This window comes from Miniopterus natalensis, chromosome 14 (assembly GCF_054644295.1).
Source record: "Miniopterus natalensis isolate mMinNat1 chromosome 14, mMinNat1.hap1, whole genome shotgun sequence".
NCBI classification, from domain to species: domain Eukaryota; kingdom Metazoa; phylum Chordata; class Mammalia; order Chiroptera; family Miniopteridae; genus Miniopterus; species Miniopterus natalensis.
Window position 1 is genome coordinate 40082518 of NC_142094.1, and position 236766 is coordinate 40319283.

Here is a 236766-nt window from a genome sequence, read left to right on the forward strand (position 1 = left end):
TTTGTGCTTGATGTTCCCTTTGCCTAGAATGCAAATAAGTGAACAGCCATTAGGTAGTCTTTTTCCATGTGAATTATCACCTCTTCAGTGAAACCCTGCAGGATGTCCTCAGGAAGGGGAGCATCTCTTCTTTGAGATTCCAGTAGCATTTGGCACGTTACATTATAATTACCATCTACTCCCATTTCCTGTTCTGTACTACATTCTGACCTTTTTGGGGGGCAAATACTACCATTTGTTTATCTTTGTATCTGTCCCAGCTGCAGGGATTGTGCTTGTCACATCAAAGACATTCGATAACTATTTCAAGAATGAATGAATGAATGAATGAATGCTTAGTAAGTGAAAGTCCAATAGCATAGCAAGATTTAAAGAACACTTTCTAGCTAGTCTAAGAGATATTACAAGGCAGTATATAATTAATTGCTGAATGAATCAGACACCAGTAATTGCTATAGGAATCGGAGGAGGTGTCTTATACATCTTCTACAGCTTTGTATATCCCCCAGAGCACCCCACGTGGTGACTTGCTCATGGTGGAATTTCAGTAAATGATCTGTGAATGAATAATCACTGCTTTTGAATCAAGCGATGATGGGTGATTGAAGAACAAGCAGTATAAGTGCTGAATTATGATGGATGAGTAGTTTCATGCTTAAACACCCATCACCAGCCCCACATATTCGAGTCAGTAAGCTTTTGCTACATGTGGGGACCACTGGATTGGCAATTGCTTGGGGATGGGGAGGACACAAGAAAAGGTATATTTATTTGGGGAGTGCTGACTTAAACCCAGGAAACATTACATATACAACAGAGAACGGGCATAACAGTGTACAAAAAGAGAACTGTACAGAATGTGACCAATTGTGCAAATGTTCCACTGGCAAAAGAGCAATGGACAGTGAGAGGAGAGGAGACTCTGTTTTGGTGGAGTCTTTGGAAAAATATAATTGTGGGAAGAGCATGTAGGGCAATTAACTATTTATTGAGCATCTACTATGTGCCCAGAACTCCGGCAGGTAGTAGGAAATAATCATGATCAATGGCTTTAGGTGATAAAAGTCTACTAACAGTAGGTATGGAAAAAAGGAATAGGAGATAAAGTAACTAATTAGAGGAAAAGAAGTGTAGCTTCAAAGATCCTTGGAATCTGATGACCTCAGGCTCAGAATCAGGACTCAGGAGCACCGTCAAAATCAAGGCTGTTCCTTTAAACTGGGGAGTGGAAAACATTGATATATCTTATTTCATCAGTTTTTCCATCTAGATTAATGACCTCATTCCCTATTACCAAAAAGGTTGGGGGAAAATGCCAGTGAAAGGAACTGCACCCCCCCAGCTGTACAGCCTCTTTTTTATAGTACTAATAAGAATTGGTTATAGAGCCTATGAGCAATAAATGATCCAGAAAAACCACAATTTCAATCTTTTATTCTCATTCTTGATAAGCATGATCATCAAAAGTCTTGGTGTATAGATGATAACATATCTTCTGATTTCCATCTCTCAGCTGCCTTTTCTTGGAAATAATATTCCTTCTTTCTACTTTATGTTTGTCTTGCGAGTTATTTACTTCTGGGATGAGCAGTCCTTCTGTTACTATTACCACCTTTCACCTCTACCTTTTCTGTTCTAGCTGAAATGTTCTAGGGACCAAAGAACTTTATCATCGGCCTGAGTTCTTTAGGAAACAATCACTTAAAACATTTGGTTCTTAGACTGAAGAGTATTAATTTCTTTGTTTGGTTCCCATTTCACTGTTCCTCACACAGTTTTAAAAACAGATCAGTTACAACAATGATACAAGGCAAGGAACAGCAGCTGTCACATAATAAGATTCCTTACCCATCAGGTGGTGACTCCAGTAAGGCTGCCTCCCTGCTTCTCCATGCCTTCAACTTGGACTTACAGAGTTGAAGGGGCCCTGAGCATTATTGAACAAAAAACTCATAGATGATGAAACAGACTAGGGTAGTCAGGTTATGTGAACTCCAGGTTTCTTGACTTCCAAAGCAATGTTCTCTCCCCATCATGCTCTTACTGCATAGCTAGCTAAGACATTTTCTACTACGTTTTCGTGGGTTAAATCGGCTTTCCCGGGCTAGCCTGGGAACCTCCTTTTTATTACAGCTTCTCCAAGAACACGAATTCTGAGCTGTGCCTCAGAATTCAGAACACATCTTTCAACCTCCTACTGGTGAACACATTAGGAATGTGTTCATTCCTGGCCGTTAGGAATGAATGAGGAAGGCCACGTTATAATCTTAATAACTCACTTGGAAATAAACAGAACACAATTTATTTATAAAACTGAAGGAAATATTTATACAGGCAGATTCCTCAAAATTGAGGATTGTTAGGATGAATCTTTTAGAGTTATCCAAAATAGCCACTTGTCTTTCTGAGAAATAAATCTGTTACTAATGCTTCCTCAGCCAACCAGCTGCAGAACCACACATTCTTCTGTGAAAGGGCTGCAGAAAGCCAGCCTGCTTCCCGGGGGAGGGATGTAAACACCCCAGCTATTGCAGCGATACAGGACAGACCAGGACCTCTCCTTTTTAATAACAAAGCAAAATAAAGGGGTGGGGACAAGGGTAGATAATTTAAATTGACTTGGAAAAGTGCTCATGGAGGTCATTTACATAGTATCACTTTGCCTAATTATGACAAAGCACTGGGGATTACTCACATCATTAAATATGTCGAGTTAAATTATTTGATTGCAACACGAACCTCCTGTTCATAGTCTCTCAGTCTTCATACTTTGTTGCTTATATAATCGGGTTATGAGCTCCCAGATTTTAATATAAGATAAAGGAACAGTGCTCATCTAGAAACTGGAAGACAATGTACCTTGTACAGTTAGAGGCAAAGGCAATGGCAGTGAATATAACTAATAATTTCACTTTCCATTGCACCAGCTTGTAAAATCTTGGGGCAGGACGGTGACAGCAGAGCTGTCTCCCAAAGCATCATATGGAAAACTTTTTAATAGTCTCTTTGGACACCTTGTTACAATTTAGCTTCTGATCCTCATCTATTGAAGTCCATGGTTTTGTTACATAATGTACTCTTAAAAATGTGTACAAAAATTGGGTATGTGGAAGTTGAATAAATTTATGTTATAATGGGTGGTTCTGTATCTAGAAAATGACAATTTTTTTTAACATCATCATTAGAGACATTCTTTGATAACACAGCACCAGTGTTTCATCCAATTTTTTTTCACTTTCTTCTATTACTTTTACACAAGACCAATCATTTTGGATGTTCAATGAACACCTAGTGAGGGTTTAAGACTTGCCAATTCTGATTTGACACTCCTGATCACCTCCATCCATGTCTCAAGTGTATCACATTAATGACACCCAGGTTTCTCATCAGCACTTTCGATTTTATGTTTTCCACTTAATTTCACATAAGAATAAAATGCAGTAAGATATTCCAATATTGCACAAACAATGATGTGCATACAAAGATGCTAACATTATTGACTGGCAGTAGGTTTCACCATGTTATTGATCTAAATGCTTATCAATCAGAATGTACAAAAATATAAATCTGACATCCAAACAAGGATTAGAAGTATTGAATATTTTAAAAGTGTAGCTTTTATCAAGTGTGCTGAATATGGAGACTGTCTATAAATAACAAGAAGGACAACCATACCAACATTATAATGTCTTCTCCGTTTATCACACATTACTACCCTGTTTCTCCCAAATAAGTGACAAGAAGAGTACAGGGGCCATTGCAGAGTGGCTACTATGTGCCAGGCATTGTGGTAGGTAATTTGCACAAACTGTCTCTCTCTCTCTTTAATCCCTTATCTGAGGATATGGTTTTAATTGATTTTAGAGTGAGAGAAAGAGAGAGAGAAATATCAGTGTGAGAGAAATATTGATCAGTTGCCTCCCACAGACACCCGGACCAGGGATCTAACCTGCAGCCTCGGTATGTGCCCTGACTGGGAATCGAACCCGAACCCCTTCTGTGTACAGGACAACGCTCCAGCCAACTGAGCCACCTGGCCAGGTGCACAAACACTCTCTCAATGGCCATGGCCAATAGTGTACTTTATGTCAGAAAAAAACCCAGAACACCAAGATCTCAGAAACTATTAACTTCAGCATCACGCTCCTTGTTCACCGGACTAAGGAATGAGATTGAAAAAGAATCTTTAATCATTAGAAAAGAACCCAATGAAACTGTACTTAAGTGATGATTAATAGTGTGGCTTTTATACACTTGAGTGAGATGAATAATTTCCTGGAAAACCGCAAGATTTCTAATATATTTTTAAAGAAATAGGACCAATACTAAGTTTATTATGTGTTTAAACATCAAATTAAGGACCTGTGTTTTGAAGGTAGATTTATGGGTCAAGGCTCAAAATTAATGACATACTTTAGGCTCTATATTCTCTGCACAGATTTCCCAAGCCCAGTGGTTATAATCAGTGTGTAAGGAAACATAACTATTCCTGTTTTACATTCTTCCTTCCTCTTAGCAGACCCCATAGCAGAGAAAAATGTGAAGGACCCTCCTCTCTCTTTATGGCCAGAACTAAGACATATAAAAACTGCAGAGCAATAAATGGGGTCCCTGGCATCCCAAGCTTCTGGTTCCAACCATGTATAGATGTTCCTTGGCAGCATCGCTGTTTTGAAAGTATACTGAAGTATTAATGCCCAAGGTGGGGGAAAAAATACATGGTAGTTCCATACCAGGGAGATCATGGAAGAAGGAAACTTCTAGAAGGCCAATAGTCACTGATGGAATTTCTACATCTGGGCATTTCTTGAGGGAAAGGGCTTGGCTCTTTGGAGATGGAAAGTGTGGTGACCTGGAATCAGCAGGCCCAGATTCTGAACTGCCTCTTCCTCTAACAACCGAATACTTTCAGCTCCAGACTTCTGTGGAACCTCAGATTTGACTTCTGTATATAAGGGGAGTTAGGACTAATCCCTCTCTAAGGCTTTTACGTACTATTGTACGTGACCAGCCCTGGCATTTAAACACCCTCCTGAATTTGACTGAAACACCAACCTCCTGTTCACAGTCTCTCTGTCTTCATACTTTGTTATTTACGTAGTTGGGTATCCGCTCACAGGTTTAATATTTGATGAAGCAACAGTGCTGGCCTGTTCAACAGAAAAGTTAAAGAATCATTTAAAAATTAGGACATGTCTCCTTACTTGAATACTGTAAGTACTAAATCATAACCACCTGTAGAAATTATCTGGACTAACAAATAAGTAAGGCCTAACATGAGTGCATTTCAGTAAAGTCACTGTAAAGTACATTTCTAACCAATCAGGCTTCTGACATGTTAAGTTAGAGGTGAGTATCCCAATTAAGTCTTCATTCTTTTGGAAAACGAGTATATGGATCAATACACTTGGCGGTGGTGACTGAAGTCCTTAGCTTTTCACTCCTTCGTGCCTTAAGAGTATCTTCTTCAAGGAAAGCCCAAACCAGCAGGGCCACAACAGTATCAGCAGTGAGAGTGGGTCTTAAGGCCAGCAGTCACCCCAGAAAATGCAACATGAAGGCATAATTAGGCTGAAAACTGCTAGTCTCAAAGTCCTGGAGTAGGCAGGTTTTAGGACGTGGAATCAACGACCTCTGCGTGGAACAGGTGGAGGTGGATGGAAGATCTCCCTGGTCGGGGGCCTGAAATGAAAGATAAAGCGAAAGCATGACCTTGCAGATCATTATGTGAACAGGCTCTCCCACGTCAAACACCGTGAATGAGAAAGTATTTGGCTCTCCAACTTGAAAAAGCACTGTAACAGTTTGGTGATTACCAGAGGGGAAGGGAGTTGCAGGAGGTAGAGAGGGTTAAGGGGTGATAAACAGTGATGAAAGGAGACTTTGGGTGATAAACACACACCAGAACAGTATACAGACGATGTATTATAGAATTGTGCACCTGAAACCTGGGTAGTTTTATTAACCAGTGTCACTCCAATAAATTCAAATTTTAAAAAAAGAAAAGGCACTGTGATATTTATTGGAATCATTCTTATAAGCTACTATGTTATGTGTATAATTATAATAGTTATTTTTATTTGAGATGAAAGAGTATTTAAGTTTTGTAATTACTGCATAATTTTTACAAAAGAAAGACAGCAACTATTTTAAAATGAAATTGATTGACCAGTTCTTAGGCATCCATGATTTGTTGCAAATTTGGTCTACTATACAAAGGACATGATCCTTAATTAATGAAACTAGCCGCACATAGGGACCTGTGCGTGACATACATGCTCACTGTGGCTCACAATCCTCACTGCACATTAGAATTAGTCGAGCTTTGAAAAATGCCAATCCCCAGGCTCTATCCCAGACCCATTCTATCACTATCTCTAGAGGATTGGGCTCAAGCATCTCAACTTTTTAAATAGTCTCTCTCCCCCAACCAGTTGTATTAACCAAGTCTTCTGTTTTCTGATGCTTTCACATCTGAAACTTTGCAGATTCAGGCCTGAAGAGGCTGCCCCTCGAAGGGTAAACTAATTCCTAGGGATAGCAAACGGCTTGCCACTGAGCACACCTTTCATATGCAAACCAACCAATCCAGAGCCAGAGGGGGGCGGATGCCAGGGTACTATCCACCTGCCCTAACCACCTCAGTGCCAGGTACCAAACGACTAGAGCCGGCCCCTTTGCTCCAGACCCTCTGAAATTATTCAAACTAGTCAATTCTAAATCTGTTGACCCTGCCTCACTTGTTCCTTCCTGTGGAAACCACAACAAAGGTTCTTGCCCACGTTTTCCCCTCCCCCTCCTCCTGACTAAACTTGGTGCTTCCCCGTGTGTCCCCTCCTCTTGGGATCAAAGAGTATAACAAACTGTCTTTTCATTGGCAGTCATCTCCCGATCTGCTGACCTTGCCATAACTGAATAATGATAAAACCTATATTTTAAAACACCAGTGATTCAAATATGCAGCCACACAGGAGACACACTGTAGTAGGAAGGTCCCTTGAGAGAGAAATTGAGAATTTCTGGTCTGCTTATCACAACTACTTCCTCGTGGGATCACAAAGTGTGACATTCCAACTCCAAGTTTGCTTTCCCAGAAGCCCCCCTCCGTGTTATTCTGGATGGTTATTGAATAGTCCTAAATGACACTCCAGACAGACTTGGGTGAGTATATCTACAGACAGGTTCACCGACTGCAGATGGTATTTCCACATGTGTGCTGCAAACCCAATATTCATTCTCTTGGAAGCGACTCAGTAAGTCAAGAAAGAGAGCTTTGTCAGGTGCTGTAACTGAACTGTGTTACCCTGGAGTTGCGTACTTGAGGATTAAATGAATCAATGAGTAAATATTTACTAAATGTCTCTTGAATGCAAGTTTTGTATAGGTCAAGGAAATGGAAAAAGAGGGGCTGTCTCAGGAACAAGAGAGGGAGGCAGAAGTAGGAAAGAATAACCACAGATATCCTCAGGAGGTCCTGCTGTGGCCCCTGGGAGTAGATGGTTTTATGTGGTTGTCTCTTTATCCAGAGAAAACAAATGGACAGTCTCTTTCCTTCTCCCCAGTCTGCCCTATGAATTGTGGGCTCACAGGAGAAAGCCAGAGAACAGTCAATGATACACTTCTCCATCCCTCCCTGCCTCCCTGCCTCCCTGCCTCCCTCCCTCCCTCCCTCCCTCCCTCCCTCCCTCCCTTCCTTCCTTCCTATAGTAGATAAACATTTATTTTCCATCTACTCCTGGATTTGGGATGAAATAACAGCAAGTAAAATGGGCATGTATCCCATCCTCAAGGTGCTGAGAATGTAATGGATGAGCCAGACAATAGGGAAAATCGATAAACTGTACTGAGTGTTTTGACCAGGGGAGTCATAACCTATGGGAACATATAGCAGATGTCTGAAGGACAAGTTAAACTTCTCTAAGCCTGTCAAACAGGAGTAATGATACCTACATTGGAGTATTTTGTGAGGCTTGGAAATGACTCTTGGAAAGTGGGTAGCACAGTTTCTGGTTTAGAGTAGGCACTCAAGAGGTAAAGCTAATAATTTTGTGACTATATTCAAGATCTATTCTTAGATCTTTTTCCTATGTATGCCCATGAACCTTACATTTATCTTCCACCACAAAGATCATCATGATTCCCTCCTGGCCCCTCTTCTCTCTGCTGCCCCACGCTGCAGCTGGGGTGGGTTTCAAACAAACCATCTCTAAATGTCATTCTGAGGAACAACCCCAGCTAAGCTTTGGAAGTCTCATCTCAGGGAAATGGATTTGTAATTATAGGCATCTCAGAACCATGGGAGTAAAGGCTATTAAACCAGAAACAAAGGGTCATCATCTTAGATGTCCCCAAATCCTACTCTCCCCTGGAATTCAGAGAGTGAGGAAAAACTTTCCTATTAGCTTCATTGTTACCTGTGTGAGGCAGCTCGGGGTGGCACCCTGGGGGGTCTCTCAATGGGCAGGGCAGGGGGTATTCCGTCCACTTGTGGGGGGCCTGGACTCCGACTTCTGGTAACTTCAGGGACTTCATTATCCTACAGCAAAACACATGAGAAGGAAAGGAGAAAATTACATTAAGCAACCAGCATTAGATGGGCACCACCGCTATCCCAAATACCCCTCAGCCCTCCTCAGGCTCTGGCTGAAGGCTGTTCACAAACTGATCATCAACCCAGCAAAATCAGGGCAGCCTTCCATTGACTCCTGGAGCTGCTAAGAAGACAATCAGGCCCACGTTATCATTAATGGTCCTTGTTACTCAAAGCACAGCCTGTGGGCCATCAAGGTCAGCGTCACCTGCAGGATCTCAGGTTCCTTCTCAGACCTACTCAATCAGAACCTGCATTTCAACAAGCTCTCAGGTCATTCTTAGGTCATATTGGAGTTTTAAAAACACTGCACTATATAACCAGATAGAGCTGGAGAAATTTTATTTTTAAACAAAAGTTCCTTTGGGGGACAATGGAATCGTGAGTGGTCTTCAGTCACAGGGTAAAACAGCCTGTGCACTGGAGGGGTGGCCCGCCCCTTTCTCAGGGAGTCTCCTGGGTGATCCCCTCCTTATGACCCCTCCCACTCGCCCCAGCCCCTGGTCCCTGGATCAGGATACAACCATAGCCAAACTGGGCCTCAACCTAAGGCAGCCAGCTACTCTCTGCTGGGAGGCCTTGTGGCTCCCAGGGGACTGTTCGCCACTATACATGCGGAGGCAGAAAAGGCCAGGAAGCTTTGAGAAAAGAGAGCAGAGATGCACAGCGAAGCAGAGACGAAAGAGCTTGTGGCCCAGAGAAACACACGCAGGTTGCACGGGCTCTGGCATGTCTTGCCACTCCTGATCCGGGCCCCAAACTGTGATCCCTGTGCCAGATTCCCTGAGACTCTCCAGCTCCTCTCATAGATGCCCCTTTGGCTTAACTAGCCTGAGTGGGTTTCTATCCCTCCCTCTCTCCCTCCCCTCCTTCCTTCTTTCCTCCTTTTATTGAGATGAAATTCCCATAACATAAATTTAACTATAAAGCCAGCAGCTCAGTGGCATTTAGTACATTCACAATATCATGCAACCACTACCTTCCTCTAACTAGTCCCAAATCATTGTTGTCACCCCAAAAGGAAACACTGTACCCGTTGAGCTGTTTCCCCTCGTTTCCCCCTCCCTCCAGCCCCTGGCAACCACCAATTTGCGTTTTGTCTCCATGGTTCTACCTATTCAGGACATTTCTTATACATGGAATCCTACAATACGTGACCCTTTGTGTCTGGCTTCTTTCACCTGGATTTCTATTTCTTGCAGCGAAATGACCCCTAGGACAGGACAGATGGGAGCGGGTGTCCCGGCTCTCACCTCATTGTCCCCCTCCATCCCGCTGCTCACGCTGAGGAGGCTCCGGGTGCTGGATCGGTTACTTGCGCTGCCTGAAGGGTACAAACAAAATCAGCAGGACCTTAGATTCCCTCAGGCTAAAATACAACGCACAGCTCTAGCACTGACTTATTTTTACCAACAGAAACAATACACAAGCTGTGAATCTGGGAGTCTTCACAATGCTGCCGTTTTATGCCATTTTAATAAGGTCAGCTTTTCTTTCAGTATAAAACAAAATGGTTCACCTTTTTATTACGTATTTTGCTTTACAGCTGCCATTTACAGAGGGCATCCCACATTATGTGCTTTAAAAACAGTCGTTTAGCCCTGGTGGGTTTGGCTCAGCAGTTAGGACGTAGGCCCTCGGACTGAAGGGTCCCAGGTTCGATTCTGACCAAGGGCAGGTACCTCAGCTGCAGGTTTGATCCCTGGCCCGGGTCTGGGCATGTGCAGGAGGCAACCAATCAATGTGTTTCTCTCACATTGATGTTTCTCTCTCTCTCTCTCTCCCTTCTGCTCTTTCTGAAAAGCAATGAAAAAAAAGTATATCCTTGGGTGAAGAGTAAAAAACCAAACAAACAAAAAACCATGGTCATTTAACCCCTGTGACAATTCTCTCTGGTATTAGTGCTCTGATTTGACAGACAGGGAGGCAAAGATGCTCTATTTCTCACTTTGCAGGGCTATTTCTAAAAGCTGCAAACAAATTTTGTTGCTGAAGTTTTCTACTTAGAAATTATATCAAACATGTACATGTATCACACATGTATATACACCTTCTAATAAAGGGCCAGGCAGTTTGACACAGAACAAAATACAAAGCACCCTGAAGACAGAACCATTTCTTCTTCATCTTTATGTTTCCAGTACACACAGGGTGGTCCTCAATATTTGGTGGAGGAATGAAAGAAAAAAATGACCAAATATGTAACCCTTAAGAAACTTGGATCAGACAATCTAGAAAAAGGTCAACAATAATGAAACTTTTGTTCTCTCAAACAGAATATTAATATTCTGGAGCTTAAAATTTTAGTTATAACCAGTTAACCCACAACTGTTCTTCTGTGGTTCCCAAGAGATGACAGCTATACTCTAATAAAAATGGTGCTGTTTTCAGGGGTGACTTTGAGGGTTAAGAGGCAGGGGTGTATCCGAGCTGGGCCATCCTCACTCTCCGTCCTTGCTCAATGAGCACTTGCACATTGGGCCTTGTCCTTCTGGCATGCTCCCTCTATGGATCTGGGGAAGTTTTCTCCTTTGTCCAGTTCAGGCTTCTCATGTGGTCATGTGATATGCTTTGGTCTGTTTTGACAGGTAACAGTGGCAGGAATGTTCCCTGAGAGGAGCTGGATTTCACTCCCATGTTGCCACTCACTGGCTATGTGACCTCGGGCAAAAGTTCAGAGGTTCTTGACCCAAAACCACCAATGAGCAAAAGAGTGTGTGTGTGTGTGTGTGCGCACGCACGCATACCCACCTGCCTGTGTACACACATGTGCATGTGCATTTTTAAATTTTTTTATTTTTTCAGAAAAGTGCATCCAGAGCATGTACCAGATCCTCCAAGGGGTTTGTGATGCAGAAAAGATTAAGAACCCTTGGGTCCGATGACATTCCTGTTCCAACATCCAGTGCCTGACATTTAAGGAACATGAGTTCTGAAATTTAGCTTGTCTCTTGCTCTTTTATGGCACTCCTAGCTGTTTTGATAACACTACAATATGAAAGAAAGGAAACTCAATCTACTCGGGTGGTGAAGTCGGCTAACACCGCCTTGGATACAGAAACAAAGTCCCCGGCTCCTGCCTGCACATCAGCGCGTATTGTCTGCTGCAATCAGACTCCTATTCAAGCCTTCAAGCCTAAAGGAAGACATTTCCTGATTAAAGCTTCAACCTATATTGTTGGAATTCTCAAATTTGAGTCCATTACTTTCTAATGTTTCTGACTTTGTGCCCTTTCTCCTCCTTAACACAGCTGAGGAAACAAAAAGAAGAAAGGTTCAAGCCTTGGCCCCGGCTCCAGTCTGCCTGAGTTCAAGTCCCAGCTCTTCCACTTATCAGCTATTTGACCAAGGGCAAGGCACTTAGCCTCCAGTCTCCTCCCACAGAGTCATTGTAATAATCAAATCAGAAATCTCTGGAAGAGAGCATGTAAATGCTCAATGTTAACTAGTATTATTACTAGGTTTTTCTATTTATAAAAGGGATAGAGTAATGATTATCATGCAACCTGGCTTTAGGGGATATGCGTGTAATGAATCTTTTGTCCCTGAAAAAAAGGTGAAACTCACAGGTTAAATGTCCCCCATTTCTTGCACCTCCCAAAACCAAATCAGGCTCCAATGGAGATGTGCTGCGCTCATAACAGAGCATGTTTCCAAGGCTCACAGGTGCCAGGCAGCTGGAGGCAGCTGGGAAGGCACCTTCTCCCCCATCCCACCCCCACCGGTCAGCCTGCTCACTTGCTGTGCTGGAGGTGCTGTCTGTCTTCCAGTCTCCTCGTCTCAGCTCCGTCCTTGGGGGGAAGACACTTTTCCTGGGGCCACTCTCATAGACTCCAACCTCCACTTTGCTGGACAGGAGCTGTGAGTGCCGAATTGGGACGGTGATCTCCAAGGCTGGAATTAGAGGAGAAAGGGTAAGCTTCAGGCACTAGATTGCCATTTATCAAACTGCTTGTCTGCTCTCTCTCCACCTGCCTCCCTCACATGAACCTGGAGGGTGCCTGGAAGAGAAGGGAGGGCAGGAGGAGGGGGCAAACATCATTGATCCTAATAGCAGATTATCCTGTACATCAGGCAGAATTCTAAGAGCAACCATATTTTTAGCTCCTTGCAACCCCCCAGCACCATGAAGTAAATATTACTGTCATCATTCCCAACAGAAACTAAGGCACAGAGAAGTGAGGTAGCATGCCCCATTACACAGCTGGTAAGTGGGACAGCTGGGCTTTGAACCAGGCTCCAAAGTCCAGTCTCTTCACCACTTCTCACACTGCCTCTCAATCCCTTGCTAAATGATGGCTGATGGGTGGCAGGTCCACAGCTGACAACAACGGCCCAGATAGTCATGAAAGGAGGTCCACGAAGCATGTGAAAGATTTTTCTGACTTGCAAGACTGTTGGGTGGTTTTAGACCCCACAGATTCAGAAAGACAGATTAATTTGCCCTGCAAAGCGTTGACCTGATCTCTTTATTGGCTTAGCACTGCCCAGTGGTTGGTCTTTATTCCTCCCTAGATTTCCACCCCTGAGTTCTATGCCCAGAAAACAACCCCCGCTATATGAGCAGAATAAAATATCTGTGGGTGGCGCACTAGCTTCCTCCCCAGGGAAGTGTGAAAGCCAGGTGAGCTGCCCTGAGGCAGCGTCCCTGGGAAGAGGCATAAGCTCTAGTGTACATGGGCCCTTATCTTCGAGGTACCACTTCCTCCTCCACCCCCCTTTCTATGGCATGGGTGTAGCAGGAAGTTCAGGGTGTCCAGGGAGAGAGGTGGCTCTGCTTGCCAAAACCAGAAGTCTGCCAATAAAGGTAAGGTACATGGATAGGCTAGAATAGTATGAAAGAGCTGGTGCAAAGACAGGGTAGACCAAGTGTGTGGTAAACATTCTGCGCAGACATTAAAAAGGTGCATTGTTGGCCCTGGCTGGTGGCTCAATTGGTCGGAGCACCATCCCATACACCAAAAGGTTGCAGGTTCCATCCCCGGTGAGGGCAACCCGTCATTGTTTCTCTCTCACTTCAATGCCTCTCTCTTTCTCTCTCTCCCTCTCTCCCTCCCTTGTCTGTTCTCTAAAAATAAAACATATCCTTGAGTAAGGATAAAAAAAAAAGGTGCATTGTTGGTTTGTGTAGGCACAGGCTCTCCTCATTCTAGAGACTCCAGTTCCAAGTGTGGTATATGGTCTAGTACTGAACCAGCTTTCCAGGTCTCTGAGTAGCACAGGCCTTCTTCATGTCCCCCGGCTCTTGGTTACAACTGACCGGTGGAAGCACCCATCCACGCTCGGAACCCCATGGGCAGAGGCCAGCAGGGTGTACCCGCGCGTGGTGGGAGTCATGGGCTCTTAGAGTCCGAACAGCTGTCGTGCTTTTTTGCCTCCCAGCTTTGACCTCGCATGTTTTTTTTAACAACAACCTTTTAAAGGGAGGTTCCTGTTTGCTTCGCTCACTTCAATGAGGCAATATTCTCTCTCAATCAGTTCTAGGAGGAAGAAAAGTAAAATACATAGGGAAAAAAGGAGTCAAAAGTTCAAAAAAATCAAGCAGAGCCAGTCTGAATGTCCACAAAATCCCCAGAGTCCTTGAACAAAGGGACAATGCCAGAAATACTAGTTATCACTACTAGATCAAGTAGGACTTTCCCCAAAGTGCGTTCACATGTGTTTTTACACCTCCTTTGAACGTCACTAATTCTCCATGAAGTAAATAAGTCAGGTGTAACAACCATGGGTGAGGAAACTGAGGCACAGCGTGGTTCAAGGAATTGTCCTGGATTATAAAGTGATTCAGTGACAAAGCGGGGATCAGGACTCAGGTTTCCTGGGACCTAGCCTGCTGCTCTCGGTCCTGCCTGGGACTGGCCATAGACACACCCAGAACACAAATACTGATTGCCTTCTCTGTGTGGCCAGGGCGTTCAATGAGTCAGGAGCCATGCCAGCCCTGCTCTGCTTTCCTACACCATCAACGCTCTGCACCATCCCAATAAAAGCAAAACTACTCCCTAGAGCTGAAAAAAGTTATTACGAACAGATTCCTACTTTTTAATCATCCTTGGGGTGTTAACCCAAATTAAAGAAAAAGAACCGTTGTTTTTCTTTTCTAAGGCAAATGAGGCCTCTAAATGAAGAGAGGCAGTCCCTGTGTCTAGAGTGGGTTTCATTTCTGGAAAAAGTCCTTTAAGCAGAAATGTCATCCATCAGCCCTCATTCTCCTATAGATCAATGCTATCCTGTGCCAACGGTTTTCAAGTGCTTTTTGTTTTTTGTGAAGCGGAATCCTCTAGTGAAAACAGAAGCTCAGTGTAGAAAACAAATTTTTTAAAGGAGATGTGATGGTTGAAGCAGAGTAAGTGGCCCCAAACCCTGTCCCAATCCTAATCTGCTCCCGTATCTCCCAAACCACCCCCAGTCCCAACCCCCTACCCCCATAAGCATGGGGCACCTCAGTGTGAAAATCCCCAGGACAGCCAATTACCAGTTAGTATGTCACTATATATATATAATCGAGTTTTATGGAGATAACTAATAGATCATATTTACTCAACTATAAATAATGCCTTCTCTTTGACAGGTGCTCTGAAGCCCTTGAGCCATACCGTCCAGTACAGGGTCCAACTTCCAGCTGCTGAGCTTCTTCTGGCAGCCAGATTACAAGCGCCCCTCCCCCAGCAGGCCTCAACCAAAGACACCGGCGCTGGAGTCTAAACGCCCCAGCTCTCTTACTCCTCAGCATCACCACATGCACCACCAAACTGCAGCTTTCTTGATGATGCCTATATTTAAACGCTTGAATGTTTCATTTAATCAGGGCTCCTTCTTTGAGCTCAAGTGCTCTAGTTTTAAAAAGCGCCTCACTCCTTTTACTACCTAGAGCCTATTGTCCGATCCAAGGATGGCTTGCAGATCTTGAACCAGATTCTCTGCCTTTTCTCCCTTCTCCGCCTCTAAACCAGGAAGAGAGACAAGCGTGAACTTAACTAGTGGCAGCGCACATTTAAAATCCAGTCACTCAAGCAGACATTTAGGGATGACCTCGCTGACCTTCTGCCATGGGTACAACCTCCTTACCCTTCTTCTTACAAAGAGCCAAAATCATTAACATTCACAAGGCTAGTATTATATACAAAACACTGCACTAGGTACTGTGGGACAGGCTCTAGCTGGGAGAACCAGACCTACGCAAATAAAAGACTAACTCATAAGCTACTAGATGGTGAAGATTGCGTCCTATGGGTCTCTGTATTTGGCAGGGTGCCTGGTGCTCAACAAGTATTTGTGGAATCAATGACGTCACCAAACGTTTTACTGAAATCAACCATTCCAACAAAGTTTTCTCGAGCCCCAGCAATGTACTGTGCTACACATACGTTTTTTCAGCCAAGAAAAAACGACAAGTTCTTACCCTTACAGAACTTGCAACAGATGTGGTGGGGGTGGGGGGTGGGGGGGGATAAGCATGAGAACAGGAACACAGGATCATTCCAGTCTGTGATGTGTGAAAAGAGAGGGTAAGCAGTGGCCCGGAAGTGAGTGGTGGCAGCTGTTCTGGGGAGAATGGCAGAGAAGGCTTCTCTGAGGAGAAGGCAATCAATATTTGTGTTCTGGGTGTGTCTATGGCCAAGCGCTGGGTGAAAAGAGCCAGCGAGTGAAGATGTGGGAAAAGAGGTAAAGAGGGGACAGCAAGTGCAAAGGCCCTGGGAGAACGCTCCTGGCTTGAAAGAGCATCTAACAGGAGTCCATTGCAACTAGAGAGCACAATGGGGGGGAAATGGGGGATGAGTTTAGGGGGCAGATCCTGTAGGACCTTGGAGGCCACAGTGAGGGAGTATGATTTTCCTCTGGGTGGGACAAGAGCCCCTGGCGAATTTTGAGCAAGGGAGTGGTACAATCTGATTATTTGTTTTTACAAGGTCTTTGGCTGCAGTTTGTAGAATTAACTGTAGAAGAGTAAGTATGGACATGGGGAGACGATGGAAGAGGCTCCTGCATTAGTCCAGGAAAAGGTGATGGCAATTTGGCTGCAGCTATGACGTGGGAGATGGTCAGAAATGAGCGGATTTAAGTTGAGCTCTGGAATTGCTGATGGTTTGAATGAAGGAATGACGTAGCAGTAATCAGAGGCAGTATCAGATGAATGGAAAGGTAGTAATTCTATAGATGTTCAAGCGAGGAAGGAACACAGTGGTCTGGAGCGGTCCAGGAAGGCTTCACCATGAAGGGCTGCCAGGCTGGGTTTTGCAGCCCAGTAATTTTCATACAGGTGAGAAGGGACAGGCTTGAGCAAGGGGTTTGTGGCAGGAAGATGTCCTGTTTGAAGACTGGGGTGTTACCAGCCTGACCAGGTTCATGGAAAGTCAGGCTGTTGATGGCAGCTGAAAACCGACTATGGAACTTATACACAAACTTAACTCTTTATGTAATGAGGATCCATTCAAAATCTGAGAGTCCCTGAGAGTCTTTTTTTTTTGGCCAGCTCCTCTTGGTATAAGGCTGGCCATGGTAACCCATAGAGACCTACCATGCCACAGGTTCTCGGTGGGACTATGCCGTGGAGGCAAATGCCCACGCCTTGCAGGGGTGGTGGTACCACATGGGTAGCACCTGGGGGGGATGGGTGAAGGAGAACAGAAGGAACTGGTCCTCAGTGTGCACAACCAGAATTCATGGCCCTGCAGCTGGACCCCCACGACACGCAACAGGAGCCCTGCTACGCTTGGATCCAGGGCTTCTGAAGCAGTGTGTGGTGTGGACACCGACGACACAATTCCCTGCTTGAATCAAAGCAGATACTACGCAAAAGGGGTTTTCTCCTTTCTCTGCTCAAAAAAACATATCTTCCTGAATGCAGGGGAGAGCTGGCTCCTGGGGAGAAGGCATTACCATCCTCTTTGAGTGGGAGGGTAGAAGGATGCAAGAGTTCAAGCCATCCACTCATTTACTTGCTGACTGACATGCCTTATGTTACAGGTACTAGACATCTAGAATTAACAAGACAAAGCTGTTGCTCAAAAGGACTTCAGTCTAGTGGGGGACGGAGACATGTAAACAGGGTAAGAGGAGCTGGGCAAGCAGTCTGCCCGCTCAGGCCCCAGCAGAAAGGAGAGTCAAGGACAGCAGATTACAGCAAAGTCCCTCACCCCCAGGAAGTCACATACCTGCCTGCTTTCCTGATTTTTGCTTCTCTCTCTGTCTTCGGGTGATGCTATCTCTTAGCCGTTTAAGATTTTCCTGGGAAAAAAATTGTTTTAAAGTATGCGTCAGAATTATATCCTCTAGGCATTAGACTTTCTTTCTGATTTTATGCTGTTTGTAAGACACATCGCATTGCAATAACATTTCCAACATGCAAATGAGGCTGAGTGCATTTGCAATTCGCCCCCAGAGAAATCCAAGTACCTGAAGAGAATAGAGAGACACCTTGTCTACAACAAAGTGTCTCCCCTCCCCCTGGTTCCCAGCTCCTTCCCAGATTTATAACCCACCGCCATCCTCCTTGTATGCCCCTTAGCCAAGCCGGTCTGTTACCTGTTCACAAACACTCCATGCACATTTCTGCCTCAGAGATTATGTTCTCACACAATTCCCCTGACCTTGAAGGACATCGATTGCTCTCCATAAATCTGTTGCAGGCCTGGGATCAAGGCTCACCTTCTCCCTAAAGCCTCCCCACACTGCTCCAGTCCTTAGTGACTGCCTCTCTCTCTCTCTCTGACTCTCTCTTTCTGTGTGTGTGTGTGTGTGTGTGTACATGCCCACACGTGCATGCACTCTTCAGAGGCACTGTGTACTCTTGAAGGGCAAGACCAGGTCCTGTATCTTTCTGTAATCCTGAAGTGTGGTCTATTAGAGCCATTCAATAAACTTTGAACAGACCGGTGAGGGTGGAAATGTGTTGCTATTCTAGTCAGTAAACAACAACCACCTGGAAGTGAAGAGTCTGAGCATTCCAGGGACTAAATCCAGACACATAGAAGGTTCACATGAGAGAGGTCAGACCGCAAAGGTGCGTTGGGCTGTAACTGTACCTGAGAGACCGAGCTTGGTCCGGGAAGCAATAGGGAAACACTAGAAGTTGTGTGTGTGTATGTTTTAACTTGGGTGGTTTTATATCTATGACTTGTTTTATTCATTTAATCGTATTTCTTGAGAGCTTTCCAAATTCTCTTTGAGTTCTAAAGTGTGATAGCCCGGTCGGTAGAGCGTCAACCTAGGATCCAGGTGATCGGGGTTCGATTCCCGGTCAGGGCACGTGCCCAGGTTGCGGGCTCTATCCCCAGTTGGGGGTGTGCAGGAGGTGGCCGATCAATGGCTCTCTCATCATTGATGTTTCTATCTCTCTCTCTCCCTCTCTTCTCCTCTCTCTGAAATCAATAAAGATATATTTAAAATAAATAAATAAATAAATAAATAAATAAATAAATAAATCAATAAATAAATAAAGTGTGTTAGTTCAGTGGGAGTCTTGCCACTAGGAGTAGAGAGAGGGACTCTGAAAAGAAAAAAAGCTGGAAAACAAAAGCGTAGGGCCACGTGGGGAGGGAAGCAGCATCCACAGAATTGGGATCTACAATTGGGTCTTTGTTCCTGTTCTCTAGCCTCGAGACAACCAGAAACGCCACCCAACTCTCAGCCAGGGAGCTGTGGTGGTTACAGACTACAGGTGACAGCTACACATATGCACTGACTCTTGATGACGCTCAAAAAAACGTTCACAGGCCCAGCCACAGGGGCTCAGTTACAGCCATACAAAAGACAGCTGTGGACTGAGCCCTCCACTCCCGTCTAGGAGAAACAGTCATGAAACCAATTCCTCCCGGAGCCAGTTACCTGCTGGAAGCGAAAGGATTCAGACCGCCTCTTCTGGTTGAGTTGCCACTCTTTGAAGTGGAGCACAGCTTCGTCCACGTTGACAATGCCCAGCTTCACCTGTTCCTGGAGAGTAATAAGCTGCCGCTGGCCTGGCGTTTTCATCCCAGCGAAAGGGTCGTATATACTTGACTGGGGCCTGTCTCTCCACGGTCTGACAGGAGGCTCTGGAAAGGATGGCAAAACTCAGCTCCACAGCTCCCCCACTGGGGGAGTCGACCGCATGAGCAGGGTTAACAAGGCTGGTCACAGGCTCCAGAGGACGAGTCTCAAAAGAACAATTACATGTGGAACCTAGCAAGCGGGACAGATGATATGGGAAGAGAGGGAAGCAGCTAATAATTTCAAAGCCTATTACGCTAAAGTAGACAAGGCCACAACATTTTAGGGAGGTCTGAAATCTGCTGATGAGTGAATAAAATCTCTCAAGCCTGAATTACTGAGAGGCCTTTAGACCAGCATCTCTCAACCCAGGCACTATGGACATTTTGGACTGGATAATTCTTTGTTGTTGGGGGCCTGTCTTGTGCACTGCAGGATGTTTAGCACCATCCCTGGTCTCCACCTATTAGATGCCAATAGTTCCCCCTTCCTCAGCTGCGACAACCAAAAATGTCCCAGACATTGCCAGATGTCCTGGGTGTGTGGGGGAGGAGAAAGCACCCCCAGTTGAGAACCACTGCTTCAGACTAAAATCGACTCCCAGAAGAGAATCTACAGGAAAATCTAGCCAGGATGCTTCTCCCACACTCCCAGCTGTCCCCTTCCTCCCTGCCGCTGAGCAGCATGGAGCACAAGGATGGTGGACCCATGAGCATGAAATGCCCAAGGAAACAGGGATACCAATGGAATCATGACCCAGGTCCAACATCACCAGGTGTAAATTAGGTGCTGGGTCCCAACTAGCTCTCATTGGGTTGTGCCAACCTCTCCTCCACATCACAAGTTCATAGTTTTCTGCTTTGGAGATTCGAGTGAAATATGAAGTCAACTCCTCTATCTCCCCAGGCTGTCACTCCACTAAGTTGTAAAGGGAATGAGCTATTTGCAAAGGTGATGGGGCCCCTGGAACATGGGAAGACAACTTGACATTTTACTGCTCAGTTCATGTGGGGTTATCCTTGATTCTACATGTCTCCAGCAGGACCCAATTTGGGCATTGTGACTCAGGGAGATGGCAAGAAAGAAAAAGAGAAATGGCTTCCCTAGTAGGTATTGAAAAAACCTCAAAGAAGTTCATCTATCAGTCTTCCCAACTATTCACTCATCTGTCTACACATACTCACATGCCTTTCTCCCAGGTCTGCCCTCTTGAAGGCTGTCTTTAATTGTACTGGGAGATGAAGTGTGGGGAGAAGACACAATGTACAAACCAACCAATTCCCATCTACAATCAAAGTCCTTAGGGATGCCTTCCCATGCTTAGATGGTGTCATCACTCCTTTTCTAAAGAATCGTCAATGGGATAACGCTGAATGCCTGTGTTTAGCACAAGGAAATTAACCAGGAAGAAAAGAGCACCTATCTCCACAAACATCTTTAAAAAGTCTTTTGAAAAAAAAGAAGAATGTTACCCAATGGCAAGCAAAATGTCTCTTAAATAAGAGTTGAATTAATGTACAGTTTAGCAAGGATAGATAAAGTAAGTAGCATGGTAGGACTATATCATTGGGTAAAGATGCTGGACCCCCACTTTCATCCTGTTGAGACTGATCTCAATGCTCAGATAGTACCTTTGCCTGCTGTGACAGCTACTTTCTAGAGTATTAATATCCTTAGTATGATCAATTTGTGCAATATTCGTGGGCATGGGCACCTCAATCTCTTCTCCTCTTCCTTTCCCATCAGTACAGGGTTCTCAGACAGCTCCACCCAAGGTATCTCCAGGACCTCCCTGTTTATCAATGTTAACTAAGGAGTCACTGTGACACCTGGAAGTCACTGAAACATGAACACTTCTACCACCTGGAAGTCCAGGTCAGACAAAAGGAAGCCAAGGACCACTGGCTTACCTTTCCTGATGCTCTCTGAGGAAACATAGAAATTCCCAGGCCGTTCTTGACTTTTTTCTGCAAAAACTGTGAGATAAACAGTATTCTAGGTAAAAGCTAAATCAGATCTCTTTTTAAAAGGCTTTAAATTATCTAATACATTTACAAAAAATTACCAAAACCTTATACAAAATTAATAATCATAACAATCTCATGCCTTGGACCACTGTATGCAGTTCTGTAAACTGAAACTCTCAGAGGAGCAACTAATGAGCAGAAGCTGCAGGGATTAGGAACTGAAGGCAGACCAACAGACAAGGTCTCAAACCCTGAAGGACAAGGCCAGATCATTAGAGAGAAGGGTGGCGTGAAGGATGTACGCTGGATCCCTGAATGCCTGAAGCTAGCATATAACACCTTGGAGCTTGAAAATCATAGGAAGTGATACTTGACATGTCAGCAAGTGCCATAGACAGAACTTGGAGTGGTGGAATGAGTACAATGTGTCCAGGGCTCCAAAGGAATTTAGAAGAAGTTACTCATGAGGGGCAGTCCCATAAAGGCTAATAGGGAAAACTGAGGAGTGACCAATGTCCACCTACTGATAGATCTGCATAGTGGTTAGGGCTCCGTGGGCTCTGCACGACACTCCCTGGATTCAAATCCCGGCTCTGTCACTTATGAGCCATGTGATCTTAAGCAAGAGGCTTGACCCCACTAGGCATCATTCCCTGCCACACTTGCCTTTCGAAATGTACGGTTCATTGTCGGGCAGCTGGTGCGCACCAGAAGCACTGGCCTCTGGCCTGGGTACTGGGACCGGGGGCCTGCTGGCCAGGTCCACAGAAAAGGCCTCATCATCTTCTACTGTGTGATAAACATCATCTGGATCGTGATGGTACAGCTCCTTCTCCAAACTGGCCATTCCCACGTTGTTGCCTAGAAACATAGTAAACGGTGACTGAAAGCGTGGCCGAGAACCTCATGCAAAGCAGCTGAGAAAACGCTGCTGTCACCTTCATTTGCCCCGATCAGTGCCGCAAAAGGAAGTGAGCTTTAGGCTCTATTATCTCAATTTTACTGCTGAGATTCAGTTATTCGCCCCATTAGAAGCAGGGAAAAAGGAGTACAGCCCCAAAGCCCAAGGACACTTGGAACCAGCCCCTAAGCCTGGGTAGCACTGAGGGTGGCCGGGAGGCCTCGCCACCAACAGCTCCAGCAGCTTCATCTTCAGCATCGAAATAACTATAGCAAACCCCTCCCGAGGTCTTCTTCTGTGCCCAGCGCTGCTCCAAGTGTATTACCCACATTATTTCCTTTGATTGTATAATAACGCTGTGGAGTGACTACAATCACTATTCTCATTTTGCAAATAAAGAAACTGGGGCCTGAGGGATTTAAATAACTTGCTCAGAATCACTTAGAGCCAGATCAGGGCCCAGGAAAGCTGGTTCCAGAGCTTGTGCTCTTAACCAACACACTCTATTGTTTCTCTGGCAACCTTTGCAGTCGCTGTGCTCCCCATCAACCAGAAGATTAGGACCGAAGCTTGTCTCCCACCTTCTGTCCCTGGAGTCCCACAGCCCTCAGATTTTCTCTGCCTCATTCCTAGTGATAGGCTGAAAAGCTCTGTGCTCAGAACCAAATACAATGTCCACTGGCTTTGGGAATCTCAGCAGACCTGTGTACCATCCGCCCCTCATACATAAGAGCTGTGTGACCTTGAACATGTTATATAACCTCTCTGAGCATGATTTCCCCGAGAACTACTCGCAGGAGTACTGTGAGGACAAAATGAGATAATAAAGGGAAAACATCCAGTTCAGTATATACGCATAGTAGGTGCTTTCCTCTCCCTAGCACCATTCAGCCATCAAATCTTTATTAAATGTCTGCTGGAGATACAGGGATAAATAAAGCTTGGATCTTCTCTCTATGGGATTTCTAGTCTAGTATTTATTAGGAATTTTTCATTACATCTTCTGAGCTGCGGGGAAACTGCTCTGGGCTTCCCTGTGATTTGTCTACTACTGCTTACAACTTCCCTTTGCTCTTCACTGTCAAAACTACTTTTTCCATCCTGAGTCCTATGCTCTTAGCACCCTGCTTTCTACACCTATTTGATCAATAGACCCCACCATAAATTATAAATGACTGAACAGAATTAAGGAATTACTCATATAATGTAACGCCTTCCATCCTTGACACCTTCAATAATGATAAGAAGAAGAGCAACACCAACAGTAATAAACCTTTATTACCTGTTCTATGTCTGGCCCTGCTCTGAGGCCTAATGTACAATAACTCTTTGTACAGCATTCATCTCATTTTGCAACTGGGGAAACTGAGACCCAGAGGAGTTGAGCAACTTGTTCAAGGTTTTCCAGCTAACTGAAGGAGGAATCGAGACTGTGTTCTTAACCACTACGCAATACAGCCTCAACTTAATAATAGCGTATATTCCCCTATATTCTCCCAGTCTCTGGAAAGTAAAGTCTCTGGAAATGCTAATCATCTTATTTTTATTTGTGTCCCCCAGCCCAATATCCACAATAGTGCTTTGCTCATAGTAGGTACTCAGTGAATTTTGTTTAAATAAGAATAAACATGTGCATTTAAAAAAAGGTCTTGCTGAAGGCGACTTGTTTATCTAAATGAATGGCTGCAGTGGTGGCAACTTCTGGCCTTCCTGTAACAGGCTGATGAGGGAGCTTGTGGGGAGAGAGTGTCTTCAATCACTCATGGGCCATGTACATGGCAGCCCATTCCTTAAGTGGAACAACCTTCAGACGGAACCAGGCAATGTCTTACATGTGTTCCTCTTTCTCTCTTTTGCTTTCAGCTGCAACTGACCTTCTAAAAACTTGCGGATCATAGAGTCCTTAGTGGCCCGAGAGAAGCCCTCGCCAGAGATTGGGTTAGATGTACTGGCCTGAAGCATTTCGACATCTAGAAGGAAGAGGAGACCGAGAGGTTATAAGTTGTTCTTCCACACAAGCAAGGAGACTTTTCAGATGGATATACAAGGTTTCACAAGTCAAGAGATCTTGAACTAAGAGATTCAAGAATTCATTAATCCATCTATCCTTCCATCCATCATAGACACCCGCCCACCCACCTATCTATTCAGTACGAATACAGACTAAGTGTGGGGTACAAAGCAGAGCAGCATTCACAACCCGCAGGCCCTTTCTTGAACCACAGAACTCAGAGGTACGAATGCAGTTTGAAGCTGAAGAGTATATGATCTGGTGAATTGGCATTCTTGGGAAACATGACATAAAGAATTGCATAGAATTCCTCTACAAATTCACCGGATGTATTTAATTGGTCCCCAAAGATCAAAGTAGTAAGGAAACAGTATATCTGTGTATAATAATGAAATTCAAACCATTTTTTCTCCAAGTATATTATTCAACTTCAAACTACATATTTTGCTTAAGCAAGTAAGTCCCCAGTAATTGCGTGATATGACATGGTGAATACAACCTCTTAATAACATCAAAGCTCTACTTGTAACACAAGGCTGAAATTTTACTCCCCAAACCCATACTTCAGAGTCATAGAGTCATAGGGCACTGTTGGTTACTCGGGTTTGAGTAGAGTCTGCTGTGGTAATTGAATGGTTTTCATACACAGTTTTGGTCTCTGTGGGTTTATACTTAACAGCGAAAGCCAAAGGTCACTGTGATTCCACCTTATAAATAACCAATTACATGGGTGACCTAAAATTGAGTTCTCGTTATGTTTTTGAGATGGTATTATTATGATTTTGAGGTGGTACTATGTTGACAGAAGGGGCTCTAATACATCCTTTCCAACTGTTGCATAATGTTCCATTGTTTTAAGAAACCACACTTTATCTACTCTTTGTTGTTCCAAATTCCTTTTTTTTTTTTTTTTTTTTTGCTGGTATATACAATGCCATGGTTATATATTTTAAAATTAAGCCCACTCTTTCAAACGCAAATGCCTTTTGAGTCCTGTGGTCCAGGAAAGGGCCTGAGGGTTGTGAATGAGGCGTGGCCTTTGGTATCCTGGAGACCGAGTTCCAAGCCCTACCTCTGACCCTTACTAGCTCTGCATCTTGGGCAAGTTACTTGATATCACTGAGCTTCTACATCTCCATCTGTAAAGTAGGGATAAATAACAGTGCTCACCTCATAGAAAGACTGTATGTGCCAATTGAGACAATGCTTATAAAATGCTTATCAACAGTGCCAGGCACTAGATATTAGTGGTAACTGTTATCATTAGATTGAGGTAACCTAGACAGTGTATTGGATTCTTGCTGACATAACAAATTACCACAAGCTTAGTGGCTCAAAACAACAACAAAAATGTATTATCTTACAGTCCTGTAGCTCAGAAGTCTGAAATGGTCTCACTGGGCTACACTCTAGGCTTGGCAGGACTATCTTCCTTTCCAGCAGCTCTAGGGGAGCATCTGTCTCCTTTACCTTTCCAGTTTCCAGTGGCTGCCTTCCTTCCTTGGCACCAGGCCCTCATCCTCCAGCTTCAAAGCCAGCAATGTTGGGCAGAAAGGTAAGCTGAACTGTGTCCTGTTCATGGTACCATCTCTGACTTCTTCCACTTTTAAGGACCCTGTGATTACCCTGGACCCACCCTGATAATCCAGGATTTTCCCTTTATCTTAAGGCCAGCTGGTTAGCAAGCTTAAGTCCACCTGCAACTTTAATTCCCCTTTGCCATGTAATTTAGCATATTCACAGATTCGGGGACATTACTCTGCTTATGTAACACAGATGGGACCAAATATCAGCACAGTCAGCCTGGGAGTAGGACACACTCGACTCAAGAAAGACCATCATGTCCACACAAGACTCAGCCACCCTGGCCTGATACAGGGATTGGCCTTTGTTGAGTCTCTGGATGTGCACTGCCTTAAATAAAGTTACTTAAAAGTTATTTTCTTGCCATTTACATTTTAAATAAAATTATTCTTTTTATACTGAATTGAACATAAATATCTTCTAATTAGACCAGGAACAGCAAATACATATGTTGGCCTCCAGGTCTCTACTCTATACTCAAGGCAAACGTTACTGGTCAATTAGCATTGTTCCTGGCCTCAGAATTCTTCTCAACACAGCTCCCCAGGCACTCCATACCAGCTAACTGACATTGGCACATGAAATTATTTTAAAACACTATTGCTCCTCTCTCAGGCAGTAAGTCCTAGTACAGTAGTAGCAGATGCTATCTTTGTAATAATAAAGAAAAGAAAAAGTACCTAGTCATTGGAGTTAATGAACAAGAATACCCTCTCAAACTCTAAATTTGACAGCTGCATGTATACATACAACCCAGGCATACAGTGAGTAACACGTGAGTGACTGAAACACAGAAAATTCTAGAAGTGCAGGGACAAAGGATATTTTGTAATTGGAAGCAGAACAATAAATCCCTGCATTCCTGGGTGCTTAGGGTTTGTACTTTAGATTCCAAGTGCTTAACCTTCACCACTTATAAGTTAAAAATAAACTGAAACGCGCTGAAGCCTGCTGGTCTAAAGAGAAAGTGCAAAGTTCTTTCAATTCAGTGGAGAGAAAAAACAACAACAAGGAGACTCTGGGCCACAGTCTTTTCTGGGGGGAGGCAGCTGCAGAGTTACACTGTACTTTACTAAAGGAGTCAATGAGAAAGAACCCTTTCCTGGGAAGAAAGAAACTTGAACAGATGAGAGAGAGCCCAGCAGGCATTTAATTAGGGAATCAGTCCAGAGCAACGATGAATTTGCACAGAAGTCCATGTGATACTCCTCATGGGACAAAAATCTAGATTACTTAGCTGCAGTAGAAACTCCATCCAGATTATGTGTGGTTAATTTAATATAAAACCTAATCTGGGTACATAATACAGCAACATGTCAGATACTGAGAGACTATTCTTCTGGAAAGGTTCTCAAACCCTGAAACCAGGCCAAAAGAATTTTTTCAGTAAGTATTTTTGTAGCTAAAAAAGAGCCTCAGAGGTAGGCACAGCGTAGCATGATCACTCCTTTGAAGGTAACCTGAAACCTGATTGGTCCCTGGGTGGAATGGACACTTTGATTTACCAGGTCATTGAGAAAGTCCAACCTTCCCATACCCGAGTGGAAAAGTAATGGGAAGGAGACGAAGAGAGAGGGAGAGAGTCGCAGACATACAGAAAGAAAAAGAGAGAGACGGGGGGCAGGAGTTGGAGTAGGACTTAAACACATGAGGGGTTCCGCAGACATTGCTGAATGCATCAATGTGTGAATGCACAAACTAATGAATACGTGATATGGAGGTGACTGGGCTTTGTGAAGGAATCTGGGCATCTCCCAAGCTGAGAAAAGAGAAAGGCAACTCAGACAGCAGGAGCAGCACAAGCCAATGCACAGAGACATGAAACAGAAGGCTGCCTGGAGCAGCCAAGGGGTTAGTACCACCCTGAGATGTCCCACACTCAGGGACATCTAACAGATGTCTCACTACCACCTATCGGGAAAGTGAAGTCTGCGCTGGAATGTCTACAAACTACTCCACACCACAGAGTCTAGGATTGCTTCTTATTTTCTGGTACTCTCAAATTCAAGAAATAATTGAGCACCTATTGTGTACAGCACTGTGGATAACGCATCCTCTTAACTGAGGGAGGAGCGGTAAGCAGAGGAAAGTGTACATGAGCACAGTGCACAGTGGTCTGCATGCAGTGCCCCATGGGGAGCATGTGCGGGTCCAGAGGGGAGCAGGTTCACTGCCGGTGGTGGGGATTTTATCATATTAACTTTAAAACATTCAGTCCAGTAGATTTCACTATATGCCTATGTCCCCAACACAATTCTTTGTACGTTTGGAGCATAAAAAGCAATAGAAGTCAGGAGGTGCCCTGAGCCTCTCTTTGCTCCGCTGGGTCAGTGTCGGCCCTGGACAGGACAGGAACAGAATGAGTTCCTTGCTGGTAAGACCTCATGCCTTGCATCCAGCCCCACTGCGCCTAAAGCATTTCTTGGCTCTACCAGCCAGAGCCTTCCCAAGACGGGAAGCAGGCGGATGGCAGAGCCTCAGCAGCAACAGGAAAGAAAACTTCTGAGATAAAAGGGTAGAGACAGGGAAGGCGGCATGTTCCAGAAGCAAATCAGCAACAACAATTTTGCTTTCAAATGCTCCTTCAGCTGGGCTCAGACCTGACATGGCTGGGCTGCAAGGCCCCAGCTTGAAGGGGACCCAGCTTGCAAGGGACCCAGCTCACAGAGAGGGGCTGTAATCAGAGAGCTCAGGTATAAAAAGAAAACGCTGGAGATGATCTGTTACAAAGACGCCAGTTACCAAGGGGGTTGCTAAGGGCTAAGTGAGCTCTCTGCCACACACAAACTTGAGCCGCAGACCTGGGCGGAGGCAGCAGGGGTGCAAAAGCAAGTTCAAGGCAGGAGTCGCATGCAGCAGGACAGTCGCCTGTGGGATGGATTAGAGTGACTCCTGTGAGTGTACAGTAGCGAGATATTACGCATTTCACCTTTTGCTCCTTTCTCCTTTGGAAGAAAAACATGCCTCCGAGATATTTAAGCGGAGCTAAATCTACAAGCAGATTACCTTGCAAACAGCTGGACAAGGGCCTCCCAGAAATGGCTCCCGAAGCCTCAGTACCCAGAGCCTCAGGGAAGTGACCAGTCATTGGGTGAAGCTTTCTGCACAAAATGTGTTACCTAAGTCTGAGGGCCACCAGGACCACTGCACCATTCTCTGAAGGCAAGGACAGGGGCAAAAGAACTAAATGTGAAAAAGATCAGGAGGTAGTGAAAACACCTTGAGAGGTGTGCCTTGATTATTATGTAGTGTTTGCATAAGCTTGACCTTAATAAAGACATTTATTTCTTATACAGTAAGGTGAGGACGTTGATGGTTTAAATCTGTGGGATCTTGAACAAAAAATTCTCAAGAGAATTGGGAGCAAAGTGGAAGGTTTGATAACAGAGACTTGTAGTTGCCACCTGGTGGCAGCATATCTAAACTAAAGACCCTGAGTGGGAGAGGGTTGTGCATGTATGCATGTAGGCTTGTATGTGTGTGTGTTTGTATGTGTGCATGCACACGTGCATGCACCCACGCAAGTTCAAGGGGAAGGAAAGACTGGAGTGGAATCATAACATCTCAGTGCTAGAACCCCACCTTGCTCCCCAGCCCCCTCCATTCAACATTGTGGGTTTCCCTGACAATCTTTCTACTTAGCGGTTGTTTTGGGCCCCCTTTGGAGAAGAGGGCTTCATTGCTCTCCCTTTTCCAAAACTCAAGTCAGAAGAGGCAGATTTGTCCCAACACAGTTAAATGACCTCCAAAGGAGATGACCTAAAAGCCTGACCTCCACGTTTGTCCTGAGAGCAAGTGAGTAAATAAATGAGTGAACACTATATTCCTTAATTTTTATTTTCAGCCCCTAGGGTTGAATGCTAACAAAGGTGGCACTGATAAACTCAGCTATTTAGATAAACAGCTCCTAAGTGTCTGCCCCAAAGCTGGCAAGTGCAGACCCTAGAAGGACAGGACAGGTTCCCCTGGGAATCTGCAGACCCAGATTCCTGAGTCAGTTCTCCTTCAATAGGACTTAAGTTACTAAATCTTGAAGCCTTCATTTTCTCCCCTGTAAAATAAGGATAATTTTATCCTCCAAGTCCAAGGACAGTCAGGTGAGATAACAGATTAAAAACTGTCGGTTGACTTGACAGCCGGCAGCTGTTTTGAGATATTAATGTGCCAGATCGTGTTGAAAATATGGATCTTAGATTTATCAGTTTGTCCTCCTTATGTATGAACTGAACTACCTTCTCCCCTAGAGAGTCACTGGTAGTAAAATGGATGGTTCCTCTCCAGGTGCTGGGCCAGTGGGTGAATGGTCATTTTCAAGGTTAAACCACAGAGACAGAGCACAAACCAAGTCATGCCGAGAATCAGAAAATCTAGAATTTATATGATCAGGCAAATGAAAAATACAGTGGGCTTCCCGTCCCCACCCCAAAGCCACCAAATTCTGCAGCCTGCCCATGGGTGGCCTCACTCTAGTTCTATGGCAACCAGAATCGCCCTGACCCCAGGTGACTTTACAAGTGGCCAATTGGCCACAAACCAGGCTAGCTCTGTGGCACTCCGCTGCCTTGGGAAGTGCTGGAGGGGCTCACTGTTTCCACCATGAGGAGTAACGGGAGGCTACCCTCAGCATTCCCCACAGCTTTCCACTCACTCGGGGGGCAGGGGGACAATGTCACATGGAGGAGCACCGAGGGGGATAAGAGGTGTCAAGGCTCTATGTCCACACTAAACTGCCAGTAAAGTGGGGATTCTTGTTCACGTGCCTCACATGCCTGTGTAAGGACACAGGGCAGAGTGATGAGGCATGGTCTCTGGCTTCCCAAATGTTCTTTTGTGAAGGGCTTTCTGTCCAAGATTGAAAAGGACTGTGTCCTAGCCCCCCTTGCCTCCTCATCAACCAGGTGAAGCAAGTCGCTGAAACATAGTAGATGCTCCAGAAATGCTTGTTGGGTACATGGGGGTGGATGAATGTGCAAGGGCAGGGGACGCCAGAGGCTACGTGAGCTAATGTCTGGGCCGCGGAAAGAACAAGCAGGGCTGCAGTGGCTACATGGTTTTTCTGAAAGAAAACAGGACTAAAATTTGTCGTGTTAGATGGAAATTTCTGGCACAGAATAAAGAATACAGTCCCAGGGACAGAGAGACCGGGGTTCAAATCTGGGCTCTATCACCTATTAGCTATGAGACTTTGGGAAAGGTGTGTAACCTCTCTGCGCATCGGTTTCCTCATGTGTGAAGGATAGGTCAATAAAAACATCCTTGGACAGTTGCTCTGAAGACTTGGTGAGATAAAGGATTTGGAAGGTGGGGATGGCACCCTCTCTCCTCACCTCCCGGCCAGCTCACGGCTCTTTCGGGAAGAGTGCCTATCAATCCTCCCAGTCCTCCCAGTCCTCCCAGGTAGGTGGTTAAAGGGAGCTTCTACTGCTCTTTCCCGCTTTCTCCTCCCTCCTTCAGTGGATCAGTCAACCTAACTGGCAAGCACCTAACAACCACTGGACTACACCTTCCAGGCACTGGGTTTGCAGAGTCAAGGGTGCTGCTACTGTCAGGGTCTGCCTCTGGCCCCATTAGACACCCACACCTCCTGTTCCAAAGTACCCTCTTGGTTCTTGCTTTTCCATTCATGGATGGGAAAGCCAGGCCCACCTCCCTGTGGGCCCAGGGCCCTACTGTCTCCTCAGGCTGCACGTTGGCAATGCTCAATCTTGCCCATTCCAGAAAACCCTTCATCAATAGAGCTGGGCATGTTGATGGATATTTTGTCTTATCTTTCTTAAATCTATTACATAGACCAGAGGGAAGGAGAGCTAAGTCTTAGGCAGAGTTTCAGAGTGCTTAGCATTGGATAGCAACTGGGGTAACATATTAAGAAGGCTCTTAGAGGGCCGACGGCATGGTCCTCCTGCTTCAACCCCGGTGTGTGCACTGGAATCAACATTCTCTAGACCAGTGGTTCTCAAGGGGAGTGGCAGTGCCCTCTAGAGGGGGTTTGGAAAATCTGTGAGAGTGTTTTCGGTTGTCACCATGATAGTGGGACACTACTGGCATTTAGCAGAACATGGGAGAAAGACACTAGACACCCTGCAATGTGCGGGACAGCCCTGCACAGGAAGTGTTTCATATCCCTCATGGCTTTTAAATACTTCCCCAGACAAACAGATAGGTTAAAAAACTGCCTATGATACATATTTATACATATGTGTGTGTTTGTACATATCTGTTTATATTTATATTTTCTATTTAATATCAGAAGGCACAAGGAAAAAATATGGACAAATATACCCACCAAACTAATTACTAGTGCTGTATTGGTTGGTTGGGTAGAGTCATATGGACTTTTAATAACAGTTCTGTTATATATTCTATTTTGTTTCAAGTTTTTGTAAGAATGTATTACTTTTACTATTGGAAGAAAACAACTAATGTAAACAAAAACAGGCAAAATTTGTTAAGTAACATAAGAAAGATCATGTCCTGGAGATATGATATTTTGAAGATAAGTTTATTATACATTAATCCAATAAAAAATCAATAAAAAATCTGCTTATAATTTTCTGAGCCCTAAAACCAAACTACTCTGTATATAAACACAACTTGTGTTTTTACATGGTTTTCATATGCACTGAATTTTCCAGGAGTTCAATTGTTATGAAAATGAAAAGGAGAGTGTGAAGAATCGTTCACCATTTAGGAAAATTCAGGTTCTGAAAGCAATGCTGCTGGCGGTCTCCGAGTCCGCAATGCAATAGACACGTGCCGGTCAGCACGTGAGGCCAGGACACTGGCAGTGATTCTGAGCACAGGGCCTGTATCTATTTCATTACGTCCTCATGTGAGGCACACCTGAGAATTTCCTCTCCTTCTTTATGAGTTCTAGTTTATATTTATAGTTCTCCTTCATATTTCATTTAGGGTGTATACTTGATTTCTAAAAATTTCATATGTTGGTAGGTTACATTATATATGAAACTCTTATCAGGGTAGTAAAGGGGGCATCCATTGCAAATTGCTGTAAAAAGGGCCTGTGGGGACTGACGGTGTTGAAAGCTGCTGATTTAGCTTCTCGGATCACAAGGCAATGCCTTCATCAGGCCCTTGCTTAAACTTTCCAGTCACACAGCAGTCACAGCTGAGGAAGTGTGGAGAAGGATTCCGCTTGTCTCAACCCCTGAGGACAGCTCTAACTTTGCACAGAACAGGATCTTCATCTCTCTGGGGTAAGGTGGCAGTAGGCAGGGACTTCCCCCCATCGGCCAGAATGAAGAAGGCCATCTGTCAGCGGAAACATGGAAGCAACCCCAGGCTGCGCTACTCACAGAGGTCTTCAGTGGCGTCTGGAGCGAGGGCAGCCATGGACTCGTACAGCTCCTCGTCACAGCCCGGGTGGAGGGAGCACTTCATGAGCAGGTCTGTGGAAAGGTGGGCCATGGACTCGTACACGTCGTCAGCCTCCTCGCCTTGCATCAGCTCCTCTTTAATGTGACTCTTCAGCATGTCCACAGTTTCCTGAGAGAGAACAGGGGACGCAAGGGCAACTGAGCACCCCGAGTGGGCTTGTGGCCACTGTGCGTGCATCTCTGTTTCCCACCCGACTGAAAGCTCCTTGAAGCCAGGCTACAATTTATTTTGTTGTTTGTTTTGTGTTTGAATCTTTGTCTCTTCCCCCAGCACTAAGCACAGAGTCATGCAAGCAACAGACATTCGTTAAATGTCCAATGACCAAGACGATACAAATTGACAACTTTCTCCTGAGCATCTACTATGTGTAGGTACAATGCTCACTGGCTGTATTTGACTAGACATCATATATCATTCTTTCTACTACTTCCTGAGAGAGATAACATTCCCTAGTTCACAGATGAGAAAACCAAAGTTCAGAAAAATCCAACGCCTTACCTGACACAGGGCCTGCAATCCTAGGTCTGACCTTTCCCTTACCTCCTAGCAGTTCCTCAAAAGGGAACAAATGACACTCAAGGGTGTGACGCTTACTGACTAGCCACATGGGAATTCAAATGGGATAAACGGGGCTGCAGCTAAGGTGTGCTTGCCCTTAAGTGTAGTCAGAGTCCTTGGGGCACCTCATTCACTCGTCCCTGTTCCTTCCAGCAGGCTGCTCCAGAGCCCTGACAGCGCCCTTCTCCAAAGTGCCCTCTGGCTTTATATCCTGTGTGCCCAGGAGGAGAGATGGTCTTGGATGAAGTGCCCTGAAGTCAGACGGGCTGCCCTCTGTCACTCTGTCCCCAAGTGATTGTGAAGCTGGAGAGCTGGCTTCTGTGAAACCTCTGCACAACTTTTCCTAATAAGAAACTTCGGTGTTTCACAATCCTTATTTCAGCATCAACCCACAGAAATATGCATTTCCATCATCACTGTCCCAAGAGAGCTAATCTGCTATAGACACTCCCTGGTGGTTTCCTGATGAGACCCAAGGAATGGACCAGGTGGCAGCTGTGAAGTGCTGGAGACTCAAGATCTGGCATTTGGTTTTGATGTGGCGGAAAGAGGAAATGGGGCAGTTCTTAGAGATCATAAACAACACGTAGGGACAACCTTTTGGCAGCAATGCTAAAGATGCATTGGTTGAAGGGGATTACAGTCAGAGAACAAAGATGATATGAGAAATGTGAGCCCGACTAACTTCAGTGCAACCTGGAAATGCATCATTAAGCCTCCCTGTGACACACAGTAGGTAGAACAGCAAGCCCCAGTTTTTGCAGCAAACCAGGTTCAACTCCTACCTCCGCCCTTACTAGTGTGTGACTATAGGCACAGTTACTCTGCCTTTCTAAGACCTTCTCCTTGACTGTTAAAGGGAGATAACAATTCTGTCAACTTCAAAAGATTGTGGTGAAGATTAAATGAGATCATGCACTTGCCAATCAAATAAATTCAATAGATAGCAGTGATCACTATGAACCCAATATTGTCCTTAATAAGAACTGTTGGCATGGAAATGAAACACTGCATTTTATACATTTGTGACTTCAAAGTAAAGCTGAGTAAACACTCCCAGGCTGTGAGCACCTTTAGCCTCATTTATGTCAACGATGCCCAGACCAGGCACTCAGGCTATTCTATTCATTCAATATACTTAATCACCCCAAACTTTGGAAAGACCCCTCTATATGCAACCGTGAGTCACTGCCTTGTAGACTGTCAGGTACGGAGCAGAGAGTTAAGTTTCTGGGGCGGCGTCAGGCTCACTCCTGTTCTGGAGGTAGCAAGTAAGACAGGATTGCATTTACTATTCCTTTTGAGGTCACAGCCCCATTCAAGAAGCTGAGATGCCCTCACATCCCCACTGTGAATCGTGAAGATGGAGGAAAACCAGAAAAGGGTAGAGTCAGGACGAGCAGTTACCTCCAAGACAATGGAAGCAATACTGGGGCATGGACTAAAGTCTAGCCAAGGGGAGAGATTACACTCAAAGAAGGACGGACGCAGAAGTCATGAAGAAGTAGGGTCTGAGGGTCCAAAACCTGGTGGGCAGATGAACTGGGCTTATCTACCTACAACAGGCAGAGACTCAGGAAGACACAGGCTGTCCGCAGAAGGTGGGACCTCAAAGCTGGGCCCCCAAAACCTCAGGTGCAGAGCTTCACAGTGTTCTCCGCTAGGGAAGGAACCAATCCTAGTACAGCTCACCTGGGCCTGGCGGTGGGCGCGCAAGCTGGGAGCGGCCCCCCGGGTGCCTTGGAAGTGGGTGGGGAGGTGACTGGGGAAGAGGAATCAGCATCCAGCCTTCAGCAGATTCATTCCATAAGCATTTCTTTGAATTCTTTAAAAGTGGGCCTCAGTACCTTACCTACACTGTTTACTTTTATCCTCAAAAGAACCTAATGGGTAGAGCTATAATTATCTTCCTTCCGCATATTAGGAAACTGAGAGGACACATGGATTGCCCAAAGTCACGCGACTGACAAGTGTTAGTGTGGGAACTTGGACCCAGGTGCATATGACTCCAGGGTTCATTTCGTTTCTTTTTTAATCTTCACCCCAGGACATGTTCATTGATTTTTTGAGAGAGAGAGAGAGAAACATCGGTCGGTTGCCCCCGCACACACCCCAACTGGGTGAGGAATTGAACCCACAACCTAGGTATGCACCCCAACTGGGAATCGAACCCGTGACCTTCTGGTGTATGGGATGACTCTCCAGCCAACCGAGCCACACCAGCCAGGGCTCCAGGGCTTGTTTCTTAAGCCCACACATACTGGCCCTCCCAGATGAGGCACACGAGGCATGCTAGAGATGAAATGTGATGACGTCTCTGGTGGACAGGCAGCCTCAGGACCACGCAGTGCATTTTCAGTCCTGGAACCTCTCCCGCCTCGACCTACCACATACTCATCGATGAACTGCCGCAGGTCCCTGAAGCCGTGTTTCTCGGCGATGGTGTTGGGGTAGTGGCCGTGCTTGTTGGCCACACTGTATGCTTGTAGGGCTCCCGGGCAGGTGAGCAACAAAGCAGTGAGGTTCTTCAGTCCATACTTCGCAGCGAAATGCAGCAAGGTGGGCAGCTCTTCATCCCTCTGATCTGAAAAAATGTCAAGGAAACTGAATGGGCAGATAACAATGCAGACAGAGGGCACTCTTGTTCTGGGAGATGAAGCTAGCATGCCTAGCATGGCATCCAGCAGGCACTCAATCATTACTTCTTGGTTGACTGACCTAACATCTTACAGCTTCCTTCAGGGCATCATTGAAAATTATGCCCTCAGATGACAGAAGAAATACACTAATTAATTAGCAAATCTAATCATTAATATCCTATCTTCTTCCTCTAAAAGGGTTGGAGAATCCTGAGAACTTATACTAATTCAAAATGTGCTTTCTAAAGGCTTAAATAGCAGCCACAAAGTAAAACAGGAGTCATGCTTTGACCTTCTCTGCACATTTCAGGCTACATTAAAGCAATTGTTTTGTGCTGATTAAAAGAAAGAAGTCCATCTTCACAGCTCTTATTCCCAGTTTCATGAAGTATGTCAAGTAATCCTGAGCATGTTGCTTAGCCTTTCCCTGGGCCTTAGTTTTGAACCAGAAAATATTTTCAGACAATCTTAAAGGGGCGTGGGAGGATTAATATGCAGTGTTCAGTAAGGTCCTTGTTTAAAACAGGTTTTGAATGTTTGCATGAATGCATGTGAACCCTGGGATATACATTAACCTCTGATTCACGAGAAACAAAATACTGCTGAGAGTCACTGGATCCCCATGACCTCCTCTACCTGGTGTAATATCTGAATACAGCAGGTTAAATTCAACCAAGAAAACAGACATGTTTGTTGTAGAGCTTGGGGACAATTCTTTTTTTGTCTTGTTTTCATAAAAGTTTATTTCTAAACCTAACAGTAATATATATACACATAGAAAGATAGATAAATATACATATGTATCTATAAAAACATATATATGTCTCTGTGTGTGTACATATATATGTTTTTAATATATATGTTATATATGTGTGTGTGTGTGTCTTGTGTTTAATAAGACAAACCTAGCTTCCTGTTCACCAGGATATAATCCTTGGGATGAAGGATCTGTAAATGTCCCCAGGATCTCATATTGTCAGGCTATGACATACTCCTTCCTGAGCCCCAAGTTTAAGAATAGAGAATATTAACTCCTGCTGGAAGTGATGCAAGAACATTCCACAGCAGGAAAATGGGGAGAGGCAACAGGAGATTGCCCCCAGGAGACGAACGTGAAGGTGATATAACCTCATCCTAGGTTCTCTTAGGCTATGGAAGGATGGAGCACAGGCAGAGGGTAACCAGGGCGCAGGTCCCATGTGCAGTGCAGCTACGGCACGAAGGAAGAGTGGTGCCCCCAGAAGCACCATAACAGGCATCCTGCCCAGCATGCCAGGCACCCTCCCCATGCAAGTGGTTCTCTAGCTCCTGCCATGTCACATGCTCAGCCAAGGCTGCTCCTCCCTCGTTAAATAAATACTTGTTTTGAGCCTACACTGAGCCACCCAGGCTCAGTCCCGGCCCTCACTGAGCTATTGAAGAGGACAGATGCAGGCGAGGAGCTCTAGGACGGTGGATACCCAACATGCTAGGGGAGCCCACAGCACGTAGATGGAACCTACTGAAGGCTCAAGGTCTTCCTGAGAAAGTGCAACCTAAGCAGCTACAGGGAGGCAAAGAGAAGTGAGCCAGGTAAATGGCAACCAAGACAGGCAGGAAGAACTGTATTCCCAGGAGTCAAGGTGGCAAGAAGCAGGGCAGACTTTTCATTAGGTGAAAGGAGTTCATACTTTTAGCAGAGCAGAGCGCAGAATCCAAGGGAGAGAGTGCAGAGGATGAGTAGGAGCCTTTGGGAAGGACTCTGCAAACAGGCTAAGGAGTTTGGGCTTTACAAAGGGTTTTTTGTAAGGGGGAAAGGTATTCAGATTTACAATGTAGCAGAATCCCTGGCTAGCCAGTGAGGAATGAACCCTTCTCAAAAGAAGGAGGAGAGCAGGAAGCAGCAGGATGTATGGGTTAACTGGGTGCTGAACCAGCAAACTGGAATCAACCCACGGGTGGTTTCCTGAGGTCTGGCTGTTGACTTACTTGTCATCACATCTTCTTCTTCCAGCTGGTTGATTCCAAAGAGGTGCAGTCCAGTTGCAGGGATGTTATTCTTCAGGGACTCAGTGAGCAGTTTATCAAGGGTCTCTGTGTTGTAGGGCACAATTTTAAAGGCCTGAATACAAAAGGGAAGACAGTCAGATTTTAGGTCAAGCTGTCTCCCACCCAGCAGATTCAAGGTTGATAAACCATGAGCATGTCCAGAAATCACATGTCCGGAAAACTCAGGTTTCCTTTCAACATCCTTACCTGACACATGAATTCCACAGGATTTGCAGCATTGGACAATAAATTCCCAATTTCTTCCATGTCAGTATAATAGCTGATAGCAGCCTCGCACACCACTAAATCCCCAGAGTATATCTTCAGAGAAACATTCCCAGATGAAAGGGCTGAACAGAAGAAAAGATACTATAAAAGTGCCCAGGAAGAACAAGTGTCCAGGGGAAAGCGTTTATGGATTCATCTTAAGGGTGAAGAAATTAATTGGGGGCTGGAAGAAAGACCTTGGAGGTGAACTGGGGGTAGGGAAGTGAGGGCAGGGGCAGAAACAGATAAACAGACCAGCACAAGACAGGGCTCTAGGTCAGGGGAATTATTCTCACTGGGTCTGAAATTCAATTTTTGAATGATTTTCATGTTTTGTTTAGTACTATAGGCCCAGTGCTGCAATAAACAGGAAGAAGAGTTGAATTTAAAGCACTCTATACAGAGGCCAGTGGTTGCCAGAATGTGGGAGGGGTCCTGGCAGGCCAAACTCCACACTTTCGCCATATCTGGCCAGTAGAATTGAGTCACTGCTGTGCTGTCATTACTATGAGCTCTCCTGGCGTGCTCTCTTCTGCATCACAGGAAGGGGTTTTGAGGGGAAAAGAAAAAATTAAAAATACCCCAACCACAAAGATTCGATTCACAAAAGAGGAAATGCGGCAAGTAGAGAACATGGAAAAATACTCAGCCTCACAAGTAATCAAAGAAATGCAAATGAAAACCATGGGCCACTTTAAAAAACACATCAAATTAGCAAAAATATTTAAAATGATAATGCCTAGTGTTGGTGATGGTATAGCAAAATAAACTTGATAGTAGCAATATTTCAGAAAGCAGTATTTTCCACGATCCTTAAAAATACCCATTGTTTCAGGGATTCCATCTGGAGGAAATAATCCTAAATACAAAAGGGGAAAAAGACACCAGCTAGCATAAAGGTGCTCAATATATCATCATTTAAAACAATAAGAAGACCATAAGAAATCAGAAATTACATAAATATGCAACAATGAGGAAATGAAAAATTAAAAGATGAGACTTCTTTTCAACTGAGTATGATGTAGCTTTAAAAATTATCGTTATAAGAAATAAGTCCAACACAATAAACCGGTTTTATAAGTTATGGTGCATCTATACAAAGGATTACCTCATAACCATTAAGCATAATGTTGTAAAAGAATATTTATTAATGTAAGAAAACACTCAGAGGTATTTCCTAGGTAATGAAAGTGAGCTATGAGGCAGGATGAGGCCATGTACACAGATGTGGGAAAATAGAGAAACCAGTGATTTCCTTTGGGTGGGCATATGGGTCGTTTCCTATTTGCTTTCCTTTATGGTTACTCTCTTCTTCAGCTTTTCTGTATTGAGCACACATTAATTTCGTAGCAGAAAAATGTGTTATAACATGTAAAGTTACAAAATCCATGTAATAGCATGGGGGTAAAGGAATGGAGAGAGAATAAATATAGGATTACATAAAAAGAAACAGAACATCAGGTAACAGATACTATTGAAACAACTATGATTTAAACAATGGTGAATAAAGGCTCGAAATGACTTTTTTCCCGACTTTTCTCTAATTTCCAAAAAGTTTAATATATTAACTTTACGATGAGATAAAAATTTAATATAGCCATTTCTTTCCCCATCACACATAGATGTTTCTGCCACTCCTTTTCCTTTAAATAGAAAATGCCAACCAAATCCAAATCCTGGTTAACACTGGCACAGCTGCTGAGTAAAGACAGGACAAGAAAAGGAAAGCCTCTCCCCCGGTGACGCCCCGTCTCTGGGGTGCACGGGGCTACCTACCGGGGGCCTTCACGGAAACGGTGTATTCATTCTCCAGCCTGCCTTCCACCCGTATGGAGGGAGAATCCTCGGGAGAAAACTCTGCTTCCGTCGCCACTCTCTCATCCAACTTACATCTCACGATGACGTAGACAGTGGTTTCTGCCTGGAATGGGACACCAGTCATCATCCCCTGTCCCTCCTGGGTCCCCTACTAGAGTGCAGAGCCAGAGAGTCTCCCAGCTCCCCAAGCCCCAGCCTTATCTAGGAAGGCTGTTCTAGAACAGGGTGGGGTCTGCAGTCCAGGGCTGGGCAGCCACTGTTTGCTGCAGGTCCCATCCAACAATACAAGTTACAAAACCCAAGAGTGAACATTGACAAATCTTTGTAACAATTTGATGGAGTAATCTTATATCTGTTAAACCTATATTTGAGGCTTATATTTGATATGTCTTATGATTTCATTTTTATAGCATCTCTTTTTTTTTTTATTGTATTTGATAAAAGCATTGGTCTGTGGCAGAAATAAAAATTTAAAAACAAAATTAAAAAAAAATTCTTCACCACAGACAGTTGGAGAAGCACTGTTCTAGACTAGCCTGGCTGCCCAAAATGAGGCGAAGGGACCAGCAGCATTGGCTTCCCCTGGAAGCTTGTCTGAAATGCTGATGCTCAGGCCCTACCTGGACCCACTAAACCAGCGTCTGTATTTTACCAAGGCCCCGGGTGGCTCATGCACCTCACAGTGTGAGTGGCACTAGCCTAGAGAAGCCTTCTTGTTCTGCAACTGGAAGGACAAAAATAACTTATTGGAAGGTTAATTTTCCAAAGGCATCGAGCAACCTGAATAGTTATTTTGCTTTGCTTTAAGCTCTCTTGCTGAGCCTGCCAAATGGAATGATCTTGTTTTACTGTGCTGGGGAATGTTCCTCCAAGACGTTGAATTCGTAAGGACAGATCTCCCCAAAAAAGTGAAAAGGAGATATTTCTGGTCAAAGCTAATCCCCAAATGTTCATCCTAAAATTATGCTAGGAAGTCCTCACAGTGCCCTTCATGACAAAGGCTGTGATTTCACAACAGGTGACAGAGAGGTGTGGTCCTGGCTCCTGGGGGCTGCTGAGGCTGAGTGTGTTGGTAGTTAACCTGACTCCTGCTAAAGGCCCAGCCCTGTCCCACCAGCTCCTCCTCCCAGGGAGTGTGGGGAGCCAGAGAGAACCAGTGTGTCTCCTCTATTGATAGTCAGGACCCAACCCCAGCCCCGCTGCCCCAGGACCCAGAGATCTAGAGTAGGCAATAAGGAGTACTTATCCTGGGTTAGTGGGAGCCAGGATGGGAGGGGAACGAAAACCTGGAGAATCAAGGAGGCATGCAAAGGGTATCGTTCTTTAGTTCCAAGCCCCCCCAACAACAGGCACCCACCAGCCTGATCTCAGGATGAGAGGCAGGAAGAAGTATGGAGCAAACTGGGAGATGCATGCTCAGCCCAGCCAGTCATCTCAGGTCTGGTATTACCAGATTCTAATGCAAAGAAAGCTGGAAGCACAGATTCTCATGCCTAGAATTTAAAACACTGAGCAGACCAAAACAAACATGTTTGGGTTCAATCCAGCCCAAAGCAGCAGTTTGCAACCCTCATGTAGGGAATCCTTGCCTTGTGACCTCAGACTACATGGAAAACCACTCACAGGTCAAGGAAACTGGTACTTCCCATAGCCATAGCTCTCCCGCCCTCTCATCTCAAGGAGCCCACAGTGGCAAACTTAGCAAAGGGCTTGTATCCACAGGGAAGCATTTTGCTGCTCTGAACTAATATCACACATTGCTCATCAGGAAAGGAAAGATCATGAAAAACTATCAATACTACAGTAGACTTCAAATGACAGTGGCCCATCAGTGGCCCTCAAATGACAGTGGCCTATCAGTGGCCCTCACATGCAAGTCGCTTATTAACTTACGTTCCACCCCTGAAAATGATACATTATGCAGAGGCATTAATGTTATCCCTTTAGCAAACAGTGTTTGCCAGCAAGTTTAAGCTATCGAGCTCCATGGCACTCATTTGGGCCATGTCAACGGCCAGTAGATGGAGAAGTAAGCTCTCAGAATGCCTCAGGTCTTTCTCCCGGCACTAAGCTGATGCCAGCAGGAACAGAGCTGGGCCTCTAACTCCACGAGGGGCTTAAGTGTCTTATAATGCTCATGTCTTCTAGCCTCTCACATGTTCTAAGTTTTGGATTCATGAACTAAAAGTCTTAGATTGATGGCACAAACATTCCTGGTCTCTTCTCTCTTTGATTTAGAGTGAGGTGTGCCCAAAGCCCAGGTACTGGGGTTCCCAGGGCAGCTACTGTACAGGGAAACCCCACAGGAAGGCTGGGATTACCCTGAGGTGCAACAGGAGAACCCCACTCCCTTTACTCTAACAAATGCATCCGTTGGGAAGCCTGAAACCCATATTCTGACATCAATCCACCGGCCCCAGGAGTGCCTACCCCACAGCGAATGCGGTCTGGCTGCACCACCATCAGGTTCCCAGGTGAAGTTTCCAGCGGCAGGCTCTGCTGCTTTGAGTAGGGCAGGAACTTCTCGTCCTCGGTCTCAGTGTCGGTGACTGAGTCACAGCCAGAATCTATAGAACAGAGAACAATGTTGAATGGGACAGAAGGAAGGAGAACTGATGGCATCTTCCACACCATGAAAGCCCCAAACATTACTAAATAGGAAATGATTCTGAATGTTAAACAAATACAAGCTGAAGGGAGTGACTCGGGAAATCGTGAAAGAGGACCTAATGGGGAAAAGCCAACCACCATGTAGGCCACAGGGTAAAGTGACAGCAAGAGGATGCTGGTGGGGGGAGGAAAGTCTGAGGCAGGCTGCTGCCTGAGGCTGGCAAGTCCAGTTTCAACCAATAGGCTTCCGGAAGCCTTACCTCAGGACCTCTCGCAAGGCTGGCTTTGGTGGTTGTGAGGAAAGGAGGTTCCTTCTTCTCAGGTGGGGTCAAGAATGGACTATCCACTTAAAGGTCATCCTTTGAACATCAAGTAAAACCTGTGCTGTCCAGGAAGCCATGATTCCTCAGGGTCATGGCTGCCCCTCCAGAGCAACAGCGAAAAGCAATCATTTTCAACAAATCTTACATCAGTGTAACCAGGTTCCAGATCAGAACCACAGCCGACACCTGTACTGTGGAAAGATTAGAGCATGCACAGATTCAGAGCAGGTGAGTAAGAGTATGTAGATATGTGGGTTGTGACATGCCTGAGATGATGTTGAGATATGTAAATGGAACCTGCCAGAATTCTAAGGCAGGGGCTCTTAGCCAGGGTCCATCCATTGACAGGCTACCTATATGCAAGATTCTCCGTGTGTGTGTGCGTGTGTGTGTGCGTGTGTGTGTGTGTGTGTGTGTGTTTGCCTATACTTTTCTGGAGATAGTTCAAAGATTGAATCAGATCCTCAAGGAGAGATAAATGGTCATGAGTGGTTAAGAGGAGAGGGAAGGTTCAGCCCCTTTTTTAGGGTTTGCCGTCTGCATTCCTAAACCACTTACAGAGCCAGCCAAATATGTTAGGCACTGAGAGGACATGAGGATGAATTAGACATCAATCTTGCCTTCATAGAGCCCACAATCTAAAAGGGTGGCTGGGTGAGAGGTCAGGGTTAGCTTGGCTGACTCCTATAGGGTGGCCACCCAAGGGAAGGAGCTGGCTTCTCCCTGCACGGCTCATGGTTGGTGATCAGTCCTGGTAGAATGCTGGGTGGTTGGTGGATATGTCCCCACAGGAAGCTGTAATCACAGGCTTGCACCCTAGACCCCAGTTCATGCTGGCGGAGAGGCTATGTTCACACAATCCTGAAGGCTGAGGTGAGGGAGCAGAGCTGGGGCAAGGTCCTAGGCAAGGACCCCCAAGACCTGCTCAAGCCGGGGGAGGGGCTAGAGCCTGACTTACGAGTTGACAGATGTCTACTCACACCCCCAGAGTGTGATGGGCACTGAGGCACACGATCCTGCTGCTCCTCCCCCTCCATGTTTTCCCCCAAGATGCATGATTGCAGAAGGCCTGGCTGAGTGAGTCCAGGTCTCTGATCTTATTTGTGCAACAGGAATCCAAGCAGAATTTAGTGCTAAGAGATAGTCTGAGGGCCCTGGGAGTTCCGAGGAGGGTGACAGTGTTTTTCAGTAGGCATTGGAGCCATCCTCCTATCTCTCCTCTCCTTTCCAGTCCTGACTCCCCTCGCTCAGTGCTAACATCCCCCTGCAAAAGCTGACTGTGGTTGGATTGTGCATGGCCCTTCCCTCCCTCCCTATTTTCTTCCTTCCTTCCAACATTTCATGTATTTTCATATTTTCCACAGTGAGAAAGAAAGCACCTTGGTAATGGGGGTGGGGTGAGAAGAAAAGTAGCAACTGAGTGTTGGCTAATTATTTCACCAGCTTGGCACAAATGAGATTGACCCTAATAGTGCAGCACTTGGCAGCTATTCCCCAGAGCTCAGATGGGCCGTGGAAACAATTCCTTGCAGCAGGTCTATTCTTTAAGTCCTCTTGGATAGCTCCCAGCAGCTAATTCATTTCCGGGAGCCAGGCAGGATGCCACCCTCTCCACTGGGTGACCCTGGCGGCACTGATTGACAACCCCATCCCTTCTGATTCTCCCAGCCACGTCAGCCTCCCATGGCGCACTTCAGACTGGGCCGGAGTCCAACCAGTTCAGCAGATTCAAAGTTTCTTCTGAAGGAAATGCCAACCCAGACATAAGCACTACTAAAACCCACCTGACAGAGTGAGATGGCCCCAAACTTTCTTATTTAAACTTGTATCTTCACCACCTTGAAGACAATACCACCTTTGCTGTCCTAAGGCTCTAAAATCAAATGTTTGAGTAAAGGCACTCTGAAAACCCCAAGGATCCTCCCCAGTATTATTAAGGCACCAATAGTCGCCTCATTGCTTTAAAATTTAACAATATATCCTCAGTTTTAGTGAGACCTAGAGATACTGTGGAGAAATTATAGAAAAATACTTTGTTTATGCATTCGGCTCCCCAAAGTCTCATCTATAAAGGACCCTAGTGGCAAATACTCCTAGAATTCAGTGGCAGGAAAAGTTTGTCTCTTCAGAGAACTTGCCTGCTTTCTCTTAGACAATAAGAACAAGCTAGCATGATGGTGTGTTTCACCTTTTGCCCTTGCCGCCAGGTAGCTCAGCGACAATTTTGGTTCTTAACTGCTGCTATGCTCTCAAGACAAAGGTCCTCGGTCTTGCCTATTTCTCTTTTTCATATTTTGTTTCATGTTGAAACTTGCTTCAAATACTTTGGGATCTAGGAAGGATGTGAATCAATATTTCTCAAACTGGCCCAAAGTCCTCAGATATAGTCCTTTTGAGAATCCGTGCTTGGGCTTTTCATTTAGAGAATGATGCTTTTAAAATGGGATGCAAATGCACAGATATTCCAGCTTATCTGGATGACCACGTTATAACTGGGTCCTGCAACAGGACTGTGGGGCCTGCGTGTGTGTGTGCGTGCGATCTTTTTGCAGCTAAGGTCACGCTATGCTGAATGCAGAGACTAATGGGGAAAGAAGAGGGGGGCAGGACGATATGCAGATGAGGCATTTGTGACAAGCGAATACAGATTTCCCCACACAATACTTCATATAGAGAAATGTGGGAGGAGAGCCAAGTCCCAAAATATAGCCCCCCACCTGGCAGAATCTGTGAGCACCACAGCCTCGAGCCGCATTCGAGACGCTGCGCCGATCAGCCAGCGTCGTCTGTGACACAGCTGTAGTCAGGTGCCTTTCATTTCACACCTGTGTTTGTGTCTCCTTCATTGTTTTGCTTTCAGAGTTGGGGAAGAACAGTCAGCACAGAAGTTGAATATGTTTATACATATTAAACAACGTCATAATAATCTGTCAACAACTAAAGGTTCATCATTTATTTTTCCTCTACAAGGGAGTCTATACATTATTTTATCTAAAACAACTATGAATTTTAAATAAAATGAGTATATATGCTCTTGGATTCACAACAAGCCACATGAAGCGGCATACTAGGTAAGAGGGCTGGTAAGAGATGTCCTATTATTACTAATAATGATAACAATAAAAGTTACCATTTATTGAATATCATGATGACTGTTTAATAGTCTTAATTTCATTTAATCTTCACAATCACTCTATGAGACAGAAATCAATAGCCCATTCCCATTTTATAGATGGAAACACTGTGCCTGAAGGGTTGAAGTAACCTGGCTAAGGTCATGCAGCAAGCAAGCAAGGGGCAGAGCAGGCACTCGCCCAGGTCTATGCTCTGCCTCCTCGGTGGATGTGGTCCAGGGCAGGAAGCAGAGTCACTTACTATTCTTGGTCTGGGGTTGTGATTGCAGCTCATGAGACATGATGTGGGTTTCCACTTACCAACACCTGGTGGTGCTGCCTTGTTCTGAGCAATGCCACCTTGGTTAGGTATACTGTGACCTGCCACCAGGGCCAACAGGCACATTCCAACGATGGGGTTTAAGGCAAGAGACACTGAATGCCAACTGGCTCAGCTAGGGTCCTGTGTGCTTGAGGGGCCTCTCACCCAGCGCAACACTCTTACTTTCCAATTAACTTTTCAGATTACAGTGCTCACTGCCTCTGTCCCACACACTGTCTGGCACTCAGCTGGGACTGATTTTTTGACAGCCTGCGTGAGGAGCAGAGTAAGGAGGCAAGAGAATGGCATGTGCTGATTTTGGAGAGGGTTTTTTTTTTTCAGAGTACACAAGCTACTTCTCTTCTAAGGTAATGCTAAGCTTTGGGAGAAGTATAAACAAGGATCATTCTTTAAAATGACCACATGGCCATTTGTTGAGCATTTACTATATCCCAGGAACCATACAAAATCCTTAACATATATGATTCCATTTTATCACAACTAAGAGACTGGTAATTCCACCCATTTCACAGATGAGAAGACTATGGCACAGAAATTTAAGTAAGTTTTCCAAGTCATACAGTACATGTTGTATGGAAATTTCACCCCCAAATCCCTGCTCTCACGCACTCTGGCAGCGTTTCCCACACTGTGAGCCATGCACCCTGGTGGTACAGGACATGATTCTAAAGTGCACAGCAGACATTCAGTGACACTGAGTCACAGTGGGAGAAGGCAGTCCCCTTTCATTTCTTCTAATCCCACCATATCAATAAGAAAGGCTCCATTTGGTAAGAGGATGCCCTTAACTCCTCTTTAACACCCATATCTCCCTTTGCACCACAGAGAGAACAGGCCATAAGTCCGTAGGCTTCTGTAGCCATGAGTATCTAGTAGAATTTAATACACTGGTTTTCACTGTTTTATTTTTATAGTTACCTTCTTTTTATATCAAGAGACACTGGTTTTTCATTTATAGTGGCAAAGTTTCCTCTTAAATTAAGTTTACTTAAATTAAATTAAAAAAAATTGACTTGAAGAAAATATTGTAAATAGTACAATGGAAAGTTCCAGAAATAATTAGCGGTGATCGTTGCACAAGACTGTAAATTTAAGTAATGCTGCTGAGTTGTAGACTTAAAATTGGTTAAAATGGTAAATATTAAGTTATATATATTTTGCCACAATTTAAAAAAACTGACAATGTAATATACCCCCAAATCCAATGAATTGTGTACTTTAAATGGGTGAATTACATGGCATAAAATTATATTTCAATAAAGCTGTTTAAAAAAATAAACTAAAAACCATGTTGATGATTCTCATATGACTGAAGTTTGAGAAAAGCTGGATTATGCTATACTGCTCCATTTCGATAAACTAAGCTTATTAGCGATTTTTAAAATAAGGCAAAGTGAAGGCGGGAAGGGAGGGGAGAAAGCCTGTAACATGTTGATTTATTTTCTCTCAGTTTGGATGCTAAGGAAAAAGGAAGTGAACAGAGAAGGAAATTAAGGAGATAAATTTCAACCAAGAATTCAGAATTTTCCACCCACCTAGCCAAAAGTGGAATGACACAGAAATGTTCATTGGGGCCAAACAGGGAAGCGTGTGTCTCTGGGCTGGAACGAAGAAGGAGGAGATCATCACTTTGTGTCCAGAATTTCCAGTGTGGCTGGAAATTCAAGAGTGAAGAATCAAGATTGCTCAGAAGAAAGCAGAAATGAATTGGGGTCCACGAAAGAAAGGGGCCATGTTCCCTCTTAAAAAAACTGAGAGCCGTGTGATGCCTTCCCGGCAAGCACTAACTTGTGTGATGAGACCATAAATATCACTCCTTATGAAGGGAGTTATGCTTCTAAGTGTTGAGAAAAGTGTTGGCATAGAAGTTTCGAGAAATTGAGAAAGACTTCCTGAAGGGTAAAGAAGACAAGTTAACGTACTTCAATTAGGTCACGTAGCTTTTGGGCACTGAGGTTACCATTCTGTGAAAAGGTCTATTTTCCATTTAAAATAATAAAATAACTCAAAATTCATTTCTTTATTCCTTCAACAAATATTTATTGCCTATCAATGAATATCAAATATTCAAGGCCTATCTTAGGTCTCCCCAAGACTTGTTAGGGTGAGAATTTCTGTCCTCACTAATTTGGGGGGACCACACAAGAGAGAATCAGCTTCTTTCTAACTTCCAAAAACAAATAAGAACAGGAATAACTTTAAAACAAAACATTATGGGAAATAAGCAGGTATTTACAAAACGCAGTTTATGGCCACCAGAAAAATCAAAGAAGGAAGGACATCCCCCAAAAGTAACAAGTAGGATCTTGAAAGGCACAGAGAATGCTGACAAAGGGGTCGGAAAGACTTTGCTGGCAGAGGTAAAGGTATGATTAAGGGCACAGAGGCCTGAGAGCAGATGATATGCTTGGGCTATAGGAAGCAAAGCGGGGGCACCTTCTATCCTGGGGTGGGAGGTGAGAGGAGTAGGGGAGCCTTGGTGTCAAAGAGGACCCTGAATACCAGTCCAGGAGTTGGACGGTATATTGAAGACCTGTCAACAAAGTATTCATGAGAAAGGGAATTCTATAAAATATAGATCTAACCTGGCCGGGTGGATTAGCTGGTTGGAGCGTCATCCCATGCACCAAAAAGTTGTGAGTTTGATTTCCAGTCAGGGCACATAGCTAGGTTGTGGGTTCAGTTCCCCATCAGGGTGCATACAGGAGACAACCAATCAACGTTTCCCCCTCACATCTCCCTCCCTCTCTCTCTAAAATCAATAAAAACATATTCTCAGGTAAGGATTTACACACACACACACACACACATATCTATATCTATATCTATATACATATACACATATATATATATATAATATAGTTTTATTTTTTAAAGGTTGAAGAATTTTGAAATAATTCCAGAGACACAACCAGAATACTTCAGCTCTTCTATAAATCTGGGTCAGAATTGAGGAGGGGAGCAGCTGACTACCACCCATCACACCCTGAGCAAGCAGTGCCTTTGACTATCTAAAATAACATAAACTTGTGACTAACAAAGTGTTACCAAGCCAACACCCTGCTCTAAGTGCTTTCTTGAGCAATTAAGATGCTATAATTAACCTGATGTCTGAAAGTGTAGACAAGCATGGTTCACAAAATGCTTAGAAAAATGATTCTGAAGCAGATTAAGCATTTCTCCTACTATGTAACGTGTTTGCACCAGCTAGTAGCTAAGAAAATCAATGTGTCCTTAGAAAGCACGAAGGGAGACCTCAGACCTGACCTTGTCTCCAAATTCCAAATGCACAGATCCAAAAGAAAAGGTTTTGCTCCACTGTAAAAGCATGTGGGACTGAGGGGGGAGGTGAGAGGCTGGCAAAGGTGGGACTCAGATCTTGAGTTTCAATAACCCCCACCTCCCCCCAGTTTCCTGGCAAACATCAAGACCGCTTTTTCATTTTCATTTTAGTCATCACCCATGGGTCTTTCTTCCCCCTTGTTCACCCACCTTGGTTAATGGGTATTGAATTTCCCGTCCAACTAAGCGCTTTCATTCAAAAGGCTCCCAACACAGTCACAAGTACACCCAACCTGCAAGTCACCACCTACCCCCAGAGTCACACACAGGCATCAGTCAGGATGTTAAGAGGGTCAATAGAATGCCAGACTCTTACCCTCCATATTCTTACAGGCACTAAAGCCAGGAAGGGAGACGGCGACGGTTATTTAGTGGCATTAGTGTGAGTTCGTTAAAGTGACAATGATCATTGTCCTTGTCACCTTCATCATCATCATCCTCATATTGCCAGAAAGATAAGGCAGAGTCCTCTGAACATATCCCCAAGTCAGGCTTTAAAGAAACTCATGGCAGCCACTCTGCCTCCCTGGAAACAAGAAGAAAGAAATAGAAGGGAGGAGACAAATTGAGTCTACTCCTCCCACAGGGCCGTGCCGTCTTCCTTTCCCAGCACAGGCTGGCTCACCTGTCACATCCAACCTGCTTTGCCATCCAGATGTACTGTGCCGGCTACAGATTCCTGAGGCTGCTGGGCTGCACTACACATCGGTGGGCTTGCAGCGCTGGGTAGAGGGTTCTGGATCGGGGATCTACCCTAGTCTTTTCTAGCTCACGTACACAAGGAGCTAATTTTCCTCTATTCACCAGGTAATTCCCATGACCTTCCTCAGGCACTTAAGGTTCAGGATATGGGAAAAAGGCAGGAGGAGAGCAGACCTCAGGCCTCTAAGACCTTTATCCAGCCCCCACCTAGTTGCTCTAAGTAAACTAGTCAAAGTGTTAGTTTTGTTTTGTTTTAAAGCAAAGGATGATGGTTCTTCCCTTCCCCACCCCAACTCACCCTCCCTGAATAAAAATAGCCCCACACTGAGGCTGCCTTGACAACCAACATGCGGTTGTCCACAATGATCAAATCTGCCTGCACACCTCCCACCCTCCCAGATGGGACTGGAGCCCTCTAACCCTCTCCCAACTTCAACCTTCAAGAAACTTTCCTGAGTACTAGAGCCAATTTACTCCACCCACATCCAAGAAGCCAAGGGTTCCTGGGAGCTCTCTCACCACCCAGTATCTCAGAGCTTTTTAACTTGTTCTCATTTGTTCCTTTCAGTGTCCCCAGGCACATGTGACAGATGTGACTATCTCCATTTATACAGGGAAAACTAGGGGCTCGGGACGTGACCTGATGAGCCCTATGTCATTAGCTGCTGGTTTAATGATAGCACCACATTTAGAACTCAAGGTTCCCATCTTATAGCCAGTTCCCAGACTGAAGGAAGAGCTGATCCAAGGAAACATGACTCCAATGGAGAAATGCTTCTCCTTGGGTGGGCAACTTCCTGGCCACAGACAGAAGTTCCCTCAACCAGTCTCTGGGATAAATCTGAGAAGGATTGCGGGAAAATCTGCTTGCCCTACCATGGGAAATGGGTTCCACAGAAACCCTTCTCTTTCTCGGACCCAGCATCTCCGGGACTGCTCTAACCAAGCACAGCTTCATTGGCCAAGTTTGTCAGGATCCTTAAGAAGCACTGTCCATACCTGCACCCCCAAGGCCACTCCTGGGGAGGAAGCACTCCACTAAGACTCTCAGGGCTGGAGGCCCGCAGGCCCCTGTTTCGCCGTTCAGGAAACCCCAGTGTTGCTAATAAAGCTGCAGATACCACAGCCCTGGCGAAGGCTTCCTCTTTCTTCATCTCTTTCCGACGCTTATAAATGTGCTTCCTCTCTCTATGTAAATTTCGTTCAAATGGCATGGCACAGACTTGTAACGAGTCCATTAATAACTAGTCTTTAAACAACCTCTTCTTGGTTTCCTGGTTCAGGAATCAATTCTAATCTAAACAGACACTGAGGTCTTGGTTTACTGGTGTCAGGACAGACAAATGGGCTTTATTTGGGGAAAGCCACGAAAATGCAGTTTATTTTCACCCAAGTAAGGACTTGAGAGGTCAAAGGCAACTCTTGATGATAGAACTAAGCTTACGAAATTGTGAAGAAAATTCCTTTCCTTTTGTCTCTCTACTACTCAACCTTCAAACTTCCAGGAAAGGCCGAGAGGGTTTTTCTGCCCCCAATTTTGCTGACCCTTGGCATTCTAACCAGCTGAAACCATGAAACCGGACTGGTCAGTTTCACTTTCCATTTCTAGGAAGGGTAACTTTCTCTCACTCCTCACCCTGAAAGACTGTCTGGCTTCACAGTATGGCCAAGTTGGGGTGGGGGCATGATCCTCCTGGGTGGTCAGCTTAAAGAAATACAAAACAATAAGATGGCACCCCAAATTTTGCTTAAACAAGTATGGGCCAAAATGAAAACTCCTTTAACCCCACACTGCTGATTGCCACCAGTAATTAAAACCTGAGCAACACTCTAAAGACATTGTATAATATTTCCTAGCAACAGAAATGTAGCTACTGATGATGGGTTCTGGGACAGTGCCGTCAGCGAGGCCACAGAAGGCCTGAACTCAAGTCCCACCTTTACCATTTACTGGGTAATCATGACTTTTCTAAGCTCCAGTTTTTCTCTCCTTTAAAATGAGACTATTTAACCCAGCTGGCATGGCTCAGCAGTTGAGCATCAACCTATGACCCAGGAGATCAAGGTTCGATTCCTGGTCAGGGCTCATGCCTGGGTTGTGGGCTTGATCCCCAGCTGGGGGCGTGCAGGAGGCAGCCGATCAATGCCTTTCTTTCATCATTGATGTTTCTATCTCTCTCTCCCTTTCCCTTCCTCTGTCTGAAATCAATAAAAATATATTTAAAATAAAATAAAATAAAATAATAAAATGAGAATATTTATACCTTCCTGGCCTGCAGCAAGTTTGTTGGGAGTAAGTGATAAACACATAGAAGCCCTTTGAAAACTGAAAAGTACTAGACAAAGTTAAGTGTTTGTTATTTTTGTTATTACTCATTTACCAAACGGAGAGTTCCTATGAAATGATTTTCCGTGTAGAAAGGGGCAGATGCATACCTCTGCATTCCGTAGTCCAGACCTAGACAATCAAATGGGCCCAGGAAATGAGTATAAGGTGGCCCAGGGATGCTCCAGGCAGCCAAGGAGACAAGGAAACAGCTGAGACCCATCCACCTCCATGTAGGAGCAGCGAGCCCTGATTTACCACAACATAATAGGCGTTCTGCACCCACCTGATGACCCAGCAAAAGTGTTCTCACTGTGGCAGCCAATGAGGATTCTTAAAGTGAGAACCAAGTTGCTTTGGGCTCAGAGTTTCTGTTGCAGTGGAAGCCTGCACTCCCTGGGCACCGTCACACTCTCTTAGAACAGGCAGTGTCCACGGCAAGGGGCAGTGCAGCAGAGCTGTAAGCTCAAGGGCTCCGCCTGCATTCAAACCCCAACTCTGCTAGTTTCTATCTGCCACATACTAGCACTTCAGTTTCCCCATGTGCAAATGGAGATTATAAAACCACTTACCTCATACAATAGTTGTAAGTATAAAATGAGTTGATTCTTATAAAATGTTTAAAAGAGCACCAGGCAGAGAAGAAGCATAGAAGAGTCATTAGCAATAACAATTGTTGACCAAATTGTTCTTCCACCAGACTGTGATTTCCCTGAGGGCAGATTCCCTGACATTCATCTTTGGATCCCCAGAGCCTAAGACATAGTAAGAAGTCAATAAATGCTCTTTGCATGAATAGATGAATCGATGGATGAGACCAACCACCTAAGTGACTAATAGAGGAGAAAGTACAACACAGGGAGGACCACAGCAAGGCTTCATGCCTTGAGGCTTTTAGTGTGGAATCTGGAGAGAAACAGGAAAGTAACTTCCCAACTCATGCTAGCAGGCTGAACTCAGCTGCCCTGAACATTTGCCATGGTGCACTGTGTTGGTCCAGGTCTTCTGAGAAGCAAATGTTAAAACGGGATTAAACATGCAAGGATTTTATTAGGGAAAGTGGGTGAGGCAGAAATGGGGAGGGAGGCTGGGAGACCCATCAGATGGTCTGCGTCTAAATGAAGAAGGGGGGGAAGGAAGAATGGGTGGAAAGGTCCTAGACCGCCGAGCTGTCCAAGGAAAGTTCGGCAAGTATGTCAGGGAATCCTCGAGCTGAAGCTGACCACTGGGAGATCCATGTCTTCCAGAATCCGGCCTGCTATAGTGTCCCTGCAGTGCTCAGTCATCAGCAGCCTGTGGGCAGTGAGGCCTTGATTAAATGCTACAATGGTTTCAGAGCACAGCCCTGTGGCCCTTGGTCAATTCTACTCCCAGCAGCTAGAGGTTGGCCAGGTGCATTCTCATAGCCGCCGCATACAGTGTAGTCCTTAACAGCATAGGATCTGGGGTACAGACCATGTAGGTTAGATCTCGGCTCTTACTAGCTGGTTACCTTAGGCAAGTTACTCAACCTCTCAAAGCCTCGTTTTTCCGTATTTGTGAAATGGAAATTATTATTCCAACCTCTCAGAATTGTTATCAAACACTCTGACCCACAGCAAGTGCTCCCTGAAAGGCAGTTGCCATATCCCTGACCATTATTGTTACTAATAATGAAGGACTTCTATTAGCAATCACAACATGAGAGCAGCCCCCGCTGTTGCTCACGTGCATTTGAGTTTTATAAATCTACCCCCAAGGACATGGAACATAAGCTTAGAACCATGGTTTGGCAATATCACAATTCAAACAACAAAACCAGTTTGTCTACAAATTAAAGGTCACAGGGGCTTTCCTGGTTGGGCTATTTCCTGGAGGGGAGGCCAAGGTGGGTTGTATTGTGTCCGAATCCATCTACAGCCACAAGGCCCTCTCCTTTCCGCCATGTGCTGCTGTTTGTCTGCAGTGTCCTGCGCCCGGACCCTGGCAACTGTCTGCCCTTCAAGGAAAGCGAGGCCGGGCCACCCTCCCTCAGAAAGAGGACCATCGCTGGCTCTTCGCTACGCTGCACATGTTCTGAGCACCTGTTTTGGAATTCTGCTTGCTTTTGTCTCTGTGGCCTTAATTTTTTTTTAAACCTTGGCCAACATTCTGGTAGTGGCCATTGCCTGGCTACTGCTGGTTTCTGACCTGTATATCTGGAATCACAGCGTTGTCCCCTTCTTACCCTGGCTATGGCCTGAGGCAGTTATGGCTTTCATGGCCTCAGGTCAGCTGGCTCAGGCCTCTCCCAACCTTGCTGACCTTTGTGCCTTGATGGCAGTGACAACTAAGAATCTACAAGGAAAGGGAAGGAGTCCCCAGACAAACTGGAAACCACACTGTTACCTCTTCCTCTGTCACCTCAGAGGCCATTTCTGCAACCCCCACTTCCCAGAGAGTCACCAAAAACACACATTAGGATTTCTGGGGAGTTTTTTTGTTTTGTTTAGTTTGTCTTTGAAGAAATGACCTTCAGTTTTTAATAAATGAAAAGAGTAAAAATTAAACTAAAAAAATATTGATTTTGTTTAATAATTAACAGTGTAAGAAAGCTTGATCAAACTGTACTTCTACAATGACAGTCTCCACTTGAGGGAGACTTTAAAGGGACTTTACTGGGGAATTTTAAGTTTCTGTGTTGGCTCTGGAATCCAACCCGCCAGCTGCTTTGTTGCTTTGTTGCAGCCTAGGGGAGGAAGCAGAAGACAGAAAATACAGGAACTGGGTGAACCCTCCCAACCAAGCTGAATTGGGCCTTCACATCTGAGAGACAAGAAGGTCACTCTCTGAAGTGGAAGTAAAGCCACAAAGCAGAAACAGGCTGGCCACTCGCTTATCAGCCTCCAACATGAACACTGAGCCCACCTCTGAATGCGACTTTTCTCCACCAGGCTTCCCAGCCAGAGCTATAGAAGCGCTGGGCCATCCTGACGCCAGACATGCCCCGTGTGTGGGACAGAGATTTCCCATCGCCAGAGACAAACACTGGTCGGGTCTCCTTCTGCCCCATTTACACACAAAAATATTTACAAGTAATCAGCCTCTTGACATCACCTTTGCCTATTATTTGCATTTATCCCTCTCAGTAATTTAAAAAAATCAATCAGATGTCGTTCCCCTACAAATCAAAATTCTTTAAAAAATGATACCCTGAAGTAAAACCTAAGCATTCTCACACTCCTACCTTCTCAGGTCAAAGCTCCATTAACTACTTGACCCCAGGTGAGTCACTTCTCTGTTCTCAGTTGTCCTCCTCTGTGTTAACACACAGTGGACAATACAATTGTTTTTTTAAAAATATATCTTTATTGATATCAGAGAGAGGAAGGGAGAGGGAGAAAGAGATAGAAACATCAATAATGAGAGTCATTGATCGGCTGCCTCCTACACACCCCCAACTGGGGATCCAGCACGCAACCCAGGCATGTGCCCCAACCAGGAAATTTTTTTTTTTTAATGAGTAATTTTCTTTAATAGCCAAATAATATAGATTGTGGAAAACTTGGGAAATATAAAAAAATACCGTTTAGAACTTTCATTGTTTTGACCACCAAAGACAAGTCACATCTGCACTTTCTGAGTCTCCTTCACCCATGAGGTATAATTAGTGGTGTAGGTGTGATGGTGCACATGTAGATAGTTCTTCCAGGGGCCCTGGCTCCTCAGGTCTTCCTACCTCCTAACCATACCCTTCTGCATCCATCCTGTTCCTGAGACTGCCCTGAGAATGACTCTTCATTGAGGACCTTCTTGGGCTGGGTCAAGTGTAAGGCTTTGCCATCTCCTGGATCCTAGGTCAACACTCAACTGCTGAGCCACATGTGGCAGGGCTGGACAATACAATTTGATTTTGGAGGCCCTGACAAGCCCTGCCACACTGTGAGTGACACCCCACTAAACACAAAAATGCAGCCCTTTGACCTTCTGTGAACATTTCTCCCCCACAAGCCCAATCTGGTTATGTGTAGTATGAGATACGCAGCGTGAGAACACACTTTCTGGTTCAGAATCCAGAGCGTGAGGGCAAAATATCATCTTCACTGTTATTTTATATTAATTACACGAACCACTAGAAACCTAATCAACATTGGGATCGGAATCAAGAAAAATCTATTGCAGCGATTCGCATCTTCTCACAGGGAAGGTGGGAATGTTTGCAAATGTCCTGCCAGAGTGATGAATTATAATGGAGAAACTGTGTAGCTTTTAAAGCTTAGTCAATATTCTGATATAATTTTGTATTTAAAATTATTTTACACTATTATTTTTATCATAGGAACCATGGAAGGGGCCATTTGTCAAAAGGGAGCAAGAGTTCAGGCAGGTTGGAAACTGCTCCCCTGTCATCGTTGCAACCCTTTGTCTACCTGCCTGCCACTCCCCTCAGCATATGCCCCTCCCACTAATACCCTGTTCAGTTGCACTTTTCCTTTCCTTAATATTGCAGTCCCTTTGTATGTTGTGTTTTTCAAATCCAGCAGTCACAATATGGTTGATTTCCCCTCTGGTCAGGGTTCAGCAACCTTCCAAAGGCGGGTATGCCAGGCACAAACCCCTCTGGGGGAGAGGAGAGTGGCTCACTGGTATGACGCTGGCAGAGAGCACCTGGAAGGCTCTCATGCACAGAAACCTCCCCCACCTCCACATTCTTCTAATAAAAGCTTCAGCGGAGTTACTACGTGGGGGACAATGCAAATACCCCGGGGAAAGGTTCAGCTTCATGGTCACTAACACCTTAGAAGGAATTATTTTTGACTGTTAGGTCATCAGGGCTTAAAAGACACTTAAGAATCAGTTAAAGCAAAATTCTACTCAATAAAGGATTTTTTAAAATCATAGTCAACCTCCATTTGAACACTCACAGTAAGAAAAGCTCCCTCCTTGAAAGGGTCTACTCCACTGTTGGGTGTTCAGAATTATCTGTGAGAGCTCATCTTTAATCTTTAGCTAACCCTGCAGAATCTGTTAAAATCGTTCTTCTGCAAATAAAGGAAACCCCAACTTAAAATGCCTTCAACACTAAGGACATTTATTTCTTGGAACAGGAAGTACAGCAATTAGGTGGATTCGGGGGTTGGCTAATATAAGGGCTCAATGACATCATTAAGGCCCCAGGTTCTTTCCATTTCTCTATTACAGCAATTTTCAACCAGTGTGCTGCAAGAATTTTTAAAACATGCAATACCTGACTATTAAGTCAGAGGCACTGGCCTCTTTTTTCTTAGACTGTCAAAGAAAAAAATGACAACAGTCAACACAACAATAGCCATCTGCTATGAATGCCATGTCTTGAATCATAAATCTATAGGTCATATAATAGAGTTGCATCTTATTGGTCACCTCCCATGATAAGGTTGTGTCTGATTGGTTAATTCTTGGTACCAGAAATCCTTATATACAAGTATAGCACCTGATTTTTTAAAAAGTCATTTTGGAGCAAAAAGGGTAGGTAATTAGTACTATTATTTTTTGTGTGTAAATCAATCAAAATTATACCTATTTTTTGTCAGATTGGCAAAAAATGTGATTTTTTTTTTGGTGTGCCACAGAACATTAGTAATTATTTTATGTGTGCCATGAGATGAGTAAGGTTGAAAACTGCTGCTCAGTTCTATCATCTTTGGAATGAGTTTCATTCTCAGACTGATAGTAGTAACCTGTAGGTTCTCTTTAGACACAACAAGGTCCAGAGAAAAAAGAGAAATATATCCCCAAGCAAGGAATATAAACTCTTCCCTTCATTCTGTCTGTTCCAGCTTACATCACATGCACAATAACCGTCACCAGCGGGATCATGCACTCACTGACTCCACTAATCATCCAGGTGGAGAGGATGTTGGAGCTTCCACCATGACGTCTAGCACTCCTGCCTCCCAGGAGCCTCTACCTCAAACACAGTTCTCCCTTACCCCACAACTCAGAACACAGCCACAACCCTTTCCACAGAATGGCTCATACAACATGTTTCCAACTCCCTAGTATCTGTCTGTGGACATATTCTAGTTGGTCAGTTTCCTCCTAAAAAGGTGGCACCCAGAATGAAACACCATACTTGGTAGAATACAGTGAAATTACAATATTCCAAGACTAGGCAGCTATATTTTTATTAATGTAGCTTAACACTGTAATAGCTTTCAGTGGCAACATCGTTCTTTGGTTTCTTATCAATGAAGTAGTCATGTATAACCTGCAGTTCATTTTCACAAGTTAATGCCATGGGATTTCTGTGATGCTATGCTAGTTGAATTGCTTGTACGGACCTAGGAGCAGAACTTAGGATCATCCAAATTGAACTAGATCAAAATAATTCTGAATAATGCTTCTGCCACTCAGTGTAATAACTACCCAGCCACCTACAAATGTTATCTATCTATAAATCTGTATTAGTTTGCTAGGGCTGCCATAACAAAATAACACAGATTCAATGACTTAAACAACAGAAATCTATTTTATCATAGTTCTGGAGGCTAGAAGTCCAAGACCAAGATGCTGACAGGTTTGGTTACTTACGAGGCCTCTTTCCTTGCCTTGCAGATGGCTGGTTGCCTTCTTGCTGTGTCTTCAAATGGTCTTTCCTCTGTGCACACACATAGAGGTCCTAATCTCTTCTTATAAGGACATTAGTCATATTGGATTAGGACTTAACCTAATGACCTGACTTTCACCTTAGTTACCTCTTAAAAGACCTTATCTCCAAATACAGTCATATTGTGAAGTACTAAGGATTAGGACTTCAACATATGAATTGGGGGGTGGGGGGTGGACATAATTCAGTCCAAACAAATTTGAAATCCGACTTTTGTATTTGCCTGAGAGTTAGAGAAAAGCTGGATGGGAAATCTGAGACCAGAGTCTCTTTCACTCCATTAGACAATCCTTTAAGGACAACCATTAAGAAATAACCATTAACCCAATTACCTTCTTGTGCTATGCTGAGATCAGACTCTCTGGAAAGGGGATTTAGACTAAATTTGGGAAAGTGTTGAAGAGAAAGGTCATTCTGGGAACTGGGGCATTTCTAGTTGAGCAAAAAGAGGTCTCTGTCAGGGTGTTTCCACAGTCAGAGTGGGTGACTTTGGACATGAAGGTGCAGAATCAGGAGATTGCTGAGCAGTGAATCATAATGGAAAAGGCTGAAGGGAAAAGAGCTAGAAGGTTATCAAATTCAATTCCCAGTTTCACTTAGGACATGGGTAGCGGCAACTGAAACTGAGACACTGATGATTATCCCGAATGTTCATAGCATAGATTGGCTGAGCCCGTCTTCATTACTTTGGTCTGCAATTAGCCAGGTGGGCAGTGCTGACTTGGCACTCTGCCTGGACTTGAAGAGCCATATTTCTATAGACATGATGAATGGAAAGCAATCGGTGTGCTTTCTCAATCTTCTCCTCTTTTAAAAATATACACACACAAATATAAATAATAAATAAACATACGGGGGTACTATTAAAGCAACTATACATAAATACTAAAGAATTAAGTAGGTAGCACTAAAGAGCTGGATTTACATAAACAAACACCTGTTCCAGTTAGCTCAGTTACTCACTGATCCTTAACTGTTTCTTCTTAGATTAAATTGCTTAATTTAAGAGGCAGAAGTCTGCTCTCCAGGTGCATTTAGGATTCTAATGCCGGAAGCTTTAGGGTGACAGGGTGCCCCTCCGCCCCCCGCCAGGGTTAGCTGGTTGGTTTTTCCTTCTTGCTGATCTGAACAAGCATGCAAAAGATGGGACACTGTGGTCGGAGGGTCTGCAAAGGTCACTCAGCCCAGCTCCTACATCAAATGCTTGAAATCTCCATTCCCACACCGAATGCCCACCTACAGCCAACGACACCGCACATGGGAGTTCACCTTGGCAAGACCTGCCTCCTCTGGAGGAAGTTCTCTCATCTTCAATGTCCTCAGAGAAAAAATTGTCACAGGAGAAGAGAAGCACTATTTTTCTTTCCCTGCCCTAATTTGTATTGCCTTGGTCACTATCCCTTTTTTTTTTTTTTTTTTTTTGCCTCATTAATAGATGCTTTTTAGTCACTTCACCAACTGACACCAAGCCTTGCCTCTGGTCTCTAATCAAACCCTTAGCAGGGTTTTATAGAAACTGAAATTTACATTCAATCATCACCATAGCAACCATCATAAAGAATTAGATACAACTTCTTCCCCTCTGACATAATCTACTTTTTTTTTAAAGCTGCTTTTCTCTTTAGTTGAAAAGCCAAGCTATTCAGAAGATAACCATTAAAAATCTATTTTGGAAAACTACATTTAAACAGAATGTAATAAGGTTCTAAAAACAGACATTTGAAGTGGTTTCTAGACACTTAGCACCGTACGCTTTCTCCCTCCGCTGGTGGCCATACATTGCTGAAGTCTCAAGGACACAGCTCTGTGCTAGAAATTGTTAAAATCGAAACAATGCTTCCCGCCGGCCAGGCGTGGCTCAGCGGTTGAGCTTCGACCTAGGATCCAGGAGATCACAGTTGGATTCCAGGTCAGGGGACCTGCCCCAGTTGGGGCTTGATCCCCAGTGGGGGGCGTGCAGGAGGCAGCCGATCAATGACTCATCATTGATGTTTCTCTCTCTCTCTCCCTCTCCCTTCCTCTCTCTGAAATCACTAAAGATATATTTAAAATAAAAACAAGGCTTCCCTCAAAAGTTCAACAACCATCTCTTAAAAGGTGCACCAAGATAACAGCCCCAAGCTAAGGCATAATATTCTAATTTCAAAATTAGAATTTGAATTCATCTCATTACTCCTGTACTCATCTCATTACTCATGCCCTTGATACTTGCGGTCCCGGAAACTGGACAATTCAGTTGTACTGAAAATTGAGACAATGAAATGAAGTCATTTTCCATAAGCCAAATAATTTGATCTTGTTTATTTAAAGCCAAATAATAGTGTAGCAATACTCTAATCATTCATCTAGTCATTTGTCAAATATTTGTTGAGCTCTCGATGCTACCACATGCTGAGAGCTGCATCTCCCAAGGATGAGGGAGACTTCATCCAAGACCTCAAGATCTTTACTTTTATAATTACATGGTATGGCAGATAACTTATACCAAAATGTCAGAGAAATTTTAATGCATTTTCACTGAATGAACACTCAAGGTTGCATCTATATACACAGGAGATGAATGAAGCCTGTCCCAGTCTGAACACCAGAAACTAGACTGATAGCTAATAGTTCACTTTTATCATTAAGACCTAGTAGATCTCACCAGAGGACACTCAAATAGAGATTTCTGGAAATGTCCTGACTTGTTCTCAGTGTAACTCTGCCACTTAAGACTTATGGCTGAATTTTACCCAAAATGAGAAAGAAGTCTCCCCCAAATGCTCCTAACAATCAGGTGTTGTAAAAAGCAATGAAAGACAGCTCTTTAAGGTTCTCAGTCATTCTTTTCCATTCGAGACCACTGACATAGCTAATAAGCAAGGGTGGGCGGCAGGGGTTGGGTGGGTTGGCAGACAGAGGGATATTTCCAAATAGTTGCCAAAAATATCTTATATGCCTAGAAGTGAAAAATCTTATATATTAAGTGAAATAACATATGTGGGGAAAGTGCTAGACCAGAAAGGGGAAGCTGGTTTTATCTCAAACCCCAACACCAGTGGAATGGGGCGAGACCACTGCTGAGGCCAAATCCAAGCTCAGTGAAAACAGATGCCTTGATCCATCAAAGAAGTCTGATCTGGGAGCAGTCAAGCTGCACTCTACAATATGTCCCACTACTCCAGACCATGGGAAGGGGAGCCCGGGCCATGCTGGAGGGGGAATTAATGGGGAAATGCATGCTACGGAGTTACTTGGGAGAGTGTGTAGCAATAATCAAAAAGAAAATCCCAATGCATCCAAAGGCCAATGAACTTACGCAAGCAATCTTAGGAAAAACTTTTGAGGCACAACTGGGAAAATTTAAGGCAGAATGGGTAACTTCCAAACGTCCGAAAAAGATACAAGCCAACCAGATTCCATATTAGAAAAAAAATGCACCAAGAGGCATAAAATATAGAAAATGTAAATATGATCACAGAAATCAAAGATCAGAGCATTTGAGGTGACACTCTCTGACAAGTATGTCATGTTGCCAAATAACAAGACAAACTAAGGATAAGATTCAAGTCCTTTTATAAGAGATGAAGAGTCTCACCAGTAAATGCATGCAACCAACACTGGAGTTCTTAGATTTTCTTTGTTTTTGCTTTTTAAAGATCAGTAGGAAGATTGTACTCCCCAACACAGCCTCCTGGTAGTGATGCAGATGTGTGGCTTTTGTGGTCAAAGGAAGCAAAGAATGTCATTTTTAGTTTCTTAGAGCTGTAGACTTACTTCTTTTGAAAAATATAAATAAATATATCCACAAAAGCCACAAAATTCAGCTTGCAAGTTTTTTTATGTCTTGATTTTTTCAGAGTTTCGTAGATGATCAATATAGAATCTAAAACAATCCCAGCATGGGTTTTGGGTGGTCACTCCAGTGGTCATCGAACTCAAGATGCACAAACTTATCACTAGTATGAATTTAGCAATGAGAGAGCAATTCTGTTCAGGTCCATGAAGGTCAGAGTAAAAGCAGCCGGGTTGTAGTTCAGCAAGAAAGGATTCTGACCATCCTCACCTGCCTCTGGTCCCTGGTGCCACTTCCAAAGCTAAATTGACAACAAATGATGGGCCTCGTGTCTCTTGCAATGGGAATAACTGCATCTCCTTGTGATCGTTGCATAGGGAATTGTCCTACCTGACATGCATTCCAGGGAGGAAAAGTTTATTGAGCATTGACTATGTGCCAGGCAGTGAGCTAGGTCACGACGACCCAGCTGGATATGTTTTGTTTTGCAGCTTGCTTTCTATTTTAGCTCGTGGACAGCTGTCCTCTAATTAGTCTTCTTGCTTCATTTCTCAAGGACCTCACTGTCTTTGGGTCATGAGATAGAAAAATAATAACTCCAGAGCAGGGAGAAAGGGTCAACAATAGGAGAATGCCTCATGTGTTCACCATGAAAAAGGACCGAAAAGTGACAAGAACGAGCTCTCCAAATCTCCCTGTCTGAGAGAGGGCATCTGAGAATCATTCAAGACATGTCAACAAAAACTTCTGAAATTCATTTTTCTCCAGGAAGGAAGGTTAACAAAAAGCTTTCAATGGCTTTTTAAATAAAAGTATTGGGTTGCAGGCCCATAAGGAATAAAGAGGAATTGAGAGGGTTTGTTATATCTCTGACTTTTCGACTGATCTCTAGAAGGACCAACATGCCCTAAGACAGAAAATGCAAGAGGATGGAGAACGGGACCTGGGTGATGGAGAGGGTGCCTGAGCCCACTGAGGTCTAGAAGCCCCCACATATGTATACGTGAACCCCAGGAGTTCCATGTTTAATACATTGAGGATGTACATAGGTTTTGTTCAGAGAACAAAAATCTTCTGCTTCTAAAAAAAATTTTTTTTAAATCTAAGAAATACTCCAATAAAATTGCAGAAGTCAGCAGGGTTCTGATGGTAGAGAGCTTTGAACCATCCTATGGTCAATGGTTCCCCATTTGGGTTTTAGAAAAATCATTTTGGCAGATTGGTGGTGGAAGGGCTGGAGAGGTATGAGATGAAAACAAGAAGACAAATTAGAAGATAGGTGTTGACGAGCTAAGATAAAAAGCAAGCTACGTAATAAAAGGTAGATTTTGATCTATAAAAAAATTTCCATGTGTATATGTTATAAGTTCACAGAAAAAGATCAATTGAAAAAATCAAGTTGCAGAATAATATGAATACAATGACTCTATTTATAGTAAAAAAACGCCTGAGCGTGTGTTTTATAAATTCATTAAAATGGTCTGGAGAGATACACACCCAACTGTTTATGGTAATTAACCTTTATGGAAGAAAATAAAGATTTGAGGAAGTGAACAAATATTTATACTCTTTCCTTTACAGACCTCTGGTTAGAAAAATTTTTATAATAAGCATGTATTACTCTTATAATTTTAAGAGAGTTATAAAACTTGAAAAATAAAAGAGTACCATAAAATAAAAGATACAGTTTCTGTGACAAGGAATTATCAGGGCTTACAACCAAAACAGTGGTCATGAGAACAGAAAGGAGAGAATTAACTCCACAGACAGATGCTGACAAAGAGCAGAGATGAGCCTGGGTGAGGGCATTTTCACTTCATTTTACAGATAATGAAACAGAGTCTTGGAGAGACTTGCCCCCAAACCCAGAACTGGTTACCAAAGCCAGGCTAGCACCTTGGCCCACCTGACTCCAAATCTTAGACTTCCTGCCTTGGCCAACCAATTTCCTTCATATCCAGGGCCCTTTTACCTCCCTTTTCCAGGCTCAAGTGCTGACCTGGTGCAGCAGTAGGGAACCAGGGAGCCAGTTCTGAAAGCACAGGGAGGCATTGGGGAAAATGGTAAGGCTGAAACATGCTCCTATCTCCCCCATGGGAGATAAATCCCAGATGCTGAAACTGGCCATTAACAGAACAATACCCACATGCTAGCTTAGCTCACAAGGATTCCTGAGTGCAGGGCCTCTGTTTTCTACAGAATTGGTAATGCCTCTGCAGCATCTAATATAGCACCAAGTCCTCACTAAATTCACTGAGTGGGTGTTTAATAGATATATATTAATGGGAGGGCAGCAGGCTCCCCTGAAGCAAATATGAAACTGCATTGGATTCCTTATTTAGATCACGAGTGTTCTGAAAGCATTTTTTTTCTCAACTACTCAAGATGTAGGCAGTCAACGCACAATTGTGACAGATAATGGCTGTGATCCTACCGAGAGAGTAATTTTATCACTCTGTTATAAAGCTGCTTCAGTAGAAAAGTAACTATAATATTTGTGCTCCAAGACTTCATTCAAACAGCCAACCAAGCAAATAGCATTTACTAAAATCTCTGTGTACCCACACTGTTCCTAGGCACAATGGAGAACCCTATGGAATGACAGTGCATGGCCCTCCTCCTAAGGGATTTACACTCTAGCTGGGGGACCAACCCAAAATTCAGGAAATGATTAGCTGAAAGCCTGTTTCCTCTGGATGTCCAGCAAATGAGTTCCATAGGACTCCAGAGAGAGGAGAAACCATGGATGTTAGAATCTAGAGAAGAAGGACTTGGGCAGCAGGGTCAAGGCTAGAGACAAAAAAGACAGGGCTTCTCCCCAGCTTCTTAGGACCATAATGGCATTTCAGTGTCCAGAAAAGCACCCATAGCTTTCAGGCTATTCATCAACCCCAGCCCCCACCCCCCAGCATGGCATGGCTGCTTGGCCAGAATTCTTCAATGCCCTGATCACCACTCTGTACATTTATGTGCCAACAGGCTATTGCAGATTTAGGAACAACCTCTCACCACCTAAACACCCCTTGGGATTTCCACTGTTTATTCAACAGGCAATGCTGAGCGTCAGAGCCTTTGTCGTTCCAGCCCACCATCACTCCCCACCCACACCGCAGATGAGATGAGGCCTGTGCAAACACACTTTCTAAGGTCGCTAAGGTGCATAACTACTGATAGTAAAGGGGTGCTGGTGATAAGAATCACAGCAAGGATATGTCAGAGGAACTTAGCACTCGATGCTATCTCCACAAAATGCACTAGCCTATGGAAATTTATAGTAACATCTGATCAGAAAATCTATGCAATATGAATTCCATTTCTCACTTAAGTAGGATCTGTATGCATATAGCTCTATGTCCAAATGACATTGGAGAAAGGACTGCCTCAAAAACTGGGGTCAGCCCTGTCACTGGGCTGAATGATTCTCTCCAAAAGTCATTTTGGTTATATTGCTGCCCCAACCAACAAAAAGCCCTCTGAGATAAGAAGAGCAAAACTCTTTAAAAAAAATTTTTTTTAATTTTCAATTACAGTTGACATTAGTTTCAGGTGTACAGCTTAGTTACTAGGCATTTATATAACTTACAAAGTGATCACTCTGCTGAGTCTAGTACTCATTGGGGAAAAGTTCTTCATCCCAATGAAGGTCTTTATCCTACTAACTCAAGTTGAGCTTTATAATTTTTCCCCCACTCTCCCTCCCCAACCACTTCTTAGCCCCAATTCAAATGCATTCTGTGGTTTCCTACCCCTCTACCTTGTCCATGGTGTTCCCTCATCCTGGGACGTCATTCCCTCCCATTCTCACCAATGCCTCTTAAATCCAACCCTCTACTTCAGTGCCGCCTCCTCTATGAAGTTTTCAATTGACTGCCCTGTTGAAAGTGCTTTCTTATTTTCTGAATTCAATATACATGCCAGTCCCATTCTTACAGACTGCACTCACCCACTAGGCTATGTCCTCTGTCTCCACCCCACAATCTAGCACCAAGTCCTGCTGACCCTGCTTGCTTTTCATCTCTCCAGAGTGGGCCCTCCTCTCTGCTCTCACCGCCTCTGTTGAGCTCAGGCCCACATCACCTCTCCCTTGGAAGATGCAAATAGCCTCCTGCCCAATCTCCAGCCTCAAGCCTGTCCACATAGCCACCAGATTGAACTTATTAAAAATCAACTCTGATCATGTTGACCCTGACTTTCAGCCCTTCAATGTCTCCCCACAGCCTTCAGAGCAGTCTAAGCTGCTTAGCTAAATAAGAGACTTTTTAGGATCTGATATTCCCTCCAACCTTCCCATGAAAGCACTAAACCAGTTCTAAAAGTTCAGTGCCCATCAGAAGCACCCAGGGTACTTGTTAAAAAATGCATATACTCAGTTTATTCTACCAGACAGTCTGGCTCATTAAGTAAGTGGGAGAGCCCAGGGACATAAATATTGAAAAGAAAAAAAAAAGGTGGAGTTCAAATGTTCAGAGGGAACATTCATGAATATTTACAAAAATACGAGGTTCACAATATTTGGTTCTTCATCAAAACCAAAAATATATGGTTCTGATGGAGGTATTGAGAGGATCACATTTTGAGAATACCTGCTAGAGACATTGTCCAAATGAGACTGGAAACAAATAATTTTTGTGAAGCCACTGAATACAGTGGTTAAGATTAGAGACTTGGGAGGAAACTTGATGTTCCCATGCGTCATTGGGAAAGTAACCTACTGTTTCTTTGCCTCATCTGCAAAACAGAGATAATAACAGTGTTTCTCTTATAGTTTAAGATTAAATGAGATCATCACTATAAAATAGTTGGCACAGCATTCAGCACTATAAACATTCTACAACTGATGGAAGTTGAAGGAAAATAGTAAAAATGCAACAATGGCCAAGTTTTTATTTTGCACTGCCACTGGGTTGGAAGAGACTTTAGGGATTCCTTCTTCAGCACTCTGAAGAGAGTTTCCATGGTTCCAGCGAAACTTCTTTTCTCCACAACAAGCTTATTCCCTTCAATCATTTATTATCTGACAAAATTTGAAATTCCTCCATTCACTCCATTCAGTCATTCAGCAATTTACTGAAGGCCAACTATGTGTGGAGCTCTGTTCTAGGCACTGGGGATACAGCAGTGAAACAAATCACCACCTGAGGCTTACATTCTATTAAAGGGACAATAAATAAAAATAAGTGAGTAAGTGGATGAGTAGATAAACGGATGAGTGGGTGGATATCTGTACGTGCCTCCCATTGAAATGGTGAACACTTCTCCATGTAAGCTGACCAGTGAAGGGTAGGAGAGGAGCCTCTTATCTGACACCAATACTTCTGTTCATAAACTTTCATGTGCATTTACTTTTTTTTAGAAGTGACATTGCTCTATTGACCATGTTTAATTTGTCTTCAACGAAATCTACCAGACCTTCTTACAAATGCTGCTCTTAAAAGATATCCCTTCATCCTGTTCTTGTACAACAGTTTGATAATTTTAAAAATTCTGAGCAGGATTTTTATTGATCCTTATTAATTTTCAACTTATCTTTAGCCCATCCTTCTAACCACCACACACTTGGATGAACTAGAATGTGAAACTTTTAAATTAGGGTAACATATAATATACACACCTCTACATCACTGCTGTCTACAAACTTAAGGAAAGAAGAAAAATGTTCATTTTAAAATTAAATGCTTGGATAAACCTACTCTAAAATTTTAGACAGTCCAAATCACTACTCTGAGAAAATGACTGCCCTGCCCGAAAGCCAGGGTTAAGTTGGGCTCTATGTTACCATTAGATAACCACGTGCATAACATTTGCCATAACTACAAGCCATGCCTTTTCTTCTCTTTTCCAAGATGGGTGTTCAGGCAACTCATTCTTTCCTTAAGAATCGCTGGAAGGAACTATGAAAGGGGCCCTCAGGATATCTCAAGTCCCTTTTATTATTCAAAGAAAGGTCCCTAACTTCTGTTTCATAACATTGGACACTCCTGGCATTAAGTAATTAATGGGACAACTGGCTGTTTATGGGCCCCCTCCCTCTAGGACACAAATTCTGCAGAAACAGGAATTGAATGTGACTTTTTTATCAAGTCTTCCCAGGACCTTGCAGGGGGCCATCCCCATGGCAGGCACTCCATAAGCTCAATAAACGTTTGTTGAATATAAACATAAATTAGTCTCATCTCTGCCACCAACTGTATAACACTGGGCAAGTCCTCTAACCCCTCTGGTCCCACTTTGTTGATTTTAAACTAAAGGGGTTGGGCGAGATGATCCCAAAGTTTGCTTTTCAAATGTTAATATTCTGTATTTCCACCTTGTTGACTAGTGGCTCCTGTCTCTGTTTTCAGAGAACAGGCAAATTTTAATCAGATGAACACCCTTCACCATAGCAAGAGGGATATTGAAGGATTTCTATAACCTATGGAACTCTGAATTCTAAGTTACTACAAAAGAAACATAAACATTTAGGCTGCCAAATTACTGTATGATTATCTCAGCATTCCGTTTTTCCTGAAAAACATTTAACACAAAAATCCATACTCACAGTCAGAGACCTTCTCTGGCAACACAGCAAGGCTTCGAGAAATGATATTCAGAAAGTTTTTTAAAATGAAAGGGGGAATCTTTTCGGAGTAACAGGTTGATTCCATTTGGAATGCTAAATGCCACATCCTGCCACAGAAATGTTTCCCCACATTTCACAAGCTCGGAAAAAAAAAAGAGTCAACAGCTAACACTAATATTTTCTATCTGCAAGCTTTAACTATAGCCACAGCCTCCAACATTAGCTGCATATGTAAAAGGAAGCCTATTTTAGTCCAATTTAAAAGTAGAGCATTTTCATTTCATCATCAGCGGCCCCTCTACTTCCTGTGTTATCAGATGCTAGAGAGAGAGCCAGCGGCCTGTGTGTGAAACTGGCAATTTCACGGACAAAAGACGCACGTTCGGCCAGCATTCTTTTAAATAAGGACCTACTATGGATCTAACCTTGTAGGAGTCACAGGGAAGATACACATGTGCAGAAGGCATAGACCCAGAGAAAAAAGGTACCAAGGAATTCCTGAACCCACTGAGCCAATTCTAGAGGTCTCCTCTGTACAGATTTCTTCAGTTCAATGCTCTCCTTCAAAAAGGACACACTCAGTTTAACCTCTGCTCCTAATATAATAGACTCACATGCCCCACATGGAGCTAACAAGTCCAATTGTTCACTAGCTTCTGTATGGCATACCTGATTCTTTTGTGGGACAGGCTGTCCTATCTGGTATATTTTAAGCATGCAGACAGTAAAAAAGATGCACTCTATAGACCTTGTCTTGCTCTGAATTAACTTGAAGAGTTTCTGTTTAGTCACATCCTGACTATGTGACCACAAGACAAACCTGCTCCATGGAAACAGCTAACGATCCAAATGGCACCAGCAGCACAGGCCCCTAAGAAGTATGTTCATGGGGAAAATATCTGTTTCTCCAGCTGGGACATTCAAAATGGGCTCAAGTGTAAGGAAAATGGACAACAATCCATGGAGGTATCCACCCATCTAGTCATCCACTTATCCACCATTTACTAGGCACCTGCCACACATAAATACTACCAGTAGAGACCAGCGTTTTGTTTTGTTTTATTTTATTTTATTGATTTGAGAAAGAAGAAGAGAGAGAGATTTATTGTTCCACTTATTTATGCATTCATTGGCTGCTTCTTGTATGTTGCCCTGACCAGGGATCAAACCTGCAACCTTGGTGTATCAGGACAACACTCTTACCAACTGAGTTACCCATCCAGGGCAAGACCAATATTTTCTTTAAAAACATAAACACAGTGAAAATTAAATAGTTTTTAAATGTTTTTTCCCCACAAAAAAAGACTATTTTTTCAATTATTGATTTTGTTCATTTTTCTGTGTCTTGGAAAACCAACTGACCAGTGTTTGTGTCTCAATTTTACCAAACTGGCTTAATTAGGAAATTTATTGCTCATAAGTCCATATGACAAGCCTCCTGTGGTTTCAATCATTTCTCTAACGGGCAGATAAACAGTCATTTACAGCATAAATCATCCTATTTCTTTGGCCATCTCAGACATATTCTCAGTCATGTGAATGGCACTGGAAAAAAACTGAAAGCTGTCAAAACATCCTGTAATAATAGGGAAGTTAACAGACCTACTTTGTCATGCATATCTGCCCCCATTTCCCCATCCCCGTTACCGTCCTATGAACCCACATTCATAAATCTACACGTAGACCATACAAACAGTATATGTAAAAAGTTAAATACATGCACTCTTTCATTCTATCACAGATGATGGCACCATGTTATATTCTCCTAAGACTGAACTTGAGCTAATGTCCATAAACAGAAAGCTATTATTATGTCATGTAAGGTCTTGTTTAAAATTCTGTTGTGAAACATAAACTTATTAGCTGAAATAATACACTATATCTTGATGGGATTTTGAAAACTATCAGACTGAGACCCAGCAACACAAGGTAAGCTATGTTAGGAACTTCATGGCCGTAAAGGTTTGAGATGTTAACTTGCGCTCTCCCCAGCATTTTATTTTATTTATTTATTTTTTTAATTTTATTTTTGTTTAAAATATTACAGATGTCCCTTTTTCTTCCCAATGACCAGTTCCACCCCGTCTCTCCCCCCTCCCCAGTCCCTCTCCCCACCATTGTCCATGTCCTTGGGTTGTGCATATATGCATATAAATTCTTTGGTTCCCCAGCATTTTATAAAGAATAAAAACAGATCCAGGGCAGCAAAGTGACTTGCCCAAGGTGACAAAATCAGTTAGTGTCGGAGTCCGTGAAATATACACCCATGTTCTCTTACTTTTTGTCGTAAAGATTGTACTAACCTAAGAAGAATCAAGTCTGACTTGACAAGAGTAAAAATGTCTCAAAGATACATAGGTGTCCCCTCTTTGCAGTCATTAGTGCACACCCAGCCAGGGTGTGGACATTACAGCAGTAACACACACCAACACCACGTCGCTTCCCCTTACCCAGAAGAGAGCCTGATTATGCTGAGACAAAGGCCGAGGAGCTTACCCAACGAACTCAGCCTGAAGCTTGTCCTGTTTGGATTAGCTGGGTGCAAGCCCAACTCCTTCCTCTAAATCCATAAAATCCCCATGATGCTTTCATTTTTCTCTTAAAACTCCTAACCAAAAGTAACACATGAACACAGCAGAAAAATTAAAACAGTGGAGAAATGTCTAAACCAAAAAGTTCAAAATGTCCTTCATTCACACGAAAGCGACCAATATCAACAATTTCTTGTGTACCCTTTCAGGAAAAAAGTCACACACACACACACAATTTTAAAAAGTTGTGTGTATGTGTGTGTGTGTGTGTGTGTGTGTTATGTGCACCCTGGGTTGACTGTCTTCGTATAGGTTGCCAGGAGCTCAGTCCCACTAGTTCAAATGATAAACTGGTACTTCAAGGACAGAAACCCTGCTGTTAATCAAAGCTAATTTGTCTTAACTGATACTGTATTTCTGGACCTTGGGAACATAGCTAAATAGCTGACAAAATATAGAAAGGGACAAAGAAAGGGGAAGAACAGGGCTGAAAAGCAAGAAAAGAAGAGATTAGTGAGAAAAGGCAAGAAGAAGATAGAGAGGTATTGTATACAGGCCAGCACCTGGCAGGTGCCCATTCGGTACTTTCTGAATGACTGACTGCCAAATAAACGAATGAATGAAGAAACCAGGATAGGCATATTTTTACACATGCCATTTAATATATCAACTGATATGGTCCCAATTCTCTGAAAAGTAAGCATCCTTCTTGATCCACACTGTCTAGTCTGGTAGCCCCTGGCCACGCGTGACTATTGAACATTTGAATGTGTTCTCTAAATGTAAAATATATACCAGATTTCAAAGACTTAATATTTTTAAAGGATGTAAAATATTTCATTAATAATTTTTATATTGATTATATGTTGAAATGAGAATATTTTAGATATATTGGGTTAGGTAAACCATAATTTTAAAATTAATACACCTGCTTCTTTTTATCTTTCTCTTTTTTACTGTGGCTACTAGAAAACTTTCAAGTTCATCTGTGGCTCACATTATACATTTTTTAGAAAGCACTGGTCTGGACTATAGATACTATTACAGCAATGACTATATCTGTCTTTCTCCTATCTACCCCAGCACCTAGCACAGGGCCTTAAGAACAGTGAATGCCCAATAAATATGTACCAGATGAAAGGCTGTGGTGTCTAGATGAGGCAATAACTAGGCCTCGAACTGCAAGGCAGGGGGACATGGCCCTGGCCCTGATTCTATGTAAAAGCAGCTATGTGACCTTGGACAAGTCATTGAACCTGGCTGGGCCTTATTTTCCTCATCTTTAAATTGGAGATAATATCTGCCTTTTAGGAAAATTGCGTAGACCAAATGAAATAATGTCTATAAAAGGGCTTTGAAATGGGAAAACAGATGTCAGTCGGGTCCCTCCGAAGTTCCAGTATTCTCGTCTAGCAACAGTCCCAGGAGAACCCAAATGCGGAAAATACTGAAACAACAGGGTAAGAAACTAACCAATTAAATTCCTATAGCTGATATTTCCATTCCGGCACCTGCAAGAAAATTTAGATCAGGACAGGTGCAAACTTGAGACTCTTACACTAATGGAAACTTCAGCATTCGTCACCCCTTTTCACTGCATCTCACCAACCACAGTCGACAAAGGGACTTGAAGATACTTTCTTTGAAGGACCACAGAAAGATTAACAAACTGGGAGGAGAAGGTTGTCTCTGGGTGGCCAATTTCACTACACCTCCTGGGGCTCACAGCCTTGTGAGAAATTGATAATTCGGGGGGACTCTCGGGCCTCAGCGGCAAAGTTCCATGGGCACAAAAGTCTGTCATGGGCATTCATCCTTGTTAACTGTTTCAGGCACAGCTAGGAGAGTGGAGGTATCTTATTTTACAAGGCGATCAGGGTACCTGGCAAGGGAAACTCAAAGGACACTTGGACAGACTGTAGTTTTTTAGTGACACAGGAACTGATTTCACCATCTCATTGAGCATCTTCTTCCCCAAATCAAAGATCATTTCAAAAGGGAAGACTGTATGAAGCAAGCATCCTTCAGCAGCAGGGAGCCTTGAGGAGCCAACTGCAGAGTAACCCATAGCCGAGAAAAAGCAGACCCAACAACGCACAGCCCTGAGGCTGGAGAACAGCAGAACAAAAATGATCCATTTCAAGAGGCCCAGAGTCAAGCTCTTGCCTTGGTCTCTGCAGGGCACCACAGAAGCCTCAGAAGTCAATGACTTACCATCAGCGAGGCCACCGCACCAAGGAGAGCAGGGAGGTGAAGTGACTTCCCCTTTGCTGTGAGGGTCTGACTCTTCCCCTCTTTAAGGGCTGCTGCCTGTGACGTGGAAGAGAGTTGCGGCATGGCCAGGCTCTGAGGCCTTGGGACCAGCGCCCCGTGACCTGCATCCTAACAGTCCACAGGGCCTGAGCTGCTGCTGCCTCGTCCAGCCAGAGCTCCAAGGGCGGGACAGCTGGCACAGAGCAGAGTCTAGGACATGGCTTTGCAGCAGAACCAACTGTGGAGGCTTTCTGAAATTCATATTCCCGGGGCCAACCCCCTGAGATTCTGGTTCAGTAGGTCTGGGGTAGGGCCCAGGCACCTACAGTTTAAACAAAGCGCAGAGCAATGCCAATGCCCAGCCTGACTTGGGAACCTGTGGTCTAGAGAAGCTTTATTGTCCCTAATCCTTCCTCTTCCATGAGGTTTCTTCATTCTTCTTGTCTCCATGAGGCAGAGGAGAATGGGGAGAGGAGACTTAGAGGAAAGCAAGGCCAAGCGGAGAGCATTCTAGAGTCTGAGTGCTAGGTTCCAAAGTGAACTGCTCCCAGCCCTTACACGAGTCATTTAACCTCTCTGAACCTCAGTTTCCTCTTCTGTGGAATGGTGGTAAAACCATCTGCCCATCCGGGGTTGTGGGGGGAATAAATGCACATGCAGTGCTCAATGTATTACTCATAGTAACTATCATAAGAGCATTTAACTCATTAGTAGCTATCTCTGTGAAGGGAAAGATGGGTGCAGGGCTGTTCTCCATATGAGAATCTATGCAAGAAATACAGTAAATGCGCATAATTGACTTAGGCATAAAGGGAAAGGAAAAATGAAGTAAACTGCAACAACAAAAAACTGTAGGAAGGGGGGCCATGGATTCAGGTCATATGGGGAGGGTGGGGAGATGCACAGAGCAGGTGGGCAATCCTGTGTCTGGGAGGCTACAGAAATATGGTTGGAAGGAAATCAACACAGATTCACAAAGATTTAGGCACAAAGCTGCATGAGGATTTACTGCAACATTATTTATAAAAGAAAAAAACGGAAATAACCTAAAGGTATCTTTTTCTTTTTTAAAACATTATGATGAACATATATGACTTTATTTCAGAAAAAAAAATGTTCCTTTTTAAATTTAGGGAAAGATTTTGGAATCCATGGATTACCTAAAAGCATTTTTAAATATCTCAATTGTTTTTCTTTTAAACTCCAGTTTAACATTCAGATTAGAACATTAATATTAATAGAGGAAGGCCAGATATGGGCATATTCCTCTAAATTTTCCCCATAGAAACATAAGGCAAAATGCATTATGATTTGGGGTAGCATCAGAATTTCTGAAGCACAAAGGGTATGAGGAAGGATGGGGGAGGCAAAGAGAAAATAATTCATATAAAGAAGCAGACAAGGTCTTTAGTGTAATACTGAATAATATTAAAAGAATTAAGTTTAGTGCTTCCCTTCCCCTCAACATACACAAACATAAACATAGGCACAGATGTGCGCGCGCGCACACACAATGAGAACTTTTGAAATAAAACTCAATATCACCCACCAAGTCCTTTCCCACAAAGGCTAACAGAATCTATTTTTGTATTCCAGTGTAATTTGCAGCAAAGAATAGAGTTCCAGTAAAGAGGAAATAATTTCTGTGCTGTAACTGGGTTTTTCTCACTTCCTTCTTTTAAAACAATCACCCAACAAGTCAAAAAATTTCAGAACAATAGCACAGTCTTCTACGCACTGGATATATATCCCTACAGATCAATGAAAGCTTCTGGGTATTGCTTAAGAAAGTTATAATGATATATTATAGCACTGGGGGCTGGAAGCAACCTTCCAAATCATCTGGTCCAACCCACCGTTTCACAGATGAAGATCTCGAGAAATAAACTGTCTGCTCCAACACACAGAAGTCTCTAATTAAAACATCTGCTCGATTTTAAGGTAGCTGATAAATTTGGAGGGGGGCGGTGGAAAAAAAACCTCTAAAACATTTGTTAGTGAAATAGTAGTTATGACCTACAGGCCTATTAAATGAAGAGGCTGTAAGGATCATGATGAATGTATACCCCCACTCCAATATCAGGACCACTTACTTACATCTGGAAAACTAAGAGATTAAAAGTTGCCAGAGCCAACTCATGGAATCTGCGAGTAGGGGCACAGGAAGAGAACCCAGGAGCTCTACACTGAAATCTGTGGGCCTAAGCACCAACACTGGCCTAATTTTATACCAAAACTGATGGGTGTCCAAGAGTCACCCTGATGGGATGGTACCTCCATTTTCAAAAAAGTGAGAAAAAGGTCCATGCACAACACAAGTACGTGACCACTGACCTCACAAAGGAAGGGTGGCTTAGACGCTTGTTCATTGTGGACCCCTGCCCAGCAGCAGCAGCATCACCTGGTTGTTCGTTAGAAATGCAGAATCTTGGGCCCCACCCAGACCTACAGAGTCAGAATATACATAGTTCAAGATCCTCAGGGCCTCCTGAACACAGTCGAGTTTGAGAAACACTTATTTAGATAACACAGCAGCAAGAGAAAGTATAATCGATGACCTATAACTATATTTAACCTGTTTCTGGAATAATTACCTCCATTACCAGCTCTACTCTCTAAAGTTTTTGATCTTGAAGCCTTATTTTAAATTTTAAATGGTCCCAGTGAGTATCTTATTAAATAGTCATGTTTTTTCACAAAGTATCTCAAAGTTAAGAAAAAATATATAAATATTCTGGGAGCTTCACCACCTCCAAAGCCCACCCATTCCATCTTTGCATGCTCTAACTGATTCTAAGTTTTCCTGAAATTTTTCTCCCCATAGCTTTCAAAAGCCCTACAATCAGTAACCCCATGATTATTGTCCCCACCATTAGTTTATTCCCATTATCAAGTTTTCATGATATTTCCCACTGGGAGTTTTTTTTTAAAAATGTGCAAAGTCAAAGAAACTAGTTTCATGTATTTCTTTCTCATAGGCCTGGGGCAGCTTATAATAATGGGGTGTATAAAATTTTTATTTTTTCCTTTTTTTTTAATTAACTTAGGAAAACCTCATGGGTACAAGAGGAGCACTGAAATAAACTATCACAAGTTATAGAGAATGTAACCAAGGACACAATTATACCAGACACCCAGTGTCAGGATAGTACTGTCCTTAAATATTCTTTTAGCCTGAAGCTTCCTGGGAGTCAAAGCAGGTATGAAATAGGGCAAGAAGGTGGTGCTTAGAAAATATTTGAGAATCTCTGGCTGGCCCAGGAGAGTTGTAGACTACTAGCCCTGGAAAGTGTCTTAGCTCAAGTCTAATTCCGCCTCTTACAGAGAAGGAAAGTGAAACCCAAAGAAGCTAAGTGGCTTGCCCAATACTGGGCACCTAGTTAGCAGCAGAGCCAGGCAATGGAGTGTCCCTACTGCAGTTCAAAGGTCTTTTTGCTACACTGCCAGACTCTGAGTTTTAAGCTTGTTAAGAAAGCTTGTCTAGCATAAAAATCAGAGCTATAACACATAACTGGGCCGACCGAGGGCAATGGCTATGGATATCCCAAAAGCAAATCCAAGCCATCCTGTTACACACAGAGAGCTCAAGCCCCCAAATTCACAGATCTAATACCAGACAAGAAAGCTGTACTGAAGCCATGAGCCATCCTCCCTCCTCCTCTCTTTCCTAGGATTCCATTCGTTCCTACGTATCCACTGATTCTGACCTGCAGCGATTTTCCACTAAGCAGCTTATTTTAATCTCCCATTAAAATAATCTTTCTGATGAAAGGCTATTCACTCTCAGAACAGAAACACCACTCTGAAACACTTCATTCTTTCTGAAGCACTTGAAACTAAAGGCTCATAGCAGACCTAAAGGCTCAAGCCAGACTTGTTAGTAAAAAGGTATCTTAGGCGATCCATTTATCCAGGCATCTAAACATGGGATACATCCAAACAATATTTTAGTATATGTGCTGCCAAAGTGAACACTCCAAACAATATTTTAAAAATCCCTTTTGCCATCTCTTTTTTAAAATAATACCACTGTAATGTTTTAAAGAAAAATCTGTTAGAGCACACAGCACGAGGTGCCAGTACAGTGACAATTCATCCATGGAGCTCTGAATGACTGGTGGGTGGGTCCCAGTGGCCAGCCCACAAGATCATAATGAACCGTTGCAGTGACATAAACTAATCCACAGAAACAACCAGTTGTGTCTCAGTTCTTTGTAAATTCAGGCAGATCACAACTCCCTCAATGTAATGAAGTGCGGCCAAGCAAGTATAAATTGTGCACTTTTTCTATCATCGTGTCCTTCTGAAGGAAAAAGAAGCAAACCCGGGAAAAATTACTAATCTGGGTCCCAAGCATGGCAGGTGAGATCTTTAGACTAACACTAGTCATTTATATTACAAAAGGAGCTGGGATCCCACTGTATTCCATGACCTGCTCGTATTCATTGGTTTAAAGCAGCCTATTTCTTATATAAAGGCATCTAGGAAGCTATAGTAGCTTTTTAAGGTGACTAAACATTTGTGAATTCTTGACTCTGTTCATTACATGAGACAGGGGTGAATGAACCAGATTAATGCCCAAGTGCCACCAGGGATAATTGAACATAGTTACATCACTCCGTAATTTTCCAGGCTTCTTTGCTGGCACCAGGTATATAAGATCTTAAATGGCAAGAGAACAGAAGAAAACACATAGCCTGCCTACTCATGGCCCACAGTGAAGCAAAAACAGAAAACAGAAAGAGGAAGAAAAGCTGTGACATGTACGCATCCAAGAGCACATCTTCCGTTACTGTTCATCAGCGTGTATGTCATACTTCCTGGGGCCACTAAAGGCATTAGCCCTGGCAGAGAGGATCGGAATTTTTCCTCTTTAAAAGGAGAAATGGCAAAAATCAGAAGCTAGGCTGGCGGGAAACAGAGGGGTGTTTCTCTATAAATATGTGATCCAAAAGTGACACCTTTTCACCAAAAAGCTTACAGTCATGTGATGGTAAAATGGAAATGGCTTGCAAGCAGGACAGTTGGCAGTCTTGTTCCTCACACCCCCACTGCCCTCTACGACGCTGAAACCTATGTCCTGCACCTTTCAAGGTGTAGAAAATTCTAGAAAGCCTTTCGTCCTAACACAAAACCCTGCAAGGAAAGTGGTGTTTTCCTCTCCTGCAGTTCACAAGACCTATCCTGTACCATCCCAGGAATAGGCTGCTTTACACCAATAAATATAACTGGGGCTTTTAATATAGCGAGGTCCAGGTTCATTTTGTAATATAAATGACTAGTGTCGATGTGACAATGTCTCACCCGGAATGCCTAGGGCCTGGGTTAGTCTTTTTTTTTAAATCCTCACCTGAGGATATGTTTTATTGGTTTGAGAGAAAGAGAAAGAGAGGGAGAGGGAGAGAGAGAGAAACACTGATCTGCTGCCTCCTGTACATACCCTACCAGGAATCAAACCGCGACGTTTTCAGTGTACAGGACAATGCTCCAACCGACCGAGCCACCCGGCCGGGGCAGAGTTGGTCACTTTTCTAGGGCCTGCTCACCTTTACTTCAGAAGAGCCCCTTACCTTCGGAAATGGCCTTCCTCACAGCCGCCACGTACGTCTCGGGCTCGTCGTCACAGGTGAGCTCCTGCCAGTGCGCCCAGTCTGGGAAGAAGTCCAGGAAGTCCTTGCTGTCCTGCACCCCGCAGAGCAGCCGGACCATGCGGTGCGGGGGGTGGAAGGCCCTCTGCAGCAGGGGCCGCTGCGCCGGCCGGCTGAGGTGCTGCACCAGCTCTGCGGACAGCAGCACCACGATGCAGCGCGTGCTCAGGAAGAAGGTCAGGTCCTCGGCCGAGAACGAGGCCTGGGGGCCCAGCCGGTAAGTCAGCGTCTTCTGGCTGCGGACCTGCCGACTGGACAGGAAGAGGTCCTGGAGGTACTGGCACCATTCCTCAGCGTCCGGGCTGTAGATGAGGAGAATGTCACACCCTCGGAACACCCCTGAGCAAGAACGAAGCACAGAAGTATGTTAACACGCCTACTCCTTTGAAGGCTCCCATGGCCTGCCAGATGCACCATCCGGGCAGGAGCCGGGCACCCACAGTCCTTCACGGCCTGCCTCCAGCATACCTGCCGGGCCTCTTTCCCCACTTACAGTTGGTGGTACAAATATACCAGACTCTCTGTCTTTGCCCAAACATACAGTGCCACTTCAGATGTTTGCACTAGCTATTGTTGCTTCTGCTGGCACAGCCTTGCCCCCCATGGCTGGTACAATATAGATGAAGATGATGATGATGATAACAGCAAACATTTATATAGAGTTCACTACCTCCAGATGCTCTTCCAAGCACACCGCCTAGTAAAGTCATTTAATCACCATAGCGACCTTCTAAGGTAGGTGCCACAATTAGCCCCATTTTAAAGATGATAAAACAGGGATGGCAGGTTAGGTAACTTACCCAAGATCCCCAGTAGCAGAGTTAGAATTTGAGTTCAGACAGTTTGGCCCACCTGGCTATTGCCCAAATACAGCGGTGACAAGCACAGGTCTGAAATCAGGCGGCCAGAGTTAGTGTCTTGGCTCTGCAAAGTATTAACTGTGCAACCTTGGGCAAGTTACTTCAATATTCTAAACCTCCATTTACTTGTCTGCAAATGGAAATATAACGACAATATTTATCAGTGAGAATTAATTTAGTAGTTCATGTAAAGTGATACACATAGTGTTTGGCATGTAATAAACCCTCAATAATTGGTACCTGGTGTCATTACCCTCACATTATTATAAGCAGTGCCTTAATGTGAACAGTAACCATGGCTGAATTAATGCTTTGACCTACACAATACCCCTATTGCGTAAGGTGTCCCTCACCACACCTGGTCTGTGACACAGGCTTTCTTCTTTCTCTAATAAAGCATAAATGCCAGAAACAGAATAAAAAAACCTCAGAGAAATATTGAGTTTAAAAGGGCTTTGAGGGCCCTGGCCGGTGTGACTCAGCTGGTTGGAGCATCGTACCATGCACCAAAAGGTTTCAGGTTCAGTCCCCAGTTGGGACGCATACAAGAGAGGTAACCGATCTGTGTCTCTGTCTCTGTCTCTGTCTATCTCTGTCTCTCTCCCTAAAAAAAACCCGCATTTCCTCAGGTGAGGATAAAAGGGGGGGGGGGCTTAGAGGGATCACTTGCCCAAAACGTCTCATTTATGGATTAAAAAAATAATAAACTTCAGTTGTGAAGATGAAGGGAATTGCTTAAATTCACATTCAGTAATTAGTCACAGAGCCAGGACTAAAGAGGTTAAGGACGGATGAAGAAGCCACTGGCAATGTCCTCGATGGGTTGACAAGTGATAGCAAGGAAGTGAAGAAGAGGGACAAAGAGATTTCCTAGAGTGTAAGAAGTACCCTTTAGAAGACAGTGTGGGCCTAAAGCATCATCCGGATACGCCAAGGTTGCGAGTTCGATCCCCAGTCAGAGCACATACAAGAAACAACCAATGAATGCATAAATAAGTAGAACAACAAATCGATGTTTCTCTCTCTCTCAAATCAATTTTTTCAAAAAAAGGCAGTGTAGCTCTTGGAGCACTGATTGACTTAGCAGGAAAGCAGTGAATACACTGCCCTATGTGGCGATGAGCCATTTATGCCACTTTTATGAGGAGACACTGACCCAAAAGCAAAACAGCATTTTTAAGATTGACCAGTTCTAGGCCACTGAGGGAATAAGGACTTAGTTCCCCCTGGGTCCTGCCTCACCACTCCCTGCTTCCCTGTTAACAGACATCACAGAACCTGTTGATCATTAAGGACCTCTAGTCATCAAGGAAAGTTTCAACGTTAACAACAGTGGGAACTGAGTGTGGAGTACCTGGCAACTCTCTGTCTTCACTGTTTTTCTATAAATCTAAAATGTCTAAAATAAAAGTTTAAATATACAATTGAAATAAAAAGCACTTATGGGATTAGCTGCTTCTATATGGAAAAAATATTTAAAACATCTCATTCCAGGGGTGCTAGTGTTAAATTTGACCCCCCCTTTTGAGCAAAAGTACTTGAGAAGGAAGTGGTTACTGCCTCAGACCAGTTAATATCACAACCTCCTTGGTCACCACCTTGTAGTGTGACTTCAGACCAATATACTAAATCTAAGCAAATTTTGTCTCAGTGTAAATGAGGACAACGAAATCTATCATCCTTCTGGATTTTGCTCTGCTGCTGAAACTGAAAGCTGGGGAAGTTGTGAAAAAAAAGAAGTCCAAAGTGAAAGTTTAAGTCCCTCCATAACATGCTAAGCAATGACAAAGGACAAATGCTTCGTTAGCAACTCTCTCCTATAGGGAGCACCTCTTTCTTCAAGAATAATTCCCTTTCTTGAACCGTAAGTCATGTGCCCAATCAATTCTTTCATTTTTGGTTGGTTTCTATTAAAAGAAATGAAATGTATGAACCAACATGGAGTTCATAAATGCTAGACCGAAAAGAGGAAGGGTCTCTCTAGAGCTGAAAGAACGGGTTGGCTATAGAAGGAAAAAGGAAGGGGTAACAGTAAAGCAGGGAGTGACAGTGATGGTAAGAAACATGGTGACTGAAAGAGAGGTTCCTTTGAAAGATTCAGAATTCACCTGAGAAGAAACAAAGAGGAAGTGCTTCTCAAACTACCCAGCCCAGACCATTTCTTTAATCTGTACGACTCAGCTGTCCTCGAGCCCCATGTCTGAATCTGCACCATACTGAAAAGGGCTGTGACAGGGAAGGTGATCAGGATGGGGAGAGATCTGGAAACAGTTCATGTGAGGAGTTTCCAGACTCTGAAGATTTCAAGTTTAGAGACTTGTTAGGAGTACCGAGGACCTCAAGGATCAGATGGAAGTTAAAATCATGAAAAATTAAAGGTCCCTTCAAGCCTTATTTTCCTGTAAGTACAAGGATGGTAGAAGGATCTGGAGATGAGAGAAGCCTTGGAGAGCGGGGGCAGGAAGAGGTATGGGAGCTTTCTTCAAAGGTGTGAGGCTGACACATAGAGAAAACAATTCTAAGTCTTCATCAACCATCTTTACCAACCATACTTGGCCACTTGACAAAGCTACTTATGGCCTCCCTCTCCTCTGTCTCATGTGCAAATACAAGAGATGCTATCAAAGGCCTAGAGAATATTCCAGGATAGGAGGATTCCACTCCATTTTATTTTGCTTCTCAAGTTCTTTCAAGGACTGGGAGCCATGATTTTTCTTGATTTCAACAAAAAAAATATGCCTTTCAAAAACAAAAGACTAATGATTACCCTTCAGTAGAAGGGAATTTAAGGAGACTACATAGTTCAGCCATAAAGAAACGAGGTACTGATGATGCCTGGTACTGGGTGAACCTTGAATTGCTCTGCTACATGAAAGAAGCCAGCCACAAAAGACTACATACTACATGAGCCCATTTATATGTCCAGAGTAGGGAAATCTGCGGAGACAGAAAGTAGAACTTAGGGGTGGAGAGGAGGGAATAAGGGGGTGAGAGCTGAAACAGAGGAAGTTTCTTTTTGAGGTGATGAAATTGACTGTGGTGATGGTTGTACATATGTGTGAAGATACTAAAAACCACTGAACTGTACACTTCAAATGGTGATTGTATTATATGTGAATTATATCTCAATAAAGCTATAAAAGAAGGAGGGGGAGAGGAAGGAGGGGAGAGGAAGGAGAAGGAGAGGAAAAAAGGGAGAGGAAGGAGAAGAAGGAGGGGAGAGGAAGGAGGGGAGAGGAAGAAGACCACATGGAGGTGGCCTGGATGACTCCAGAGTCTACAGCATCTTGGCAAGAGATACTCTCACCACTGGGACCTGCCACCATGGGTCACCGTATCTCCAGACCTCAGGCAGCCCCAGGGGCCTAGAGACCCAACTTCTATTTGCAGCACCTGGAGTGGTGTCTCACCGCAGAGGATGCTGACACTTCTAACCATTACAGACGCCTTGGGAAGCCACTGCAGGGGCCATCAGCCCCCAGTCTGGCCACTGGGTTTGGGCTCCCGTCTGAATGGGAGCACACTCGCTAGCCCCTCAGCCACACTCACCTGAATGGTGCACACAGGACACCAGAGGAAAGCTTCCTGGGCCTCTTTTGCCCAACCCCCGCCCTGCCCCACCCCACCCCATTTCTGTTCCCCAGGCCTAGCAGCCCAGGGCCTGCTGCCAGCCACAGAAGGGGATGGGAACTTCACTCACCCCATCTCCTACTTCTCCCCAATCACCCATCTACTCTGACCACCTGCTCCTTAAATGTACCACATACACCCATTTACTGTTTTCTACCTGGAGCACTCTTCCCCCAAATGTCCCCAGACACACACACTTCAGGTCTTTGCTCAAATGTCCCTTTCTCCATGAGGCCTAATTTGGCTGTTCATTTAAAATTATAACTCTAACCCCCCTTTCCCCTCTCTATTGTTTTTCCATGCACTTCTCATATCAAGTATTTTCCTTATTAAATACATCACTTGCTTTCCCCCACTACTCCATAAACTGCATGGGGACATCGCTTATGTCAGTTTCCTTTACTGAATATATACCTGACACCTAGAACAGTGTCTACAAACAGCGGGCATGCAAAAAGTATTTGTTGTATGAATGAATTCCCTCTGGATAACTCTGCTTCAGGTTTCAAATGGAATGTGTGGACTATGAACCTACTATTACCAGGAGTTTCTTTTCACAATACAGCTCCCTCTAACCTTCAGAGCCCTGCTGTGGAGCCAGAAGGCTAAGGCTAGCTACCTTTCCACTCCCCTTAAATAGGAAGCCCATATCAACAAATCTAAAAGAACTGTCACCATTGGCCTTTTCTACCCCTGCTTCCAAAATGCCATTAGAATGCTGGACCTCAGGGGGTCTAGCATCTGTCCACATCCTCCAAGAACAGTACTTTCTCCTGGCCAACTAGATTTTATTTTTCAAGGGGCTTTTACATCCTGTTTTCACATGTTATCGCTACTAAAACATCATAAGATGGGCAGGGAAAACACAAGTAAACACATTTGCAAACATGGCAACTGTAATATTCTCATCTAGTAATTCTTTCTTTACTGACACTTTTCTTCCCAAGAAGATAAACTCCTCAAGAGCAGAGACCAGGCTGTCCTGGGCAACACTGAGAACATATTTAGGTGCACGTTCCCCCTCAACGTGCGTAGTAAGTGCTCATTAGCTGTCTCTACTATCGTCATTATTATATGGTTCATCCTAAATCTCAGTCAGTGAGTGACTTGCCAAAGTACACACCCCATGAACCAAAAAGGAAACCCAAAGATTAATCAGCCTCCCGATGAATGGATGGATAGATACCCAATGGCCTCCACCTCTCCCCCAAGCTCCAAAGTTCTGCAAAGGGCATAGGAAAAGTTAAAGCTAAAGGAATGGTATTCCTAGATTCCTATCGAAATTCCAGAGGAAGCACAAAGCCGAGGATGAGTAGAGGAAATCAGCTCAGGAAGGTGGCCCAAGGGCCACGTCAAATCTCGCCGTGCCAGCTTAGGACTGTCTGAGCGCCCCCTATCGGTGCTAGGAGCGTTTCGCCGGCGCAGACAAGTTGCCTTTCTGCCTGCGTTCAACTGGGGACTCCAGGTTCGCGGAGTTGGAAGAACAGGGGGAACCACAGTCCGAAGCTCCGAGGGCTAGTGACGGAGGGTTTAAGGACTCAGAAGACGGGGACAGAAGAGGGTCAGGCAGGGGCTGCGGGAAATCGCGCAGCTGGCTGGGAAGGGGAAAGTGGGAAAGTCGGGGTGCGAAGTATGCGACAGAGAACTGGGGAAAAGAACAGAAAGAACACAGATTCCCGCACCGAAGAGGCCGGACAGAGTGGGAGCGGGACGGCGCTCCGAGAAGTGCGGGGCGCCGGCGAGCGCGGGAGAGAGGAAGGGGCGCGCCGGCGGGGGCTCCCAGAGTGGCCGGGCGCCTGCCTACGCACCTGAGGCTGCCATGCCGCGGGGCGCAGCTCGCATGCCCGGCCTGCTGCGTGCGTGGGCCCGCGCTGGTGCCCGGGGCTGGCGCCCAAGCCTGGGCCGGCGGCGTCCCTGGGCGCGGGGCCGGAGGGGGCGCCGGCTCGGCTCGGCTCGGCTCGCACCAGCCGCGGCTCTGCCGCTTCCTCCCTCGGGGCGGCCTGGACTCCCCGCGGGGGCGTGTCCACAGGCTCGCCCCGCCCGCGCCTGCGGGGCTCGGCCCGCCGCACCTGCGCCCGGGCGGTTGCGGAGGGGAAGTGAGAGCCCCTGTCCGGCCTCCAGCGGGGTCGCCGCGCGGCCTCGGCTGCCCCCGTCGCTAGGGCAGCGGAGAGGCTGGGGGCTTCGCGCCACGTGCGCCCGCGGCGCGTGAAACCATCCCGGTCGCAGCTCCGCCAGAAGCCAGCCTGGGCTGGAGAGGGGGCGGGAGGAAGAAGGTGGGCCTGCCTGCGCGACCCCGTGGCCCCGGGCGGGGGCGGGAGGGGGCGGGGAGGGTTGGGAGCGCAGCTGGCCCGGCCGGCTCCCCGTGCCCCGGGGCTTTCTTCCTGAGCCGCCGCCCCTGCGGGAAAGAGGAGGGGGCAGGGAGGGGAAGAGGCACCTGGCCCTGGGTGCGTGGCGTTGCCCTTGACTGCCCGCCAGTGACCTGTCAGTAACTCCTTGGACCTGGCCTCCTGACGGCACGTGAACATTAGTGATCATCTCATATGATGAATGCATGAAACACTTAGCTTGAGGTTGCACCCGTCACTGTCTTCATGTTAGAGCGGAAGAAACTGGCCAAATACTGTATCTTGCTCAGACTCCCGCGGAGAGGAAACGCTCCCGAGGTTCCTTCGGGGCCTGAGTCCAGAGCTAGAGCTGCCCCTTACCTCCTGCCCTCACCTGCCAGCTTCCTGTCCTCGCCCCTTTGCCCGCTCCTGGAACTGGTCTGTCCCCTTGGATCCTCAACAATGCAGGGTCCAGAGGATGGATCCAGAGAGCAGCGATGAGGAAAAGATAGGGTTAGGCCAAGTGGGGGAAAAATGAAATGGATTTAGGAATGGGAATGCCAAGGTTGAGGCCAGGAATTTGTTTTCTGTTGCTGCCATAACACATTACCGCAAACGTAGTGGCCTAAAAGAACACAAATTTATTATCTTACTGTTCTGTTTCAGAAGCCCAACATGAATGGCACTGCGCTAAAATCAAGGGTCTGCAGGGTTGGAGACCCTTACTGGAGGCTCCAAAGAGAATCCACTTCCTTGTCTTTTTCAGCTTCTAGAGGCTACAAGCATTGGCTCATGGCCTCCTCCAGCTTCAGAGCCAGCAACGTAACATCTCTCTGCCCCTGCTTCTGGGACATCAGATGTCTCTTTGACTCTCTCCTCTGCCTCCCTCTTCCACTTTTAAGGATTCTAGCGATTACATTGATCCCACCCAGAGGATTCAGGAAAATCTCCTTATTTTAAGGCCAGCTGACTAGCAATTTTAATGCCATCTATAACTTTAATTCTCTTTTGTCATGTAACATAACATACTCATAGGCCCTAGGAGTTAGGATATGGACATCTTCAGAATTGGGAGGAGGGCATTACTCTGCCTTCCACAGGCTTGGAATTTCAAAAGAGGAGATGAGCTTGCTACTTACTATACCTTACACTTATTCCCTATGTTCAGGACTTCTCTACCCTGTAGATCAGGTTAGACAGACAGACACACACACACACACACACACACACATCATGCACTGTCACAGCCCTGTACTGTTCTTTAGTAAAAATTACATAGATATTTCTGTGCAATTACATATTTAAATTTGTGTCTCCTCCATTCAACCCTAAGCCCCTTGGAGGCAGGATCCAAGCCTGCCTTTTTCACCGTAGAACCTCTAACACTTGGTGCCAGCTCTGACACAGAGAATATGCTCGGAAGGTATTTGAATGAGAGAATGAATTAGTATGGCCAGAGAATCCTTAGATCTGAGACAGAAGGATAGAGGGACTTCTCAGGCACTGAGAGATGGGGCCTAGGGCCTGGCTGGGATGTCACCCTTGGAATTAAAGCTGCATGAGTGGGTGGGGAGAGGGAATAGGGAGCTGGAACCTGGTCTCAAGGGCAGAGCCATGGGGAAGGGCTGTGCTCAGGGCCCAAAGGAAGAAGAGTGTGCAAAGGTAGCAGAGAAACCAGAGGGGTGGGTGAGAGGCAGACCAGAAAGCCCAGGAAGCCGAGGAAGGAGGCCTTTGAGGAGAAAGTCACCAGCAGTGTGGATCACTGTGAGGGGTCGGGAAGAATGAGATTGGATATAAAAATAACAGGTCACTGTGGTCACCAGTAACATCTGGGAGTCCAGCCTAGAACAGCAGAACCTGGACTGCTGGACGATGAAGAGAGGGAGTGAGTGGTGAGGAAAGCAGCCAGGACAGGGACAGAGATCTGCACAGAAAGATAGGGACCCCAAATTCTTATCTCAGCTTTCTAATTTCTCTCCAAGCCCACTTTGGGACCTTGGGCAAAAATCCTCTGTTTCCTCATTTGTGCAGAGGGTATTCCAACTCAGAAATACCTGGGCTCTGTGCAGTGCCCTATTTGGAGAACCTTGCTCGAGCAGCCGTCTTCCAGACTCTACCCTCTCCTGCACCCTCCCTCACTCTCTTCAAGAGCCTGTGGACCTGGCTGGTCTGCATTCCTTCCCAGAGTCATTTCTACTAAGGGTGTATTCATCTATCTGAGGTCATCTCCCCTGATCACACGTACCCCACCCCACTATCGAAATGCATGACCCTCCTTTCAGCTCCAGATGTTAGGGAGTGAAGGCCCTTTTCTGCTTCCTAAGAGAGTCTGGACAACTCTGGACCAAAAGCATACTTCTATTAATTGTACGCAAATACTTGTTACAACTGTTAAAGGGTGTGTGCTAGTTGTGGGTAAGGTCCTGGGTGCTGAATCACCTGTCCAAACTCTGAACACTCCCACTGCTGCACCACACTGACCTCTGGAATTTGACCAGGAGGGAACTCAGAAGCCAATCTTCCCTTGGGGAGATGACATAACTAGTCCCTGACACTGGCAATTCCACCCAATTTTTTTGCAGAACAGGTGGGGTTGGGTTGGGGGAAGTGGTCTTTGTTTCTGCAGCTCCATTTGATGGTTTGCAGAACATGGAGGAGACAATGGCTGCCCCTCTGAAGGGTCCTGCTCTGCCCCTGCACACTGGCTCTTGGGGCAGGCTCTGCACTCATTCCCTCCAGCACCAAATGGTCCAAGGATGGGTTCTAGGCAGGATGGAGAACCTGGACTTGGTTGCTGCCCAACAGTTTTGTTGGCTTGGCAAACAAGAAGGGCCAGAGAGATGAACACATGTCCTCTAAGGAAGAGAGTGGTGAGGAAGGGGGAAGAAATCCCTGCTTCATATGTCTTCAAGATGTTATTTTATAATCTCTCAGGCCTGGGGACCAGAGCCTTTTATCTGGCTTTCAAGACCTCACTTGCTAGGGCAAAATGTGGAGGTAGAGGAGCATGCCATAGTGGATGTTCTTAGTTCATCTTAATTCTCTTAACTATCCTATGAGGGAGGTACTAATAGTATACCCACTTTGCAGACATAAAAATTAAATAATTTGCCCAAAGGCACACAGCTAGTAAATTGCAGGTCTGAGTTTTAAACCCAGATAGTCTGGCCCCAGAGCTCTTGCTTCTGCCCACTAGAGTAGGTGGAAAGTACTTGAAACAGGCCCTGTTGTTATCTGAAGGTGCCACACAAGTCACCACTGGCCTGCGCTGGCATCACCCCCCATTGCAGGTGGGTGGGGCAATCGCTCTCTGTCACCTCTGAGTTCCCTCTGCTCTGCCAGAAGTACCTTTCATTCATGAAGCATGAACATGAGGAAAGGGCCCTCCCTAGGAGCTCCCCAGCATCCCCACCTCTGCCCACCTTCCTTCAGTGTCCCATCAGCATATTGAGGGCAGGGCTATGTCTCTCTCACCACTGCATGTCCAGTGCCTAGCACAGGAGCCAGCACACAGTAGATGTTCAAACATTAGTTGTTTGTTTTTAAATCATTGAGTTCAACCAGCTCTTTTTACAGATAAAGACACCGATATGCAGGTTAAGTGACCTGGCCAAGGTCCCACAACCTTCATCTGAGGGCCTTGTTCCTTGCTCTGATCAGGAGATCAAGGAGAATCCATACATTCATATAGACAGGATGTGAAGACAACAGGCTGGTTGCCCATCACAGCTGGGGGAGAGAAAAGGAGTTCCAGGGTACTAGGGGCCTGGTTTTGCCTTGGAAACACCCTGGATTTAAAAAGACCGGTGCCCTTTCTATCTGCTCAGAGCAATTTCAGCCCAACCCACTGAATCATTAAAACTCAGTACAGGCTATTTGGGGGCATTTGTAGCTTTTTGGGAACAAGCAGCTTTGCAGATGAAGCCTAACCCTCTTGCAAAAGTGAGGTCTCCTTCCCTACTCACCAAAAGGGCCACTTCCCACGAAGGTTCTGCACAGCCCAAGGGCCCTGCCTAAGACTGTGTTGGGCAAAGACAGTGCCCATTTCCAGGCCCTGGACCAAGTTCAGAAAAACAAATGTTGGACATCCACTATGTGGCCAACTCCACTCAGTGCTGTCGCTTATTCAGCTTTCTTGAATCTTCACGTCAAACCTGTGAGGTAAGCACTTTATCACCCCCTTTCACAGATAAGTCGTGGCTCTGGGAAACTAACCCACGGGACCCAAGGGCACTTGGTTATGAAGTCAAAGCTAGATTTTTTTAATGTGTTTTTTTTCCTTTTTCTTCTGTAATCCTCACCAGAGGATATGGAAGCCAAAGCTCGATTTTTAATTCAAACCCATTTGTTACACAACAGCTGCCTCTCTTGTCATACACTGTGACTCAGAAGTCACTCAGCTGTCCTGTTCTAGTTCCATGATTCCTTAATCCAAATGTAACCTTAGTAACAAGAAAAAGGAGTGCCGCAGAGATTACTGGTTGCACATCCAATATCTATTGTCCCTGTGTTTCTGAGTAACAAAATTCCAATTTTATTGGGAGGCAGCAATGTACCCGGCTCAACCTCTCTTGCCACTTAGAGGAGGCTGATAAGATGTAAATGGAAGTCATTGACTGGGGCATCCAGAAAAGTTCTTTATAGGATGCTTAACTCTGCTGGAACATACCTTATCTCTCTTTGCTGGAACAGCCCCTTCTCTCTCTCTCTCTGTTCCTGCCTAGAGTATGAATAAAATGGCTGGAGATCCAATAGCCCTCTTAGATTATGTGGTGACTGAATGAAAGCCACACACTAAAGATAGTGGAGCAGAAAGATGGGCAGTATGATTCCCTACTGACCACAAGCCCCCAAACAAGCACCAGGTCTCCCACCTCTGAACTCTTTTACATGAAAGAGAAATAAATACATCTCTGTCTTGTCTCAGCCATAATTATATGTGTTTTGCTCTAGGTAGCCAAACATAATTTCTTACTGATATGAGAATGGAAGCTGACATTTATTGAGCACCGACCATGATCTATGAACTTTCTTAGGGTATCTCAGTTAATCCTTACAATAATTCGGAGTCATAGGTATTATCATCACTGCACAGGTGAAGAAACTGAGACTCAGAGATGTTAGATCATTTTTCCAGGGTCATTCAGCCAGCAATGGAACTAGGATTCAAACCCAGCTCAGCCTGAGCTCAAAGCCCATGGCCTGTCCATTGTACAGTGGCATATTGGGTGACTTCAGAGAGTTAATTAAAAGTACTTCCTGAGGACACGTGTGTGCTTTCAAGTGGGGGGGGTCACCACTGAGTCCTTGGCACCTCAAGTTGCGTGCAGATGGTGCCTTCATTCGTGCATGAAAGCATATCTTGCACAATTTCTACTTCTGCCTTCTGAGGTGCTGAAGCAGAAAGTCTAGGCAGCTGTGATAAAAAGTTTTAGGACTTGGTTTCATAGACTCTCAGAATGTTAAAGTTGGAAAAGACTCTAAGAGGTCATTAGTGGACACGTGTGGAAACTAAGGCCAAGAGGGGCAAAGTGACTTACCTGACGTCATACATTGAGTTGGGGGCAGGACCAGGATTAGAATTATGGTTCTGATTCCTACTCTGGTGTTTTTTAGCTATATCTGAACACCTATTTTTCTCCCCAGCAGTAAAAAACAGCAACTTTAGAAAATTCTTTCCTTGATCTGATGCTTTAACTTTGAAGTTCTTTCCCATGAATCTACCACATTACAAATAAGAAAATTACAGACCAATTTAACCCTCCCAGAGGGTTAAACCAAACTTGGAAATGTATAGGATAAGACCAACTTAGCATGATTTTTCATCCTTTTATATTTTGCCAATTTACCAATATTTTATGAAGGAATTTTGCCTCTCTGTCTCTAAGTCTAGGTAGATGTTTGTCAACTTTATTGAACTCTCCAAAGAAATTGCTTTTGGTTTTATTTTTTCTATTGTTTGTTTTTACTTTGTTGGTTTGGACTCTTTATTATTTCCTTCCTTCTATGTACTTTGGGTTCACTTTGCTCTTGTCTAGCTGCCTAAGGTTGAAACTTTGGTGATTGATTTTATTCCTTTCATCTTTTCTAATATAAACATTTAAAGCTCTAACTTTTCCCCAATTGGATGCTTTAGCTGCATCTCCCAAATTTTGGTATGTTGCATTATTATTATAATTTAGTTCAAAATATTTTCTAATGTACTCTGTTAATTCCTCTTTGAGCCCTGAGTTATTTAAAAGTGGGTTAACCTTCAAATATCTGTTTTTTAAAAATACCTTGTTATTGATTTCCATTATGATCAGAATGCAGATTCTGCAAGATTTTAAATTTATTGAGATTTGTTTTGTGTTCCAGTTATGATCTATCTTGGTGAATGTGCAATATGCATTTGAAAAGAATATGTGTTCTACAATTGTTGGGTATACTGCTAAGTAGTTCAATTGCTGAGAGATGCATCTACAAATCTCCAACTGTGAATGTAGAATTTTCTAACTCTCTTTTTAATTCTGTCCATTTTTCTTTCATGTTTTTAAATCTCTGTTGTTAGGCATTACTAGGCCTATACACAGATTGTTATGTCTTTCTGATGAGCCTTTTATCTCTGGTAAATACTCTGTAAATAATTTTGACATTTTATTTATGGTCTCTTTGTCTTGACATTTACTTTATCTGATCAGCCATTCTATTATTGTTGTGCTTACTGTTTACATGACATAACTTTCCATTTATTTACTTTCAATCTATCTGTATCTTAATACTTCACCTATGTCTCCGAGGTAGACAGCACATAGTTAGATCTTTCTCTTTATCAATTACAACAATCTCTTCCTTTCAATTGGAGTATTTAGTCTATTTACATTTATTGTGATTATTAATATGCTCAAGTTTAATTTTACCATTTCACTATTTATTTGTTGTTTGTACCCTCTGGGTTTTGTTTTGTTTTGTTTTGTTTTTTTTCTCTTCCCTTCCTCCTTTCCTGACCACTTGCATTAGTTGGATATGTTTAAGAATTCCATTTTAATTTATTTATTGGCTATTTAGCCATACCTTTTTGAGTTACGTTTTAGTGGTTGATCTAGGGATTAAAATATATATTCTTACTTTGTTAGAGTCTACTTAGAGTTAATGTTTTACTGCTCCTCATAAAATATAAGAAATTTTCCACCATTTAGAACCATTTACTCTTCCCCCAACCCTTTACTTAAATATGTAATGTTAGAATACTTTCCAGAGGGGCTGTATAAATTCATATTTCACACCCTTATTGATAGTCTCACTAGTCTTTTTTATTTTTGCCAATCTAATAGATCAAAATGCTACACTCTTTATTGTTCTAATTTGTATGTTCTTGAATACCACTGAGATTGAGAATCTTTTCATATTGCTGATGATTTATACTTTTTTTCTGGAAATGCCTGTTGATATGCTTTGTCAAATCCTTATTGGTTTGTCTTTTATAAAATTGGTTTGTGGGAGCTATGGTACATTAGCAACATTCATCCTTTGTCATCTGCATTTTAAGTATTTAGTGTATCATTTGTCTTTTGACTGTGTTTATAGTATCTTTTGCTCTACAAAAATATGTTCATATTATGTTTAGGTGGTGACCCTTAGGGTATCTAGGTTTTATCTTTTGCTTCAGAAGTTCTTCTTTACTTTATACTTTTATAAATTGTTCCTTACTTTTGTACCTAATATTTTTATATTTCATATTTAGACTTTAACCCAAATGGCATTTATTTTTGCATATGATGTAGGGTAGAAGTGTAACCATGTTTTCTTCCAGATGGATAGTCAGTTCTGCCAGCACTATATATTAAGCAATTCATCTTTCCCTTCTAAAAGAAATGTTATTTTTATTTATATTAAGTCCTCATTTGAATTTGTTTCTGGACTCTTTATTAGGTTCTTCTTGTATTACAGTCACGTGCTGCTTAACAGCAAAGACATGCTCTTAGGTAGGCATTATAGAGTGCACATACACAAACCTAGATGGCATAACCCACTACACACCTAGGCTATAGGGTATAGCTTATTGCTCCTAGGCTACAAATCTGTACAGCATGTTACTGTACAAAACAACACAAAGTTAAAGCTCAAGAGATAATGATACAATCAAGAGATGTGGTCCACAAATGGCATACTGTTTTGCAAAAAATCTTTTTCTATAAGTAGAAAAATAACAATAAAAAATATAGTAAATACGTAAACCAGTAACATAGTCATATATCATCCTTATCAAGTATTATGTACTGTATATAATTATATGTACTATAAAGTTCAGTTTTTCTCACATAAGTTCCAGAGATATATCTCCAGCTACTGGCTAGATATTTAAAACTCAGCATTTCCAAAACTAAAATCTATAAACCAGTCCTGATAGTCTCCATCTTGGTGTAGGGCACCATCACCCAACCACCGTCCACCCAAAGCTACTTTCCTACTCTTCCTCACCATCTCTCTCTGCTCCTCCTTCCCCGCCAACAACCACTCTCTGCTTGAAACATATTTATAGTTCCCGTGAGTGGGCCTTGCTGTGTCACTTTTACACTTCATACCTCTGAACATTTTGCTTCTATACTGGGACTGCCCTCCCTCCCTCCCTTCCTCAGGACTCAGGACAGCGAGCCTCTCTCTGGGCAGCTTCCCCAGCTTATCTCCTCTCCTCATTTCCCCTTCCCCACTCCTTGCTAATCCAGCTTGCATCACTCTGTGGTGGAGTCTATTGCCTGTCTCCCCTATGATACAGAGAGCTTCCAGGGGCCCATACCGTGTCTTGTGCACCATTGGACCCCCACTACCTGGCACATCATAGGTGCTCAGAAAATGTTGGCCAAATAAATGCATAGATGCCCAAAGGTCAGGAACAGAGGGACAAAAGAGGCAGAATTTGAGAAAATGACAGTGTTTGTTTACTTTTAGTGATGAGGGAGGTTCCAGGTAATAGGGTTTCTTTCTTAACACTCTGAAATATTGATATATTAAATAAATATACAGTTTATATACAGACCTAGTAAATAAACCTATAGTTAACTATTATTCATATATTATTAAATTATTATGAATAATTAACTATTATTATTCATAAATATATCTAATTATATTTATAAGTATATTATTGATCAATCTACCCACTGAAAAAGAGCCTGGAAGGGAATATATCTAAATAAACTGGGTAAGAAATATGAGCTTCCTCTCCTGTTCGGTCTGCAGACTTTGCTTGGGAGGGTGGGAGATGGGTGTCCTCCTTGAGCTATGAAAGGGCTATTGCCTCCTGGAGCTTTCTCTGGAAGGAGGGTCTTCTTCTGAGACTCTTTGCTTCTTTGCCTCTCTCTACTAGCTTTCAGGCATGGGTCTTGAGACCAGGGCTTAGGTCAACTAGCTTGGAGTCATTAGTTTTGTGGATACAAAATGCCCTCCTCATCTGGCACTTTCTACCCTTCAATCTCCTTGAAGTCCACACCATGACTTACCAGTTAAAAGTTTTATTTCTCTTTAGATTTTCTGCAAATCCTTGCCACCCCTCTTCTGTGATTGCCATTGGCTTAGGGCCACTTTCCTATCTAGGTCTGACCAACCTTCTGCAGAAGTCCCTCGACAATCAGCCAATCCAATATTATAATATAATATCATATAATGTGCAGAAATAATATATATTATTTTAAATCATATACATATCTTTTTTAATATGACTAGTTTTTCATTCAAGAAATTCTCAGCCCCTAGAAAATTAAACATATGTACATTGAAATTTCCTCCTGAATTTGTAAATTCCCCCCTCAAATTGTTCAAGCACCCAAGGAACTGAGCAGGAAAGGGCCCCTGGTTTCACTCAGCAGGGCGTCTGCTGGCCTTTCGACATGGACACTTCCCCTTTGGGGCCCTGCGCCTCCGCCTGAGCTGCAAAGTCAGCCTCAGCAGCCGCCTCTCACATCTTCACTTGACCACAGCTTTGCTGGAGGACAGCTCTTTCCTGGCTCCTGAAACAGTCAACCCTTCTCTGCTTCTCACTCGCTGTCCCTCTGCCTGCCTCCTTCTTCCCCTGAACCCCATCCCACTCCCTTCCTCACCGGGCAGGCACTGGGAGTCAGAAGCAAACTCTGCCTCACCTGTTCCTTTCTCCTTCGTTCCACTGATGCCGTCCACACAGGCTTCCCTCACTTTCCCCCACAATCTTATTATTTCTTTTCCATTTTGATGTTGTTATTGTTGCTTTACTTTTTAATATAAAACTAATAGATACGTATCAGGAAAGAATAGGCAGGGTGAGCCCTCATTAAGTTTCTAGAGGACTTGATCTTCCTGGATATTGACTGTTGGTTGGAGCTGGCTTAAAAACACAAGAAAAGGACTTGAAAAACCTACCCCATCTCCTTCATTGTTCCCCTCTGCCCCCAAAAATATTTTCTTTAGGGCAAAAATGAGAAGTGTGACCATGGTGCAAAGATCCTTTTGAGGTCCTTGGAGCAATGCAACATTCCCCCTATGTTGTTAAATTTATCTGAATAGATTAAAATTCAGAAAACTATAGACACAAAAATTAATGAATACTCATTGCAGAAAAATTAAAATATAACCAAGTCAAAAGGCAGGCGTAAAAACTAGCTGTAATCTCATTCGGGCTGCACACACACTGCCACAGCGCAAGGCTTTCAGGCCTTCCCGATGACCATGCGGAACACAGGGCCACAGGCTCCCTTCCGCAAGTCCAGAGGGTAAAAGCCTCCGGAAGCACAAGGTTGTTATGTTTTTGCTTTTGTTTTCTAAGTTTGCAGCAAATTTATTTGGCAGCACAACCTGAGCCAAACTGATAAAGTCTTTAGTTAGTCCTCTTAGTGGAAACATTCGTGTTTCGCTGTAGAGATTTTAAGGGACTCGACTGTGAATTGCTGCCTCAGACATGGAGGGATTTCCATAATTATATGCCTTTGTAAAATCTGAAAAATTCTGAATTCCAAAGCACATCTGACTCCTAGGAGTCAAAACTGTGGACCTGAATGCTTAAGAGCAGTGATGATGATAATAGTGATGATGCTGTGTGGCATCTACATGCTTTAGGGTCCGCTAAGCACTTTGCATATATTAATTAACTCTTATGACACCCACACGGTAGGTACTATTACCTTCACCTCCATTTTAGACATGAGGAAAGGGATCATATTGTACCTACTGTTTTATCTCTTGCTTCTGCACTTACTAATAATGCGTCTTGAATGTCTTTCGAGTGAATATTTCAGTGAATATTAACATACAGCTTTGTCTTTAGTAATTGCATTACGTCCTATTATGTGACTGTGCTGTCCCTTAGCCAGTCCTCTGGTGTTGGACATTTCCATTGTTTTCACATCTCTTCTTTGGCTGCATTTCATTTCTCCATGGGAGCCGTCAGTAGAGGCCTGCCAGTTGTCCCTCTCAAACCTTTTACTTTGAGAGGACAGCACATCCCAAAATTCTTTGACTCCTTGAAAGGAAACCCTTTCTGGGGTGTAGAGGAGTGGAGGGATATAGAAAAAAAAAAGAAAGAAAAAAGAGAAAAAACTCATGGACATGGACCACAGTGATTGCCGGTGGGGAGGGGGAATGCAGGAGGAGAAGGAACATAAAGGGTGATAAATGGTGATGGGCAGAGACTTGGCTTGGGGTGGTGAACACACTACAGGGTACAGATGATGAGTTGTGGAATTATGCACCTGAAACCTGTATACTTTTGTTAAGCAGTGTCACCCAATAAATTTAATTTAAAAAAAGGAAGGCCTTTCTGCCTCTTGACTAACTCCTTTATATTTTTTTATTTTTTGTTACTCTAACAGAAACATGTTCATTCTCTCTGTGTCCCTGCCCTATTTCTCAGCATTTGATGAATTCATTTTATCATTATTGGTGCAAGATCTGAAATGGCAAGTGTCTCTCACTTCACGCAACACGTCCTCTTTTGTTCCCTACCCTTAACTCCTATTGGTTCTACTGACCTACTTCCCCTTTTGTGTGACTTTCTTTCAGAAGATTAGCGTTCATCTATGTGAAGTCTATATTTCCATTGCCTGATGCTAAATAGTTCATCAATGGGTCCTTTTTTGATGTCTTTTCATTTTCATTCTTTTCCCAGAGTTGCCACTAAAATTGTCTCATGGCACTTGTATTAGTTTCCTGTGGCTGCTGTGACAAATTATCACAAATGTGGTGGCTTAAAATAACAGAAATTTATTTTTTCACAGTTCAGAAGGCCCAAAGTCTGAAATCGAGATGTGGGCAGTGTCTGAATGAAAGTACTGGCAGAGCCCTGCTCCCTCTGAAGGCCTGGGGGAGAATCCTTCCTTGCCTCTTCCAGCCTCTGGTGGTTCCAGGCATTGCTAGTTAGCTTCATAAACCAAACTTCTGTCCCTGTCTTTACATGGCCTGTCCTCTTCTTCACATGTCTCTCCTCTGGGTGTTTTATAAAGATAATCCAGGATAATCTCATTCTGACATTACTTCTGCAAAGACCCTTTTTCCAAATGAGGTCACTTTCACAGGTTCCAGGGTCAAGACATGAACATACCTTTTGGGGAGCCACCATTGACTCCACTATAGCACCACTCTTCCCACGTCTATGGATTGATATTTTTATCGTTTCACTGGTAGAATTGCTTGCTGTCCCACTTTCATCCAGTATAGCCCAACCCCCTCCTAAATCACGATGGAGTTCATGGAGGTTAAACAATGATCTTGAAAAAAATGGTTTCTTTCTTCTGCTAATCCATAAAAGAATCCCAAACCAGTCCTTTCACATATATTAAATATATTTTCTTCCATAAAATGAGTGTTGCTACTTATGCTAAAACTATGAACAGCTTTTCTTTACCCCAAAGACCAAAGCTTACATCCCAAGGAAGAAGGCATTATTTCTTGAGTTTCTAAAGGTGTTACATTGTCTCATTTAACTCTCAGAACAACCCTGAGTCTTACAGTCCATTTTCTCTACTTCAGAGAAAAGAAAACTGGGGTTCAGAGAAGTTAAGTAACTTGTTAAAAGTCACAGCGTAACTAGCAGATCCAGCTCTGTCAAACCCCACAGCCTTTGGATCTTGCCTCTACCTCAAACTGCCTTTCAGATTTTTGTACATGAGACAAGCGCAGCACAAAGATAATAAATGACTCAGAGGTCGCTAATGACAGAAACAGGATCAGAAGCTTGGTCACAACTTCCAGGTGGTTGTTCTTGCACCATACCACACTTTCCACTCAGAACAGTGTCATTTGAGCTGACAAAAACATGCACCCTGACTGAGCTCAGAAAGAGCCTGAACTTTGGAGCCAGAGCCTGAGTCTATTCCGGATCCACTGCTTGGTGACAGGTACTAGTGGGCCAGTCATTTGGAACCTCTGAAGCTCAGCTTCCTCATCTGTAAAATGGAATGATTATGACAACGCCCACCTCTCTGCGTTGCTGTGAGGATTAGAGAATGCATGCTTAAGTACTGGCATGACTTGTTCCACAAATAGTAGCTATGACAACTATTTATATTGTGATCTGATCTCTCCTTAAGATTAGAGGTTTTTGTAAATTATAAAAGAAAAAGTAATTCCTACTTATGGTAAAGAGTATAAAACAACACCTCCTGCCTCCCCAAAAGTCCTAGTCCTTGGAGGCAGCTATTGTTAACAGTGTCTTCTGTACAGTTCCACAAATTTTCTATGCATTTGGAAGTATATATTCATTCGTTACACAAATAGTCTCATGCAAATTCACAGCCTGCTTTCTTTTACTAAATCGTAGTCTCAGCTGTGTACACCCAAAAGCAGACTCTGAGACAGACTTTCATATGCAGAATGCTTACTAGGAAGTGCTCTTGGAAGCAGCATCCGTGGGAGGGAGGGCAGGAGCAGGAGTGCGCAGAGGGAGAAGTCAAGATGCTTGCACAGCCTTGGCCAAGCCCGTCAGAGCTCCAGAGTTAAATGAACCCTCAGAATTGCCCTGTGCCATGTTGGTCTCACAGGCCTGGACCTTTACACCCTCTTTGTTTTACATGCCAGCTGGGGAAGGCCATGTCCCCAGGCAAGGAAGCTCTCTGCAGCTGAGGCCATCTCTGCAGGAGATGACAGCTGAGGACTGTCCGCACTCCCAGATACCACTTCCTGCATCTGGACAAGTCCTTCCGCAGGAGCTCGGCGGCACATGCTGGAGTCCTCCTCAGCAGCACTGGGACGACAGTAAGACAGGACCCAGAGTTGCCCACAGATGCCTCATGAAAACTTCGATGATATAATGGCACCCAACTGCCGTGGCCTACTTGTCTAACAGCAGGGAGACCCAAATCCTGTAGACAGAGGGAGTCTGGCTGTATGGGACTGTGTTCACTTCAAATTAATTTCATGTAAATTTTTACTGTCTGGGGACAGTCACCTTGTCTTCCCCTTTTGACAGCAGAACTTCTGGTTCCTCTTTGGCTAGGATTATGGTGAAGGGCTGAGGGAAGGATCATGATAAGTCCCAAGGCACATTTCTCTAACAAATAATGAAAACAGAAAGTGGCTGAGGATTCCCATCCTACAAAAAGCATGCACAAAGGTCATTCACTTCATGGCAATGAGCCCTTTCCATCATTTCCCCTTTCCATGGTCTTTTAGTCTTTTTCTTTGTTCAGCACTTGCTGAATCAAATCCCGAGGTGAGAATTTGGGAGCATTGACCCATAGTCTAAAAAGATGGGTGCTATTGCCCTGCCCAGGTGATGCCCCCATAGGGGGCATACTTGGCATACTCGGGTGGCAGCCTCACACCTTCCTTGCCCTTCCCTTCTTCCTCCCTCAAACTTAGGCCTCCACTCATCCATAGAAAGGCAAGAGGTAGATTGGGGAAAGGTAAGCCAGGGTTCATCCTGGGGATGGAGAACTACTTAAAAGCAAGAATTAGGCTTTAATCAATATTATCAGTGGGACTGTACCATTTCAAATGATTTTGAAAAATGGTTTGTCAGTCTCTTATAAAGTTAATTAAATACCATATGAGCCAGCCATTCCACAACTAGATAAATGAAAAAACCCACATTCACACAATGACTTCAACATGATTGTTCATAGCAGCTCTGTTCATAATAGCTCAAGCTGGAAACAAACCAAATGTTCATCAGGTGAAAAAGTGTGATACCTTCTTTTAATGGAATACTAATCAGAAGTAAAAAGAAATAAATGATTGATACACACAAAACATGAATGAATTTCAAAAATATGCTGAATGAAAGATGTCAGGCACAGAGTACATACTATTTGATTCCATTTATATGAAACTCTAAGAAATTCAGTTTAGCCTATAGTGACAGAAAGCAGATCCAGAGTTGCTTGGGCTAAAAGGTGGGGGAGAGGGGCTGACTACAAAAGGGCATAAAGAGGACTGGTGAAAATATTCTGTGTCTAAACTATGGTGGCGATTTCATGGGTATACAAGTTAGTCAAAATTCATTGAAATGTGTACCCCAAGGACACTGACAATGGTGAGGAGAGGGACTGGGGAGGGGGATGGGACGGGGTGGAATGGGTCATTGGGAGAAAAAAGGATATCTGTAATATTTTAAACAAAAATAAAAGAAAAAAATAGAAAAAATTCATTGAAATGTGTACTTTAAATAAACGGATTTCATTGTATGCAATATATTCCTCAAAAAAGTTGATTAAAAAATAAAACATGTAGGTAAGAATATTAAAGAAAAATGTGAGAAGGAAGTGAAACCAGGGAGTTTAAACTTTTCACCTTTTTAACTTATTGTAATTTACATTAAAACCATGTGACAAATATTAGAAAAGCTGTTCATATAAATCATTCTATTAATAAAAATGTATAACCCCAAGATCATCTTAATAGGTCCTAAGGAGGAATTAAATAAACGTTAAGACTCACATTTCTGAAACAAACAAGAAAATGAATAAAAACTAGTAATAGAAAACTTTCTTGACCTGATAAAGATTACCCATCAGAAACCAAGAGTGGACATCCTATGTAATAGTAAAACAAGTGTTTCAATTACAAGTGCCATTGTACTGGAGGCTCATTCTAGAGTCATCACTGGAACTCAGCAAAGGAAGTATATACATCCCAGAAGAGACATATATACATACATGTTAGAGAACATGCTGGCAGGATGTGGAAGCTTCTTTGGTTATCACAGTGATCAAGAATATAATAATGGCAAACATTGTATAGGGACCAAAGATACTAGATGTTTGCAACCCAAGGATCAGTTCCAGTAATGGAAGAATTGCCCCACTTCCCACACAACTTTCTAATGTCCTACTCTGTTTTACATATAAACACAAGACATTTGGGGGCAAAAATTTAATATATACTGAAAATTTTCCAGAAATAAAACAATGACATAATTTAAAGAAATATTGTAAGTACTTTGTTTCCCCAAACTTTACCAAGAGTTGTCAACTATTTAGAAAAATCTTACCTGTAGCAGCACTGTAGAGACTCGAATAGCCTATACAACACGCCTGTATTAGTCTACATTGGTAGTTGTCACATTCCCCTTGTTAATGTCCATGGATAGAAGCCTCTGACAACTTCATTATGGCTGTTAGTATATTTGTGTCCCAAGCATTTACATATTGAAATAATGCTACCTTATTATAAAATACTTTTCCTTTAGCTCTCCTTACATTACATTACGATATAATACTGATGGTTATAAACTATGAGACTAAGTAGCTTATCTTACCTATGAATTTCATTTCAGATTAGTAAAGGTGCTGTTACATAACTTTTGTTATAAATCTGATGGAATTGAGAGCCATTCTAGTGCAACAAGCAAAGTAATTGAAGGAAAATAGAGGAAAGAAAAAAATAGAAGCTGATTGTCAGAGATATCATTGTATTCTTAGAATTTAGGAAAGCCAACTAAAATGCATTAGAGTTGGTAACAGATTCCTATGGTAGCATTTATAGGATAACTGTAAAAGGTCTGATTGATGGGGATGAAACATGCAATGATTTTATTTTCCTTGATAAATATCAACTTTGTTTTGCAAGCCTCACTCCCCACCCTAACCCCACTAGGAAGGATGGGGTGGAAGGTGGTGATGAAGACTAAGCATTGCCCGGGAATATCTCTTCGGCTACATGTAATGACCTCACTTCATGTGGTCATTTCCTACAGAGGTGCAGAGAGGGGCTGGTGTTCCCTGGGCCAAACCTCTCATCAAAGGAGATTAGACCACAATAATGGATGGTCAGCAGGGAAGGCTTTGCCTTGGGACATGATTGTTCTGAGATTTTCCCCATTTTTGTTAACGAAGCAGGGGAAGAAAGAAAAATTTAAAAAGGAAAGAGCCCGGATGGTGTTGCTCAGTGGCTGAGCATTGACCCATGAACCAGGAGGTCATGGTTTAATTCCTAGTCAGGGCACATGCCCAGGTTGCCAGTTCCATCCCCAGTAGGAGGCAGCTGATTGAGGGTTCTCGCTCATCATTGATGTTTCTATCTCTCTCTCTTTCTCCCTTTCTCTCTCTGAAGTCAATAAAAACATATTTTTAAAAGAAGAAAAGAAAATAATAATAGTAAAACAAAGAAGAAAAGGAGTTATGTATGGGCATGCTACCCATGCTACCAAAAAATGACATACTACCAAATATTAAGGTACTTGGTTCACTTGGGGTGTGGGGGGAGGTGGGGGCATTATAAGTGACTTTTCTTTTACATGATTCTGTATTTTTAAAACTTTGTAATATGATCCAGCAACTCTACTTTTAGGTATATACTCAAGATAAATAAAAGATGTATCCACACAAAAACTGTACACAAATGTTCATAGCAGCATTATTCATAACAGCCAAAAAAAAGTGGAAATAACCCAAATGTCCATCAACTGATAAGTAAATAAATAAAATGTGGTATATCCATATGATGGAATTTTTTTGGCAATAAAAGGAAATGAGATATTGATATGTGCTACAACATAGATGATCTTTGGAAACATTACGCTAAGTGAAAGAAGCCAGTCACATATTATATGATTCCATTTATATAAAAAGTCCAGAAAAGATAATTTCATGACATAAAGTAGATTAGTGGTTGCCCAGAGTTGGGGAAATAAGGCTAGTGGGGAGTGAAATCTAAGGAATATGAGGTGTTTTTTTAAGGGGGTGGGGGGTAATGAGAATTCACGGTGGTGATAAATGCACTTATCTGTGAATACAGTAAGCCAGTGAACTGTACATTTTAAATGGATCAACTGTATGCAGTGTGAATTATATCTTAATAAACTGTTAATAAAAACTTTACAAAGGCCCAGCCGGCGTGGCTCAGCCATTGAGCATCAACCTAAGATCCAGGAGATGGAGGTTGGATTCCCGGTCAGGGCCCAGGCCCAGATTGCAGGCTGGATCCCCAGTAGGGGGCATACAGGAGCCAGCTGATCAGTGACTCTAATCACTAATGTTTCTCTCTGTCTCTCCCTCGCTCTTCCTCTCTCTGAAATCAGTTTTTAAAAAAGAGAAACTTTACAAAGAGCATGTATTACTTTTATACTAATAAAAAAATAGTGATTTTGTATGTTAGATGTATATATTACTATATATATTTGTTATATATTAGAGATTTGCCACCAAAATACCCAAACTATTGTAATAGGATTCTGTGCCCTGGATAATTACTCTTATAAATGGATGGGTGATCTAACAAAAGCAGGAGGGAACACAAAAAGAAAAGCAATGTACAGCAGTGAAAAAATGGAGAATCCAGAAATAGGCTCAGCTAAATATAAGCTCATTATATGATATTGTAAGCTTTTAAAAACTCTGGGTTGAAGACACTTTCTTTGATGAATGGTGTTGGAATAATTAGACAGTAATTTGGGGAGGAAATTAAAATAGATCCATATCTTACAACATATTGCAAAAAGATACTCCAGATTGATTGACGTGCTCAAAATAAAATCATATTAAATATAATAAAAAGGAAATGAGAATAGAGTATTTACCAGATCTGCAGAGGATTGGTAACTTTCTCAACTCTATATTCAATAGAAAAATATAAAGCTAGACATTCAAAAACATAATTCTTTTATTTGTACACCTTGACAAACAAAATTAAAATAAAATACCATCAAATTAAAATATTTATTAAAAAAAGACAGAGGATTAATAGAAAGGTCTCATTCTAGATATGAGAAGAAAAGAAAAAAGAACCCATTGGTAAATAGATAAAGAAAATGACCAGACAATTTGCACTGGGGAATGAATAGTAAACAGACATATATAAAAAGGCTCATAATTGCTAGTAATCACAGAAATGCAAATTAAAGCAACTGCATTCTGAATGCCGGCACTGCGAGATTAACCTACACGGTTGCCTTGGATTCTGGACCTTTACTTGCTTCAGCAAATAGACCTGGTTTCCCCTTCTCCCACTTGTGTAGAGCTAAATTAATGCTCAAACCAATAAGCTCAAGAGCTACACAAGGTTAAAGTTATCTTCCATTTATTCTCCCCCCCCCCCCCCCCCCGGCCTTCATGTCACATATCTTTTCTAGGAGGGGAAAAATGTTAACAAACATGTAAAAACACACTACCTCTAAGTCTTCTTCTTTTGTTAAGTAAGCAAGTTATAAATCTATAAAGCATACTCGAATGGACTTCATAACCTCTCAGCTACCAGGTCTCATGGTTCCTTCAGACGTTGTTAAGCAGCCCTTTTAGGTGGCTCTGGTGGGGAGACATCTCCCAGCACTCACAGCTTTCCCGACTCCCAACCCTTCCCTGTGTTCTTCCCAAGACCTGTGCCATTGTCCCCGCTCAGCACCGCTCCATGAACCCCTCTCTTTCTTTACTTTTGGGCTTCCCCCAAATTTGCCTCTCACAACACAGGCAATGTCTCTCTGAAACTGACCCTTCAAGCCTATTCGACTCTTGCCACATATTCCCCCTCCTTCTTGTAAGAAAGGGTAATACATACTCTATTTTTTTATTTTTAAAGTGACGCTGCTAAATTAGCCAAAAAGCAAAAATAATTTAATCATAATTTTTTAAATAATATTTGATGCTAGTGCACTGGTACAATCTCATGGCACTAATAGCAGTGGGAAATGATAGAAGACCATGAAGTTGTGCATTCTTCTAAATCTGTGAGTGTGTGTATGTGTGTGTCGCCATTCATTATAGTAACATTTATAATGGCAAAAGAAAAATGGTGCTTTTTTAAATGTTCAGTAACAGGGAAAGAGTTAAATTGTGAGTCTAGCCCTTGGCAAAGACTAGTTAGAATAGGGATGGGCACCTCACCCAATCCATCAGCCTGCCAGGCGCCTATCATTTGTGTGACCTGCTAAAAAAGAGATAATCTGAGCCTATTAGAATCTCTCTCTCTCTTAAACTAAGCAATACCTGTTGCCAATTGAGTGTAGGTATTAGAACTGGAATAACTTTAATGTGCATGAAAATCATGTAAAATACAGATTGTTAAAATATAGATAGTGCCCTAGCTGGTGTGGATCAGTTGGGTTGAGCATGGTCCTGTGCTCCGAAAGGGACCGGTTACATTCCTTGTCGGGCATATGCCCCAGTTGTGGACTTGTTCCCCAGTAGGGAGCATGCATGTAGGAGGCAGCTAATTAATGTTTCTCTCTCATGTTGATGTTTCTCTCTCTCTCTCCCCCTCTTCCTTTCTCTCTCTCTAAAATCAACAAAAACATATATATATATAAATTGCTAGGCCCCACCAGAGTTTTTGATTTGATAAGTCTGGGATGGGACCCAAGAATCTGCATTTCTAACAAGCTCCCAGACCATTTTGATGCTAGTGGCTCAGGGGACCACACTTTGAGAACCACTAATGAAGACATAGTCAAGGCACAACTATTTGTGGACCATGGGTCAAACAGCAGGTGTACAGAAGGGAGAAGGGTGGACAAGACCACAGAGGGAAGCAGAAACCAGCCATGGTTCCTGACTGCTTCCCAGTTCACTTGAGCCCAGCTGTATTTGGGTTCCTGTTTTTATATTCTCTGCAGCCTTCCTGTACTCTTATTCTCAATTTCCCTTCACTTGACTTAACTTGAGTGAGTCTCCTTGCACATAAAAGGCCTGCCTAGAACACAGTTGAAAGAATATTATGTCCTTCAATGGACACAGAGGTCATTACTTGCAATTCCATTCCAACCCACCTGCTGGGTAACCAAGGTGAACAGATTGGTCTTTACATTTCCGTATTTCTCTCTAAGCTCCACATACACATATAGGCAACAGTTTTACTATTTCTGTTACAAAAATAAAATTGTTCTGAATTAGGATTCAGATTCTACTCCTGTAATGGGCTTAAACAAGCTGGAAGTTTACCTCTCTCTTGCATAACAGTCCCGAGTCAAGTGGCCCAAAACTGATGAGGTGGTTCTGTTCTCTGAGATCACCTTGCAGCTCCACCATCCTTGGGGTTCCCTCAACCACCTTTTCCACAGTGGTTCACACCATGCCTATACTCCAGTCAATAAGAAGGGGAAAGGGTGGGGGCATGTTCTTTCCTGTAAGAACAGAATCTCAAAGATGCACAGATTACTTCTAATCGTCTCCCCCTTGGCCATAATTTAGAGCCATACAAACAGCTAATTGCAAAGGAGACTTGGAAATAGTCTTTAGCTAGCTAGTCATGTGACTGGTTAAAATTTGGAGGTCCTTCGGGAAAAAAGGAAGGAAAAGTGGGAGTATGGATCTTGGGGGATGTTTAGCAATCTCTGCCACACAGACTATAAGCAATGCTTTTCCATTTCCTTATTTCATAATGTCCCTCCAAGTCAATAAATATAGAGCCAATAAGGTTTAATAAGTGCCTAATATCTCATCATATACCTATAAAGTATTCAACTATTCCTGTATCGGTGGATATTCAGGTTACGTTCATCTTTCTTTACCCATAAACTTTCTTCAATAAACACTCTTGTTCATAGATTCCTGCTTCCTAGAGCTTTTGTTTCTGTAGGATGAATTGCCCAAAATGAGTCAAGGGATATGTGCATTTTAAAATATATATATCTTTATTGATTTCAGAGAGAAGAAGGGAGAGGGAGAGAGAGAGATAGAAACATTAATGATGAGTCACTGATCTGCTGCCTCCTGCACGCCCCCTACTGGGGATCCAGCCCACAACCCGGGCAGGTGCCCTGACTGGAATCGAACTGTGATCTCTGGGATCATAAGTCAATGCTCACTCAACTGCTGAGCCACACCGGCCGGGGGGGATATGTACATTTTTAATTTGTATATGTATTGCCAAATTACTTTTCCAAAAGGCTATAATAATGTTATACATTCACCAGCAATGAATGAGAGACCCCATTTCCCCATATTATCATTAATGCTCTTATTTTCTGCCCATGTGAAGGGGTGAGAAATTCTACCTCATTGTTACTTAAATTTGAATTTCCCTGGGTATAAGTGAGGTTGAGGGTATTGTTATCTTCATTGATGATTTGCATTTCCTCTTCTGTGTATTGATGGTTCACATCTGTATCCATTAGGATTTCAGCAGGAAACAGAATTCATCCTAGATGGTTCAAATGAAGGGATTGTAAAGAAGGCCCTACTTCCAGAGCTGGGGCAGGACTGAGGGAGTAAATAAAAGGTGAGAAGCTGGTGAGGCAGCCAGAGATGAAACAGGAGAAAGCTGTTTCTGCCTCCCCAGGGCTAAAGGGACAAGATAGGGAACTAGTGACACCCAATGAATACTAACCCATTGGAAAAAGAGCTGTCCTGTGGGAGCTGTTGAGATGGAAACATCCCAAACTTTCTCTCCTTCAGCCCTCCAGCCTCCTGCTGGTTCTTCCCATTTGCCAAAGCCAATGGGCAAGCCCTCTAGCAAGAATCCTGGGTGATGTTACCCAACCTCCCAGGGCACAGATGCAGGCGGAGGGCCGAGAATGGGCCTGGGGAACAGCCAGGAAATCCAGCCTCAGTACCCTTTACCCCTTTTTCTATTGGGTGAGTGTCTTTTCCCTATCAATTGCCAAGAACTTGTCAAACACCAAGGATATTAATCCTTGGTCTCTAATCTGTGTGGAAATGATTTCCTCAGGTCATCACTGTCTATTGACTCTTATCTAAAGTTTATTTTTCCATGTTTATGGTTTGGGATTCTTCTTTGCTTAAGATGATCTCAAACTTTACCTCCAAAGTTTGACAAATAGTTTCCCTACACTATCTTCAGAAGTTTTCTTTTTTCTAATTTTTGCATCTTTTGGTCCCTTTTTAGTTTATTTTTATACAGAGCATGCAGTAGGGCACCCTGCTTTATTTTTTTCCAGATGAAGAGCCAATTACGCCAGCCATGTCCACTGAAATAAAGTAACAACGTTGTCATGTAAGCTTAGGATATACACCTAGATTTATTTCTGAGCTTGCTGTACCGCCCTTCACTGGCTTGAGTGGATGGTGTGCCAGGTAATATGAAATAAAAACATTTAAAATCTATAAGGAAGAAACAAAGCCTGAGAAGTGAGAGAGAGAATGGTTAAGAAATTCATGAAAAAATTTCTGAGTAGAGACAAGACATATCAGATGCTAAAACTTTCTATAACACTGTTCTAATCAGAAGAGTATGGATGGCATTTCCCTAGGAAAAGATGAATAAATAAATACAAATTACATTGTAAAACCTTCCGTTGCAGTCTCCTAGTCCCATATGGTAGCTGTTTTCAGTTCTTTATCGTATCTTCCACCTTTATCTGTATGACCCGAAGTCAGCCTCCTGATTATCCCAAATTCAGCCACTTTCTGGAGACTGTTGTTCGCTTGTTTGTTTGGGTTTTGTTTTTTGCCTTTCCCTGGCTGCTTCTTGCCCTTCTGTTAGAATATTGAGTGAATCGGAAAGACTCTGGCAAATTTATCATGAGTTCCCTCTTAATCGCCAGCCCACTGTCCATGCTTCAGTGTTCAGAGATCAGAAGCACAGTGAATCGTGGATGGGAAAGGAAAACACCACAGTTCTCCCCAGCGCCTCCTCTCTCCCCTGACCTGGTTTGCTGTTGTAAGTTTCAGTTTCAATATACGTTCTCACTGTACACACACACAACCCCCAAAACAAAGCAAAACCTTCATGTAACAATGAGATGAAGAAACTGAACTGTGACTAAATAGGTTTCTTCTGTTTGGGAGCGAGTGCTGCTTAAAAAATACTTCCCCATGTTTAGTAGCAAAGGGAAGAAATTAAAGAGCATGTTCAATGTAAACAATCTACGTATAAACAGGTTCACATAAGAGTGCTTGGATTTGCTTCTTAACACTTAGGTGCAAGAAATGTTACATTTCTTCATTTTTTAAGTCAAATTAAGCTAATTCAATCCCTCAGTCTCTCCTGTGGTTGATAGAAATTCACCCTCAATCATTTTGGGAGGTCCTCTATTCCCCCCAAGAGCCCAGGGGTCTTATAGGCACCACCAAAGACATTTCCCTGCTTGTACCGTGTCTCCTAGTCCACACAACTGTGGTCTGTTCAAGAATGGGCCGCTCCATTGGTGATGTCATTCCCTGCCAGCTAACCTTACTGTGGTTCCCCAAGCTGGGGTGCCCAAGCAGCCACATGGCTACCATATCAGTTATCAATTGCTGCAAAACAAACCACCCCAACAGGTAATGGCTTAGAACAACCACTGTATTGCTCCTGCTCCTGCTCCTGCTCCTGCTCCTGCTCCTGCTCCTGCTCCTGCTCCTGCTCCTGCTCCTGCTCCTGTGGGCCAGGAATTTGGGCAGAGTTAAGTGAAGCCACATCATCTCTGTACCTCATGGTAAACTCTGGGCTCACTCCTGTGGCTACAGTCAACTGTGGCTGAGCTTGAAGATCCAAAAAGGCCTCTTGCAATTATCAGTTGAGACATCTGGATTTCTAGCAGGATGGCATAGTCCTGTTTACAGAGCAGCTGGGATCTCGAAGCAAAAGCAGAAGCTACGAGAGTCCCGGCACTTTACTTCCTTTGCATTCTATTGGGCAAAGCAAGTCACGAGCCCAGCCTAGATTCATGGCTCAGGGAAATACTCTACTTCTTGAAAGGAGGAGCAGCCAAGTCAATCGCCAAAGGCTGCCATACAGAATGTGATACATTGATGACCATTTTTTACATTCTACCACAGTCCCCTCCCAAGATACAGTCACCCCCCTCTAACCCACCAGCGTCTGGGAATCCCCTTAAAGAAGGGCTCTATGTCTTCCACCCTCTGGGATGATCCAGCTTAACTCTGTGGGCTGACCAAGCCCTGCCAAAGACCTAGCTGAGGTGAGGGTTCTTCCCGTAAACACACACACTCTCTCTCTCTCTCTTTCTCTTAACAGGCTCTCCAGCCTTGAGATGAGCTCAGAATAGAAGAACAAAGTCTCCTTTGCCCAAAGGAGAAGGAGGGAGGGGAGAGAAAGGCAAAAATGCACACAAGAAATGCACACTCAAACAACTAGTCATCATTACTGCCCATGATATGGGCAAAAATGTAAAATATTGGTACTGTCTAATGCTGTTGAGTAATGGGCACTCTTGGTCACTCTAACAGAGGGACCATTTTAAGTAATCGATTAGTCAATTGCACTTTCATGCCTTACTTCTTTTGCTTGATTGACTGTATTTCCAAGCAAATGATATTTTATCATCAGCTGCAGAAGATAACACCTGGCTGAGGTGTGAAACAACATGGATCAGAGGCTGTAGCACGTGGAACTCTGCTCACAGTGCTGGATGACAGAAGCGATGCTCTGCCTTCCACTTTCTCAGTATTCTGTAAGACGGTTTTCACAATTCAGGGGAGGAAATTAGCAGGAAAAAAAATTAATGTTCTCATATTGTTTCCTAAACACACTGCTTGTTTTAAAGCATCATTATGCAGTCCATGTGCAACTTACTCTTCAGCCAGATGAACTCTCCAACAGCATTAGTTAACTAAGAGCAAAATCCTCATTTCCAAACAAAGGCTTTTGTATATTTTCTTCTTTCCTTGCAGGTAGAGAAACAGGAAGTATCCAAAGAAGCTTTAGGAGGGGATTTTGATCCATATAAAGAAACACAATACAGAAAGGGAACCTCAGGTTCACCTGGTTGTTCTTACTGTTCAGAAAAGGAAACTGTAAGCTAGGAGAGGCAAGATTGCAAGAAAAAGAGAGGGTGTAAATGTGCAGCAATTACCACTGGCCTTTATTATAGATCAGTGGTTTTCAACCAGTGTGCCACGGCACACTGGTGTGCCGCAAGAATTTTTAAGACATGCAATACTTGACTATTTAGTCAGGGGAAACAACCTCTTTCCCTTAGATTGTCAAATTAAAAAAGTGACAACAGTCGATACACTAGCCATTCAGTGTGAATGCTGTGTCTTGAATCATAAATATATAGGTCATATAATAGAGTTGTATCTTATTGGTCAAGTCGCATAATAAGGTTTGTTTGATTGGTTAATCCTTGGCACCAGAAATCCTTATATACAAATATAGGCACCTGATTTTTTTAAAAGTCACTTTGGAGCAAAAAGGATAATTACTGTTGTTATTATTATTATTATTGTGAATCAATCAAAATTACACCTACTTTTTGTCAGATTGGCAAAACATATATATTTTGGTGTGCTGAAGAATTTAGTAATTAGTTTGTGTGTGCCATAAGATTAGAAAGATTAAAAACTGCCATCATAGATCATTCTGCAGGGGTTTTTATCTACGTGTGGTCCAGCCCCCTGCCTACTGTCTCACGATTTTCACAAAGACCTTTCGGATGCAGGCTAACCACTAGGTGGCACTGTGCACTGCTGGGCTAGTCCTAGTATAACAGCCCAGCAGAAGGGCTTTAGTTTCTACGGACAAATCCTTTCAGGCCTGCAAAATCATAATTATTCTCCAAAATCCAGAAATTCAGCCAGTTTTAAGAGCCATCTCATTTTTATCAGAAAGGAAAGAATTTGGGTTTGTGGACTGGAAGGGCCTTCCACTTAAAATATTTTCTGGCATTAGTCCCTTTGTAATTTGCTACTGTAAAATTCATCGAGCCTCTAAGGGCTTCTGAAGGTGCCCAGCGGCAAGCGAGCTATGAATTATGCAGCTGGAGGACAAGCATGTGGAGTGTAGAGTGCCTGGTGATTCTTCATGCGACCCCAGCAAAAATAAAAACCTCCCAAATAGACCATGTCAAACACTTCAGCCCTTGCTGAACCTGTTGCTCATGAGCAACTTGGCAACAGAACAAGGAACTGTAGTTGGAAGAAGTAGAATCTCCAGACACAACCCACCAGAGGCACGTCTTTCAGACTGTAAGAAACATCAACTAAGTCATCAAGCGGCAGGCCCTGTCCCCTTCATCCCGAACCTCCCAGGCTCCACACAGCCCTCAGCTGAGAATCCCCTCATGTCCAGTGGAACAGCATCATCACCTTCCATCCAACTTCCACAGGAGTGGTATTGACAATATTGTCTGTCATTGACAATAGTAGCATCCTGAAGACAATTCTGCCCATCTGGTTAATGAAGACCATAATAAGAAACAGAGAATCCCAGGCACATCTGGGTCCCACCCTGAGGAGGCTGCCTTTTCACCAGGACAATCAACTCTTGAAGACAAGGTTCTTTGGGAAGGAGCAGGAAAGGTAGATGGGGGACCTGGAGGAGAAGGGCAAGCTGGACTGTGATGCCACAGAGAGCATCGTATCACTTGGCACACACTCCCAGGCAAAGTGACCTGAGCTGCCCTCCGGCTTTCACAGAGGAGATGCAGGAGCTACGGGCTGCCACTGATGAAGGTGTTGGTAAGGGGTCTGTGAGAGAACCGCATTAAGTTCTGTAAACCTGGCACCTTGAAGCAGTGCTTGTCCAGCTGTGGTCCCTAGACCTTCAGCAACAGCATCCTCTGGGAACTTGTTAGAAATGCAAGACCTAAGACCTCCTGAATGAGAAACTCTTGGGATTCCCTCATCCCACACACATACACAAACTGTTTTATTAAGTCTTTCAGGTGATTCTGATATAAAAGTTTTGAAACACTGCTTTACAGGACGCATAATTAGAGGCAGCCTCACCTCCATCCCAGCCACCATCCTTATGACTATATGTGTAGCTTCAGCAAACCTCTGGGGGTGATTATTAAAAGCATTCTCATTGTCTGGTTATATATTTTCCTGTATAGAGAATGCTGCACATGTTGGGCATTGGAAAGAACACACAACTAGCCACAGCCCTTGTTGTTCAAGATAGTTGTTGTAAAACTCAGCACATAATAGTTGAAATAAAATAAAACATATCTGTACAGTGTTATACACATGGACTCTCATATACATAATATTGAATGAAAGGAACCAGACACAAAAGACTTCATACTCCATGACTTCATATATATGAATACCTAGAGAGGGTGAAGCTAACGAGGACAGAAGTCCAAAGAGAAGTTACCTTTGATGGGGTAGAATTGACTGAGGGGGGAAGCACCGACTGATAGAGGGATGAAGGGTGTCTGGGATGCCGGACCATGACCTGGCTGATGGTTACATGGGGGTGTAGGCATTTAAAAAGTCCTTAGGGGCTACACTTAAGAAAGAAAGGGCATCTTCCTACATAGATGGTTGAAAAGCATATTCCAAGGAGAGGGAGTAACGTGAGGTGGGGAGCTACAGGCCTGTAGAGAGTGACAGCAAACCAGTTTGTTAGGAAAGAGTGTGGGTGAACAGCAACAAGCTGCAAAGGAAAATGGAAAGAGCTCTAAGGCTGCTGGAAGAGACTGAGGCGAGGAGACCCAGCCAGAATAATTACCACACAAAGGACTGCACCGAGGCAGGGGGCCTAGCTCCCAACCCAGCTAAGCTGGAGCTAGGGCAGGAGGCTAGGGAAGCTTCGGGAAAGGTATCCAGTCATGAGTCAAGGATTCATCTGCCATTGGCTTTCATCTGCACAAATCCCCACGAAAGGATTGCGGAGTTTCCTATTAAAGGAAATCCAAAAACCTAGAGACAGGATCCTAAGATCCACTTAGGAACAAAGAAGGGGTTAACAAAGCAGCCAAAAGCTGCCTGATCCAGGGGGGAAAGAACCACACAGGAAAGTGGAGTTTTGTGTCCTAAAGTTGTCATCCGTTGGTCCTTTGGCATTGGAGCAGTAGGAATGTAAAGGCTTTGGGTCAGGCTTGAAGCTGTCAGAATTTAAACTCTTTAACAAATTTTGTATATTTTTCTTAATGCGGGGCTCTTTATGTGGTGGATCTAAACCTTTGAATGTATTATTTATAAAAATCTATTTTTAAAAAGAGAAAAATGTAAACCCTCGAGATAAGAGCTTAGCTGGAAAGGAAGGAAAACAACCATAAAAAATGAAAGAAGATAAAGAAAGAAGAAAAGGGTGCAGGTGGGGGGACTAGAATAAATGCAAAGGACAGTCATTTGTAGAACTGGGGCCCTTGAAGAAGAAAGCAAACAACGGGACACAGCTCACATTTGAGTGCTCACTCCAGCAGCACATATACCAAACACTGGAACGGCACAGAGATCAGTATGGCCCCTACACAAGAATGACACTCAAATTCGTGCAGCCTTCCATGTCTTAGAGAAATACATAAAGCCCTGGCCGGGTGGCTCAGTTGGTTAGAGCGTCGTCCCAATGTCAAGGTTGCTGGTTTGATACCCAATGAGGGCACATACAAGAAGCAGCCAGTGACGCATAAATAAGTGGGAGAACAAATTGCTGTATCTCTCTCTCTCCTTCCCTCTCTCTCTCCCCCCTCTCTCCCTTCCTCTTGCTCTCTCTCTTTCAAATCAATAAAAAAAAAATTATAAAACTATAATTCAAGAAACATTTTCAGAAACAAAGGAAGACCTGAATCTACATATTGAAAAGACCTACCGAGTACCTGAGAAAACTAACTGGAAAGGATTAAATCTGAGACGTATCTGGGTAAAACGATCAGATTTTAAAGACAAAAAAAAGAAAATCCTTAAAGCCTCCAGGCAAAAAAGGATTTATAATCCGCAAGTGCAAAACGATGAGGGTAACATCACATTTCTCAAAAGCAACGTCAACACAAGGCAAAATGGAGCCGCATCTTCTAGAAACTGAATGAAAATAGTGTAATCCAACACAGCTTAACTATTTTTCAAGTGTCAAAAAACACACAATTTTCAGCAGGCAGGGACTAAGGCCCCTTCTTGAGGAATCTCTTAGAGGTTAAGTTTTATCCAACCAAGAGATGACTTGGAAAATTTTAACAAAAGGACTGATGGTAAGTATTTTAATATAGATAATTCACATCAAAGACTGAAAGAAAGGTGAGAATGAGAGTAGAAGACCAATGTACAAATGCAATATATTGTGACAACGTAGAAATAATGCAACTGAAAAATGGGAGAAGAAATGGGAAAGAGAGAAGTAGAAAAAGTTGATTGTTGCATACGCAACAGGTAGGAGTTAAAGGATGCCATTAAAACTGATGGTCTTATGGATGTATGTGCAACTTTCCACCCTGAATATGCCTTCTTGTGTATTCAAAAAACATTCTTAAAAATTGATCATACAGGCCCGGCCAGTGTGGTTCAGTGGTTGAGCGTCGACCTAAGAACCAGGAGGTCACGGTTCAATTCCCAGTCCAGGCACAGGGGCAGCCAATCAATGACTTCTCATCATTGATGTTTCTATCTCTCCCTCTCCATTCCTCTCTCTGAAATCAATAAAAACATTTTTTTGAAAAATCGACCACATAGTAGGGCATGAGAGAAACTTCAGTAAGTTCTATGAGATGGACATTTTACAAACAACAGTCTCTGACCACCGTGTGATAAAACTAGAAACTATTAATTAAAAAATTTTAAAGGAAACTATACCCAGAAATTTTAAAAACTTTGTATTAAATAACTTAAAAGTGTAAGAGGAAATGCAACAGGATATATTAAGATATAATTGACAAATAACATTGTGTAAGTTTAAGGTGAACAACATGATGATCTGATACACATATGTTGTGAAATGTTTACCACAACGAGGTTAGTTAACACATCCATAACCTCACATAGTCACTTTTTTTTTTTTCTGGTGGAAACATTTAAGATTACTCTCTTAACAAATTTCAAGTAAACAATATAGTATTATTTAGGTGCATATTATTTTATTCAGATTATATATCAAAGTTGGTTAAAATTAAAAAAGGCAAAAACCTTCCTCAAATGTCTGGTAGCTTCACTATCTGCTCATATCTAAGAAAGGAGCAGTAAGAAATTGCAAGTTCTGTGGTGTGAGGGGAGCTTTTCAACTGGAGGTTTCATTGTAGCATGACCTGGATGGGCTGTTTTGTGGGGAACTCTTGATGTCAATATCTTTAGGTCTTTCTTAAAAAGGAGACAGTAAGGCAGTTATTAAGAGTATAGGCTGAGGCCTGATTACTTAGGTTCAAGTGCAGGGCCTACCATTCATTTGCTAAATGCCTGATCTCTCTGGGCCTTAGTTCCTTTACCTGTAAAGTGAGGAGGATAGTAGTGCTTACTCCAGAGTTAATGTGAGAAGTAAATGAATTAATGTATACAAGACAATATCCAGCACATTGTCTTAAGACATAACAAGTACTAAATAAACACTAGCTATTGGTATTATTGTTGTTCAGGCAGGACAATGCCAGTCTCCTGCCTGAGAAACATAATCCTGGCTGTCACTACTCTAGGGGGCGCAAGGGAAGGGAATTAGCTGGACGGGAAAAGGGTTTCACCTGCTCTCTTGGCCCTTTTCTTGGGGGTTAATGCCCTCCCACCCCTTATTGTTTCTTAGTGGGACTGAGGCAGAAGCAGAAACTGGTGTGTGAATTCATCCCACCATCTTTTGGGAAAGATTTGCTAAGCAAAAGAGCAATGGAAAGTCTCAAAAACTGAAGAGTTGAGTAGATCTGATTACATTTTAAACCATATATGTTAAAAAGCATCATAAACAAAATCATAACATCATTAAAAAAAAATCAAAGATAAACAATCAAGTGTAAAAGGAATTTGCAACAAATGTGGTATGGAAATGGACACCTACCCAAACGAGATTTCAGAGCTTGCTCAGCGAGGGAGTTGCCACGGCCACACGCTTTTGGGGGTGATTCAAAGCTTGTCAGCCGGTGGGAAAGCCTTGTGGGGAAAAAATAGGTTTCAGGTGTAGTCTGATGGGAGCTTGTTGGCACAGAGGAGCTAAAGGCAGGCTAACTAGAAGCAGGGCATCTTCGGTGATAAGTTTGGGGAGCATATTTGGCTTTCTCTGGTTGGCCCTTAGTTGGAAATTGGGGAGAGGGAGCAAAGAAATAGAGAAAGTGACCATCGTTGATGAAATCCTGACCATTCCGGGCTGGTTTCTGCAGAGGTGTGTGGGACAGAATTCTATCATGTATGGGCTGGCTGTTGTCTGTTTTTATATATTCGATCTTTCAACAGTGATGGTATATAATGTGAGAAGTTTATACAAAAGCTTAAAACAAAAGGGATAAAAAAAACCTTAGATGTCCTCAACAGATAAAACAAAGGAAATAAACATATGATTTCTAGATTTGAAATGAGAAGAAGCTAATTCAGTAGATTCAAATCATAGTTAAGTTTGATTTGTGCAAATCTGATTGCAAATGTTCAAGAAAAAAGAGAAAGGTGATTCAAATCTCTTACTCCCCACAGTAAGCACACATCGCAGGTAACGCCGAGCACTGTCCGGATAGTCTTACAAAGCAGGTTGGAAATGACTTTGTCTCCAAGAAACAAACTGCAGAATTAAGTATGATCCACAGAGAAACACTCACTGACTGAGAGTTAGGGGAACTGATAATATCAGCTACAGAAGATACTATTAATATTTTATGAATGATTTAAGGTAATGTTTTCTAATTATGGGTTATGATCCATTAGTGGATTGTGAGATCAATTCACAGGGTAATCAGCATTTTTTAAAAAATAGAATGGTGTCGAATAGAACAGAATATTGTCTTTTGCTTTAGTAGTTAACTTTCAGAGCCCAACATTTGGGTGAAATATGACTCTGGTGTAAACACTAAAATAATTCAACCTCATAGGAGAAGTAAGTAGGTATAAAACAAGATACCAAGACAGGTTAATAAGCCAGGACAAGTGGAATAGGGAAACTGCGACAGATAGTTAAACAGCGGCAGAGCAGTTTATAACCAGTTAGTAAATCGCAAAATCCTATCTTCCCTAACCAAAGACTCTTCATAGTAAATGGTTTACACTTCTCCTGCCCAACCAGAGGGTAAATAGGTTAAATCACCCTACTCAGGGAGACAGATAAAAGAAATCCAATTAGAGCCATTTGTGCCAACCACACCCAAGGATGGATGAAGTCAGGGAAATAAATCTCACGTTGGCTTATCAGCATAAAGCAGATGACTATTTTATTGAGATCCTCTTCTAAAACCTCCCCTAAAATTCCCACCTTTAGAAAATAGTCCTGGCTGGGTAGCTCAGTTGGTTAGAGCATCAACCCTATACCCAAGTTGTGGGTTCAATCCCTGGTCAGAGCACATATATGAATCAACCAATGAATGTACAAATAAATGAAACAACAAACTGATGTTTCTGTCTCTCTCTTCTTTCCCCTCTCTCTGAAAATCAATAAATAAACATTTAAAAAGAAAACAGATAACCCTCAAGACAAAGACCCATTTAGGGCTCTCTCTGGAGCACACCCACACATTTCTTCCCTTTCAGGTGTGCATCTTTACTTTTCTCTCCTAAACTCTAAGGGTCCCCACAAGACTTGCAACCAGGGGAGCAATGGGCAGCAGCAACTCATTCCAGGCTTACCCCCTGAACCTTCTCCAAGGCCCCCTTTTCTCTGACTTTTCAGTGAGCTAACAGCAGCCCCACTGTGGCACACTTCTTTCCTATAACATTTCTAGGGAGCCAAAGCAGAGCACTACCTAGGCTCTCTCCTGTTGTTTCTTCTATCCTAAGCCCTTCCTTTGTTTCATTGTCCCCAGCTTTAATAAACGTACTCTCAAAATCACCTGGATCCCTGTTGTGAAATCTTTTCCTGCATGAAGTCAAGAACCCACACACAACCGGTCGCCCAGAGGTACACCTACTCTGGGCTGGTTCCTTTCCCAGGACAATAGATAATAGAGACCACAACTGGACAGAATGAAGCACTGTGGTAGGCGGAATAATGCCTCCCACCCCAAAAGATGTTCACATCCTAACCCCTCAGAATCTGTGAATGTTTCCTTACATGGCAAAAGGGATTTTGTAGATGTGATTAAATTAAGGTTCTTAAGATTAAAAGGTTATCCTGGGCTATCCAGGTGGCCCGATGTAATCACAGGGTCCTTTTACATGAAAGAGGGAGCTGGTGGTGGATCAGAGCCAGAGAGAGATTTGAAAATGCTTCAGTGCTGGTTTTGCAAATGGAAAAAGAGGCCAAGGAATGCAGGCAGCCCCTAGAAGCTGGAAAAGGCATGGGAACAATTCTAGGGATTCTCCCCTGGAACCTCCAGAAGGAACAGCCATGCGAGCACCTTGATTTTAGTCCAAAAAACAACCACCATTTTGAACCTCTGACCTCCAGGACTGTAAGATAATACATTCTGTTTTATTTTAAGTCACTAAATTTGTAGCAATTTTTTTACAAGAACAATAGGAAACTAATACAGGAACATACAAGAAAGTGGTCCAGTCTAACTGAACCATAGAGTGGAAAGTGGAAAGAAGATTGGAAAGGTCAGCAAAACTGGGCAGAACTTCCTAGGGCTTGTTAAGGGTGAGGCTAACGTCCACTTTATCCTTGGTATGTCCTGAAGGATTTTAAACCGGGGAATGAGAAGATGAGGTCTCATTCCAGGAAATTATATTTGATCTAATCCAGGGGTCGACCAAGTTTTCCTATAAAAAAACAGAAAATAAATACTTTATACTTTGTGGACCATATAGTCTTTGTTGAGTATTCATCTTTGTTTTTTAACAACCCTTCAAAAAATATAAAACCCATTCTTAGTTCAGGGAATATAGCTTGCCCCTGGTCTGAACTAATTGTAGCTTTCTTGTGTCCTATTCTCTCAGCTACCTTTGCAGCTAGGAGTGGTGATGGGAGCGGGGTATCCAGCTCTGGCTCAAGAAACAAGGGACTAGCCCTGGCTGGGTAGCTCAGTTGGTTAGAGTCTCGTTCCGATACGCCAAGGCTGGGGTTTGGTCTCCAGTCAGGACACATACAAGAATCAACCTATGAGTACATAAATAAATGGAACAACAAATCTCTCTCTCTCTCAAATCAATAAATAAAAATAAAAAAATTTTAAAGAAAAAAGAAACAAGGGAAAGTCTCCCAAAGAACTTGTGACTTGTGGGAAAACTTTTGCTTTCCTAATAAAAAAATCAGGCACTGTCTTTATGCGTTCTTCCTGATTTAAGCACAGATATAATACCTTATTTTATGAATTGAATGTGACACTTAGGACTGTCTTAACTCTTGTAATTCCTTGGGATTTAAAATATTTTCCCTAAAATTCAAACCTGTATTCAGTTTAACTGTATGTCCTACGGCTAGTTGCTCAGCCACACAAAGACTGAATTTTTTAATATCTAAAATGAAAGTACTAACAATACCTATTCCATAGTGTGTCAAGAACATCAAATGAGAATCTGCATATGAAAGTCCTTTGTAAACTGTAAGAAAACTATGTTAAGGTTAGCTGGGTGTTTATTTACACGTGCTTTTGCATGCACTCACTTTTTGTAGAATGGGTAGAAGTTAAATTGGCAAAGAAGAGAAGATATGAGTCAGTATGTGGCAAATATGGTATCGGATGGTAAAGAGCAATTAATCTAAACTAAATACAATTAAAGGAGAAACATGAGAGGCATTCCTTTCAAAATAATGATGCCACCATTAATATCATTATCTACTAATTTGAAAATTCTTCCTAATGTAGTAAGATATGAAATAGAAATAAAAAGAACATCAAAAGGAAGAGACAAAAATTATTATTTGTAGATGATGTCTTTTTAGTATTAGAAAACTGAAAAGAACTGGTTAAAAGTATTGAAATTAGCCCAGCCAGCGTGACTCAGTGGTTGAGCATTGACCTATGATCCACAAGATCATGGTTAGATTCCCAGTCAGGGAAATGACTGGGTTGCGGCCTCGATCCCCAGTCGGGGGTGTGCAGCAGGCAGCCGATCAATGACTCTCTCATCATTGATGTTTCTATCTCTCTCTCTCCCTCTCCCTTCCTCTCTCTGAAATCAATAAAAACATATTTAAAAAAAAAAAAGAGCATTGAAATTAGCCCAGTCGGTGCGGCTCAGTGGTTGAGCATCAACCCAGGAACCAAGAAGTCAGGGTTTGATTCCCAGTCAGGGCACATGCTCAGGTTTCAGGCTTGATCCCCAGTAGGGGGCCTGCAGGAGGCAGCTGATCAATGACGTTTCTCTCTCATCAGTGTTTCTATATCTCTATTCCTCTCCCTTCCTCTCTCTCTAAAAATCAATGAAAACATTTTTTAAAAGTAAGCTTTAAAAAAAAAAGTATTGAAATTAGGAAGTGGATTTGTTAAAGCTAGACGCACATTAATATAGAAAGAAGCAATAGCATTTCTCTAACCAGTTGGAAAGGAATGAAATTTTGCGTACATGTGATTCTTTAAAAAAAAAAAAAAATACACCTTTTTTTATTGATTTCAGAGAGAGGAAGAGAGATAGAAACATCAATGATGAGAGAGTCATTGATTGGCTGCCTAGCCCACAACTAGGGCATGTGCCCTGACCGGGAATCAAACCCTAATCGTCGGGATCCTAGGTCGACTTTCAACCCTGAGCCACGCCCAGCCGGGCTACATGTGATTCTAAATACGCTTAGCCTTGACCTCCCAGTCAAGTTCATTGTCCAAACCAGTTCTTCCCAGTGTCCTTCTCCTTCCTTCCCACCACCATCCCCTTCAGCCTACACTGACACTACCCTGAGGACAATCTCATGCATTACTTATATTCATGTTAATTAGTATTAATAAGAATAAATTTTATCTTAAAGATTCTGTGTTAACACTTTGGGTGGACTAGAATTCTCTAGAAATGTGCTTAAGAGAGCCCCTTCGTAAAATGTTTGGGGTTTTTTGGTTGCTTTTGTTGATGCTTATCTCCCTTTCAGTTTCTTTTAGGTCTCGATTTCCTTCCATCCCTCCAATAACTGTTTGCTCTGAAATATAATAACTTGTGGACTTTTGTGATAAGCTGGCAATAAATGCCAGTCTGTCTGCACGTGGAAGTAAGTAGTTACTTCTCTCTCTTCTCCACCCATTTATCACCCAGACACAGGCTCTGGGGAAGGTTAGCAGAATTACAGAACCACAGCCTCTCGGCTGGAACACTCCTCTCCCCAATCTACCTGCCTTGCCCACCAACACCTGCTGAGGATTTTATGGCCTTAACCCGACTGCCTGCAGCTCTCTGCATTCAGATAGGCGAGCACGCTCAGGTACTTGGTATGGAAAATTCTACCCTTTCTCGCCCCAGGGGGACTTTGGTCCTAAATTTAATTCAAAGTTGAGGAATGTTACAGGGGCTAAGGTTGTGCCTGAGAGAGCTGAGTAGCCAGAACAGAATGTGGGAGATGAGGGTGAAAATGCCCCTCTGTTTATTGTCCTCAGGGCCTTCTTCCTGGGCCAAATCCAGTACCATCAAAGGTATATGGAAGGGCCTAAGCAAGGTTTTGGTGAGGGAATGTGATTCCTCTTTTTTTTTAATTAAATATATATTTTTTTTACTTCAGAGAGAGGAAGGAAGAGAGAGAGAGAAGTCCTACAACAAGTAAGTTTAATTTGGTTTAACAGAACTTTTCTCAGTTTTCAGGGTTTTGTGTACCACCTTCATGCCTTTTGCCACATCTGCAGACAATCTGTGCTATTACTGACTTAATATTTTTCTTTAAATCCAGTCACTTTTTACAAAGAACATTCATTCTTAAAGGTCATCTAATATCAATGGAATATTAGGATCATTTGCCAAAATTAATTAGAATTATAAAAATGTTAATTTCAACTAAGAACTTCCTAAAGTCATCTTATCTAACACCAGTGGTTCAGATATGACAGTTTGGGAAATATGGGTTAATAGAACTCCTTTTTACACTAACACCTGTTAACATCCCAGAGAGACACTGGGGAATGCTGTTCTAGTTGGTCTACCTTTGAGGCCCAGAAGATCAGGAAATGTACGCAGGAAATTAATGGTAAAGCCCAAACTAAAATGGAAGACCCCTACCTCTCTCTTGTGCTCTTCCCACAACCTCTGAAGAGCCTCTGAATTTCAGACATTTCCAGGCATGACTGAAAGAGGTTCCACCAGGGTCAAAGTTTGTAACACAAGCCCTGACCAGAGTTGCGGGTTCCATCTCTGATCAGGGCACATCCAATAAGCAACCAATGAATACACAAATAAGTGGAACAACAAATCAATCTCTCTCAAAAAGAAAGAAAAAAGTTTGTAACACAAAAAGTTGAGGTTCCATGTGGTCATGTTTTGATCCCACAGTTGGGATTTTAAACAGATCCCCACACCCAGTTCTGATGGCTCCCTGTCTTCTATGTCAGGGGGAGAACTTGGATTCGATTTTTGTCAAAGTAAACAGGTACGAAGTGCCTTCTGATTCCCAGCTATCATTGCTGCCTACACTCCAGCTCCCACCCACAACCCAGGTATGTGCACTTTGTACAGCTCTTCCTGAAGTCATGCTATTTTAAAATTTAATAGTGTTTGAACAAAAGGGTGTGGCAAGAGGGGTGCCCGCTGTTAATCAGCAATGGAGAGCAACAGATAAACACGGTGCTTCCAGCTGGGCTGAGCACTGTTTGGCTCTCAGTTCTCCCCAAAGTGGCCTCTAAATGTGAGGACTCGATTCAACTTATGCTCTTGGCTGTCTTCTCATCCCAAAAGGCTAGACCACAAGTGTCACTCTCTTCTTCTCCATTTGGCCAGCTGCTTAATGCCTTGAGTGGATTATACAACATAGTGCTCACTAATCCCACCCTGGCTGTTTTCCAACATTTGGACCAGACGGGAGCACCACTGGGCTTGATAATGTTCCCTGGAGTCATTCATTCCTTTCCTCATTCAAAATACCAGCTGATGCTCAGTGGTTAGGGCACCGGCCTTTGGACTGAAGGGTCCCAGGTTCGATTTGGCCAAGGGCACATACCTCGGTTGTAGGCTCCATCCCCAGCCCTGGTCGGGGAGCATGTGGGAGACAACCAATCAATGTGTTTCTCACACATGGATGTTTCTCTCTCTCTCTCTCTCTCTCTCTCTCTCTTTCCCTTCCACTCTCTCTAAAAAGCAATGGAAAAACTATCCTCAGGTGAGGATTAATACACACACATATGACACCTAGAATAAGCTAGTCTATACTGTGTTACGAGTAGTAATACAGAGCTCTTCCTCATGTGTTAGGCACTCCTTGTACATTATCTCACTTAATCACAGGACAACTCTTTGGGGAAGAGATTCTTCTTCCCATTTTAAGGATAAATAAGCCAGCAAATTAAATACCTTTCCAAATTGTGCATAATTATAAAAGGTCAGATCTGAGATTTGTACCCAGGTACTACTTAACACCAGAGCCTATACTCGTAGCCATTACCCTACGTTGCTTCCTTGGAAAAGGGCATGGTTTTTACCCTCAAGAAGTTCATGTGTTTACAATAGCTATTGTGAGGTCCTTTAAAAATCTCTGCCATCTCTGGATATGTTTCTATTTGTTTGTCTTTCCATCCTGATGATTACACATTCTCCTCTTCACATTTAGTAATTTTTATTGAATGTTGTACATTGTGGATGCTACACTGTAGAGCATCTGGATTTTGTTGTCTTCCTTTGAAAAATGTTAAGACTTGGCCTTGGCTGGGTAGCTCAGTGGGTTAAAGTATCATCCTGATATGCCAAGGTTGTGGGTTTGATCCCTGGTTAGGGTACATACGAGAAGCAACCAATGAATGCATAAGTAAGTGGAACAACAAATAGATCTTTCTCTCTCTCCTCCACCCCCCCTTCTCTCTTTCTCTCTCTCAACCAATTTTTTAAAAATGTTAAGACTTACTATTTTCTTTCCCTGGAATCAGTTTATTTAATTTGGATTAGACTGATTTTATCAAGCTTTTTTTTTTTTTTAACTTTTTTAGAGCTAATCTAGAGTTCCTTTATTTGACAACTAAAATAGCTCTGTTTCTAAGTCATGGAACTTTTGGGATCCAAACTCAAGCCCCAGAGTAAACATCAAGGTCTCTCTACTTCTTCTGGTCAGAACTTTAATATCTCCCAGTACTCTGTGACTCTAGGGATCTCTGTTCTTGCAAGTAGCTGTTTTCTTCCAGGCCTTGTTGGATGTTTTCCTGTGCACATGCAGCTTAGCATTCAGCCAAAGATTGAATTTTCATTAATAGAATCCCTTCGTATACTTTTTGAGCTACTTTTTTGTGCATATCTCTCTCCTCTTCTACCCTGCCTCACAAATTACAGCCAGTACAGTAATCTGGAACTCTGATCTTTGCTTCCTCAGCTCAGCAGGATCTTAAGTTCTGCTTAGAGTCCACCCTTGCTTTTCTCCTTGCATCTTGTCAGCAGGTATATGATATCAACATGACCTATCATAAGGTTATGCTAACTTTGATCACTTCATTAGAATGACATCTGCCAATTTTTTATTATTTTTTTAATATATCTTTATTGATCTCAGAGAGAGGAAAGGAGAGGGAGAGAGATAGATAGAAACATCAATGATGAGAGAGTCATTGATCCGCTGCAGCCCCAACCAGGGCATGTGCCCTGACCGGGAATCGAACCCTGATCTCCTGGATCCTAGGTCAATGCTTAACCACTGAGCCACGCCCGGCCCGGCCTCCCAATTTTTTAAATTCATTTATCTGTTGATGGACATGTAGGTTATTTCCAGTGTGGGGCTTTTATTCATTGGCTAGGGCTGCCACAGCCCAGGTAGCTTAACTACAGAAATTTATTTTCTCACAGTTCTGGAGGCTTCCCATAAATTTTTGTATGTTGTGTTTTTAGCTTGATTAAGGTCAAAGTTTTCTAATTTCCCTTTTGATTTCTTCTTTGATCCATGAATATTTAAAATGAGGGTCAGAGAATTGAATGATTTGTTGAAGGTCATAAAGCAAATTGATTACCAAAGAAAGTGTCCAATAGATTTCAAAGGTTTAATAATGACTGTGATCCTCAACTTTCTGAAAGGGCGATAGATCAAAGAACTGACTGATAGACTTTTCCAGAATTAATAGTGTCAGACAGTATGAAAGAACACTTGCGCAGCAACATCATTATCTGTTTGGAACACCTAGAGTTTATTGGCATCATTAACACTGCATCTAGGAGAGCGTCTGTCAAGAAGAATCTGACAGAGAGAATAAAAGCTTTCAGAGAGACGTACAGAGTAATTTTCAAGAAGAGTTCTAAGGGGGAATTTTTTTATGCTAAGGTGACATCAACTGTAAGCAACATGTGGAGATTACGTTTTCTTTTTTTAAACTAAATGTGAGAAAAAGATTGACATGTCATTCATCACTTTAGTGCACTTACCCTTCCTCTTCTGAATATGAGATGTCACCTGTTCCATGAATAGATGAACTGTTTTTTGTTTTATGTTGTACACAATCTACAGTATTTCAAGTACTCCACAGTGTGTGCCTTGGAATTTGTTACTTCTGCATTTCAATCAACTTGGGAAGAACTGTTATTGGATCAATAAGACCAATGCTTGAGAAGAAATTATAGACCTGTGCTGCCGGCAAAATAATGAATCATAAGCATATGTAATTATATAAGACATTCAGCATAATACAGCTTTAGTGACAAATAACAGTGCTTGAATTTTTGAAAAGGCATTTACCTTGATCTGTGAGGACAAAAAAGAGAAAAACCAAATTACTACAATCTCTTGAGTTCAAATTCTTCTATCTACCTATTGTGTGAATTTGAGTAAGTTATTTAAATTCTATATGCTTTATTTTCCCCATCTCTGAAATGATATTTTAAAATATCTTACAGAATTGCTTTAAGTATTAAATAATACAAGGAAGGTAAAGTGCAGAGCTCAGAACTTAGTTTGGAGTCCTCACTCAATAATAGTAACTGCTATCATTATTCCATAAATTCATATGTTACTCTGATTTTTTTCCTAAATTGATAGGTACTTAAGATGGCTGTATTATTTTTTACAGTAATAATTACTGTGTTATCTACAAGGAACATAATTAAGATTTACTCACAATGATGAAACTACTCTTTATGATAACCTAGTAGTATATAATATTTAATACTACTAGAAGCCAGCGTTGGATGACCATCCCATTAGGAATGAGCAGATGTGAATTCTATGCCCAGTTCTATCTGTTCTGCTTCTGTCCTTGAAGCTGATCTAAATCTTCTATGACTCTGCACTTGTGTCTTCAGACCCATGAAAATGACTTGGCCTTGGAGTCTTATGTATCGCTTCTGCTCACAATTAGTTCATTGACCAGAACCAGTCACCCATTTGTTTGTGTAGCTGGCACAGAGTAGGCTCTGAATAACCAATCTTTTAAAAGATTAAATAAAAACAAGTTAGAGTGGTTGCTCAGTCGTTTTTGTTAGATGGGAAAGTTATCAGATATAAACTTTGAAATGCCCTTTTTGCTGAAGCTCAACAAAGATATGTAAGTATTCTCTGTGATTTTACTAAACTTTCTTTTACTTATTTAAATTTTTCCTGAGGACTTCCTTTGGTTTTAAACACTCATTTTCCCTAACTCAAATGCATTTTATACCCTTTTGGGGTTCAAAATGAAAACATATTTTCCATGGAAACAACCTTCGTTTGCTGCCTAGTTATATAAATAACTCCTTTCTGGTGACTCTTTTTTTTTTTTTTTTTCCTTACAGTTACCTAACAAAGATAATAGTGAACTGTTTGTTTTTTCCTGAAAACCAGATGAACAAAATACCATGTATTTAGATAAATATGGATCGACACAGAATATGATACCGAGGGCTTATGGAAAAAAATACTTTTAAAAAATCAAAAAATAATGCTAAAGATCTTCAAATTTTAGTCAACTAATATTTTGAAACAGCTAATATTTTAATTTGTCAATTAATGCCATTTGGGAAAATATCTCATAAACTTAAAAATCCCACTTAACAGCAGTGGCATACACCACTCATGCCCGTATTCTGATGGCCAGACTGAAGCAGGATTACCAGGTAGAGCAGATTCTGTTTTAATGCCTCTACTCAGATGACCTTGGAGTTTACAATTTGGTGTAGAGCTGACCAAGACTTACTGCCACTCTGTACCTGAGGGCTTACTCTGGCTCCCGGAGCCTGCTCTGCTTATGAACAGAGTGGGCCGGAGTCTGGACGCAGAGTAGCTCTCAACCAGTGACTGAGAGGACGCAGTTCCCTCTTTCAGGTGGGTTAATCTAAGACACTGTGTTTTAGATTTCCCCACAGAGATGAACTCCAGTTGCCTGCAGTAGTAATTTGCTTAATAATGCACCCTTAATTATCTTCCTTCTCTTCTGTCTCACTTCCTTACTCCCTCCTGATGTTTCTTGGAATGAGCTCCCTAAGAGACGCTCAAATTTAAATTCTTGTTTCAGATTCTAAGATCCTGGATCATGGGATGTATGTAGACTTGTATGGCCAGTTTGCTCTCAGTAGCTGCCATCATTCACCCTCTCACATAGGGTTCCTACTTCTCAACAGCCTTGCCCATTTGGGGATTCATCTCACAGTTTTATTTTGTGTTTCTTTGATCACTAGTGAAACTATTTCTTCATATACTTGTGAGCCATATGGTTTTCTCACCTTTTGATTTCTTGATTATGCTTTTATCATTTTTTAAATTGGGTTACCAATCTACAGGATCATCCTACAGAATAAAAGGCCTGTTTTCAAAAAACTGTCAAGGTCATAAAAAAACAAGGAAAGGCTGAGGAATTGTTCTAGATTCGAGCAGACTGATATATGACAAGTTCAATTGTCATGGGTAGGATTTTGGAGCAGAAAAGAGAAAGAGACATTGTTGGGACAGGTAGTGAAATTTTAATGGGGGTCTGTGTTGTATCAATGTTGATTTCCTGACTTGGAAGGTTATATCATGGTTATAAAGAAGAGTATCTTTGTTTTGTGAACATACACATTGAATATTTAGGGGTAATAGGAAATCAAGTCTGTAGCCTTCTATCAGATTGTTCATAAAAAGACTCGACAACAATAAAACCATATATAGATATATACACAGAGAGAGTAAAAGCAGTTGTGGTGGAACTAACAACTGAAGACTCTGAGTGGAAATATGAAAATTCTTGCAACTTTTTTGTAATTTGAAATCACTTCAAAATAGATACAATACACATTCATATTTATATTTTTTAAAAACCATGAAAATGTATGTTCACATAAAACCTTATACACAGCTATTAATAGCAGCATTACTTATAATATCCTAAGAGTGAAAACAATAAAAATATCCATCAACTGGAATAAACAAAATTTTGTATATGCATATGATGAAATATCATTCAACAATTAAAAAGGAAGTATTGATACATGCTACAACATGGATGAACCTTGAAAACTGTGCTCCGTGCACTCTCCCTCCTGGGAGCAAGCCCACACCTTTCCCCTCCTCCTCTTCTTCCCCCACAGGCAAGCATCTCTTCAACTCTAAGGGACTCCACAAGGCTTGCAACCAGGGCAGCAATGGGCAGCAGCAGTTTGTCCCAAGCAAACCCCCAAGGCCCTCTTTTCTCTGATTTCTCACTGAACCAAAGCAGACCAGTGTAGGCTCATTTCCCCAGCCCTTTCTTATCTCACTGTCCCAGCTTTAATAAACGTCCTCTAAAATAAAAAATAATAAAGAAATTTTAAAAAGGAAAGAAAGAAAACACTGTGCTCAGCAAAAGCAACCAGTCACAAAAGACCACAAATTCTATTGTTAAAGAATAGTAAGAAGCTAGAAAAATTCCAGGATAAGCAGAATAGAGAAACTGAGACAGATAGTTAAACAGCAGGGTTGTTTTTTTAAATTAATCTTTGTTGTTAAAAGTATTACAAATGTCTCCTTTTCCCCCCATTGATCCCCTTCACCCTGTACCCCTCCCCCCAGGCCTTCACCCCACTATTGTATGTGTCCATGGGTTATGCATATATGCATATAAATTCTTATGTTAATCTCTACCCACCCACACACCCACCCCCACCTTCCCTCTAAGATTTGTCAGTCTGTTCCATGCTTCTGTCTCTGGATCTATTTTGTTCATCGGTTTATTTTGTTTATTAGATTCTTACATGTGGAATCTAATGAACAAAACAGCAGCTTTTGACTACCTAGTAAATCCTATCTTCCTAAACTAAGAACACTTAAGAGTAAATGGTTTGCACTTCTCCTCTCCAACCAGAGGGTAAATAGCTTAAATCACCCTACACTGGGAGACATATAACAGAAATACAATTAGTGCCATTTGCCAACCATACCCAAGGACAGACAAATTAAGAGAATAAATTTCATTTTGGCACATCTGCATAAAGCTGATGAATTTTCTGTTGATCCACCTCTAAGACCTCCCCTAAGTGCCCAGCCTTTAAAACCCCTGAAACTGAAGGTTTCAGGATACTCTCAATCCAGGGAGGACGCCCCCGCCATTCCCTCCCCTCTCTCCTTCCCCCAGATCAACTATAACCCATCTGAACTTGGGCAAATTACTTAACCTCTCTGTGCTCTGTTATTAAATGGGGACAATTGATTGGGCTATTGTGAAGAATAAATGACATAATCCATGAGAAGTTCTCTAAAATGGGTCTGTCATTTGTTGGAATTCATTAGAAATTGTTGTTGTTGTTTTAAAGTCTTCTATTAGCACGCTTTTTCCTCCTTAGAAGGCTCCAATTCATTTCATCCCCCCACTTATCTGTGGTCATTTCCCTATTACATGCCACCTCCAACTAATCAGGCACAAGGTTGCTGTAATGTTGGCCAACTATCCCATGGTTCAGAGTTTACTCCCCAGTCTCCAATAGTCCTTCTCTGTGTTCCATTTCTCCCATTGTGAGAACTGCAGTACACGACTCAGACAATGTTTTCACAGGCCATGGTCTCTGCTGTCCTTCCTTCATACAGTCACAGATTGATTCCAAACTGTATAAGCACCTTGGCTTCCTGCAGACTGCTCAAGCAGATGAGAACTTAAAAAGGCCTAATCACAAGAACTGATATTTATTTCTTGCTAACAATGTGCCAGGCACCACACGTGATTGTTTCGTTTCATCTTCATATCTATGTGCCCTCAGTGCCTAGGACTTATTATAGAAACTTAAAATGTTTGTCACATTGCTCAACTGTGCGATGAAACTGAATGTGAGAATGAATCGTCTGCATGCAGTGTACTGCTTCTAGTTGCAGAACAACTCAGCAGATTTGGGAGTCAGAGAGATCTTAGTACAAATTCTGCTTCTGCCATTTGGTAGCTTTGTGACCTTTGACAAAGGCACTTAACCTCTCTGAGTCTTGAATCTCTAATATGGAAAATGTAAAAAGTAGGTAAAAATAATACATACTCTGGCATTGTTAGTCAGATGGAATGAAATCAAGTTGCAATGCTAAACATACAGTAGATGCTCAACAGATGATAATTATTATTATTGTCCCTTTATTCTTTCTTCCAAATAGGCCTTTGTAAGAAGTCAACTGTATGTTAGTTCCCAACTGAAAATAAGTGAAGCAGTAATTGCAATTGAAAGTGGAGTAGCAGAAATGGCATTGAATTGGAGCTTGGGAAACCTGTGTTCTGGCTTCCGTTGCACTCCCTCTGCAGCAGCTATGTAACCTTGGTGAAGGCACTTTAAACTGTCTGGGCAAGTCCATGCTTCAAACGAGAGAACCCATGCCTCACATTTGAGTTGATCCTTGAAGTCTCCAGGATCCTCTTAATCTCTCTGAGACTGAGATTATGTTGAGGAAGTATTACCTTTGGTTTGATTATTTTTAAACACAATATATGGGGTCATTGGAAAATATGTTCATTATTAACTCGTTTTATAATTACATGTTGTTCATTTATTTCAAATTTTATGAAACATACTTCCTCCAAAAACCAGAAACTTGGTTAAAAGCTACAAAAGACTCAAACCTACCACCTAGCGGCAAAGAAAGGAAGTTTTTCCATCTTTTATCTCATATATGTCCTCTCCCCTCACCACTCAGGACAGCTTTACGTACACAGAAATTCAATACTTCACGACTTAATAGCTCGTTCATTTGAAAGTCGATGAAATATTGTGGACTTTTGAGAAGTGTGGAAAAATCATTGGTTTTTAAGATTGGGGAGCAGAAAGTGCTTTTCTATTCATACATCTCAAACCACTCCTACCCAAGAGGCCCACTCAATCCATCTCTTTATGGACAGACACCCCATTCCACAAGTGCTTGGTTCAGAGAACCAACACCACTGACCTTTGAAAGGCAGAAATCAATACACCAATGGGATCCCTGACACCAAGTACTTACTTAACGAATTTGTTTTACCGACTACAGTAATTAAAATTAAGTCTTCAAATTTAAATTTACATATCTAAAAGCAGGAATGCACCGTCCTTAATCTTAAACCCCAAATGTGAGGAAGAGCCAGCATTCCGGGGTATCCTGGGCCTATTGTTACAGAGGGATCTATTTTCCATCTCCTTTTGGTTTTGTGTGCCCCTCCTCTCCTCTCCTAGCCTTTTCCTTCCCTCTTTCATTCTTTCTTCTCTCTTTTTACTTTCAAGTAACAGTCAAGTAATTAAGATCAGCATTATGTCTGAATGGGACAGGTAGTTCCTTACTCAGAATGATTTTACTGTTCCAGGCTTTCACCTGAAAACCCCCTTCGAAAATACTCTTCTTCCAGTCTTTTTTTGAAATGCGGAATTAAGCCATTTCCAGTACTGTTTTTACGTATTAAGCCGCCTTTTCAACTATCATTCTCACTTCAGCACAGTTTTCTTAAACTCCCTTCCACACAACACAGAAGGGGTTCTGAACCTGTCATCCTGAGATTTTCGCCTCTGGCCAATCTTGCTAATAGGAACTTTGTTTTTTACTTAAGTTAAAATGCTTGCTTTTAATTTTTACCGGATTTACGAATGTTGTCTAAGCCTTCCAACGACTTAGTAAAATGTATCCTTTCACCTTTTAAAACTTTAGGGTTCAGTGCCTCCACGGGCGTCGAGCATTTATTCTTAACTTTGCTTCTTAAACAGGCTCGTGCGAGGAGCAGTTTCGACCGAGAAGTCCAGAGAACCAGTTACCACGAAACTTGCAACAGTTGGTGCCCGGCGATAGGCAGCTTAAAAGTGATAAATGGCTCTGGTTTAAGAAACAAAAAGCCTCGGGGAGGGAAGGCAGGGGCCGCCGTGGCCTCGGGGGAGAGCGCGGCGGCGGTGCGGGGGTCGCCGGGACTGAGCTGCGGCCGCCGGAAGGCGCCTTCCCGGGCTGCCAGCGGCGGCGGCCACGGCTGAGGACGCGGGGACTGCGCCCGCCGCCGCGCCGCGCCGCGCGCCGGGCGGGTGCGCACCCAGGTCGTCTCCCGGGCCACGCCGGGGCCACCGCGAGGTGAGACCTGCCCTGCCCCCGCGCAGCCCCCGGCGGGAGGTGCGACGCCCAGGCCGCGGGTGCGTGCGCGGCCCCGGGCGACGCGGCTGGGCGTGCGCGGGGCCGCGGCGGAGGCTGGGCCGGGCGGGCGGCAGAAGATGGCGAGGGTGTGTAGGCGGCAGCAATGCTCCGTTGAGAGACGCGGCTTTCGGCAGGAACTGGACTCGTGGCGCCACAAGCTCCTTCACTGTGTAGGTGAGATCCTGCCCCGGCCACCTCAGGCCCTCGGGTCGCCCCGCCGCCGGCCACCTGGGACGTGGGAGGGAGCCGGGGAGCGGGCAATTGCTGCTCCGGCCCGCCCGCCCTCTTTGGCTCGGGCGTCCCCCCTCCCCCACCCCCCGGAGTGCGGGCGCGCGCGACCTCCGGGCGGGCTCTCCTGGGCCCGGGCCCGAGCGCGCGCCGGCCCCTCCCCTCCGCTCCCCCTCCCCGGGGCGGGCTCTCGGGCGGGCGAGCGTGTCCCTCCGCCTCCCCTCCGCCCGGCGTCCCGGCGCCGCCGCCGGGTTTTGGTGGAGTCTCTCCCCGCAGCGCTGCCACTTGATGAGAGGCGCCGCCGCGGGTCTCGCGGAGCCCAGCGCGGGGCCCGGCCGGGGGGCGTGCTGGGCCGCCGCTCCGCCTCATCCTTCGCTCCTCGGGGCTCCTTCCCCATCCCGCGCCGCCCCTCCCCCACGCGCACCAGCGGCGCGCGCCCCGGGTCCCACGTGCACGCGCGGCGGGCCGGCGGGCGCTCGGGCGTGTGCGAGGCGTGAGGTGGAGATGGGGGCGGAGGGAGCCGGAGCTGTCACAGGCCCGGGGTCCGCCTGACCGAGCCAAGTGGGGTGTCATGGCCGCGGGGGGCAGCGGCTGCACTTCCTCAGCGGGCGGCGGCGGCGGTGGCGGCCGGGGAGTTAATCCTCGACGCTCGGGTCGGTGTGTGTGTGTATTTGTGTTCGGTGTGTGTATTTGTGTTCGGTGTGTGCGCGGCGGGGAGGAAGGGGGGTGGGACCGGGTCTGACCGAGGAGACAAGTCGCTCTTGTCCCCTCCCGGGGGATTTGCCGGAGCCGCCGCCTCTCCTAGAGCCTGGTCCTCCCCGCGCCTCCCGGACCTTGGGCCGCCCCGGGTGGCATTTTCCCCGCGGGCAGGAGGGAGTGTGGACGGGGGCGCCCCGGGAGGGGCCGGGTCGCCGAGCTGCGCCTCTCACACTATGTGTTTTGTCTGTTTTTCTCTCCCAAGGTCCCGTTTCCCTCTGTGCGGCGGCCGGCGGGACCATAAGGGCTTAACTCATATATTTAACCCCCCTCCAAAAAGTAAGTGGCCCGTGTGGTGTCTCCGCTGTGCCCGCCGCCCCCTAGCCCCAGTCCATCCTTGTGTCTGGCTCTCCTGTCCTCCAGTATTGTTATTTCCCCATCTTTTCCTCGGTGCTGCTGATGTGCGGGGAAATGCTCTCTCGCCGCCCTCCGTCGTCCCCCACGCCCAGTCCTCGGGGAGGCCCAGAATTCCAGCCCCCACCCCACCCGTGGGGAATACGCTTAGGAACCAGGTCTTCCCCAGCAGAATCCGGGAGATTCTATCCGTTCGATTGGGCCCCTCATCCCCTCCTTCCCGACTGGGTTTCGTTGGAGGAATTATGCAAATCCTGCTTTCTGGTGTCCATTCAGCGGCAATTTCATGCGGTGAGAAGTTCTCTTTGTTGTGCGAGGGGGAGAACAGACACTGATTTAATAGACATATCTGTTGGGGGGAAGGGTGAGGGGGTGTTGGAGAGGCTCAGTTTGGAAGAATTACTGCACTTGGTTCGCTCAATGTCTTTGTGTTTGAGCTTTCTGGCTTGACAGGAGGGTATGCCCTTTACAATGTCCCACAAGGGATGTTTTCTGTTATAGATTATAAAGCAAAACTGAAACTTTAAACAAGCCAAAAATAAGGTAACCTTTACCAAGAGGATATAAGGTTTTCCATTTCTGCAGTGTTTCATTAAGAGAATGTATGTGAATTTTGTTAAAGATTTGGACTGTAACATGAAAATTAATATGAGCAGTGCTTTAACGTATCTGATATCACTTTTGTTGTCCAAAGGTTAAAAGTACATTTTAAAACATATGCTTGTGTAAGTAATAAAGGCATGAATCAGGTTTTTGGTGTAATTTGTCTTGTGGATATATTTTAAAATTTCCCTCCTGCCGGTCCAACCCCAGCTCTGCCTTCCAGGAATCAGCCTTTGGTTCATCAGTTATCATTTGCTCTGCTCTGTTTCTGTTTGTTTTATTCTTTCAAACCTACCATACACTTGCTGAAATGTTAAGTCTGCTTAAGCACTTCTAGAGTTATGTATTATTTGTAACCATCATATAAGAGCTTACAAAAGGCATTTAGAAGGCTTTGAGAAGCATGAAATTAAAGAGTTTTCAGAATTGTGAATTAATACAAAATCCTGAAATTTGAAGAATTTTTAATTTGCTTCAGATTTTTAGTGATTGGTTGTTGTCTTTAAGTAGGGCTTTTTTGTTTTTATAAGATTTTGAAATTGATGACTATAATTCTGTAGATTTCTTAAGTTACTGTAGCTTTACTTTAGATGGTTTTAATGAGTTTTTTATCTTATTTTAATTCTCTTTGCTTTGAATCCTAGTCTTTTGCCTCAGGCCTCCTTTTTATCAGTCATTGCTAGTGTTAGTGGTTAGTTACTGCTGCTTGACAAAGCTTTTTAAAAACTGACTAATAAATCCTTCTGTAAATATCTGAATTGATTATCAAATTTTAGATTCATTTTTTGAAGGAGGATATTAATCTGGTGATCAGTTTTCTTAAAGCATACTTTTAAGTCCCAAATTTCCACTTTCGAGGTAGTAAAGTTCAGGAGATACTTAGAGTCCAGAGTGCAGAGCAGTATTTTAATCTGAACAGTAATACGTAGTTGATAGTCTCCCAACTAAAATCATTTGGGTGTCATATTTTCTCTTTTATGATGCAGGGTGTGGCAAAAGTAGGTTTACAGTTGTGAGTATGCAAAATGCAGAGTTTATTCTTGTTTTTTTATTAATGTATTATTTTCAATATGAACAACTGTAAACCTACTTTTGTCCCACCCTGTATGTAATTTAAGAGGAAAGTTATAAGGAAATCATTTGTAGTGTTAACTTTCTGTATTTAAAAGGACTGGCAGTGATCCTTATGTACAGTCCAAAAGATAACTATGTATGTTGTTTGTCACTAGCAGATGTAATAATCTCTTTTATTTTAGTGGGATTGGTTCTGAACAGTTAACCTTCTGTTTGATTCTCTTGAGTGATTATCGTAATACTTTGGGGTCATTTGGCTTCTATATTTAACTTATAGCAGTTTTAGGATTCAAAATAAATTATCATTTCCAAAATCTAATTCTCCCTTCTACTTTTTTGGCGGGGGAGGAGGACGGGTCTGGATTGTGGAGGTGGAAGTGTTGGTTTTTCCATTAATTATTAAGATTTAGTTGAATTGGGGTTAGTAGCAGGTTCATACAGTGATTATGGTCAAGATGAATATTTGGTCACCAGGTGATTATTGAGGTGTCCTCTGGAATGAAGATAATCAGTTCAGATTCCAGGAAGATTAGGTTCTAGATCTAAGCTGCCCGATCTGATGTAACCTATTGCTTGGCTGCTCCTCATCCTTGCTGTATTCTTGAGAAGCTCTTCCCAATGTAGGGAAAAGTTGTGAAAACCTATTGCTTGGCTGAAGGATAGCAGGATGAAGCTCTTTGACTTACACAGTTATTATTTCAAATTGTCCTAATTCCCTCAGATGTGCTTATAGCTGGAGCAATTCTAGGCAGCATCTGAATAATGCTTTTTTTAGCCTTATGGGACTACACAGGATGACCTGAAATTTTTTACAGAGTGAGAATTAGGTGTTCAGTGTCTATGGGGACTTGCCATTTCTGAGTAATTGCCTAATCACTTAGTTGTTTAGTAGTGCTATTTTTAGGAACCAAAGACAGTTAGGTAAGTATTTCAGTTAAATATTTATTAAACATCTCCTTTGTACCAGGCACTGTGGGCAAGCAAAGATATTGGGGAAGTTGCCCCAACCTTCAGGGACTTTATAGTCCTTAGAGAAACTGTAGTGTATTCAATTATAGTACAAGGCAAAATGCACCTTACCCTGGTGCAGGCAAGTGCTAGGGGTGTTTAGAAATGAAAGAAATCTCTTAAGGTGATGAAGGAAAACTTCATGAAGAATGTGGCAGATTTTTTGCTTCATTTTGATGAATATGGAAAAGACATTCCTGTCATGAAAAACAAATGAGCAGTTGTACAAAAGTACAATAATGTCTATTTAAATTGCAGTCCATGATTCATCTAGGGGACATATAGGGGATATGTTTGCAAAAGTAGGCTGTATGATTTTTTAATGCAGGTTAAAAAATGGAGTCTCTTTGTTAGGCAACTTGCAGTTTGCCATACATTTTGATCCTTAGCTCAGGGAAGGAATGTTTCCTTTATTTAAGGATTCCATTGTAGAACTCTACAATAATGACAGCTTGTTTTTTAAAATCACCTTTACAGGGACAATACTGTCATCCACAACAGTGTCTCTTCTAAGTAAGGTCATTTGGCGGCTATACCTTATTCCCTTGTACAAAACCTATTTTTGAAATTGCCTAAAGTCCATGACATTAATTCTTTGTATACCCTTATTGTTGACAAATTTTCATCCTTAAAGGTTGGATTTGGTATTTGGAAACACTCAAAAGTTTTTTCTGTGGCAAATAAAGGTATATATAAAATAATGAGATTGTCTTTTTTTTCCTGTTTTCCAAACTGGCCCTGAAAGCCCAGTAAATGGGGCTTGATTTGTTTTGATGTGCCTCAGAACTTCTCTGTTGAATCTTATTTTCTTTATATCTACCCATCTGCTCCATGGAGTCTGAATAATGGGTAGGTATGAATAAAGAAAGCTATTATTTTGTAGTTTCAAGTTAAAAACTTACTATTACTACTCTCCAAATTATCTGGTACTCTATTTGCCAATATTTTAAAACTATTCCTTACATTTGCCCATTGCTTTTGGGATAATTCCATTGTGAACTATTAGCTTATTTTATTTACTGTCTTTTGTATATGGGAAGTATCCAAGTACAGTTGTCCATACACTGAATTTTTAAAAGATTGAAATATAATTTACAAACCATAAAATTCACTCTTTTAAAGTGTACAATGAAGTGGTTTTAATTTATTCACAAGGTTGTGCAAACATCACTATCTAAATCCAGAATACTTTCATTACCCCAAAAAGAAACCCATACCCGTTAGCAGTCATTTCCCATTCCTCCTATGACCTAGCCCTTCGCAAGCCCAATCTTTGTTTCTATGGTCTTTCATATAAATATAATCATACCGTATGTGGCCTTTTTTGTCTGGCTTCTTAGCTTGTTTTCAAGATTCATCCATGTTGTACCATGTATCAACATTTTATTGCTTTTGATGGCTAAATAATACTGTATTCTATGGACATCCTATACGTTTGTTCGTTCATTAGTTGACAGACATTTGGGTGGTTTCTGCTTTTTGCCTATCATGAATAATGCTACTGTGAACATTAGCAGCATTGTTTGTGTAGACATTTGTTTTCATTTCTCTTGGGTATGTGCCTAGGAGTGGAATTGCTGGGTCATTTAATAACTATGTTTTAACTTTTTGAGGAACTGCCAGACTTTTCCAAAGTGGCGACAGTATTTTATATTTCCACCAACAATATGATTCAGTTTTTCCACCCTCTTGCTATCACTTATTGCCTTCTTCTTTTTTTTTTTTTTTTTTAATTATAGCTATCCAAGTGGATAGGTATGATGTCTCTTTATGGTTTTGACTTGCATTTTCCTAATGGCAGGTGATGTTGAGCATCTTTTCATATGCTTGTTGACCATTTGTGTATCTTGGGAGAAATGTCTATTCAGATCCCTAACTCATTTAAAAAATGAGTTAGTTGTCTTTTCATTGTTGAATTTAGGAGTTTATTCTGGATCTTAGACCCACATCAGTGTATGATTTTCAAATTTTTTGTTTTGTTAATCCTCACCCAAGGATATTTTTTCCATTCTATTGATTTTTAGGGAGGGAGGGAGGTAGGGACGTTGTGAGAGGGAGGCATTGATGGTTGCCTCCCTCACGTGCCAGGGATTGAACCTGAGACCCTTCCTTGCTTGGGCTGATGCTCTAACCATTTAGTCACACTGGCCAGAGTGATTTGCAAATGTTTGTTCTCATCATATCCTCAATTTGAGAAGATAAACTGCAGTATACAGTAAGCCCATCAGTTAAGGTTGTCAATAAGTTTTTCTGATTTTAAGTGAAACAGTGTATAATGTCACCAATTTTACCATAAGTTAATTGATATAAACAAGAGTTATGTTCCTGTGCCATCTCATCAACATTCTGATGAAATAATGTTGAATGAAACATTATTCAAGGACCTGCAGTATCTGGGAAGGGAATAATAGATAGAGTAGTGGTGTAATTGGAATAAACTAGAATTACTCAGGAAAGGCTTCATTAAACATCCTTTTCTATGAATTATTAAAATTGTTAGTTATTTGATGGAGTGGTGTAACAACTTTGCTATCCAAATCTTCTAAATTCCTGCTTTTCTATAGTGAGGGTTCATATATCAAGTTCAGATAATAGCATGGTAAATTACATTATTACAATCTGTTCTATGCCTGAATTTTGCATAGGAAATAAAGGTTTGGATAGAGAAGGATACCTTTACACTACATAGACATTTTGTCTGTATCTATCCTGTTTCTAAGTTTGATAATGAGAGAAATCTATATAATAGCAGTATTTTTGAAATTTCAGATTACTTTTTTCTTTGCATTTTATAAAACCCAGGTACCTGACATTATATTTATGGCAAGTTAGTATGTGATTTTATTTTCTGGTGCTAAACTAAATATGCTGTTTTCAAAAGACTTGAATTTTGCCATTAGTCTTAGTTTCTCTGATTTTTGAATTGGTTAGATTTGGTCTGTCACAAAATGTCAGGTGTAGTGATGTCTTAAGGATGAAATTGAAATCTTATGAGGTAGGTGGCAGTAGTCTGAGAATCCTTTACTTATTGGATTGTCTCTGAGGGGCAAGTTAGAAAAGCTATACAGTGATGGTTGACAATGATTTTTGTCTTATTTTTATTTCTTTGTTCCACATGTTTATGTATATTTATTACAGAGAATTATGGATTCTTTTGGTATATCACTTGATTAATTTTCTCAATTCATTATTACGCAGTCCAAGGAAGTTACATGTGTAAAGTCAGTTTTTGAGGGTTTTTTTTTTTGGTAAAGCCAGTTTTTGTTGAGTGCCTGTATTATAATGAAATTTTTGTAGTCTAGTTTTGTATAACATGTATTTTTTCAAAGGGAGTAGATAAAAGAAAAAAAATATGATGTAACCAGTGATTTAGACTTACATTTCAAATTTTGGTATTGAGAAACTATTAATGAATATGTTTGAGACATTTCATACTACTAAGGAGAAAAAAGAAATTCTCCTCAGCTGTACGTATTTTACAATTGTATGAAAAACTGTTACTATAACTGTACTTTACCACTTGAAGTAAAGGAGTATGTTTTATATCTTATAACTCATTAAAAGTTTGTCCATCACAGTCGTTTTAAAAAGTTTGAAGGGGATCATTTAGAAACCAAATTGTCTGAGGAGATCTTTGGTTAGCATAACTGGGGAATAAATTCTAAAACCTGACATTTAGAAAACAGGAGATGTCAGAAAAATGTATTAATTGTGTCACCATTTTATATCTGCATAGCACATTTTACACTTTCTGGAAAACTTTCACGTACATTATTTTGTCTTTATTTAGAAATGTAGAAAGATAAGGATGGGTATTAACAAAACAATTGGCCAGTTAGGAAACATTGAGTAATAACTCTTGTTAAAGCAGTCAGGAGATTTTCCTTAGCATAGATGCTTCCACTTATCCACAGAAATTATTGTGTGATATTTTAATGTTTGAAACATTTACCTAACTTCTCAGGTAAAAGTAAAACATAACAACTCTTCCAGAAACAAACTTAATTTAACTTGCTCTAATTGCTGTATGAAATTACATAGTAATTTTCTCCCTCTTTTAAAGATGATACACTTTGAGACTTACTTTTGGGGTTAGAAGATTTGAACATCAATATTATTTCCCATGGGAATTATTATTATTGGAAAAACTTGTATGAAGAGCATTTTCATTCTCATTGGTAATACTTGATAGTCTCTGACTATTATGCATTCTCACGATTAACTTATTTTTCACAAAGTCTGAATCATTTTATTATGGTCATTATTAATAAAGTATTGTGTACATTTCTCTTATTAGTTGAATCTTTAGAGGTTTCCAAAGGGTGAAGATACATTCTCCCTCTCCTAAATTTACAAAATAAAGGGGAAGAAAAATTAATTTGAAAAGATCTCTAGGTTTTATCTTGCTTGCTAAAAGAAAATCCCACATGTGAAAATACGAATTTACCACAAAGAAATATATTTCATTTTACAATAGAATTCACATCTGATTTAATATAAGTACATGCTATACTAGTACGTTTAGAATTGTTGGTTTATACAAATTTTAGAGGAAGGAGTTGTTGAATTTGTTAAATTAAGACATGCTTACATTCAGTTTGATGCTGTCTTGTATTCCACATTTTTTTTATTGTTCCCAATGCGTGGATATTTGTCAGCTTTTATGTGAATACTTCCCTTCCTCCCAATATAGGTCATTTGTAGGTATTTTCTCTAGACCCACCCATGGATCTTCTTGTGTTCTCTCTTACCTTTCTTTCCATCTTTTAGATTCATTTTAGAGGTAGAAACGATGCTAGAACTTGTTTTCTTGTCCAATCAATTAAAAGGGAAGGAATTTTAAAAAATCTTTCATTTAGGAAAACTTCAAACATACACAAAAATATAATAGTACAGTGAACACCCAACTTTTTTCAACTAAAGGACATTGTTTCATTTCCACTAGATTATTTTGAAGCAAATCCCAGACATAATATTTAGTATTGAATCTTTTTTACAATCTTTTGTATAGTACTGTGTCACTCTTTCTACCTCCCATCCCTATGTAGTGGTTGATAAATTTAAAGGAATGAGATACCTAAGTATGGAAAAGAGAAGTTTTTGTTTTACTAATATTTATTAAAAGCTACCACATATTCAGCATTTACTATGTGCCAGACAAGAGTCCTTTGATATTAATATCTGTTTTACAAGTGGAGAAACAGATTTGGAAAGATGAAGGATTTCATTTATGGTCACTTAGCTAAAGAGTGGTATACCCGAGACTGAAATTCAAAAGCCTGTGCTCTTTAATCTTAAACATTAAAGCAACACCCTTCTTTTAGACTTTCTATTTGGTTTTGCAAAATTGCCTCCCCCCCTTCTTTGTTTCCAACTACTGATTGCTTATTTGATTTATGTTACATTAAGGAATTATGGTTTCTATGCCCATAATCTTACGTAAATGGTAGCATAATTAGTCTTTAAATTCTCTGGCCTAGAATGCCTTGTCCCCTTCTCTTGAGCAGCATTATGGTCCTGTTTTGTCTTTTTCTTCTTGATTTTTTTTTTTTAGTTTTGTCAGTAGTATTCAGAGCTAAATGGGTTTCTGAGTTGAATGTTTCCACTGGCTTAGTTTTCCTTCATATGTTGCTAGACTGGCCTTCACCATTAGCTGAGATTTGAGCATAGCTTAGAAGAGGAAAGAGCAAAGAATATCCAAGTGATTCTAGACCTTAAGCTTGATGAACCTTCCATGCAGACCAGATTAGTTCACAGGAGACTTTGAAGTTGGTAACAAAAGCTTTATAGTAACAGTGTGTTACTATATATCCTTCCCAGAGACCTCATGTGGGGGTGAAGGGGGCAACCTGCATAAAGTAGATTGAGGTCAGGATTCAGGATTCCTGGATTTTAGCCAAATGTCTTCGCAGTTCTAACCTAACTGTGACTTAGATTTGGTGCAGTTGGCAATAAATATTTTAAAATGTGTGATGGAAAGGGAAGTTGTCGAGTAGTGTATAATTTCTGAGACGGGGAAGAAGCAATTTGGTAAATTTAAAAAATTATACCCTGTTTTGGTAATTTCAGACATCATTGATCTTAGATAAAATGCTAGTTTTTATTAGTAGATACAGAAGGGTGTTGTGACAAAGGTAATAGAAATTTCCATCAAAATAAAATGGGGCCCGGCCAGTGTAGTTCAGTGGCTGAGCATCCACCCATAAACCAGGAGGTCATGGTTTGATTCCTGGTCAGGGGACATGCTGGGATTGCAGGCTTAATCCCCAGTAGGGGGCATGCGGAAGGCAGCCGATCAGTGATTCTCATCATTGATGTTTCTATCTCTCCTTCTCCCTTCGTCTCTCTGAAATCAGTAAAAACATATTTAAAAAAAATAAAATGGGAAACTCCTTACCTAAGAATAAAAAGTGACAGAAACATAAATGTTTGTGATTATGTTGCTGTGTTGAAATGTGGCTTTTTTATTGAATGATTAATGATTTAAATACTTATCATATATGTTAGGTTATGTGAATTTTCATTCCGCTAATAAGGAAGCTGACAGAGTTTAACTTATATAAATGGGCATTGATTAGCTTATCTGATCACAATAAAATGATTAATTATAAAAGGGTATTAAGAAGTTGATAGCCCGGCTGGGCGTGGCTCAGCGGTTAAACGTCGGCCTAGGATCCAGGAGATCACGGTTTGATTTCCGGTCAGGGCACATGCCCGGGTTGCGTGTTCGATCCCGTCAGGGATGTGCAGGAGGCAGCTGATCAGTGACTCTCTTATCATTGATGTTTCTCCCTCTCTCTCCCTTCTTCTCTCTGAAATCAATAAAGATATATTTTAAAAAAATAGTTCATAAATCTTTGGGAATAGTTATTGAAAAAAACCTTTAAGCTGGTCTTTTTTCTATCAATGATTAATATAACTAATACGTCTTTTTAAAATGGTTTAGTTAATATATCACCTATGGTCAGTGGTCAGTATATTAAAATTTTACTTACTGTTTACCTGTTGCAAACCTCACAGTTATCTTTAGCAATAATATTTTTATGATGATATGTTAGATTCTCTATTTGGGTCTGTTTTCTGTATTGGAAAGAGAATACATTAAGATAAAAATAATGAAATAACATGGATTTCTAACAGTTTTTTGAGAGTACTAGAATTTTGCTGTGACTTCTTAAAAGAAAAATGGGTATGATTAAAGTGATAAAGCCTTTTGCCATGTGAGACTTGTACAACCAATTTTTGTGTGTATATACTATATATAGCTTTTCACTGTGGAATATTTATTAAAATAGATTTTGGCATGTTAGAATCAATAGATATATACGGAGAGTCAGAAATCCACATATATCTCCTGAAAGCAATTTCAAGACTCATCGCTTATGGTTACCAATGTACAGTCTTATCTAAAAATAACATTTCTTGCCGGACTGGTGTGGCTCAGTGGTTGAGCATCAACCTATGATCCAGGAGATCGAGGGTTGATTCCCAGTCAGGGCACATGCCTGGGTTTCCATTTTCGGGCTTGATCCCCACTAGGGGGCATGCAGGAGGCAGCCGATCAGTGATTATCTCTCATCATGAATGTTTCTCTCTCTCTCTCCCTTTCCCTTTCTCTGAAATCAATAAAAAGTCATATTTTTTAAAAATTTCATTAAAACAACATTTCCTTTTGCCCCTTTCTCCTTAGGCAAAGAACTTCCATCTAATTTTCTATAACATGTCCAGATCAAAGATTAGTACATTTTATTGGGGAAAGGTAAGGCTAAATTCATAAATGGGGGAAAAGTAGAGAAGAAAAACTAGAACTTTCCACATTAGTGAGAAAATTTTAGGCAGGCCTTATCTGGAGCTGCAAATCTGTGTGGGACTTAATTTTTCTAAAAAAAAAAAGTAGGCCGCATAGGTGACAGTCCAACTTGAGTGAGTTGTTTTGGTCAAGACTGTTAAGCTATTAAGAAAACTGAATTATTCAGAGATTTTGATCTTTTAAAAGCAAGAGAATATAAATTAATGGAGAAGAGTATTCTAATATAGTTACATTGATAATAAATAAATTGACATTATAGGCAAGGACAAGGAAACAGACATGATCATCCAGGGAATTTTTTTCCTTTTGTTTCTTTTCCTGAGGACTTAAACTTTATTTTGGAAAAAAGTGGAAGGGTTTTTCTTGTTAAATGATTTATTGTTTATTTATTTTCTCTCAGACATTACATGATAGAAATTATTTCTCAGAACTATATGAAGATGTTTAGGTAAAAATATCTTTAGTAATCACTGTACCTAAGTAGCCAGTACATATTTTATCTGATGTTCTTTATCAAGTAATCCAGATGAAACCAATTCATTCAATATTGATGAATATGAATCATCAATCAGTATTGATGAATATGAATATATATATATACAGTTACAAGTAGGAAAGAAGGTAAAAAATAAAGACTGTATTAAGAAACAGGAAAGTCTGTTGTGAAATTATTCTGCTGCCAGTGTCTGGTTCCTGTGAGTCAAGAACAGAAGCATAAGCAGTGATAGTAATGATATTGGTTGCTGTTATATTTGAGTGGATTATGAAATAAGCAACACCCTTCAAAACCGGATGCTGGCCCAGCCAGGCATGGCTCAGCAGTCGAACATCGACCTAGGATCCAGGAGATCGCAGTTCGATTCCCGGTCAGGGCACATGCCTGGGTTGCGGGCTCGATCCCCATTCGGGGGCCTGCAGGAGTAAGCCGATCAGTGACGACTCTCTCATCATTGATGTTTTTCTCTCTCTCTCTCCCTTTCCCTTCCTATCTCTGAAATCAATAAAGATATATTTCAAAACAAAGCAAAACAAAAAACCTAATGCTGAAAGGATCCTTGTTTTCAGATGGCAGAGTATAGAATACACAGGATCTTCAGATGTTTGGTCCAATAATGCAGCCTAGGATTCTGCCAAGAATGTTCTTTCAGTAATGAGTAATTTGCTTATGCATGAGACAGCTTTTCATTCATCATCCTTCTCTACTCTATATCTTCATCTTTTCTTTATATTTTTTCTTTTTGTGCATGTAAAATTTATGTGTTTGGAAATACATTAAGAAGCAAAGTGAATTTTTAAAATAAATGTATATATGTATTTTATTCTGGGGAAACAGATGCCTTCAGAAGCTCATGGAAATAGGCATGACTTTGGAAGTAGAACCAATGGTGGTTATAGTTAAGAAAATGAAATTAATGAGAGTTCAGTAATGAAATATATTCAGTGAAGTTTTTTGTTTTGTTTTTTGATCTTCAGCCGAGAGTATTTTTTCCATTGCTTTTCCAAGAGGGAGGGAGGGAGGGAAGGAGGGAGGGAGGGAGACATCAATGTGAGAGAAACACATTGATCAGTTGCCTCTTACACATACAAGGATTGAACCTACAAGCTGGGTATGTGCCCTGACTGGGAATCAAACTAGCAACTTTTCAGTGCATGGGACAATGCTTAACCAAGCCACATAGGCTGGGCCAGAGAAGTTGTAAAAAAGGTTTTAAGTAGACTGAACACAGTGCAATTTAAGTTCCAGAGAGAAAAATCACTGTTCTGTATTATAAAAATATTTAAAAGAATTGTGTTATTATTTAGAAATATATACAAAGAACAAATTTTATGAATCAGCTTCAACAGATACTTTTTCTTGTGACCTATTATTTATTAAGCAAACATGAAGTTCTTTGCCTCTTAAGTCAATTTTTACAACCCTCCTACACAGTATTTACTATTAACACTATTATATAAGAATAAACTAAATTAGTTCTCTATATATACTCCATAGCTGGTGAAATGTCAAGATAAAATTCATACCCAGGTCTGCCTAAATCAGAGCCACATTTTATTGTTGCATTTCCAGAATGGGCCTCAGAATGTGGTAAACTGTTGGAGAACTGATGAAGAGGAACTAAACTTCTGAATTCAGAGTACATTTAGCAGCCTCTTCCATCCTATCAAGATATGATGTTTCCCCAAATATAAACCTTAGAAATTGAGTCTCTAATGAGCTTCCCTGGTAGAGAATACTTCACATGGGTCGTCACAACATTTTCCTGGGGAAATTCAGTATGACCTGGTGACTCCACTGGGAGAGTACTCTTGGGACTTATGCTTGGTTTCCTCTGGACTTTGCCCATGTGCCTTTTTCCTCTGCTTATTTTGCTTTATACCCTTTCACTGTAATAAATCACAGCCATGAATGTAACTTAAAAAGTTTTTTAAAGGGTTCGCTAGTCAGGTTAATATTTGAAAAGCATGCAAATCAGGTCTAAAATTATTTTTGTGCATTATGTGTATTCTCTAGGAGTTCATCAAATGTTCTTCATGTAACCTGGTGTTTTAAAAAAATGGAAATGGAAGAACCAATGCTTAATTTCAAGAAAGGTAGCATCTCAAGTTTTCTTAAAACTCATAGACAAAAGCCAGAAGAGACAAAACTGCTTGTAGTATATAAAAACAAAAATTAATTGCCCATTTATGCATAAGTTTATTTCTGGGCTCTCTGTTCTGTTGATCTGTGTGTCTGTTTTATGCCAGTATCATACTATTTTACTTACTGAAGCTTTGTGATATGGTTTGAAATCAGGAAACATGATGCCCCAATTTTGTTTTTCTTTCACAAGATTGCTTTGGCTATTCACGGTCTTGTATCCGTTCCATAATTTTTTGCTCTATTGTTGTGGAAAATGGTCATTGGAACTTTTTTTTAATCCTCACCCAAGGATATTTTTTTCCATTGCTTTGCAGAGAGTGGAAGGGGGGGAGAGAGAAACATTGACTGGTTGCCTCCCACACGCGCCCCGACCCGGGCTAGGGGTCAGGCCTGCAGCCGAGGTATGTGCCCTTTTCTGTAATTGAACCTGGGACCCTTCACTCCGCAGACTGATGTTCTAATCAGTGAGCAAGACCAGTTAGGGCGCTCATTGGAATTTTGGTAGGGGTTGCATTGAATTGTTAAATAGCTTTGGATGGGCATGGACATTTTAACAATATTAATTCTCCCAATCCATGAGCACAAAATATGTTTATATTTACTTGTGTCTTCAATTTTATTTTTCATTAATGTTTTCAGTTTTAAATATATAGGTTTTTCACCTCCTTGGTTAATTTTCAGGTATTTTGTTCATTTTGATGCAGTTGTAAATGGGATTGTTTCTTAATGTCTCTTTCTGATAGTTCATTATTAGTGTGTAGAAATGCAGCAGAGTTATATTCTGCAACTTTACTGAATTAGTTTATTCTAACAATTTTTTGTTGGACTCTTTAAGGCTCCTTATGTACTATGTTATCTGCAAACAGTGAGAGTTTGACATCTTTCCAGTTTGGAAGCTTTTTCCCCCCTTGCTCAGAGTAGGGTTAATAATTCAGTCATGTGCTGCAAAATGATGTTTCAGTCAATGAAGGGCTAGCATATGTCACGGTGGTTCCATAAGATTAAAATGGAGCTGAAAATTTTCTGTTGCCTGGTGATGTCCTAGCTGTCATAATGTTGTAGTGAAATGTGTTACTTATGTGTTTGTGGTGATGCTGGTGTAAACAAACTGCTTCACTGCCAATTGTATAAAAGAAAAGCACATATAATTATGTACAGTACATAATACCTAATAAACAACTGTTACTGGTTTATGTATTTATTATGCTATACTTTCTATCATTACTTTAGAATGTACTCTTTCTACTTATAAAAAGTTTGCTGTAAAACAGTGTGCTGCGTTTCACCACCACCATCCTCATACATCTTGTGTTTACTTCATTCTTGATTGCATCATTTTCTCTTGTATTTGATTTAATTGCCTGTTCTTTTGTACAGCGTCATGCTGTACAGGCTTTTAGCCTAGAAACAATAGCTATACCATATTGCTTAGGTGGCAGTAGGCTGTACCACCTAGGTTTGTATAAGTACACTATGATATTTGCCCAATGACGAAATCGCCTAGCGACACATTTCTCAGAACATATCCCCATCATTAAGTGGTACATGACTGTACCATGTTAAGTAAACGTAGTGAGTCTTGTTCTTGATCTTAAAGAAAAGCTTTTAGCTTTTCACCTTTGAGTATGTTAGCTGTGCACTTGTCATATGTGGATGGCCTTTATTTTGAGACACATTCCCTCTATACCCACTGTTCAGAGTTTTTTGGTGTGTTTTTGGTTTTTTTGTTTTTTTAATCATAAATGGATGTTGAATTTTGTCAAGTGCTTTTTCTGCATCTATTGAGATGATCATGATTTGTTATCCTTCATTTTGTAACTGTGGTGTATCACATTGATTTGCTGATTTTTGAGCCATTCTTGCATCACTGGAATAAATCCCACTTGTGATCATGATGTCTGATCCTTTTAATGTATTGTTGAAGTCTGTTTGCTAATACAGTTGACACTTGAAGAATATGAGTATGAACTGCACTCATCCACTTATACCCAGATTTTTTTCAACATGTTTTCCTTAATGATTTTTTAAATTACATTTTCATTTCTCTAGCTTAACTTTATTGTAAGAATACAATATATAACAACATAGTACAAAGTATGTGTAAATTGACTATGTTATCAGTAAGGCTTGTGATCAACAAGGGGCTATCAATAAGTTTTGGGGGAGTGAAAAATTATACACGGATTTTCAACTGCATGGGTGGTCAGCATCCCAAGCCCTGTGTTGTTTAAGGGTCAACTGTATTTTGCTGAGGGTTTTTGAATCTGTATTCATCAGGAATATTGGCCTGTAATTTTCTATTGTAGTATTCTGATCTGACTTGGTTTTGGTACCAGGGTGATGCTAGCCTGGTGAAATGAATTTGGAAGAGTTCCTTTCTCTTCTATTTTTTGGAAGTTTGAGAATGATTGGTATTAATTCTTTGAGTGTTTGGTAGAATTTATCAGTGAAGCCATCTGGTCTTAGGCTCTTGTTTGTTGGGAGGTTTTTGATTACTGATTCATTGTCCTTATTAATAATTGGTTTGTCTAGATTTTTTATTTTATCATGATCCAATCCTGGTAGGTTGTATGTTTGTAGGAATTTATCCATTTCTTCCAGGTTGTCCAATTTGTTGGCATATAATTATTGTTCATAGTCTCTTGTGATGATTATTTTTATGGTATTAGTAATGATATCTCTTTTCATTTCTGATTATATTCGAGTCCTCTCTCTTTTTTTCTAGGTGGATCTAACTAAAGGTTTGTCAGTTTTCCTTCTCTTTTCAAAGAACCAGTTCTTCGTTTTATTGAGATTTTCTATTGACTTTTAAGTTTCTATTTCATTTATTTTTGCTCTAATCTTTGATGTATCCTTTCTTCTAATTTAGGGCTTTGTTTGTTCTTTTTCTAGTTCCTTGTGGTGTATAGTTAGGTTGTTTGAGATTTTTCTTGTTTATTCAGTGTAGGCATTTATCACTATAAATTTCCCTCTTAGAACTGCTTTCCCTGTATCCCGTACATTTTGGTATGTTACGTTTCCATTTTCATTTGTCTCAAGGTATTTTTAAATTTCTTTTGTTATTTGACCCATTGGTTGGTCAGTAGAATGCTGTTTAATTTCCACATATTTGTGAGTTTTCCAGTTTTCTTGTAATTTCTAGTTTTATATCATTGTGGTCAGAAAAGATGCTTGTACAATTTCATTCCTCTTAAATTTATTAAGAATTGTTTTGTGGTCTAAGATATCATCTACTTTGGAGAATGTGCCACATGAACTTGAGAAGAATATATATTCTGTTGTTTTTGGATGGATTGTTTACCTGTAATTATCTGTTAAGTCCATCTGGTCTAATGGGTTGTTTAAGACCAGTGTTTTCTTAATGACTTTCTTTCTGGATGATCTGTCCATTGATATAAGTGGGATATTAAAGTTTCCTGTTGTTAACATTACTGTCTCTTTTTCCCTTTAGGTCTGTGAATATTTGCTTTATATATTTAGGTGCTCCTATGTTGGGTGCATAAATACTATAAATGTTATACCTTCTTGTTGGATTGATCTTTTTATCATTATGTAATACCTTTCTTTGTCTCTAATTACAGTCTTTTTTAAAGTCTATTTGTCACATGTAAGTATAGTTACACTAGCTTTCCTTTGGTTTTCATTTGCATGGAAGATCTTTTTTGATTGTTTTATTTTCAGTCTGTGTGTGTCCTTACATCTAACGTGAGTTTCTTATAGACAACATATAGATGGATCTTTTTATTTGTGGCCATTAAGCCATGCTATGTGTTTTGATTGGAGAATTTAGTCCATTTACATTTAAACTAATTACTGATATATATGTGCTTATTGCCATTTTGTTAATTGTTTTCTGTCTGTTTTTGTAGTTCTCCTCTTTCTTTGTGATTCTTTAGTACTTACATTCCTTTCTCTTTCTCTTTTCTGTATTTACTGTAGGTTTTTCTTGGTGGTTACCATGAGGCTAACATATAATATATAGCAGTCTCTTTTAAGTTGATAACAATTTAAGTGTGATCCCATTGTAAAGGCCAACATTATTACTCCCATCGGTTTGTGTTTTTATGTCAGATTTTACATCTTTGTATCTTGTGTATCCTTTAATTTTTGCAGTCACAGATATTTTTACGACTTTTGCCTTTTAACCTTCGTACTAGTTTTATAAGTGATTAATCCACCACCTTTACTGTATACAGTACTTACCTTTCCAGTGAGATTTATTCTTTTGTATGTTTTTGTTTCTAATTAGCATTCTTTTCAGCTTAAAAAGTTCTTTAAAATTTTTTATATGGTTGGTTTTATGGTGATTAACTCCTTTAGCTCTTGCTTGTCTCTTTAATCTCCCCACTTCCAAATGATAACTTTGCTGGGTAGAGTATCCTTTGTTGGAAGTTCTTTGTTTTTTCCCCATCACTTTGAATATATTGCGCCACTCCCTTCTGGCCTGCAAAGTTCCTGCTGAAAAATCTGCTTATAGCCTTATAGGGGTTCACTTGTATGTAACAAGTTGGTTTTCTCTTGCTGCTTTTGATATACTCTCATTGTTTTAACTTGACATTTTAATTATAATGTGCCTTGGTGTTGGTCTCTTTGGGCTTCTGTTATTTGGAATTCTCTGGGCTTCCTAGATCTGGATCTGTTTCCTTCCCCAGGTAGGACGTTTTCGGCCATTATTTCTTCAAATAAGCTTTCTGCCCCCCCCTTCTCTCTCTCTCCTCCTTCCAGGAGCCCTATGATGTGAATGTTAGTCTGTTGCTGTGCCCTAAGTCCCTTAAACTATCTTTGCTTTCTTTTATTCTTATTTCTTTCTGCTGCCCTGAGTTAGTTCTGCTCCCTTTTCTTTGAGATGACTTATCCTTTTTTCTTAAGTTTATTTATTTACTTTTTTTAAAATTACAATTTACATTCAGTATTATTCTGTATTACTTTAAGGTGTTCAAAGTGGTTAGACAATCATATATTTTACTGACTTACCCTTTCTTCTGCTTCATCTAGTATGTTGTTGAACGCTTCTGTTAAATTTTTCAGTTCACTTACTGTATTAAACATGTAATTAAATCTTCATAATAATTGTACTAGGTAGGTATTATTTTATTTTATTTTTTAATCTTCACCTGAGGATATGTTTATTGACTTTAGAGAGAGAGGAAGAGGGAGATAGAGAGGAACACATCAGTGTGAGAGAGAAACATTGATTGGTTGCCTCCCATACATGCCCTGACTGGGAATCAAACCTACAACCTTTTTGGTGTACGGGATAACACTCCAACCAACTGAGCCCACCTAGCTGGGCCCTACATAGGTATTATTTTAATTTATAGATAGAAAAATAACTGTGTGGATTGATGCTACTGCAAATTTATGGTGTCCAACCTCAACTAGAGTCTCAGCAGTAGGAATTCTTTTGTGTATTCTTGGTCAGTTCCTGCAGTTTACCATAATGGCTCTCTTTTAATCCTGTGTACTCCTACTTTTCTCTCAGCTGATGATCTTATCACCTACAGAACAGTGAAAATTGAGGCTATTGAAAGGGAATATTTTCCCACAATTCTTCTTTCATCCCAACGACTACTTGGAAAATTTGAGAAAAATATTTACTTCTAAAACATTGTTTCAAATATTGACCACCTGAACAAAACCACTGAGATATTTGTAAAAATTGAAAATGTGAGGTCTTACCCCAGGTCTGCTGAATTAGAATCTTCTTAGGTGGGGCATGGAAATCTGTATTTTAAACAGTTATCTCAAGTGATTCTTGTATATACTGAAGTTTGAAAACCACATGCATATAGAACAAAATTACTTTAACCAGCATTTAAGGGCCTCTAAGATATCTGATTCTGGCTGACTTCTTCAGTCTCAGCTCTCTGTGTTTCCTGTCCAGTTCTCACTCTGTAATCCCTCAAGTCCTCTACCCACAAAATATAGATCACTCTTTTTCTAGTGTGCAAGCATTATTATACTACTTTATTTACCTTCCCTTTGTTTCTCCAATTCTACCCCTCTTGCTTTGCAAGACCCTTGAAGTCAATGACCATGTCATGATTTTTAAATTTTTTTTGTTTTTATTTTAAGCACTGGCACACAATGGATGTTCAGTAAATATTTGTAGAAAGGTAGAAAACAGTATTTTAAAATATTACAGACTAAACAAGTGACTGAAATTAAGAAACAGTGTTCTATTTATAGTGACTCAAGTTACTTAAGCAAAACCAAAATTAGTATGAATAAGAGGGAGTGTAGGTATTTTGGTCACACTTTGTGGTATCCTTATGGCTTTAACCTAGTAATTTTTAAGGGAGGTTGGTGGAGCAAGTTGCCACTTTGAGAACCACTGTATTAGAGATACTAAGAACTAGTTTTCTATGCACATGAATTGTATGGAGACATAAGTGAAACCTGACCTTTAACAGGTAAAACATTATTTATTTTGTCTTGTTTCACCTCAGAATGTAACCTTTTCATTCAGAATGTGTGTAATAATTTGAGGTTTCTGATTTTGCAGAGACAACTGGGTAAAAGTTGAAGGTGGGTGGCAGGTGAAAGAAGTGTTTAGATTGTATGTGAGTCTAAAAATGTTGGTGCTCTTTCCAGAAACCCAGGGACATTTATTGGCATACTGTGTGTGTAGCACAGTTTGCTTGAAGTAGAAACAAATGAACCATGAGCAATGATAGCCATACTAAAGGGCAAGACTGTCATGAATGTTCTTGATATGGAAATTTCAGTGTGACTTTGTCACCACTCTAGACACTGTGTAGTGATGTTGATCTAGGACTGTCATTGCTTTAGGGATGGTGGTGATGTGGCGGCATGTTACTGGGGAGTAAAAGATTTTATGGATGCTTTGTTTTTAGGTATTGATACTTAGGTTTTTATAACTCTGAAAGTTCCTTGTTCATAGTTTGCTATCAGGAGCTCAGAGATCCATACTTTAACAAGCATGAATGAATTTGTAAGTTTAGATTCTAAAACCCTTAGTTGCAGATGGCTTGCTGGATAGGGAATAGATATGGATACAAACTATTCTTTTTCTACTGGCTCTTCATTTCTCTTTGCCAAGTTTGGGAGAAAAACTGAAACAAAAAAGAGGTCCTGTTTCCAATCATATGGCATGTTGCAATATTCCACCTTTATCAGAACTCTTCAGAAACCCCGTGCAAATCAACTTAAGTCAAAAAGGTTGTTTTGTAGGTTTCTGAACTTGGAAGTTCACAGAGTAAAAAGCTAAAGCTAGGTTCTGACATGACTGTACTTAGAAGTTTGACTGGTGTCATCAGGAATGTCTCCTGTCTTCATATCTAAGCATTACTTTTATCTTTTGGTTTTGTTCTTCGGCAGATATGATGGTAAAGATGATCAGTGGAAGCTCTAGACTTAGAGGATTCTTAAAGTCCACGTGACTCTTCCTTGTAGTAGAACAAGCCAGATTGGGTGTATGGAACAACTCATTGACCAGACTTGGGCCATGCAGCTTATCCCTGAACCAATCACTAAGGCCAGTGGAGTGTGATTCTTTGGCCCAACCAGGGGTTGGTTTTGGAGAGAGGCTATAAGGAAGGGCAGATTGATTCTTGAAAATTGGATGCTGTTACCTAAGAAAGGGAAATGGATGCTGGTTAGGCAAGATCTATAAATATTCCATATATGAATCTAGGTCTACTTTTGAAGAAATTGACTGATTTGGACCATATTATGAGTTGTATTATATCTCTCCAAAAGATATGCTGAAGCTCCAACCCCTGGTATCTTTTGTAAGTAACTTTATTTGGAAATAGGGTCTTTGCAGTTGTAGTAAAGTGAAGATGAGGTCCGTACTGGATTAGGGACTCTAATCCAATAACTGATGTCCCTATAGGAAGAGGGAAATTTGAATACAGACAGGGAAGACAGCTGTGTGAAAACAGAGGCAGAGATTGAGGTTATACTGCCACAAGCCAAAGGATGCCAAGAATTGCTAACAACCACCAGAAGCTACAAAGAGGCAAGGAAGGATTCTTCCTTAGAGCCTTTAGAGGGAGCATGGCCTTGCCAATGCCTTGATTTCTGCCTTCTAGTCTCCAGAACTGTGAGCAAATACATTTCTCTTGTTTTAAGCCACCTAGTTAGTGGTAATATGTTAAAACAATTCTAGGAGGAAACTAATACATATAAAATTTATTTTTTCATTCAGTCCATCCTCTTAAAATCCTGAACGTAAGATTTCCCAATGAATATCTTATACACTTTAAATGGATTTTGTGGGGATTTGGGATGTCTTTGGAATTTATGGGTTTGGCATTTAAAAATACAGGGTGGGGCAAAAGTAGGTTTATAGTTGGGAGTACATGAAACACAGTTTATTCTTGTATTTATTAATTATTGTATTATTTTTCATATGAACAACTGTAAACCTACTTTTGCTCCACCCTGTATATACTACTTGGTTAAAATTTCCCCCTAGCCATAATAATATGGCATGATATTTTATGATTGATTATATTTATTGCATTCTACATTTTAGAGTCTGTAGTAAAAGTTTAGCTGAAACCATGGTCCTTGTTGATGAATAGCCGAACATTATTTCTCAGTGTTTGACTCCCAAATAGCACAGTGCCATATGAGAACCAGTGGTAAAAATAATTAACATGAAACACCCAGAGTAAATATATTCCAATAGCCTGAATATAAAAGAAAGAGTATGTCTAGGGCAACTGGCTATTGAGGTGGAACAATTAGTATTTTGGTGAGACTAACCAAAAACAAGAGTAGTTTGGACAGTATTTCTGAGTTCTTACTCATTTTCTGCAAGCTGAGTTGTTTACTACGTTCAAGGTTTGGTTAAACTTTGAAAAATATAATCTTATGAATATTCTTCCAGTTTCTGTTTATAGGAAGTGGATATTTTCTATAGGTACTATAATTCTTACTCAAAACCTTTGTGGTAGCGGACATTTTATTTTTAAGGAGCTTAAGAATTTATTGGAAAATAGTTTGGGGGATCTATGCAAGCACTTTTAAATATACTCCTTCATATTCACTAAAGTAAATAGGAACAATAAGTAAAGAAAATGTCATATCTTGAATTAGTAATGATAAAAGCAATACAATTAATTGTCATAAATATTTTTGATAGTGCTTTTAAAAAAATTTAGTAATATTTTCTCAGTTCAAAACTCAAAATTAATTTAAAAACTAAAATAAAACTCAACATTATATTTAAGTAAGCAGTGAGAAGTCTTGCTTCCACCCATGCCCTCTCTACTCTAGTTTTCTTTTCTTCCTGTAACTATATTTATTATGTATTTCAGTGTTTCTTTATGAAAATAAAAGCAAATGTTAATATTTTTCTTTTTCTTACATAAAACAATACATATAAATTACTTTGTTCTTTTTTTAAGTATGTTTTTATTGATTTCAGAAAGAGGAAGGGAGTGGGAGAGAGAGACATATCAATGATGAGAGTCATTGATTGGCTGCCTCCTGCAAGCCACCTACCTGGGGATTGAGCCCGCAATTCAGGCATGTGCCCTGACCGAGAATTGAACCGTGACCTCCTGGGATTACCTTATTCTTTATCTTGCATTTTTCACTTAATATATCTTAGCTATCTTTCCATATCAGAATATAGAGATAGCATTCTCATTCTTTTTCACAGCTGCATTGCATTCCATTGTGTGGATGGACTGTAATATATTTAACTAGGTGGTTATTGAACATTTGAGTTTTCACTTTCCACTATCACTAGCTGTGCTGCAGTGAATAATGTTGTACGTAAATTATTTTGTACCTGCGCTGGTATCTGTAGGATACATTCCCAGAAATGTTATTTGTATTTGTAATTTTGTAAGATATTACCAAATTGTCCTCTACATGGGTGATACAATTTTATAGTCCTTCCATCATTGTAGGAGTGTCCATTAGGAGAATGTCTGAATCCCTATAGCCTCACCAATATAGTACTATGTCTGACTACACATTTTTTGCAAGTTTGGTAGGTAAAAAATATTCTCAGTATAGTTTTTATTAGCATCTTCTATATGAGTGAGGTTGAGCCTCTTATTTTTAAGGCTATTCCCTTTTGTATTTGATCTTGAATTGACTTTTTTTTCTTCTTTAAATATATCTTTATTGATTTTAGAGAGAGGAAAGGAGAAGGAGCGAGAGAGATAGAAACATCAATGATGAGAGAGTCATTGATCAGCTGCCTAGCCCGCAACCCGGGCATGTGCCCTGACTGGAAATCGAACCCCGATCGCCTGGATCCTAGGCCGACGCTCAACCGCTGAGCCAGGCCCAGCCCAGCTTGAGTTGACTTTCTGCAGTGACATTTCCAGTGGTGAAAACAATGTTTTAATAGGGGAGGAAAGGCAGGAGATGATTGTTATTAGAAAAAGGACTTCTGGATTCTCTTCCTCCAATTTATGAATTTTCACATATTTAGAATTTATTCTTATAGAATTGATTCTGAAAGTTCAGTTGTTTTGTTATTGTGTGTGTGATTGGCACAGCATAGGCATCCAGGTCTTTGTATCCTCATGCCTTTTCCACCTTTTTGAAGAAAGCATAGATTGTTGTTATGCATTCTCTTTAAGCTATTTCAAAGGATTGTAGAAAATTGTTCAAATTTATCCCAAAGCCCTGGTCTTGTTTTTACCGTAGGAGTTTGCTAAACTAGTCTTTAGTCGCTATAACTTGATTTCTGTAATTGTTTTTACTTTGATTTAGTATGTTCTACAAAATGCTAGACACTTTCTTTCATGGTGCTGTTTTTGTCTCCAACTTGCCTATTGAATCTGTTTTGGGCACTTCATTGTTTGTGTTTCAGTAAGCATTCTGTTTATTGAATGTTGAGAGAACTGTTTTGAGCTTTTTGGTAGTAATGTCACTTTGTTTGCATTCTGAACTAAAACCCCTTAAGCAGTTATATTTATACAGCTATGTAATGCCATTAAATATTGTGTTGGCAGTAATTTGTGAACATTATTTATTTATTAAAATCTGGTATCTTGGAAACTTATAGGAGATGCATATAGTAAAATACTCACCAGAGATTAAAAATAAAAATAAACGTGCCTTGCCTGGAAGGTTTGGCCTAGTGGTTAGAGTGTCAGCCCTCAGACTAAGGGGTCCCAGGTTCCATTCCAGCCAAGGACACATACCTCCGTTGCAGGCTCAATCCCTGGCTCCGATTGGGGAGCATGCAGGGGACAGCCAGTCAATGTGTCTCTCTCATATTGATGTTTCTCTCTCTCTCCCTCTTTCCCCCTCTCCTCCTCCCATTTTCTGAAAAGCAGTGGAAAAAATATCCTCATGTGAGGATTAAAAAAGAAAAAATGTGCTCAGTTAAAGGAACAACAGGTAGAATGAGGGTAGAAACTAATGACTCAGAGGACAGTGCTATATTCTGAGAGCCAAGTTGACAAGGAAGTAGGTACTTAGTGACTCATAAATACTGACCCCAAATGTTCTCTGTCAAATAAAGCTATATTAACTTATAATAGACTTTTCAAGCAAGGAAACATCTTTGCTTTTGGGACAGTCTTTATTTAGATGCTTTGAATTGCATTTTAATTTATTCGTTGAGCTAAATGTTCTGTAGGCATTTAGGTTAGCTACGCAGCATTATGCTACATGCAGAGATACAGTTATGTGCATAGCAGACTGTTCCTGCTTGCATGGCACTTGGAGTCTAATGGGAGAAATAGGGACATTAATCACATTAGGAACCTATAACTACACAATGAAATAAGAACTCTGAAAGGAGACATTGTTCTCTGTGTGTGTAATTGTGTTTGTGGTGGGAGCAGATTGGAGTAATAGAAATTGAGAAGAATTTCTAAAAGAAATTTTCATTTGAGAGGTGCAAGATGAATGGGAGTTATTTAACCAGGAGAAGGCAGAGGAGAAGAGTGGTAAGTGGAGCGGATTTTTCTAGGCAGGGTATCAGAGTATGTTTTCCGAAGACAGAGAGAAAAAGGAAAATTAGACCTTGGTTTCCCTCTTAGGGTTCTGATTAATGCAAATATTTATATTTCCTTTTCACCACTTGGTGGCACTTAAAACATGCTTAACTAGGCCCAGTTTGGGCTGTGGAATATTCTCACACTGTTTTTTTAAAATTAGGGAAACTGATATATGTGAAAATTTGAGGCAAGAGGAGCACTGAATGAGTTTATTATTAAGATGTTATGGGAAGAAAAGACAGTGTACTCAAGCACCTGATATTTCTGTAAATGGACAGCTGTGCAATCATTCCCACTGGGGGAAGCATAAAAGTATTCTTTGGCAGGCACTCTTAGTTCTTACCCTCTTTTCTTCCTAAATTCAAATAGAAGTGTTGTTTTCCTTAAAGATGTCTTTATTGATTTCAAAGAAAGGAAGGGAGAGGGGGAGAGAGAGAAAGAGAGAGGGGGAGAGAAACATCAATGATGAGAGAGTCATTGATCTGCCTCTGGCACGCTCCCTACTGGGGATCGAGCCGGCAACCCGGACATGTGCTTTGATTGGGAATCGAACCTTGATCTCCTGGATCATAGGTCAATGCTCAACCACTAAGCCATGCTGCCCGGGCTGTTTTTTGTTTTTAATCACCTTTTTTATTGTTAATTAAAATTCACTGTTCTTAAGTTTTGACAGCTCTGCACACCCTTGTGACCTCCACCCAAAACAATATATAGAACATTTCCAGCCTCCTAGAAAGTTCATTCGTGCCCTTTTCCAGCCAGTTGCCCACCACCACAATAACTGATTTTTATCACCATACATTAGTTTTGCCTGCATCTGGATTTCATATGAAAGGAGTCATACAGTTTGTACTCTTTGTGTTTGGCTTCTTTTGCTTAAACATGGTGTTTGTGTGTTGTTATATTAATAATAGTTCATTCCTTTTTTTTAAGTGCATTTATTGAGATATAATTCATATAGCAAACAATCCTGGTAAACCAAACAATTCAGTGATTTTTTTTTTACTATATTCAGAGTTTTTCCACCATTACCATTCTGGTTTTAGAATATTTTCATCACCCCGATGGGTATCATACTCAGTTTACAGATGAGAACCCATACTCACTTGCAACCCCTCCTTATTCTGTCCCCCTCTCTTTCCACCCTCCAGCCATAGACAATTACTAATTTACTTTGTATAGATTTGTCTACTCTGGACATAAGTTTATTCTCTTTTTTTTCCTTTTAAGAATTATTTTTAAGTATTAGAAAAGTCACCATTTTGTACCCACAAGTCAATGGGTTATGGATCCAGACTTTATTATTATTGTAGGCTAAAATTATTAGGTTAAAGGTGACAAATGACTTTAAAATGGTAGGATCGACTTAATATCCTGAATTCACTGATCAGTCTTAGTATCACCAAAAAGTAGACATCATGCCTCGTAATTTTATAAAATAGGCAAGACACAGCATTACTGTGATGTGTTCTATCCTTAAAAAAAATTAACCTGAATCTAATCAAAAGTAACAAGGCTGATAGATCATATGTATAGACTATATTGTGAGGACTTTGGCTTTTTGGTTGTGAGTGTAGGTGTTGTGGGTGTGGGATATGTTTCTGATGATCCATTTCCCCTGTAATTTTACTTAATTCTTTGAGGAAAACTCAGCTGCACTTTAGACAGTTAAACCTTTCTTTCTTCTTTTTAAAATAAGACTTTTTTTTTTTTTTTTTTGAGCAAATTAAGGTTCACAGCAGAGTTGAGGGGAAGGTAGGGCTTTTGCTTTTACTAAGAAAATAAGGAGCAAAGTAGGCTTTTGAACAGGAGAATGATGTGATGATCTGGCTTAGTTTTAACAAGCTAACTGCCTGCTATTCGAGAATAGGCTGGGAGTAGGGGGAGCAGGAGTATTAGCACAAATACCAAGTTTGAAGCTATTGCGTTAGTCTAGGTGAGAGGTGAAGTTTCTTGTACTGGGTACTAATAAGTAGAGGAAGGGGGAAGTGGTTTGGACTGTGAATGTATTAGATTGGTAGAAGACTGTGTAGGATTGGTAGATCCAACATAATTTTCTGATGGATTAATATGAGGAGTTAGAGAAAGGAGATGAAAACTCTGGAATTTTTTATTCAAGCAACTCAAAGCACAGAGTTAGTTACTTTTACTCAAGATGGGAGAGACTGTGGGTTGAGCTGGTTTGGAGAATATAAAGAATTCAGTTTTTAATATCTTCCACATAGTAGGCTTTTAATATCTTCCACATAGTACTGCTGAATGTTAAGAACCAAGGATATGAGACAGCTGCCATGACAAGACCTTTCAGTCTCACATTGTTTATTAATTGTGTGAGTTCTCACTTCATCAGCTTGATGTTGTTTTTGTGTCGTTTGTGAGTTTTGTTTTTTCCACTTAAGATACACTATAAGACATGTATATAGTACCTACTTTATGCTAGGTACTGTTCTAGCTAATTTTTCAGATACTAATTTATTTAATTCTCATGAAAACCCTGCGAGGTAAGTATGTTAGTTAGTATCATGCATATTTTACAGATGAGGAACTGCCCAAATTAAGGAACTTTCCCAAGGTCACATAGCTAGAAAAGGTAGAATTAGGACTCATTCCCACAGAGTGGTTCCAGAATTTGTGTTCTATTATGTAATGGTGCTTCCCTTTTTATTATTCCCCATGGATTTATTGTAGTCATAAATGGGGAGAGAGGATTCAAGCAAAGGTCCAGAAGCTTATTTCAAGGCATCTACACAGAGGTTGTAGCTAATGGGTGTTTCTGTAGCTTTAAAAATTATGATTATTTTCATAATATAAAATAAAGTGAGTAAATAAAATAAAGTGAAGCTATGAGGCTGTAGGTGCTGATACAAAAGCCCTAGAAATTATATTTCGAAGTACTTTTCATTTAGGCAAGGCTTTATGAGAGGCCTTCTGGACTGTAATGGTTATCTCAGTTGGAAGATACCTATCAATACTGCATCTTTATGATTCTGTTTACATGTCTTCGATGTTGCAAGAAGTATTGGTTTGGGATTTATGGACTGATGGTATTCAGGGTGCTCCATATAGTCTATTTAACATTGCTTGAGCTGCTTGACTGTTAAAGTTGAAAATCCTTAAGGACGTGGCTGGCCTTTTTGCATTCAGGTGTTGGTTTTGCTCCATTTGGCTTAAATTTTTATTGCCCCAAAAGGCAGTGTAGCTTTTTAGTTCAGAGTCCTCTTCAATAATCTCAGTGACCTTTACAGCTGTCATTTTGAAATGATACACCTTTGCAAAGTGTTTTTATCACTTGTTTTCCCCTGAGGGTATAATTAGATTCTACAAGGTGATTATGAGAGTGGCTGGCCTTCAAGCATTGAGAAAATGTATTTTAAGGGTAACTTTTTTAGGTAATCAGTATTCTTGATGAAGACCACATAAATGTAGAACAACACTATATTTCTGCTTCTCTTTGTTGGCATTTGTGAGCCATCAACACAATTTTCAAAAAAAGCACAGCAGCTCTTACTTTTGCAGATAGATGAGATGTAATGGTTGGTATTCGTTTTACTGAATACAGGTGAACCAATTGAATGGCAGGCAGACCAGTATTTGAGTGACTGTTGTCCCAAATATCATATGTAATAAATACCATTCCAGATATATAGGAGAGAAGTAAATTTATGACATTCAAGGATGCCTTAGGGCATTTGGGCTTAATTCTCTCAGGGAACCTGGTTGAGAAAGGCTGGGCTCTAGTCGGTTTTTGTAGGTCCCAAAAGCTGAAGATACTTTTTTTTGGTAAAAGGTTGTTTAAAAAAAAAAAGGCAGGGGCAGAGGCTGTATATGGCCTGCAATGCCTAAAATATTTACTGTCTGGCCTTTTACAGAAAAGGTTTGTCCAACTCACTTCAGAGGAGAATACCCAAATTTGAATCTCAGATTCTCTTTTTTGTAGCTATTTGACCTCAGTATCTGACTTTGTAAATGGGGTATAGTAATAGTGCCTATCTCAGAATTATTGTGAAGATTACATATAATAATGTCAAGTTTTAGAATATAGCTTAATGAATGTTATTACAGATTTAATATGCAAAATAAATGATAATGATATTTATATATGTTGTTTATGAATATGGTATATAGCAAATATCAAGTCTGCTGTTCTGTTGTGATGCAAAGCAGTGGAATTTCGATTGAGAATACTAGCTAGTATTTGTAGTACCATAATATTTTATAAACTCTTAGAGTGGGACTGTCCTCTTAAAAACAGTCTAGTCTATTACCCATTAAATGTTACTACATTTCAGTGTTTGGTAAATCATTTCTCAAGGTAGTCTATCTCTTTGGATAGCATTAATTTAATTATTTTTGTTTGGTGTGCTGACTTTTGTCTTCCAATAGAGTTTTCTCTTACTGAGTTTTGATGCCCTAGAGAAGCAGTTCTCAAACTTTTGGTCTTTGAGAACTTTTTGAAGAGCTACTATATTAGTAATTTATTTGAAAATAACAGTAAGTCAACCTATAGCATGTTTCATTTATCTTATTTTTTTCAATTAAGTTGACATTCAATATTATATTAGTTTCAGTTGTACAGCATAGTGGCTAGGCATTTTTTATATAATTTATGAAGTCATTCCTCCAGTGAATCTCACACTCACCTGGAACCATACATAGTTATTACAATATTATTGTCTATATTCCCTGTGCTGTGCTTTGTATCTCCATGATGATTTTGTAACTGCCAATTTGTACTTCTTAATCCCTTCACCCTGTTCACCCAGCCTCCCAACCCCCCTCCCATCTGATAATCATCAGTTTGTTCTCTAACCTATTACATATTAAAAAACATTTTAGTGAGAATCATTGTTTTCTAAAACAAAAAAATTAAGTGAGAAAGGAATGTTTTTACATTTTACAAATTTCTTTAATATTTGGGTTAAGAGAAGATAACTGTTTCTTAAAAGGGATCTTAGTCATGAATTTGGGTTGGTTAGGTCCTACTTAAAGTTGTAATATGGAGTATTTTTTAATTTATTTTACATTTTTGTCAAAGGGAATGCCTTGTTCTAGTATTTCTTGATATGATATATTCCCCTTAGTGATTTTAAAGACTTTGTCATATATCATTCTAGTCCTTTATGTTTACTGTTCTTGAATGACACAGAATTTCAAGAGTCAATTCATTACTGTGTAGTAGGGATACTATTCAGTGTATAATACTGTTCCCAAAGATATCCAACAGTTTGGTGGTTCTTTTAGCCATAATAACACACTTTTTAGTAATTGTGGAGTCAGAAGATTATACAATGACGTCTAGTACTTACTGATTACTTAGGGTCATATAGATATTTTTTTTTTCCTTAAATGTATTAATTAGTGCTTATTCACTTGAGTGCACTAACATCTATTTTGTACAGCCTTAAGAGATTTTACTGGATTGTTTATGCAGTCTTGTGCCATCTGTAAACTCTCCACTCTGCATCTCTTTCTGAGCACTTGCAATAATTAGACTAAATGCTGAAATATCCTAGTGCTTACACTTCTCCAGTCAAAAATACCCATTTGTTTCCTATCTTTAAGCCAGTGCTGTAGCCATATAACTTTATATTCTTTCCCTCAGCAAACTGAGAACTAAAAAAATGCAGCAGTATTCTGAAAACATAACTATTAATTCCAACTATAATAGACAAGGCAAGAAAACTGTGACAAAGATAGACTGACTTGATCATTCCAGTTCACAGTGTGGTTCACAAACTCCACTGGTGGTTCCTGAGACCCTTTCAGGAATCTGCAAGGTCAAAGCTATTTTTCATGATGATATTAAGATGTTATTTACCCTTTACACTGTGTTGACATTTGTACTTATGTTGCAAGAAAGTAGTGGCTCAAACTGGTGCACAGACAGCTGGTGCACAAATCAGTGCAGTGGCACCAAACCACTCGAGTACTCATAGTCTCTCACTGCCACACACAGTAAAAGATATCATTTTTACCTAAGAATGCCCTTGATGAGGCAGTAAGAAGTACTGTTTTTACTAAATCTCGACCATTGAGTACATGTCTTGTTAATATCCTATATGATGAAGTGGAAAGTATGCATAAAGTACTCATATGATTGAGTGTGGGCTAAACTAGGTGCTTATTTCATGGAATACCATTTTACTTGGAAAAATGTTTTACAAACTATGGTTATTCAAATTTTATTATGATTATCCAACGACATTTTCTCAAGAATGAATGAAATGAGCCTGCCACATCAAAGGGGGAAAATAACAGTATTTGTTGTCAATGAAAATATTCCAGCTGTGAAGAAAAATTAAAATATTGGAAAACGTATCTACCACTCTGCACATGACAACTTCCCTTCAAAAACCTTCTGATGAGACTGGTGATGATATTAACAAATGTGATTTTTTTTTTTTTTAATGGGATTTACATAACTCAGTCAACTTTACAAATACCTGATGTTACAAATCTGACATTGGTCAAGGATCTTTTCCAAGTGCAAAATAGACCAATGGCTTATTTTGTAGCAAAAATTTTACTTTTAAATTAACATAGAAAAATTGACCATTTTGTATACCATTCTAGGAATTTCGCTACATGTATAAACTTGTGTGCCCAGAATAGTTCTGCCCCCAAAAACTTTAGTCATCCCTCTCTTAGCCTCTGGCAACCTCTCATCTTTTCATCATCATTATAGTTTTGTCTTTTTGAGAATGAATATTAATGAATCATATAGAATGTAATCATTTGAGACTGCCTTCATTCCCATAATGCCTTTGAGAGTCGTCCAAGTTATATCCAACAAATCTATCTATCTATCTATCTATCTATCTATCTATCTATCTATCTATCTATCTATCATCTATCCATCCATCCATCCATCCATCCATCCTCACCCGAAGATATTTTTCCATTGATTTTTAGAGAGAGTGGAAGGGAGGAAGGAAGGGTGGACAGAGAGAGAGAGAGAGAGAGAGAGAAAACATCGATTTTTGCAAAAAAGACACATTATTGGTTGTCTCCTGCACGCACCCTAACCAGGGCGGGGGATCGAGCCTGCAACCCAGGTACGTGCCCTTGATTGGGAATCAAACCTGAGACTCTTTGGTCTGCAGGCCAATGTTTTAACCACTGAGCCAAACTGGCCAGGGCTATCAGTATTTGTTTTTTTAAAAATTAAAGTAAAATGTACTGTTTTAACCATTTTATACTTGATCTTTGTCAAAAGGCCAAGAAGCAATATTTAAACCATTTTAAAGTATGTAATTCAGTAGCTTTTAGAACATTCACAATGTTGTACAATCATTACCACTATCCAGTTTCATGGTATTTCATAACATCTAAGAGATATCCTGTACTCATTACAGGCATACCTTGGAGATGTTGCAGTTTCTGTTCCAGACCACAGCCGTAAAGGGAAAGCAAGCTGTACAAATTTTTGATTTCCCAGTGCCTATAAAAGTTATAAGCTTACTCTGTACTATAGTCTGTCAAGTGTGTAATAGCATTAAGTCTTAAAAAAAACAATGTACATATCTTAATTATTTAATTAAAAATACTTTATTGCTAAAAAATGCTAGTCATCAACTGAGCCTGTTGGAAGAATGATGCTGATAGACTTGCTTGATGCAGGGCTGCAACAAACCTTTAATTGGTAAAAACAAACATACAAACAAAACCCGAAGTATCTGCGAACACAACAAAGCAAAGTACAATAAAGTGAGGTATGTCTCTACATAGTCACTTCCTATTTTCTTTCCTTCATCCACTAATATCCTTTCTGTTTCTTTGAATTTACCTGTTCTGGACATTTCATATAAAGAGTCATACAATATGTCGCCTTTTGTATCTGGCTTCTTTCATTTAGCATAGTATTTTTGAGATTCATCCATGTTGTAGTATACGTCAGTATTTCATTCCTGTATTAGCTCAGGCTAATAATTTTTGGAATTGCCCGGCTGGGCGTGGCTCAGCAGTTGAGCGTCGACCTAGGATCCAGGTGATCGGAGTTCGATTCCCAGTCAGGGCACATGCCCCGGTTGCGGGCTTGATCAATGACTCTCTCATCATTGATGTTTCTATCTCTCTCTCTCCCTCTCCTTTCCTCTCTCTGAAATCAATAAAGATATATTTAAAAAAAAATTTTTTTTTGAATTGGGATGTGTGAATCTTCTAACACTGTTCTTTTCTTCAAAATAAGACTATTTGAGCTCCCTTGAAATTCCATATGAATTTTCGGACCAGTCTATCAATTTTTGCAAAAAAGATCGTTGGAACTTTGATAGGGATTGCATTGAATCCATACACCAATTTGGGAAGTATTACCATCTGAACAATATTAAGTCTTCTGATCTGGGAATGTGGGGTGTCTTTCCATTTATTTAGGTCTTCTTTTAAAATATTATTCTGTAATTATTAGTGTGCAAGTCTTCCACCTCCTTGGTTAAATTTATTCCTATTTTATTTTTGCTGCTATTTTAAGTGGAATTATTTCCTTAATTTCAGGATTTCATTGTTAGTGTATAGAAATACAACTGATTTTTGTATGTTCTTGTATCCTGCAATCTTGCTGAACTTACTAGGTTTAGTAGTTTTTCTGTGGGCTCCCTAGGATTTTTTTTTTAATCCTCACTCAAGGATATTTGAGGATATGTTTTTATTGATTTTTTCAGAGAGAGAGGGAGGAAGAGAGAGAAAAAAACATTGATCGGTTGCCTCCCCTATGCACCCCGACTGGGAATTGAACCTGAAACCTTTTGGTATTTGGGACAATGATCCAACATACTGAGCCATCCCTCCAGGGGGATTTTTTTATGTATAAGATACTGGCATTTGCAAAAAGAGAGATTTACTTCTTCCTTTTCAACTTGGATGCCTTTTCTTTCTTTTTCTCTTACCTAATTGCCCTGGCTAGAACTTCCAGAAAATGTTGAAGAGAAGTGGCAAGAGTAAACACCCTTCTTTTGTTCCTCATCTTAGTAGGAAGCTTTGTGTTTTGCCATTGAGCATGGTAGTTGTTTTTCATAGATGCCCTTTATCAGGTTGTGAAAGCTTTCTATTTCTAAATTGTTGAGTGTTTTTATCATGAAAAGGTGTTAGAATTTGTCATATGCTCTTCTGTCAGGTGAGATGATTATGTTATTTCCCCCCCTTCATTCTGTTAACATGATGATTAATTCTTTTCAATTGAGTGATTTTGTATATTGGACCACCCTTGCATTCCTGGGATAAATCCATGGTGTAGATTCCCCTTAATATGCTACTGAGCCTGTCCGGGCGTGGCTCAGTGGTTGAGCATCGACCTAGGATCCAAGAGATCGAGGTTCAGTTCCCATCTGGGTTGTGGGCTTGGTACCCAGTTAGGGGCGTGCAGGAGGTGGCCTATCAGTGACTCACTCATCATTGATGTTTCTGTCTGTCTCTTTCCTTTTGCCTTCCTCTCTCTGAAATCAGTAAAGATATCTTTAAAAAAAATATATGCTGCTGAATTTGGTTTGCCTAGTATGTTGTTGAAGACTTTTGTATCTATATTAGTGAGGGAGAATGGTATATAGTTTTCTTGTGAATTCTTGGTCTTTGGGATCTGGGTAATTCCACCCTCATTAGTTAGGAAATATTTGTTCCTCTTTATTTTTTGGAAGAGTTTGAGATGCATTTATGTTCTTCTTTAACTGTTTGACAGAATTCATCAGTGAAGCCATATGGCCCTTGGTTTTCTTTGTCTTTTTTTTTATTTTAATTTTTTTTTAAATTGATTTTTAGGGATGGAGGGGGAGAGAGAGGGAGAAACATCAATGTGAGCACACTACATTGGCTGCCTCCTGCACGCCCTGTACTGGGGATTGAGCCCGGAACTCCTGGCACATGCCCTGACCAGGAATTGAACAGGCAATCTTTCAGTGCACAGATTGATGCTCAACCAACTGAGCTTCACTGGCCAGGGCTCTTTGTCAGTTTTTAAAAATTAGTTTTAATCTCTACTTGTTACAGGTCCATCAGATTTTTTTTTTACTTCTTGTTGAGTCAGTTTTGGTAGTTTGTGTCTAGGAATTTCCATGTCATCCGTGTTACTATTGTTGGGATACACTTGTCTATAGTATTCTTTTGTAATCCATTCTATCTCTGTAAAGTCAGTTGTGATGTCTCCACTTTGATTATTGATTTTAGTAAATTGATTCTTTTAAAAAAAATTTTTGGTTAATCTAGCTAATGGTTTATCAATAGTGTTAATCTTTTCAAAGAAGTTTTGGTTTTACTGATTTTATTTTCTACTCTCTTCTTAAAACCTCTACCCTATCTTTATTGTTTCCTTTTTTTAATTGCTTTGTATTTAGTTTCTTTTTCTAGTTTCTTAGGGTAGATGATTAAGTTATTGATTTGTGATACTCTTTATTTAATATAGGTATTTACAGCTATAAATTTCCCTCTGAGTACTGCTTTTGCTTCGTCTTGTACATATGTTTTGGTATATTGTGGGTGTTTGGGGCTTTTTTTACATTCTTCTCAAAGTATTTTCTAATTTCCATTGTGATTATTTTGACTCATTGTTAAGAATGTATTTTTTAATTTCCACATGTTTTTGAATTTTTCAGTTAATTCTAATTTCATTACATTATTGTTGAAGATAGTATAGTTTAAAAAATTTTTTTAATTTATTGAGATTTATGTGATGTAACATGGTCTACCCTGGAAAATGCTACATGTGTACTTGATAAGAATGTATATTCTGCACTTGTTGAGTGGAGTGTTTTACATATGTTTGTTAAATCTAATTGATTATAGTGTTCAAGTCTTCTGTTTCCTTTTTATCTTTTACTTAGTTGTTTCATCTGTTATTGAAAATGGGGTGTTGAAGTCTGCAACTCTTATTTATTGTTGAGCATTTCCTTCTTCAGTTGTCTTTTTTTTTTCTTTTTTTTTTTCTTTTAGATAGGCTTTTAAATATATCTTTATTGATTTCAGAGAGAGGAAAGGAGATGGAGAGAGAGATATAGAAACATCAGTGATGAGAGTCATTGATCGAGCCCGCAACCAGGCATGGGCCCTGACCAGGAATCGAACCCCGATCGCCTGGATCCTAGGTCCACCCTCAACCTCTGAGCCACACCCAGCCGGGCTTCAGTTGTCATTTTGCTTCATATATTTTGGGGGTCTGTTAGGTGTATATATGTTTTTAATTGTTAAATCTTAATAAATTGACTCTTTATCATGTAATGTTCTTCTTTGTCTATTGTAACAAGTTTTATGTTAACACCTGTTTTGGTTAATATTAGTATATCCACTCAATTTCTCTTTCAGTTGCTGTTTTCATGGACTCTTTTTCTTATCTTTCACTTTGAACCTCTTTGTGTCCTTGGATCTAAAGTGAGTCTGTTGTACACAGCATATAGTAGGATAATGTTTCTTTTTTCCATTCTCCTGATCTCTGCCTTTTAATTGGAAAGTTTAATCCATTTAAATTTAATGTAATTACTGATAAGAAAAGATCTTTGCGACGTTGCTATTTGTTTTTCCTCCATCTTTTGTCAAGTTTGTTCTTTAAGTCCTTCATTACTGCCTTTTTTCTTATATAAATATTTTCTAGTGTATCATTTTGACTTTCTTTTTATTTCTCTTACTATACAACTTTTTAGTTATTTTCCTGGAGTATGGGAATATAATTAACATCTTAACTTATAAGAATCTATTTCAAATTAATAACTTAGTTTCAATAGTATACAAAGTACTTTGCTTTTATATGTCTGTCCCCTACTTTATGTTGTGATTGTCACAAATTACATCTTTATGCATTATATGCTCATCAACACAGATTTATAATTGTTGTTGCATGTAGTTGTCTTTTAAGTAAATAGGAAAAGAAGGAGTTACAAACCAAAATACAACCTCCTTCCCTTTTTCCTTTCTCAAACACTTTACAATATAGTGCTTCTATTATGCTTTCAGATATTATTCTAAACAGTTTGCAAGTATTTATTTAATAATCTTAAATTTTTGAGATCAAAATAATTTTATAGCCAAGGAAGATGAAGCATAAAAAACACAAATAACTTGCCCAAAGCCATTGAACTATGAAAAGGCAAAGTCAGAAATTTTAACTGAAGTAGTCTAGCTCCAGAATCAGTTTATGCTCTTAACCACTAGTCTCTTACTTTTCTAGAGTACTAGTGTTTCTTCTCTTTTATTGCAACATTGAGTGTAAAATTCAGTTGGGTACATAAAACATATGCCTTCATGCTTAAAATTCAGAATAGGTGAAGTGAAAGATCTTGGAAGTCAGTTGAGAGGAAACATAACAATCTGAAGGGACTTTTGATCTGTGACTTTGAAGACTAAACAGGATCAAGACTCTTGAGATTTATGAGAAGGACATTTTAGGCAGAAGGAATAGCGTGAGGAGAAGAATCAAGAAGAGCAAAAGCAAGCTATATTCAAGAAACAATAGTTTGAGTTGAGCGTAATTGGAAGAGAGAATGTTGAAAAGGTTCACTTTTGGAAGGATTTAAAAGCCAGACTTCATAGTTTGGATTTTATTCTGCAGGGAGTAGGTAATCATTGAATGTTTTTGAGCAGGAAAAAACTATTAATAATTTACTTTATATGTAAGTGTGTATATAAATCTGAAGGCTAACTCAAGCTTTGGTGTAATTTAAATATTTCTAAGCATGCTGAAGCTTATTCTAATGGGAGCCAGATTGAAGTTTGTTCACTTGCCATATACAGTAGTTCAGATCAACTAGTAATTTTTGCGTGCTTACAGCCAAGTTGTTTGCCAGATGCAAAATAATACCTGATCATATTTTCAGTCTCTTTTTTCCCCTAATTGGTATACATTGGAATGCTCCAGTATTAAGTCCTCTACCCTCCTCTACTTTTTATCTTCTTTCATTAATTGAATATGATCTCTTCTAGTTCTAAGGCTTTATTTTATCTCTATTTGATGATTTCTAGTTTTATATCACTGATCCCAGTGTCTCCTTTTAACTTCAAACTCACCTATCCAATTGGCTTCACTTTGATTTCTAAGAGGCATGTCAACTGAACTAGATCTCTCTCTGCCAGATCCATTTCTCCTCTAGCCGTCTCTGTCTTGGAAAGTTACATTACCATTCACCCATTTCTCAGACCAAAAGCCTAAGTATTACTTTCAGCTCCTTTCCCTCACATTCCACATTTAGAGCATTGCCAAACAAGTTGGTTTTATCTTCAAAATATACTCTATATCCAACCACCACTCTCTACCACTCCAGTTCAAGCCACCATTATCGCTTGCTAAAGCTGTTATAATAGTCTCCTACTAATGCTTTCCTTATAATCAGTTATCCATGCAGCCACCTGGAAATCTTAACCGATTTAAATCTGATCATGTTACCTCCACCACTACCTAAATGTAAACCTAGAGGATTTCTACTAAATTCACAATCCAGTCTCGCCATGATGTTGCCTCTAGATCTCTGACCTCATCTCCTACTTTCCTTCTTAGTTACTTTGCTCAGACCATACCAATTTTCTTGCTGTTTCTCAGATATACCATACTTCATACTATATATTGCTTTAGTGTTTTCCCCTCTGCCTTGCATGTTCCTGTCCTATATGCCTTGTTTCCTCACTTCATTCAGTACCCAAAAATGTTGCCCCCTAAAATCTTTTTCTGACCTCTCTAAAAATTCTCCTTACTCTGTACCTCCCCGGCAAGTCTCAGAGTTTATCAGGGTTTGTTTGTTATCCCCCTACTCTGCTATATTCTTCTTTGATCATTACTACTTCTGCTTATCCTTATCACACATTCATCATCATTATTATTATTTATATCATTTCTCTGACCTGCCATAAAGTTCCAAGATAGGGACTTTTGTCTGTGTTGTTCATAGCTGCATCTCTAGTGCCTGACTCATAGTAAACACTCAGTATCTATAGTCCACCAAGGAAAAGAGTCTCAGAAACAACAGAAATTCCTTTTGCTTCATTAATCTTAAAAAAAGGCAAAAGAAATTGCTGGTCTCCCACGTTGTATTGCATATTTAGTATCTTTGAAAAATATATAATAACAAGGCTATTATGAATTCAGTAATGCTTTAAAAAGAAATAATGTATTTTGTTCACAGCAAAAGTATTGAGTAGTGGCTGTGAAGGCAAGCACATTTTTATTTAATTTACTAACAGTACTCATATGGATTTACTGACCTTGTAATGACTGAGTTCCTCTAAGGAATTGTGGCCCATAGATTGTGAACTCCTGGTGTAATTGACTCATTCCTAATCAACTTTAGATTTGCATTTAAATGGCTTTTTAGCATAATTACTCTACCGAAGACAGTTTGATATCACCAGAAAAATGAACCAAACTGCCCTTGGATTTCCAAAGAACTAAATTCATTTGACCTAGCTATTTACTATTTTTATGTTTTTGGTTACTTAACATCTTAGAACCTCATTTATGGCATTAGGTATGTAGGTATAATTATATGAAATTATTTTGGTAATGTTCCAGCTACTCAATATATATCCCTATTTCTCCTTAATGTATTAATTAATACCACTATTTTTTCGGACTTCATCTTTCTTAAATTATTTCTGTCTTTGCTGTGGTTACAGCTTTGTACACACACAAAAAAGTGTTCTGTCATCTCTGTTCATGGGCCAGCAAAGCAAGCCATTAATTATGTTCTGTTTTTAGTTTATAGATACAGGGAATTTGGTTGAGCTGGAGCAGAAAACCATCCTTTCTCTATCAGATATCGATTACCCTTCTGTTTTATTTACTTTATTTCTATTTCTGCGAGTCTTCAACATGACAGACCCACAAAATGGAGTCATGAAATTTCAAACCACTCAAGTAAATACAAGGATATAGGAATTAAGAAAGTTGTGTTTGTATTCATCCAACAAATATTATCGACTGCAGTTTAAGACACAGGCTGATGTTAAGAAAAAAGATGAATAGGCTTCATTTATTTGTTCAAAATCTAGTGGATAAAATGCCAAAAAAAATTATCGTTTATAAGCAGTGCAACTTCAGCACTGATGGCAATGTTCCTACCTTTGCCTGGGGCTTGTGGGGTGAGATAAGGGATGTCTTAGAAAGAATTAACTAGATTGAGGGTTACAGGAGAACATCTAGGCAGAGGGCATACTGTGCTTAAAAAGCTTGGAAGCATTGATATATATGTAATGATTGATCAATCAGTCTGGCCAGAGCATAGTTTTTGTGACAGAAAATGATGTCTGGGTAGACAGTAGTTTGGGACTAGACAGACTCTCAGTGATCTTGCATATTATCCAGGAATTGGAAGTCTTCAGTATTGTCAGTGGAAAGTCATCAAGGGTTTTGAAACCAAGAAAAAGTGGAGGAAGTTTGGCAGCAGTGTGAAGGATGGATTCTGGTGGAGATAGGGGGATGTTGAAATAGTAAGATGAGTTAAAACATTTTGATTTTCAGCTTCTTAAATATACTAGGTAGCAATAATACTTGCTTTACAGTGTTTATCTGAAGATTTTGTTATAATGAGCATGAAGTACCTGATTAGTTTAACTTCTTAAAACATTTTAATATATAGTTATAAAGTAAAATTTTTATATTTTCTCTTTAAATTTGGTTTAACAAAATCTTTCCAAATAGCTAAGTAAATATTATAAATTTAATCATTTAAACTTATAAATGTGATTATTCCTAAGTTGTATAAATATTCTAATATAGTATGCAAACTTAATAAGTCTTCAGCCTAAAACCACAAGTCTAAATCAGCTATTAAACTCTATATTTTAAATTAGAATACAAGGCTAACTCTCTAATAAGCCAAATTTTCTTAAAACATTACAAATATTTACCAAATATGCATAGATTATTTTGTTAACAGTCCTATTGAGAAATAATTTACATATCTTACAATCTACATATTTACAGAGTTGTGCAACCATCACCAAAATCTAATTTTAGGATATTTCCATCACCTCAAAAAGAAATGTGTCCATTTGTAATCATTCCTCTTTTTACTCTGAGCCCTAGGAAACCTACTAATCTACTTTCTGTCTCTATAGATTTGTCTTTTCTGGATATTTTCTATAAATGGAATCATGTACTATGTGGTCTTTTATTTCTGACCTTTTTCATTTAGCATAATGTTTTCAAGTTCGGTCTTTTATATTGTAATAATATTCCATTATTTGCATATATTACATTTTACTTATCCTAGATTACTTCTTAATATAAAATAATTAAAAGTTAGTTCTCTTTAATCTTTCCTATACTTCATTCTTTGTTAAAAATAAAAGAAGAAATAAATGAACTTAAGCTATCATAACTTAGAAAAAAGAGTAACAGAATTAATCCAAAGAGAATATAAAGATAATGAAACTTAGTGTGAAAATTAATGAACCGGAAAACAAAGATATGATAGAGAAGAAAATTCATAAGTGGATTTTTGTGGGGAAAAATAAAACCTTAGAAAACAAACTGGCAAGATTGATCAAGGGATAAAAACACACAAGTAATATTACCAAAATGAAGACTATAACTGTAGGTAAAGGAGATTTAAAAAATAAGAGATTTAGATAGAGGTCTGGTTCTCGGGTTAGTTTGAGTATCAAAAGATAAGGGATTTATAGCAGCATTATTTACAATAGCCAGGTGGGAAGCAACACAAATGTCCATCAGTGGATGAATGGAGAAACAAAATAGGATGTATGGATCAAAGGAATATTATTCAGCCTTAAAAAGGAAGGATATCCTTTCACATGCTACAGCATGGATAAACCTTGAGGACATTTTGCTAAGTGAAATCCAGTCACCAAATGACAAATACTGTATGATTCTACTTAAGAGGTACTTAGAGCAGTCACTTTCACAGAGATGAGAAGTAGAACTGTGGTTGGCAGGGCTGGGTGTCTGGGGAGAATAGAGAGAATTATTGTCTAATGGGTATAGAGTTTCAATTCTGCAAAATGAAGAAAGTTCTGGAGATGGTACAGTGTATACAGTGTAAATACAGGGTGTCCCTTCAAAAATGTGTACACACTTCAACAGCTGATAGCTGAATTTTGAAAATGAAATGTATTTTAATCAACACTGCCTTTATAATTATGTGTATATTTTTTGGGATACCCTATAGTTTATTTAATGGTGCACTTAAAATGATATGTTTTATATTATGTGTTTTTTACCACAATTAAAAGTAAAAGTACTATCAACCACCATATACCATCGATTTTGAAAATCAAGAAATAAATTGCCTACAAAAAGTTTTGTGATTTTTTTTTTTTTTTTAAACCCTCAGAATTTTGTAAACATAGCTCCATTGGCTTTTGGCATTTTCTTTTACTGATGAAATAACTGGCAGTATAAATCTCTTTTCTTTATTCCAAGTAAAATTAAGTAAAAATTTCCCTCTTTTGGAGCTTTTAAACTTTTATTCTTTTTTTTTTTTTCCCTGAGAGAGGAAAGGAGAGGGAGAGAGATAGAACATCAATGATGAGAGAGTCATTGATCAGCTGCCTCCTGCACACCCCCAACTGGGGATCGAGCCCACAACCCGGGCATGTGCCCTGACCAGGAATCGAACCCTGATCGCCTGGATCCTAGGTCGATGCTCAGCCGCTGAGCCACGCCCGGCCGGGCTTAAACTTTTATTCTTGAAATTGAGTTATTTTACCAGGACAGTTCTATATGTATGTGCTTTCCCCCCAAGAATCCTGCATCGGTACTTCCCAGAGGCCATTAGATAATGAAGACTCAAGACACTATTCAAATTAGGAAGTTTTATTTTACTTTTTCCTTCTCCTCCCACCCATTTCCCCCCCTCAAATATATCTTTGTTGACTTCAGAGAAAGGAAGGGAGAGGGAGAGATAGAAACATCAATGATGAGAAATTCGTCATTGATTGGCTGCCTCCTGCACGCCCCCGCCCAGAATCAAACAGCAATCCCCCGGATCCTAGACTGATGCTCATCCGCTGAGCCACACCCAGCTGGGCCCATCCATTTTTTTAAAATTTAAGTTTCTTTCATTTTTATGTGTTGCCTTTTGCCTTTTCTTGTTCTGGAAATCCTGTTTTACAGATATTGAATGTCCTGGCAACTTCTTCATCTCTAATGGTTTTCTCGTGATTTCTGTGTCCTCATATTCAATATATATTATGAAGACATTTCTTTAAGTTGGTTTTCTAAATCACTAATTGGTTGTATATTTTCCTACTCAGTACCTCTGTTTGGTTGTTTTGGCAGTTTTGTTTTTCTTTTTTTCCCCTCAAACATATTTCTCACTCTCTTTTTCAGAGCAGATTGCTCTTTTAAAAAAAAAAAAAAAAAAAAATGCTATTCCTCCCTGGTAGAGTGTTTCTTCAAGTTCTAGTTCTAGTATTTTTCTTCTTCACTAATTCTGTTTCAGTTTGGGCCATTAGTTATAATTAAATTATTGTTTCTCTTCAGTATATCTGGTCGTTTTTTTCCCCAATCATTTCTTGTGTTGCATTATTCTGAGGGTGATAAGTGGGCCAGCAAATGGGCTCAAAGTGCATTGTCCAGGAACAGATGCTCAGAGAGGGATGAGGAACTCTCAAGGAATGTAGTTGTCCAGTAGTGGGATGGATTATCTGGAGTATTAAATCTCCTTGAGAAGAGAAGCCTGGCTTTTGTTCATTACCTGTAGATGTTCATCCATCCAGATTTCTTTAGTTGTTTGACACACTGAGATAGCTGGAACATTAATGAAGAGTGATTAGTTACCTTATATTACCTTGGGTAGAATATAATAGATTATAAAATCTGGTGCTTTTTAATTACTTTCACTCTGGGGCTCACTTGGAGTTCAGTGTGATTTCGGAAAGTAATACACCCTTGAGTTTTAAGCAGAGAACTTGAGATAGTGCCTTCTTTGTTTATTAGGACATTAGTTGGTGATTGTTACCAGCAGGCACCTTTGAACTGATGTTTTATAAAATAATAATACTCAGTTGAAAATTGAGCTCTTTTATTCCAGGCATCAAGTTTTACAAGATATCCAAGGGACCTTGATATAAAAATTGGTGACTTTCTGATATGCTTCTAGTTTTTCTTAAGTACCTCTTTGTGTCTCAAATTGTTGACCTGGTTATCTCAGAGGAGAGGTTCCTAGGACCCAGGAACCATTTTTTTTATTCCATAACATTTTTCTTCATTTCAAAAGTACAGGCTGTATTGCTTACCTTAGTTAGCTCTGTATTTGATATGTTCCTATCCTGTTACTTTTCATGACCTGCCTTTCCCCCTTTAGATAGAAATGGAAAAGAGATTGTGCTTTAGATTGAAGAGGGAAATTGTGAGAAATTCTAGTCTTCTATCTTTTGTTTTTGAGAGCTTTACGATTAAATCAGAAGCTGAGTATCAGGCGTGTAGAGTCCTACTAAAAGAGACACATTGTGGGAAACAGGAAGTTTCCCATCCTTTCTGGAGCATTAAATCTCCTTGAGAGAATATAGAAACATGAAAAAAAAAAATCGGGTTTAGAAAGCCTATAACAAATTTTATTTTACAGAATACTTACATAGACAGCGCTTTGCACATGACAGAAAACATAAGGCAGCTGACATTTATTTAAAAGGGGAAAATGATATGTGAATTCTGAGCAGGATAAAACAGGAAACCAAAGCTCCATGAGGGCAGGCACCATGTCTGCTTGCCACTGCCTACTCAGTGCTATCCACTGTCCCTGGTTGGAAGGCAGGCTCTCAGTTATTATATGTTGAATAAGCGAATATGTATTTTTTAACAAATTGAAGAGTGACTTAAGATAATTTATTTGGGCAGAGATGAGATGCAGAAGCTTGAGAAAATATTAGGAGGTAGAAATGATAACTGATTACATTAGAACACTAACCTGACTGGAGCTGTGAGAATGAGCAGGAAGGTTCTATGAAATATTGCTGCTCTTTAACAGTAGGTTGGGGTCAAATTATAAGCTGCTTTGATTGCTGAATTTAGGAATTTGGGATTTGGTTTTTAAACTGTTTAATTTTTCTGAACAATGATAGCATTGTTAAAGCAGTGCTTTGGGAATACAGTCTGAAGACACATTGAAGGCTGCAGTGAGGAAGAATCTGGAAACCAGCTGAAACCAGTTGTAATGTTGGATAGTAATTCTTGGAAAGTGGTCATGTCCAGTAAAATTATTAATATTTCTTTATATGTAATATATTACATAAAAGTGCTTTTTAAGCCCTACTGATTGAACATAATGACCTGGCTGTCTTTTTCAGTATTTATTTAATTTTCCATGGCATTTTGTTATTGATCTTCATGGCTTTTCTATGAGATCATGGTATAAATTTTGAATAATTTGTTCTTCCCTTATTTGCCTTTTGTTAATGTCAAGCATGGCACATGAGACAGTCCTTGTTGCTATGCAACTGCTAAATTCAATATTTAATATTAATAAAACTGAGTGGCATTAAATTCAGTTAACAGAGGGTAGAAAATATGGTTTTACAGTGTCAAATCAATAATACTTGTGAAGTTTAATGTATTATTGCAGATATGTGCAAAAGAAGAGTGACTTGTTTACAGTTAGTATTTTGATAAAAATTAGTTATGGTTAAATCTTCACATTTATTACCAGATTTTTTTCTTGTTTCATTTTGGTTTTTTCCTTTCACTGCTTTTTGTTCTGTGATTTGGTTTTTGTTACTGTGTGTGTGTGTTATTGATGGAGTTTTTATTCTGTTTTCTTACTCTTTCAGGTTCCATTATCCTTTGTAATTTTTAAAATTTTATCTTCCAAAGCTTTTTAGTTTATATTTGTTTGTTTCCTAGTATTATTTCTTGCTGTATTTACATTTTCCCTTTCAATTTATGCTTAGCATACAAGTTTGGAATTTGTTATAAGTTCTTACAAACCCAGATGAAAGCATATTAGATTTGCTCTTCAGGATAAGAGCTACCTGTATAATCTCCTTTAGCTATTTGCACTGTGTACTTGATAGTTTAAAGATATTAAAATATTTGTAAAATCAATTCCTTTGGGGGGTGGTGTAGGAGGGCTTTAGAGTTGGAGGTAGCCTGTGGGATTTTTTTTTTTAAGGCTTTTGTTGAGAATATCTAGTTTGCAGAGGTAGACAATATCTAGCAATTCCTTCTCCTTCTCTTACACACCACCACCTCCCCACCCTCAAAACCGCCAGTGCGACCCTTTCTCCTCCCTAGTGTGGGGAAGAAAGTCCATAGTAATTTAGTAGAAAATGTTTAAATTATAGTAGGGAAATAATGAACAGGCATAGATACCGCCCATTTTCTGAATGGGTAGTTTGATCTTGCTAATATTCTTGGAATAACTTTGATGGGAAGAACTAAGGAGAATTGAAAAACAATTGCTCCTTAATAATAAGTGAGAAGTTTAGAATCTAGAAAATAGTGTAGAAAAATCAACTCTAACTACAATGTAGATAACACAAACTCTAGAGATTACTCTATTAAATTATGGCTTAATACTAAGGACAAAGAAATCCCTAAAATTACAATGTTATTCTTATAGCCAGATAAAACACTGTTTCCAGGGACCATCTTATCTGACCCATTGCCTTCCAAACCTTTTATGGTGATTGAATTTCTGGTAAGGAAATGCTACCTATGTATAGCTTCCTCTCCCTCTCCCTCTCCCTCTCCCTCCTTCCCTCCTTCCCTCCCCCATCTCCCCCCCTTTTGGTGCATAGGCTAACACTCAAACCACTTAGCCACACCTGCAAGGGCTCTCATATTTTTGTATGTATAATTAGCGGGTTCTAACTTTAGAAAAGAACCAGTAAGTAGTTAATTGTGGCAATGTGAAATAATCACAAAGGTGTTTTTCTGTTAAAATATTATGTAATGACTTTTTTCTATAGCCATATAGATATTCTCAGTAAGGATTTTCCTTCCTCAAAAAACTATTAGCTTGAAAATCTGTTGTCTTAGTTGATATTTAGAAACATGCTATTTTGATTAATCTGGAATGTTGTGGAAATCTTGAAGCAGTTTGACTCTTATTGGCAAAGGCACCTTTTAAAATGGAGTTTGAATATTTATGTAAAGAGATTATTTGGGATTTGGGAAGGTGATAAGAGAACCCATGAGTTTCCATTCCTTCATTTTTTCTAGCATTGTTTTGTATTGTTCTTGAATGTGTTCTGAATTTGTATTGAATGTTAATCATTGACAAAAATGCAAAGCCTTTTTTTTAGTTTTGTCACTGACAGTCTTGCCTTAGCATCTCTTCAGTAATAATCTGGGGATCCTTGAGAACTGGAGGAAAGCACCATTTTTTCATGTAACAGATTAATATTAAATTACCATAGGGAATTTTATAATAATGGATTTTTTTTCATCCTTTCAGGGTTTGAAAGTATTCTTGAAGGGCTGTTTGGACCTGCATTTTTAAAAGATCTCAGTTTATTTAAAGGTATTCAAAATCTTTTTTTGGTACTTAAAAATCATCCTGGTGACAGTGATACCTTGGTGATTTAAGCCTCTGTCTCCTTTTTATTCACAGTTTATGTGAGTTAAAGCTATATCCATGTAAGCATCTTTTTGTTTAGTTGATAATGCAAATAAATATATGTATGAATAAGATATATTAACTGGTGAAGTTATTAAGATTTTTAACACAAATAGGAACCTGTCTACCACTAAGTAAGGATGTTTTTTGTTGTGAAAATAGTATTTTTGACATTCTCATTTGTTTTCTGAAAAATCCTCATTTGTGACTATTAATTTGTTATTCCTACTATTTTTGCAGACTGTGAACCTGAAAGCATTTCTGATTGGACTTTTGATGAAAATTGTCTATTCTGTTGCTTGAGAAGAGATAAAGTAAAGGTAACCAAGACACTCATGAAACTTGTCTAGTGTGGTATTTCATAGTTTTGGGGTTTTTTCTTTTCAAAATTTGATTACTTTGTTGGAGACTTGTAGGAAAAGAAAGGTTTGAATCTATAAGGATTTGATAGTAACTCATTTGCAATTTAGTATTTCTAGTCTGTTGATTAACCTATTGAGAAATCTATATTCCAATGTGCATTAGCTTTTATTCATATAGTTCCTTAGGCAGAATAATTAACTGGATCTCAAACCATTGTTTATTTTAAATATGAAATGTATGGTAATTCAAGTAATGGGAGTCATTTGGACAAAAGGAACAGCAGTATGGATCTCGATCAAGTAATTTGTGTAGATTTATGATAGACTGGTTTATGCTTTAGTATGAGATGTTTCTTCATAATATTTGAGTATGAATGCTGTTTGTATTCAGTTGTAGAAATTGGCTATACCTTTGGGTTTGTGTTTTTTTATTGCTTTGTGTTAAATAAAAACAAATAGAATTTTGGTTTAGAAACATTTCAGTTGTTGGAAAAATTTATTAATTGTTTTCTGTCTTATGTTTCTTTTTGTGGTACTTCTGTTCCCAGTTTTAAAGTTTTGGAAACATTTTGAATTCCTTCCTCTGCCTTGTACTTGTCTAACTTTTTAAGTCATTGACCAGGTTCCTATCTGTTGTTCCCTCAGACTGAATTTCATTCTTTTTCAAACCTTAAGCATTATTTCTGAACTACTGGAGTAACATGATTGGTCTCTCAGTTTTCTTCAGTCTGTTAAACACTGCTACAGGGTTAAACTCCTTCCCCCTGACCCTCACCCCTCCATAGTGTGGGAATGTTACCCTATACTGAGTCTCCAGTGACTTTCTCATTGTCTTCTGAATTCATTAGCCTAACGCTCAGTGACTCAGTACCCTCCACAGTTCAGTCTATTTCTCTTTCTAATGCTGTCCTACTAGTTTCTATATATTTTTCTTTTAGTTAACCTTGTCTGATCATTTGTATTAAACAACATGCTTTTACTATTTGGACTACAGCATTGCATTCCCATTATTCTCAATAGCTTGAATTCCCTTGCTTTTACTGTTGCTTGAGCCCCTCCTTTCCTATAAATGGCATACCTTTGCTCTTATTGCTGTTTCAACCCTTCATACTTGTTGTAGTAAATATTATCTATATCAATTGTTTGTCATTTAATACTCAGTATTATTTCGTCCATCCTTTTCTGTGTTTGAATCTTGTATTACTGACTACATTGTCAACCTCTGAAGGCTGTGAACCATGTTGTATGCTTCTTTGTACCTTTGCATGTAGCTATTGTATCACCATTTACCTTTGTTGGCAAGTTGCATTAAAAACTGAAAACAAGTTTAAGAACTTCTTACTGTTCTTCTTTTGTAGCATCTTTCCTGCTTACTACATGAAAAAGTTGTATCTAGTCATGGTGGGCTGTTTTCATTGAATTAATGAGGAAAATGTTACAAAATTTAGTGTGGTTTGAAAAAGAGAGACCAGAAAATTAAGCAACCACCAATAAAATTGAAGTTCGTCATTTTAAACTCTGTTCATCATTTAAAACTCTGTTGTTCCCTAGCCAGTTTGACTCAGTGGTTAGAGTGTCAGCCTGAAGACCGAAGGGTCTCGTGTTTGATTCTGGTCAAGGGCACATAACCTCGGTTGCAGGCTTGATCCCCAGCCCTGGTTCGGGTGCGTGCAGGAGGCAGTCAATCTCTCTCTCTCCATTTCTCTCTCTCTTCCACTCTCTCTGAAAAAGCAATGGAAAAAATTCCTTGGGTGAGGATTAAAAATAGTGATAATAAAATAATAATAAAAAACTCTGTTGTGTGTGTGTTTGTGTTGGCATGTTGTGACCATTTATTAAGTCATTTAATAAGTGTTTTGGTAGAATAGAAGGAGCAACTATTAGTTACCTTTTTTTCAGGGTAGTATTAGGCAGAAAGCCCTTCTATGTTCGGTAGTTGAGTACAGTACATTCTTGTAATGTGATTGAGTTTTCCATTGCTATATGAGGGCAAAATATTGTATGAATATTTTTAGATGAAAATACATAAATAGCAAGGCATGGAATCAGGTAGCATTTAAAACAACTCTTCTTACTGTTTATAGTTCTACAATTTTTAGTTGGTTTTCTAATTAGAAAGAATATTTCTATTTTACAGCACATTTAGTTCTGAGAAAGCTGTTTTTCTCCATTAGACACTTCACTACCTATACTTCGTGTTTATTTTTTTCAGAGCCAGCCATAACATTTATAATGGAAAATAGGAAAAGAAAGAGCCTAAAAAATGTAAATTGTCAAGTATATATCTTCAGTTGTGTTAATTTAAAGTGATTGTGCTAGAACTCTTTGCAGGCACTTGGAGCATCTCATCAGAGAAGGACTGGAGTCCGCTGTGTTGAGGCTTGCACTTTAAGGCTGGCTTAGGATTCTAAAAACAGAAGGAAATATCTGGAGAGTATGGTAACAGCCAATAGGTGGCAGCAGAGCGTGATTTTGGGATCTCGTTTGAGGTTGGCATGATGAGAAAATCTAGATAATGTTTGGAAAAGCTGTTAGAAATAGTTGTCTGATATTTGGGAAAGAGGGGGGAAGTTATTCATTTTTTTAGTTATTTGGATTTTTAGTGGATACCAAAGCTGTTAAAATGGATAAAAATAAATATACTAGGTTTATTTTTTAAAATATGGAGGTGAAAAATACAAAGTAACTTCTTAGAACCAGGGATTCACCTAGAGATTAGTAACAATTGATGATCTGTACTTCAGGATCCTACAGTAGTTAGAAAATACAGTTGATCCTTGAACCACATGGGTTTGAATTACATGAGTCTACTTATACGTGTATTTTTTTCAGCAAGTACCTATAGTGTTTTTGATCTGTGGTTGGGTGTCTACTGACTATATGCCTTGATCTACACCATTTTATATAGAGGACTTAAACATCTGTGGATTTTGATACTCATTGTAGGGGCCAGGGAGGTTCCAAAAACCAGTCCCTTGCAGATACCAAAGGACACCTTAAGTTTTGGGGGAGCTGAAAGTTATACATGGCAGATCTTTTACTCTGCCAGTGGGTTGATACCCCTAACCCCCTGTGTTGTTCAAGGGTCAAATGTATAACTTGTAAGGGAAAGGTAACATTTTTTTGAGCATCTACTATGTGCCTCTTACTTGCATTTGTTCCCATTTGATTCTCACAACAACCCTATAAAGTTGGTTAAAGGCATCCCAGTGTTATAAAGAAAGAAATAGGAAGGGTCAGAGAGACTTAAGTTATGGGCAAAGTCATATAGCTGGGATTTGATCCATGTTTTTAGAATACATGCATTTTGATAACAAAGCTAGGAACAGGAATATGGAAAGTGGAGAGCAAGTATTAAGTAGAACTTGGAATTACTCAGTTTGAAAGAAGGAGAGAATAAGCGTGTAAATGGACATGAGTTTATTTGAAATGGACATTCATCTGTGCTAGGAATCTCTTAGTAAGTGAATACTTGACTGACTGCCTGCCTGCCTGACTGCTTGCTTGCTTCTTTCCTTCCTTTTCTGTTTGTTGAGCATGTAGTAGTCACTCATTAAAATATTTACTAAATGAGGAAAAAAAATATCAGGAGGCTTAATATACTGGAGAATTATAATATTAATAGCTAACTGTTTTGAGTGCTTACATGTTTACTAATGGGCCTTTATACTTTTCCTAGCTTTTTACAAAATAATTTTAGACTTACAGAACAGTTGTAAAACTAATTTCTGTATACCCTTTACTTAGATTCCCCAAATGTTAATATCTTATGTAAACAGAGTACAATTATAAAAATAAGGAAATGAACATTGATGCAATACTATTACCTAATCTGCAAACCTTTTGATATTCACCAATATCCCAGCAAATGTCATTTTTCTGATCCAGGACCTAATCTAGCTCGCACTTTGTATTTAGTGGTCATGTCTCCTTAATCTCCTTTAGTTTGGAATGGTTCTGTTTTTCTTTGCCTTTCATAATGTTGGCACTTTTGAGGAATACTGGCAAAATGATTTGTAGAATGCCCCTCAATTTAGGTTTGTCTGATGATTTCTCATTATTAAATTCAAGTTATGCATTTTGGGCAAGAAATCCACAGAATTGATGTTGTGTCATCCTTAGTGCACCACATTAGGAAGCATATGGTTGATGTTTACTTTGATCACTTAGTTAAGATGGTGTCTTGCCAGTTTTTCCTGGTGTAAGGTTTCTGTTTTTCCCATTCTACTTAATAGGTATCTTGTGGAGAGGTACTTTGAGATTTTGTAAATATCTTTTTGTCATCTTACTAGGTTCTCATCCATCATACAGTAATTTTAGCATCCATTGATGAATCTTGCTTGAAAAACTTACTGCTGTGGTAATGATGATTAATGATGATTTTTTATTTCTATTATTTCTTCTGTCTTTATTAGTTGCAATTCTATTATAAGGAAGAACTTTCTCTTCTCCATTTATGTATTTATTTGTTTACCTACCAGTATAGACTCATGGACGCTTATTTCATTCTATGGACTATAATTCATTACAATTATTGTTTATTTTTTTAGTTGAAATTGTCCTAGATTTGGCTGTTGAGAGACCTTTCAGGTTGGCTCCTTATCTTTTTTTTTGATTACTGATTTCAGAGAGAGGGAGAGAGACACACAAACATCACTCTGTTGATTGTGTTCTTTTATGCACAGAAGCTTTTAAAAAAAATTTCCAGTTTTATCAATTTTTTAATCCTCACCCGAGGACATGCTTACTGATTTTTAATTTTTTAATTTTTCATTGATATTATTTTTAGAGAGAGGAATGGAGAAGGAGAGAGAGAGAAAGAGAAATATCCATGTGAGAGGGTAACATCAATTGGCTGCCTCTTTCACGCCCCCTACTAAGGATCTAGCTGCAACCTAGGCATGTGCCCTGATTAGGAATCGAACTGGCAACTTTTCAGTATATGGGACAACGCCCAACCGAGTCACACCGGCCAGGGTGCTTATTGATGTTCTTAGAGAGAGGAGAAGGGGGAGAGAGAGAGAGAGATGGACAGACAGACAGACAGAAACAAACACACACTGGCCAAGGCCAGTTTATTTTTAATTTTGTTGCATGTTCTTTTGGTGTCAAATCCACTGTAATTCTCCCCCCCCGCCACCCCTTGTGTTTTCTTCTAAGGGTTTTATAGTTTTAGGTCTTTCATCCATTTTGAGTTGATTTTTATATATGGTATAAGTAAAAATCTAACTTCATGCTTATGCATATTGATATTCAGTTTTCCCAGCACCATTTGTTGAAAAGAATGTCTTCCCCCTCATTGATGGCCTTGGCACCCTTGTCAAAAATCATTTGACCATTTATGTGGGGATTTATTTCTGGGCTCTCTATTTTTTATTCTATGTGTCTGTCTTTATGCAGGTATCATATTGTTTTGATTACTGTAGTTTTATAATTAGGAAGTGTGGTATCTCCAACTTTGTTTACTTTTTCAATATTGTTTTAGCTCTTTGAGGTCCCTTGAAATTCCATATGAATTTTAGCATGGATTATTTTTTTTAATATCTGCAAAAAAGTGCCATTGGGATTTTGATAGGGGTTACATTAGTATTGAACATCTTAACAAAATTAAGTCTTTGCTTGTTTGTTCCTTATATTTTTTCTTTAAAAAAATTTCTTCAGTTCCTTATTTCTAAAGTTAAAATCAGTAACTATGTATTTCACTGTTAGTAGTATGTCAAAAGTGGCAGCCACTGTGGTTGAAATACTTTGAGTGATTAAAAAGAAATTTTAGCCACAGATGCTATTTTCAAAAAATTTACACTCTAGTGGAGGAGGTAAGAAATACATACATATATAAGTAAATATAATAAGGGTTATAAAACCAGTGCTGTCAGAGCAGTAAAAAGTGCTGTAGGAGTTTAGAAAAAGGCAAGATTACCCTAAGCCAGGCTCTATAATACTGTTGCCTCAAACATGCAGTTGGATATCCTTGTGTTTATAATGGTCTTGGGCATCTATGGACATCCACAGTAATTATGGGGAGCAGATAGAAATTCAGGAAGTCTTCTGATTGAGATTGGGCTGTGAATGAGAATTGAGATAGTACAAACTTTTAATTTCCAACCTCTGGAAGGATGTAAGAAACCATTGCTTTTGGGTATGGGGGTGACTTGTATTTGTCTTTTAATGTTTTATAATAACTTGTACATGTATAATGGAAGAAAAACTATAACAGCAAATGCTGATGATAGATACTGGCAAATTAAGTATAATGGTAGTAGGAGTCACTTGCCACTTAAACTCTAGGCTTTATTTCCATGAACAGTAATAGCAGTTAGATATACTGATGAGTCAGATATACTGATGAGTCATTCGTGGTCGATTTGTTGTGCATTTTTAATACCATATTTAATTCTTGATGTGTATTCAGGCTTCAACCTTTGTTATTTTCTTATTCTTGAACTTGATGGCTTGCTTAACAAATTAAAGGTAACAACATACAGTAAAAATTGCGTTGAGGACAATTCATATTTTGTTAATGTAAAAAGCAGTAATTTACATGGAGCAAAAAGGTTTCTTTTTACATAAGCGACCTTAAAGAGTGTGAGCCATTAAATGGTGGAGCCATTTTTCCTAAGATTTGCTGGCATTTAAAATAAAAAGATGTAGGAGAGTGGCATTTAAATCAATGAGTTGCACCTTGTCTGTTCTTGTTAGTTCATTGCTTAAAATGTCAGTAAACCATGGGTAGCAGACTTGGCTGTAGCTGTAGGCCTATGATCTACTCAGGTAGGCCTTTCTAACAGAATTATTATAAACCCTGTATGCACACACATGCTTCTGATTCCCAGATTTTCTATGCCATATAGTATGAATTTTTAAATACCATTTAAATCCAGGCACAGAGTGGGCATGGTCTTGAATTTTGACAGGAATGGCTCTAAAATATCACCCCTTAAGTTTTGTGTCATTCTTCTGAAATCTAGGCCATTTTACCTTTCCTAAGTGAAACTTGTCATTACTTCCTCCATTTCCTTTCCTAAGGTGTTATCTCTCAAAAAGAAAATAAATCAACTATGCAAGCATCCTCCCCCATCCCTTTCCTCCACAACACCCAACTCATAAGTTGACAAATATTAGAGTTACAAAAGAAACTTTTTAACGTTTAACTTTTTTTAACTGTTTATTGCCCTGAGGACTAACTTCCATGCCAACACAATTTTGTTACTTTATTCAATAATGTCCTTGCTATTTCAGGAACCACTAGAATTACTTTTGTTATAGATCTTGGAGAAATTTAATAATTATCTTTCTCAGGGGTCAGCAAACCACGGTCTGTCCCCAAGTCTAGCTCACAGCATGTTTTCATAATACCTGCAAGATAAAAACTTTTTTTTTTTTTTTTTTAAAGAAAAGGAGAGATGCAACAGAGACTGTATGTGGTCTAGAAAGCCTAAAATATTTACTGTCCTACCCTTGACAGAAATGTCTTACTCTTTTTTGGCTATCTTCATCAGGTCATTGAGATAATAAGAGAAGCCTGAAAGTTAACTTCCATATCCTACTTATTATTCTCTTTCCTCCTCTTCATCTTTCTCAAACTGTATCAGAGCAACCCATAACACAAGCAAATATAATTTAATGGCAAGACAGCTGGGATTGTGGAGGAGACAATGAAGAGAGACAACAGAGATCTGACTTGTGGGAGAAAAGTGTAGGGTGCAACATTTATCCACCATACTTTTTTTTTTAGCTTTTTACATTGAGATAATTTCACATTTATAGAAAAGTTATAAGAATAGTACAAAAACTTTATGTACCCTTCACCTAGATTCACCAGTTGTTAACTGTTTGCCAAATTTGCCTTATTATTCATACTCTCTCATAGATATTACATGTAGCACACACATTTTCCTGAACCAAATGACAATAAGTTATACACATCATATTCTTAAGTATTTTCATGTCTATTTCCCTATGTCTTAAGAATAAGGATATCCACTTCCTTAACTACACAGTACAGTTACCAAAAATCAGGAAAGTTAACTTTGATATATTATTATCTACGAATCTCATTCAAATTTTACCAGTTGTCCCAAAGACCTTGTAGTTTTTTACCTCTTCCTTTAATTCAAAATCCAATTAAAGGTCATTCATTGAATTTTATTTTCACTACTTTTTAGTCTCCTTTAATCTAAAATGATTTCTTAGCCATTTGTTTGTTTGTTTATAATAACATTGACATTTTAGAAGAGTACAGGCCCTTTGTTTTATAGAATGCCTCTCAGTTTAAGTTTTGTGATGTTTCTTTGTGATTAAATTCAAGTTACGATCTTTTAGCAGAATATTAAATAAGGTGTATTCTTGTCAGTGCACCACATCGTGAAGCACACAGTGTCAGTTCAGTAGGTGACATTAACTATTGAGCAACAGTCAACCTCCTTATCTTGATTTATGTCTAAGGCTATAGCAAGAATTGTGAAATGCCATAAATGTCTGGTCTCTGACAGTTTATCTATTCATAATACTATGCAAAGAAGTTCTTGGCAAGTAAAAGATACTGGGGTTTTTTTAGCCTAAAAATATGCTTGCTTGAAGAAAAAGATGCCACATGAGGCTTTCAAAAAAATAAGTGTCACATTTCTTTGTAGCTGTGAAATGTAAGTAATAGATCATTTCTTTGATTTCATGTGGTTAATTGAAGAGTCAAAATTCAGTGTTACATTCAGTATCTAGTATCTTTAATACCCTGAGCCCTATTTTTTAATGATTTCTTTATTGAGGTATATTTATGTATATACAATAAAATTTATCTATTTAAGAGTACAGATTAATGGATTTTGATAAATGTATAATTTATAACTACCACAGCAGTCAAGGTGTGGGACAGTTCCTTCACCCTAAAAAGTTTTCATGTGCCCCTTTGTAGTCAGTTGATTAGTCCATTTCCCAGACCCCCAGACCCAAGCAATCACTGTAGTTTTACCTTTTCTAGAATTTTGTATGTTAGGATCATACAGTATATAGTCTTTTATATTTCACCTCTGTCACTAGCATAATTTTTGATATTCATTCTTGTATTTCTTTATAATCTTTTGTTTTTATTGCTGAGTAGGTCTCTATAGCATGGTGATGCCACTATTTGTTTACTCATTCATTTTTTTATAGAGTTTTGAATTTTTCCAGGTGTCGACTATTAGACTTATTTACATAAAAGTCTTTGAGCATATATTTTCATTTCTCTGGGATATATACCTAGAGTCGGAATTACTAGATAGTATTATAAATTGTATATTTAACCTAAGATACTACCATGATGTTCACCAAAGTGACTGAACCATTTTGTGGTCCATCAGCAATGTCAGCGTTTTGATGCTGGGTCCGGCTGGCATGGCTCAAAGGTTGATCATCGAGCTGTGTTCTAGGAGATCGATTCCCAGTCAGAACACATGCCCAGATTGCAGGCTCAATCCCCAGCAGGGGACGTGCAGGAGGCAGCCGATCAATGACTCTCTCCTCATTGATGTTTCTACCTCTCTCTCTTCTTCTCCCCTTCCTCTCTCTGAAGTCAATAAGAACACATAAAAGAAACTTTAAAAAAACAACATTCAATGCTAGTCTTTTTAACATTAGGCAGTCTGGTGGATCTGTAGTGTTATCTCATTAATTTTCATTTTCCTGATGAGTAAAGATGTTGAGCATCCTTCTATATACATATCCTATGTGAAACATTTGTTTAAATCTTTTGCCCATTTTTAAAAACATATTAAGCTGTAATAGTTTTCATGTAATCTGCACAAAACTCTTTGTCAATATTTTCTCTTAAAATTTCTGTTTTCTATGTCCTATTTAAGAAATCTTTGCCTAATTCAATGTCAAACACACAAGAAAATCTCATGTTTTCTTCTAGTTTAGTAGTGTTAATTCATATTTTGATACCTGATTCATTTCTAGTTAATTTTTTTATACGGTGTGAGTTAAGTGTTGAGATTTATTATAATCCATAAGATATTCCAGCTGTTTCTAGCACCATTTGTTGAAAAGACCTTCCTTTCCCACCATTGAATTATCTTTGTTAAGTTAGTTGACTGTATACATGTGGGTGTATTTCTGGACTCTGTTCTGTGTCACTGTATATGTCTATTCTTATTTGGTACCACAGTGTCTTGATTATTTTATCTTTATATCTGGAAATCAAGTAGTATGAGTCCTCCAACTTTGTTTTTCAAACTTGTTTTGCTAATCTAGCTCTTTGACTTTTCTGTATAAATTTTTAAATCAACTTACCAGTTCTTCAAAAAGACTTTTAGAATTTTAATTAGGATTGCTTGAATCAATAGATCAATTTAGAGAGAATGGCTACATTAACAATATTGAGTCTTCCAATTCCTGATGATGGTTTAATCTCATCTTTATTTGTTGCCTTTAAGTTCTCTCAGCAGTGTTTTGTAATGTCATTTCCCTTCAGCTTGAATAATTTCCTTTAGGATTTCTAGTACTACAGAGGTAAATATTTTAAGTTGTAGAGAAAAGTATAAACTCTTTATTTGAAAACATCTTTTGGATATTTGCTCTATTGTTCATCCTAAAATGGTTGTAAAGGATGATAAAAGAGTATATTATATGAAGTTTATAGGTAGAGATAACGAAAAGCTTAGTAAAGAATTTGAGGTCTTTTTAAAACCATTTAGTATTATATCTCCTCTGCTTTGGGTGATGGATCATCAGACCACAAAGTGTTGGAGACTTCTGCACTTCTGTTTACTTCTGTCTCTTTCTGCTACCCTCACAGTTCCCTTGAAAGAAATTACCTTAAAAGGATATTGGAAAATTACACAAACTGGTGAGGCTTAGCAAGTGAATACAGCAAGTGAAGATAGATGACCTACTCTTTCCCTTGAAAACTGTGTACAAAATGAAGTTTTACACACGCACACAGTTTCTTTATGCCAGCGCTAGCTGTTAGAAAATAAAGAAAACATGCTTTTTACCATGAAAAATATGTAAAATAAATATATGGGAACTACATGACAACAGAATTTTAATTGATATTCATTAAAGCCCACTTGGATAAATATAAAGCAGTTCCTACAAGAGAAGACAATATTTTTAAGGATGTTACTTATTCCTGAATTACTTTGTAAGTATAACTCTAGATAAAAAACACACTGTCTTCTTTGGGGAGCTGGTGGTGGTAGGAACAGAATTGACTAAGTGATTTGAAGTATAACCTGAAAGAATAAAGCTAGAATTAAAATGGCCAGGACATTTTGGAAAATTTAATAAGTGGGGATTTGCCTTCCCAAGTACTAAGACTTATTGTAAATATAAAATAATTTTTAAAGTGTGATACTGATGATGTGCTTTTCAGTTCTGTATTAAGGAAAGAGCTTTTTAAAAAACATAATGACTATTCTCTATCCCGGAGCTGCAGAATCAAGGCTCTGGGAGTATGTTTCAGGTGTATATGTTTTTAATCTCATAGTAGATTCTCATATGACAGAAATCACCTCTAGCTATGAATCAGCCAGTCTAGGTGGACCAATTCCTGAATCCCAAAGAAAACAACTTCTCAGAGATTTCAATTCAAATCTCCAACTTCAATCCTGTTTAGTTTTGGATAATAAGTGAAAAGAACAACAATTGTTTTTTATTATGTCATGTCATTGTTATTTTTTGCCATACCATATATAATGATTAATTCTGGAATTTAGATGTAGAGGACAAGAACTGACATTGAATTGTTTTCTTTAACTTCCTGTCTCCTAGTGATTGTTTTAGCTCTATAGCTCTTTGTCATATGAACTGTTTTTTTCTTCTTGGTTCATTGAATTTTGGTCCATGTATGTATAGTGAGGGAGAGTGAGCTATACTTTGTTTATTCGCTATAAATTTTTAACATGGTGAACAGTTGCAGTTGAAAAATGTATATGATTTTGTGTTATTTTTTTCTCTTTGGTTATTCTGGATAAAAAAGCTAAATAATCATTTAACTGGTGAAAATTATTGTAAAACAGCCATTTAAACTCTGGAAATAGCAATCTTAAGAGCATATTAGCAAATGGAAAATCACTTATTTTTTTTTTTAAATCTAAATCTCAGAACAGCATCTGTGGGATTTGAACCATGATTCACTCCCACCCACCTATCTGAGCTCAGCTTGTGGGAAGCTCCTCTAAGCAGGAGGGGCCGACTGGAGGCATTTTTCATACCTTCTAGCTTCTTGTTGCAAATGCTTTCTTTTCGGGCTTTTTTCCAGCACTCAGCCTTTACTCAGAGAGTTTTTTCTGGAAGCAGCAGGCTGAGAATACTGGGTCCCAGTTGCTGTGGGTCATGCCTTATTCACAAGGCAAAAGTTCCATGCTAGGAGGGTCAAGTCATCCAGCAGCCCCACTTATAGAGCACAGATCTCACTCAGATAAGTGAGACACTGTGCCAGCCCCCAGTTTGTGCAGTGGTGCAAAGGTTCTTCTGAAGGGAGAGGCAGGCCTTGAGAACAGAAAACTCTGTAGCTTTCCCAGGAGAACTGACTTTATTTGGAATAGAGCTGGCAAAAAGTTGTTGAAAATGATGAAAATCTTTGTGGTGAACAATTAAGAGGATACTGGTAGTCCCACAATGCTAGACAACAAGTGATGTAGTAAACACATTAAACGTTTAACAGAATCAGAAAAAAAGACAGCAAAGAAGAACCCTCCTGGGTTGGGAGCAAGCCTCAAAAGACTGGCAACACCCTGTCCTTGCAAAGAGGCCCTACTTTTATTGGATCAGACTGTGGTTCAGTGTATGCCCCAGAGTGTGACAAAAACAGTAGAACATTGAGTAGAAGCTAATAGCTGGGTATGTGATACCACTGCAGGTAGAGCAGCCAGAAGCTTAAGAGAAGACTGGAGGAAGAATTTGCCAGAGTCTAACTAAACCCTGTCATTTCTGGTGGACAGAGACTGCATCCTCAAAGGCTGCACACTGCTGGACAAGTAGACTTGAATGAACTAGAGATAAAAAAGGGACATTTTCTAATGGTAAAAGGATCAGTTTATCAGGAAGACATAATTAAATCCTCAACAACAGAGCCCCAAAATGCATGAAGCAAAATGTGACAGAATTGAAGGGGGAAATAGATAATTCAACAATAATAGTTGGGCACATCAACACCCCACTTTCAATAATGGATAGAGCATCTAAGCAGAAGATCAACAGAGATGGAAGACTTGAGCCCCGCCGGGCGTGACTCAGAGGTTGAGCATTGATCTAGGATCCAGGAGGTCACAGTTTGATTCCCGGTCAGGGCACATACGGGGTTGCAGGATCGATCCCAGTCGGGGGCGTGCAGGAGGCAGCCAATCAATGACTCTCTCATCATTGATGTTTCTATCTCTCTCTCCTTTCTTCTCTCTGAAATCAATAAAGATATATTTATTTTTTTAAAAAGGAAGATTTGAACAACATTGTGAATCAACTAGACGTAAGAAACATCTCTAGAACACTTTATCCAGCAAGAGCAAGATTGCTGAATAAAGCATTCTTTAAAAATTAGTTTTCTGTAAACTAGCAGTAAACAATCTGAACATGAAATTAAAACAGTTCAGTTTACAGTAGCATCAAAAAAATTAAATACTTAAGAATAAATTTAACAGCTGTAACATACACTGTAAATTATAAAACACTGTTGAAAGAAAGAAGATCTAAGTACAATAAATGGGAAAACATCTCGTATTTATGGATTGGAAGACTTATTACAACAATGGCATTACACCCCAAAATGATCTGCAGAGTCTATGCATTCCCATCAATGCACCCACCCCCCAGCTGGCCTCTTTCATATGAAAACTCAATGGGCACCAGCTAGCCAAAAACAGTCATAAAAGAACAAATTGGGAGGACTCACACTTTGCAATTTCAGAACTTACTATAAAGCAACAGTGATCAACAGTGTTACTGGCATAAGGCTTAGATAGATAGAAAGATCAATGAAATAGAATTGGATGTCCAGAAGTAAAATTACAGCCAGCGACTTTTCACAAAGAAAGTTGGACACTTTCTTATACCCTACACAAAAATGTACTGAATGGATCATAGACCTAAAAGACAGTCCTAAAACTAGAAAACTTTTAGAAGAAAACAGAAGTAAATCTTCATGGCCTTGATTTAGCCACCTATTTTTCAGATATAATACCAAAAGCACAAATGATAAGAGAATATAGATAAATTGTAACTCATTAAAATTAAAAACTTTTGTATTGCCAACAGTAGCATCCGTGAAACAATAGAAAGCTCACAGGTGGGAGAAAATATTTTCAGATCATATATCTGATAATAGAGTTGTATCCAGAATCAGTCAAGAATAAAATTCAACAATAAAAAGGTAAATAGCCCAGTTAAAAACTGGGCAAAGCATATGAATAAGCATTTCTCCAAAGAAGGTATATTTTAATGGCCAATAAGCACATGAAAAGATGCTCATTTCCCTTAGTCATTAGGGGAATGCAAATCTAAACCATGAGATACAACTTCTCATGTGCTAGGATGGTGTAATAAAAAAGGTAACAAGTGTGTGGATCAATGGAACTCTTATTATTGCTGTAGGGGATAGAAAATGGAGCAGCTGCCTTGGATAATGGTTTTGGCACTTCTTCAAAATGGTAAACATAGTTAACATATGATCTAGAAGTATATATCCAAGAGAAATGAAAATTTACATCTACACAAAAACTTACACACAAATATTAAAAGTAGTTTTATTCATATCATAGTAGCCAAAAAGTAGAAATAACCCCAATGTTTATCAGCTGGTAAATGGATAAAATGTTGTCTATTCATACAACAGTATATTACTTGGGAATAAAAAGGAAGGAAGTATTACATGCTACCACTTGGATGACCTTTAAAACATACTCTAGGAGAAAGAAATCAGTTACCAAAAAACCCCAAATAGTATATGATTTCATTTATATGAAATGTCCAGAATAGGTAAGTATAATAGAGACAAAAAGTTGTATAGTGGTTGCATAGGGCTGGGGCAAGTGGGAGAATGTGAAGTGACTGTTCATGGGTTCACGGTATTTGGGAGTGGGGAATACAAAAATGTTCTAAAATTAGATTGTGGCAGTGGTTCCCACACTGTTGAATATACTAAAAAACATATATTGAATTTTATACTTTAAAAATGGGTGAATTTTATGTCATGTATTATATCTCAATAAAACTGTTTAAAAACAAAACAAATAGATGTGACCATAATTGCTAGGCACCAACTAAAAGTAATCTGTTTATTTCAGAATCCAGGTTGATAAAATTGTTAATTGTTTGATTCAGAGATTCAGGAAGAACATGTACCACCTGCCTTACTGAATGAATTCAGTTAGTAGTTCTGTGTTGATTTAGATTAGAAAGTAGCTTGAGTGCTACATAAAACATAGTTTAAGTATAGATATTTTGTTCAAAGTCTGACTGAATTGACTGAATGTAGAACTAGGGAGTTAAGTCTAAGTACAGTTTATGTCATGTAATGGCTGTATTTTAAAAATCGCTACACAATGAAGTGGCATCAACAGTTGATTTTATTGGACTATTTAATTAATACAGACATACCTTGTTTTATTGTACTTTGCTTTATTGTGGTTTATGGATGTTGCGTTTTTCACAAATGGAAGGCAAAGCCACCCACCAACAGAAAGATTATGAGTTACTTTATTGTGGTGGTGTGGAACCAAGGCTGCAGTATATTCAAGGTATGGCTGTACCTTTTAGATGTTAAATATATATCAAAACCAAATTATTTGTGATTCATTTTTAAGTCACTTTCTTAATAATTTTTTTGATCTAAGAGAGAGAATGCTGGGAAATGCAACTATAATAAAGATTTTTGTAATGATGTATAACACAAGATATTTTGTTTAAAAAGTTTAAACAATGTGGCAAACTTAGCTTGTCTTTTATGGAAATATTAAGGGAACACTGTTTAAGTTTGAGTATGCAACAGGGTTCTACATATTAAACTATTTGTTTACAATATATAATTGATGCTAAATGTCTTTGCAAAATATATATTTTGGTTGTGCTGTTGACAGTTGGGTGATGGGGAAATCATAGCTGGTTGCAAATATCACTGGATGTATTTAAAATCTTTTGAGGAAACCATTTGTGAATTACAACATGCCTTCAGTGTCTTGTTTGACATTATGCCAAGGTATTTCCCCATTTTCTTATTTAGAGCACTTCAAAATTTTCCATTATATAACTAAACACATGTGTTGATACATTGCAGTAATTTGATAAATTACATGCACTGGGACTTAAGGACACTTAGAAGATAAAAACTTTGCTTTTCTTTATACTCTTTTTTTTTCTGTTATCATAGTTTCCTCTTTATTTGTTAGCTACAAGAGTAGAAATGCAAAGCATTGTTAACCTAGTCCAGTACTCCTGCATTCTGAGAGCAGGTTCTGACAGTCTCCGGGATGAGTTTAGTGCAGCATTTTGAAACTTTTGATCAGGCCCCACATTTTTATATTGCAAACATATTCAAGCATATATATGATATTGAAATGTTTCCCCTTAAGATACTGAAATGTTTCACCTTAAAATGTGATGCACTCTATTTTTCAGGTTTTTTTTCCTAGTGCTAGTTTGACCTGTTAATTCTAGGGACAGAATTGTGAATTCAAATATAATCTTTTTGAGTTTTTCCTCCTAATGGCCCTTTACAAATGTTTATTTAGTATCTGCCGAAAAAAGATCTTGTACTAGGAAGGTAAATGTGATTCAGAAATGAGGCTTGGGGTTTAAGGTATCTTTTTTTTTTTTACTGAGTTGTCTGTGAACTATTGTTATAGTTTACTAAAACCAATATACTTGAATGCTCAAGGAGATTTTCCCTTTAATAATTGTAGATTAATTAGAGTTTACTTGTAAGTTTTAAACAAAACTCATAAAAAATGGATGAAAACCACACAAAGTAAATATTTTTATATTCACTTTGCTGTTATACTTTTGTGGAGATAAATTTTATCCTGATTTGAAGTTTTAAAATATTTTAATTGTATTAAGTTGATTTGTCTTATCTGTCGTTAATGTTTGTGTTTTTCACATCTATGCTTTTGATATTGAATGGGGAAAGATACTTGTGCAACTATTTCACCAAATATTTTTGCAGGGACACTTAGTCGGTCTGGATGAACCAGCTTCGGGAGCTGGGCGGGAAGCTCTGCTTAAACAAGAGCAAGCAAAAATCATTCGATTCGAGAGACAAGCAGAAGAGTTCCTCAATGCAGTCTTTTATAGAAAAGGTTGGTTCCAGTAAAGAATGGCATTTAGCATCTGCTTGTCTTGTATTAACCTTCTTAATTTCAATGTAATTTTTAAAAAGAATTACTTTAAAAATATTTTTTTATTGATAATACACTTTATAATTCTCTGTTTCTTTATGTTTCTTTGATCAAGTTAAATTTGAAATAGGGTAAGACAGCCCCACTCCGTCCTTTTACTCTGAAGTGATGGTGCCATGTAAGTTTTAGTTAAATAATTTTTAAAATTGTTATGAAAGTCTGAAAATTGTAAGGTTTCAGTAGTTCTATATATTGTTAGTCAGATTTTCTTACATAAACAGTTACTGTTTTTATCACTGATAACCATAAAACTGTAAAATTTTAGTAATTTCTCACTGAAATATCATTTGCAGAGAAAATGTAAAGTTATATCTTAAAATTAGATTTGCAAGCAGTTTTTTCTCCTTGACATAGTACAGTTTTGCTAAATTTTTTAAATTATTAAAATTAGAGAAATAAATTTGTTATTATAAAGTAAAGCATTCCCCTATACATTTGAGGTGGCATTTAATAGCTTCACCTCTTGTATTTTTCAGTTTACCTTTTTTAATTTTTTTTTTAAATATATCTTTATTGATTTCAGAGAGAGGAAAGGAAAGGGAGAGAAAGAGATAGAAATAGAAACATCAATGATGAGAGAGTCATTGATCGAGCCTGCAACCTGGGCATGTGCCCTGACTGGGAATCGAACCCCTATCGCCTGGATCCCAGGTTGATGCTCAACCACTGAGCCACACCCGGCCAGGCAGTTTACCTTTTGTAGGCTTGTTTTACATTTCTCTATCCTCAAAGCATAACTGCTACCAGCCAAGACCTTCAGGAAGTTTCCATTCATGATCCGTTTCAGTCAAGAGTCTTTACCTTCAAGATATTCTTTCTAAATAGATTTTTAATCTTCAGCAGACTCAGTGATTCCATTTTCTTTAATATTTCTTCAGTGTTCTAGTTTATACCTCTCATTCCTCTGGGAATTCCCTTCTTCCCTCTGAAACTTGAAAGCTGATGTTTGCCTGTACACTAGCTAAAAGTCTGAAAAGTGCTGATTCTAATGGGTTGGTTACAGTTGGAGACCAGATGGGCTTCTGCATAAAGTAATCAATATTTTCAAAAGGGCGTATGAGGTGAAATGTAATAGAAAATTAAGGAATGAAAAAAGAAAAAGGAATGCACTAGATTATTTTCAGTGGCATTTAAAAAAATTTCTGTCTGTTCCCTAGATAAAATTAAATCTTTAATACTTCCTCTTCTCTTTTAATAATACCTTCTTGCACTTTCTGACCTAACGCTCCCAACTGAGGCTCTTGCACTCATCTCATTGTCTCAATAAAGAACCCTGAATTCCAAAAGTATGTTCAACATAGTAATATTCTTAGTTCATTTTATGAACGTTTGATTGTTATATTAAAGTAATTCACATTTAAAGTATAAATGATGCCCTGGCCACTGTGACTCAGTGGTGTGAGCAATGGCCTGTGCCCCAAAGAGTAGTGGATTTGATTCTTGGTCAAGGGCATGTACCTGGGTTGCAGGTTCAATCCCCGGCCCTAGTCAGGGCACATGTGGGAGGCAACCAATCAGTGTGAGACACATCAGTGTTTCTCTCCCTCCCTCCCTCTCTCTCTGTCTCCTTCTCTCTCTATCTCTTCTCCCCCCTTCCTCCCTCCCTTCCACTGTCTCTAAAAATTAATGGAAAAAAATATCCTGTAGTGAGGATTAACAATAAAGGGAAAGAAGGGAGGGAGGGAGGAAAAGAGGAAGGAGGAAGAAAAGAAGACTATTTTGTCAGTTTATTAACTAAATAAAATATCTTGACAGTTCTCTGCTATGTACTGAATCATGCGTCTAATGCCACAGCAAACGTCATTATCTGAAAAGAGGAACTTCTCTCCCTAATGTACATGGAGGAACCACTTTTCATCCACTCTTTACTTGGAGTTAACTTACTTTTCTTCTAGTCCCATTTCATTGTCATATAGGGATGACTTAACGTTGAAGTTCATGTAATTTTATTTAGAAATTAAACTTTTGGGAACATAACCTTTAGGGGAGGAATTGTTACCTTAGGATCAGTCTTAGAATAAACTTCAAGAGATGAGAATTCCTTGAATTTGTATGTAAAGTTAAATTTGTGTATTTGTATACTGGCATATGATGCTCAGAAAAAGAACTATTGCTTTGCAATTGGAAGTTCCTTCCGCCTTGCTTTATGCATTAATACTGTTATTTTGAGATATTTTGTTAATCCTCTTGGAAATGTCTCAAAGATGAGCATTAATAGTCTTCAAATTAATATCTAAAATGTTTATTATCCAGAGATATGACAGGCAATTTAGTCTGAAGAGAGTATTTTGTTTTTACTAAATAATTCAGATATTTGGATTTAGTCCTTTGTTTCCAAGTATTGCAGATTATATGTTATAAATAATTATGAAAAGGTTATATCACTAGATAGAAACATTAATGCAATAAAAGTATGCTTTTGAAGCATGGACTTTATAATAAATTCCAATTTAAGGACAGTATATCCTTTACAATTGTCATGATCATATTTCTTTTCAGCTTTTTTGTCACTTGTGTTAAGGAAATATTACACTTTTCTAAAAGTTAGATTTCCACTTTTGAAACATACAGGTGGCTGTGAGGCAGCATTTACATGTGTTTCTGCAGTTTTAATTTTGATCAGATTTGCTGTTTTTTATTTGACTCAATTGTGCATGTTCCCTGAGGCATGGCTAGGTTTATAGAAGTTGTGTTTTAAGTAAGTGAAAAGTCTTCTGGAAACTTTCAAAAGACATAGAAATTCAAATGGCAGAGACGTCATCAAATCGTAACATGAATTGTGGTTTATGACTGTTATTCAACAAAAAGGCAAAATACGATGCAGCCATTTAAAGTTCAAATCTGTGGTGTTTATCCTAAAACCTTTACCTCTCAAGAATCTCTAATTATATTTATTAATTAGTTAAACACAGAGACTTCTCATAAATTACTTCATTTTGCTTCCTATTTGGAAACTTTTTTGTGTGTTACATATTCTCCAACTTTTCAGGGGGAAAGAGATACACTGATACATTAAAACCTGGAATTACATATAGTCTTTATTTGGAGGATCGTAACATGCTATGTAAAAAAAGAAGAAAAAAAAAAAAAAGGATCTTAAGTGGGAAGTTAAATGAGTATTAATAAGAAAACCCATTCGATAAATTTTAAAAGCAATGTATGGCTAAAATGTTTATTAAAACATTTAAAGAAACATTGTTAGTGATTGTGTTAACTTTTACCTAATTGAGTACCTTTATTCCTATACCCTCTAGCACACTCAAAATCTCTATTTATAGAAAGGAAACTTAGAGTGGAAAATACTTCTCAGAACAGAAATGTTATGGGTAGAACAAACCTTGTTAAACTCCAGAGAATTAAATAAATATTCTGACTTTATAATCATCTTCTTTGTATTGAATATTGTCCTTCAGGAAAAAAATTGTTTGTTTTTAGGAATTCTGTGAGTTCTTGAGGAGTGTGTGTGTGTTGTGACGTTACTAGATTTCAGTAATGTGTCCGTTTTTTCTAAATTTGTAAATCAATCTAAGTTCCTTATAGCTCTAAAATATTATGGGTAAAGTAATTTACCTTTTATAGTTAATCTTGAAAAGATCAAGGAAACTAGAGAACCATCTTCTAAAGCCTCAGAAGTATGATGGGGAACTAAAGATCACAGGGGAGAGTTTTAATCAAGGGCCTACCACTAACCATCTATAAGATTTGAAGAAGCCGTTTACTTTTTAGATCACATTCCCTTCATTTGTTAAAAAAACAACTATTGAATGGTAATTGATTTGATTGATCCATTTATTACTTAACTAATATGAATGCATATGTACTTTACAGCAGGCATGCATATTAGGTGCTGACTATACATGGTAAACAATCTTTGTGGAAGCTCAGACTCCCTGATGATGTGATAACGATAGAGTTGTAATGATAATATATTTATACAAAACATTTTCCTTTTTGTTTTACCCCATTTGACTTTCAAGATCTTATTCCAGTGCTGAAAATTCTGAGAGGTTTTTTTTTATTAACATTGATTACAAATTGATAACTTAGGTGTTTATTTTTTTGCTTCCCAAGCTGTTATGTTATAGTGGTTGGCTGAGTATATTTAAAGAACTCATGGAAAATATATGGTCTTAGGGTTTTGAGGTTTGGCATTTAAACTTCTAGCCCAAAGGTTCTAAAGTTGTGGTCCCTCCACCAGCAGTATCGAGAAACCTGTTAGAAATGCCTTAACCTCACCCTAGAACTGCTCAATTAGGACCCAGCAATCTGTTTCTACAAGCCCTCAAAGTGATTGTGATGAATACTAAAGTGTGAGAATTATTGCTGTCACTTGTCATGGGTCTTAATATTAAGTATCTCATTTTACAATCTTGGTATGCCTTCAGTCTTTAACAGAAAGTAAATGCTCATTGAGTAATCTATTCTTCAGCAAACTGAGAACAACAGATATGATCTATAGGTGGTAAATAGGGGAGTAATTATTTTATAAAAGAAGTGTTTGGGGATTTCTGTATCAGGTAAGTGATTCTTGCCCAAAAGGTATACTATTTGTTGTCCCTTTATTTGATTTTATAATTCTAGGGGGATGTTTAGCACTAATTTTATGAAAATTTTATTTTTTAAAATCTGCAGCTCATAAGTTTAGAGATTAAAAATATAACTATGAGGAAATTCTATTAGGGTATTTCATTTTAAGAAAAAAATAAAATGAAATTTTGTTTGCTTGAAAGCTGTCTTTTTTTTTTTTAGTACATTGTCCCACTTTAAAAGTAAATAAATCTTTGTTTACAGACAGTCCCTGGGTCTCCGACCCCAATATTCCCCTAGTGGCCCGTGAGATCATGCAGCGAATGATCCAACAATTTGCTGCTGAATATACCTCAAAAAATAGCTCTACTCAGGACCCCAGCCAGCCCAATAGCACAAAGAACCAAAGCCTGCCGAAAGCATCTCCAGTCACCACCTCTCCCACGGCTGCAACTACTCAGAACCCTGTGCTCAGCAAACTTCTCATGGCTGACCAAGACTCACCTCTGGACCTTACTGTCAGAAAGTCTCAGTCAGAACCTAGCGAACAAGGTATGGTTTGATGTCAAGGTCTCCTCTTTCCAATCAGAATATTTTAATTTGGGGAGAAAAATATTATTGGCAAGTAGGGCACCAGTAGCAATAATAGAATAAAAACTAATGTGATTCTTAAATAATTGCTGACTATGCAGTGATAGAGAAGTTCAGACAAAGTGGCTTCCTTACCCATCAGGAATCCACGGTCATGACCTATGTACCACCCAGGAAAGTTAGGTGGTTACAATTGTTACTAATCTTTAAGTTACTTATATTTATATAAGCATATTATACTTTCCAAAACATTGTCATATCCATTGTTTTTAAAACCCCTATGAAAAATTAAGTTTTTTCCCTTACCCATCAATGTTCTAGGATTAGTACCTATCTGAGCACTAAACTTGTTAGGTAGAAGTTGTTATACTCTGCAAATGAGATCATAAGGCAAAACTGTATTCTCAGTTTTAAAAAAGAAGCTCTTAGGGTTAGAAATAATGAGAAAACAGTAGACACATTTCAGGTTGTTAGGTATATTAATTATTTTATAAATACACAAAAGCATTCATTCATACATGCACTGTATTGTGAACTAACCCACAAGTATATCCTAATTAAGTTGTAGGTTATCAGTTTTGCTTAGCAAATATTTCTTTAGTTTTTGAAAAGTTTATTTTCTTAAATAGATTAAGTATTTCTGTTGCTTTGTGATCTCATTTTACCTTTAATTTCACAAAGATGAAGTGAGCATTTCAACTCTCCCATTGCTTAAACAACTAAAAATTTTAAATTGGTAATGTCTGTACTGATGAGATTTTTGTCATAGAAATCTCATAAGAGTGTGCAGAAAGGTTATCAGATGTGTAGATTTATTGGTGAGAAATACACATTTGTTTTGCAGAGTAAATAAGTTTAATTCTTATAAAAACCTGTTTTAAAAGACTTTCTTTTGCTTATTGTAAATAATTTATGAAGGATTTGCACTTAATGGATTGGCTTTAGTTGCTTTTTAAAGAATTTTTAAAATAATTTATCTTTGCGTTTTTTTCTGTTTTTGTGTAGTGAATAGCAATCAGAATGTCTATGTTCTAAGAGATTTCCCAGCACAAGACCTCATAGTTGTTCTGTGTTCACATTGATCAGTGTACCTTTGATTACCATATTTGCAAAGCTGTTTTTTTCTATTTTATTGAGGATTTTTTTCTTTACCAAAATTGGTAGCTTTCATTAAAATTGGTTTGCTCAAAATATTGCACTAGAAGCTTCAGGTTTACAGTGGGAGAATGACAGCATAGAGGTTGTATTTAAAGTATTAATAATGGAGATTAACATACAAAGGTACCACTTAGTCTAACTTAACTTCTTATAGCTAGTGTTATGCTTAATAGGTGTGTTGTTTTGACAGCATGCACTTATGAAGAAAAGTTTGAACTAGATGATAGGATTATAGTATACAGACTTCATTTTAAAATTATATTTCTTAAGTGAATTTTAGTGTTTTCAACTTACATTATACTTTTAGTGGTAGACTTAAAATATGGTGCCCATTTGATTACACAGACTTAGAGGTCTTTAAATAATGTCTTTGGTTGGAAATACTTTAATTAGTGTATTTGCTTCTTAGATATCTAATTGAGTTAGATGTGTAATAGAATACTGGCTCTATAAAATCACAATTATATATTTAGACATATTAGTGACAGAAAGGACAACATTTACTCTGTATGAGTGTGGGCTTTTTTGGTTTATAAACTCAATTGCAAATTTATTTCTTAATACCCTGAAATAGGGAAATACAGTGTCTTCAGACACAAGTTCTAAGTGGGTTTAATATTGGGGTGGTTTTTAACATAACTAGATAGCAAAGCCTCTCTGCTGGCCAACTGGAAAATCAGAGGCGCATTGAGTATTATCTGCTCTGTTAATTTTGGACAGAATGGCAGCTTTAAAAGTTGTTCGTACTGTGAGTTTTCTTTTCTAGACATGTCTATGAGGAGAATAAAAATCTTTGTGGGAAAAGAACGTTGTCTAATTTTATGCTCTAGTAACATGAATTTGGGATTTGGTCTAGCTTCTAAGACATTAAAACTCTAGGGTCCAGTCATTATTAAGACTCTTATTCTTCTTTCTTTCCTTAAACTTTGCCCATCAATTTATAATAGATTATTAACAACAACAAAAAAGAAAGCTCTTTGCCTTTATAAATATCAGCAACTGAATTTTGAATCTCTGCAAATATTTTCCAAAAGATTGACAACAAATGTACAGTTTTTTACATATGTATTCAAAGCGTAATTAAGGTACATGCACATTATAAACAGTTAACAACTGATTGATCTTATAGACTTTCTCATATAGTGTATATGTATAATTTTGCCATATAAACTTGTATTTTAAAATGACTTTTGTATTACTTAAAGTTTCCTAAATCCAATTTTTATGTACTCTTAAGTGCTTTGATAAGGTGGTAAATTTAGAAAATGAAGTCTAATAGTTCTATTGCTGAATCTCATACTATGTGAACTGCTAATTCTCGTATCTCACTGTGTTTTAACATGTTAGTAGGCCTACTGCTTTTTCATTTTTGGCCTGTTCAGATCACATTTGCTGCTAGTTTTTAATATCCTCAGGTGTTTCTTTGTGTCTCTACAGACGGTGTACTTGACCTATCCACTAAGAAAAGTCCATGTGCTGGCAGCACTTCCTTGACCCATTCTCCAGGCTGCTCCGGTACTCAAGGGAACGGGTAAGGGAAAATATATGTAGCCTTCCACAGCTTTATAGGGAACAGTTTATCAAAGATTGATGCCAATTTCTTTTTTATGTTTTAAAAATTAATCCTTTAGAGTAATATTCTTCTAGGTAGACCTTTAGTAAAATTACTTTTAGTCCATCAACCAGGTAAAATCACAGTCTGTGAAATCTAGAATTGACTGGTATAGATCAATTGTGCCAGTTTACCACAAATAGTAAATAATCAGAAACACGGCAGGAATGTCTTTGGACTTTTTGTTGTTGAGTATTTGGGAGTGTGAACCCCAACCTAAATAATTTCAGAGTTCAGATGTAAAGGCAGTACTGTATTATGTGTGCTGAAGTTATTGAATAAAAATTGGGCTCCAGTATTTTACTTGGTATCTGTAATGTAGTGTGTGGGTGTGTGTCAGCTGTTTGGGGTTTTTTGTTTGTTTTTGGTTGGTTTGTTGATTTGAACTGCAATTTTAACTCTTTGTGGCAGTTCAGAAAGTCTAATTGTATTTTTTGTTTTTAAGTAGACAAGACTGGTTGTGAATGTTGAGAAATAACTATCTTATGCTGCCAAGACATTATTATGTGCACAGTTTTGATAACTCTTCAGATTAAAGTGAATTTTCTGACCTCCTAATTTTACAGTGTTAAGAATGTCTAATTCTCCCTCTGTGTGTATGTATTAACCACTTAGGGAAAAGTCAGGTATTAATAAAGATATTTAGATGTTGTATTGGGAAGGCATTTTTATAAAACTGTTGTGACCAAAAAATAACTTCATCTAGATATGAAAAATAACTTCAATAAGTTAAATTAGTTAATATTTAGGTTTAACTTTTAGAATATTAAACATGGGGAGTTGTTTAGACGGTAAAGGAATAAAGTAGACACTAAACGGACTAACTGTTCCAATTACATTGAATTTTCTTCAAATTGAAGGATTTTTATGGGGACTTCTAAAATACACCTTTTATTTTCTCTAAAATTCCATCATTTTCCTTCTTCTTTCCTCCTTTATTGAATCTAAAAATAACTTATTAATTTAATTCATTTTGCATAGTTTACTAATCTTTTCCCTTAAGCCCTTCTTTTCACTGTAGTTTGTATGTACTGGATAGAAGTTATCCTGGTCCCAAATCATTGGATTCCATTTATATATAAAAAAACTTGAGTTGTATAATTCAGGACACATGTAGAAGCCTAAGTGCGGTTTGCATAAATGAATCCCTTGCTTATGATTTACTTTAAACTTAGCCATCAGGTTCATGTATATGGTTGAAGTTGCTGTGTTTATCCTTGTAAATGGAAAGTTTTCTACATGGTATTGTTTTCTGGAAGACAAAAGCACCGACAGTACTGCCATCTTTTAGTTGAATATTCATTGTTATCCTTATTATGTTATTTACTGATAACAGCACAGAGTCCCGGTAGACTTTTGAAGAACATAGCTGGTTTATCATTATTTCTGCAAAGTTCCACTTTTGTGCCTACTTAATATAATTCCATTTGGGCATGCTTTATCAGTTGCCACTTTTATCATTGATAATCTTTCTCTGTTGTGAAAATGAAAACCTTATGAATTAACTTTGTGTAAGTAGTTGACTTTTTAAACATTATTCAAAAGCTATTTACTTAAAATTTCAAAATTGATGTTTGGTATTTTAAGGGAAGTTTTTTTAAAGAAGACTACAAAATTGCTTATATACCTGTGACAATTATTACTTTGACTAGAACTTAAGGAACAAAATTTGGGGGAAAATAAAGTACAGTTTCCTTAAAGCTTGGATTATTTCAAATGGAGAATCAGTGGTACTCATGTATCTGCAACTAATAGTGTTTTAAAATGAAGAAGTGTGGTAAGTTATAATGCAATGGGTATTTTGGTTTGTTTTGGTTTGGGGTATTTTTCCCTCGTGGGGCTAGTAGCCATATATTTTTTTCCAAGCAAAATAAATGTTATTTGGAGTTGTTTGATTTTTGATAATGAACGCCAACTTGTTTGTGGGATAGATGAGCAATTATCTATGGGTTCCACCAATGTAAATGGTTCCAGTTTTATGACTGGTTGTCATGAATGTTGGATATGTTGCATTAAAATAAATAATTTGGCTTACTCTTTTATTACTGTACTTGTTTAGTGGTAACGTCACATTGGTAACACAATTCTGTGTAGATCTATGGAGACTTGATGATTACTTTGTCATTAATAATTAAGGTGCTATTTTCAGACAGTTGCGCGAAACTTTTTCTCCGAAAATTTGTGAACCCAACCAGAGACCAGCTGACAGGTTTAATTTTTCTTTGCCCAAAAAGCTCCTGTTTTTTTTTTCTTTTTTCCTTTTTCTTTTTTTGTGAACACATTTTAAAACTAACTGCTGAGACCATTTTTTTTTTAATTTTAGAGAAAAATAAATAAATAACACAAAGTGATGTTACCCAAGCAAGGCCTTCTAATAAAGGAGTGGTCCCCTCACCCATCCCTCCCTACCTGTGCAAGTCCTGCTCACATCAGTTTCCTTCCATCCAATTAGGCGACCTGGGAGACCCAGCCAGTACCGCCCAGACGGACTTCGGAGTGGTGATGGGGTACCTCCAAGAAGCTTACAGGATGGAACCAGGGAAGGTTTTGGACACTCTACATCACTCAAAGTTCCATTGGCTCGATCCCTGCAGATTAGTGAAGAACTACTGAGCAGAAACCAATTGTCCACAGCTGCCAGCCTTGGGCCATCTGGATTACAGAATCATGGACAGCACTTAATATTATCCAGGGAAGCCTCTTGGGCAAAACCACATTATGAGTTCAACCTCAGTCGTATGAAGTTCAGGGGAAATGGTGCACTCAGCAACATCAGTGACCTTCCTTTTCTTGCAGAGAACTCTGCCTTTCCAAAAATGGCACTTCAAGCAAAACAAGATGGAAAAAAGGATGTGAGCCATTCATCTCCTGTTGATTTAAAGATACCACAAGTTCGAGGAATGGATCTTTCTTGGGAATCTCGTACTGGTGATCAGTATAGCTATAGCTCTTTGGTAATGGGTTCACAAACGGAGAGCGCGCTTAGTAAAAAATTGAGGGCTATTCTTCCAAAACAAAATAGAAAAAGCATGTTAGATGCTGGACCCGATTCTTGGGGCTCAGATGCTGAGCAGTCTACCTCTGGACAGCCATATCCCACATCGGATCAAGAAGGAGACCCTGGCTCCAAGCAGCCTCGGAAGAAAAGAGGGCGTTACAGACAGTACAACAGTGAGATACTGGAGGAAGCAATCTCAGTGGTTATGAGTGGAAAAATGAGTGTTTCCAAAGCTCAGAGTATTTATGGGATTCCCCACAGTACACTGGAGTACAAAGTAAAAGAGAGGCTGGGCACTTTGAAAAACCCTCCAAAGAAAAAGATGAAATTAATGAGGTCGGAGGGGCCAGATGTTTCTGTAAAAATTGAATTAGATCCCCAGGGAGAGGCAGCACAAAGTGCAAATGAATCAAAAAACGAGTAGGAATACTGTAGAGTGCCAATTACTGTACAAACTGGGTGAGCACTACTGCTGTCATTGCTTGCACCTAACTTCATTTACTGTGACACCTGTCTCTCTGCAGATTTTGCATTGACTTGTGTGTACAGAGGTGAAAGGTGCGTTCTGAATGTTGCATATTTAAAATTTTTCATGTGCAGTATGGCTCGGGATATTGTTTGGCCTTTTGCATGTTTCTCTACAAGAGAATTGAGTTACCTCACAGAGAACAGATACATGGAAGTGGACTCCTTGCCTGTCGAGCCTGCATGCTTTTCTTTCTTTCTTTTAAGTTATATTTGCCTTTATTTAAAAAAGAAAAAGACAAAAAGCCCCCTTTTAGAAACCACCTCTGTATATGGGGAGCTTTATCACTGCAAATTGGAAAGCCATCTTATAAAATTATTCATTTTTTCTTCTACGATTCAGCTAATTGAAGGATTAAACTAAAGAAAAATCTCTTAACATGAACCTTTGAATTTAAGAAATTTGTTTATTCAATGATACATAATTATTTGGGTCAATTTTACATTTTATGATTTTCTCACTGTTAGAGTTACTTAATAAATTAGCAATCTGTTTAGTGCTCACCCAGAGGGGAAGGAGGTGGAAAATGTGCACACACTACCTTCAGAAATGCTTCAGTTAATTACTTTGTAACACTACCTTTGCTGTAATTTCATTTGGGATATTCTAAGGGTAGAATTTGGTCTCACCAACAAGTGAGGATATAGCCTTATCTCATGGAGGACGAGCTCCGTTCTTACTCAGGAGCAGTCAGGGTACATTACATAAAACAATAGAGGATGCCTCATTTTAGCAAACTCAGTTTCTTTGTTTTCTTAAATCCTTTTATGGATTTGATCCTGTGCTAACTAACGACTGAATGTCATTGCAACAACTAGTTTAAAATAATCAAGATCTGTTTATTGGGGAATGGGAGAAATAGGAAAAGAAATGTGTATAAGTAATTATAATATTGTAAAAGTGGTATCTAGAAATTACAGCCTCAGTAGTCTGCCCCAGTATCCACATGAATGAAGGATACATGTTTGTGGTAAGAGAAAAAACACAACCCCAAGGTAACCTAATATGATTTAGGTTGCATTTCAATTCTAATAATAATTCAATCAGAAATTAAGCTCATTAGAGTTATTTTTTAATAATCCAGATACTAGTACAAGGAGGGGGGGGGGTGTTTTAGTTTTTATTTAATTCATTGCTTTACATCTTTTTTTGGCATCCTACATAATATCCCCTTCATAACTTATTCTGATATTTTCTTATTTTTATGGTGGTTCAGCGCACAGTTCAGGACCTTTCAGATCATGTTTATACAAGCACTCCTTGAAGAACATCTAAGGTTTTTGTTTTTTTTTTGAGATGGGCTTTTAAAATTACACTAATTAAGTTGGGAACATTTATTTTCCACAATTGTTTGCAAGAATGATAAATAAAGCCCATGAAATTTAATTTTGCACTGTGGCAAAATTAAAATTACTGTTTGTGCAAAACAAAATCATACCACATTCACCCTGTATTCTAATCTGATGAGAAGGTGGTCAGGCTCTTCTAAACATTTAACTAAAAATAAAAAATTCATTGGAGTTTTTGTATAAAATGAAGTCAAACTTGGAGCATTAAAATTGAGGCTGATGATTTCAGGTGGATACTCACAGTTTGAGGAGAAGTAGGTCCAGATATTCCCAAGGCATAAATTCTTGCCTGGAAACATCAGAGCAGTTAACTAGGTTAAGAATAGTTTTCCCTCAGCAACCTATGTTTTCAAAGGTTAGGCACACCATTGCTGTTATTAAAATACATGCACTGCTCATTCTTGACATAGCCTGGGCTTGGGTTCCTCTTTCGGTTTGGTTATTTTGTGTAGCAGTTTTTAATCGGTGGATGACTAAGCCTGTTTCCTCTTAGCTTTCTGGTCTTCTCAACAGAAAAGGCAGTTTGGGTTCAGAGCAGTATATGACTCTGCAGTATTTTCTAGCCTAGCTAGAAGTTGCAATAAAAGTACTCTGAAACGTATGGTTTTCACCTGCAGTTGAAGGAAGTTGTTGAAAGTTTGCTGAAAGCAAAGGGCTAAGCTTATGAAGGAAAGCCTCCTTTGTTCCACACTCAATTTGTCACACGCAATTAATTGTAGACCTGGTACCTTTTCGCATGATGTTTGGGGTATTCAGTAGTCCAAGATTACTGCAAAAAAGTACTTTGAGCAATTAATTTGTGCTTGCTTTTATCCTCAGAAAGTCATCACTAAAGGCCCATTTAAAAATTTGGCCCTAAAAGTTCAACTTTTGTAGTTTTACTGTTCAGAGAGGTTTAATCCTGTGTGGTAGTCTATAAAGTGATGTATGAGTTGAGTTATGTAAATTTTGTCATTGTAGTGTACATGGAGTGATCATTTTACTAACATAAATATTTTCTATGTGTGTTTCAGTGGATGACAATCGAGCAGCAGAAGAATGGTGTGCCTACCCTTTAATGCTGCAGTTTAAATAAGAGAACTTGTATTATGTCGTTTCAGATTGTAGGCTGAGAGTTGTAAATAGTGAAAATTTGAGTACTTCTATTATTTGTTTTGGTTAGAAAGTGAATTTTAAAAATGAACCAAACTCTAAACTTTCTCAGATTAAAAGTCCTGAGACCTGAAGATTGTAATATTCATGTCTGTGAAGCTTTTAAACATTACACTTGAGATCAGTCATGACTCGATATTCAGGTAAATTTTCTTTTCCAAGAAGCTTTTGAATAAGTGTATTTCCTCCAAAGGTCGGTCGGTCTCTTTTTCTCTTTTGTAGATTATTTTAAAGCACTAATTGCATTACATTGGTAACTGCAATATAAAATAGCCATTATTGTTTTGTGAAGCATGGTTGAAATTAGATAGTGGTCCCTTTTAAATTTCATGAGCCTCTCAAAAAAAAAAAACTTTAAAAAAATACAGAAAGCTGCTGAAAATTCAAAAGATATATATTTTACCTTATTGTAGGTTTTGTAAAGTTAGTTTGTAATATTCAGGTGCACTTTTAATGTTAAATTTTGTGTTCAGAGTTCCATTATACCATGTATTTCTCGGAGGTGGCTCATCATATGGCTGGCTTTCGGTCTTGGTGCCGCAGTGATCCCTTAATGTTTGAGTTCTCTCTCGATTTGCCACTATTCAGTATTGGCACTTTCAGTGTAGATATTCTAGTTTGGGGACGTCCTCATGAATGTGTCATAGAGATTGGTCTGTTCGCATGCTTAATTTCTGCTAATCAGAGTTTTGCATGGTCCAAACAACAGTTGACCATTTTTATGGTATGGGAAAGTATAGTTCACAACTGTCTTTGTCACAAAAGCCTTTTCTTCTCAAGTTTTCCGGTAGGCAGATGATATTACTCAGATATGATAGTATTCAGACTAATGTTAGGAGATAATGTATTTAGGTTCAGTTCTTGCATTTTTTATGAGAGAGCATTGACATTATAGAGTAGATAAGCTATTATGCTTTAAAATCAAAAACACTAATTCTGTGGAAGGTTATCTTGTTGGTATTTTTATCATTAGCTTTCTCATTTCTGAGACAGTCATCAAAGTTGACAGTAAAGTAAGATAGTACTTTGTTTAGTAGGCTTATAAGTGACTCTGAACTGTTTGTGTTGAGCTATATACTTATTTCTGTTCCTCAAATACCATGAAGGACAAGGTCTCTCTTTCAGGAAGAATAATTTATATTTGTGTATAATACTTTTTAATATTAAGTTTGTTGTTATTCTGAAGTTTAGATGTTGCTTGATAAACCTTTACTGCAGCAGATCATGAATATGAGTAAGGCTTTGTGTGATAATAGGGGTCCTTATGTGAAGTTAATTACTGTTCAGTTCTGGTGAGCAAGCTTAACAAGTGTGAAGTGTGTAATTAGCTTTATTTGGTACACTTTTACTTTGCAATATTGAAGTGCTTTTAGAACTCTGGTTATCTTATATAAACCATTACCTCAACCAATTGGCATTTCCATTCTCCAACATTTTACCTGAGCTATAAGATGAGCTATATGGGATCAGATAGTAAAACAATAAGGCACAATGAGAAGTTTAGTTCCCAATTTTCTGGAGAGAACTCTAAATTAGATGAAAAATTACTACCTGCAAAGGCCCATATCATACATAACTACCTTCTCTCATTAGGCAGTAGTACCTAGCAGCCTTGGAGCTGCTAGTGAGCTGTGTTTTCTCCCTGCCCCAAGTAAGCACATGGTGCAAGGCCTGGTTCTAAGCCTTTGTGATTCTCTTACATTTCATTGACCTATGATAGTGAAGCTTGGATTCAGTTATTTTTATAAAACAAATTAATGAGTCAGCCTAGTGTCAGAACCTGAAATTATTTTTCGTTGTCGCAAATAGATGACAGCTTTTCTTTAACAGGTATTATCCCTGTAGATTTAATTTTAAAACCACATATTTTTGCTTTTGTAATTATTCTTTCTTTAAATTCCAGAGGTGGCTTTCATATGAACCACGCTTTTCTACATATTCAGGTTGCTGTCATTGGTAATGGAATATGGCAATAGACTGAATTGTTCTACTTAATCTTTTATAGGAAACATTGAAAGTTATAGGTTAAGTTTTGACCTTCATGAAGATAGAAGAGATGATTTTCCTTGTTACTATTCCATTATAATTAGGTCTTCATTAATACTACGGTCAGGCCAATGTTATTAAAAACGTAATGGCTTCAGCCAAACAACCCATTTAGGAGACTATTAAGCTATATGGGGATTTTTTTTATTTTATGTAATTGCTTTGACACTCTACTGAAAAGGAAAAAATTATAATTGTGGTACATGGAATGCAGACCTCCAAAGTTGTCTTATGATTTTTTGTTTGCTTGCTTGTTTGGGTTCATTCTTCCCCTGAGACTAGAGTAGGATTTGTGAACATGGTGACTGAAGAGAAAATAGAGGAAATTCTTTGCATATCCTCTCTTACTCCCAAATAAACTCTCAGTTGCCTTTTAAAGTAGCAGATATTAGCCCTGTAGCTGTATACCCTCAGTATTCTGGAGTTTGGGGGAAAGGGTAGAAAGAAAGTAGGATGGGAAAGTATGTAGACTTGAGAAAAGGCTAAAGATTCTGTCCTACAATACTAAAAATGAGTCGCAGGATAGATAATGTGGTAAAGTTGGGCCATGTTCATTTGATAGTCAGAAAAATCTTCTAGATTGTTTGAAAATGAGAATCAAGGCTAATGTTGATTTGACAAAACCTAAGTTAATTCTGCAAGTATTTGGGGGGTAATTTTAAGGTTTCCAGTTCATTTAGATCTGTATCAATAAAAGCTGAAAAGCAAGCACTTTTAGTTAATCATAGATTTATTGGATATAGCAAATATTATAATTATAATATTTAATCTTTATTGTTTGAATATGGAAATGAACTCTTTACCCTATCTTGAACTGTCATTGAACAGGCTCAAGATGATCTTTTCAACACTGGAAATGACCCTACACACATACCAAAAAAATATAAAGCAGTAAGACGTATTTGAAGACCCATACCTCTTAGACTTGAGACTTGTCTTGGGAAAGAATTTATGAGCTTATAACCAGTATTAGTACAGTCTTGGGTTCCTTGTTCTGCATAATTGCACCCTTTCTCAGGTATGTCCTGAAAACATAAATTTTAAAATAATCTCTTTAGAGATTAGATTCTCAGTGGATAGTGTGTAAGGGGACTAGGGGAGGGGCAGGGAGGGGGGTTGGACACAGGACACTGACACAGTAGAGCAGGGATTTTTAACATTCGCTAGCCAAATAGAATTTCAATCTAGAATATTTTTACCCCCTCCATATGAGTGAAACAACATCTGTTAACTTGGTGAATACCCGGTGCTACACTCCTAAAAATCTTTTCTTTCATCCAGGTGACATTTTTTTTCCTGCTTGGTGGAAGGGTATATATAAACTTCACTGTCACTAGGAAAGCACTTGTTTGAAATATTTAAAGTACTAGAAAAGGGATAATTTAGCACTTTTTCAGTTACAACACTAAAGTCTTAATTTATCTTCAGTCTTAGATACTGTTTTAGGGTGATTACTTAAAAATATAAAACATACTACATAATATGGGGTCAAATCACATTTATATAAATCTTGTCTTATTAAAAAAAAAAAGTAACATTTTGTACCTTTCAAGCAATTCCAAGTGATTGCCTCATTTTCCCTATTTTATGAAGCATTTCAGGCTTAAGAATTTGAGAGGAGGTGTGGGGAAAATTCCCCAAAGTGAAAAATTGTGTCAGACCATTTTAGAAAAATAAATCACTAGGAAACTGGGTAGGGATTCTCTCTCCCTTTAAGTCTTCAGGGAATGAGCAGTATTTAGAATCTTTGGCTGAAATTCAAGCCTTTTTACTGTGTAAATTTTTAATATTAATTCACTGACATGCTTTTTACATCAGAGGACTGAAAATGGATCTTAATGTTTTTAAGTTGTGGAAGGGTATATTTCTAAAATGGGGGTGGGGGATGATTAACTAGGTTAGTATACCAGCATTAGTAAGTTTAAGGAATTTTAGTATGTAATAGCAAAGTGTTTGATTAAAAGTCTAATCCTATATTGCTAGTCGAAATTAGTTACATTCAGATCTAGGAAAGATATAGTCATTGGATATTGATATGCTGTGCTGTCAGAAAACCAGACTAAGATAGAAACCTTTATCTGACTCCCACGATGTTGCTTGTTCTAATGGGATGTATACGTTACAGCAGCTTACTGCTGCTTTGCTAAGAAATGTATAAACTATCCATTTGGAGTGTTTGCATATAATTCTTTATAACCTCCACTTTAAACTGTCAGACATTGGTATTTTATCAGTCCACACTGTTGATTAAAACTAATGTTCTTAGGAATCCAGCTTGTACACACTGTTTAAAAACCCTCAGGGACAGTTTACACACTATTCTCACTCAATTCAGGTACTTTGATGCTATTCTTAAACCTAACAGTGACTTGTATTTTTCTGTTTTACTTTTATTTTGACGTGCTGGTAGCACATCCTTGATGAATGTCAACTTAAAAACTCAGTTCAGGTATCCAGGTATAACTCAGCCAAACATTTTAAAGCTGCATATAACTCTCCAGCACACGGTGCCTCACACTCTTATAGTGGCATTCTATATATTCAGTTATTACTACTGAGCAGATAATATGGGGGTTCCTGTTAACAGTGTATTTAAAAAAACAATGTGCATAAATGTATAGCGAGCACATGGAACACACACATAGTTAAACTATATATTTCTAAATGCCACTAAATAGCCAGCACAATTAAACAACATTCCTTGCTGCTTCTGAAACAATTGCAGATGCAGTTCCTTCTTGATGTGGCTCTTGGTTCTTCACCATACTACTACTAAATTCAAGCACTGGTCCTTGGGTGTCTGACCTCTACATTCTAGTTTATGCAATGTCTTTAGAGAATTCTGTGCACTGGCCACTGTGATGGAACCATTGGGCCAGGAGTGCTCTGAGTTTATTAGTAGTGATTCTGCCAAAGTTGGTGTTGTAACATGAGTATGTAAATGTCAAAAAGTTAGCAGAGGTCTGAGTCTGCATATCAGCAGACAATTTTGTAAAAGTATTTTGTAGCCTTGAAGTCCTCAGTGACAAGTTTCTGTGATGTGAAGTTCTAATTCCAGTGTTTTAGCCCTTTGCATCTTTAATGTTAACACTTGTCTACTAGAGGTTTTTATTCATCAATATTTCTTTTGTTTTCTGCAGTACTATCTGTGGTTAACAAAATAGGTTATTCCTCTGCTTTGATATTTGATATCTTACATCTAAAAGAAATTCTCCATGTATAAAACCTATAGCCTTTTGAAGATAAGGAAAATGGCATCTTTCAGATTTCTAGAAGTTTAAGTGTCATGCAACAAAACAGGAACCCCCTTTACTCTTATGGACCTCATTTCAATATACTGTTTACAGTTTGACGGAATTGTATAATTTAATATTTCTCTTGTACTGTAGTTTATATTTATTTACAGATTTTTTTGTACTGTGTGATTTGAACTTTTTGTTCCTTGCTATGATCAATGTTTATGTAGTAGAGCACTTATGATCACAAATTAAGTTTTTTTGGTTTGATTGCACTACATTAAATTTTTTAATGCAGTTCTGATTTTTGACTGGACTAAAAATAAGCTGTGTCTTAATGTATGTGATGAGTACTTAAAACTTTAATCCATGTGGTCCCCTTTTTTTTGCATTGTATGTCAAAAGCTCTAGTTCTTTCGTGCATGTGTAAGATTTAATGGTTCCATTGTATTATTTGACCATGACATTTTGGAGAAACATTCCCAGCTGTAATGTTGTGTATGGTAGTTCTCACTGGATGCTAGACTTTTCAAAACCACTATTCTTCTAATAAATTTGTTGTGAAAACTGTTTTAAAAGCTTGTTATCTGCTTCTTAAGATTTTAATGCTATTTAAAAATCCACGAAAGGGGTAAAATTTCAGAGTGTACCGTAAATGCACATGGTAATCGAAGTTGGTAATTTTTATGATAAATTCTTTCCAAATGAAATATCTTAGATAACTAGAAGTTGCTGCTTCAAAACCATGCTTCAGTATTTGGATGCAATACTGCCTTGTAACTTTTGGACTTTATTAATTTGAAACTCCCCTGCCTCAGTTTTCTTCATTGGATTATTCACTTTAAAAATATTTTCAGCTAAACAAGATACATTGATATTCATAATACCTGTTTGCTGGACTTAGTTTTTCATAATTTTTTTAGAGTAAAACTTTGTATTGAGATTGCTTGCTAATAACTTGCTATTTTTTGTTTGCTCTTTTCTTGAGACATAAGTATGAAAATAACAGTAAATGAAGGCTATCATAGTATTTCTGGTTCTTGGAAAGTTGCTAGTACAGTATTTTCCTTTTACCATGACAGAGAACAGCATAAAAGTAGGTTTACAGTTGTGAGTACGGGAAACACACTTTTCTTGTACTATTATTTATTAATTATTGTATTTTCCATACAAACAACTATAAACCTACTTTTGCCCCACCCTGTATGTTGCTCAACATTTATATTGTGGTTTTTAGAAACTAGGTATGTAAAGTTTCATATTATAAATTGATTCCTGTTTTGGATAGGGGAATAGCTGGATTATAATGATAAAGATAAGAAATGATATCAATATATTTTAGAAAGCTGCTTTTTCAAGCTCATAATATGCATGTAATTAAAAGTGATTTCTGATCATTTCCAATGACATTTTATATTTTAAAAAAATAATGCTTTTGATAGTTGGTCTAGATTAGTTAATTTTTTTTTCTAATTTCTTTGGCTATCTAGCTATTTCTGTCTTTTGGTCTGATGTTTATAAAATTGGGAAATTACTGTTACGCCACCTGTTTGTAGAACATTTTTTCTGGAAAACTATTATTTCTTAGTAAATTTCAAAGCTATAACTACTTATTTCTTGTCATTATCTATTTTAAACTGGTAGCTTGATCAGTATAGTAGATATATAATCTAGCATCTCATAAATGAATTCATTTTAGTGCTCCTTTCCTCAAGTTGACATTTAGCTCTTCAATTGTTATGACCTTATTTTTAAGGAGTTACTTCTACCCTGGCCAGGTGGCTCCTCAGTTGGTTGGAACGTTGTCCCTTACACCAAAAGTTGCAAATTCGATTCCCATTCAGGGCACATAGAGGAGGTAAATGATTGATGTTTCTCTCTTACATCAATGTTTCTATCTCTAAAAAAATCAATAAAAAAATATCCTCTGATGAGGATTTTTTTAAAAAACCAACTTTATAAAAAGGAGTTCTTTCAACCCAGAATTTTCTTCTCTGATTCTCCTGATATTCTCAGATTATTTCAGGCACCCTGATATGTTAAGGTGTAGGAATCAGAGAAATTGCATACGGGAAATGGAGTGGAAAAAATTGGAAAATGGCATTGCTTTCTGCCATATTCTGAGTTGTGGAATTTTTTTTCCCCAAGGACTGAATTTTTCTCACCAGACATTTGTATTCAAATGTAAAACCATATACCCAAGTCATGTGATGTTAGATTTTGTAGCTGAAATAAGTGGAAAAATCCTTTCTTTAATAGGACATATTTATTTAACATAGTAGATAACCTTTTTGTATTGAGTGTCCACTTTATCATTATTTGCTTCCAAATGGTAAGCGTTTAAACACAGAATTTTATCATATTCAGGTTTAAGTTGTTGGACTTTCTGTTGTTTTGAGGGGAAGTGGTAGTGAGTAGCAAACTGCACTTACAACTAAAGTAGACGGCTTGTTTTCAGAAGTTTGGAAAGGAAGTGTTCTCAAGACATTATTTTAAAAGGTTGATCAGTATGTAATTAATAGTTTAAGCCATGATTTGGTTGGAGTTACTTGGAAGTTAAGAACTTGGAAAATAAGCAAAAATATATAAAAATTCATAAGTATTTAAATTTTGAATCTGGAGCTTTTTATAGGCCTGTAAGAATACTATAGTTTGTTGACTAGTAGTTTTAAAATGTTAATTGTACTCTTTTTGCCAGCTTTATTTGATCAGCAATATAGGATGATAGGGATTATTTGGTACTTGAAATTTCTTCCAACTTGGTATGTACTAGAAGGATCACTTACTTAAGTGTGGGAGTGTGAGGATTTGTGCATGCATAGTGTTTAGTTATCAGAGCTTTAGTTTTACAGTGAAAGAATTTGAGGGATCTTCTGCCTATTTAATGTGATTTTTGAAACACTCTTATCTAATGGGAGCTCTGCACATTTCAAACAGATAATTCAGATCCTAGCTAGCACAGTTTAAGGCATTCATTTCAGTTTCTATTAAGTTGACCTGAGACAGTTTCCATGGAAAACCTGGCACTGTAACTAGCTAGACAGAGATGGATTAAGAAAGTAACCAGAATAGCAGATTCTTATGAGGTCCTGGGAATTGGTGAGTGTGTGTAGGCCAGTTTTTCAAACTGGATCAACTAGTTGCAACCTATTAGTTGTAAGATCAGTTTAGTGGGTCCTAACCATTTTTTAAAAAAGAGATCAGAGTACGTAGTGTATAATAAGGATAAATATGATTTCATTGAAAGTTGTGTGTCATCATATACAAACAAACTTGGATATATGTGTGGGGTCACTTTGTAAAAAGTATTTCTTGTTCTGGGTTGCAGTCAAAATCAGATGACTTTTGAAAGCCATATGTAAACCATACCTTTCATCCCAGTTTTTCTGGTACCTTGGAGAACATAGTAGCAACCTCTTGTGTGCTTACAGTTAGGACTGTCGGACCTTCAAAATTCCCTTTTCCTTTCCCTGCCTCATTGATTTGAACTCATTTTCATTGAAAGTTTATTCTTTTCTGTTGATGTTCAGAATGTTTCCTTTGCCCTTTTCAGTTGAAACGTGTCTTGGGAAAATTATTTTCACTACGTAGTAATTTATTGGGTTAGTTTATTCATTACTTATAGTTGAGCTGAGCCTCAAGTTTTAGGCAGTGAAGATAACCAGGTTTAAAAGGACAAAGTCCTGGACCTAGAGATGGTTCACAGTCCAGTGGAGGAGACAGCCAATCAGCCATTATGGTGCAGCTATTGAATAAAAGAAACAAACCGTGAGAGCAGAGTAAGAAACACCTAGCAGCCCCCAGGGAAAAGGTGCTAAGGAGGACAGAGTGTGAGCAGTAGGAAGTTGACAAGTTTTATGCAAGATAAAAAAAGTGAGAAGATCAGATTTTAATCTGAAGTCTAAAAAGAGGGAAAACTAGTGACAGGGAGCTTAGAATATAGTATTCTCCAAGGGAAGTTGAATTAGTGTAGTTCAACTGGGAGCAAGAGAGGTCACGAACTAGGGGTAATAATGAGGTAGAATAAATACCTGAATTGAGTACATATGTATGTAAGAATGTGAGTGTGTATGTGTGTACATTTAAATTTTGTCTTCCAATATTCCTGAGTAAAACTTGAATATGCAGATGATTCTGCTTGGTTCACCCCACTCCAGTGCATCTTGAGTGTTTCCAGGGAGAGGTGGGTAGTATTGTTATAAAGGACTGTTAATTTCGAGAGCACCCCAGAGAGAATGGTAGATATAAAAGTACTTTGTTTATCCCTACATTTTAAATTTTAAAGTACATACATAAACATATATACATATATATGTATATATACACACGTACATACACCTCCTCTAACATTCATGAGGTGAGCAAGTGAGAAATAACATTAAATTTGTATAAGGTATCTAAGGAATCCTTTTTTAATGCTTTACATTTTACGAAGTGGTGATCTAGGTCCTTTAATTATAGTTATTTCTTATGAATGCCGTCAGCTGTCTATTTTAAGTGATTTACTATATGACAACACCAGTAGAAATTGCCACTTTTAAGGATCATGCCACAGATTAGTATGTTTTCAAGAATGGAGATTAAGAGCCTTAAGAAGATCCCATAAAATCCCAGAAAACTCAGGATACTATCAAATATCTGCTTATTTAGATGAATAATCTGCTAGCTTCCCTGTTTATTTCACCCAGAAAGAAACTAGGAATATTTGACTACTAAATGTCTTTTTGTTGATTTATGTCAGTTCTCTATGCCTCCTTTAGATGTCCCTCTATATACATGCTTTCCTGCAAGGTGGAGGTATGGGTTTTTGTTTGAGTTTATTTTTATTGTTACCATCATCATCATCATTACAAAAGAAGTGCATTCCCATTGCAATGGGAATCTTTTCTGGATGCTGACTTCTCTCAGCCCCACTCCAGGGAAACTGCGGTCCTTGGCCTCTATTGGGCCTTGACAAATGTTTCTTTCCCTCCATGCCCTTTAAAAGAGCATCGTGATACTGTGTGTCTTCTTTCAGTGAGTGAGCACCTCTGTATTCTGCTCAAGCAGTAGTATTATTTTAGTCCATCATGGTCCTCGTCATTTAAATTGGGAATTAAAGGGAAATTTCCCCCAAAGAACAACATAGATTTTTTTTTTTAATTCCCTTCCTAACAAACACACATACATACACCATACATATTCCATAGACCTTGGAATATTCCTGTATCCCGGTATGGAAGATACGCAGATGTGAAATAGCCAAGGGTAGATGCATTTCCCAGCGTTAGGGCAAAGAGTTGTCAGCAGACTTACTCAGACCCTTGATTATAGTTACATTTTTGGTGCTTATTTAAAAGAACCAGAAGTAAGGAATTAGGGAATATAATTTCAGATTACTGTTTGGCAAAAAACAAAAATACAAAAACAAAAAAGACAACGCTTATTGCCTTGAAGGGGAGCTGAAAATGCATTTTTATGTTTTCTTGTATTTAAAGAGAAGAATTAAGCCAAATTAATTTACAGCTCTTGACTATTTGGCCTACTCTGTCTAATGTGTTCTCTGGCTTTCTCTCGCCTTCTGTTCTCTTGCACCTACTTTTTCCTGCTACTAAGGTTAGTTCCCATTCAAACATCATTCACTGTCTCTAATGATCTTTTTTAATCAAGAAGAATATATCTTGGTTATCAGTGATGTTGAACTTGCCATCAAGCAGTTTTATTGGTAGAGAACAGATATTGAGTACCTGAATCCCAAATGATAGACTCTTCAAATTGTCATTTCAGCTATCTGCCACATCTCTATTTGATCTCTGTTTTATCCTAAAATAGCATAAGCGTTGACCATCCACCATTTATATTAACCACAGGAATGCTTTCCTTGGGGAATTTGAGTATTGCAGTATTGACAAAGGAGGCGAGTTCTGTGTCTAACCTCTGGTCTAGAAAAACATCATTGAGTAAATCATTAAAGATAAGATTGTGAAATAACATCATTCTTAAACTATGCCTTTCAAAGTTTTTATGAATATTATCTTATCCTTTACCACACCCTTAAGAATTAGACATTTAGGGTCATGAAGGCCATTACTCACCATAAGAAACTCAAAACTAGTCCAGGTAGTTGAAAATCAAGTTTCCCTCTTTCCACAGCCCTTTCTCCCAAATACCAGTGTCTAAAATCTTACTGCTCTTCAGTGGTGGTGGTGGAGTATTTCTGCCTGATAAATAATCCACTTAACTATTACAGAGAGTCTCATTGTTGAGAGGAAGAAACGTGAAATCAAACAAGCAACTTCAAAATCTGTGATGAACTATTGTTCTTAAAAAGATCTATATAGTCAGATGTGAGGGACATACCATAGTACTGACTATAATCCCTGAACTAAAACATAGGGTTTCCCCTTTGGTCAAGTTCAGCAAATGGTCTGTGGGACAGAAACTCGCCCCTCTCTGGTTTCCCTTCTTATTGCTGGAGAGGGTTGAAAATCAGGGTAAATGATATATTCAGGCTCTATTAAAGGCCTAAGGCTATTGGAAAAATCGAATAACTAGAAGGAAAGGTAAAGACTAGCTATTTAAAACTCAGGCAAAACTGGCTAGCACCGTCTTTTTAATATTAAAAAAATTAGAATTAAATTTCAGGAAGTTGGTTAATTTTTAAAATTAAATATTCAAATAATATGACATTAAAATTCATCTAAACTTAGGTCGTATTGAGAAAATTTGTAGAGAAAAATCAAACAAGGTAGGAAGCTGGATAATTTAGAGGCACAGTCAAAGTGATTTTATTACTGTAGTTATAAAGTTAGCTATTATGACAGGGCCATTGAATTACACCTGGACAAAGGTTAGTGTTAATGTCAGGGTTCTCAGGCCCAAGTGAAACTGCTGGTGGACTCATGCCTGTGTGTCCAGGTGCTTACCAGACAACTCAGATTCAGAATCTTCTGAACACTTCAACTCAGTGTATACAGCAAGAACAGAACTCATCAGACACAAACACACCCCAGCAATCACCAGCTGCCAGCTTCATTGCCTGTGTCCCTATCTCACTAAATGGTGCTGCCCAGGAAGAAAACGCGGAGGCGTCCTTAATGCTCCCTTTCCCTCCCCTCTTTTTTGCTAAGAGAAAACAGGAAAACCTGAAATGTGGTTCCTACACACATGCAAATAGCTTCACCATCTGCTTAGAAAGCTAAGACAAAGATGAGACAAACAGCGTGTAAAGTTCACCATCCCCTATACCTGTTATAATATTCCTGTAATAATCTTTTTTCTTGGTTTTTTCACAATCAGTGGTCAGTTTCAAGTTAGAGGTAGGCATTTTCTAAGACATGCCTATCGAATCCGTAGTCTAGTGTAGGCCCGTTCAAGTATCGTAGCACTGCTGAGGAAAAGTGCTCTCTTGCTAGTTGTGAACATAAAAATACAGTATAATCTTCTCGTAGAACAGTTTTAACAACAGATTTCACTAGTAGTTTCTTGATTTTATTTTTTTCTGTATTTAGACATGTTTCAGCAACTTTACTCACCACTTGGTCTTAAAATCTCCCTGAGTCAGGAACAGAGAACTGAATTTGGGCACCTGCTTTTTGTACTTTATTTTTTATGTATATTATCTAATATTTCACAGCAGTCCTTTGAAATACTGATACTCAGCTCCAGTTTACCGATGAGGAAACCGGGGTTCAGAAAAGGTTAAATAATTTGCCTCAGATCCTGTAGATAGTAAATATCAGAGCAAGAAACAGAACATAGCTTTTTCAGATTTCACAATCTGTGCTCTTTCTGCTAACACCCAGCTGCTTCAGAGGCCAGAGGAGGGTGGGGAGGTCGGAGGCTGACTAGGGTAAGCCTTCCTCTAAGGCACCTTATGGCTGGGAGATAACGTCACAGATTGAAGGAAAGAAGAGTTAGCTGGGAGATACTATCAAACAGCATCTATTCCATTTATTAAGTTGCCCTCATGGCTCTGCCGTGTTACGTAAAGAGTCAGATAATAGGCTCCTGAGGAAATGCAATCCAGAGAGAGAGATTGAGAGATTTGTATAAAACTCCAGAACACTGGGGCACTTGAGCTCCACAGGCTTAGTAAGACCCAACATCCAGAAACACTAAGCTGCCCTTGCATACTCTTGACTGTGTAGCCAGGAATTGCCTTTAGCCTGTTTTGAATCTTGTGTCATCCTTTCCTGCTGTCCCCACTGTCCAGGTTAAACCCTAAAAGTTGTCTTGGATGACTTATAGAAGTGGTTGAAAGAGGTTCTCTAATGTAGAATGACTTCCTGTGGATTATTATAAAATGTTTATTGGAGGTCTAAGAGAATGCCACGGGTGGGGTATGACTGAAGACATAATACAACCTTGCACTGACAAAGCCTTACAACTTACAATGTCATTTCATGTCTGTTTCCTTACTCAGAGGCTAGGAATCAGAAATTGTTTGTCATTCCATTTTTCAGTGTGTTTGCATTGTGAAATCATTGATCTCTGTTCCTCCATGCCCCAGGAAGGGGATAGGAGGATTCCTGCATTATTTGCAAAATTAAAAAGTCTAGCTATTGGTCATGCTGAGAAACCATATTAAAACTATAATTTCTCTAAGTATTTCTACACCAAGATTTATAATATAATGTGTCTGAATTTTTGTCAGTGTTGTGGACTAATAAACCAATAATTAACAGGAATACCTAGGCCTAAACAAAAGTATATGTTGACCAACTGGAGTTAATAATGTGGCCAAAATTTAATTTTTTGGAAAAAAATTAATTTCAGTATTTCTTCTTTAAGAAGATAAAAATTATTTGTGAATCATCACTAAAAAATGTGTGAAGGATGTTGTCACTAAAAATGGAGAATAGAACAGCCTTATATTTTTATTAGGTAAATATTCATGTATTGAATCAAAGTATATGGGCATTTAGAAGCAGTTTTGGCCAGAGTGTTCTCTTTCTTTACAACATGAGTAACATCTGGTGAATTTCATAATGTAAAAATGGTTCTTTGGAAAATGACCATGCTAATTCCTGCTTTCTCTTTGTCTGTCTAGTGAGAACTCAACAGAGGCAATAGCAGTAGATTCTAACAATCAGTCGAAGTCCCCCCTGGAGAAGTTCATGGTCAAACTGTGCACTCATCATCAGAAGCAGTTTATTCGTGTTCTGAACGATCTGTACACTGAATCTCAGCCAGGCACCGAGGACCCACGACCTTCTGACTCTGGAGCAATGGATGCATCTACTTGCAATGCTGACTGTGCCCAGCCAGGCACCAGACACAAGGAAAACGATGCTCTGTGTCTCGATATGAAGTCTTCTCCTGTAGATGTGATAGACTCATCAGGATCTCACAGTCCTCTTCACTTGGTAGAAAAGGCCCTGAAGGAGCCTCCTCCTGAGACAAACTCTGTAGATGGAAGAGAGAATGCCTTGACTGTTGTGCAGAAAGATTCCTCTGAACTTCCAACCACTAAACCGAATTCTGGGAGTTCAATGGATAGTTCCACTCTGGGATACCTCAGTGCATCTTCCTCGTTCAACTTCCATCACATCTCTAAGAGCTTAGAGGGGCAAACCACTGGACAGGAGCAAGACACAAATGTGAAAGTATGTGAGGACGGTAAAGACCACGCGCAGAGTTCAGCTTTAGTAGAAAGTCTAATTGCAGGAAAAGCGGCAACTGAGAATAGTGGGGAGAACAGCAGCTGTATTTCTCAAAGACATTCATTCAGAGCTTTATCAGAAGAGGCTTGGGACTCAGGGTTTATGGGGAATTCATCTAGAACTGCTGACAAAGAGAATACTTTACAGTGTGGCTCAAAAACGCCGTTGCGCCAAGATTTAGAGGCAAGTGAACAAGATTCAAGGCCAAAGCAAGAAAACCACCTTCACTCGCTAGGCAGAAATAAGGTGGGTTACCATTTGCATGCCAGCGACAAGGGCCAGTTTGAGCATTCCAAAGATGGTTGGTTAGCCCCCAGCCCCATGCCCACTGTGCACAAAGCATCGAATGGACACTCGCGAACCAAGATGTTATCAGCCTCCATCAAGACAGCTCGCAAGAGCAAAAGGGCATCAGGGCTGAGGATAAATGATTATGATAACCAGTGTGATGTTGTTTATATCAGTCAGCCAATAACAGAATGCCACTTTGAGAATCAAAGATCAATGTTTTCTTCTCGGAAAACGGCCAGGAAAAGTACTCGAGGGTACTTCTTCAATGGTGATTGTTGTGAGCTGCCGACTGTTCGCACGCTGGCCAGAAACTTACACTCCCAAGAAAAACCAAGCTGCTCAGCACTGGCGTCAGAGGCAGTGGTCTCTCCCAAGCAGACCCTCATCATTTCCACACCAAGACCTACAGTGGATGTGCAGCTTCCCAGAGAGGACACCGCTGAGGAGCCCAGCGAAGAAATAACCTCCCCCAAGGAAGGAGACAGATATGCTTCATCTGAAAAGGAATCTCAAGAGTCTGAGATCTGCCCCGAGGTGAAAAAAACCAATCCAAGCAGCATCCCGAGGTCAGAGGAGATGCCAGACGCCAGCCTGGTGTGGCCTCCCCCTGCTCACCTTCCTGAAGACGACATGCCCGAAGGCAGCTCCCCGGCCTCAGCTCCCACAGCAAGTGGGGTAGCTTCCCCTGAACCAGACCAACACCCAGCTGAACTGCCTGGTGCAAAGGGGATGAGTGAGCCCGAAGACTATCCCCTGGTTCCCTCTACTGAGAGCATTTCTGAGGGAGGCGGTGAAGGTGTTTCTAGGCCTTGTTCTTCTCCTGAAACAGTCAGTAGGACAGAAGATCCTCTGTCCTCAGGAAATCAAAGTCCCCCCATGAGCTTAGAGCCTCCCATGAGCTTGGAGCCTCTGGCGAGCTTGGGAAAGGCTGTGGATGAACAAAGCATCAGTACTGAGGCCAAGACTGAGGACACTCAGGAGCTGGATACTGACCCTATCTTGAAGGAAAGCAGCACTTTGACTAAGGAAAACCCCACTGAAGAAAGTGAGGCAGCAGGTGGTACAGGGAAATTAGAGGAAGAAGGCAGTGATAGAAAACAACCTTCAGAAAAAGATATGTGTGAACAAAGCATTGACTCACCCGAGGAGAATTCAGACAAGAAGAAAAAAGGTAAAAAATTCCCTGAGGCCTCGGATAGGTGCCTAAGAAGTCAACTTTCAGATTCTTCCTCTGCCGATAAGGGCCTAAGAAATCAAAGTTCAGATTCCCCCTCTGTTTGCCCTGAGGTCAAGGTTCCTAAAAATCCTGGTGCAAAACGTTCTAAAAAAGAAGAGTACCCTGGTGGGACAACACCCGAGGGCGTTCTGACTGAGAGTCTCCATCCAAAAGCTCTGGAGGACACTGAAAACCCAAATGCCAATGAAAATCCCTCTGAGAAGGATGCTGAGCAGGAGGGTGAAGGAGGCGGGATCGTCACCAGGCAGACTTTTAAAAACATGCTGGCAAAAGAGGTCCCAGGAGAAGAAGGAGATAGTTTCCCCAGGAATGATCCCGTAACCACAGTTGGCCAGCCCCTGCCTGGAGAGAGACTGGAAATCTATGTCCAGTCTAAGTTAGGTGAGATAAATGATCACGACCCGTTAGAATGTGTCCCGTGTCCTTTCCCAGAGCAATCAGAAGAGAAGCCAGGACCTGTTCCTGCACAGGCTGTAGAGGAGGTTGCAGATGAGGTGGCCAGTGCAAGCCCCCAGCATGAAGATGATGATTGCGACGAGCCATCCAGTGTGCCCAGGTTGTCAAGTAGTGGAAGTGGTGATGCCATCAGACCCCCAAAATGGGTACCAAGGCTCACGAGACTGACCTCTTCGACCTACAACCTAAGACATTCACATTCTCTGGACTCATTGGATACTACAAAAGTGACTTTAGAAAAAGAAGCAGCACAAGAAAACCCAGCACCAGAGGACGATGAAGCTTCGGAGAGTGGAGATCCCGTAGGTGAGGATGACGGGGAAGCCGTGGTTGATGACCAGCCCAGGTTTATGGAGTGGTGTGCCGAGGAGGAAAACCAAGAGCTTATCGCCAACTTCAATGCCCAGTATATGAAAGTTCAGAAGGGCTGGATCCAGCTGGAGAAAGAAGGCCAGCCAGCACCAAGAGCAAGGAACAAGTCGGATAAGCTGAAGGAGATTTGGAAAAGCAAGAAAAGGTCACGGAAATGTAAGGGTTCATTGGAGGCTCAGAAGTTTTCTCCTGTTCAGATGCTGTTTATGACAAACTTTAAATTATCTAATATTTGTAAATGGTTCTTAGAGACCACTGAAACCCGGTCTCTGGTCATCGTGAAGAAGCTCAACACTCGTCTTCCAGGAGACATCCCCCCCGTCAAGCATCCTCTTCAGAAGTACTCACCTTCCAGCCTGTACCCCAGTTCACTGCAGGCTGAACGCTTGAAAAAACACTTGAAGAAATTTCCTGGAGCTACTCCTGCTAAGAACAACTGGAAAACGCAGAAGCTCTGGGCTAAATTTCGAGAGAATCCTGACCAAGTGGAGCCAGAGAATGGCAGTGACATCAGCCCGGGCCCCAGTTCTGAAGACAGCAAAGAGGAAGTCAAGGAAGGTAGAAACAGCCATCCTCCCACAAGTTCACCTACTCCAGCCAGTACGCGGATCCTTAGAAAGTATTCCAATATGCGAGGGAAGCTCAGAGCCCAGCAGCGCTTCATCAAGAACGAGAAAAAGGAAAGCCCTTTGGGTCTGTTCATGGAAGGTAAACAGAGTTGTAAAAGTGTATGCATCAACCCTCTGATGTCCCCCAGGCATGCCCTGCAGGTGGATGCCAATGGCTTTCCCATTAAGCCCAAGATTACCGATGGAGCCAAGGGAAGGAAGGGGAAGCAGATGTCTGAAATCTTGCCAAAAGCTGAAGTTCAGAATAAACGCAAGAGGACTGAAGGCAGCAGCGCTCAGGACAGGAAGGACAGGGGACCAGTGATGAAAGCCAGCAGAGAAAAGCATATTGATGGAGCCACCAAAACCTCTGCTGCCAAGAAGCCAGCTGCAAGGGACAGAGTCAGCCAACTGCCCAGAAAGATATCTTTGAAAGAGAATAAAGTGAAGATCCCTAAAAAGCCCTCTGGGAAGAGCTGCCCTCCTTCCAAGAAAGAAAAAGAGAATACGAACAAAAGACCGACCCAGTCTGCCACCTCGGAGACAGTGGCGAAACCTGCAAAGCAAAGGGGTGCAAGTGAGTCCTCTTCAAGGCCGCAGAAAGCTGCGAGCAGGAAGCAGAGCAGTGGAAAGTCTCGGGCCAGACCCTTGACGAAAACCCCAGAGCACAGTGCAGCCCAGAGAAAGAGAAAGCTTAAGGCAAAGCTGGACTCTTCCCACAGCAAAAGGCGGCGGCTGGATACAAAGTGATCCGAAGGGTGGTAGCCAGGAGTAAAACTGTTATATAGAATTAACCCTTTATTTTGCATTAACGAAATCTGCTTTTATAAGCTTATCAAGCCTTTCAAATCTGCAGTTAATGGAGAACACCGCAATTTTAAGATGTCAGAAAATGCATCTCGGAGAAGGGAACTTGCAGAGTCTTTCTCTGAGGCTGAGTAAGGGAAGTTATATATTATATTCTGGTTGTTCCTTGGGTTTTAAACTTGGAACCAAGCAGTTTTAGTTTTAAAAGTACAGTGCCTTATTTATCCTTTTTGTGTTTAAAATTTACAGAAGCTAAAAAGCTGATCTATGTGAGAAAGGCTTGTATTTTATACTTGATGCACAAGCACTTGTACTGTAGCCGAGAAGACCACCATCATGCACATAAAGTAGCTTTCCAGCCGCTCCCTGCAGTCTGTACATGAGCAGATGCTCCTCTCTGCAAACCCCAGCAGCGACCTTCCCTCTCTGCCTGGTTTGTCTGTTTAAATGATATTTGAAAGCTAAACCAAATCACTTTTATGGTATGTGGAGAATGCAGAGCGCATTTATAATTGTTGTAAAAGATGAATATTTCTGTTAACCCTTTTTAAAAAATCATATTCACTGTTGGTCACTCCTCCTACCTTTGATCTTTTGTCATTTGGAAAAAATAGATTTTAAACTATGTGCCCATAAGACAAAAGGTGTGTTACTGGGTGTTAATTTTGGTTTATAACCTCTAAAGATTATTTGCATTACTTATTCTTACCATCCTTTTTGTTTTGGGCCTTGTAAGCTTGCTAGCACTCTAACAAGGTACCCCCCCCCCCCCCCCCGTAGCTGTAATTTGCCAATTAGGATGAGAGTGACTATTCTAATTTTCTTTTTTACCCTGAGTACTTCCATATTCAAAGAAAACCAAAATGCTATTTCCAGTAATAGAAAAGTTTAAGAGTGTGTGTGTGCATGTGTGTTCGGGTGCATTTGCCTCTGGCTATTGGCCACAAATGTCTCCTAACCCCAGTTCCACAGTAAAATTCTCTCTTCCCCATCCACTGTGCTAGGGGGTTCATGAGCTGGGTAATCATCACAGGCCATATGGTTAAATGTGGCCTAGGGTTTCTATGAGCATCCCGCAAACCACTTTGGCATCAGACTCAGAAAGGTCAAAAGAGCATAGTTCTGTAAAGGGCACAGCAGACTTGGAGTTGGAGGAAGCAGCTCCAGTATCCCATAGTGGGCCCACACGCCCTGCGCCTGGAGCTGATGTTCATGTGGATGTACGT

At 40.0% G+C, this 236766-nt stretch overlaps 2 protein-coding genes and 1 non-coding gene across 12 annotated transcripts; 2 read left to right on the forward strand and 1 right to left on the reverse strand.

The window, feature by feature from the left end:
- Positions 1-4341: 4341 nt before the first annotated feature.
- PIK3AP1 (phosphoinositide-3-kinase adaptor protein 1) lies at positions 4342-87193 on the reverse strand. The gene is made up of 17 exons (XM_016219834.2): positions 87160-87193; positions 80784-81200; positions 43160-43296; positions 40688-40832; positions 38852-38994; positions 38585-38717; positions 36365-36561; positions 33338-33527; positions 24301-24396; positions 22192-22386; positions 21469-21534; positions 19418-19623; positions 17746-17818; positions 12329-12484; positions 9844-9914; positions 8415-8536; positions 4342-5682 (listed from the first exon to the last, which is right to left on the reverse strand). Exons 1-17 carry the CDS (start codon positions 87191-87193, stop codon positions 5625-5627), a joined length of 2439 nt encoding a protein of 812 aa, XP_016075320.2. The 3' UTR covers positions 4342-5624.
- Positions 87194-117087: 29894 nt separating this feature from the next.
- LOC148091556 (U6 spliceosomal RNA) lies at positions 117088-117192 on the forward strand. Its single transcript, XR_015715657.1, has one exon. It is a non-coding gene; the product is annotated as a U6 spliceosomal RNA (small nuclear RNA).
- Positions 117193-136362: 19170 nt separating this feature from the next.
- LCOR (ligand dependent nuclear receptor corepressor) lies at positions 136363-236183 on the forward strand. Of its 10 annotated transcripts, none has more exons than XM_087824476.1 (8): positions 136363-136466; positions 137486-137559; positions 185038-185103; positions 185440-185519; positions 202699-202831; positions 207722-208009; positions 210644-210737; positions 231157-236183. In XM_087824476.1, exons 6-8 carry the CDS (start codon positions 207772-207774, stop codon positions 235481-235483), a joined length of 4659 nt encoding a protein of 1552 aa, XP_087680602.1. In that variant the 5' UTR covers positions 136363-136466; positions 137486-137559; positions 185038-185103; positions 185440-185519; positions 202699-202831; positions 207722-207771; the 3' UTR covers positions 235484-236183. The 10 variants fall into 10 exon arrangements, with proteins under 10 accessions (XP_087680602.1, XP_087680601.1, XP_087680606.1 ...); XM_087824477.1 differs by having other exon boundaries at positions 136452-136470; XM_087824475.1 differs by lacking the exon at positions 137486-137559 and having other exon boundaries at positions 136363-136470.
- Positions 236184-236766: the final 583 nt, after the last annotated feature.

Bases quoted from the DNA above. Each gene is read 5' to 3' on its own strand.
- PIK3AP1 (XM_016219834.2), bottom strand. From the start codon at position 87,193: ATGCGAGCTGCGCCCCGCGGCATGGCAGCCTCAG. The intron at 38,995-40,687 runs GTAGGTAGCCCC...TCTTCTGTTCAG, and splicing joins CGTTTCCGTGAAGGCCCCCG to CCCTTTCATCTGGGAATGTT. The intron at 9,915-12,328 runs GTGAGCAGGCTG...TGTACCCTTCAG, and splicing joins CAGCACCTCCAGCACAGCAA to GCAGCGCAAGTAACCGATCC.
- LCOR (XM_087824475.1), top strand. From the start codon at position 136,374: ATGGCGAGGGTGTGTAGGCGGCAGCAATGCTCCGTTGAGAGACGCGGC. The intron at 202,832-207,721 runs GTTGGTTCCAGT...CTTTGTTTACAG, and splicing joins TGCAGTCTTTTATAGAAAAG to ACAGTCCCTGGGTCTCCGAC. The intron at 208,010-210,643 runs GTATGGTTTGAT...GTGTCTCTACAG, and splicing joins GTCAGAACCTAGCGAACAAG to ACGGTGTACTTGACCTATCC.